At 56.8% G+C, this 249,576-nt stretch overlaps 13 protein-coding genes and 1 non-coding gene across 25 annotated transcripts; 6 read left to right on the plus strand and 8 right to left on the minus strand.

The window, feature by feature from the left end:
• Positions 1-11,454: 11,454 nt before the first annotated feature.
• Positions 11,455-33,376, plus strand: IGF2BP1 (insulin like growth factor 2 mRNA binding protein 1). 2 transcript variants are annotated; one of them, XM_059488942.1, is made up of 15 exons: positions 11,455-11,629; positions 13,236-13,296; positions 23,011-23,059; positions 23,465-23,516; positions 23,985-24,048; positions 26,609-26,884; positions 27,611-27,745; positions 28,342-28,464; positions 28,818-28,953; positions 30,243-30,365; positions 31,136-31,252; positions 31,541-31,615; positions 32,377-32,508; positions 32,612-32,725; positions 33,284-33,376. In XM_059488942.1, exons 1-15 carry the CDS (start codon positions 11,455-11,457, stop codon positions 33,374-33,376), a joined length of 1,725 nt encoding a protein of 574 aa, XP_059344925.1. The 2 variants fall into 2 exon arrangements, with proteins under 2 accessions (XP_059344925.1, XP_059344926.1); XM_059488943.1 differs by lacking the exons at positions 26,609-26,884; positions 27,611-27,745.
• A 10,918-nt stretch (positions 33,377-44,294) lies between these two features.
• Positions 44,295-44,366, plus strand: TRNAQ-UUG (transfer RNA glutamine (anticodon UUG)). Its single transcript has one exon. It is a non-coding gene; the product is annotated as a tRNA-Gln (tRNA).
• A 1,477-nt stretch (positions 44,367-45,843) lies between these two features.
• On the minus strand, positions 45,844-51,803 carry GNGT2 (G protein subunit gamma transducin 2). The gene is made up of 3 exons (XM_059488991.1): positions 51,672-51,803; positions 48,377-48,472; positions 45,844-47,002 (listed from the first exon to the last, which is right to left on the minus strand). The coding sequence occupies exons 1-3, from the start codon at positions 51,795-51,797 to the stop codon at positions 46,877-46,879; spliced, it is 348 nt and encodes a 115-aa protein (XP_059344974.1). The 5' UTR covers positions 51,798-51,803; the 3' UTR covers positions 45,844-46,876.
• ABI3 (ABI family member 3) lies at positions 50,998-58,524 on the plus strand. Its single transcript, XM_059488944.1, has 8 exons — positions 50,998-51,154; positions 52,711-52,878; positions 53,393-53,569; positions 54,442-54,527; positions 55,989-56,084; positions 56,656-57,131; positions 57,232-57,349; positions 58,160-58,524. Coding segments are annotated over exons 1-8 (1,239 nt in total). The 5' UTR covers positions 50,998-51,037; the 3' UTR covers positions 58,161-58,524.
• Positions 58,525-60,070: 1,546 nt separating this feature from the next.
• On the minus strand, positions 60,071-65,803 carry PHOSPHO1 (phosphoethanolamine/phosphocholine phosphatase 1). 3 transcript variants are annotated; one of them, XM_059488976.1, is made up of 3 exons: positions 65,630-65,803; positions 62,451-62,519; positions 60,071-60,941 (listed from the first exon to the last, which is right to left on the minus strand). In XM_059488976.1, exons 2-3 carry the CDS (start codon positions 62,493-62,495, stop codon positions 60,189-60,191), a joined length of 798 nt encoding a protein of 265 aa, XP_059344959.1. In that variant the 5' UTR covers positions 62,496-62,519; positions 65,630-65,803; the 3' UTR covers positions 60,071-60,188. The 3 variants fall into 3 exon arrangements, with proteins under 3 accessions (XP_059344959.1, XP_059344958.1, XP_059344960.1); XM_059488975.1 differs by having other exon boundaries at positions 62,451-62,583; positions 65,630-65,802; XM_059488977.1 differs by lacking the exon at positions 65,630-65,803 and adding an exon at positions 64,097-64,154.
• Positions 65,804-68,811: 3,008 nt separating this feature from the next.
• On the minus strand, positions 68,812-72,082 carry LOC132083983 (uncharacterized). Of its 7 annotated transcripts, XM_059488970.1 has the most exons (4): positions 71,735-71,925; positions 70,512-71,620; positions 70,369-70,424; positions 68,812-70,311 (listed from the first exon to the last, which is right to left on the minus strand). In XM_059488970.1, exon 4 carries the CDS (start codon positions 70,161-70,163, stop codon positions 69,192-69,194), a length of 972 nt encoding a protein of 323 aa, XP_059344953.1. In that variant the 5' UTR covers positions 70,164-70,311; positions 70,369-70,424; positions 70,512-71,620; positions 71,735-71,925; the 3' UTR covers positions 68,812-69,191. The 7 variants fall into 7 exon arrangements, with proteins under 7 accessions (XP_059344953.1, XP_059344950.1, XP_059344948.1 ...); XM_059488967.1 differs by adding an exon at positions 72,044-72,082 and having other exon boundaries at positions 68,812-71,620; positions 71,735-71,816; XM_059488965.1 differs by adding an exon at positions 72,007-72,038 and having other exon boundaries at positions 68,812-71,620; positions 71,735-71,816.
• A 176-nt stretch (positions 72,083-72,258) lies between these two features.
• On the minus strand, positions 72,259-96,357 carry ZNF652 (zinc finger protein 652). Its single transcript, XM_059489005.1, is given in 8 exon segments — positions 72,259-73,900; positions 75,294-75,438; positions 77,774-77,889; positions 81,132-81,279; positions 86,083-87,024; positions 87,027-87,128; positions 95,156-95,226; positions 96,090-96,357. Coding segments are annotated over 8 exon segments (2,352 nt in total). The 3' UTR covers positions 72,259-73,340.
• A 5,818-nt stretch (positions 96,358-102,175) lies between these two features.
• PHB1 (prohibitin 1) lies at positions 102,176-106,809 on the minus strand. Its single transcript, XM_059488974.1, has 7 exons — positions 106,784-106,809; positions 106,206-106,325; positions 105,786-105,947; positions 105,191-105,333; positions 104,076-104,192; positions 103,387-103,482; positions 102,176-102,542 (listed from the first exon to the last, which is right to left on the minus strand). Exons 2-7 carry the CDS (start codon positions 106,291-106,293, stop codon positions 102,330-102,332), a joined length of 819 nt encoding a protein of 272 aa, XP_059344957.1. The 5' UTR covers positions 106,294-106,325; positions 106,784-106,809; the 3' UTR covers positions 102,176-102,329.
• A 13,392-nt stretch (positions 106,810-120,201) lies between these two features.
• On the plus strand, positions 120,202-136,858 carry NGFR (nerve growth factor receptor). The gene is made up of 6 exons (XM_059488945.1): positions 120,202-120,243; positions 123,826-123,970; positions 128,842-129,201; positions 131,952-132,192; positions 132,613-132,773; positions 133,365-136,858. The coding sequence occupies exons 1-6, from the start codon at positions 120,202-120,204 to the stop codon at positions 133,664-133,666; spliced, it is 1,251 nt and encodes a 416-aa protein (XP_059344928.1). The 3' UTR covers positions 133,667-136,858.
• Positions 136,859-151,129: 14,271 nt separating this feature from the next.
• NXPH3 (neurexophilin 3) lies at positions 151,130-153,387 on the plus strand. Its single transcript, XM_059488980.1, has 3 exons — positions 151,130-151,275; positions 152,401-152,583; positions 152,647-153,387. The coding sequence occupies exons 1-3, from the start codon at positions 151,216-151,218 to the stop codon at positions 153,193-153,195; spliced, it is 792 nt and encodes a 263-aa protein (XP_059344963.1). The 5' UTR covers positions 151,130-151,215; the 3' UTR covers positions 153,196-153,387.
• A 4,769-nt stretch (positions 153,388-158,156) lies between these two features.
• Positions 158,157-181,646, minus strand: SPOP (speckle type BTB/POZ protein). 3 transcript variants are annotated; one of them, XR_009420026.1, is made up of 11 exons: positions 181,443-181,646; positions 175,795-175,924; positions 173,858-173,979; positions 172,479-172,630; positions 172,224-172,351; positions 169,519-169,696; positions 168,547-168,602; positions 167,734-167,856; positions 165,459-165,601; positions 161,581-161,663; positions 158,157-158,769 (listed from the first exon to the last, which is right to left on the minus strand). XR_009420026.1 is itself a non-coding variant. In XM_059488947.1 (10 exons), the coding sequence occupies exons 2-10, from the start codon at positions 175,870-175,872 to the stop codon at positions 162,833-162,835; spliced, it is 1,125 nt and encodes a 374-aa protein (XP_059344930.1). In that variant the 5' UTR covers positions 175,873-175,924; positions 181,443-181,646; the 3' UTR covers positions 161,845-162,832. The 3 variants fall into 3 exon arrangements, 2 of the variants coding, with proteins under 2 accessions (XP_059344930.1, XP_059344931.1); XM_059488947.1 differs by lacking the exons at positions 158,157-158,769; positions 161,581-161,663 and adding an exon at positions 161,845-162,977; XM_059488948.1 differs by lacking the exons at positions 158,157-158,769; positions 161,581-161,663 and adding an exon at positions 164,406-164,796.
• Positions 181,647-188,812: 7,166 nt separating this feature from the next.
• Positions 188,813-194,908, minus strand: SLC35B1 (solute carrier family 35 member B1). The gene is made up of 9 exons (XM_059489097.1): positions 194,727-194,908; positions 194,337-194,440; positions 194,120-194,250; positions 192,618-192,648; positions 191,750-191,907; positions 190,492-190,618; positions 189,957-190,063; positions 189,362-189,515; positions 188,813-189,173 (listed from the first exon to the last, which is right to left on the minus strand). Exons 1-9 carry the CDS (start codon positions 194,903-194,905, stop codon positions 189,121-189,123), a joined length of 1,044 nt encoding a protein of 347 aa, XP_059345080.1. The 5' UTR covers positions 194,906-194,908; the 3' UTR covers positions 188,813-189,120.
• Positions 194,909-195,830: 922 nt separating this feature from the next.
• Positions 195,831-208,914, plus strand: KAT7 (lysine acetyltransferase 7). The gene is made up of 15 exons (XM_059489082.1): positions 195,831-196,050; positions 197,377-197,524; positions 198,584-198,760; positions 199,682-199,921; positions 200,732-200,814; positions 201,035-201,124; positions 201,642-201,740; positions 201,840-201,950; positions 202,859-203,050; positions 203,857-203,946; positions 204,324-204,464; positions 204,987-205,080; positions 205,215-205,361; positions 205,871-205,977; positions 207,096-208,914. The coding sequence occupies exons 1-15, from the start codon at positions 196,036-196,038 to the stop codon at positions 207,195-207,197; spliced, it is 1,836 nt and encodes a 611-aa protein (XP_059345065.1). The 5' UTR covers positions 195,831-196,035; the 3' UTR covers positions 207,198-208,914.
• Positions 208,915-214,724: 5,810 nt separating this feature from the next.
• LOC132084011 (MAPK-interacting and spindle-stabilizing protein-like) lies at positions 214,725-218,246 on the minus strand. Its single transcript, XM_059489006.1, has 2 exons — positions 218,133-218,246; positions 214,725-215,294 (listed from the first exon to the last, which is right to left on the minus strand). The coding sequence occupies exons 1-2, from the start codon at positions 218,244-218,246 to the stop codon at positions 214,725-214,727; spliced, it is 684 nt and encodes a 227-aa protein (XP_059344989.1).
• Positions 218,247-249,576: the final 31,330 nt, after the last annotated feature.

Raw genomic sequence — 249,576 nt, forward strand, 5'->3', positions numbered from 1 at the left:
TCCCCGTTCCCGTTCCCCGGGGCCGTTCCCAGTTCCCCGTTCCCGTTCCCCGGGGCCGTTCCCCGTTCCCGGTCCCCGCTCACCCCGCGCTCTCCTCCGCGCACGCCGCCCCCAGCCCGGCCAGCAGCAGCAGCGGCAGCGCCCGCAGGGACATCTTCAGCTTCCCGGCCATCGGGATTCCCTCGGGACCACCGGGACAGCGATCGGGATCTCCGGGACCACCGGCACCTGCGGCACGGGGGAGGCTCGGGATGCGATCCCGTCCCGCAGAATTCCCCCCGTTCCCGGCCAAATCCTCCCATCCCAAATCCTCCCATCCCAAATTCCCCCTTCCCAGCCCGTCCCGCTCCGCTCCCGAACTCCGGAATTCCCGGCGGGAGCGGCCCTGGGATCTCCCAAACCCGCGGCTCCATCCCGGAGCGGGAACGGGAATGGGAACGGGAATGGGAATGGGAATGGGAATGGGAATGGGAACGGAAATGGGAACGGGAATGGGAATGGGAAATGGGAAATGGGAACGGGAATGGGAATGGGAACGGAAATGGGAACGGGAATGGGAATGGGAAATGGGAAATGGGAACGGGAATGGGAATGGGAATGGGAATGGGAAATGGGAATGGGAATGGAAATGGGAATGGGAACGGGAATGGGAACGGGAATGGGAACGGGAACGGGAATGGGAACTGGAATGGGAACGGGAACGGGAATGGGAATGGAAACAGGAATGGGAACGGGAACGGGAATGGGAACCGGAATGGGAACGGGAACGGGAACGGGAATGGGAACCGGAGTGGGAATGGGAATGGGAATGGGAATGGGAATGGGAATGTCCTGCAGGGAATTCCGCAGGGAATCCCCATCAAATCCCCATCGTCCCCTCCTGATCTGATTCCTGGGGGATTTTTTGGGATGGATTAAATTTGGGATGCGGAATAATATCACTTATGGCAAACATCCCATTGACAGCGATGGGACGGAATCCCAAGATTTCCAAGGGTTTAAAAATTAAAAAAAAAAAAAAAAAAAAAAAAAAGAAAAGAAAAAAAGAAAAAAAAAAAGGATTTCTAATAATCCATAGAACTGGGGACAGCTCTCCCTCCCTTCCAGGGAAATCCTGCACTGCCAGTCCCTAAAATCCAGGCCCCATTCCCTCTCCTCACATCCCAGAAATCCCCTCACAATTCCAGCATTTCCAGCTCCATCATGCCCAAAAATTACCCCAGAATTCCAATATTTCCCCCAAAATTCCCATTTCTCCCTGGAGTACCCATTTCCCCCTGGAATTCACATATTTCCAAGAATTTCCATTTCCCCCAGAATTCCTATTTCTCCCTGCAGTTCCCATTTCCCCCAGAATTCCCATTTCTCCCTGGGATTCACATATTTCCCAAAATTCCCATTTTTTCCCCTGGAATTCCCATTCCCCCCCACAATTCCAGCATTTTCCGCCCAGAATTCCCATTTCTCCCCGTAGTTCCCATTTTCTCCAGAAATTCCCATTTCCCCCAGAATTCCCATTTTTCCCCAGAATTTCTCACCTCCCCGCGCGGGTTCCAGCGGCTCTGCAGCCCCGGGGCCGCTCGGGGCCGTTTTTATCCCGACTCCCGAGGGTATCCAGGAAATCCAGCCGGGAACTGGGGCCGTTCCCAGCCGGAAATCACCTCGGAAAATATTGACATTAATGGCAATTAAACGTTTCTGCATCGGGGCACTCGTGGGGCGGCTCCAGCTCCCCGGAAAAACCCCAGAATCCCCTTTTTGCCACGGAAAACCCCAGCCTGCTCCTTCTCTGGTGAGATCCTTGGATTTCAGGGATCTGCCACCCCGAATCCAGCGTTTCCTACCCAAAATTGGGATCTCCGAGAGGAAATTGGCATGGAGAGGGGGCCAGATCCAGTTTGGGACTGCCAAATCCCGGTTTGGGATTCCCAAATCTCATTTTGGGATTAATATGGATACCCCATTCCCAGATCCCATTCCCAATATCCCAGACCCCGATCCCACCCTGCTCCGTGGATACTGCATTCCCAAATCCCAGGTGCCATTCCCATATCCCATTCCCATATCCTGCTCCATGGATACCCCATTCCCAATCCCATTCCCATATCCCAGGACCCATTCCCAATCCCATACCCCAATCCCATACCCCAATCCCATATCCCGCTCCATGGATACCCCATTCCCAGGTCCCAATCCCATTCCCATCCTGATCCATGGATACCCCATTCCCATATCCCATTTCCAGACCCCAATCCCATATCCCATCCCCCGTTCTGCTCCATGGATTCTCCGTTCTCATTCCCATATCCCACACCACATTCCCAATCTCATACCCCCAATCCCATACCCCATCCTGCTCTGTGGATGCCCCATTCCCATATCCCAGGTCCCATTCCCAATCCCATTCCCACATCCCAGGTCCCATTCCCAATCCCGTTCCCATTCCCCAATCCCCCCCCCGTTCCATGGATACCCCATTCCCATATCCCATTCCCATATTCCACTCCATGGATAGCCCATTCCCAATCCCATATCCCAGTCCCAGCCCGCTCCATGGATAGCCCATTCCCAATCCCATTCCCATATCCCAGGTCCCATTCCCAATCCCGTTCCCATTCCCCAATCCCTCCCTGCTCCATGGATACCCCATTCCCAATCCCATATCCCATATCCTATATCCCACACCCCATATCCCACTCCATGGATACCCCATTCCCATTCCCAATCCCATATCCTATATCCCACACCCCATATCCCGCTCCATGGATACCCCATTCCCAGACCCCATATCCCAATCCTACACCCCATTCCCATTCCCCAATCCCCCCCTGTTGCATGGATACCCCATTCCCATATTCCAATCCCATATCCTCCTCCTCCATGGACACCCCATTCCCAATGCCATATCCCATATCCCAGTCCTGTCCATGGATACCCCATTCCCATATCCCGTGCCCCATTCCCATACCCCATTCCCAATCCCATACGTGATTCCGCAATCCCATATCCCTCCCTGCTCCATGGATACCCCATTCCCAGATCCCATACCCCATTCCCAATCCCATTCCCAGATCCCATACCCCATTCCCATGCCCCATTCCCAATCCCATACCCCCATCCCATTCCCCGCTCCATGGATGCCCCATATCCCAATCCCATCCCCATTCCCAGATCCCATATTCCACATCCCATTCCCATTTCCAGATCCCATATCCTATATCCCATATCCCATACCCCGTTCCCATATCCCAAATCCCGCTCCATGGATACCCCATTCCCAATCCCATTCCCAATCCCATACCCCCACCCCATTCTCCGCTCCATGGATACCCCATATCCCATTCCCATACCCCAACCCCAAATCCCGCTCCATGGATACCCCACTGCCATAACCCATATCCCAATCCCAAACCCCAGATCCCGTACCCCAATCCCACCCCGCTCCATGGATGACCCCATTCCCATCCCTATTCCCAATCCCACACGCCATTCCCACTGCCATACCCCATATCCCAATCCCAATCCCATATCCCATTCCCATACCCCAACCCCAAATCCCGCTCCACGGATACCCCATTCCCATACCCCATATCCCAATCCCACCCCGCTCCATGGATACCCCACTGCCATACCCCATATCCCAATCCCAGATCCCATTCCCATACCCCAGATCCCACACCCCAACCCCAAATCCCGCTCCATGGATACCCCATTCCCATACCCCATATCCCAATCCCAGATCCCGTACCCCAATCTCACCCCGCTCCAAGGATGACCCCATTCCCATCCCTATTCCCAATCCCACACGCCATTCCCACTGCCATACCCCATATCCCAATCCCATACCCCATATCCCATTCCCATACCCCAACCCCAAATCCCGCTCCATGGATACCCCATTCCCATACCCCATATCCCAAACCCCAGATCCCGTACCCCAATCCCACCCCGCTCCAAGGATGATCCCATTCCCATACCCCATATCCCAATCCCAGATCCCGTACCCCAATCCCACCCCACTCCATGGATACCCCATTCCCATACCCCATTCCCAATCCCACACGCCATTCCCACTGCCATACCCCATATCCCAATCCCAATCCCATATCCCATTCCCATACCCCAACCCCAAATCCCGCTCCACGGATACCCCATTCCCATACCCCATATCCCAATCCCACCCCGCTCCATGGATACCCCACTGCCATACCCCATATCCCAATCCCAGATCCCATTCCCATACCCCAGATCCCACACCCCAACCCCAAATCCCGCTCCATGGATACCCCATTCCCATACCCCATATCCCAATCCCAGATCCCGTACCCCAATCTCACCCCGCTCCAAGGATGACCCCATTCCCACCCCTATTCCCATACCCCATATCCCAATCCCACCCCGCTCCATGGATACCCCATTCCCATACCCCATACCCCATATCCCAACCCCATATCCCATTCCCACACCCCAACCCCAAATCCCGCTCCATGGATACCCCATTCCCATACCCCATATCCTATATCCCATATCCCGTACCCCAATCCCACCCCGCTGCACGGATACCCCGCGCCCCGCGGTTGCCCCGCTCCCCGATAAGCCGTTATTGCTCATTAGTGCCATTAGGCGCTAATTACCGCCCCCCCCCCGGGGCCAATTAACGCCCGGGAGCCCCGGCCCGGCCGAACCGGGAGCACCGGGAGCGGGAATTGTTATCCCGGGATCTTCACGGTGCGTGCTCCGGGGCAACGATCCCGTTAATGGCATCGCCGCGGGGCAATATTCCCGATTTTCCCCCTCATTAGGGGGCAATTAATGGCGTGAGAGCGATTCCCGCCGCTCCCGGTGACCCCGGAACGTCTGGAACGGAGAGAGGCGGCACCGAGCGCCAGATGTGCGCGGGGGGAACCCCGGGGCTCCGCGGGGATCCACAGAAAAGCGGGAATTGTCCCAAAACCTGGCGGTAACCGCGGCTCCTTCCCGGGAATCCCGGGGATTCGTAGGGAATTCCCAGAAAAGCGGGAATTGTCCCAAAACCTGGCGGTAACCGCGGCTCCTTCCCGGGAATCCCGGGGATTCGTAGGGAATTCCCAGGAAAGTGGGAATTATCCCAAACCCCGGAGCAAACCCGGCTCCTTCGCAGGAATTCCCAGAAAACCGGGAATTATCCCAAACCCCGGTGCAAACCCGGCTCCTTCCCAGCCCCAGGAATCCCAGAAAGTCCCCAAAAAACCGGGAATTGTCCCAAATTCAGGGGCAAACCCGGCTCCTTCCCAGGAATTCCCAGAAAACCGGGAATTGTCCCAAATCCAGGGGCAAACCTCGTCCCTTCCCAGGAATTCCCAGAAAACCGGGAATTGTCCCAAATCCAGGGGCAAACCCCGTCCCTTCCCCTGCCCCAGCTCCACCCCAGGAATTCCCAGAAAAGGGAGAATGATCCCAAATCCTGGTAATAACCCCGGCTCCTTCTCGGGAATCCCAGAAAATCCCAGGAAAGTGGGAATTATCCCAAACCCCGGTGCAAACCCAGCCCCAGGAATCCCAGAAAGTCCCCAAAAAACCGGGAATTGTCCCAAATCCCGGTGCAAACCCGGCTCCTTCCCAGGAATTCCCAGAAAACCGGGAATTATCCCAAATCCCGGTGCAAACCCCAACTCCACCCCAGAAATTCCCAGGAATTCCCAGGAAATCGGGAATTGTCCCAGATCCTGGTGCAAAGCCCGGCTCCTTCTCGGGAATCCCAGGAAATCCCAGGAATTCTCAGGAAATCGCATAAAAACAGGAATTGTCCCAAAGCCCGGTGCAAACCCCAGGAATTCCCAGAAAAGCCGGAATTGTCCCAAATCCTGGCGCAAACCCCAACTCCGTCCCAGGAATCTCAGGAATTCCCAGAAAAGCGGGAACTGTCCCAAATCCAGTTACAAACCTGGGAATCCCCAGGAATTCCCAAAAAAACCCCGGAATTGTCCCAAATCCCGGCGCACATCTCATCCCTCCCCAGCCCCAGGAATCCCAGGAATTCCCAAAAAAACCCCGGAATTATCCCAAAGCCCGGTGCAAAGCCCGGCTCCATCCCAGCAATTCCCGAGAATTCCCAAAAAAAAAAAAAAAAGCCAGGAATTGTCCCAAACCGGGGCTGGAATTCCGGGAATTCGGGAAAATTGGGGAAAACGCGGATTCCAAAGGGATCCGGGAGCGGGAATGGGGGAAAAAAATCCCCGGGGATTTGGGGATGGGTCCTTCCCTCCCTTCCTCCCCATATTTTGAATTTTTGATTATTTTTTTCGCCCCCCGAGATCACCAAAACCTCAGGAAAACGGCAGGAAAATCCCAGCCATAATAATAATTATTAAAAAAAATTTATAAAAAAATTATATAAAAATAATAAACATATATAAAAATTATATATAAAATAAAAATTTATATATAAAAATAAAAATATATAAAATATACATAAAATAATATATAAATAAAAATATATAATATAATATAATATAATATAATATAATATAATATAATATAATATAATACAATATAATATAATATAATATAACACAATATAATATAATAATAACTAAATATAAATAAATATAATATATAAATATATTTAAAATATTACATAAAATATATAAATATAATATAAATTATATAAATTACATATGCTATAATATATATTGTATAAATTATATATATATTATATATAATATATAATGTATAAAGTCTAAAAATATTATAATATAAAAATATAAAAATATAAAAAATATTAGAAATATATAGAAATAAATAAATAAATAAATAAATAATTATAAACATATATATAAAAATATTAATTTTTTTATTAAATCCCCATTTCAGGTGATTTTTCACCCCCCCCCAAGCCCCAAATTCCTCCCTTCAGGAATTTCCAAAGCGGCACCAAAACCTCATGGGGAGCTGTGGGGAACAAAAAAAAAAAAAAAAATCCCATTTTTGGGTGGTTTTTTCCCCATATTTTGGGGTGGTTTTTTTCCTTCCCTCTCCCCCCTCCATTTTTTTTATTTTTCTCCCCATTTTTGGATGCGTCTTCCCATTTTCTGGGATTTTTTTCCCCCATTTTTGGAGTTTTTCCCCAATTTTTGGAATTTTTCCCCCCATTTTTGGGTGGTTTTTTTCCCTATTTTTTGGGGTTTTTTTCCCCCTCATGCAGCAAATCCAAACCCCAGCTGGGAATCAGGGAATGGATTTTTATCCCCACGAGTTAATTGGGATTTCATTGACTTTTGAGGGGCTTTCATTGAATTTTTGAGCTCCTTCTTGAATTTTGTAGGTTTTTTATTGAATTTTGAAGGGTTTCATTTCAATTTTAGGTTTCCTAATTTGAATGCCGAGTTTTTAATTTCGATTTTGAGATTTTTTTTTTTTTTTTAAATTTGAACTTCGATTTTTTTCTTTTTTTAATTGAATTTTTAAAGGGTTTTAAACTTGAATTTTGAGGATTTTAATTTGATTTTTTTTTTATATTTAATTTTTTCATCTGGGAATTGCCCCATCTCAGACCGGGATGGGCTTGGAGCGCTGGGATCCCGAATTTCCCGGAATTAAACCCAAAAATTCCCGGGATTCCAGCCCGGCTGGGCGGGAGGGGGAGCCGGAGGGGTTTTCCCACAAATCCCGGGATTTTCGGGATTTTCGGGATTTTCGGGATTCCTTTGGATGAGATTTCCTTGGGGGGCGAGGCTGCGTCTCCTTTTTGGGGTTGAAAATGGCATTTTTGGGTGTCCCGAGTGACAGTAAATGGATTAAATTGATTTATTGGGCGGCGAATTCTCCCCTTAGCCGGGGGGAAATAATAAAATAAAATAAAATAAAATAAAATAAAATAAAATAAAATAAAATAAAATAAAATAAAATAAAATAAAAATAAAATAAAATTAGAATAAAATTAGAATAAAATAAAATAAAATAAAATAAAATAAAATAAAATAAAATAAAATAAAATAAAATAAAATAAAATATCCCTGGAACCCAGCACGTCCCACGGGGGCAGCACTGAGGGAACCCCAAAATCCTCCCGGATTTTTCGAGGGTTGGGCGCAGAACCAAATTTAACCCTCCAGGGGCAACTTGGGAATTTTCCCCATTTTTTGGAATATTTCTACAATTTTTAGGATTTTTCCCACATTTTCCAAGATTTCTTCTGCATTTTTCTGTATTTTTCAAACTTTTATTTTCCCACATTTTTTAAAAAAAATCCCACATTTCTAAACCCCTTTTCCACATTATTTAGGATTTTTTCCCCACCTTTTTTTTTTTTTAAGATTTTTCCCTACAATTTTCAGGAATTTCTCCATATTTTTTAGGATTTTTTTTCCTACATTTTTTTTGGGCATTTTTCTACATTTTTTAGGGATTTGTCCACATTTTAATAAGGCTTTTTTTCCCCCGTATTTTTAGGACTTTTTCCTATATTTTTAAAGAGTTTTTCCACAATTTTTTTTTTAATTTTTCCCAATTTATTTTAGATTTTTTCCCTCATTTTTTAAATATTTCCCCCACTTTCCTGGAATATTTTTTTTTCATATTTTTAATTTTTTTTCCCCCCATTTTTCAGGGTTTTTTTCCCCGATTTTTCAGGATTTTTTTCCCCTATTCCTAAAGATTTTTCCCCCAATTTTTTCAGGATTTTCCCCCCTATTTTTTAAAGGCTTTTTTCCCCATTTTCCCAGGATTTTCCCCATTTTCCAGGATTTTCCCCATTTTCCCAGGATTTTCCCCATTTTCCAGGATTTTCCCCATTTTCCCAGGATTTTTCCCCATTTTCCCAGGATTTCCCCCATTTTTCCAGGATTTTTCCCCATTTTCCAGGATTTTCCCCTATTTTCCCAGGATTTTCCCCATTTTCCCAGGATTTTCCCCATTTTCCCAGGATTTTTCCCCATTTTCCCAGGATTTTCCCCATTTTCCAGGATTTTCCCCCATTTCCCAGGATTTTCCCCATTTTCCCAGGATTTTTCCCCATTTTCCAGGATTTTCCCCATTTTCCAGGATTTTCCCCATTTTCCAGGATTTTTCCCCATTTTCCCAGGATTTTCCCCATTTTCCAGGATTTTCCCCATTTTCCCAGGATTTTCCCCATTTTCCCAGGATTTTTCCCCATTTTCCAGGATTTTCCCCATTTTCCAGGATTTTCCCCATTTTTCCAGGATTTCCCCCATTTTCCCAGGATTTTCCCCATTTTCCAGGATTTTCCCCATTTTCCAGGATTTTCCCCATTTTCCCAGGATTTTCCCCATTTCCCAGGATTTTCCCCATTTTCCCAGGATTTTTCCCCATTTTCCAGGATTTTCCCCATTTTCCAGGATTTTCCCCATTTTCCCAGGATTTTCCCCATTTTCCAGGATTTTTCCCCATTTTCCCAGGATTTTCCCAGGATTTTCCCCATTTTCCCAGGATTTTTCCCCATTTTCCCAGGATTTCCCCCATTTTCCCAGGATTTCCCCCATTTTCCCAGGATTTTCCCCATTTTTCCCGGCTTTCCGGGTTTTCCCGCTCCCTCGGCAGGCGGGCCCGGGGCGGGGCGGGCCGCGCTCATTAAGAGCGGAGCTCATTAAGCCCCGCGCTCATTAAGCGCTGCCCTCGTTAGGGGTTAATTAATGACAGCGCGGGGGCCGCTCCCGCCCGGCTCGGGGGGAACGGGGGAGCCGCCAACGGAGACCCCGAAACCCCGGAGACCCCAAAGAGACCCCGAAACCCCGGAGACCCCCAATGCCCCAAGAGCCCCCCAAAGCTCCGGAGACCCCAAAGAGCCCCCAAAGCCCCGGAGACCCCAAAGAACCCCTAAAGCCCCGGAGACCCCCAAAGCTCCGGAGACCCCAAAACCCCGGAGCCCCCCAAGGAGCTCCCAAAGCTCCCGGAGCCCCCAAAAAGCCCCGGAGCCCCCCGAGCCCCCGATACCCCCCGGACCCCCGAGCCCCCAACCCAACCCCGGAGCCCCCCGAGCCCCCGAATCCCCCGGAGCCCCCCGAGCCCCCAACCCAATCTCGGTGTCCCGGAACCCCCGAAACCCCCCGAGCCCCCGACCCAACCCTGGAGCACCCCGAGCCCCCGAGCCAGCCCCGGTGTTCCAGAGCGCCCCGAGACCCCCGGAGCCCCCCGAGCTCTTGGCCCGCAATCCCCGGAGCCCCCGGAGCCCCCAGCCCATCCCGGGAGCCCCCGGAGCCCCCAGCCCAGCCCCGAAGCCCCCAGCCCAGCCCAGCCCAGCCCAGTCCCGGTGCCCCCGGAGCCCCCAGCCCAGCCCCGGTGCCCCCCAAGCCCCCAGCCCAGCCCCGGTGCCCCCGGTGCCCCCAGCCCAGCCCAGCCCCGGTGCCCCCAGCCCAGTCCCGGTGCCCCCGGTGCCCCCAGCCCAGCCCAGCCCAGCCCAGCCCCGGAGCCCGGGGGTGTCGGTTCGGGGGGTGGGCTCGGGGTGGGCTCGCTGCTATTTCCAACCCCAGCTCCGGCCTAAAAATAAAAACTCTCCCGAAAAGGCAGCGGGGGAGGCGCGGGCGGGGCTCGGGGGTCGCTTTGTGCCCGCCCGGGGGTCGCGGCAGCCCCGGGGGGGGGCGGGGAGGGTGGGGAGGGGGCGCGGCCGCGCTGGCGCCAGGGCCCTCCCGGCCCCTTTGATGCCCGAGGTTTTTACACCCAGAAAATCCCATTGAGCCTCGGGGGGAGGGGAGGGGGCGGCGTGGGGGGGGGGAGGGGCGGCTGGGGGGGGGGGGGGAGGGGCAGCAGATGGGAGCGAGCCCCCCGCGGATGGGGGGGGGGGGGGGGGGGGGTCGGGGGGTTTTGGGGAGGGGGGGGGGGGGGTGACGCGATCCCCGTCCCGAGGAACGGGCGGGAACCCGAACAAACGAATGAATGAGTGAATAAATAAATAAGCGAACAAATAAATAAATAAACAAACGAAGGAGCCGAGCGCCTCGGCCGCCCCCTCCCCCCCCCCCCGGCGCGGCCCCTCCCCCCTCGCTCCCGCATCACCACGTGGCTCCTTCCCCCCGCAAACATCTCCACGTTCGCGCTCTGCCCGCGCCCCCCGCCCGCGCCCCCCGCCCCGTGCCCGGTGCCCGGTGCCCGGTGCCCGGTGCCCGGTGCCCGCCCCGGGGCCGCTCGGGGGCCCCGCAGCCACCGGCGCCGCCGCCCTGCCCGCGGGGCCGCCCCCTCCCCTCCTCTCCTCCTTCCTCCTCCTCCTCCTCCTCCTCCTCCTCCTCCTCCAGCGGCCGCCGCCCCCTCCCCAACGGCACCGAGATCCGCTCGGCACAAGGGGGGAAAAAAAAAAAAAACAAAAAAACAAAAAACCCTAAAAAACAACAAAAAGGCAAAAAAAAAAACAAAAAAACAAACAAAAAAAACCCGCGGGGAAAAAAGAGCCGGGGCGCAGCTCGGGGGGCGCAGCGGAGCCGCCCCGGAGCCCCCCGAGCCCCCCGGGACCCCCAGGCCGGAGCCATGAACAAGCTGTACATCGGGAACCTGCCCGAGGGCGTCACCGCCGCCGAGCTGGAGAAAGTGTTCGCCGAGCACCAGATCTCCTTCAGCGGCCAGTTCCTCGTCAAGTCCGGCTATGCCTTTGTGGACTGCCCCGACGAGCAGTGGGCCATGAAAGCCATCGAAACTTTCTCGGGTGAGGCGCCCGGGCAGCCCGAGCCCTTCCCAAAACCCCAAATCCTGAATCCCCAAACCCTCAAACCCCTAAATCCCAAACTCCCAAATCCCAAACCTCCAAACCCCCGAATCCCCAAACCCCCAAATCCCAAACCTCCAAACCCCCAAATCCCAAACCCCCCAAACCCCAAATCTCCAAACCTCCAAAACCCCGAAACCCTCGAATTCCCAAACTCCCAAATCCCCCAACCTCCAAACCTCCAAACCCCCGAATCCCCAAACCCCCAAACCCCAAATCTTCAAACCTCCAAAGCCCGAAACCCCCAAATCCCAAATCTTCAAACCTCCAAATCCCAAATCCCAAATCTTCAAACCTCCAAATCCCAAACCCCCAAACCCCAAATCTTCAAACCTCCAAACCCCGAAACCCTCCAATCCCCAAATCCCAAAACCCCCAAACGCCGAAATCCCAAACCCTCAAACCCCCAAACTCCCACACACCCAAACCCCCAAATCTGAAATCCCCAAACCCCCAAATCCCGACCTCTCCATCCCTTCCAATTCCCTCGATCCCCCCCAAAATCCCGACCCTCTCGATCCCCCCCAGCCCCTCAATCCCGACCCCCCAAATCCCCCCTGGCTCCCCCAGACCCCGACCCCTCGATCCCTTCAGACCCAAAATCCCTCCCGAATCCCCAAATTCCCGAGCCCCAAAATCCACCCCGACCCCTTGGCCCTCCTGTCCCCCCGTACCCCCAAACCCCTCGGGACCCCCCGGACCCCCCAATCCCGACCCCCAGCCCCTCCCGTCGGGGCCGCGCCCCCGATTTTTGTCCCTTCCCGGGACGGGGACACGGAGCGACCCCAAACCCGCCCCTTTGGGGGGGTCCCCCAAAGCCGCCCCCTCCTCTTTGGGGGTCCCCAAACCCACCCGGGGGTCCCCCCAAAGCCGCTCCGGGCCCCGCGGACTTTGCCCGTCCGGGGGCGAGGTCGCCATGCTGGGAGCAGCCGGGAAACGCTTTGGAAAGAGGCGAATCTGGGGGCAAATCGCGAGTTTTGAGGCTTTTTAAATAATTTTTTTTTTTTTTTTTTGACCCTTCTCTCCATGTCCGTCCGCCCGGGCTCTTCCCCCGTCTGATTCTGATTCTTCTTCACTCTTCCCTCCTAAAAATAAATAAAATTACAAATCACGGAGCGAGCCCGCAGCGAGGGAATCCCGCTCCATTTTCCGGCAGAAATCCATCCCCGAGCAATCCCGAATTCGCGGCTTTCCGCCGGGAAAAAAGGGAGGGAATTCTCCCCAAAGAAAGAAAGAAAAATGGGGGGAAAATCTCCAAATCCACCCCCCCCCCCAAAAAAAAAAAAAAAAACCAAAAAAAAAAAAAAAAACCAAAAATCTCATCCCTGGAACCCTCCGGGGCTGAAATATTCCCAAGGAACAATTCCAGAGGCGCCACTCCCCCCTGGAACCTCGCGTTCCGTGAAAATCCGCTCGTGGTTTTTGGGTTTGGGCGGAATTCGGGAGAATTTGGGATAAATTCCGAGGGGGAATTCCCGTTTGTGAAAATTCCCCTTTTCCCCGAGTTTTCCCTCGCAGATTTTCCAACCCCGGGTTTTGTTTTTAGGGAAAGTGGAGCTCCATGGGAAGCAGCTGGAGATCGAGCACTCGGTGCCCAAAAAGCAAAGGTAAAGGTGGAGTTTTAATTGATTTTTAATCGGTTTTTAATTGTTTTTTAATGCTTATCATCAGAATTATTAATTTGTGTTGGGGGGGAAAAATAGGAGAGGAAAAAGTCAAAATTTTTCGCCTAAAAATGTGAAAAATGAAGAAGCGTCGGAGGTTTTGGGCTGGGATTTGCCCCCAGCCAGCTGAGTTTGATTAATTCATTAAACATTTCATGAATTAATTGATTTTTTTTTTCCCCAAGAAAACTCGATCTGCGAGCTTTTCATTGAAATAAAAAGGGGAAAAAAAAGGTGAAATAAAGAGTTCTGCACGTGCTGCTCGAGGTGATGGATGGATTTGGGCTGGGATTCCCAAACTTGTGGAAGAATTTCCCGGCTCCTTTTGGAGCCCGGGCTGGGAAATGAGGCAAAATCCTTTGTTTTGGGAGAAGGAAAATTTAATTTTTTTTTTTAAATTAATATTTTTTTAAAAATCTGTTTTAAAAAAGTGATTTTTGCTGGGGTAAAAAGAACAAAATCAGCAGGCGGCGGCTGAGGGAGGGCAGGGGTGGAATCCTGGCAGAATCGCGGGGGTTTTGGGGTGAAAAGCGGCGCTTTTGGGGTTTCCCAGGCTCTGCCTCTCCCGCCCAGCCCATCCCATCCCTCTCCATCTTCCCCGGCCTTTGTTGTTCCCGGCTGGAGCCGGGAGCGCTCTGCAAATTCCTGCCCCAATTCCCGGGAAATCCGCCCCGTCCCGCCCGCATTTGGGGTTTTTCCCGGAATTTCCCCCTTTTTTCCCTGCGATTTTCGGGCCCCCAAAGTCGCGGAATTCCCGGAATTCCCGGAATTCCCGATCCCAACGATTCCACGTTGGAGCCGAATCCATCGCCACGTGACGGAGGCGCCTTTTCCAAAGGGGAGAACGGAGGGGAGGGAGCGACTCCGGCTCTTCCCGGCCCCCAATTCCCAAAATTCCGGCCCAAAACTTCCCCAAGGTCCTGGCCCCAAATTCCCAAAACCCCATCCCAAAACTCCCCAAGATCCTGGCCCCAAATTCCCCAAATCCCATCCCAAAACTTCCCCAAATCCCGGCCCCAAATTCCCAAATTCCCATCCCAAAACTTCCCCAAATCCCAGTCCCAAATTCCCAAAACCCCATCCCAAAACTTCCCCAAGATCCTGGCCCCAAATTCCCCAAATCCCATCCCAAAACTTCCCCAAATCCCGGCCCCAAATTCCCAAATTCCCATCCCAAATCTTCCCCAAATCCCGGCCCCAAATTCCCCAAATCCCATCCCAAAACTCCCCAAGATTCTGGCCCCAAATTCCCAAATTCCCATCCCAAAACTCCCCCAAATTCCCAACCCCAAATCTCAGCCCCAAACTCTCCAAATTCCGAACCCCAAACTCCCCAAATCACACCCCAAAACTTCCCAAAATCCCGACGCCAAATTCCCCAAATCCCATCCCAAAACTTCCCCAAATCCCAGCCCCAAATTCCCATCCCAAAACTTCCCCAAATCCCGGCCCCAAATTCCCAAAATCCCATCCCAAAAGTCCCCAAGATTCTGGCCCCAAACTCCCAAATTCCCATCCCAAATCTTCTCCAAATCCCGGCCCCAAATTCCCCAAATCCCATCCCAAAACTTCCCCAAATCCCAGCCCTAAATTCCCAAATTCCCATCCTAAAACTTGCCCAAATCCCGGCCCCAAATTCCCAAAATCCCATCCCAAAACTTCCCCAAGATCCTGGCCCCAAATTCCCCAAATCCCATCCCAAACTCCCCAAAATCCCAGCCCCAAATTCCCAAATTCCCATTCCAAAACTTCCCCAAATCCCGGCCCTAAATTCCCCAAATCCCATCCCAAAACTTCCCCAAATCCCGGCCCAAAACTCCCCAAGATCCTGGCCCCAAACTCCCCAAATCCCATCCCAAAACTTCCCCAAATCTCGGCCCCAAATTCCCAAAACCCCATCCCAAAACTCCCCCAAATTCCCAACCCCAAATCTCAGCCCCAAACTCTCCAAATTCCGAGCCCCAAACTCCCCAAATCCCATCCCAAAACTTCCCAAAATCCCGACGCCAAATTCCCCAAATCCCATCCCAAAACTTCCCCAAATCCCAGCCCCAAATTCCCCAAATCCCATCCCAAAACTCCCCAAGATTCTGGCCCCAAATTCCCAAATTCCCATCCCAAAACTTCCCCAAATCCTGGCCCCAAATTCCCCAAATCCCATCCCAAAACTCCCCAAAATCCCGGCCCCAAACTCCCCCAAATTCCCAACCCCAAATCTCAGCCCCAAACTCTCCAAATTCCGAACCCCAAACTCCCCAAATCACACCCCGAAACTTCCCAAAATCCCGACGCCAAATTCCCCAAATCCCATCCCAAAACTCCCCAAAATCCCATCCCAAACTCCCCAAAATCCCATCCCAAAACTTCCCCAAAATCCCAAAATCCCAACCCAAATTTCCCCAAATCCTTTTCCCGACCCTTCCCTGCCCCGTTTTGGGATCGCCCCCTTTGACCTCGCCCCAAAATTCCCAAAATTCCCAAAACTTGGGAGGGGGCTGACCCCAAAAAGGGCGATCCCAAATCCAGCCCCGTTTTCCCGGCCCGAATTCCCGGGTTTTAGGGCAATAATTATAATTTTTATTAATTTTTTTCCTCCCTCCCGGATGGTTTTTGTTGCTGTGGCTTCGGTGTCCGGGGATGGGGCGGAATATTGGGATGGAATTCCACGAAAAGTTTAAAAAATCCCTTTAAAAAACCTGGAAAATCTTATTCCCCCCCCCCATTACTTTGGAAAATGAATGATGTGGGGAGGGAGGAGCGGATTTCCCCCCTTTTTGCCCCAAAATAATTCCCTAAAAATGAGAATATTCCTCGGGGATTTAAATTGCTGGGGGAAAAGAAAAGGGAGGGGGGAAAAAGCTCTTTAAAATATTTTGGGATTTGTGTTCGTTTTCCCTCTGAGTGTCCCTAAAACTGCTGGGATTGGGCTGGAAAATCCCACTTTTGGGGTTTTTTGGGGATTTTTTGGGGTTTAAATCCGCGCCCCCCCCCCCCCCCTCCGGGGCTGCTCTTAAAGGGCCAGCGCCGCTTTTCCCTCTCCGCCCTCCTGGGAGATTTTGGGGGAATTTTGGGGGAATTTTGGGGGATTTTGGGAGCGGCCCGGACACTCCGGGGAGGGATTTGGTGATTTTGAGGTGTGGAAAAAGCGATTTTGGGGCATTTCCGCTGATTTGGGGAGGGCTGGGGGCTGTAAATGGAATTTTTGGGGGGGTAATTTGGGGGATTTTGGCTGCTCCAATCCCGGGGAAAGGGGGAGACTCTGCCTCAAAACACGAAAATTTTTTTTTATTTATTTATTTTATTTTTTAAAATTTTTTGGGGGATTTTTTGAATCCCCATTTCGGTTTTCCAGGCTGGAATTCCCAGTTGGGAGGGCAGGGAGCAGGAAAGGGTTAAAGAGGGGAGAATTTCGGGATCCGAGTGAAATTCCTCCCCTTTCCCCTCCCCCAAAACCTCGGGTTCTTCTTTTTTATTTTTTTTTTCCTCTTTTTTGATCCCTTTAAAAATGTGGGAAAACGAGTCAGGAGCGGGGGTTGCCCTTCCCAGTTAATTTATTTAAAAAAAAAAAAAAAAACACCAAAAAACGCACAAATTGTTCTTTTTTTTCTTTAGGTTAAAGTGGAAATAATGATGTAAAAAATTCAATTTGCGTGGTTTTAATTCATTAATGCCTAAAAAAAAAAAAAAAAACCCAGGGAATTCTTTCCTCTTGGTCTATCCCAAACTTTTCAAACCTCTCTTAAACAAAATATTCAAAAATAATTTTAAAACCCCAAAAAGGCTTAAAACAGCACCAAAAAGGAGATTTGGGGTGTGCGGCTCCAAGAGGAATAAATTGATTTATTTGGGATTAATTCCTGGCATTCTCCCAATTATTTTCATTATTTGGGGAATTATTGCAGCAGAATTCTGTAAAAGTCTTAAATTGTGCAGAAGTGTTGTTTAAAAATGGGATTTTGTGAACAAAAATGAGATTTTGGGTTAATTTGGGGTCATTTTGAGTGTTTTGGTGGGTTTTGGAAGGTGTTTTTCCTTGGATTTTGTCGATGGGAAAATTGGGGAGAAACTTGAAATTTCCAACTCCAAAATGTCCAAAATTCTCCTTGTTGGAATCACCGGGGAAAATTTTAAATTTCATTTAAATGAAATTATTTTTTAAGGGAATAAAAACTCCACATTCATTTTTTTGGGGTTGGGATTTTGGGGTTGGGATGGATTTGGGATGGATTTTAACCCAAAAATGGGAATTAAACGGGATTTTCACCCGCAGCTCCTCCTGGGGTCGTGCTTATGACATTAATTTTAATTAAAATTGTAAAAAAATAATATTTTAAATTATTTTAGTGGCATAAACATTCAGTTCAGGGCAGAAAAATGCTGGAAAAGTCCTAAAATTCCCCTGGATTTTCCTCCAAATCTGGGGATTCCCATCAGGAAAATCCTCATTTTCCACATGGAAAATCCTGGAATTAATTGTTCCCAACAAAAAATATTCAAATCCAGGTTGAGGTTCCTTTTTTGGTCACTTTTCACCCCAAAATTTGCTTTTTTAGTCCCCTTTTGGGGTTGGATTTGCTGGAAATGGGACTAAAAATGAACCCAAAAATTGGAAAAATCTTTTGCATGGAAAATGAGAACCCAGGTGGATTTTGGGGCTGAAATTCTGCTTTTGATCCAATTTTAAAACTTTGATATTTCCGTTCAAATGAGGCTGGGTTGGGAGTTTTATTTAAAAAAATGACAGCAAAAAAATCTAGAAAATTGAAATTTTTAGGAGTAAAAAAGGGGAAAAAAATTAAAAATTTAAAATTCTTTTATTCCTTCGAGCTCCCAGCTTCCAGCTGCCCCCAGATTTTCACTTCTGGGAACAAAAACTTTGGGAATTCTGAGGGGTTTGAGGATTTTTAGCCCAAAAAAGCAAAAAATTCAACGAATCTTTGATTATTTTTTCCCTAAATTTCACCCCTGAGGTTGGAAACTTCGGGAATTCCGGCAAATTCCGGATCTCAGGGAGAGAAAATTCCATTTGGGAATGGCCAAAAATGAGGAAAATTCCTTTATTTCCTTCTTTCCCTGTGGAAAATGTGGGGGAAACCTTCAAAAATAAATTGGGGATTTCAGGGAAAATTGGGAATTTTGCAGCCACAGGGGAGGAATTTGGGGGAGAAAAGGAGAAATAATCGAATTTCTGGGGTTGATCCCGGATTTCCAATGGGATTTCTGTCGGAATTCGGGCTCAAGCTCAGGCAGACAAATCCAGGGAGGGAATGGGGGCAAAATCCCTCCTTTGGAAATTGGGAACTTCGGGATTTAAATGAAAAATTCCCCCCAAAAAAAGGAAATTTCTGCCCCTTCCAGCCCCAGTTCCCAGCGGTGCTGAGGTTTCCAGGGATTTTTCCAAGGATTTTTCCAGGGATTTTCCCAGGGATTCTGGGGAGAATTCTGGTTGGATGAGGGATCCCCGCTCCTTTTGTAGCTTTTTTTGTTTTCCCTCATTTTTTGGAGGGGTTCTCCTTGATTTTTTTGAGTTTTCCCTGATTTTTTTTTTGGGTTTTCTCTGATTTTTTTGAGTTTTCCCTGATTTTTTTTTGGGGTTTTCTCTGATTTTTTTGAGTTTTCACTGATTTTTTTTTGGGTTTTCCTGATTTTTTTGAGTTTTCCCTGATTTTTTTGGGGGGCTTTTCTCTGATTTTTTTGAGTTTTCCCTGATTTTTTGGGGGGGTTTCCACCTCTTTTCCAGCTTTGCTGGGTTTGGGAGTGGGGGCTGCCTCTGATCCAGGAGGGATTTGGGAATTTTCTGCCTTTTTTTTTTTTTAGGGATTCCGCTGATTTCAAGGAATTGTTTTTTATGGGGAAGTGGAGAAATTCCTGGGGTCCCGTTCCCTGGTGGGAACAGGGAATTCCTGGTGCCCCGTTCCCATCGGGAATTCCTCATGTCCCATTCCCATCGGGAATTCCTGGTGCCCCGTTCCTGGTGGGAACAGGGAATTCCTCGTGTCCTGTTCCCATTGGGAGCTGGGAATTCCTGGTGTCCCTTTTGCATCAGGAATTCTTTGTGCCCCGTTCCCGTTGGGAATTCTTCACGTCCTGCTTCCACTGGGAATTCTTCCTGCTGTCTCATTCCCATTCCCACAGGGAATTCCTCATGTCCCGTTCCCATTCCTGACAGGAATTCCTGGTGCCCCTTTCCCGTCGGGAATTTTTTTATGTCCTGTTCCCACTGGGGATTCCTGGTGTCCCATTCCCATTGGGAATTCCTGGTGTCCCTTTCCCATTGGGAATTCCTCATGTCCCATTCTCACAGGGAATTCCTGGTGTCCCATTCCCATTGGGAATTCCTGGCGTCCTGTTCCCACTGGGAATTCCTCATGTCCCATTCTCACAGGGAATTCCTGGTGTCCCGTTCCCATTGGGAATTCCTGGTGTCCCGTTCCCATTTTCTGTCAGGAATTCTTGGTGTTCATTCCCATTGGGAACTCCTGGTGTCCCATTCCCGTTGGGAACAGGGAATTCCTGGTGCCCCTTTTCCTCACAGGGAATTCCTGGTGTCTCTTTCCCATTGGGAATTCCTGGCGTCCCAGTCCCTTCCCCATTGGGAACGGGGAATTCCTGGTGTCTCATTCCCTTTGGGAATTCCTCCTATCCCATTCCCGCAGGGAATTCTTCATGTCCCGTTCCCATTCCCGTCAGCGATTCCTGGTGTCCCATTCCCGTTGGGAACAGGGAATTCCTGGTGTCCCATTCCCACAGGGAATTGTTCACATCCCATTCCCACTGGGAATTCTTTGTGTCCCATTCCCACGGGGAATTCCTCACGTTTCCCATTCCTGTCAGGAATTCTTTGTGTCCCATTCCCATCGGGAATTCCTGCTGTCCCATTCCCATTGGGAACAGGGAATTCCTGGTGCCCCGTTCCCACAGGGAATTGTTCACATCCCATTCCCATTGGGAATTCTTTGTGCCCCGTTCCCATCGGGAATTCCTCATGTCCCATTCCCATTGGGAATTCCTGGTGTCCCATTCCTGTCAGGAATTCCTGCTGTCCCATTCCCACAGGGAATTCCTGGTGTCCCATTCCCATCGGGAACAGGGAATTCCTCATGTTCTGTTCCCATTCCTGTCAGGAATTCCTGGTGTCCCATTCCCATCGGGAATTCCTGGTGTCCCGTTCCCATTGGGAATTCCTGGTGTCCCGTTCCCATTGGGAACAGGGAATTCCTGGTGTCCCATTCCCATCAGGAATTCCTGGTGTCCCATTCCCAGAAAGGCTCCCAGATTTCCATCCCACGGTGGGGATCAGAGCGGGATCAAAGCTCCTCGATCCCATCAGCGCCCGACCCTGAGCGCTCCTGGAAATTCCAAACTGACGGAATTCCCTGGATCCCGGGAGATTTAGGGATTCGGGATTTGGGATCCACCTGTCCTCACAGGCTCCGAGCGCTCCCGGAAATCCCGGACTGCAGATTCCCTGGATCCGGGGGGATTTGGGAATTTGGGATTTGGGATCCATCTGTCTTCACGGGCTCTGAGTGCTCCTGGAAATCCCAGACGGATGGAATTCCCTGGATTCCAGGGGATTTGGGATTTGGGATCCACCTGCCCCACAGGGAAACTCCGGCTCCTGCTCCCTCCCTGCCGAGGGGATCCAGAGGAATTCCCGATTTTCCCTCCTTGCTGCCCCAATGTTGTGTTTATTCCCAATTCCCAGCCCCCAGACTTTGGGAATTCTGGATTTTTGGGGGTGAGGTTCCGCTCTCCATCGCAATTCCGCGACTTTCCTGGAATTTCGCCAGCTGAGCTCCGGCTTTGCCTCAATTCCCACAAAATTCCGGAGCCGTGGGATCAGCCCTGGATGTGCAGGGAGCTCCCTGTTCAATAATCCTAATTAACCGATCCTAATAAATCAATCCCAATTAGCCGATCCTAATTAATCAGTCCTAATTAATCGACCCCAAATAACCAATCCAAATAATTCCCAGCTGGAGGGAAGAGAGGTTGGGAGAAGGGGCTGGAATTTGGGATTTTCCCTTTTCTCCAGGGCCGTCCATCCCTATCCCAAATATTCCCTGGAATTCCTGGATCCCGCCCGGCCGGGATCTCCCGAGGGGAAATTTGGGGGGATTTGGTGAATATTGAGATGGGAATTTCTGGGGTTTGTGTTTGCTTTCCCGGGGGAATTTTGGGATCCTCCCGTGGCTCCTCTTCCCATAAAAATCTCCCCAAAACTGACCCAAGGAGCCCCAAATTCCCTGGAGAGGATTGGGATCCCCGAGCAGGAAAATCCCGATGGATTTGATGGAATTTGGATGGAATTGTTCCGGCTGTGCAGGGGCTGGGAATGGGGAATAAAGGGAATGAAAAAGGGAATAAAAAACGGAATACAAAGGGAATAGAAAAGGGAATAAAGAAGGGAATTCCCCAGGGCGGGCGGAATGCCAGGAATCGTAAATCTGAGCGAGGTGTGACTGACAGCTGTCAATCACCCAGACAATGAGGCTCAATTAGCCGGGAATTCCGGCGTTTTGGGATCCTTCCCAGAGAGAGGCACCGGGCAGGATCCAGGTTTGGGATTTTCCCAGCCGCTCCCAAATGGGCGGAATTCCCCAAAATCCGGAATGTTCCGGCTTTGATCCCGGGTTTATCCAGGGATTGGGGTGGAGGGGGAAATCCAGGGATTCTGGGGGGATTGGGAAGCGGTTTGGGATCTGTGCTGGGGTGAGGAACTGCTCGGGGAGAAACTTTCCCGTTAAACCTCGGGATCAAACCGGGAGGGAGAAGGATTCTGGAATTCTGATCCCAGAGGAATTCTGGAATTCCACTCCTGGAATGATTCTGGAATTGCATTCCTGGAGGAACTCTGGAATTCTGTTCCTGGAGGAACTCTGGAATTTCCCAACTTGGGGGATTCTGGAATTTCACTCCTAGAAGGATTTTGGAATTTTCCTCCCAAAGGAATTCTGGAATTCTATTCCCAGAGGAATTCTGCTTCTGGAGAGATTCTGGAATTTCCCTCCCAGAGGGATTCTGGAATTATGTTACTGGGAGAATTCTGAAATTCTGCTTCTGGAGAGATTCTGGAATTCTGCTTCCAGAGGGATTCTGGAATTCTGCTTCCAGAGGGATTCTGGAATTTTCCTCCCAGAGGAATTCCGAAATTCTGTTCCCAGAGGAATTCTGCTCCTGGGGGGATTCTGGAATTTCACTTCAAGGATGATTCTGGAATTCTGTTCCTGGAGGGATTCTGGAATTCTGCTTTCAGTGGGATTCTGGAATTCTGCTCCTGGGGGTCTTATGGAATTCTGGAATTCTTTTTCAGGACGGTTTCCAGAATTTCCCTCCCTCTGTTCCTGGAGGGATTCTGGAATTCTGCTTTCAGTGGGATTCTGGAATTCAGATGCCGGAGGGATTCTGGAATTTCACTTCCAGAGGGATTCTGGGATTCTTTTTCAGGAGGGATTCCAGAATTCCTCTACAGCAGGATTCTGGAGTTCAGTTCCCAGAGGGATTCTGGAATTCCACTCCCGGTGGAACCGTGGGGCAATTCCAGCCCCACAACAACCCGGGACCCACCGGGGAGCACCTGGAATTCCGGGGCTGGCTCCGATCCCCGGCCGTGCCCCGGCCCCGTGCCCAATCCCGATTTTTCCACCCCTGCAGGAGCCGCAAGATCCAGATCCGGAACATTCCGCCGCAGCTGCGATGGGAGGTGAGGGCAGCACCAGAGCCGGATTGATTTCCCTCCTCCCCGTCATTAATTGGCTCTTAATTACCCCAGGCCGTCCCCGGCCATGCCGGGAAAGCGACACCGCCCGGAGCCCCCCGCGGATCCCGCGATTCCCATTAATTCCCGTTAATTCCCGTTAATTTGTGATTTCATTCCCTTTGTACGGGGCATAAAACGGATCCTCGCTTCCCGCTGGGAATTCCTGCTCCGCTCTCCCCTCCCGCTGGCTCCGGGCAGCTCCCCGGCCGTAATTACTCGGGAATTCTTAATGATCCTGATGGAATTATTAACGATCCTAATGACCCCGAGGTGTGGATGGGGATGTCCCGGTGTGAAGTGCGATTGATTTTCCAATTTTTTTCCCTTTTTTCCCCCATTTTTCCCCAGGTTTTGGATGGGCTGCTGGCCCAGTACGGCACCGTGGAGAGCTGCGAGCAGGGTAGGAGGGGAGGAAACCCCAGATTTGGGGAATTTCACCCGGATTTGGGGAATTTCATCCGGATTTGGGGAATTTCACCTGAATTTCGAGAACTTCTGCTCCTGAGAAGGGAATAAAACCCAGATTTCAGGAATTTCTGCCCCATTTCAGAGGGAGAAGGGAGTAAACCCCAGATTTTGGGAATTTCTGCCCCGTTTCGGCAGGAAGAGGGAGTAAACCCCAGATTTTGGGAATTTAATCTGGATTTTGGAATTCTGCTCCATTTCAGGGAGAGGAAGGAATAAAACCTGGATTTTTGGGGATTTCTGCAGGGAATGAACCCTGGGGTTTGGGAATTCCTGGCCCTTTTTCAGGGATGGGAGGGAATAAAAACCTGATCCGTGCCTCTTTTCCCAAATTCCCGATTCCTTTTCCCAAATTCCTGATTCCTGTTCCCAAATTCCCGATTTCTTTCCCCAATTCCCGCAGTGAACACGGACAGTGAGACCGCCGTGGTAAACGTCACCTACGCCAACCGGGAGCAGACCCGGCAGTGAGTGCCCCGGGAATTATTTGGGAATTATTTGGGAACGTTTTGGGAATTCTCTCCCATCCCCACCTGTAGGATTCCCCATTTCCCCAAATCCCAAGATTCCAGCAAATCCTTGAGGACGCTCCTTAAATCCGATCGATTTTCCGTCACCTCTGGACAGAATTCCAAGGTTTTGGAGTTTTCTCGGCAGCTCAGGGAGAGAAAGTTGAATTTTGGCTCGAGGAAAAGTTGGGATTTCCTGGGGTTTCCATGATTTTGGGAATTTTGCCTCCTGAAAAATGAGGAGCGATATCCCGGAGCTGCCGGGGGATCATTCCCACCTTTGTCCTTCATTCCCGGCTCCCCTCACACCAGGCCCAGCTCGGGGCCGGCGCTTTTGGGGTTTTTGGGGGAATTTCGGGAGTTTTCTGCGGTGCCGGATTCCCGGGGCCGGGAATGCGGGAGGGGAGCGGAGCCCGAACCCGAACCCGAACCCGAACCCGAACCCGAACCTGAACCCGAACCTGAACTGCGGCTCTCGCTGCCGGCTCCATCTACCGACAGCGGCCAGCGCTGCGCAGGGAGGGCGCGAGAGGGATTTGGGGTTTGGGAACCCGAGGGGATTTGGGGATTTGGGATTTGGGGTTTGGGAACCCGAGGGGATTTGGGAACCTGAGGGGATTTGGGGATTTGGGAACCCGAGGGGATTTGGGGATTTGGGAACCTGAGGGGATTTGGGAACACACGGGGATATGGGATTTGGGATTTGGGATCCCGCAGGGATTTGAGATCGCCCATGGGGATTTGGGGATTTGGGAACCTGCAGGGATTTGGGAACTTGTGGGGATTTGGGGATTTGGGAACCCGAGGGGATTTGGGGATTTGGGATTTGGGGATTTGGGAACCCGAGGGGATTTGGGGATTTGGGATTTGGGGATTTGGGAACCCGAGGGGATTTGGGGATTTGGGAACCTGAGGGGATTTGGGAACACACGGGGATATGGGATTTGGAATTTGGGATCCCGCAGGTATTTGAGATCGCCCATGGGGATTTGGGGATTTGGGAACCTGCAGGGATTTGGGAACTTGTGGGGATTTGGGGATTTGGGAACCCGAGGGGATTTGAGATCGCCCATGGGGATTTGGGGATTTGGGAACCCGAGGGGATTTGGGAACACATGGGGATTTGGGATTTGGGATCCCGCAGGTATTTGAGATCGCCCATGGGGATTTGGGGATTTGGGAACCCGAGGGGATTTGAGATCGCTGATGGGGATTTGGGAAGCTGTGGAGATTTGGGATCCCACAGGGATCTGGGAACACATGGGGATTCGGGATTTAGGGATTTGGGAACCTGCAGGGATTTGAGATCGCTCATGGGGATTTGGGAAGCCGTGGGGATTTGGACTTGGGATCCCACAGGGATTTGGGAACCCATGGGGATTTTGGGGCTGCCCTGCTCCCGGCACCCCAAAAAACCCCATCCTACATCAAACCCCGATTGTTTTGGGGCTGCTCTGCTGCCGGCACCCCAAACGCCACCCCAGCCCCATCTCCCAGGTGTCCCCGAACCCATCCCCATTTCCCAGTGTCCCCCCAAACGCCACCCCAGCCCCATCTCCCAGGTGTGCCCCGAACCCACCCCAGCCCAACCCCATTTCCTGGGTTTCTCCCCACCCCAGCCCCATTTCCCCAGTGTCCCCCAAACCATCCCCATTTCCTGGTGTCCCCCCAACCCACCCCAGCCCCATTTCCCTGGTGTCCTCCCCAACCCACCCCATCCCCCAGTGTCCCCCATACCCACCCCGTGTCCCGGTGTCCCCCCAACCCCAGCCCCATTTCCCGGGTGTCCCCTCAACCCATTCCAGCCCCATTTCCCGTGTCCCCCAACCCCAGCCCCATTTCCCGGGTGTCCCCTCAACCCATTCCAGCCCCATTTCCCGGGTGTCCCCCAACCCCAGCCCCATTTCCTGGTGTCCCCTCAACCCATTCCAGCCCCATTTCCCGGTGCCCCCCCTACCCCAGCCCCATTTCCCGGGTGTCCCCCAACCCCAGCCCCATTTCCTGGTGTCCCCTCAACCCATTCCAGCCCCATTTCCCCGTGTCCCCCCTAAACCCATCCCCATTTCCCGGTGTCCCCCCTAAACCCATCCCCATTTCCCCGTGTCCCCCCTAAACCCATCCCCATTTCCCGGTGTCCCCCCCAGCCCCATTCCCCACCTGTCCCCCTAAACCCAGCCCCATTTCCCGGTGTCCCCCCCAAACCATCCCCATTTCCCGGTGTCCCCCCAACCCAACCCCATTTCCTGGGTTTCTCCCAAACCCAGCCCCATTCCCTGGTATCCCCCCACCCCAGCCCCGTTCCCCAGCGTCCCCCAAAGCCACCCCCGTGTCCCGGTGTCCTCCAAAGCCACCCCCGTGTCCCGGCGTCCCCCAAACCCAGCCCCGTGTCCCGGTGTCCCCCAAAGCCACTGCCGTGTCCCGGTGTCCCCCAAAGCCACCGCCGTGTCCCGGCGTCCCCCAAAGCCAGCCCCGTGTCCCGGTGTCCCCCAAAGCCACCGCCGTGTCCCGGTGTCCCCAGGGCCATCCTGAAGCTGAACGGGCACCAGCTGGAGAGCCACGCGCTCAAGGTCTCCTACATCCCGGACGAGCAGCCCGAGCAGGGCCGGCGCGGCGGGGCCGGGGCCGGGGGGCGCGGCGGGGCCCGCCCGGGGTCCCCCCTGCCCGCGGGGGCTCCCCCCAAGGCGCCGCCCCCCGACGTCCCCCTGCGGCTCCTGGTGCCCACGCAGTTCGTGGGCGCCATCATCGGCAAGGAGGGCGCCACCATCCGCAACATCACCAAGCAGACGCAGTCCAAGTGAGTCCTCGTGGTGGGCTGGGGGCAGACCGGGGGGTCCAGAGGTTCTCCAGAGGTTCTCAAGGGGTGGTCCAGGGATGATCCAGAGGTTCTCCAGAGGTTCTCCAAAGTTCTCAAGGGGTTCTCAAGGGGTGGTCCAGGGATGATCCAGAGGTTCTCCAGGGGTGATCCAAAAGCTTCTCCAGAAGTTCCTCAGGGGTCATCCAGGGCTTCTCCAGGGCTTCTTCAGGGGTGATCCAAAGGCTCTCCAGAGGTTCTCCAAGGGATGTCCAGGGGATCTCCAGGTGTTCTCCAAAAGTTCTCCAGGGATGATCCAGGGTTTCTCCAGGGGGTCTTCAGGGAGGTCTCCAGAAGTTCTTCAGGGGTGATCCAGGGGTGATCCAGAAGATCTCCAGGGGATCTCCCGGGGTTCTTCAGGGGGTCACCTGGGATCTCCAGAAGTTCTTCAGGGGTGATCCAGGAGTTCTCCAGGGGTTCTCCAGGGGTGATCCAAGGGTTCTCAAGGAGTTCTCCAGAGGTTCTCCAGGGCTTGTCCAGGAATGCTCCAGGGGTGATCCAGAAGTTCTCCAGGGGATCTCCAGGGGTTCTTTAGGGGTTCTCCAGAGTTTCTCCAGAGGTTCTCCAGAGTTTCTCCAGAGGTTCTCCAGAACTCTCCCTCCTCCTGCTGGGATGTCCCATTTTGGGGAGGCTCCGGGGCCTCTCCCAGCGCCTCCCCGCGGTTTTCAGGATCGACGTGCACCGCAAGGAGAACGCGGGCGCGGCCGAGAAGGCCATCAGCATCCACTCCACGCCCGAGGGCTGCTCGGCCGCCTGCAGGATGATCCTGGACATCATGCACAAGGAGGCCAAGGACACCAAGACGTGAGAGCCCCAGATCCCACCCGGCTTCCTCCCGCCCTGTGCCCCAGGAATTTGGGGTTTGAGGGCTCCAGACCTCGGGGTTTGGGCTTCCCCCGGCCCTCTGTGCCAAACCCTCCTTTCCCAGATCCAATAATCCCTTGGTTTGGGTTTTCCCTCCTTTCCCAGATCCCACAATCCCTTGGTTTGGGTTTTTCCCTTTTCCTAGTTCCCATAATCCTTCCCGTGGGGTTTCTCTCCTTTCCCAGTTCCCATAATCCCTCATTTTGGGTTTTCCTTTCATTCCCAGTTCCCATAATCCCTCATTTTGGGTTTTCCCTACTTTCCCAGGTTCCACAATCCCTAGTTTTGGGTTTTCCCTCCTTTTGGGCGTTCCCTCCTTTCCCATATCCCATAATTCCTCCTTTTGTGTTTTCCCTCCTTTCCCAGTTCCCATAATCCCTTGTTTTGTGTTTTCGCTCCTTTCCCACATCTCATAATCATTTTTATGGGTTTTCCCTCCTTTTGGGTTTTCCCTCCCTTTGGGTTTTCCCCTCCTTTCCCAGCTGCCCTAATCCCTCCTGTGGGGTTTTTCCCCCCGTTCCCATTCCCGTTCCCAGGGCTGACGAGGTCCCCCTGAAGATCCTGGCCCACAACAACTTCGTGGGGCGCCTGATCGGCAAAGAGGGCCGGAACCTCAAGAAGGTGGAGCAGGACACCGAGACCAAAATCACCATTTCCTCGTAAGGATTGGAGGAGGAGGAGGATGAGGAGGAGGATGAGGGGAGAGGTTTCAGACCCCAAAGTTCTCTTGGGAATCCTCAGTGTTGTGCTCCCCTCTCCCATCCGCTTTGGGGTTCCCATCCCTGTTTTTGGGGTGCCCTGGGTGTCCCCAGGTGTGTCCCCATGGAGGAGGAGGAGGACTGGGGAGGAGGATGAGGATGGAGATGGGGGAGAGGTTTCAGCCCCCAAAGTCCTCTCGGGAATCCTCGCTGTTGGGTTTTCTGTGCTCCCTTTTCCTGTCCCCTTTGGGGCGCCCTCCCCTGGCTTTGGGGTGCCCTGGGTGTCCCCATGTCCCCACGGGCGCTGTCCCCAGGCTGCAGGAGCTGACCCTGTACAACCCCGAGCGCACCATCACGGTCAAGGGCTGTCCCGAGAGCTGCTGCCGCGCCGAGCAGGAGATCATGAAGAAAGTGCGCGAGGCCTACGAGAACGACGTGGCCGCCATGAGCGTGAGTGGGGCCGGCCTGCGGGGATCCCACAAACCAGAGGGCCTCTCATCCCCGGCGTGATCCTGCAGGGGATCCCATAAAAACAGAGCCCCTCTCATCCTGAGCATGATCCTGACAGGGATCCCACAAACCAGAGCCCATCTCATTCCCGGCGTGATCCTGATGGGGATCCCATAAACCAGAGCCCATCTCATTCCTGGCATGATCCTGACGGGGATCCCACAAACCAGAGCCCATCTCATTCCTGGCATGATCCTGCAGGGGATCCCATAAAAACAGAGCCCGTCTCATCCCCGGCATGATCCTGCAGGGGATCCCATAAACCAGAGCCCATCTCATCGCCAGCATGATCCCGCCTTGTCCCCGATCCCATTCCTCCTCCCAGTCCAATCCTGCCTCATCCCCCATCCCGTTTCTGCCCTCAGTTCAATCACCCCTGATCCTAGATTTTGGTTTCCCTCAATCCCAATCCCCCCTGACCCTACATTTTGGTCCCCTCAATTCAATCCCCATATCCCACATTTGGTCCCCTCAATTCAATCCCCATATCCCACATTTGGTCCCCTCAATTCAATCCCCATATCCCACATTTTGGTCCCCTCAATTCAATCCCCATATCCCACATTTTGGTCCCCTCAATTCAATCCCCATATCCCACATTTTGATCCCCCCAGTTCCAATCCCCTGATCCCACATTTTGGTCCCCTCAGCTGCAGTCCCCATGTCCCATATTTGGTTTCTCTCAGTCCCAATCCCCATATCCCATATTAAATTCCCTTCAATTCAATCCCCTGATCCCATACTTCGGCTGCCCTCAGTTCCAATCCCCTGATCCCACATTTTGGTCCCCCCAGTTCCAATCCCCATATTTGGTTTCCCCCAATCCCAATCCCCATATCCCATATTTGGTTTCCCCCAATCCCAATCCCCACATTTGTCCCCCCAGCTGTAGTCCCCATATCCCATATTTGGTTCCCCCCAATCCCAATCCCAATCCCAATCCCAATCCCCACATTTGTCCCCCCAGCTGCAGTCCCCGTATCCCATATTTGGTTTCCCCCAACCCCAATCCCAATCCCCACATTTGTTCCCCCAGCTGCAGTCCCCGTATCCCATATTTGGTTTCCCCCAACCCCAATCCCAATCCTCACATTTGTGCCCCCAGCTGCAGTCCCCATATCCCATATTTGGTTCCCCCAATCCCAATCCCCACATTTGTCCCCCCAGCTGCAGTCCCCATATCCCATATTTGGTTCCCCCAATCCCAATCCCCACATTTGTCCCCCCAGCTGCAGTCCCACCTCATCCCCGGGTTGAACCTGGCCGCCGTCGGGCTCTTCCCGGCCTCCTCCACGGCGGTGCCACCACCCCCGAGCGGCGTCTCCGGGGCTGCTCCCTACAGCTCCTTCCTGGTGAGTGACCGGGGCTGGGGACATTCCCACGGAGCCCCCGGGGTGGGCAGTGACCCCAAATAGTGGGGACATTCCCATGGAGCCCCCGGGGTGGGCAGTGACCCCAAATAGTGGGGACATTCCCACGGAGACCCCAGCGTGGGCAGTGACCCCAAATAGTGGGGACATTCCCACGGAGACCCCAGCGTGGGCAGTGACCCCAAATAGTGGGGACATTCCCACGGAGCCCCTGGGGTGGGCAGTGACCCCAAATAGTGGGGACATTCCCACGGAGACCCCAGCGTGGGCAGTGACCCCAAATAGTGACACTGACCCCAAAATACTGACCCCAAATGGTGACAGTGACCCCAAATAGTGACAGCTACACTAAACGGTGACAGCGACCCTAAATGGTGACAGTGACCCAGAAATACTGACAGTGACCTGAAAAATGGTGACAGTGACCCCAAATGGGTGACAACTACACTAAATGGTGACAGTGACCCTAAATGGTGACAAATGGTGACAGTGACCCCAAATAATGACAGTTACCCTAAATGGTAACAGTGACTCTAGCCAGTGACCCTGGCCCCAAAATGGTGACAGTGACCCCAAATATTGACAGTGACCCCAAACAGTGACAATGACCCCAAAATGGTAACAGTGACGACCCTGGTCCTGAGATGGTGCCAGTGACCCCAAACAGTGACAGCGACCCCAGAGGGTGACCCTGGCCCTGAAATGGTGGCAGTGACCCCAGTCCTGACCCCGGCCCCGCTCCCGTCCCGCAGCCCCCCGAGCAGGAGACCGTGCACGTGTTCATCCCGGCGCAGGCGGTCGGGGCCATCATCGGCAAGAAGGGCCAGCACATCAAGCAGCTCTCGCGCTTCGCCAGCGCCTCCATCAAGGTGGGCACGGCCTCGGTGACCTCGGTGGCCTTGGGTGGCCCTCGGTGACCCTCGGTGGCCCTTGGTGGGCCCAACTGTCCCGTTTTTTTCTGAGAAGAACCCCGGGAAGCCTGGGCAGGACTGTAGCATCATGTCCATCCCATGTCCATCCATATCCATCCCATGTCCATCCCGTGTCCGTTCATGTCTGTCCCACGTCCATCCGTGTCCATCCGTCCCATGTCTATTGTGTCCATCCCGTGTCCACCCGTGTCCATCCCATGTCCATCCGTGTCCGTCCCGTTGCAGATCGCGCCCCCGGAGACGCCGGACTCCAAGGTGCGCATGGTGGTGATCACCGGCCCGCCCGAGGCGCAGTTCAAGGTTGTCACTGCTGTCACCCCTCTGGGGACATTGGGGTGACCCTGGGAGGGAGGGCAGGGGGTGACCCCAACCAAATCCCCATCCTGGGGAATTCCAGGATTGGCTCTCCTAGGGGCTGAGTGGGTTCAGAATTCCAATGAGCCGGGATTTTACGGGATGATGCCCCAGCCCAAACCTGGAGATGGTGTCACCACGCTGGGGACATTGGGGTGACCCTGGGAGGGAGGGCAGAGGGTGACCCCAACCGAGCCACAATCCACAAATGGGGAATTCTGGAATTGGGTTTCCCAAGGACTGAGTGGGTTCGGAATTCCAATGAACCAGGATTTGATGGGATGATGCCCCAGCCCAAACCTGAAGATGGTGTCACCACGCTGGGGACATTGGGGTGACCCTGGGAGGGAGGGCAGAGGGTGACCCCAACCGAGCCACAATCCACAAATGGAGAATTCCAAGATTGGGTTTCCCAGGGGCTAAATGTGTTTAGAATTCCAAAGAACCGGGATTTTACGGGATCCCAAATCCATGGATGGGGTTTGGGGTGGCACGTTCCTGACTGTTCCCCTCTCCAGACACAGGGCAGGATTTACGGGAAGCCCAATCCCAAATCCATGGATGGGGTTTGGGGTGGGACATTCCCGGCTCCCTGCTCCTGGGGGCTGAGTGGGTTTGGAATTCCAACGAACCGGGATTTTATGGGATCCCAAATCCCGGGATGGAGTTTACAGCGGGACATTCCCGACTCCCTGCTCCCTCTCCAGGCTCAGGGCAGGATTTACGGGAAGCTGAAGGAGGAGAATTTCTTCGGGCCCAAGGAGGAGGTGAAGCTGGAGACGCACATCCGAGTGCCGGCCTCGGCCGCCGGCCGCGTCATCGGCAAGGGCGGCAAGACCGTGAGTGGGACCGGGACGGGACTCCCGGGAGATGTTGGGGACGGAATTCCCGGGAGATGGAGCAGGTGGGAAGTTCAGAGGGTCCATCCCGGGTGTCCCGCAGGTGAACGAGCTGCAGAACCTGACGGCGGCCGAGGTGGTGGTGCCGCGGGAGCAGACCCCGGACGAGAACGAGCAGGTGATCGTCAAAATCATCGGGCACTTCTACGCCAGCCAGGTACGGCCGGGGGACACCAGGTGGGACGGGGGGGATCCAGGGGTTCTCCAACGTTCTTCTAAGGGTTCTCCAGGGCTTGTCCAGGAATGCCCCAGGCGTTCTCCAGATGTTTTCCAGGGCTTCTCCGGGAGTTCTCCAGGGGTTCTCCAAGGCTTTTCCAGGGGTTGTCCAGGGCTTGTCCACAAATGCTCCAGGACTTCTCCAGAGTTTCTCCAGGACTTCTCCAGAGTTTCTCCAGAGGTTCTTCAGAGGTTCTCTAGGGGTTCTCCAGGACTTCCCCAGGGGTTGTCCAGAGGTTCTCCAGGACTTCCTCAGAGGTTCTCCAGGGCTTCTCCAAGAGTTTTCCAGGGGTTCTCCAGAGCTGTGTTGCTCAGACCCCACATTTTTGCTCGTTATCCCATGAATCCCATCCATTATTCCCCAAAAAAACCACGTGAGAACCTTGGGACGGGGGCTGGATTTGGGTGGCAATTTGGAACCAGAGGGGTCTCGCAGGAGATTTGGGATGGGGCTGGGGCGGGACGGCAGCGTTCCATGGATCCCTGTTTGCTGTTGCAGATGGCTCAGCGCAAGATCCGCGACATCCTGGCGCAGGTGAAGCAGCAGCACCAGAAGGGCCAGGGCGGCCAGAGCCAATCCCGGAGGAAATAGGGATCCCAAATCCCGGGAGAACGAGGACACGGCGTGGCCAGGCCGGGCTGCGAGTGCCTGGGAATCAGCAACCGCAGGGAGACGGGGAGCGGGAATCCGCGGGGAGATCGGGAATCCACAGGGAGACGGGGAATCAATCCACGGGGAGACGGGGAATCAATCCACGGGGAGACGGGGAATCAATCCACGGGGAGATGGGGAATCAATCCACGGGGATCGGGAATGGGCAGGGATTGGGAATCCACAGGGAGATGGGGAATCAATCCACGGGGATTGGGAATCCGCAGGGAGATCGGGAATCCACAGGCAGACGGGGAATCAATCCATGGGGAGATGGGGAATCAATCCACGGGGATTGGGAATGGACAGGGATTGGGAATCTGTGGGGAGATCGGGAATCCACAGGGAGACGGGGAATCAATCCACGGGGATCGGGAATGGGCAGGGATTGGGAATCCACAGGGAGATGGGGAATCAATCCACAGGGATTTGCAATCCGTGGGGAGATTGGGAATCCACAGGGAGACAGGGAATCAATCCACGGGGAGACAGGGAATCAATCCACAGGGATTAGGAATCCACGGAGAGATGGGGAATCAATCCACGGGGATTGGGAATCCGCGGGGAGATTGGGAATCCACAGGGAGACGGGGAATCAATCCACAGGGATCGGGAATGGGCAGGGATTGGGAATCCCCGGAGCGATGGGGAATCAATCCACAGGGATTGGGAATCCGTGGGGAGACGGGGAATCAATCCACAGGGATCGGGAATGGGCAGGGAGTGGGAATGGACAGGGATTGGGAATCCACAGGGAGATGGGGAATCAATCCTCAGGAAGACAGGGAATCCATAGGGATCGGGAATGGACAGGGAGACAGGGAATGTGCAGGGAGAGGGGGAATCAATCCACAGGGACTGGGAATGGACAGGGAGCAGGAATCCATGGGGAGACGGGAAATCGATACGCAGGGATTGGGAATGGGCAGGGAGACAGGGAATCAATCCACAGGGAGACAGGGAATCCACAGGGATCGGGAATGGGCAGGGAGCAGGAATCCGAGGGGAGACAGGGAATCAATCCACAGGGAGAATCCATAGGGATCGGGAATCCGTGGGGATGGGGAGTGGGCAGGGATTGGGAATGGGCAGGGAGACGGGGAATCCACAGGGAGACGGGGAATCAATCCATGGGGATTGGGAATGGACAGAGATTGGGAATCTGTGGGGATCGGGAATCCACGGGGATTGGGGATGTGCAGAGAGACAGGGAATGTGCAGGGATTGGGAATCCACAGGGGTTGGGAATGGACGGGGATCAGGAATCCACAGGGAGACGGGGAATCCACGGGGATCAGGAATCCATGGGGATCGGGAATGGGCAGGGATTGGGAATAATTTCCACAGGGATTGGAATGGGCAGGGATCGGGAATGGGCAGGGATCGGGAATGGGCAGGGATTGGGAATCTGCAGGGATTGGGAATCTGCAGGGATTGGGAATGGGCAGGGATTGGGAATCTGCAGGGATTGGGAATAATTTCCACAGGGATTGGAATGGGCAGGGATTGGGAATGGGCAGGAATTGGGAATCTGCAGGGATTGGGAATAATTTCCACAGGGATTGGGAATAGACAGGGATCGGGAATGGGCAGGGATTGGGAATAATTTCCACAGGGATCGGGAATGGGCAGGAATTGGGAATCATTTCCACAGGGATTGGGAATTCCATCCCCCAGCAGGATTGGGAATTCCATTGGGAATTCCATTGGGAATCACATCTCCCCCCCCCCCAAAAAAAAAAAAAAAATTCCTCATCTCCACCATCAGAATTTGGGAATTCCGTGCAGGAGAGACTGGGGGGAACTCTGAAAACAGGAAAATCTCCTTGGAATTCTGAATCCGCTTAAATCTGGGGCTCCTCGTTCCCAAACCCCTCCAACGTGGAAAAAAATTCCCAAAACAATTTGAGATCAAGGGCTAAAATTGAAATGGTTTTTTTCCTGATTTAAAGGGGAAAAAAAAAAAAAAAAAAAAAAGATCCCCAAATTCCTCGTTCCTGCAGGAAAATCCCTGTTCCCAAGAGAGGAAAAAGCGGATTTGAGGAACGCCAGCGGGCGCTGATTCCCGGCACTCCGGGGGGGTGGAAAGGATTTGGGATTTTGGGAATATTTTGGGAAGGGTCCGAAGGTGCTGATTCCCACCAAGGGCTGGGCTCCAGGAACTCCAGCCCCAAAATCGGGGATTTTCCAGGGTTTTCCCCCCAAAACGGGAAGGGGAGGGCGGGAAAGGAAAATTGGGGTGGAATTGGAGGAAAAGCTGGGAATGACCCCAAGGAAAAAAACGGGAATTTGGGAGAAAAGGGAAAATTTGGGCTGAGTTTGGAGGGACAGGAATGGTGGACGGAAAACGGGGATGTGGAAAAGTGGGAATTTGGGGCAAAATGTGAAAAACGTGGAAAGAAAAAGAATTTTGAGGGAAAAGGAGAATGGAAGGGTTCCCAAATGAGGTTTTAAAAAAATGGGAACTTCGGATAAAATAATTGAAATTGGGGTGAATTTTGAGGGCCAGGAGTGATGGGAGGAAAATTGGGATGAGTGGAAAAATCGGGAATTTGGGACGAACCCGGCCCGGACACTTTTGCCGTGGATTTCACGGAGCCCAGCCCTTCCCAGCAGGAATTTTGGGGGAAAAATCCTCCAAAACCCCTCCTGGAACAGCAGGAAAAGCAGATTTAGGGAAGGGAAGGCGGCAGAGGGAATTCCCTGGAATTCTGCCAATCCAGGGCAAAAAAAAACAACAAAAAAACAACCCCGGGAATGACAAAAAAACCACAAAAAAGCTCAAAAAAAGCTACCTCAGGTGTGATTACCTCAGCTATGGAATATTCTGATTTTTTTGGGGTTGTTTTCACTTTATTTTTGGGGTTTTTTTTGGGGGGGGGGGTCTTTTCGCTGATATTTTATATAAGAGGTGCTAACGGGGAAGATTTTATTTTTTTAATGAAAAAGAGAAAAAAAAAAGAGAGAAAATTTTTTTTGGAATTTTTTTTTTTAATGGAAGAATCCGGGCGTTCCGGAGAGAACGCCGGGAATTCTGGACCTAGTGGAAAAGATGGCAGCAGCTTCCTCAGCTTTGATGTTTTTATGGAATTTTTATGGAATTTTTATGGAATTTTTGTGCCCTTTTTCCCAGCCAGCTGAGGAATTTCAGCTCTCAGGCATCGGCGCTCTCCAAAAAAAAATCCGGGAAAATTCCAAATTTGGTTTTCCCAGCGGGAAAAACTTGAATTTTTTTTTCTTTTTTAAAAAATTTTAGTTTTAATTTTAATTTTTGATTTTTTTCCGGGTATTTCAAGGGGTAAAAACCAAACCTGAACCCGGCGCTGGCTGAAAGGATTTTCCCAATCAGATCCAGCAAAATCCACGGATTTTTTGGGAATTTTTCCACTCCTGGGCATCATTTTCTATGCAAAATGGGGTAAAAAAAGGGGTTTTTTTGTGCTGGTTTTATTTTCACACTCTCAGAAGCCATAAAGAGATTTTTTTCTATATTTGATAGAAAATTCCTAAAGATCCCAGAATCCCAAGGTGGTCCCAACCTTCCCGGAATTCCAGGGGGGTGGTGTCGATCCATCTTCTCCACTATGGTGCTGTGAAATTTAAAATAAAAATTGTAAAAAACACAAAAACCACAAAAAAATTTATTTTAAAAGAGTTTTTTTTTTTTTTTTTTGCCTCCGTTTTACCGAGGGGAAAAAAAAAAAATTAATTAAGAAATGAATAAAAGAAAATGAATTAACGACTCTAATTAACGAAAGGAAAAAATTGATTTTAAAAAAGGGGAAAGTAATTTTAAGAAAGGAAAAGTAATTTTTAAAAGGAAAAAAATAATATAGGAAAAAAAAAGGAAAAAAGTAATTTTAAAAAAAAGAAAAATTTATTTAAAAAAAGGAAAAAATAATTTTTAGAAAAAGGAAAAAAAAAAGCTTAAAAATATCCAAAATAATTTTAAAAAATGGAGGAGGAGGGAGAGAAATTAATTAATGAATTCCTTCATTAAGTGGGAGCTGAATTTTATTCCCTACAAACGCACAGGGAGGAGGGAGAGGAGAATTCCCAACCTCTGCCTGCTCCAAACCCTCCGCAGGGTGATTGTTCCTGGTGAAATCCCCTTTTTATGGGTGAAATCCCAATTTTTTTTTGTTAAATCCCTTTTCTCTTGACGAAATCCATTTTTTTCTTGACAAAATCCCAATTTTCCTTGGTAAAATCCTTTTTTTTTTTTTCTTTTGGTACAATCCCGTTTCCCCCATAGTTTTGTCCCTGCTGCAGGAAAATCCAATTTTTGGACGAAACATTCGACAAAAAATATCCCCAAATGATCCAAACGAGCCAATTTCGGTGCTGTTTCCCCCAATCCCATCACCCCACAACTTTCCCTCCCCGAATATTTGGGATTGGGGAATGTGGGATCCCCCTCTGGGTTTTTGTTCCCAAAAGATTTGGGGTGAAAGGAGCCGGATTTGGGCTCGGCAGCTCCCGTCCCTCGGGGGCATTTTCCCGATTTTCCCTGGAATTTTTGTCAGGGAAAGGCGGCTTGGAATACTTGAAATTCCCGTTCCCGGCAAATCCCAACCTCAAAGATCCCAAAATTTCCCATCTCAGCCCTAAAAACCGGGAACAGCCGTTCCCAAATCCCATCTCTGGGATTTCTAAAATCCCAAAAATTCAGGGAATTTTTGGTGCTTTTCCCGCCCTTCTCCCATTCCCGGCGCTGTCGGAATTCCCAGGGCAATTCCCAGAGGAAATTTCATGGATAGCCAAGAGATTCGTGGGAAGGAAGAGACCTCGGAGCATCTCCTGCTTTTCTCTGGGAAAAATTGGAAAATTGGGAAAAGCAGGAAAATGGGAATGAGATGGATCCAGACTGGAATGGAAAAAACAGGAAAAATCCCCAAAATACAGCAGGAAAATGCGAAGGAGACGGATCCAGCTTGGAATGGAAAAATGATGAAAAATTCCCCCAAACCAGCAGGAAAATAGAAATCAGACGGATCAAGCTTGGAATGGAAAAAACAGGAAAAATTCCCCCAAAAAGGAAAATGGGAATGAGGTGGATCCGGACTGCAATGGAAAAAACAGGAAATATTCCTCAAAAACAGCAGGAAAATGGGAATGAGACGGATCAAGCTTGGAATGGAAAAACGAGGAAAAATTCCCAAAAATACAGCAGGAAAATGGGAATGAGGTGGATCCAGACTGGAAGGGAAAAATGAGGAAAAATTCCCCAAAAATACAGCAGGAAAATGGGAATGAGACGGATCAAGCTTGGAATGGAAAAATGAGGAAAAATTCCCAAAAATGCAGCAGGAAAATGGGAATGAGGTGGATCCAGACTGGAATGGAAAAATGAGGAAAAATTCCCCAAAAACCAGCAGGAAAATGGGAATGAGATGGATCTGGCTTGGAAGGGAAAAGGAGGAAAAATTCCCAGCCCCACAGGACTCCTCCATCTGCTCCAAGAAATCCGGGAAAAGCGGAATTCAGGGAAAAGCTGGTTTGGATTTTTTCCACTTTTTCTGGCGGATGAGATTCCGGAACCATCCCGAGGCTCTTCCCTCCTGGAATTTTTCCTGATTTTTTTTTTCTTTTTTTTTTTCTTTTTTTTTGGGAAGCGCTTCCAGCTGGGATCGCGCACCTGGAGCTACCTCAGAGCCGCAGGGACCTTCCCACCGGAGGAGGAATTTTGGGATTGTTCCGAGGAGGAGCCGTTGGGGGAGGCTCCGGAACGTTCCAGAAGGGCGGCGGGGTGGGAGAATTCCCGAGAATCCCCCGGGAAAGTCTCCAGCACCTGCTGGATCCCGGCTCTTCATCCTCGGGCCGGAATTCCCGGGTTTTTTGTGGGAGAGGAATTCCCAGGAGCCAAAATCGTGGAATGAGATGGGGGGGAAAAAAAAAAAGAAAATCACGGGATGAGCCGGGCTGGGATGTTCTGCTGGGTTTGGGGAATGCTCTGATGGATCCAAGGGGGTTTGGGAAGTTCTCCTGGAGCACGAGGATTTTGGGGTGCTCCAGCAGAACGTGGGGAGGATTTCTGGGATGGATTCTTGGATCCTGGATCCCAGCATTGGGATGGCTTTGGATCTCAGGAGTGGAATGAATTCCTGGATCCTGGGAGTGGGGTGGTTTTGGGATCCTGGGAACTGAATGAATTTTTGGGATCCCAGCACTGGGATGGCTTTGGATCCCAGGAGTGGAATGAATTTTTGTAATCCCAGCCTTGGGATGGTTTTTGGGATCCTGGGAATGGGATGAATTTTTGGGATCCCAGCATTGGGATGGCTTTGGATCCCAGGAGTGGAATGAATTTTTGTAATCCCAGCCTTGGGATGGTTTTTGGGATCCTGGGAATGGGATGAATTTTTGGGATCCCAGCATTGGGATGGCTTTGGATCCCAGGAGTGGAATGAATTTTTGTAATCCCAGCCTTGGGATGGTTTTTGGGATCCTGGGAATGGGATGAATTTTTGGGATCCCATCGCATTGGGATGGCTTTGGATCCCAGGAGTGGAATGAATTCCTGGGTCTTGGCATTGGGATGGTTTTTGGGATCCTGGGAATGGGATGAATTTTGGGGCAGGGCATTTTCAGCGTGGGAAGAGCTGATCCCAAGCAGGGAACTCCTCCTCTCCCACGGCTGATCCCGGGAAATCCACAGGATCAGTCGGAACCAGGGTGGGAACTCAGCCTCAGGAATCTGCGGTCGGATCCCTTCAGCTCCTCAGACATCTGGCCTCACCCGGATCCAGAATTCCATGGAATTGCAGGAGGACACTCAGCCTTAACCCACGACCCCGCTAGTCCAGACCTGGGATCAGGGAAATTCCAGGAAATGGGAGGGGAGCGGGAGATGATCCCGAGAGTCCGGAACGCGCAGAGCCCGCAGAGCTGGGAATGATCTCGGGAATGATCCTGGGAATGATCCCGAAAATGATCCCAGGGACGATTCCAGGAACAATCCCAGCAACAATCCTGGGAATGATTTCAGGAATGATCTCAGGGATAATCTTGGGAATGATCTTGAGAACAATCCCAGGATCGATCCTGAAAATGATCCCGGAAATGATCCAGGAACAATCCCAGGAATGATCCTGAGAATGATCCTGGGAACGATCCCAAAAATGATCCTGGGAATGATCCCAGGGATGATCCAGGAACGGTCCCGGGAACAATCCCAGGGATGATCCCGAAAATGATGCCGGGAACGATCCCAGCGATGATCCTGAAAAGGATCCCAGGAATGATCCTGGGAACGATCCAGAAACGATCCTGGGGATGATCCCGAAAATTATCCAGGAACAATCCCAGGAATGATCCCGGGAATGATGCCAGTAATGATTCCAGGAACGATCCCAAACAACCCCAGGAATGATCTCAGGAGTGATCTTGAGAATGATCCCGGGAATGATCCAGGAACAATCCCAGGAATGATCTCAGGAATGATCCTGAAAATGATCCCAGGAACAATCCCGGGAATGATCCAGGAACAATCCTGGGAACAATCCAGGAATGGTCCCGAACATGATCCCAGGAATTATACTAGGAATGATCCAAGGAATGATCTTGAGAACAATCCCAGGAACAATCCTGGAACAACCTCGAGAATGATCCCAGGAATGATCTCAGGAATGATCTTGAGAACAATCCCAGGAACAATCCCGAGAATGATCCCAGGAACGATCCCAGGAATGATCCAAGGAGTGATCTTGAGAACAATCCCAGGAACGATCCCAGGAACAATCCTGGAACAACCCTGAGAATGATCCCAGGAACGATCTCAGGAATGATCCAAGGAATGATCCAAGGAATGATCCAAGGAACGATCTTGAGAACAATCCCAGGAACGATCCTGGAACAACCTCGAGAATGATCCCAGGAACAATCCAGGAACGATCCAGGAACAATCCTGGAACAACCCCAAGAATGATCCCAGAAACGATCCCAGGAATGATCCAAGGAACGATCCAAGGAACAATCTTGAGAACAATCCCAGGAACGATCCCAGGAACAATCCTGGAACAATCCTGAGAATGATCCCAGGAACGATCTTGAGAATGATCCCAGGAATGATCCAAGGAACGATCCAAGGAACGATCCAAGGAACGATCTTGAGAACATTCCCAGGAACGATCCCAGGAACAATCCTGGAACAATCCTGAGAATGATCCCAGGAACGATCCCAGGAACAATCTTGAGAACAATCCCAGGAACGATCCAGGAACAATCCTGGAACAACCCCGAGAACGATCCCAGGAACGATCCAAGGAACGATCCCAGGAATGATCCCAGGAATGATCCCAGGAACGATCCCAGGAATGATCCAAGGAACGATCCAAGGAACGATCCAAGGAACGATCTTGAGAACATTCCCAGGAACGATCTAGGAACAATCCTGGAACAACCCTGAGAATGATCCCAGGAATGATCCCAGGAACGATCCCAGGAACGATCCAAGGAACGATCTTGAGAACAATCCCAGGAACGATCCCAAACAACCCCAGGAATGATTCCAGAAACGATCCTGGAACGACCCCAGGAATGATCCCGGGACGATCCCAAAAAATGATCCCGGGAACGATCCAGGAACGATCCCGAAAATGATCCCGGGAATAATCCCAGGAACGACCTGGGGATGATCCCAAGAACGACCCCAGGAATCCTCATCCCCACCCAATCCCGATTTTTGATCTACCTCTTAGCCATAGGTGACTCTAGGTAGGGGCGACTCCCCCGGGCGTAGTTTTAGGGAGGAAAGGAAATTTAAATTAAAAAAAAAAAACAAAAAAAAAAACAAAAAAAAAAAACCCAACTTTTTAAAAGTTAAAAAAAAAAATTAAAAAAATAAAAAAAAAAATGAAAAAATTTACACTTTTTCCAAAGAAAACGTTCTTTACAAAAATATAGGATTAAAAAAAAAAATAAAAGATTAAAAAAAATAGGATTTATGGGATTGCTTTCCATTGAGGAAAGTGATTTTTGAGTCCTTGCAAGCTCCAGACCTCACCAGCCCCAGATTCGGGCTGTGACTGATTTTTTATTTTTATTTTTATTTTTATTTTTAATACTCAATTTTCCTTTTTCTTTTTTTTTTTTTTTTTTTTTGTTCCCTTGGATTTTTCCTCCTTCCCTCTCACCCCTCCGGCCTCCCCGCAGGGCTGGGGGAATCCACATTTAAAATTTAGGTTTTTTTCTATTTTTCCAACGGTTTGGGGTTTTTTTTTGGGGGGTGATGGCAGCAGGGGGGGAGCGGGGATGGAGCTGAATTTTGGGAGCATCCAAAGGTGCTGCTTTTCCCAGGAAATTTCAGGCTCTTTAGGTAAAAATCGTGATTTCTGGGGTGTTGTTTTGCCTCTTTTTTGAGTTGTTTTCACCTTTTTTTGCCCCTCTAACCTCTCCTGATCCACGTCCTTCCCTTGTCCTGGCATTTGGGATGGATGTGGGCTCTGCTCTTTTTCCAGGGAGGAGGGTTTTCCTTATTTTATTAAATTTTTTTTTTTTTTGGCCATAAATCGCTTTATTTCCACTGTTTCGCTGTGAAAAATAAAAGAGCAAAAACAGAGAAAGAAGCAAAAAAAAAAAATAAATTTCCAAGTGTTTGTGTGGATTTGTGGGATTGGGGAGGGGAAAAAGGGGAAAATTGAGGAATTAGGGAAAAATGAGGAGGGAAGAAAAAATAAAGGGGGAATTTGAAATTAAAAGGGAGAAAATAGAAGAAAAAATGGAGGGAGAATAGGAAAAGAAATGGGAAAAGGGGAAAATTAAAGGGGAAATGGGGAAGAAGAAAAATAAAGGGAAGAGGGAAAAATGGGATGAAGAAAAATAAAAGGAGAAATTACAAAAAAGAAATGGAGGGGAAAATAAAGAAAAAAATAGAGGGGAAAGAGAACTAATGGAGGTGATAAAGGGAAAAGGGACAAATAAAAGGGGGAAATTAGGGAATAGAGGGGGAAATGGAAGAGAAATAAAGGAAAATAGAGGAGAAAACTGAAAAATGGAAAAAAGAAAGGAAAAAATAAGGGGAAGCAAGAAGAAAAGGGGGAATAGAAGATAAATAGGAAAATAAATAAGAACTAGAGGAGGAAAAGGAATATAAAGAGGAAAATGGAGAGGAAATAGAGAAATTAAGGGGAACACGGAGCAGTGGAAAAATAAATGGGGAAAAGTTAAAAGAGAAAATTAAATAAATAAAGGGAAATGGAGAGGGGAAAAGAAATAAAGGGAAATAGAAGGAAAATAAGGAGATAAGGGGAAAGTGAGTGGGAAAAGGAGAAATAAAAGGGTAACAGAGAAAGAAAGGCTGAATAGAGGAAAAACATATTAATAAGTGGAAAATAAATAAAGTGGGAAATAGAGAAAAACGAGAAAGAAAGGGGGAGAAATAAGGAAAAAACCGCAGAGGAATAAAGGCAGAAATAAATTTACAATCCAAAAATAAGTTTAAAAACACAAAAGTAAAGGTGGAAGTCAGAGCGGCGGGGCTGGGGGCTGGCCCAGCGGGTGGAAGGGCGGCGGCACCGGGGTTCCGGACGGTTCCGAGGGCCGGGAATGTTTCGGAATTCCCGGATTCCCGAATTCCCGGATTCCCGGATTCCCGAATTCCCGGATTCCCGGATTCCCGGATTCCCGAATTCCCGGATTCCCGGCTTCCCGAATTCCCGGCTTCCCGGATTCCCGAATTCCCGGCTTCCCGAATTCCCGGATTCCCGAATTCCCGGCTTCCCGGATTCCCGGATTCCCGAATTCCCGGATTCCCGAATTCCCGGATTCCCGGATTCCCGAATTCCCGGGCAGCGGCTCCGGGACTTTCCCGCGGGCGGCGGGATAGGGTGGGCGCGCGGCGCCTCTCGCTACACCCAGCGGTCCCATGGTGTAATGGTTAGCACTCTGGACTTTGAATCCAGCGATCCGAGTTCAAATCTCGGTGGGACCTCGTGTTTCTTTTTGCCTGCCGCCGCCGCCCCGGGGCCGAGGAGGGGACAGGAAAGGACCGAATGAGGGTGAGAGGTTGCGGGGGTCGCACCGAGAGCGCCGGGGTCGCACCGGAGCTCGCCGCGCTCCATTTTGTGCGTGGGCTCCCGCGCTTCAGGGCGCAGGCGCGGGAGAAAGGCGGCTGATGGCAGCCGGAGGGCGCTCTCCGTTTTCCACCGCTGATTCGGTGAGCAGGACGTCACTCTGGCAATCCTGTATTTCTGTTGGCTGGCTCCGCGCTTAGACCCGCCTTCTACCGGCGAGGCCGGGAGCCCTCCGGGGAGACTCGCCGTCTCTGTTTTCCAACGCTGATTGGCTGTTCGGTCTGTCACTCTCATAAACTCCTATTTTTACTGGCTGAGAGCGCTCTTTGCACCGCCTCCTTCTTCCGCAATCCGTATATCCCGAGGGTGTTTTGCGCTCTCCGTTTTCCATCTCTGATTGGCTATATCTGCTGTCACTCTCCCAATATTCCATTTCTATTGGCTGCAACCTTCCTTTGTGCCCCCTCCCACTTCATCGAGCCCCCGGGAGCGGGTTCGCGCCCTCCGTTCTCCACCGCTGATTGGCTGAGCGGATGTCACTCTGCCAATCCCGCGTTGCTATTGGCTGAGAGCGCAGTTTGGCCTGCCTCCCCCTCAGCCTCCCGGCGCCCTCATGGCGGAGCCCTCATGGCGGGTTCGAGCCCTCACGGCGCTGCCCTGAGGCGCTGTGGGGCCCGCATGGTCCCGAATCCCCTCAGAGGCGGCTTAGCCGGCTCTGACGCACGTTCCCAGCCCTTTAACATCGATTAACGGGTCAATCCCCTCCGGCCGCGGCCCGGTTATCGCCCCGGATTAGGGGCAGCTCAGGCCCCGGAGGAGCCGATTGCCTCAAGGCCAAGAATATACTATTATTTTTATTTTTTTAACCTAAATAGCCTGAATTTGTCATGGAGCTTTGGCCAGGAGAAGAAGCAGCACCTTTGGGTTGCTTCCTAATCTCCAAATTAATTATGGGGCACCTCACATTCAGCTCCATCACCCCCCCAAAAAAACCCCACCAACCAACTCCATCAAAAAATAGGATTCTACCCAAAAAAATCCTAATAGGATTCTATCCAAAAAAATCCCAGCAGAACCATCAAAAACCCCACCAAAAAGTAGGATTCAGCCCCACTGAGCACCTGTGTTTTAAAGGCAAAAAAAAGAGTATTGGAGCATTAAAAAAACAATGTCAGTCACAAGCCGGCTCTTGGGACTGTGAGGTCTGCAATAAAATAAAATAAAATAAAATAAAATAAAATAAAATAAAATAAAATAAAATAAAATAAAATAAAATAAAATAAAATAAAATAATCATTATAAAATCCACTTTAGAGTAAAAATAAAGCCCATCAATTCTATTTTTTGGAGAGTATTTCCTGCAAGAAGCAGAGGCCGTGGTGGTGCTGGCGGGTTTATTGAGCGTCTGCGAGAAAGAACAAAACCACCTCGATTTTTGGGCTGTTTTGGGGTTTTTTGGGGAGTTTTGGGGTTTTGGGGGCCAGGGAGTGCAGGGAGGGGGTTCTGGCTGCAGGGGGGCCTCCCTGCTTGAGGAAAATCCACATTTTTCTGTCTTCTCCTCCCGTTTTTAGGGCGTCTGGAGCGCCTTTGCCCCGTGGTGAGGCTGAGCAGGGATCCAGGGGCAGGAAAATGCTCCAGGTGGGATCCAGAGGGATTTCCTTGGGATTTAGGGGTAGAAAAATGCTCCAGATGGGATCCAGAGGGATTTCCTTGGGATTTAACCAGGCTGGGAGGAGAGGAGGAGTGGGACGGGGCTGGAGGCATCACCCCGAGGGACTCCAAAATTCAAATTATTGCTGCCTCCCTTTTGGGGTCGGTGGCATTGGGGCAGTTTTTGGGAGAGTTTTCCCTGAGATTAAATAGAAACAAATCCTGGATTGGATTTTTAAAAGAGCAAAACAGCTCCAAACAGCAAACCTACCCCGCTGAACTCAGGAGCTGGCTGTGCCTCGGGGTTTTCCTGTCAAGCAGGGATTAAATTTACCCCAAAAAACCCCAAAAGGGAGCAGCAGGAGCGCTCGGGGATGGCTCCAGGTGACACCGAGCTGATTTTCCAGAGGTTTTCCAGAGGGGCAGAGACCTGGAGGAGGTGCTGGTGCCATCTCCATCCTCCCCAGCCCATCCCAGCCGGAATTCCTATGGAAGGGAGCTCCGGGATTTTGGGATGAAGGACAAATCCGGGCTCGGGGCTCTCTCTCCCCATCCCCCGCCCGCTCAGGCTGCTGAAAATGCAGAAGTTTCGCTTTTTTTTTGCTCGTGGGAACCCAAAGCTCAGCCGCGGCGCCCCGGCGGCAGCGGGGGTGGGGTTTGGGGTGTTTTTTTTTATCTTGTGAAATTTCTCCTTTTTGTCCCGTTTCTTGGCGCTAGGGTCGGTTCGGTGCTGCCCGAGGTCAGACTAGGGGGAAGCGGGAGGTGCCGGCGGTGCCGGTCAGCTGATGGTGCAGCCGCCCTTCTCCTTGAAGGGGTTCTTGTCCTCGGGCACGCCCTTGAGCAGCGGGTCCTCGCCCGCCATGGACTCGATGTACTCCTTGATCTCCTTGCCCGTCTTGGACACCTGCCCGGGGCAGATAATGACAGTGCGGGGGCAACGGAACCGGGATCCGGACCGGGGGGATCCAACCCGGGGATCCGAACAGGAGAGCTGGACTGGGGGATGCACACCGGGGATCTGAACCAGAGATCTGAACTGGGGATCCAAACCTGGGGATCTGCACTGGGGATCCGAACAGGGGAGCTGGACTGGGGGGTCTGAACTGGAGATCTGAACTGGGGGATCTAAACCCGGGGATCTGAACTGGGGAGCTGGACTGGGGGGGTCTGAACTGGGGAACGGCACCGGGGATCCGAACCGGGGATCTGAACCGGGGATCTGAACCGGGGATCTGAACTGGGGATCTGAACTGGGGATCTGGACCGGGGATCTGGACCGGGGGATGCACACCGGGGATCTGAACCAGAGATCTGAACTGGGGATCCAAACCCGGGGATCTGCACTGGGGATCTGCACTGAGGATCTGAACTGGGGATCTGAACAAGGGGATCCAACCCTGGGGATCTGAACCGGGGATCCAGACCGGGGATCTGGACCGGGGGATGCTCACCAGGGATCTGAACTGGGGATCTGCACTGGGGGTCTGAACCGGGGATCCGAACTGGGGATCTGAACCGGGGATCTGAACCCAGGGATCTGAACTGGGGATCCAACCCAGGGGATGCATACTGGGGATCTGCACCAGGGATCTGAACCAGGGATCTGAACCAGGGATCTGAACCGGGGATCTGAACTGGGGATCTGCAGTGGGGATCTGCACCAGGGATCTGAACCGGGGATCTGAACCGGAGATCTGAACCAGGAATCCAAACTGGGGATCTGAACTGAGGATCTGAACCGGGGATCTGAACCGGGGATCTGAACCGGGGATCTGAACCAGGAATCCAAACCGGGGATCTGAACTGAGGATCTGAACCGGGGATCTGAACCGGGGACCTGAACAGGGAGATCCAGACTGGGTGTCTAACCCTGGGGATCCAACCGCGGGGGATCCAACCCTGGGGATCTGCCCTGGGGGATCCAAGCGGGGGGATGCACACTAGGGGATCTGCACTGGGGCCAGCCTGGGGCTGGGGCGGGGGAGCAGGACATGGACCTGGGATGGGGCATCCCTAAACTGCCCCTGGGGCATCCCTAAACCACTCCTGGGGTGTCCCAGAAATCCCCAAAACCACCCCTGGGGTGTGCCAGAGCATCCCAAATAAGCCCCGGGGTGTCTCAGGTTATCCCAGAGCTTTAGGGGCAGTGTGAGCGCTCCTGCCTGGCTTTAGGGGCAGTATCGGTGTTTTAGGGGCAGCGTGGGTGGATTTCAGACCCTGGGGTTCTCTCCCTCCCCCAGGGACGGCCATCCTGCCCTGGCTGCAGTGAGGCACTCACCATCTGCCTCTCGTTCTTCACCTCCTTCTTCAGCTGGTCCAGCTCCATCTTGAGCAGCTCCTTCTCGGTCATGTCCTGAGCCATGGTGCCCTGGAACTGGGGCACAGCCGGTTGTTGGGGTTATTGCTGAGGGGGATTGCGTCCCCCCAGTGTCCCTGAGCAGCGCCTGGGACGCTTCCCAACCTTCCTGAGGAATTAAACACATTGCAGCTTTCCTTTCCTCCAGCTTTTTACAGCATGGTTCCTTCATTGTCTGCACTCCCCTGGAAGTTTTGGGATCGTGGAATTTGGGAAAACCCAACTCTTCTTCCCAAAAATAAACCCCCATGGGACCCATGCCCCGTGCTCCTCTCCATCCCTGGGGTCACCGCCAGCCCCGGGAGCGCCCAGACCCAGGAGGGAGCAATTCCTGGTCCCCAAACGGGCCTGGAGGGGCAGAGGAACTCACCTGGGGGCCGGGGGCCGCCCCTGTGCGCGCCGGGGCCGCTCAGAGCCCCATGGAGGGACGGGACGGGAGGGGACAGGACAGACAGGACAGACAGGACAGACAGGACAGACAGGACAGACAGGACGGACAGGAGAGCACAGGAGCTGCTGCTCTGCCGCTCTGGGTACCGGCAGCAGATGTCTTTGCCGCTAAGCCGATAATGGACTCAGCGGCCTAAGCCGCTCAGGTGTTGGGAATTAGCCCCAAAGCCCGGCCCGGCCCACAAAGCCCGGCCTGATGGGGCCGGGGGGGCAGCGGGGCTGGGGGGTCCGGCCGGGACAGACGGGGAGACCCCCGGGACTGCCCGGGAGTGGCCGAGTGCTGCCCGAGAGGCGGGAGTGACCACGGGAGTGACCACGGGAGTGACCGTGGGAGTGACCACAGGAGTGACCACTAAGACTGACCACAGGAGTGACCCTGGGAGTGACCCTGGGAGTGACCCTGGGAGTGACCCTGGGAGTGATCACGGGAGTGACCCTGGGAGTGACCACAGGAGTGACCACGGGAGTGACCACAGGAGTGACCACAGGAGTGACCACTGAGACTGACCACGGGAGTGACCCTGGGAGTGACCACGGGGGTGACCACGGGAGTGATCACGGGGTGATCCCTGGGAATGACCCCAGGAGTGACCTCTGGGAGTGACCACTGGGGGTGGCCCTAGGAATGACCACTGAGAGTGACCCTGGGAGTGAACTCGGGAGTGACCACTGAGAGTGACCCCTGGGAATGACCCTTGGAATGACCCTGGGAGTGACCTTTGGAGTGACCACTGAGAGTGACCTCTGGGAATGACCCTTGGAATGATGCCCGGGAGTGACCCCTGGGAACGATCCCAGGAGTGACCACTGGGAATGACCCCAGGGCTGACCCCAGGACTGACCCCGGGAATGACCCCGGGAATGACCCCGGCATTAACCCCGCACTGACCCCGGGGGTCCCGGCGGTTCCCCCCGGTTCGTTCGGGGGTCGGGCCGGGAGCCGCCGGTGCCGCTCGGAGCGGGATCGCAGGAAATCCATCACTTCCCCGGGATGGGCTCAGGAAGGGCCGGGCCGGGGCTGGGCCGGAGCCCGGGAGGCGCCGGGGCAGCACCTGGGGCGGGGCGGGAGCGGAGCCGGGGCCGCCGGGGCTTCCCGAGCGCGAATTTCCTGCGGGGATGGGAACGCGCAGGGCCAAGGACGCGCTGTGCCCTGACAGGGGCTCACCGGGGCTCACCGGGGCTCACCGGGGCTCACCAGGGCTCACCGGGGCTCACCGGGGCTCACCGGGGCTCACCAGGGCTCACTGGGGCTCACCGGGGCTCACCGGGGCTCACCGGGGCTCACCGGGCACCGCGGGGCTCACCGGGGCTCACTGGGGCTCACCAGGGCTCACCGGGGCTCACTGGGCACCGCGGGGCTCACCGGGGCTCACTGGGCACCGCGGGGCTCACCGGGGCTCACCGGGGCTCACCGGGGCTCACCGGGCACCGCGGGGCTCACCGGGGCTCACCGGGGCTCACCGGTGGCACAGATGGGGGTCAGGGTGATTGTAGGGTCTGGGTCCTTCTGGGGTCTGGATCCCTTGGGGTCTGGATCCTTTGGGGTCAGGATCCTTTCAGGCTCTGGATCCTTTTGGGGTCAGGGTCCCTTTGGGGTTGGGATCCTTCTAGGGTTGGGATCCTTTTAGGGTCAGGATCCTTCTTGGGTCAGGATCCTTTCAGGGTCAGGATCCTTTCAGGGTCGGGATCCTTTTGGGATCTACATCCTTTTGGGCTCTGGATGCCTCTGGGGTCTGCATCCTTGTGGAATCGGGATCCTTCTGGGGTCGGGATCATTTTTGGGTCTGCATCGTTCTGGGATCTGCATCCTTCTGGAGTCTGGATCCTTTGGGGTCGGGATCCTTCTAGGGTCGGGATCCTTTAGGGGTCCGCATCCTTTTGGGTTCAGGATCCCCGTGGGCTCCCTCCCGGCGCTCCATGCCGGTTCCCGTGCCTCACACCCTTCCCATCCTCCCCGCCGCCCTCCCCGCCGCTCGCCGCCTGTCCCGGGCAGGGCGGGGTGTCCCGGGGGGGAACGGGGACACCGCGGCGCCCGCGGGCCCTGCGTCAGCACCGGCAGCGCCTTCAAATCGCGCCCGGGAGGAAGTGGGGCCGGGCCGGGGCCGGGGCCGGGGCCGGGACGGGACCGGGGCGATGTCGGAGCTGGAGCGGCTGCGGCTGAGCGAGATCCCCGCGGGCCGGGAGCGGCTGCGGGAGCAGCACGGGAACCTGCTCAGGGTGGCCGAGTACTGCCACAGCAACTACCTGCAGGTGAGGGCCGGGCCGGGCCGAGCCGCGCTGAGCCGGGCCGGGCCGGGCCGGGCCGGGGGCGATGCTGGAGCGGGGCCCGGCTGCCCCGAGCATCCCCTGGCTCCGCTCCCGCCGCTCTCCGCTGGGTGCCCCGGCTGGTCCTGTGCCCCCCGCGGCAGCGCCCGGCGGGTTTGGGGTGCGGGGGGGTTCTCTGGGGGGTTGGTAAGGCTGGAGAAGCCCCGGGAGGGGGCTGGGGACAGGTGGGGGGCGCAGGGGCTGGGAGGTGGCACCTGGCGGGGCCTGTGCGTGCGGGCGAGCGTGAAGCTGCGCTGGTGTGCTCGTCCTCATCCTCACCCCATCCCCATCCTCATCCTCATCTTTCCCATCCTCATCCCCATCCCCATTCCCCTTGTCCTCCTCATCCTCCTCATCCTCATCCTCCTTCTCCTCGTCCTCCTCATCCCCATCCCCATCCCCGTCCCCGTCCCCATCCCCATCCTCCTTGTCCTCCTCATCCTCCTCACCCTGCCTGGCTCACCGGGGACCGGAACAGGATTTTAGGAGATGGAATCAGGAGGAAAATGCCCATTTTGTCCCTCCCAGCCGGGCAGGGCTCCCCGTGTGCCCACCGTGGCTCCTGCCGGCCCCGAGGCGGCTCCGCCATCGCGGGGCCCGGAGCCGGCGGGGCAGAACCGAGGGGAAATGAGCGGAGCTATTTCGGGAGCTGAGCCCCGGCACGGCTGAGAGCAAACCCCGGCACGGTTCAGAGCCCCGGCACGGCTCAGCACGGCTCAGAGCCCCGGCACTGCCGCTGCCACCCCGGCCGTGCCACACGCAGCCTCTCTCTCTGGCTGTCCCCTCCCCAGGGCTGGCCCGGGCACTCGGTGAGCCCTGGAGCCCCCGGGCCCTCATTCCCGGTGCGATCCCGGCCCGCATTCCCGACGGGATCCCGGGCCTCATTCCCGGTGCAATCCCGGGCCCTCATTCCTGACAGGAATCCCGGGCCCTCATTCCTGACAGGAATCCCGGGCCCTCATTCCCGGTGCAATCCCGGCCCTCATTCCCGGTGCAATCCCGGGCCCTCATTCCCGGTGCGATCCCGGGCCCTCATTCCCGGTGCAATCCCGGGCCCTCATTCCCGGCGCAATCCCGGGCCCTCATTCCCGGTGCAATCCCGGCCCTCATTCCCGGCGGGTTCCCGGGCCTCATTCCCGGTGCAATCCCGGCCCTCATTCCCGGCGGGTTCCCGGGCCCTCATTCCCGGTGGGACCCGGGCAATCCCCGCATCCCCCGCCGCCGGGCCCGGGGGAAGTTGAGGCATTTGGAAAGCAGAAGGAAACCCCGCGGGCTTGGGCAGGGAGCGCTCGTCCCACGGCCCCGGGCTGTGTCCCCTCCCCCGGGGGTTCGTCCCACGGCCCCGGGCTGTGTCCCCGCTCGGGGTTCGGCGGTGATTCCTCGTCCCACGGCCCCGGGCTGTGTCCCCTCCCCCGGGGGTTCGTCCCACGGCCCCGGGCTGTGTCCCCGCTCGGGGTTCGGCGGTGATTCCTCGTCCCACGGCCCCGGCTGTGTCCCCGCAGGCCGGCGACAAGCGGCGGGCGCTGCAGGAGACGATGGCGCTGAGCACGCAGTCCCTGGCCAGCGTCACCTACCAGGTCAGCAGCCTGGCCCGCGCCTTCCTGCGCCTCATGGACCTGCAGGCGGCCCAGCTGCGCCAGCTGGAGGCCGATGTCGCCTGCGTGGCACAGGTGGGACCGAGGGGACCGGGGAGGGCTGGGGACAGGGCCTGTGGGCGGCTCCGAGGGGCTGCAGAGCCCCCGAGCACTGGGAATGCAGGGCCAGCCCCAGGAACGGCCTCGGGGCTTTCTTTCCCTGTCACACCTGCCCAGCCCAAAGCGTCCCTAAATCTCCCAGTGGCCACCCTGAGCTTGGGCACGCTGCTGAGGGGTCCTGGAGTTTGGGGACACAGAGCCTGGGGACGCTGCTGCAGGATCCCAATGGGCGCCCAGGGCTTGGGGACACTGCTGAGGGGTCCTGTGGCCACCTAAAACTTGGGGACACTGCTGAGGGGTCCTGTGGCCACCTAAAGCTTGGGGACGCTGCTGAGGGGTCCTGTGGCCACCTAAAGCTTGGGGACGCTGCTGAGGGGTCCTGTGGCCACCTAAAGTTTGGGGACGCTGCTGAGGGGTCCTGTGGGCACTCTGAGCTTGCTGACGCTGCTGAGGGCCCCGTGGCACTTTGGGGACGGTGTCGCCTCGGCAGAGCGTGGACATCCACAAGGAGAAGGTGTCGCGGCGCGAGATCGGCGCCCTGACCGTCACCAGGAGGTGCCTGAGCTTCCAGAAGGTTCTGCCCCCGCCGGAGCCCCCCGTGCTGGAGCCCTACTACCGCAGACCCCTCAGCTTCAGCGTGCTGGACGGCGTGGGCCACGGGGTCAAGGTGGGGGCCCTTGGGTGGCGTTCATCGGTCCCCGGTGTCCCCAGTGTCCCCAAGCGTGCCCTGAGGGGGGCACGGGTGGCTCTGACCCCTCCTCCATGGAGAAACGGGGTCTGTCCGTGCCCGCTCAGCTTTGGGGGCCTGGCACCCCACAGAGGCTTTGCCAGCTCTGCAAACCCCACAGGAGGGGTTTGGGAGCCCCATGGACCCTCCCCACTGCAGAAATCCCCACAGGAGGGGTTTGGGTGCTTTAGAGCCCCGTGGAGCCTTTGCCAGCTCTGAAAGGTGCCCACAAAAGGGTTCTGGAGGCCTCTGAGCCCCACAGATCCTGCCCCACTCCGGAAACCCCCTCAGGAGGGGTTTGGGAGCCCCATGGACCCTCCCCACTGCAGAAATCCCCTCAGGAGGGGTTTGGGAGCCCCACGGATCCTGCCCCACTGCAGAAACCCCCCACAGGAAGAGTTTGGGAGCCTCAGAGCCCCGTGGAGCCTTTCCCAGCTCTGAAAGGCGCCCACAAAAGGGTTCAGAGGCCTCTGCGCCCCACGGATCCTCCCCCACACCGGAAACCCCACGGAGGCCTCGGGGCGGGCGCTGCCGCGGTTCCCACGGTGCCGCTGCTGCCTCGGGGCCGCCCCGGTGCCTCCCGCGGCCCCCGGTGCCTCTTGCTCGGGCAGGGACGGCACCCACATGTGTCCGTGTGTCCCTGTGTCCATGCGTCCCCATGTCCCCGTGTGTCCGTGTGTCCGTGTGCCCGTGTGTCCCCATGTCCCTGTGCCCGTCTGTCCCCGTGTTCCTGTGCCCGTGTGTCCCCGTGCCCGTGTGTCCCTGTGTCCATCTGTCCCCATGTCCGTGTGTCCCCGTGTCCCGTGCCGCAGGACACCAGCACGCAGCTGTCCCGCACCGGCACCCTGGCTCGCAAAAGCACCAAATCCTCCTCGGCCCAGGCTGCGGGGACACTGGGGTGAGACTGGGACTGCTGGGTCACCAGGGGGTGGTGGCATGTGGTGTGGATCCCATCCCATCCATCCCATCCATCCCATCCATCCATCCATCCCATCCCATCCCATCCCATCCCATCCCATCCATCCATCCCATCCATCCCATCCATCCATCCATCCCATCCCATCCCATCCCATCCATCCATCCCATCCATCCATCCATCCCATCCCATCCCATCCATCCCATCCCATCCATCCCATCCATCCATCCCATCCCATCCATCCCATCCCATCCATCCCATCCCATCCCATCCATCCATCCATCCCATCCCATCCATCCCATCCCATCCCATCCATCCATCCATCCATCCCATCCATCCATCCATCCATCCCATCCATCCCATCCATCCCATCCCATCCCATCCCATCCCATCCCATCCCATCCCATCCCATCCCATCCATCCATCCCATCCATCCATCCATCCATCCCATCCCATCCCATCCATCCCATCCATCCATCCCATCCCATTGATCCCCTTGATCCCATGGATTCCATTGATCCCATCCCATTGATCCCATCCCATCAATCCCAACCCACCCCGCTGATCCCATCCCATCCCACTGATCCCATTCCAACCCACCGATCCCAACCCATTGATCCTACGGATCTCATTGATCCCATTGATCCCATCCCACTGATCCCATCCCATATCAATCCCATGGATCCCACTGATCCCAACCCATCCTGTCCCATCTTGTCCCATTGACCCCATTCCAACCCACTGATCCCATCCCATGGATCCCATGGGTCCCCATGATCCCATTGATCCCATCCCATCAATCCCATGGATCCCATTGATCCCATGGGTCCCCATGATCCCATTGATCCCATCCCATCAATCCCATGGATCCCATTGATCCCATGGATCCCCATGATCCCATTGATCCCATCCCATCAATCCCATGGATCCCGTTGATCCCATGGATCCCCATGATCCCATTGATCCCATCCCATCAATCCCATGGATCCCATTGATCCCATGGATCCCCATGATCCCATTGATCCCATCCCATCAATCCCATGGATCCCCATGATCCCATTGATCCCATTCCATCAATCCCATCAATCCCATCAATCCCATCAATCCCATCAATCCCATCAATCCCATTGATCCCATGGATCCCATGGATCCCCATGATCCCATCCCATCAATCCCATGGATCCCATGGATCCCCATGATCCCATTGATCCCATCCCATCAATCCCATGGATCCCATTGATTCTATCCCACTGATCCCATCCCATCCCATCCCATCCCATCCCATTCCACTGATCCCATCGCATCAATCTCATTGATCCCATTGGTCCCACTGACCCCATCCCACTGATCCTATTGATCCCATCCCATCAATCCCATTGATCCCAATGACCCCAGTGACCCCAGTGACCCCAGTGACCCCAGTGACCCCAGTGGTCCCCTCAGGAGGAGCAGCCGTGTCCCTGAGCCGGTGCAGCCGCCCGTGGTTCCCGCGGGGAAGCTCCCGAGCGGCTCCTGCGGCTCCTCCCCGCTGCCCCCCAGGTACCGGGGCGGCTCCCGTGCTCGGGGTTTGGGGGGAAAATGGGGGTTTTGGGGAAAACGGGGGTTTGGGGAGAAAAACGGGGGTTTGGGGGAAAACGGGGGTTTGGGGGGAAAAACAGGGGTTTGGGGGGAAAATGGGGGTTTGGGGGAAAACGGGGGTTTGGGGGGAAAAACAGGGGTTTGGGGGGAAAATGGGGGTTTGGGGGAAAATGGGGGTTTGGGGGGAAAACAGGGGTTTGGGGGATTTGCTGCCCTGACAGGGCAAGGATGTCCTTTAGGGAGAGGGGGAACAGTGGAAATGATGGAAAATAATGGGAAATTATGATGGGAAATTATGATGGGAAATTATGATGGGAAATTACGATGGGAAATTATGATGGGAAATTACGATGGGAAATTATGGGAATTATAGGAATGATGGGAGTGATGGGAAATGGGGCAGGGGGTGGGGAAGGGTTTGCCCAGCTGCAGGTGCCACACGGTGCCACCTTGTCCTGGCACGGGTCACTGCCTGTGCTCAGCGTGGGGACACAGGGACCCCCACCCTGACCCTGCTGCTTCCCCCCGCCAGCTCCAGCGGGACTCCGGCAGCTCCTGGGGACGGAATTCCTGCCCCGCCACCGCTGCCAGGGCCACCCCCGATGGCACCGTCCCTTGCTGTGCCACCCCCGATGGCACCGTCCCCACCAGGGCCACCCCCGATGGCACCGTCCCCTCCTGTGCCACCCCCGATGGCACCGTCCCTTGCTGTGCCACCGTCCCCTCCTGTGCCACCCCCGATGGCACTGTCCCTTGCTGTGCCACCCCCGATGGCACCGTCCCCTCCTGTGCCACCCCCGATGGCACCGTCCCCTCCTGTGCCACCCCCAATGGCACCGTCCCTTGCTGTGCCACCGTCCCCTCCTGTGCCACCCCCGATGGCACCGTCCCTTGCTGTGCCACCCCCGCCTGGCGCTGCCATCCCCCCTCCGCCGCCCCTCCCCGGGCACCTGCTGCCCCCTCCCCCTGCGCACCTGGCCGTGCCCCCGCCGGAGCTCCCGCCGCCAGGTGAGTGCCCGGTGCCCGGGGCGGTGACAGGGGCACGGGGGGCACCGTGTGCCCCGTCCCCGTCCCTCCGGAGCCCCTCACCCCTTCTGGGGTCTCGCAGCCCCCGATGACCTCGAGCTGCCGCCACCACCCCCGGCCGAGCCCGGCTCTGGGGACCCGGCCCTGCCACCGCCACCGGGCGCAGAGGAGCCCCCGTGGGCCCCGCAGAGCTACCTGTGGTAAGGTACAGGGGGGCCTAAACCCTGGGGAGGGGTACAGGGGGTCCCAAAACCCCTTACAGAGGGTCCCAAACCCCTGGGGAGGGGTACAGGGGGTCCCAAAACCCTTGTAGAGGGTCCCAAACCCCTGGGGAGGGGTACAGGAGGTCCCAAAACCCCTTACAGAGGGTCCCAAACCCCTGGGGAGGGGTACAGGGGGTCCCAAAACCCCTTACAGCGGGTCCCAAAACCCTTGTAGAGGGTCCCAAATCCTTGGAGAGAGGTACAGAGTGTCCTAAAGCCCTGTAGGAAGGTACAGGGGGGCCTAAACCCCGGGGGAGTGGTACAGGGGGTCCCAAAACCCTTGTAGAGGGTCCCAAATCCTTAGAGAGGGGTACAGAGTGTCCTAAAGCCCTGTAGTAAGGTACAGGGGGGCCTAAACCCCTGGGGAGGGGTACAGGGGTCCTAAGTCCTTGGAGAGGGGTGCAGGGGGTCCCAAACCCTTGGAGAGAGGCACTGGGGTCCCAAAACCCTTATAGAGGGTCCCAAATCCTTGAAGAGGGGTGCAGAGGGTCCTAAAGCCCTGAAGAAGAGTACAGAGGGTGCCAAAGCCCTGGAGAGGGGTACAGGGGTCCCAGACCCCCAAAGAAGGGTACAGAGGGTCCCAAACCCCTGCAGAAAGACACAGAGGGTCCCAAACCCCCTGGGTCCCCTGGCCCAGCCCCTGCCATGCCCAGCGGTGCCACAGCCGCTCCTGTCCCCTGCAGTGGCTCCGTGTGTGCGTGTCCCCATCCCACAGCGGTGGCTCCGTGTCCGTGTCCCTGTCCCCAGATGCGGCTCCGTGTCCGTGTCCCCATCCCTCAGTGATGTCCCCGCTCCCCGGCCCGCGGCAGGAGGACACCGAGGACACCGAGCTGGGAACGCGGCAGGGAGGGAGCTGATCCTGGGGGCAGCCCTGGATCCCCGGGCTGCATCCCAACCCTGGATCCCTGTGCTGGATCCCTGTGCTGGATCCCTGTGCTGGATCCCAGCCCCACATCCCAACCCTGGATCCCTGTGCTGGATCCCAGCCCTGGATCCCTGTGCTGGATCCCAGCCCCGCATCCCAACCCTGGATCCCAGCCCTACATCCCAGCCCTGGATCCCTGTGCTGGATCCCAGCCCTGGATCCCTGTGCTGGATCCCAGCCCCACATCCCAACCCTGGATCCCTGTGCTGGATCCCAGCCCTGGATCCCTGTGCTGGATCCCAGCCCTGGATCCCAACCCTGGATCCCAACCCTGGATCCCTGTGCTGGATCCCAGCCCTGGATCCCTGTGCTGGATCCCAGCCCCACATCCCAACCCTGGATCCCAACCCTGGATCCCAGCCCTGGATCCCTGTGCTGGATCCCCGGGCTGCATCCCAACCCTGGATCCCAGTCCTGGATGCCAACCCAGAACGGGACCCTGGGCACAGAGCAGAGCTCGCTGTCCCCGGGGGCTCCAGGGATGCTCCAGCCCCAAAACCCCATCCCAGAGTGTCCCCTGCTCATCCCCTGCCCATCCCCTGTCCCACCCTGCTGCTCCAGGGGTGCTCCAGCCCCAGAATTCCACCCCCGAGCATCCTCTGTCCGTGCCCCGTCCATGCCCTGCCCACCCTGCTGCTCCAGGGCCCGAGGATCAGGATCCGGAGCAGGATCCGGAGCAGGAGCCCCCTCGGTGCAGCCCAGAGCTGTGTCCCACCCAGAGCTGTGTCTGTCTGTCTGTCTGTCTGTCCGCAACACAGAGCTCTGTCCGTCTCACACGGATTTGTGTCTTTAATTCCATGGCTTTGAGTTCCGCACAGTCCGAGGGAGGAGGAACAGACTCGGGGCTGCTTTGGTCGGTTCCTGCCGGGTCCGGGGGAGCCAGGGCTGCCCTCGGGGGCCGGTAAGGCTGTGGATAAACCCGGGATAAACCCGGGATAGATCCAGGAGGAGCCAACCCCTGGAGGTGGCCCTGAAGAGTGCAATTAGAAGGGGGAATTAATTAATTAATTAATTAACACTGCGGTGGGGAGGAGGGGAGGGTTTGGCCTCTGGGGACCCGGTGCCAGAAGTGACCCCGGGGGGACTGGGGAACCTCGGGGGTGCCCAGGTCAGGGGGATTGACCCTCCCTGGGGCAGGAGGGGCCCCACAGGATCCGGGATTTCCCAGGTGGAATTCCCAGTGGGATCAGGGATTTCCCAGATGGAATTCCCAATGGATCAGGAGCCCAGGGAGCAGGGATTTCCCAGATGGAATTCCCAATGGACCAGGGATTTCCCAGATGGAATTCCCAGTGGGATCAGGGATTTCCCAGATGGAATTCCCAGTGGGAGCAGGGATTTCCCAGATGGAATTCCCAGTGGGATCAGGAGCACAGCGAGCAGGGATTTCCCAGGTGGAATTCCCAGTGGGATCAGGGATTTCCCAGGTGGAATTCCCAGTGGGATCAGAGCCCACGGCCAGGGGAGGATGGCAGGAGCAAGGACGTGCCCAGCCCGTGGGGAGGTGGCTGCTGGATATTTAGGAATTCTTTTGAGGTCAAAAGGGGAAGGAAGCAAAAAACTTCCCCCAGAAATCCCCACCAGGTCGGCAAAGGGCGCAGGGGCCGGGCAGGGCCAGGGCCGGCAGAAAGTGCTTCACTGGCCGGGAATAGGGCCGGGAAAGGAGGGAGAACATCCCGGGAATGGGACCGGGCCCGGAGCCGGGAACGGAGGTGGGAAAGGAGCCGGGAAGGGCAGAGGAAGATCCCGGGAATGGAGTTGGGAAAGGCGGGAGAACATCCCGGGAACAGAGCCAGGAAAGGCAGAGGAACGTCCCAGGAATGGAGCCGGGCCCGGAGCCGCCTCCCTCGCTCAGCACTTCTTGCGCAGCAGCTCCTGCAGGTACCGCGCCACCTCCACCGCCGACTCCCAGGGCACCACGGCGGCCCGGAACGCGCCGGGCTGCTTCTCCTGGCTCTCCTGGATCAGCCTGTGCATGGGGTAGCCCTTCCTGGGGAACGCCACGTCCGCCGCCGTCAGCGTCCCGGCCGGGCAGAAGTCGTTGGCGCCGTCGCCCACGTAGAGCACGCGCTGGAACTCGATGCCCTCGCGCGCCCGCTCGGCCAGGTACTCGGCCAGGATCTTGGCCTTGCACATGTTGGCCGGGCAGCGCGGGCACTCGTGGCTGTGGTAGGGCCCCAGCGTGAGCGCGCCGCGCCGGTCCGGCCCGGCCGGGTTGCTGAAGACCTTGCGGAAGAGCGAGCGGGCGCCGGCCGCGCGCAGCTTGGCCTCGACGCCGAAGGTGTTGGCGTCGGAGATGAGCACGAGCTCGAAGGGCTCCCGGTGCTTGGAGAGCAGCCGGAAGAGCTCGGCCACGCCCGGCGCCAGCGGGATGCGCTCGTAGGCGGCGCGGAGCTCGGCGGGGCGCACGCCCTGCTCGCCCAGGTAGGCCAGCACGCGCCGCATGTGCTCGTTGTAGCCGCCGGCCGCGGGGCTCTGCCGCAGCCGCTCCGGCAGCGCCCGGCCCCGCACCACCGAGTCGTCGCTGTTCTCGTCCACGATGGTCTCGTCGAAGTCGAACACCAGCAGGAAACGCGGCGCGCGCGGGCCGGCCGCGCCCACGCCCTGCGCGGGGACGGACAGACGGACGGAACCCGCGGTTATTGCGGTGCGGGACGGACAGACAGACAGCGGTGTCAGTGGGGGGGTGGGATAGAGAGACACCGGTGTTATTGGGGTGTGGGACGGGCAGACAGAGGTGTCAGTGGGGGGTGGGATGGACAGACAGACAGCGGTGTTATTGGGGGGTGGGATGGACAGACAGACAGCGGTGTCAGTGGGGGGGTGGGATGGACAGACAGACAGCGGTGTCAGTGGGGGGGTGGGACGGACAGACAGAGGTGTCAGTGGGGGGTGGGATGGACAGACAGACAGCGGTGTTACTGGCGAGTCTGGGACAGACAGACACCGGTGTTAATTGGCGGGTGGGATGGACAGACACACTGGTGTCATTGGGGTATGGGATGGACAGACAGACAGAGACAGCGGTGTTATTGGGGGGTGGGATAGACAGACAGCGGTGTCATTGGGGTGTGGGACAGACAGACAGCGGTGTTGTTGGCATGTGGGACGGACAGACAGACAGACAGCAGCGTTGTTCGGGGGTGGGATGGACAGAACCTGGTGTTATTAGGGTATGGGACAGACCCCGGCGTCATTGGGGTTTGGGATGGACAGACAGACAGACAGACAGCGGTGTCATTGGGGTGCGGGACAGACAGACCCCGGTGTCATTGGGGTGTAGGACAGACAGACAGACAGACAGACCCCGCTGTCACCGGCTCTTGTTGTCACCGTCCGTTCCCAGTCCCCGCCAGGCAGGACAAACCCCGCTGGCCCCGGGACCTGGCGGCCGCACCCCGAGCCCGGGCCGGGAGGGGTTAATCCCGTGCCAGCCCGGGCCGGGAGGGGTTAATCCCGTGCCAGCCCGGCCCCGCAGCCTCATCCCGCCCATAACGGGATCGGGATCGGCCCGGGGCTAATCCGGGCCCGAGGGCACCGCGGTCACCGCGCCGGGAGGGGACAGCGCGCCCGGATCAGCGAATTTCCGCCCTGGGGAAAAGCTCCGCGATCAGCCGGGGCGGGCTCGGACCGGGGACACCCGGGCTGGGACAGGAGGGACACCTGGGGGACAGCACGGTCTGCTCCTCCAGGGCCACCTCAGGGACGGGGGGGACACCTGGGCACGCCTGAGCTGGGACAGAGGGACGGGAGGGACAGAGGGACAGCCCGGCCTGGTCCTGCGCCACCTCTGGGACAGGGTGACAGCCTGAGGGGTCCAGGGGGCGTTTTAGGGACCATTCCTCCCCCAGAGGGCGGGACGAGCCGGGGAATGTTCCCGTTCCCAAGGCCCAAGGGGTGCCCGGGGTGGATTCCGGGGTGTCCGGCAGGGCTGGGCCATCCTGGGGACCCCTCCCGGCTCAGGGCATCCCATGAACCCCAAATCACGAAGCCCGGCCTGGCACCCCCCGCTCCCCTCGGCCCTTCCCGGCCGCTCCAGGCTGGAATTCCGGAATTGTGGAATTCGGGGAGCCCCCGAGGTGGCGGCGGTGACCCGGGCACGGTGGCACTGACCTTAAACAGGCACGGCAGCCCCACGGCCTGGCAGCACCTCCTCATGCTGGCACCATCCCGGGCCCAGGGCTGCGGGAAAGAGGGAATTCCGTCAATCCCGGGCAATTCCCGAGCCCCGGAGCTTCTGTCCAGCCTGGGGGAACGAGGGGAGAGTAAAACCTCTGAGAAATCCTGAATGCCCGTGAAGGGGAGCGAGGGAACGGCAGGAAAATAAAAACGGGAAGAGAAAAACTGCAAAGGAAAGGAAAGGAAAGGAAAAGGAAAGGAAAAGGAAAAGGAAAAGGAAAAGGAAAGGAAAGGAAAGGAAAGGAAAAGGAAAAGGAAAAGGAAAAGGAAAGGAAAGGAAAGGAAAGGAAAGGAAAGGAAAGGAAAGGAAAGGAAAAAGGAAAGGAAAAAGGAAAGGAAAAAGGAAAGGAAAAAGGAAAGGAAAGGAAAGGAAAGGAAAGGGAAAAGGAAATGGAAAGAGAACAAGAATTTGGGAATAACAAAAAAACTCGGAAGAGCGGCCCTGCTCCACCCCCCCCCCCCCACCCCGATTTTCTCCCAGGGTAATTCCAAAACGCAGAAATTCTCCGGGAGTGAAACCAAAGCGGAATTCTGCCGACCCCTGGTGGTCCCCGGCGAGGGAACCCTCCCCAAAATTCACTTTGCGGGTGGAAATCGGGGAACTGCCGGGCCGGGAGGATCGCGGGGCTCTGCGGGAAGGGGATCTGTGGGCACTGCGCTGGAGCCCAGCCCGCTCCCGGCTATTTTGGGCACAAACTCCATCCGTGACTCGGCTGCAATAGAAACCCTGCGGCACCTGGCACAGGGAAACGGAGCCCGGGGTGGAAATCGTGGAAAAATCCCTTTTTTGTGAGGCCTGGAGCCGCACGCTGCGTGTTTATTTGCTAAAAAAAGCCCATCAGAACTGCAGGGTTTATTTACAGACAGGATCTGGAGCCAAAAAACGCCACAGCCGGGCTGGGAGCGGCTTCCAAAGGGGAAAAAAAAAAAAAATGGGATTGAACAGGAAAGAGGAACTGGAATTTTGGTCACTGCTTTGGTCACTGCCAGCAGCGAGGAAATAATTGGGGATGAAGGCTCAGGGAGGGTCCGTGGTGCTGGGAGGGAGGGACAGAGCCCTGGGGACACTGGGGTGGGCACGGGGAGTGAAACTGCCCCAAAAAAACCTCTGGGCCCGAGGGACTGGGAAATGTTCCAGGGGCAGGAGCTCGGAGCATCCCCAGATGCGGCTGCAGGAGCTGCTCCCCCAAAAATGGCCCCAAACCTGTCCCAAAACTGCCCCAAAAACGGCCCCAAACCTGTCCCCAAAACAGCCCCAAACCTGTCCCAAAACCACCCCAAAATCAGCCCCAAACCTGTCCCAAAACCGCCCCAACAACGGCCCCAAACCTGTCCCAAAAACAGCCCCAAACCTGTCCCCAAAACAACCCCAAACCTGTCCCAAAACCACCCCAAAATCAGCCCCAAACCCGGCCCAAAATCAGCCCCAAACCTGTCCCAAAACCACCCCAAAATCAGCCCCAAACGTGTCCCAAAACCACCCCAAAATCAGCTCCAAACCTGGCCCCAAACCCACCCCAAACCCGGCCCAAAATCAGCCCCAAACCTGTCCCAAAAACAATCCCAAACCCGCCCCAAACCTGTCCCAAACTCGCGCTGAATGGGATCAAAACAGGCCCCAGAGCCAGCGTTATTCAGGGATTGGGTTCCCGTGGGTTATTTCGGGATTGAAATCCTCTGAGGGCTGGAGGGGCTCCGGGTATCCCAAAAACCCCCAAAATCCTCGGGGTGCGGGCAAGGAAATCCCTCCCCGACAAAGCAGGGCTCGGCCAGGGCTCTGCAATCCCCAACTGCAATGGGGCAAAGGGAAGGGAAATCCCGGCGGGAGAAAATCCCGAATTTCGGTGCGGGATTGGGGAGAGGGCAGGGAAATCCCAGAGGGAGAAAATCCCGAATTTCGGTGCGGGATGGGGCAAAGGGAAGGGAAATCCCAGAGGGAGAAAATCCCGGATTTCGGTGCGGGAAGGGAAATCCCGGCGGGAGCGAATCCCGGATTTCGGTGCGGGATGGGGCAGCCGCGAGCGCCTTCCCGTAAATAAAAGGGGCTCCCCGGGAAGAGAAGCGGCCCCGTTTTCCCCCAAAAAGGGACGGGAAACAAACGGGAAAACGGCCCAGGGATCGAGGTTTCCCCTCCCCGAGTTCGGGCCGAGGGTGGGGAAGCGCCGGGAAATGCCGGGGTCGTTTCCCGGTGCGGTTCGTGCCGGGATACCGGGAGGATTCTGCCCCCGGCGCTCTCTGCCCGTGCCCGGTGCGGAGGTTTTTAACCCCAAATTTCGGTGCGCGGAACGTTCGCGTTTTTACCGAACTCCGACCCAGCTCCTGCCCTGGAGCGAGCTCCAGCTCCGGGGCGGAATTCCCGGGAAACCGAGCGGGGCGAGAACCGGGACCGGGACACGATCGCGCCGCCGCCGGAATTAAACCCGAAAGAGCGGGAAATGCGGGAATTAACGGGAATTAACGGGAATTCCCGGTAAGGAGCGCTCCGAGCGGGTCCCGCCAGCCCCGGGTCACCTCGGGTAACGGGGCTGCTCCGGCTTCACCGGGTTTGTTTTTGCTGCCGGGAATTGCGGCGTTACCGCAGCCCCGGTTCGGCCCCGAACGCGGCGGTTCGGGGGATCCGGCCCCGGTCCCGGATCCCGCCGGGGATCCCCCGGTGCCACCGGGCTGGCAGCGGCTCCGGTACCGGCACGGCCCCTCCCCGAGCTCCGCGGCTCCTTCCGGTACCGGCGGGGCCGAATCGCGGCCGCTCCGTGCCCCGGTGGCACCTCCGGTACCGGCAGCGGCCGCAGCGGTACCGGCGGGGTCCAACCGGGTGGGGACCGCCCCGGTACCGGCACCATCGGCCCCAGTCATGGCAGGGTCCAACCGAAACAGGACCTCCCGGTACCGGCAGGAGCCGCCCCGGTACCGGCAGGTCCAACGTTACCGGCACCATCCCGGTACCGGCACCATCCGCTCGGCTCCCGCAGGATCCTGCCGGGTGGGGACCCCCGGTACCGGCACCATCCCATCCCGGCAGGGTCCAGCCGGGGGGACACCCGCCGGTACCGGCAGCAGCCGTTGCGGATCCGGCATCTCCCGGTACCGCCGCGGTGCCGCCTCTCGCTCCTTACCGGGTCGGAACCTGCCGGGAGCGCCCGGCCCGCCCCGGTGCCGGAGAGTGCGGGGGCGGCGCGGGGGCAGCCCGGGCTCGGGGCCGCTCCGGGACCGCTCCGGGGCCGGTTCGGGGCCGCTCCGGGGCCGGTTCGGGGCCGGTTCGGGGCCGGTGCCGCCGCCGGCGCTGCCGCGAGCGCGGCCCCTTTAAAGCGACGCCGCCGGGGCCGCGCGGAGCCGCCGCAGTGCGCCGACGTCATCGCCCGCGCGGCCAATGGCGGCGCAGCCTCCCCGCCGCGGAGGGGCGGGGCCAGCGCAGGCCGCGCCCCCTTTCCGAGGGGCGGGGGGAGCTGCCCAAAGTTGCCAAATCGGGAAAAAGCGACAAAAACCGCGGTGCCCCCCCCGGGCCCGCTCCGGGCTTGTGTAACCGGGCCCGTGTGGGCAGCGGGAGGTTCTGCTCCCGAAACCAGGAGCGGCGCCGAGGGAGAAAAACGCCCGAATTGTCCCCAAAATAGCGGCGGGCACGGGCGGGGCCCCCCGGTAATTGCGGGGACCGGGCCGGGAATTGCAGGGTGGCGGTGCCAGGGCTGCCCCGCCCGGGCCCCGGCGCTATCGGGGGGCCGCAGGAGCCGCCGAGATAAAACAAACACCGAAAACACAAAAATAAAAAAAACCAAAATCAGCAAAACCACCAAAAATACCGGGGCGGCGACCTCGGGACACCGGGACCGCCCGGGACCGCCCGGGACCGCCCGGGACAGCCAAACCCGGCGGGGCAGCGCTCGGCGCTTCGGGCGCTTTTTCATTAAAAGCGTCCCGGAATGCGGAGGCGCCGCCGGGATTCCAGCGGTCGGGAGGAGCCGCGGTCGCGCCGCGCTGTCCCGAGCCCCAAAGTCGGGATTTTTGCCGCTTTTGGTGAATTTCTGTCGCAGAGCGGAGCTCGGGGCCATCCCGGGACCTGCCCTGGGTCCCTCCGGGCCGGGGGAACGCCGGGGGATCCCTGCAGAAAATCAGGGAATTCTGAGAGGAAATCCTGTGGGGAATCATCGCAGGGGATCCTGCAGGGAATCCTGACAGGGAATTCTGTCGGGGAATCCTGACAGGGAATTGTTTTAGGGAATCCTGTCAGGGAATCATTGCAGGGAATTCTGTCGGGGAATCCTGTCGGGGAATCCTGACAGGGAATTCTTTTAGGGAATCCTGTCAGGGAATCATTTCAGGGAATCCTGACAGGGAATCCTGTCGGGGAATCATTGCAAGGAATCATTGCAGGGAATTCTGTCAGGGAATTCCTCCAGAAAATCAGGGAATTCTGTCAGGGAATCCTATCAGGGAATCCTGTCAGGGAATTCCTTTCGGGGATCCTTTTCCCCCTCCCCAGCCCGGCTCCCCCCGGACATTTCCCCGCCCTGGGGCCGCTCCGAGCGGGACAATCCAAAGGGGGAATTGCCCCGGGGGCTCCTGCGGCTTCCACCGGGACAAAACCATCCCGGATCCATCCCGGACCCATCCCGGGATCACCCCGGATCCATCCCAGACCCATCCCGGACCTATCCCGGATCCATCCCGGGCCCATCCCGGGACCATCCCGGACCCATCCCGGGATCACCCCGGATCCATCCCAGACCCATCCCGGACCTATCCCGGATCCATCCCGGGCCCATCCCGGGACCATCCCGGGATCACCCCGGACCCATCCCGGGATCACCCCGGATCCATCCCAGACCCATCCCGGACCTATCCCGGATCCATCCCGGGCTCATCCCGGACCCATCCCGGGATCATCCCGGACCCATCCCGGATCCATCCCGGACCCATCCCGGGATCATCCCGGACCCATCCCGGATCCATCCCGGACCCATCCCGGGATCATCCCGGATCCATCCCGGACCCATCCCGGACCCATCCCGGCATTATCCCGGATCCACCCGGGCCCATCCCGGGTTTTTGGCAGGGACGCTCCCGGTGATTTTCCGCCGCGGAGAGCCCCGGGGAGCAGGCGAGGACAGATCGCTGGGTTGGGTGGGATTGGAGAGGGAAAAGCGGCACAAAGAGGGGGAATTCCTGCGAATTCCTGCGAATTCCCGGGCCGGGCGCTCCTGAGAGCTCCGGGGCACGCACGGGAGCCGTTCCCAGCCCCGGGACAGAAACCGGAGCCGTTCCCAGCCCCGGGACAGAAACCGGAGCCGTTCCCAGCCCCGGGACAGAAACCGGAGCCGTTCCCAGCCCCGCTGGCTCCAGGTTTGTCCCGGATTTGGGGATTTTGGCAGCTCCGCCGCCCTCTCCTGGCTCCGCCTCCCCAAAACGTGGCTCGGGTTAAATCCCAAATTCGGTTAAATCCCAAATTCCCGCGTTAAATCCCAAATTCTGGAGTTAAATCCCAAATTCGGGGTTAAATCTCAAACACTCGTGCTAAATCTCAAATTCTCGGGTTAGAGCCCAAATTCTCGAGTTAAATCCCAACCTCTCGGGTTAAATCCCAAATTCGGGGTTAAATCCCAGATTCTGGAGTTAAATCCCAAACCCTCGGGTTAAATCCCAAATTCCCGCGTTAAATCCCAAATTCCCACGTTAAATCCCAAACTCTCAGGTTAAATCCCAAATTCGGGGTTAAATCCCAAACACTAGTGTTAAATCCCAAACCCTCGGGTTAAATCCCAAATTCTGGAGTTAAATCCAAAACACTCGTGTTAAATCCCAAACCCTCGGGTTAAATCCCAAATTCTCGGGGAGGAATTCCCGGGAAAAGCGCGGGTTCCACAGAGGAATAGAATTGGAAAAAGCAGCGAAATAAAATGGGGAAAAAAAAGCAAAATAAATGGGGGGGAGGGGGGGGGAGGGAAGGCAAAATAAATGGGGACAATAAGGCAAAGTAAAGTGGGAAAATAAAGCCAAATAAAATAGGGGAAAAGCGAAACAAAACGGGGGGAAAAGCAGCAAAATAAAACAGGGGAAGGAAGCAAAATGAATTGGGAGAATAAAGCAGAATTGACAGGTGCAGAAAGGAGGGAACACCCTTGGAGTTTCCCCTCCCTGTGGAATTCCCTGAGTGCAGCAAAAATGGAAATCGAAGGATTAAAAAACCACAACCAAACCCCAGCCTCGATTTTCCTGCCCTTTAAACCAAATTTCCCCGTTTTCCCGCATTTTTTTATTATTTGGGAAAGGATCCCAGCATCTCACAGCACACGGCCAGACCGGCGAGAGGGGTTGGAATTTTTAATCTTCTTCCACAGAAAGGAAGTTCATAAATTCTCAGAATGATCCGATACAGAGCGGAGCTGAAGAGCGGGAAAAAGGAAAAAAAAATAAACCATCCCAGATTCTGGAATCCTTGGAAGAGCGGCCTGGAACGCTGGAGGATTTATTGAGGAGGAAAAACGGCTTGGGAAAACCAGGAACACAAATTGTTGGTGGCTCATTTTGGGGTTTTTCAGCATTTAAAAATCGGATTATCCTGGATTATCCTGAGCAGGGAATTGTGGCACCGCTGGAGGCTGCAGGGGGGGAAAACGCAGAGAATTCCAGGGAATTGCAGCGTTGGGAATTCGGGATTGGAGTTTTTTCCTGCCAGAGGGGGATTCAATATCCCGGAGGAAACGGTTTAAAAATGGCATTTCTTTCATCAGGAGGGGCTTTCAGCTCAGCCAAAACCGAGGGGTTCGGGCCCAAAACGGGCCTGAAATTTCCAATGTTATGGAAAACCCAACCCAGCTTTGTCCTGGGGGAGAATTCCGCCTTTCCTGGCTGAAAACGAACCCCAAAATCCACGAGCGGGGCAGAGCTCCCTGTGGGATCCCCGGGTCTGCGGGGATTGGGGTGGGAAAGCGGCACAAAAAGGAGGAATCCCCAAGAATTCCCAGAAATTCCCGGGAATTTGGGGTTTGCCGGGCCCTGCTCTAGCAGGGGGAGACAATTCCTGGATCCAAGGGGGAGAAAATCCAACCCGAGGGTCCCGAGGGGTCCCGGCCCTTGGAATGCGTTCCTCTCTATAGAAATTCCCAAATTTCCTGATCCCACTGCATTCCTCTCTATAGAAATTCCCAAATTTCCTGAATTCCCTGCTCCCAGGAATTCCCAAATTTCCTGATCCCACTGCGTTCCCCTCTCAGGAATTCCCAAATTTCCTGAATTCCCAAATTTCCTGAATTCCTTGCTCCCAGGAATTCCCAAATTTCCCGATCCCACTGCGTTCCTCTCTATAGAAATTCCCAAATTTCCTGAATTCCCTGCTCCCAGGAATTGCCAAATTTCCTGATCCCACTGCATTCCCCTCTCAGGAATTCCCAAATTTCCTGAATTCCCGAATTTCCTGATCCCACTGCGTTCCCCTCTATAGAAATTCCCAAATTTCCTGATCCCACTGCGTTCCTCTCTATAGAAATTCCCAAATTTCCTGATCCCACTGCGTTCCCTTCTATAGAAATTCCCAAATTTCCTGAATTCCCAAATTTCCTGAATTCCCTGCTCCCAGGAATTCCCAAATTTCCCGATCCCACTGCGTTCCCCTCTCAGGAATTCCCAAATTTCCTGAATTCCCTGATCCCACTGCATTCCCCTCTCCAGGAATTCCCAAATTCCCTAAATCCGGAGATTCATCGGAGCCTCCGCCTCCCCCTGCTGGCAGATCCCGCTCTGTCCCGGACCTCCCATTCCCAAATTTCCCCAATTTTCAGGACAGAATCTCCCTTTTTTCCCGAACCTCCCATTCCCAAATTTCCCCAATTTCCAGGACAGAATCTCCCTTTTTTCCCCAAACCTCCCATTCCCAAATTTCCCCAGTTTTCAGGACAGAATCTCCCTTTTTTCCCGAACCTCCCATTCCCAAATTTCCCCAATTTCCTGGACAGAATCTCCCTTTTTCCCCAATTTCCAGGACAGAATCTCCCTTTTTTCCCGAACCTCCCATTCCCAAATTTCCCCAATTTCCAGGACAGAATCTCCCTTTTTTCCCCAATTTTCAGGACAGAATCTCCCTTTTTTCCCCAATTTTCAGGGCAGAATCTCCCTCCCAATCCAATCCCCGTCCATTCATTCCTGGATCCACATCCAGCAGGAACATCTGACCCCGACAGCTGAAGAGAAAATGGGGAAAAGGGAAAGAGAGTTTAAAAAAAATAACAAAAATACCCCCTGAAAAAGCCCTAAAAAATAAATTAAATCCAGAAATCTCCACGGGGTTTGGGGTGAATTTTCCAGAGACCTCAGGGTTTTTTTTTTCCTCCTCTCTTCTCCGAAGCACCTTGGAGTCCTGGGGTTGGGGAATTTGGGAAAAGCATCTTTGAGGAATCACATTGGGGCTGATTATAAAAATTTCTCTATTGTACAACAGAGGTGCAGCTACACTGAAAAAATTACACCGTTTATGGAAATACAATTATTATTATTATCATCATCATCATCATCAATTTTTTTTTTTTTTTGGCTTTTTTTTTTTGTTTTAGAAACAGACTCTACTAAATAGGATCTATACAAAAAAACCTCTAAAATAATTTCTGTAGTAAAATAAAGAAGTGTGTTAGGAGAGCTACACAAAAACAACGGGAGGGGATTTTTTTTTTTTTTTCCTTTTCTTTTCTTTTTTCCTTTTTTTTTTTTTGCTTTTCTGGGCGAACGCTCCGAGCTCGGGGTGCTGAAAGGAATCATTACGTACACAGTGATCATTAATGCTCTGTATTAATTAACTCACAGCCTTTCCCATTAGTACAAAGAGCCCGGGCCCGCCTCCTCTTTGAGGAGAGGGCCAGGATATAAAAGCCAAGCAAACCTCGTCAGCTGATATGAAATTAGAAAATCCCACCGGGCTCGGCGGCCGCGGTTTAGAAAAGTCACCGGGAAAACACAAAATTGGGCATTTCAGTCCTGGGGGGCCCTCGAGAGGAGAGGGGGGACCCGGGGGGGAAAGGGGCAGAGCTGGGCCAGGAGAGGGGGGGAGCTGGGAGGGGATCCCAGGGCCAGAATGGATCCCAGGGCTGGATCCTGGAGCCCAGAATAGATCCCAGGGCTGGATCCTGGAGCCCAGAATGGATCCCAGGGCCAGAATGGATCCCAGGGCTGGAACCCAGATCCCAGAATGGATCCCAGGGCTGGATCCTGGAGCCCAGAATGGATCCCAGAGCTGGAACCCAGAGCCTTGAATGGATCCCAGGGCCAGAATGGATCCCAGGGCTGGAACCCAGATCCCAGAATGGATCCCAGGGCTGGATCCTGGAGCCCAGGGCCAGAATGGATCCCAGGGCTGGATCCCAGAGCTGGATCCTGGATCCCAGAGCCAGAATGGATCCCAGAGCTGGAACCCAGATCCCAGAGCCAGAATGGATCCCAGAGCTGGAACCCAGATCCCAGAATGGATCCCAGAGCTGGAACCCAGATCCCAGAATGGATCCCAGAGCTGAACCCAGATCCCAGGGCCAGAATGGATCCCAGAGCTGAACCCAGATCCCAGGGCCAGAATGGATCCCAGAGCTGGATCCCGGATCCCAGAGCCCTGAATGGATCCCAGAGCTGGAACCCAGATCCCAGAGCCGGAATGGATCCTGGAGCTGGAACCCAGATCCCAGAATGGATCCCAGAGCTGGAACCCAGATCCCAGAATGGATCCCAGAATGGATCCCAGATCCCAGAGCTGGAACCCAGATCCCAGAGCCCGACTGGATCCCAGAGCCAGAATGGAACCCAGAGCTGGATCCTGGATCCCAGAGCTGGATCCCAGAGCCAGAATGGATCCCAGAGCTGGAACCTGAATCCCAGACCCAGAGTGGATCCCAAAGCTGGGTCCTGGATCCCAAACCCAGATCCCAAGCACGGCATGGGGTTGCAGAAGGGCAGATCCCATCCTGGATCCCAGATCCCAGGCCCAGATCCCATCCCGGACCCCAGACCCACGCCCAGTCCTGATCCCACCCCGTGTCCGTGCGGCTGTGCCAGCCCGGCCTTGCCCAGGTGTGCCCGCGGTGGTTCTGGGGCTCCATCCCGTCCCAGATCCCAAACCCTGACCCCAAGCACCAAGTGGGGCGGCAGGAGAGCAGATCCAGGATCCCAAACCTGGCTCCCAGGTCCCTGATCCCAGCCCGTGTCCGTGTGGCTGTGCCAGGCTGGGCTCACCAGGGGCCACAGGAAGCCCTTGCTGTGGGGTTCAGGGTCTCGATGCCATCCCAGAGCCCAAATGGGACCCCAGAGCCCGATTCCGTGCCAGCCCCTGATCCCAGAGGGGCTGTGCCAGGCTGGCCTTGTCCAGGTGCTGCACGAAGCCGTGCCCTCAGCCATGGCAGTCCAATCCCATCCCAGATCCCACACCTGGATCCCAGGTGCCAGCTGTTGTCAGTGTGGCTGTGCCAGGCTGGTCCTGTCCAGGTGCTGCACGAAGCCGTGCCCAAGTCCAATCCCACGCTAGATCCCGTGCCAGCTCCCCAGCCTGGGTGCCAGCTGCTGTCAGTGCAGCTGTGCCAGGCTGGTCCTGTCCGGGCACCACAGGAAGCCATGCCCATGACCATGGTGGTCCAATTTCGTGCCTGATCCAATCCCAGACCCCATCCCAGCTGCCAGACCTGGATCTCAGGTGCCAGCCGCTGTCAGTGCAGCTGTCCCGGGCTGCCCTCACCCAGGCGCCACAGGGAGCCGTGCCCGTGCCCACGGCCGTGGCGACAGCAGCTCGATCCCCTCCCAGCTCCCCTCCCAGCTCCGTGTCCCAGCTCCCAAACCTGGATGCCAGGTGCCAGGTGCCGGGCGGCGTCAGTGCGGCTGCGCGGGGCCGCCCTTGTCCAGGTGCCGCAGGAACCCGTCCCCGCCGTGCCCGTGGCCGTGCCCGTGGCCGTGCCCGTGGCCGTGCCCGCGGTGGTTCAGCGGCTCGCTCTTGAACAGGGCGGGCGGCGGCGGCAGGTGCGGCACGGGGGGCACGGGCAGGTGCTGCTGCTGCTGCTGCTGCCCGTGGTGGTGCCCGTGGTGGTGCCCGTGCGGCGGCGGCGGCAGCGCCAGCGCTCCGTAGGGGTGCGGCACGGGGCGCGGCGGCGCGGCCGGGCCCAGCGCCAGCCCCAGCGCGGCGCCCGCGGCCGGAGGGGCCGGGCAGGGCGCGGGCAGCGCCGCGGCGCCGGCGGGGCCGGGGCTGGTGCCGGGGCTGGTGACGCGGAAACATTTCTCCTTGTGCGCCTTGAGCATGTTGGAGAAGCGGAAGCGCTGCCCGCACACGTCGCACGGGTACGGCTTCTCGCCCGTGTGCGTGCGCCGGTGCCGCTTCATGTTGGGCCGGCTCGTGAAGCTCTTGCCGCAGATCTCGCAGATGAACGGCTTCTCTCCTGCCGGGCACACGCGGGGAGCGGGGGGTCAGGGATCCTGGGGACACCCCTGAGACATGGAGAGCCCTGGGGAAATCACCTGAGCTCTGGGAAAATCACCTGAGCCATGGAGAGCCCCCTGAGCCATGGAGAGCCCCTGGAAAAATCACCTGAGCCATGGAGAACCCCTGGAAAAATCACCTGAGCCATGGAGAACCCTCTGAGCTATGGAGAACCACCTGGGAAAATCACCTCAGACCTGGGAGAACCCCTGAACCATGGAGAACCTCCCTGAGCCATGGAGAACCTCCCTGAGAAAATCACCTGAGCCATGGAGAACCCCCTGAGCCATGGAGAACCCCCTGAGCCATGGAGAGCCCCTGGAAAAATCACCTGAGCCATGGAGAACAACCTGAGCCATGGAGAACAACCTGAGCCATGGAGAACCACTGGAAAAATCACCTGAGCCATGGAGAACCCTCTGAGCTATGGAGAACCCCTGGAAAAATCACCTCAGACCTGGGAGAACCCCTGAACCATGGAGAACCTCCCTGAGAAAATCACCTGAGCCATGGAGAACCCCCTGAGCCATGGAGAACCCCCTGAGCCATGGAGAGCCCCTGGAAAAATCACCTCAGACCTGGGAGAACCCCTGAGCCATGGAGAACCTCCCCAAGCCATGGAGAACCACTGGAAAAATCACCTGATCCCTGGGAAACACCATTGCCTTTGGAGATCAAATGGGGGTTTAGGAAATTCTGCCTCCCCTCAGGGTTTGGGGCCAAAAGGCTCTGAAATCCTGGCTCAGCTTGGGTTTAGTGCCAAAAGGCTCTGAAATCCTGGCTCCCCTCAGGGTTTGGGGCCAAAGGGTTCTGAAATCCTGGCTCAGTTTGGGTTTGGGGCCAAACGGCTCTGAAATCCTGGCTCAGTTTGGGTTTAGGGTTAAAAGGCTCTGAAATCCTGGCTCAGTTTGGGTTTGGTGCCAAAAGGCTCTGAAATCCTGGCTCAGTTTGGGTTTAGGGTTAAAAGGCTCTGAAATCCTGGCTCAGTTTGGGTTTGGGGCCAAACGGCTCTGAAATCCTGGCTCAGTTTAGGTTTAGGGCCAAAAGGCTCTGAAATCCTGGCTCAGTTTGGGTTTGGTGCCAAAAGGCTCTGAAATCCTGGCTCAGTTTGGGTTTAGGGTTAAAAGGCTCTGAAATCCTGGCTCCCCTCAGGGTTTAGGGCCAAAAGGCTCCAGCCAGGGGCTCTCCAGCCCCAAACACCCAGGCAATAATTCCCATTCCCCCCAGGGAACCCCAGCTCCGCCTGTGCCACCAGCAAGGACAGGGACCCCAGGCAGGGAAGGAAGCTGTCCCGGCTGGAGAACACCCCAAACCCCGAGGGAATTCTCTGGGAATGCCCTCCCAGCCCTCACCAGTGTGGGTTTTCATGTGCTCGTCGAAGTACTGCTTCATGTTGAAGTCCTTGCCACACCACTGGCACATGAACTGCTTGTGCCCGATGTGGATGCTCATGTGCGAGCGCAGCTGGTACTTGTACTGGAACCTCTCGTCGCAGTTCTGCGGGGAGAAAAAAGGGAATTTGGGGCTTTGGGAAGCTGGGAGTGAGCCCTGCAGGGGCTGGGAGGCAGCTGGGCCTGGCAGAAATGCCTCAGAGAAAAAGGGGGATTGAAAGGATTTACTGAGAGAAGGAACGAAGGAAGGGTGGAAGGCTGGAATTGAGTAGGGAAAGGTGGAATTATTGTGTGGGGAAAGATGGAATTGTGAGGGGAAAGCTGGAACTGAGTGGGGAAACCTGGAATTGTGAGGGGAAACCTGGAATTGTGAGAGGAAAGGTGGAATTATTGTGTGGGGAAAGCTGGAATTGTGAGGGGAAACCTGGAATTGTGAGGGGAAACCTGGAATTGTGAGGGGAAACCTGGAATTATTGAGTGGGGAAAGCTGTGAGTGGGGAAAGGTGGAATTATTGAGTGGGGAAAGATGGAATTGAGTGAGGAAAGCTGGAATTATTGAGTGAGGAAAGCTGTGAGTGGGGAAAGGTGGAATTATTGAGTGGGGAAAGCTGGAATTGTGAGGGGAAAGCTGGAATTGAGTGGGGAAAGGTGGAATTATTGAGTGGGGAAAGCTGTGAGTGGGGAAAGCTGGAATTATGAGTGGGGAAAGCTGGAATTATTGAGTGGGGAAAGCTGTGAGTGGGGAAAGCTGGAATTGTTGAGTGGGGAAAGCTGGAATTGTGAGAGACAGCTGGAATTGTGAGGGGAAAGGTGGAATTGAGTGAGAAAAGCTGGAATTATCGAGTGGGGAAAGCTGTGAGTGGGGAAAGGTGGAATTATTGAGTGGGGAAAGGTGGAATTGTGAGGGGAAAGCTGGAATTGTGAGGGGAAAGCTGGGATTATTGAGTGAGGAAAGCTGGGATTATTGAGTGGGGAAAGCCTGGCAGGGACAGGGGCAGCAGGAGAGCAGATCCAGGACCCCAACCCAGTAAAAATGTTTTTTATTCCAGTAAAAATGGATTTCTGCGGGTGTCCCGGTCTCTCTCCACTAGAGGACTCTGCCTCCCTCCAAACCAGCTCCTCACCAGCTCCCCATGGGTTTAACCCCTCAATCCCTCCAGAGACCCCTGGGATCAGCACTTGGTGACCCGAATTTCCCGAAATTTGATAAAACCAGCCCTCATTCCCACCCCATCCAAGGCCGTTCCCACTTCCTGGTGCATTCCCATGGATTTATGCCATTGATTTACCCCATGGATTCAATCCCTCAATCCCTCCAGAGACCCCTGAGCAGGGAGCTGTGCTGGAACCACCCCTCGGAGATCTGAATCCCCCGTCTCTGACAGAAACGCCTCTCGTTCCCACCCCATCCAAGGCCATTCCCACTCCCAGGAGCGTTCCCATGGATTTACCCCATGGATTTACCCCATGGATTTACCCCATGGATTTACCCAATGGATTTACCCCATGGATTTAATGCCTCAATCTCTCCAGAGACCCCTGAGTGACTTCCCCCTGCCGAGAATTCTCAAACTTTGATGGAACCACCCCTCATTCCCACCCCATCCAAGGCCATTCCCAATCCCAGGATCATTCCTGCCCCTCATTCCCACCCCATCCAAGGCCATTCCCAATCCCAGGATCATTCCCACCCCATCCAGGGCCATTCCCATCCATCATTCCCACCCCATCCAAGGCCATTCCCATTCCCAGGATCGTTCCTGCCCCTCATTCCCACCCCATCCAAGGCCATTCCCAGGATCGTTCCTGCCCCTCATTCCCACCCCATCCAGGGCCATTCCCAGGATCGTTCCTGCCCCTCATTCATTCCCACCCCATCCAGGGCCATTCCCAATCCATTCCCACTCCCAGGATCGTTCCTGCCCCTCATTCCCACCCCATCCAAGGCCATTCCCAATCCCAGGATCATTCCCTCATTCCCATCCCATCCAGGGCCATTCCCAGGATCCTTCCCTCATTCCCACCCCATCCAAGGCCATTCCCATCCCTCATTCCCAGGATCGTTCCTGCCCCTCATTCATTCCCACCCCATCCAAGGCCATTCCCAATCCCAGGATCATTCCTGCCCCTCATTCCCACCCCATCCAAGGCCATTCCCAATCCCAGGATCATTCCTGCCCCTCATTCCCACCCCATCCAGGGCCATTCCCAGGATCGTTCCTGCCCCTCATTCCCACCCCATCCAAGGCCATTCCCAATCCCAGGATCGTTCCTGCCCCTCATTCCCACCCCATCCAGGGCCATTCCTGCCCCTCATTCATTCCCACCCCATCCAGGGCCATTCCCATTCCCAGGATCGTTCCTGCCCCTCATTCATTCCCACCCCATCCCATTCCCACTCCCAGGATCGTTCCCCCGGATTCCCCCCGGAGGATTCCCACCTCGCAGCGGAAGGGCTTCTCCCCCGAGTGCTGCAGCGAGTGCACCTTGAGGGACATGCTGCGCTTGAAGGACTTGCCGCAGGTCTCGCAGGTGAAGGGCATGTCCTTGGTGTGGGCTGCAGCACACACAGGGGTCAATCCAGGGAAAACTGGCACGTTCCTGACAATTCCTGCCCGGGCTGGGGCTCCTGGGCTGCTTGGCGAGCACGGGCTGGGCTTCTCCTTGCTCTGCCCAGGGGGGTTTGGGGCCAAGAACGGCGCTGGGTTCCATGGAATCCCCAAATTTTGGGGCCAAGAACGGCGCTGGGTTCCATGGAATCTCCCCCAAAGGGGCCAAGAACGGCGCTGGGTTCCATGGAATCCCCAAATTTTGGGGCCAAGAACGGCGCTGGGTTCCATGGAATCCCCAAATTTTGGGGCCAAGAACGGCGCTGGGTTCCATGGAATCCCCAAAGGGGCCAAGAACGGCGCTGGGTTCCATGGAATCCCCAAATTTTGTGGCCAAGAACGGCGCTGGGTTCCATGGAATCCCCAAATTTTGTGGCCAAGAACGGCGCTGGGTTCCATGGAATCCCCAAATTTTGTGGCCAAGAACGGCGCTGGGTTCCATGGAATCCCCAAATTTTGTGGCCAAGAACGGCGCTGGGTTCCATGGAATCCCCAAATTTTGTGGCCAAGAACGGCGCTGGGTTCCATGGAATCCCCAAATTTTGTGGCCAAGAACGGCGCTGGGTTCCATGGAATCCCCAAATTTTGTGGCCAAGAACGGCGCTGGGTTCCATGGAATCCCCAAATTTTGTGGCCAAGAACGGCGCTGGGTTCCATGGAATCCCCAAATTTTGTGGCCAAGAACGGCGCTGGGTTCCATGGAATCCCCAAATTTTGTGGCCAAGAACGGCGCTGGGTTCCATGGAATCCCCAAATTTTGTGGCCAAGAACGGCGCTGGGTTCCATGGAATCCCCAAATTTTGTGGCCAAGAACGGCGCTGGGTTCCATGGAATCCCCAAATTTTGTGGCCAAGAACGGCGCTGGGTTCCATGGAATCCCCAAATTTTGTGGCCAAGAACGGCGCTGGGTTCCATGGAATCCCCAAATTTTGTGGCCAAGAACGGCGCTGGGTTCCATGGAATCCCCAAATTTTGTGGCCAAGAACGGCGCTGGGTTCCATGGAATCCCCAAATTTTGTGGCCAAGAACGGCGCTGGGTTCCATGGGATCCCCAAATTTTGGGGCCAAGAACGGCGCTGGGTTCCATGGAATCCCCAAATTTTGGGGCCAAGAACGGCGCTGGGTTCCATGGGATCCCCAAATTTTGGGGCTGGGAGGACCCTGGGGATCCGTCCCCAGGGACACCTCGAACCGTCCCCGTCAGGGATGGAATTGGTTGAACTCAGGACTGAAAGTGACGCTGAGAGGAACCGCAGAGCTGAAGGTGGCCACAGAAATTCAGGGCCCGGAGCCCTCCCTGGATCCCTCCCTTCTCCATTCCCAGCTCTCCCAGCCCGTTTTTCCCCCCCAGATTATTTATTTTAATTTCCCCCGGTAATTTCAATTTCACCTATGGTTTCAATTCCCCACATTATTTCAATTCCCCCCTATGATTTCAATCCGCCCCAATAATTTCAATTTCTCCTATTTCAGTTTCAAGGATTAATTTAATTCCTCTGATAATTTTAATTTCCCTGATAATTTCAATTCCCTCAAAAATTTAAATTCTCCTGATAATTTTAAATTCCCCCGATAATTTTAATTCCCCCTATAATTTCAATTTCCCCAGTAATTTCAATTCTCCCAATTTCAATCCCCCCAATAATTTCAATTCCCCCGATAATTTCAATTCCCCCGATAATTTTAATTTCCCCAGTAATTTTAATTCCCCTGATAATTTCAATTCCCCCGATAATTTTAATTTCCCTGATAATTTCAATTTCCCCAATAATTTCAATTCCCCTGAATATTTCAATTCCCCCAATTTTAATTTCCCCAATAATTCTAATTCCCCTGAATATTTTAATTCCCCTGATAATTTAAATTCTGATAATTTAAACTCTCCTGAATGTTTTCATTTCCCTAATAAAAATTTTAATTCCCCTGAATATTTCAATTCCCCCAATAATCTAAATTTCCCCAATAATTCCAATACCCCCAATTTTAATTTCCCCAATAATTCCAACTCCCGCAATAATTTTAATTTCCCCGATAATTTCAATTCCTCCAATAATTTCAACTCCCCTGAATATATTCATTTCCCTAATAAAAATTTTAATTCCCCTGAATATTTTAATTCCCCCAATAATTTCAATTCCGATAACTTAAACTCTCCTGAATGTTTTCATTTCCCTAATAAAAATTTTAATTCCCCTGAATATTTCAATTCCCCCAATAATTTTAATTTCCCCAATAATTCTAATTCCCCTGAATATTTTAATTCCCCTGATAATTTAAATTCTGATAATTTAAACTCTCCTGAATGTTTTCATTTCCCTAATAAAAATTTTAATTCCCCTGAATATTTCAATTCCCCCAATAATCTAAATTTCCCCAATAATTCCAATATCCCCAATTTTAATTTCCCCAATAATTCCAACTCCCGCAATAATTTTAATTTCCCTGATAATTTCAATTCCTCCAATAATTTCAACTCCCCTGAATATATTCATTTCCCTAATAAAAATTTTAATTCCCCTGAATATTTCAATTCCCCCAATAATTTTAATTTCCCCGATAACTTCAATTCCGATAACTTAAACTCTCCTGAATGTTTTCATTTCCCCAATAAAAATTTTAATTCCCCTGAATATCTTAATTCCCCCAATAATTTAAATTTCCCGGATAATTTCAATTCCGATAATTTAAACTCTCCTGAATGTTTTCATTTCCCCAATAAAAATTTTAATTCCCCTGAATATTTCAATTCCCCCAATAATTTTAATTTCCCCGATAACTTCAATTCCGATAACTTAAACTCTCCTGAATGTTTTCATTTCCCCAATAAAAATTTTAATTCCCCTGAATATCTTAATTCCCCCAATAATTTAAATTTCCCGGATAATTTCAATTCCGATAATTTAAACTCTCCTGAATGTTTTCATTTCCCCAATAAAAATTTTAATTCCCCTGAATATCTTAATTCCCCCAATAATTTAAATTTCCCGGATAATTTCAATTCCGATAATTTAAACTCTCCTGAATGTTTTCATTTCCCTAATAAAAATTTTAATTCCCCTGAATATTTCAATTCCCCCGATAACTTTAATTTCCCCCGAATATTTCAATTTCCCCGATAATTTTAATTTCCCTGATAATTTCAATTTCCCCGATAATTTCAATTTCAATTTCCCCGTGCCCAGCCACTCACCAACCATGTGTTTGCGCACGTGGGCCATGGTGTAGAACTTCTTCTCGCAGATCTCGCAGGAGAATTTCTTCTCGGCGTAGCCGTGCACGATCTTGATGTGCTCGTGCAGCGACCAGAGCTTCTTGAAGGATTTGTTGCAGGACACGCACTGGGGGAGAACAGAGGGAGCCGGGTTAGGGGGGCCTGGGCTGGGGGGAGGTTTGGCACCAAAAACGCCCCAAAATGGTGAAAAACGTGCCTGGGAATGTGGATTTTGGGATTTACAGCAGAGGGGAATGGAGGCAGTGAGAATGTGGATTTTGGGATTTACATGTGAGGGGAATGGAGGCAAGGAGAATGTGGATTTTGGGATTACATCTGAAGGGAATGGAGGCAAGGAGAATGTGGATTTTGGGATTACACCTGAAGGGAATGGAGGCAGTGAGAATGTGGATTTTGGGATTTACACGTGAGGGGAATGGAGGCAGTGAGAATGTGGATTTTGGGATTTACACCTGAAGGGAATGGAGGCAGTGAGAATGTGGATTTTGGGATTTACACGTGAGGGGAATGGAGGCAATGAGAATGTGAATTTTGGGATTACACCTGAAGGGAATGGAGGCAATGAGAATGTGGATTTTGGGATTTACACATGAGGGGAATGGAGGCAGTGAGAATGTGAATTTTGGGATTACACCTGAAGGGAATGGAGGCAATGAGAATGTGGATTTTGGGATTTACACCTGAGGGGAATAGAGGCAGTAAAAATTTTGGGATTATACCTGAGGGGAATGGAGGCAAAAAAAAAAAAAAAAAAGGTCCCAGAATGGTGAAAAATGTGCCTGGGAATGTGGATTTTGGGATTTATACCTGAGGATGTGGATTTTGGGATTCACACCTGAGGGGAATAGAGGCAGTAAAAATTTTGGGATTATACCTGAGGGGAATGGAGGCAAAAAAAAAAAAAAAAAAGGTCCCAGAATGGTGAAAAATGTGCCTGGGAATGTGGATTTTGGGATTTACACCTGAGGGGAATAGAGGCAGTGAAAATGTGGATTACCTGACAGGAGGAGAGGCAGTGAGAATGTGAATTTTGGGATTTATACCTGAGAGGAATGGAGGCAAAGAGCATGTGGATTTTGGGATTGCACCTGAGGGGAGGGAAGGCAGTGAAAATGCAGATTTTGGGATTTACACCTGAGGGGAATGGAGGCAGAGACAATGTGAATTTTGGGATTCATACCTGAGGGGAGGGAAGGCAGTGAAAAAGGTGCCTGAGAATGTGAATTTTGGGATTTATATGTGAGGGAAATGGAGGCAATGAGAATGGGAATTTTGGGATTACACCTGAATGGAATGGAGGCAATGAGAATGTGAATTTTGGGATTTATATGTGAGGGAAATGGAGGCAGTGAGAATGTGAATTTTGGGATTTACACCTGAGGGGAATGGAGGCAGTAAAAATGCAGATTTTGGGATTTACACCTGAGGGGAATGGAGGCAGTAAAAATGCGGATTTTGGGATTACACCAAGGGAAGTGTGTAATGGTGTTCTGGTGCCTCCTGATGCCAAAATCCAACACCACAGGCCCTGGGGCTGCTGGGCTGGGAGGGCCCAGCCCTGGAGAAGGGAAATCCAAACCCTGGAGGGGAAAAATCCAAACCCTGGAGGGGAAAAATCCAAACCATAGAGGGGGAAAAATCCAAACCATGGAGGGGGAAAAATGCAAGCCATGGAGGGGGAAAAATGCAACCCCTTTCAGTGAGAAGGATCCCAACCCTTGAAAAAGAAAGGATCCAAACCCTTGGAATGGAAAACCCAAACCCTTGGTGTGGAAAAATCCAAACATTTTCAGTGAGAAGGATCCAAACCCTTGGAATGGAAAAACCCAAACCCTTGGAGTAGGAAAATCCAAATATTTTCAGTTAGAAGGATCCAAACCCTTGAAGAGGGAAGACTCAAACCCTTGGAATGGAAAAATCCAAACTGCTGGAGCAGGAAAATCCAAACATTTTCAGCGAGAAGGATCCAAACCCTCGGAGCAGGAAGAATCCAGACCCTTGGAATGGGAAGAATCCAAACTCTTGGAGGGCAAAGAATCCAAACCCTCGGAGTGGAAAAATCCAAACCCTTGGGAGAGGGAAGATCCAAAACCGTGGTGCCGAAAAAATTCCAAACCCTTGGAGTGGAAAGAATCCAAACATTCTCAGTGACAAGGATCCGAACCCTTGGTGAGATAAGGATCCAAACCCACGGTGAGATAAGAATCCAAACCCTTGGAGTGGGAGAATCCAAACCCTTGGTGAGATAAGGATCCAAACCCTTGGTGAGATAAGGATCCAAACCCTTGGTGAGATAAGAATCCAAACCCTTGGTGAGATAAGGATCCAAGCCCTTGGAGAGGGAGAATCCAAACCCTTGGTGAGATAAGAATCCAAACTCCTGGAGAGGGAAGGACCCAGCAGAGCTGGAGGAGGCCGACACCAATAAACCCCCAAAGCCCCGTCCAGCCCCCAAAGCCCCCCCAAACCCAGGTGTGGCCCCTCCAGGCTCTCCCATCCCTCTGATCTCCATGGGGAGCAGCTCCCATCCCGCTGGACGCTCCTGCCGTGCTCTCTTCCTTCCTGGAAGGCCCAAAGTATCACTTGGAGGCTGAGAATTCCTTCCCCAAACTCCTGTGGAATGTCCAGGCAATCATCCCCTCGAGGATTTCAGGCAGCTCTTCCTCTTTTTCCAGCAGCTCTTCCCCAAAAACTTCAGGAAAAATTCCCGTGTGGAGATCCTGGAGCGCGAGGACACCAAACCATCTTCAGCTCGGAGGAACTGCGCCTTGTCCCGGGTTTTTTTGGGATCTTTGGGGGTTTTTTGGGACGTCTCCAGCTCCCAGCCCAGCAATCCCCACCTCTCCCCATCGTTCAGAAGGGCTGGGTGCTGATGAACGAGCAAATTAACGAGTTCTGCTCGTTTGGGAGCGTTTTCTCTCCGCTGGGATCTCCGCAGGGTTGGGAATTCCCACCTGGAATTCTGCTCTGCCCCCACAGCACCCGCTGGGATCCCCCCTTGGCAGGGGAAAAAAACCCCTGGAGAGCAAAGAAACTCCATGGAATGACCCCAAAACCCTTGGATTGACAGAGAAAGGAGCCCCTGGAGGGGCCAAGGCCACACCAGAATTCAGGATTCAAAACTCCGAACCACGCAGAGCCCAAGTGGGGGCAGGAATCCCCTGAAGGTGCCGGCTGTGAGGGGTGAAAAAGCAGAAATTACCTGGAAAAACAGATTTATTCCATCCCCAGGAGGAAACACTGGGAGGAGCAGCCTCGGTTTTCATTTCAGTCCAAAATTAAACCAGTTTTATTCCAGCACAAAGCTCCCCCTCTGCACACCGAACCCTAAATTGAGGGAAATTTTAATTTTCCCTCAATCCTGTTGGCAACTGGAATAAAAAACACAGCAACAGGCAGCTGGAAAACACATCCCAAAGGCAGGACAGAACAAGAACTGCTGGATTTATTCCTGGATATGGAGGTGACTCCCAGTGCTGCTGGCACTGGCAAGTCTCTGGACCAGATTCCTCCGGATTTAAACCATAATTTCTATAATTTCTCCTTTTCTTATCACTTTTGGACGCATGCGTAGGTGGATACAGGATATTTCACCATTTTATGTGTTTAAAATATTTAGGAATTCCTCCTTAAATTTTAATTCCTGCTTTAATTCCTTAATTTTTTAACTCCTGCTTAAATTTTATGCTCTGAATGAACCCCCTGCTTGCTGGGGCCTTTCTTACATTCCCGTTTAAATCCTCCCTGCTGCACTGAACTTTTAAACTATTTCTTTCAAAAGCTGCAAAAATTAAATTTATATTAACAAATCCTTCCTTGAGCTGAAACTTAAGGGAAAAAAAAAAAAAAAAAACCAGCCCAGAGTTACCCAGAGCTGGGAAAAGAGAAATTGCAATAAATATAAATATTCCACGTCTCCCACACAGTGGGAGCTGAGCATCAACCCAGCCCAGCACTGAAAGCAAACAAACAATGAAAAACGTTCAGTTCTTGTGCTCAAACCCTCACACAACAAACCCTCCTTGCCCTACAAATTCCAGCTGCCCAAAACTCCAACAGGAGCCAGGATTCCAGGAGGAGGAGGAGGAGGGTGAAAATAAGGCAAAACCAGCAGATTTGGGGTGCCAGGGAAGGCAGCAGTGCCCCATTCCCTGGCACGGAGCTGCCCCAGAGGGAGCAGGAATTCTGGAGCTCTTCCCACAGCTCCCAAAGCCTCCTCCTCCCATTGCTGGGGGAAATCAGGGTTTCTGGAGAGAAAAAAAAAAAAAATGGAGATTTTGGTGTCTTCAGGCAGATTTGTGGGGTTTCCTGCCGGGAAGGGGGTGCAGGTGTGAGTTCCAGCCCTTCAGAATCGTTCTGGGAATTCTCGTGGTCTCAGAGGGGTTTAAACCCCGATTTAACCCAGCTCGGATCCTGGCTTTGCTGCTGCCTCTGGGATCTCACACACTGCCCGTCCCAGGGAACTCCTGGAATTCTGTTTCCCCTGGAAGGCTCACCTGCTTTTCCACACCGTGGGATTGCATTTCAGGACACGGAAACCCCTGGAATTCTAAACTCAGTGAGAGCTGCGGGCGCTCAGCAGGAGGAGGAGCAGGAGGATGAGGATTTACCACACAACTTCACATTTTTGGGACCATTTCCTCCAGATTCTGACCCTGCTAAAGGAGCTTTGCGCTCCCAACTCACAGTTTACTCCTGGAGTAACAGCTCAGAGCAGCTGAGCACTCTTTCCCTGCCATCCCCTCCTTTTGGGAGACCCCAAAACGCGGGATAAGGCAGAGCCCGGGCCCGGCTCAGCACATGGGGCCGTGCAAAAGGAGATTTTTTTTCCCCCTGTGAAGCGTCCACCAGGCGGATCCAGGGCACGCCAGGAGGTGTGGGGACCTGGCCAGCAGGCCAGCAGACCTACCTGGATGTTTTTTTCACAGTCAGTTTGCTGGTGGAGGGACAGCTCGCTCTCCAGCACAAATTTCTTGCCGCACTTGTCGCAGATCTGCATGCGCCTGTGCGTGACGTTCATGTGCTTCTCCAGGTACCAGCGCGTGTTAAACACCCTGGGGCACTTCTCACACGTCAGAGTCTCCTTCTCCTCGCACTTGGGCTTCTGCACGGGCGCCCTGGGCTCCTTGGCAGCTTTCTTCTTGCGCTTGGGGGGCTCGGCGCCCTTCCTGCGGCCGCGCGCGGCTCGGGGCGCCGGGGAGGCGGCGGCGGCCGCGGCGGCTCTCCTGCTCCTCCTCTGGCCAACGCCGCCCTTCTCCGCTCTTTTCTCCTTTTTCTTCTGCCTCTCGTTCTCCTCGTAGTCGTTACTGTCTTCCGTGGCCTCCTCTTCCCCACTGTCACCCTCCTCTTCCTCACTGCTGCTCTTAAGGACAGCAGTCTCTTTGGACTGGGAGGGGACACCCTTCTCCCCTTTGGACACATTTAAGGTTTGGTTGTTAAGGTTTACCTCCACTATAATCTGCTCCCTTTTGTAAGTCACTTCATCTTCCTCCTCTTCCTCCTCCTCAGAGTCGTCAGAGTTTTCCCTGTCTTCTTTCACAGCCCGGACCTCTCCTACCGCTCTGCTCTCCCTGAAAAACGGCTGCTCCTCCCTCTCGTGGAGGTGGCCCTTGCCGCCCTTGCTGTCCACCAGCACCGAGAAGGGGCTCCCCGACTCCCTCTTGTACACCTTGGCGGACAGGTCGAGCTCCTGGCCGGGGTAGAAGGCGGGCGGCCCCTCCTGCGCCATGCCGGCCCCGGGGGGCTCCCCCTTGCCTGCCTGGCTCATCTGGGGGGGCTCATGGGGCGCCCTCGCTGCCGGCGGGGCTGCTCGGGCCCGGCGCCCCTTCCATCGGAGCCCGGCGGGCGCGGCTCGGTCCTGGCGGGCGCGGCTGCGGCTGCGGCGGGGTCGGGATCACGGCAGGGGCAGCGCGGGCGGGGATCCCGGGCGGCGAGCGGAGCCCTCGAGCATCGTATCTGTGGAGAGACCGGAGGGAGAGAGGGAATCAGTGGGGAACGAACGGGGATGGGGACAGCCCGGCCCGGGGGAGCCTTTCGGGGGAGGCTGAGGGTGGGACAGGGAGCCACAAACAGCAGCGAGCAGGAGAACGCCCAGCAGAGACCCCCAGGGAATGGAAATCCAGCAAGGGAAACTCCCCATCAACCACTCTCCTGCATTTTTGGGAGCACTGACAGCCCCAAAACCAGCAGCAATCAGGAGAACGCCCAGCAGAGACCCCCAGGGAATGGAAATCCAGCAAGGGATTCTCCCCATCAGCCATTCCTGCTGGAATTTTGGGAGCACTGACAGCCCCAAAACCAGCAGCCATCAGGAGAACGCCCAGCAGAGACCCCCAGGGAATGGAAATCCAGCAAGGGAAACTCCCCATCAACCATTCCTGCTGGAATTTTGGGAGCACTGACAGCCCCACAAATAGCAGGGAGCAGTGATGGCCCCAAAACAGCAGGGACCAGGAGAATTCCCAGCAGGGACTGGGAAGGAAATCCAGGGAATGGAAATCCAGCAAGGGATTCTCCCCATCAGCCATTCCTGCTGGAATTTTGGGAGCACTGACAGCCCCAAAACCAGCAGCAATCAGGAGAACGCCCAGCAGAGACCCCCAGGGAATGGAAATCCAGCCAAGGGATGTTCTCCATCCACCAGAGATAACCATAACCATTTCTAATTTTTGAGAGCAGTGATGGCACCACAAACAGCAGGGACCAGGAGAATTCCCAGAGAATGGAAATCCGGCAAGGAATACTCCCCATCAACCAGTCCTGCTGGAATTTTGGGAGCGCTGTCAGCCCCAAAACAACAGGGACCAGGAGAATTCCCAGAGAATAGAAATACAGCAAGAGATACTCCCCATCCACCATTCCTCCTGGATTTTTGGGAGCATCGACAGCCCCAAAACCAGCAGGCACCAGGAGAATTCCCAGCAGAGATTCCCAGGGAATGGAAATCCGGGCAAGGGATGTTCTCCACCCACCAGAGCTGTTTCTCCTGGGCTCCTGGGAGCACCGATGGCCCCAAACTCTGCTCTGCGCCCACAAACCACCGCAGCTCTCCCCCAGCCCATCCTCACACGCTCCAGGGCCGCATTCCAGCCACGGGTGAATTCCTCCACTGAGGAATCCCCAGTTCTCACCTGGCAGCACTAAGCCAGCCCGGGAGATGCTGGATTTTGAGGGATTTGAGGAATTCTTCCTCTGTCTCTCCCTCCCCTCAATCCCCACGGCACAACCTCGCTTTGCCCATCCACGTTTCCCCCGCAGGTTTTTCCAAGCTGGAATTTGCCCGGACTTTGCTGCCACTTCCTCCTGCGGGAAGCGCCACGTGGTCCCTCGAGGACACAAAGCAATCCATCCCTCACATTTCTCTTTTTTCTCTTTTTTTTTTTTTTTTTTTTCCTTTTTTTCCTGAGGTTTTGGGCTTGGCCGACGCCATCAGGAATTCCTGGGATCAGAGGGTGCACGGGAGGGGAATTAAGGACAGAGCCACCCCAGAGTGGGATGGAAGGGACAGCAAATCCCACCCAGGGACACTTTCCATGATCCCAGCCTGGCCTGGGACACTGCCAGGGATGGAGCAGCCACAGCTTCCCTGGGAATTCCATAATTTCTGTTCCACCAGAATTTCCCCCCTTTGGAGTGCATTTTAACTGGGCAGATGAAGCAACCGGTGCCTGAATAAGTAATACTAATTATTAATAACGATAATGGGAATCTTTGTGAAGTGCCACACCGGGGAAAGAAAGGAAAAAAATAACCAGTTTGGTGATGAACTTCATTAAAATACTCAAGCACTTCTCCGGGGTTCCCAAATTACTCCAAATTAATTTCCTGGAGGTGCCTGGCAGGGACTGCAGCCTCAGCACCACAGCAGGGCCCATTCCCACTGCTCCATCCTCACATTTCCCCACAGGAAATCCCAGAGATGGGCTGTTAATGCTGGATTGTGGGCACAACTCACATTCAGAGCGAAAAAATATAAAATAAACTGGTTTTGGCCAGCTGGAATTCCCAACGCTACACCCAGGAAGCTGTGGGAAGGATGAATGCCAATTTAGCTTTTCTTTGCAGTGGGATGGATTACTCAGGATTATCCAGGAAATTCCCAGTTCCACGTAGAAAATACCTGATTATTTCCTCATCATATTAAGCATCTCTAGGAAGCTGCAGGAGGAAATCAGGAATTCCACTGCACCAAACTTGCCAGGAAAAGGAAATTTCACCTTTTCCACCATTTACCAAACGGCAAAAAATTCCTGCCAATATTTCACCTCTGCTCACTAACGGGATATTGTGTGTAAAAAAAAAACCCTTTTCATCAAGAGGAATCACCTCAAATCAAGGCCACAGTGGGGTTTATTCTGAATTATCAAAGCCGTTTGCTCTGAAACCACTTCACTCTGCAGCATCAGCGGCTGCTGTGGCTTTCAACCTTTCACTGCCACCCTCAAGGGACCCACAACTTTCAAAACCATTATTTAAATAAAAAGCAAAGCCCTCCTTGGCCATTTAGCACAAACAGCAGCTCTGAAATACTGCCCTAAAAACGCTCTTAAAACACCTTTCCCCCCTCGCTTTTAAATTTTTAATCCCAAAGCAGGTTTGGGTGTTTTTAATCCCAAAACATCCAAGCATTTTTTGTTGTTTTAAAGGTGAATTTAATTTTGTCAAGGCAGATTTTTCCACAGAACAAATTCCAGTCACGCTGCCAAATGAGAGATGCAGGCCGTGATTAAGATGTAAAAAGGAAACAAGAGTTTCAAAGCGATTTTTGATGCTTATCAAGCCCCAAACCTGGGGAATATCTGCGGCAATCAAAGGTTTGCAAAGACTCCGACATGAAAAGCTCGAACTCTGAAGAAAAAAAAAGCACAATTTGCAGACAAAAGAGCGGGTGGAGGAAGCTGGTGAGTGTGTGGGAGCAACTTCACACCGAGCTTCTGAAGAAAAACCGCATTTTTTGGTGTTACCGGCGCTAAAAATAGAGAGATTCGGGCTCGGCCGGGGAGGCCTCGGCCCGGCCTGGGCCCGGGTGAGCGGGGCCGGCCCGGAGGAAAAAGTGAGGAAAAACTGAGGGAAAAGTGGGAAAAAACGAGGAAAAACAGGATTTCAGGAGAAGGTGAGGATGTGAGGGAAGCAGGATTTGAGGAAAAATGAGGATGTGAGGAAAAACTGAGGGGAAACTGACTGAGGATGTGAGGAGGAAACTGGAGGGAAACTGACTGAGGGTGTGAGGGAAAAGTGAGGAAAAACTGAGGGAAAAAAGGAGAAAAACGGAGGGAAAACAGGATTTCAGGAGAAGGTTAAGATGTGAGGGAAGCAGGATTTGAGGAAAAATGAGGATGTGAGGAAAAACTGAGAAAAAATTGAGGAAAAGCTGAGGGTGTGAGGGAAAAACTGGAGGGAAACTGACTGAGGGTGTGAGGGAAAAACTGAGGGAAAAGTGGGAAAAATACGAGGAAAAACGGGATTTCATGAGAAGGCGAGGATGTGAGGGAAGCAGGATTTGAGGAAAAATGAGGGTGTGAGGAAAATCTGAGGAAAAAATGAGGGTGTGAGGGAAAAACTGACTGAAGACGTGAGGAAAATTAAAGATTTCAGGAAAAGCTGAGGATGTGAAGATGTTTTCCCACTGAAACTCTGAAATCCCCAGGTCATGTGAATTCTGGAGAATGAGCCAGCAGGGAATAACCACAGATTGCGCCAGGAAAACACAAAGTGAGAGCTAAAATGACAATTTTGGGGTGTCCTGTGCAGGAATTGGCCTCGACCTCTGAGGGTCCCTTTATCAGGATATTCCACAATTCCACAAACGGGTCCATAACAGCTCAATAAATCTGCAATATTGCGATAAAAAAGCCTCAATAAACTCTCCCGGTTGGAAGCACAGGTGCCTGGAACAGGCCCAGCCATTCCCAAACAGTGGGAAAACACATCTGAAAGGAATTATTTCAATTATTTCCCTCAGCTCTCAATCCCTTCTTTCTTGTGCTTTAGGTGCAAAAAGCCCTGAAAATCTGTTTTTAAGTGGGGAAGTTTTATCTCCTAGAGCCTCGGCACATCCAGGTGCTTTTGCATTTCCATGGGAAGTGCTGGAGCTGCCTGAGCCCATGGAAATGCAAAATAAATGCAAAATAAATGTAAAACAAAGCGCTGAGTGCTGCTAACGACCCTATTCCCATTCCCAGCACACTTATATATCTATTTTTTTTTCCCCCCCATGCTCTGTCTGGAGCTGGCAATTTCCCTCCAAGTCTTCCACAAGCTCATGGAAAATCAGATTCCCAAACCCCAGAAATGTATCTGTGAAATCCCGCCACGAAAACTGAAAATCCATGAGGAAGAAGCCTCAGGCTTTTCCCGTTTTTCAAGAGGGACGATCTGGCTGAGTCCAGATTTTTGGGAGACACAAAGCCTTTCCAACCAGCGGTTCCTGGATTTTTGTCAAGCATTATCTCCACGAGAAGAAATCCATTCCAGAGGTTTTCATTTCGGAATTCAGCACTAAAATCCCTCGGATTTTGCAATAAACTTGGGGTGTTTTATTGAATCTAAAGGAGTTTAAGATCTAACAGCCACAAACTCAACGTTTTTCTTGAAGTAGGAAAAAAAAAAGGCATTTCCCATTGAGCACCACTGACCCAGAGGTCCAGGAACTGTGGAAACCCCAAAAAGGAAATCTGTCATCAAGATCTCTTGCCCGAAATTAGCATTTTTCCACCCAAAGAGGCCCCGGAGGTGTCTCTGTGTCCTTGGATATGCAGAGGTGTAAATGAAGTGTGAATATCCTGTCCCAAAGCCACCTAGGAATTCCTACCTGGAGTTTCCCTGGCAGGAAAAATCCCATTTCCAGAGGGGAAAAAATCCCATTTCTAGGAGGGGTAAAATCCCATTTCTAGGGGGGAAAAAAATCCCATTTCCATGGGAAAAAATCCCATTTCTAGGGGGAAAAAAATCCCATTTCCAGGGAGGGAAAAATCCCATTTCTAGGGGGGAAAAAAAATCCCATTTCCAAGGGGAAAAAAAAAATCCCATTTCCAGGGGGGAAAAAATCCCATTTCCAGGGGGAAAAAATCCCATTTCCAGGGGGGAAAAAATCCCATTTCCAGGGAAAAAAATCCCATTTCTAGGGGAAAAAAAATCCCATTTCCATGGGATAAAATCCCATTTCCATGGGAAAAAAATCCCATTTCCAGGGGGAAAAAAATCCCATTTCCATGGGAAAAAATCCCATTTCCAGGGGAAAAAAATCCCATTTCAAGGGGGGAAAAAAAATCCCATTTCCATGGGAAAAAAATCCCTTTTCCAGGGGGAAAAAACATCCCATTTCCAAAGAGCTCAGGCCCAGCAGAAGCTGCTGGAAAAGCTCTGGGAATTGCTGGGAGAAGTCCCAGTGTGAAACCTCCCGAGGGAAGGGTGTCAGAAGGGCAGGAGCTGCTGCTGCTGGCACCTGCCAGGTTTCACTCCCTGTTTTTATTTTTTTTATTTTATTTTTTTTTTTTTAAATCCAGGGAGGAGCAGCTCACAAAATCCCAGGTCCAAAACCAGCTCGGAGACAACAGGAATTTGGGAATTGGGCAGGGGAAATTGGGGTTTTGGGGAAATCTGTCCCTTGTGCTGTGCTGATGGGCGGAACGTCAGGAATTCCGCCCCAAAATCCCGGGAAAACTCCCCGAAAAGGCACAAATTGGGATGGAATTGGCCTCGTTTCTATGGGGATGTGTTTAAAAAAATCAGGTTTTGATTAAAAAGCTCTTTGAGGCATCAAACCCGTGACAGATCCCACTGAAACACCCCTTGGGGTGCAGATTCTTTAAATTTTGCTCCAATCCAGGAGCTGCTGAAAAGGATTTTAAGGCCTTGAGTTTTCAGCTGGGATCCAGGGAGGAACGGGTTAAAAAAATCCACATTTTTTGGTGGGAAACACTGGAAAAACTGAGCCACCGTTCACCTGAGGGAGCTCAGGACTGAGCAGGGAGATCTCACCTGGATCCGCTTTAACATTTAAAGGGTGAAACTTTGTGAGGATAAAATGAACTTCGCAGAAAAATTCCCATTTTTCCCCTCATTACTGTGGGGGGAAACCCCCAAATAATGACTCAATAAAATCCTGAAAGGACAAACAGCACAGATTTAGCAAAATGTAAATGAAAGCTGCTTTGAAAAGTAAAATTATCTTTTAAAATTGGCTTTCAGAATGCCTGGATCTGGCAAGGAGGGAGCAGAGCGGGCTGAGAGTCTGTGCTGGGGGAATTGAACCAGGAGAAATAAAATATTGGATTTTATATGTCATATATAATATAATATATTATATATAATACATATTATATTATATTATATATAATACATATTATATTATATTATATTATATTATATTATATTATATTATATTATATTATATTATTATAGTATATTTATAATATACAGTATATAATGTGGGATACATAATATATATATATCAAATTATATATGAATATATAATATGTAATATATATATATACACAGTAGATATATATATAATATTGTATATGATGCTATATATTGTATATATTATAAAAGATTTTAATATAAGAATTATTCAAGAATATTACAGAAATCTCTCTCTCCTCAGCTGCCTGCTGCTTCCTTTCAGTTCTGCCTCTTTCTTTTTTTGTGGAACCAGGAATAAATTTAATTTAATTTATTTTTTTTGGCCAGGGCCCCGAGAGCTGCAGAGAGAAATAGGTCAGTGAGGAGAGGAGTTTTGTAAGCACCTGAAATGCACCTGTGCCATCTCAGGTGTGCTCTGGGCACGTCCCTGCTCCTCCTGTTTACTGCAAAAACCCCCCTCAGGCACGGGGAACCCTTCCCAAGGCGTTCCCACAGGGAATCTCCTGCTCTGAGCACAACAAGAGGCTTTGCATAGATAAAAACTTCACGTTTTTAGGTGAGGCTGCGGCTCTTGGGGTAAAATCTCCGCATTCTGTGATTGTAGGGACAGCACCCCAATATCTCCTGGTTTTGGGTGATTTACCCCAATTTCCTCCCTTCCCACTGCAAGATTTCCTCTGGAAACGTCAGCTAAAGGTTCCTTATATAATTATTAGTTAATAAAGTCAATTAAACCCTTCAAAACTCACAATCACCTCCATTGCCAAAGCCTCTTCTGATCACATCAATACTCCAGAGGTGTTTTAACAAATGGCCCCAAATCCCCATTCCTGCAACCCTGAGCTTCCTCTCGCAGAAAATAAAAATTATAAAATTCTAAACCAGCCCTCAACCCCCTGGCAGCCCAGGAAACACAACTGCCCAGCTGGAAAACCCAAAAAGCCTCCAGGAATTTGCACTTTTCCTACACACAGCCTCTGCAAAAGCTCTCAGAGCTGTTTGCACCCAGATTTTGGGGTCACATCTGGAACTGCGGGGCAGCTGCACCCAGATTTTGGGGTCACATCTGGAACTGCAGGGCAGCTGCACCCAGATTTTGGGGTCACATCTGGAACTGCAGGGCAGCCATACCCAGATTTTGGGGTCACATCTGGAACTGCAGGGCAGTCATACCCAGATTTTGGGGTCACACCTGGAACTGCAGGGCAGTCATACCCAGATTTTGGGGTCACACCTGGAATTCCTGCAGGGCAGTCATACCCAGATTTTGGGGTCACATCTGGAACTGCAGGGCAGCTGCACCCAGATTTTGGGGTCACATCTGGAACTGCAGGGCAGTCATACCCAGATTTTGGGGTCTCACCTGGAACTGCAGGGCAGCCATACCCAGATTTTGGGGTCACATCTGGAACTGCAGGGCAGTCGTACCCAGATTTTGGGGTCACACCTGGAACTGCAGGGCAGTCGTACCCAGATTTTGGGGTCACATCTGGCACTGCAGGGCAGTCGTACCCAGATTTTGGGGTCACACCTGGAATTCCTGCGCTGCCTGCCCAGGATGAGGCTCTGCATCCCTGCAGGAGATGGGTAAAAAGCCACAGAAGCAGCAGGGAACGCACCTGGCACACAGGTAGGGAGGTGGAGAGGTGAAACCAGAGCGAGAACGCCCAAGCCAGGTAAATTATCAGACCTGATAAACACGAGGGAAATTATCGGATAGCACAGACACAAAGCCCTTTGAAAATCACGCTTGGCAGCCCCGAAGCCCTTACAAAACCATCTCAAAAATCCATTTTTTAGCACAGATCAGGCGGCGAAGGGAGGGAAACAGAACAGAACTTCCAGCTGGGCAGAGCCCAGGTGCTTCCCAAAGCTCCTCTCGCCATCATCCCCGGCCCGTGCCAGCCAAACACTCCCGCTCCTCACATTTCTCCCCTCCACCGAACTCGCCTGCCATTAAAGGCCTTGAAGGAATTCTGGTGAGCCCCAGGAGAAGCCGCTCGGCTCTTCCCAAAGTTGCGCGGAAGGCGCTCAAAAATCACTCCCAAAATCCCAACCCCGGGGCGCCCGCAGCGCACCGCGAGCCGGGGAAGGGGAAAACGCCTGGAGGAAAAGGCCGAGATTGAGAGAAACCTCCCGGATTCACAGCCGGGGCACGGCACCAGCCCGAGCCGAAGCGCGGTGACACCGGCGGGGACGGGGCAGGGGCCGAGGGGACACGCTGCAAACCGAGTCCTGCAGGAACGCTGCCTTCCCTCCGCTCTGCCGCGGGATCTCACCTTCCCTCCCTTCCCCCGGGCAGGTGACACGGGCCCGGCACCCGCGGGAGGGGACACGGAGCCCCGGGACCCCGGGCAGAGCCCCCCGATCCCCGGAGCCGGCACAGAACCCGCACAGAACCTCCGGACCCCCAGACCCCGGGCAGAGCCCCCGGAGCTCGCACAGAGCCCCCAGACCCCGCACAGAGACCCCCGACCCCCGGGAGAGCCCCGGACACCGGGCAGAGCCCCCGGAGCTCGCACAGAGCCCCCGGCCCCAGGGGAACCCCCCGACCCGGGCAGAGCCCCCCGGCCCCATCCCCGCCCGCCCGTCCGCTCCTGCTCCCGCTGCCCGGGGCTCCCCCGATGCCCCCGCTCCCCTCCGGGCCGAGAGCCGCCCGTGCCCCGCTCCCCCCGCCGCCCACCGCCGGGCCGGGCCTAGCGCTGCCGGGCTGCGCCGCCAGGCCCGGGGGGAAGGAACGGGGAAGGGGCTCGGCGGCCGCGCGGGCGGCCCCGCACTCACCCAGGCCGGTGCCCTCGGGGCCGCCCCCGCCGCCGTCCATGCCGGGCGGCGCGGGGAGGGGGGCGCGGGCGGGCGCGGCGGCGGAGGGCGGAGGGCAGGGCGGCCGGGCCCTCCCTCCCTGCCTTCCCTCCGGCCCCTCCGCTCGGCCCCCGCGCTCCGGTGGCCGCCGCCGCCGCTGCCTCGGCCCGGGGCCGGCGCTCAGGCCCAGGCGCTGCCGCCGCGGGCGGGCGGACGCGGCTCCCGCTGCCCCTCGGCCGCCGCCGCCGCCGCCGCAGCGCTACGTGGCCGCCGCCGCAGCCGCCGCCGGTCCTCGCGGGGGCGCGCGCGCGCGGGTTTCGTTAAGGCGGGGGGGGGGGGAGGACGGCGGGGGCGCGCCCCGTGCCCGGACCGGTGCGCGGCGGGAGCGCGCGCGCGCGGGGGGCTTGGGGGAGGGAAGCAGGCGGGGGAGCGCGCGCGGGCGGCGGGAGCGCGCGCGGGCCGAGGCCGCGGTTGAAGGGCCGGGAAGGTTTGGTGGGGGGGGGTGTACAGCGAGTGTGCGAGTGCGCGTGTGCGGGAGCGCGCGGAGGCGGGGAGGGAACGCACAGTGATGTGGGGCGGGGGGGGAAGGAGGGGGGCAAAACACCCCGCAGCACAGGCCGAGGGCAGCGGGGACGGCAGGTGCGGGAGCGCGCACGGGTGACGGCGGGCGGCGGGGTGACACACACAGAGCGCGGGAGCGCGCACGGGTGGAACGGGGGCACCCGCGGGACGCGCGCTGACCGGGGGAAGGGGGCGGCGCTGTGCGCATGCGCCGCCGGGGGCCGTTCCCGCGCGCCCGCCCCTTTCCCGCCGCTGCTTCACCTGAGGCGGCGGCGCGCGGGGCGCAGGTGAGGCGGGCGGGGGGTGCGCATGCGCGGGGACGGGGAGCGGGCTCGGTACCCCGCGCCGGTAATTAGCGACCGGACCCCAATTAGTGCGGTGCGGTGATTGCGGGGGTAAAGCTGTTGTGTGAGGGGGTTCATGGAGCGGGGGGCGCCCCGGCTCTCCCTCAGCCCGCCCGCCCGCCCATTGCTCCGCGCGGGTAATTAGCGAGCCCGATCTAATTAGCTCGCCGAGGTGAGGCGGGCCGAGCCCTCACGGAGCCCCGGGGCTCTCAGGGCTGGCGGGGATGGCTCCTGCCCTCAGAGCTGCCCCTCGGGCCCAGGTGAAGCCCTGAAGCCCCTAAGCCAGGCCCAGGTGAAGCCCTGAGCCCCTCAGCGCTCTGCAGGAGCCAGACCGGTCAGTGCCAAACCCCAGCTCCCGCTTGCTCAAACTTTCTCTCCTCTTAACACGCTAATAACTACTTGACTCCCCTGCGGTTTGGTGATTACACCGTGATGAGTGAGGTGAGCGCCGTGACAAGGAGCAGCACCTGTGGCAGGTAGCTGCTGACAGGTGCGGGGCTCCGGGGTGACGTGGGGGGACACGGAGCTGTCCCTTACCAGGCTGGCACTGCCTTCTCCAGGTGCCAGCTGCCCTGGGAAGCTGCCGAGCCTCGGCCGCGGCCCCAAAACCGCCGCTGGGGCCGTGTAGGAGGGGACGGCGCTGCTGTGGTTTGGGTTTGGCAGCCGTGGAGGAATGAGCGAGAGCGGCAGGAGCCCACAGGGGGAAGGGCAGCGCTGCTGTTTCCCGAGGGCTGCTCTCAGCCTCGCGTTCCTCTCCTAAACCCTTCACTCCACCACCTCCACCTGGGGCTTGTTTCCTCACCTGCAAACGCCCCCAGCAGCGGAGGGCGCCGGGTTTGAGATTCTGCCGAAAAAACCTCGGCGGCCTCGCTCCCCCGGCGTCGCAAATGCCGAATTCCAGAGGGTTTGAGTCGCTCCGGATCCTGGACAAAGCCCAGAGCGGAGCTGCCCGTGCCGAGCGGGGATTGGGGCTCACGGAGGCAAAGTTCAGGATGGAGTTAAAGGGGCAGGGCGGGCTGGGGAAGCCCCGGGGCGGGAGCAGAACAACGCTGCCCGCTCTCCTCCTCGCCCAGCTGTTCCTGGGGCACAGGGGGACACGCTGACCCAGTCGGAGCTGTCCCAGTCTCTGCTGGACGTGCTCACCTTGGGGTGCCTGGACGCTGCTCCATCTGAGCCCAACGTGCAGTGCCGCTCCTGCAGGGAAAGTGGTGTTGGGGCAGGTGCTGCTGCTGCTGGATAACTCTGGGTGAGGATGTGCTGGGATTCCCTGCCCTGGAGAGGGAAGGAAGAAGAATCTTGGGGATTTTTTTTGTTCCCTGGGAGGTGAGTGCACAAGAAGCAGTGACAGCCCCTTTTCCACACGCGGGATCTGAGGGACAGCGTGCAGCAAAGGAGCACAGAGCCATCAGCCACAGCCACCAAGGGCAGCAGGGACAAATGTCCTGGAGCTCCTGGCATGAGGAAAACAAGGAACTCATCTTCCCATCCATCCCTGAGCGAGAGAGAGGGGAACCAACCCAGCCCCTGCAGCTCTGCTCAAACAGTTCCTGCCCCAGAGCCACGGGTCCTGGTCAGCCCCATTTCCCTGGGTCACCCCTGGCCCTGGGGTCCTTCTCCCCAGAGTTAAAAACCCCTCCTGCGCCAGGTAAAGGTGACACAAAAATCTCCATTTCCTCCTGAGCCCCTGCAGCCCCTCAGCTGTGGGTGGCATTGGCCTCCCCTACAAGCCAGATTTTGTTTTTGTCTAAGCAGCTTAGGGCCTGTCAGGCTGGAAAAAGCACAGCAGAAGTGGGAGAACGTGCTGGGCCGAGGGCTGCGGACGCAGCAGAACGCGCTGCCCCCACCTGCGGGGCGTGTGGAGCCTCTGGGGCTGCTGAGGGAGCAGATCCGGGGCGTTGCTGGGGTCAGCAGCGCCCGTGGGGAGAGGGCATCGCTCAGAAATGGACAGATCCCCTCACGTGAGGGGCACAAATCCCCTCGGAAGGAGCAGATCTCACTCAGGGGCACAGATCCCCTCACTCAGAAATGAACAGATCTCACTCAGAAATGAACAGATCTCACTCAGAGAAGAACAGATCTCACTCAGGAATGAACAGATCCCCTCACGTGAGGGGCACAAATCCCCTCAGAAGGAGCACATCTCACTCAGGGGCACAGATCTCATTCACTCAGAAATGAACACATCTCACTCAGAAATGAACAGATCTCACTCAGAAATGAACAAATCTCATTCACTCAGAAATGAACAGATCTCACTCAGAAATGAACAGATCTCAGTTGGAGAAGAACGGATCCCTTCACTCAGAGAAGAACAGATCTTCTCACTCAGAAATGAACAAATCTCATTCACTCAGAAATGAACAGATCTCATTCAGAAATGAACAAATCTCACTCAGAAATGAACAAATCTCACTCAAATGAACAGATCTCAGAGAAGAACAGATCTCACTCACTCAGAAATGAACAGATCTCACTCAGAAATGAACAAATCTCACTCAAATGAACAGATTTCAGAGAAGAACAGATCTCATTCACTCAGAAATGAACAGATCTCACTCACTCAGAAATGAACAGATCTCAGTTGGAGAAGAACAGATCCCTTCACTCAGAGAAGAACAGATCTTCTCACTCAGAAATGAACAAATCTGACGGGAGGATCCTTGGGAAGCCTCCTGGAGCATCCCTGGCCCTTCACCCCGTGCCTGGTGATTTGTGGGGCCCCAGACGCTGCCAGTTCTGCCTTGGGCACAGCCTGGACCTGACACCTTTGGGACAATTTCTCCGTCCCCGAAGGAGCAGAGCCCTGGGAGCCGCTCAAAGATCCTGGAAAGGGAAACTGAGGCACAGATGGTGCTGGCAGCCCCAGGTTTATCTCCAGAGCTGCTCAGGACGCCCAGGGGAAGCAGAAGGGGAACAAAGGGATTTTCCTGCCGGGTGCTGCCACAGGAAGCCCTGGGAGCCACCACGGAGGCTTTGAGGCCTCTGTGTCACTGCAGAGGAAATTCTTGTTCCCTTTCCCGGTGTAAAAGCACAATTAAAGATTAATTGCCTGCAGGCAGCGAGCTCACACCCAGCAGCATCTCCTGGTGCTGGGGAGCGCTGGCAGCTCCATCTGGGGCTGTTCCTTCTCACCACTGCACCATCAGAGCCAGCAGCCCCTGCACAAAACACCGAAAGTTAAATTCCCCTTTGGCTAGACTCGGCTTTGTCCTTTTTTTTTGCCTTTTCAAAGTACAGATTCCTCACAGGGAAGTTCTAAAGTCCGTGCTGGAGCAATCATTAAATGAAAACTTGGCCCTGAGGGTCGCTGCCCATCTCCCAGCCTGACCTGGGACGTGAGTCCTGCTCTTTCCATGTCATTCCTGCTCTTTTCCACATAATTCCTGCTCTGTTTTTCCCAGGGCATTTTCTGCTGAATCCCCTTGGGCACAAACATCACACAGGTGAGGAAACTCCTCCCCATCTCCTGCTCTCCCTGAGCTGCCAGCCCCTCCAGGGCAGGGATTATCCCGGGTTTGGTCCCTGTCTCACCTGAGTGATCATTCCAACCCGTTCTAGATCAGGAATTGTCCCGGGTTAGGGCTCTGCCCCACCTGGGGGATGATTCCAGCTCCCTCCAGGGCAGGGATTATCCCGGGTTTGGTCCCTGTCTCACCTGAGTGATCATTCCAACCCGCTCTAGATCAGGAATTGTCCCGGGTTTGGTCCCTGTCTCACCTGGGGCAGCTGCAGCAGGGCCAGGTGCCCGTCCCAGTGCCCAGCAGACCCCAGGTGCCCCAGAGGCTGCCCCAGGTGCTCTCACCTGATGACAAATCCAGCCAGACTCACACCCCAGGCTCTGCAGGTGTCAGGACCCAGCCCACCCTCACCTCTCCTGAGACAGCAGCACAAAGAAAACCAAGGACCCAGGGTGCCAGCCCTGGGACTGTGACATTTATTGAGGGCTGGTTACACAATGTCACCCTCTCACAGCTCCCCTTCCCTGAGCAGGGATGGCACAGAGGATTCCTGCCCCTGGCACAGGAGGGGACAGGGACAGCTCGGGGGGGAAGGAGAGGTCTCCAGCCCCAGAGGGGTGTCCTGCAGAGCCAGAGGGAATCTGTGCTCCTGTCACCCCCACAGAGCCCCTGCCCTGGGCCGAGGTGTCTCAGGTGACACCTGGAGCTCTGGCGTGGCCGAGGGCCCTGAGCATCCCTGTCGCAGCCGGGCTGAAGGCACCGAGGCAGCTCTGAGCCCTGATGGGAGCAGCGCCCATGGCCAGGGACTCGCCTGGGCTCCATCCCAGCACAACTGCTCCTGCTGCTCCAACTGCCCGCAGAGGTTTGGGCAATTCCCAGATCTCACCTTCTGAATCCCCAAATCTCTTTCTGAATCCCCAAATCTCTTTCTGAATTCCCAAATCTCTCTGAATCCCCAAATCTCACCTTCTGAATCCCCAAATCTCACCTTCTGAATCCACAAATCTCACCTTCTGAATCCCCAAATCTCACCTTCTGAATCCCCAAATCTCACCTTCTGAATCCCCAAATCTCCCTTTCTGAATCCCCAAATCTCACCTTCTGAATCCCCAAATCTCTTTCTGAATTCCCAAACCTCACCTTCTCAATCCCCAAATCTCACTTTCTGAATCCCCAAATCTCCCCTTCTGAATCCCCAAATCTCTCCTTCTGAATCCCCAAATCTCACCTTCTGAATCCCCAAATCTCACCTTCTGAATTCCCAAATCTCACCTTCTGAATCCCCAAATCTCACCTTCTCAATCCCCAAATCTCCCCTTCTGAATCCCCAAATCTCACCTTCTGAATTCCCAAATCTCACCTTCTGAATCCCCAAATCTCACCTTCTCAATCCCCAAATTTTCCTGAACTCCCAAACTCAGAGTCCCCGAGGGCAGCGCAGGGGAGGAACCGCAGGCCTGGTGTCGCGAGCGCTCACTTTTATTTGATTACCCATCCAAAAAAAAAAAAAAAAAAAAAACAAAAAACCACCCCAAAAATCCCTCCAATTTCCAAATTTCCGTTTCCTCCGCGAGGAAACTGCACTGATTTCTTGCCCCTGCGTTTGCCGGCGTTTCCCAGGCGGGCAGGGCTCACTGGGGCAGCTGCAGCAGCACGGACTGTCCCGAGGGCAGGTAGGTGATGTTGCGCGAGCGCGACAGCTGGTACGCGATGTCCTCGGCCGCCTCCAGCTTGCGCAGCTCGATCAGCCCGTCCCCCGCCGTGGCCAGCGAGTTGGCAATCAGCTCCGCGGCCTTGGAGTCGCCCTCTGCAGAGATCACCGCCGCCTTCTTCTGCTGCTCGGCCTGCGGGGAGAGCGGGGAAAAAACAGGAATGGACGGACGGACGGACGCCGCCCCGCGGGGCTTCCCCCGGCCACGGCAGGTGAAAGGGCTTTGGTTGTAGTTTTAAACCGTGGGGTTGAAAATAACCTGTTTGCCTGCTGTGGGGAAAGGAAAAAAAGGCAATTTCGGGCTGAATTTTGGTGATTTTCTGAGCAGGGATAGAATGTAAGGGAATAAAGGTAGTGCAGAAGGTCTCACACCTGAGGAGTTGCAGCTGTACTCTTCACCAAAGATTAGGAACAGGGCTGCCCTTAATAGGCTGCAGCAATAAGAAGAGTGCTACAAAACAGTGGGGAGGTGGTTGAGGTTAGAGTTGGAGTGTGTTGGCTGTGCTGTGATGAAGAAGGAGTCAGTGCTGTGAGGAGCTGTCCATGAGAAATCACTGAGAAGGTGTGGAACTTTTGAAATAAGGTCACAACAATTTTCGGCCTCTCCGTCCCACCCAGAGATCCTTGTTGGCAGCTCCCAAACCCAGAGCCTGCAGTCAGCTGGAATCTGAGCTGACACAAGAAGTGAAAAGCCCACTGTGCTGCTGGGCGCTCCAGAGATGATCCAGAGTGGATCCAAGCAGGGATGAGCCAGGAGGAAACCTGGGATGAGCCAGGAGCAAACAGCGAGCATGGCTGCAATCAGCACTGAGGGGTGCAAGGAGGAGCCTTCTCCAGCTGGGTTTGTGTTGTGTATCGAGGAAAAAACATTTCTGGTCAGCACTCCAGGGAGGCTGGGACGGGATATTAAAGGAAAAACCCCTGGAGAGGGAAGGGGACGGCAGAGGTGATCCCCAACCTCCTGAAGGAGCAGGTACCTTCTCCACGATGAACCTGGCCCGCTCTGCCTCCTGCTGCGCCACCTGCTTCATCTCCACCGCCTCCGTGAACTCCTTGCCGAAGGTCAGGTGGGTCTGGGGGCACAAACCAAACCCAAACCGGGTCACGGCAGGGACAGTGCCACAGCCACAGAAACCGGGATCCCTGAGGGAAATCCCACCGGGATCCCACACCCACGGAGGGGGAAGCTCCAGAAACAAAGTGTCCAAAGTCCCCTTTGGCAGAAACAAAGTCACCTTCTTCAGAGGCTTCCTGCCCACCCTCTGCTCCCAGCAGGATCGATTTCATTTCTGAAGGGAGCTGGGAGGGCAGAGCTCCCTCCCTGGATAGCTCAGCACAGGAACCAGAGAGGATTTTCTGCTGTCCCAGTGGGCATTTTCTGCTGTCCCAGTGGGGATTGTCCCTCGTGGTGCTTCCAGGGCTGCCTGTGGAGCTGCCCCCCATCCCAAAGCCCCTGCAGCCCAATCCATCCCCCTCAGCAGCTCCTGGGGGGTCACAAAACCCCTGCACAGGGAGGGCTGAGGCCACCAAGGGCTGCCCAAGGTCACGGGGACAACAGCAGAGCTGTGACCATGATGTCCCTCCAAACACAGCCACACATGTCCAAGTGTCCAGCCCACCACGCTCTGGCCACCCAGGGGTCCCCCCCTGTCCCCGCAGGGCTCACCAGGGACACGTCGTCCAGGATGAGGCCGAAGGTGGCCGCGCGCTCCGTGAGGTCCTCGCTGACCTGCCGGGACACCAGCTCCCGCTGCGTGATCAGCTCGCCCGCGTCAAAGCGCGCCTGAAACGGCACGAAACGGGATGGAACGGGGTGGGAACTGCTGGGAACGGGGTGGGACAGGGTGGAAACTGCTGGGAACGGGGTGGAAACTGCTGGGAATGGGGTGGGACGGGGTGGAAACTGCTGGGAATGGGATGGAAACTGCTGGGAATGGGATGGAAACTGCTGGGAATGGGATGGAACGGGGTGGAAACTGCTGGGAACAGGATGGAACGGGGTGGAAACTGCTGGGAATGGGATGGAACGGGGTGGAAACTGCTGGGAACGGGATGGAACAGGATGGAAACTGCTGGGAATGGGATGGAACAGGATGGAAACTGCTGGGAATGGGATGGAAACTGCTGGGAATGGGATGGAAACTGCTGGGAACGGGATGGAAACTGCTGGGAACGGGATGGAACAGGGTGGAAACCGCTGGGAACGGGATGGAAACCACTGGGAACGGGAGGGAAACTGCTGGGAACGGGATGGGGCAGGATGGAATGGGATGGACACTGCTGGGAACAGCTGGGACACGCTGGACACCACTGGGAACAGGATGGAATAGGATGGACACCTCGGAACGGGATGGACACCACTGAGAACGGGATGGAATGGGATGGACACCTCTGGGAACGGGATGGACACTGCTGGGAACGGCTGGAACAGGACAGACACCACTGGGAACAGGACAGAGTAGGACGGACACCTCGGAAGGGGACGGACACCTCGGAAGGGCATGGACACTGCTGAGAACAGGTGGGAATGGGACGGACACTGCCAGGAGCAGGCAGTGAGCAGACACAGCCCCAGGCTGCACCAGCGAGGACAGCAGCAGGAATTTCCCCGTGGAAAGGGAAAGCCTCCCGGGGAGGTTTGGAGCCCCCAGCCCTGGCAGCGTCCAAGGCCAGGCCGGGAGCCCACGGCAGGGCTGCCACTGGACGAGCTCCCACCCAAGCCAGGCCGCAACTCCAGGATTCCAGGGCGCTCCGTGCCAGCGGGGCCCGGGGCGTGCTCACCACCACGGACTTGAGGATCTCGGTGGTGATGGAGGGCAGCACGCGCTCGTCGTAGTCCTCGCCGATGCTGGTGAAGATGCGCGGCAGCTGCGCCGTCACGGGCCGGAACAGGATGCGCAGCGTGATGTTCACGTTCTGCAGGTCTGCAGCAGGAGCACAGCGCCCTCAGGGAGCTGCAGGGGCGGGGGGAGCTCCCAGGAAACCCCCCCATGGACAATGAGCTGGGCTCTGGCCCTTGGGACCACAACGGCGGGGGCAGAAGGATAAACCCCAAACCCTGGAGCCCCCAGAGCCGCTGTCCCCATTGCTGGAGCCCCCAGAGCCGGTGTCCCCAGTGTCCCCAAACCCCTGGAGCCCCCAGAGCCACTGTCCCCATTGCTGGAGCCCCCAGAGCCGGTGTCCCCAGTGTCCCCAAACCCCTGGAGCCCCCAGAGCCACTGTCCCCATTGCTGGAGCCCCCAGAGCCAGTGTCCCCAGTGTCCCCAAACCCCTGGAGCCCCTGGATGTCCCGGTGTCCCCAGAGCCCCCAGACCCAGTGTCCCCAAACCCCTGGAGCCCCTGGATGTCCCGGTGTCCCCAGAGCCCCCAGAGCCACCTTTGCTGCCGGTGATGACGGGCACGTTGCGGGGCCGCGAGCGGCAGTCGAAGATGATGGGTTTCTGCACCCAGGGGATCAGGAAATGGGTGCCCTCGCCCACCACCACGTCCTGCACCCCCCGGAAGCGGTCGAAGATCACAGCTCTGTGCCCTGCGTCCACTGCGGGGCAAAGAAACAGCGCTCAGGGCTGCTGTGCTGCTGCCCTGGGGCTTGGCGACTTAATTAACAGCACGGCTTAATTAACAGCGTGGTTTGGACAACAAACCGCAGGCGCCCCCCAGTCTGCTCCTCACAGAGCAGCTCCGTGACTTTTGGACGGAGAACCTCCCGGTCTGTTTGTACGGGGCAGTAAAAGCACCGAGAGGTCGGGGTCTGGACAGAAACACAGCATTAGGAGATCAGGGCTGTCCCACTCACCGTTGTAAAGAGCCGAGTTGACGACTCCCCCCGCCACGGCCAAGCCCAGGCCGAGCTTCCCGATGCTCTCGAACACCTTGGCAGCCATCTCAGCGCTGCAGCCCCCGCTCCGGAGCCCTCCTGCAAACCCAGAGAACGCTCAAACCTCACCGGAAAGGCTGCGACCCCTGCCCAGAGCCCCAGGCCACAAAACCGCGCCGGGCTGCGACCCCTGCCCAGAGCCCCGAACCGCACCGGGGTCTCCCCAGCCCCGGGGGTCTCCCTCCCGTGACCCTCCCCGGGCTCGGACCCCTCCAGGGCCTTGCCCCGCTCTCCCGTGCCCCCACACCCCCGGGTCTCCCGCCCGTCCCGGCCCCGCACGCTCCCCAGCCTCCCCTCCCCGCTCCCTCCTAGGCCGCTAGCCCCCAGCACGGGCACCCCAGGGGCCAAGGCCTCGCTGTGCCCACCCTGCCCGCCCCGCTCAGGCTGCGGCTCGGCTCGGCTCCCGCGGCTTCCCTCGGTTTTCCCGGTTCCCCGGTTTTCCCGGACCCACCGCCGCCCGCCCTCCCTCCCGCCGCCGCTCCCGCCGCGCCGCTGACCTCCACATGAATCCGCGGCCGCCCCCTCCAGCGCGCCTGCGCGCCGCTGCAAGACGCGCGCTCCTCATTGGCCCGCGCCGCCCGGGGCTCTCTGGGATATGTAGTCCCCAGCCGCCGTGCCCGCTGCCGGCCCGCCTATGAATTCCGGTGTGCCCCGCGGCGCCCCGCTGGCTGAGCAAGGCCGCGCGCTATTGGCTGGGCCGGCGCGCTGCGCGCAAGGGCTCTTGGGAGATGTAGTCCCGGCGGGGGAAGGCACGTGGGGGGCGTGCGGGGACAAGGGACGTTAGGGGGACACGGGACACGTGGGGGACACGGGACATGCGTGGGGACACGGGGACCATTGTGGGGGCAGCGCTGCCCGCTCCCAGAATGCCAGGACGGGCTGGGACCTCTGAAGGTCACACGGGCAGGGTCACCTGCCCAGGCAGCGTCACCTGGAGCAGGTGACACGGGTGGGGTTGGAATGTCCAAGGCACCCCTCAGACCCTTCCTGGCCACCTGTCCCGGCCACCCTCCATGGACAGCTCTGCCTCCTGCCCAGGGGTGGGACTTGTGGTTGATTTCTGGCCATTGCTCCTCGTGCTGGCGCCGCTGAGCAGGGTCTGACACCTGCTGGAAATATTTCCACGTATTGGTGGGATCCCTTCTCCAGAACGAGAGATTTCCATGGATATCTGAGATATTTCCATGTATTGGTGGGATGCCTTCTCCAAAACGAGAGATTTCCATGGATATCTGAGATATTTCCATGCATTGGTGGGATCCCTTCTCCAGAATGAGAGATTACACCGATATCTGAGATATTTCCATGCATTGGTGGGATCCCTTCTCCAAAACGAGAGATTTCCATGGATATCTGAGATATTTCCATGTATTGGTGGGATCCCTTCTCCAAAACGAGAGATTTCCATGGATATCTGAGATATTTCCATGCATTGGTGGGATCCCTTCTCCAAAACGAGAGATTACATCGATATCTGAGATATTTCCATGCATTGGTGGGATCCCTTCTCCAAAACGAGAGATTTCCACAGATATCGGCGCTATTTCCATGCGTCGGTGGGAATCTCTCCAGTGACAGATTTCCACGGACATCCGAGCTATTTCCATGGATATTCGAGGTTATTTCCACGCACTGACGGGACCCCCTCTCCAGCGACAGATTCCCGCGGATATTTCAGATATTTCCATAGAAATTTAGGATATTGCCGCTCTCAGCCTTCCCTCCTCCAGTCTCACGGGGCCCGGCTCCCTGTCTCTCCTCACCCGAGCTGCTCCAGACCCCAAAATCATTTTCGTGCCCTCCCTCGGGCCCTTTCCAGCAGCTCCTCGTCCTTCCTGGACATTCCCGGCCGTGTCCCCTCCCGTGCCCGGAGCCGCTAGAGGGAAGCAGCGCTCTCCCTTTGGCTCCGGCAGCCCCGAAAAACGGGGAAAAACGGGAAAAAAATCCCGCGCAGGAACCCCATTACCGGGGCACGGCAGCGGAACCGCGCCCCAAAATTGAGCTGGAACCCCGTTACGGGGCAGGGCTGTGGGATTGCACCCCAAATTGAGCTGGGAGCCTGTTCTCGGGGTGCGACTGTGGGATTGCACCCCAAATTGAGACGGGAGCTCGTTACTGGGGGTGGCTGTGGGAATGCACCCGAAAATTGGGCCGGAACCCCGTTATTTGGGGATGGCAGCAGAAGCGCACCCCAAATTGAGCCGGAACCCCGTTATTTGGGGATGGCAGCAGAAGCGCACCCCAAATTGAGCCGGAACCCCGTTATTTGGGGATGGCAGCAGAACCGCACCTCAAACCAGCGCTGGAACCCCGTTATTGGGGTGGCTCTGGGATTGCACCCCAAAACTGGTGCTGGAACCCCGTTCTTGAGGATGGCAGCAGAACCGCACCCCAAACCAGCACTGAACCCCATTACTGGGGGTTGGCTGTGGGATTGCACCCCAAAATTGAGCTGGAACCCCGTTACTGGGGGGTGGCTGTGGGATTGCACCCCAAAATTGGGCTGGAACCCCGTTACTGGGGGGTGGCTGTGGGATTGCACCCCCCGAGCCCTCCCCGAGCCCCCCCAGCCCCCGGTGCCGTTTTTGGGGGGCATTTCCTGGCGGGCAGCGCGGGCGGCCCCAGAAGGGCCCTTTGTGCCCCCCGGGCTGGGAACGGACGGGAACAAAGCGCGGCCTCTTCTCCTCCCGCCGCTGCTCCCGAACCGCGGCACGAACGCGCCGGGCCCGGGGGGGACCCGGGGGGGTTCCGGGGGATGCCAGGAGTGGGGGGGCTCCACCCCAGATGCGGTGTGGGGCTGGCGCTGAGCCCACTCCCACCCACCCCATCCTTCGGGGGTCCCGGCATTCCCGGGGCTCCCAGCCCAACCTGGGGGTCCCAGCCCAACCTGGGGGTCCCAGCCTAGCCCCGCGCCCGGGGGTCTCAGACCAATCTGGGGGTCCTAGCCCTGCCCTGGGATCCCAGCCCAGCCCTTCCCGGTGGTCCCAGCCCTTCCTGGGGGTCCCGGCCATTCCCAAGGATCCCAACCCAGCCCGATCTGGGGGTCCCAGCCCAGCCCGATCTGGGGGTCCCTGCCCATCCTGGGGGTCCCAATCGAGCCCATCCGGGAGGTCCCAGCCCAGCCCAGGGGTCTCAGCCCTTCCTGGGGGTCCCGGCCCAGCCCCGCGCCCGGCACAAACCCGAATCAGGCTCAAGGAGCGTTTCAATTCAATTAGCGAAACTGCATTAAAGCCCAGCGAGGACGCGGCTCGCAGTGGAAGCGGCCCTAATGTGATTTGGGCCGAGCCGCCCGCCGCGATTTGCAAGTCAGAGAAATCGAGTTAGGGCTGTTCGCATTCTGAGCTCCGTCCGCACGGCCCCGCGGCGCAGCTTAATTCATTAATGCGCTGTAAAGCCAGCCTGCCTTCCGTCCGGGGGGACAACAACACCCCCGGGGGCACCGGGACCCCCGGGAGCCCCGGCTTGGGGACGGGGATCGTCCCGGAACCCAGCACGGACTGACCCGGTGCGGCCCCGGTTTGGGGATCGGGGACTGTCCCGGACCCTACAGGGACTGACCCTGACCCGGCGCGGCCCCGGTTGGGGGTTCGGGGATTGTCCCGGAACCCAGCACGGACTGACCCGGTGCGGCCCCGGTTTGGGTTTGGGGGATCGCGGAGGGTTCGAGGAGCAGCGGGATTGTCCCGGAGCGCAGAGAGAGTGACTCTGACCCGGTACAGCCCCGAGCTGAACCCCCGGTGCCGGGCTGGGCCGTGCCGTGCCGTGCCCGCAGGGGGAACGGGACCGTCCCGTTCTGCCGGCCCGGTGTCCCCGCCGCTCGCCGGGGCTTCTCCCCGGTGTCTACCGGCCCTAAACCGGGTTTACTCCGCCATCTGGAACCGGCCGCGTTATTCGGGAAAGCTCCGGGAGCTGGGAATTGTCAGCGCCAAGGAAATTGGGGCTGAGTCAGGGAAAAGCGCAGCCCCCCAAAACACACAGCCCCAAACCCCGCATCCTCCCCAAACCCCGCATTCTCCCCAAACCCCGCATTCCCCAAACCCCGCATCCTCCCCAAAACCCGCATTCTCCCCAAACCCCGCATTCCCCAAACCCCGCATTCCCCAAACCCCGCATTCCCAAACCCCGCATTCCCCAAACCCCGCATCCTCCCCAAACCCCGCATTCCCCAAACCCCGCATTCCCCAAACCCCGCATTCCCCCGCAAAACTCCACATCCCCTCAGGTAACGCGGCGTCCTCAGCAAGGGCTGCAATTAAAAGGGAGTTAATGAACTTAATGAATCCTGAGCCGGTCCCCTGCGTGAGCGCCCGAGCCTCTGACCCGGCCCGGCCGCGGCTCTTTGGATTTCCTCCCGAGCTGGGCTCGGGTTTAATGCCGGGTTTAATTGACCTGGAGGGGAGAGAAAGTGGGGACAGGGGCTGGGAAACCAGGCCCGGAGGGGGGACCCCCAAAATCCCTCAAAATGCCTTAAAATCCCCCAAAACCCCCATTTTTCCCGTTTGGGTCCAATCCTGCCCGGTTTTGGGTCCAATCCTGCCCGGTTTGGGGTCCAATCCTGCTCACCCCCGGGTCCAATCCTTCATGGGGTGGGTCCAATCCTGCCCACCCGTAGGGTCTAATCCTGCCCCGATCTGGGCACCAATTCTGCCCGGTTTGGGGACCAATCCTGCTCACCCCCGGATCCAATCCTGCCCACCTGACGGGTCCAATCCTGCCCGGTTTGGGTACAATCCTGCTCAACCCCCCGGGTCCAATCCTGCCCACCTGTAGGGTCTAATCCTGCCCGGTTTGGGTCCAATCCTGCTCACCCCCGGGTCCAATCCTGCCCACCTGTAGGGTCCAATCCTGCCCACCAGTAGGGCCTAATCCTGCCCCGATCTGGGGACCAATCCTGCCCGGTTTGGGGTCCAATCCTGCTCACCTGTCGGGTCTAATCCTGCCCGGTTTGGGGTCCAGTCCTGCTCGCCCCCGGGTCCAATCCTGCTCACCCCCCCGGGTCCAATCCTGCCCACCTGTCGGGTCTAATCCTGCCCCGATTTGGGGACCAATCCCCCCCCAGTTTTTGGGACCAATCCTGCCTGGGTTGGGTCCAATCTCCAATCCTGCCCGGTTTTTGGGACCAATCCTGCCCGGTTTGGGTCCAATCCTGCCCTGCCGGCCGCAGTCCCCTCCCCACCGGACACAGTCCCCTCAGTGCGGCCTCCGCCGCTGCCCGCGGGGCCGGAGCCGTTCCCGGCGCGGGCCGTGCCGCGGCTCCCGGTGCCGCCGTTAATTGCTCATTAACTCCGCGCAATCAGTGCCAGGTGTTTGTGAGCCCCCAGGTGAGCCCGGCGGGTCCCTCCCGGTCCCGTTCCGAGGCTCGGGATCGATGGAGGGGCGAGTCCGGGCTCAGCGCCGAGCCACGGGCACAGCCCCGCCCCGGGACCGCGCCCGTGTGTCCGTCCGTGTGTCCGTCCGTGTGTCTGTCCGTGTGTCCGTCCATGTGTCCGTGTGTCTGTCCGTGTGTCCGTCCGTGTGTCCGTCCGTGTGTCCGTGTGTCCGTCCGTGTGTCCGTCCGTGTGTCCGTGTGTCTGTCCGTGTGTCCGTCCGTGTGTCCGTCCGTTTCCCTGCTCATTCCCGTGCGGGAGGGACGGGATGGGATGGGATGGGATAACGGGATGGGATCAATGGGATCAATGGGATGGGATAGGATGGGATAGGATGGGATCAGTGGGGCGGGATGGGATCAATGGGATGGGATAGGATGGGATCAGTGGGGCGGGATGGGATCAATAGGGCAGGATGGGATAGGATGGGATGGGATCAATGGGATGGGATCAATGGGATCAGTGGGGCGGGATGGGGTCGCTGTGCCCCCCCCAGGACGCGCAGCCCCCCCGGGCCCCGCAGGAATGCCCGCGAACGCCCCCCGCCCGTTTTCCTGTGTCTGCGCAGGGGGGAACAATCCCGAGCTTTGTGGAGCCGGAGCCGGGCCGGGGTCAGGGAGCCCCCGGTGCCTCGGGCAGGGCCCCGGGGGGACGGGGGGGACAGCGGGGGGCCCTCGGCTGGGAATGGGGGCGGGGCGGGCAGGGAGGGGCCGGGGGGTCACAGATAACGGGGGTTACAGATAACGGGGGGGTCACAGATAACAGGGGTCACAGATATCGGGGGTTGCAGATAACGGGGGGGTTACAGATAATGGAGTCACAGATATGGGGGGTCACAGATAACAGGGGTCACGGACATTGGGGGGGGTCACAGATAACGGGGGGGTCACAGATAATGGGGGTTACAGATAACGGGGGTTACAGATAACAGGGGGGTCACAGATAATGGGGTCACAGATATCGGGGGTTACAGATAACGGGGGTTACAGATAACAGGGGGGTCACAGATAATGGGGTCACAGATAACGGGAGGTTACAGACAATGGAGTCACAGATATTGGGGGTCACAGATAACAGGGGTCACGGACATTGCGGGGGTTACAGATAACGGGGTCACAGATATTTGGGGTCACAGATATCGAGGGTAACAGACATTGGGGGTCACAGATAACGGGAGTGACAGACACTGGGGGGACCAGAGATAACGGGGGTGACAGACATGGGGGTCACAGATAACAGGGGACACGGACATTGGGGGGGGGGGGGGGTTCACAGATATAGAGATCACAGATGATGGGGGTGTCCCAGACTTTGGGGGTCCCAGACTTTGGGGCTCACAGATATCGGGCGGTTACAGATAATGGGAGTCACAGATATCGGGGTCACAAATAACAGGGCTCACGGACATTAGGGGTGTCCCAGACTTTGGGGCTCACAGATATCGGGGGTCACTCCTGGCGGGCTCCCACCCCCTGTTTCCCCCCATCCCCACCACAGCCTCCTCCTCCAGCAGCCGGCCCGTGCTGCCTGCGGGGTTTCTGTGTCCCGGGGGGGCTTTGCCCGCCCCAGCCCTGTCTGAGCCCCCCCGGCGCTTCCATTTCTCGGGCCCTTCCCGTGCCAAATGCGCCCGCAGCGCTCCCCAGGCGTCACTTCCCGCATGGCTCCGTCCCAGCGCTGCCATTCCCCGGCACCGGGAGCCTCCCGGGCGGCCCCGCTCCGGTTCCGGGGCGCGGTAATTGCCGGCCATTGATCCCCCAAATCCCCCCTGACTCCCATTAGGGTGGGAGGGGGCGGGATGGATCCAGGCGCGCTCGGAGAATCGAGGGGGGGAAAGGTGAAAAAGCGATTTTGGGGCGCAGGGAGGGCTCCATGGGGGTAAGGTTTGTGTCCCCCAAAATCTGCCCTTGGCTGCAGGAAAAGCCTCGGGAAAACCTCCGGTCGCCTGGAGGGGATCGAGCCCCGCACCCGAACTGTCCCCGGGGAAAGGCAGCCCCCGACATTTTCTTTTTTTTAACGTTTTTTTTGGAAGGAGCTGTGGCATTCCCAGCCCTTGGAGCACCGGGCGCGGGTTTTGCCCGGGAGGCAAAAATTCCTTTTTGAGCCCCATTGGGAAATCCTGGCTGGGGGATGCGGGGGAGCCCCCGCGCTGCCCCCGAGCCCTGGGCGGGGATGGAGCCGCCGCTGCTGCACCGGGAACGGTCCCGGGCACCAGGAACGGTCCCCGGCACCGGGAACGGTCCCCGGCACCGGGAACGGTCCCCGGCAGCTCCCGGTCCCTCCCTGGCTGCACGGAGCCCGGAGCCGCTGGGTCGGTAATGACGATTGATAAACCATTGGTAACGATTGATAAAATCAGCTCCGGCTCCTGCCCAGCGCCCAGAACCTCCCCAGGGAGGGTGAGAGCCCCAAATCCGGGCTGACCTCCCTGAACGAGCCCACCCAGCCCCTTCCCGGCCCCCTGCCCTCATCCCCGGCTGCTGAGGGGGATCCGAGCCCCCGGAGCAGCCCCGAGGAGCGGGAACCGGGGAAATTCCAGCCCAGACTTCCAGGAAGGCTCCGGGTTCCTCCCGAGCCGGCGCGGGATGGATGAGCAGGGAGGGTGAATGAAGGAGCACGATCCGATCTGGGTCAGCCGGGCAGGGCAGGACCGGCCCGGAGCATCCCCGGAGCATCCCGGGAGCATCCCCGGAGCATCCCCGGAGCATCCCCGGAGCACCCCCGGAGCACCCCCGGAGCATCCCCGGAGCACCCCCGGTGCCGAGAGGGAGCCGCGGTCCCGGAGCCGGCTGCAGATGGGCAGGGAAGGGAGACAGCCAGCGCTGCCGCTCGGGGCCATAAATTACCCGGCAGGTTTCCTAATGGGACCCTGATTTATCTGCTGCCTCTGTCTGGACTAATTGAGTTCATTCCGCCCGGTGATTCATGCCGTGGAAATGGGTTCCAGGGCAAATGGGACCTCGAGAGGCTGCAGTAAAATCCCCGGCGCTGGCGGCCTGGGAGCGGGGGTGCTTTAGGAGCGGCTTTAGGGGCGGCTTTAGGAGCGGGGGATCCGCAGGGCAGCGCCCCCGGCCCGTCCGTCACTGCCAGGGCGCGGCTCGGGTCTCACCGGGGCTGCCGGGAGGGCCCGGGGCCGAAACCGGGCAGGGAGAGACCCCCGGAGCCCACTGGGATGGAGAATCTGGGGGTCACAGCCCACGGAAGGGAAGCAGGGTCTGACCTGGATTATCCTGGGTGGGGAGGGACAGGGAGAGGGGAAAACTCGGGAAAGAACAGAGGGGGAATGGGGATGGATGGATGGATGGATGGATGGATGGATGGATGGATGGATGGATGGAGGATGGATGATGGATGATGGATGGATGGAGGATGGATGGATGATGGATGGATGGATGGATGGATGGATGGATGGATGGATGGATGGATGATGGATGGATGGATGGATGGATGATGGATGGATGGATGATGGATGAATGATGGATGGATGGATGGATGGATGGATGATGGATGGATGGATGGATGATGGATGATGGATGGATGGATGGATGGATGATGGATGGATGGATGGATGGATGGATGGATGGATGATGGATGGATGGATGGATGATGGATGATGGATGGATGGATGGATGGATGATGGATGATGGATGATGGATGGATGGATGATGGATGGATGGATGATGGATGATGGATGATGGATGATGGATGGATGGATGATGGATGGATGGATGGATGGATGGATGGATGGATGGATGGATGATGGATCCATGGATGGATGATGGATGGATGGATGGATGGATGGATGGATGGATGGATGATGGATGGATGATGGATGGATGGATAATGGATACATGGATGGATGGATGGATGGATCCACGGATGGATGGATGATGGATGGATGGATCCATGGATCAGAGGGCAGTCCATGGCATTGGGAGAGGATCCCATGGGGCTGACAGACAATTCCATGGGGCAGGCAGAGCCTCCCAGCCCATCACGGGACCTCTCCATGTCCCCACAGCTCCGTGCACACCCTGAGGGCTCTCAGGGATCCATCTCCCCACAAATCCAGCGCTGGGATCCCTCTCTGAACCCCCCAGACAGCCCCGGGTGCTCCAGGAGCCTCTCCCCTCTCCGCGCTGGATCCGCTGCCCCCTGGGCACGTTCCCCGTCGCTGTCACGTCCCGGCCCTCATTAAATCCCTCCCTCACGCCAGGATAAAATTGCTTTTACCCAATTTCCTCCCGGCTGTTTGCTGGCTCGGAGAATTCCAGCGGGCCCGCCCCAATCCGATTATCCCGGCCCGATCGATGCCGGCTCCCGACCCTTGGCAAAGTCTCACCCGCCCCTCCCGCGGCCCTTCCCGCACCGAGAATCCCCCCGGAGCTGCCCCGGCCCGCCGCGACAGCGGGAATTAAAATAAACCCGGTAATTGGGGGGAGGGAAGCGGCGGGGCCGGGGCGCCGCTCCCGCAGATGCTCGCGGCTCATTTGCATAAGTAATGAAGGCAGCAATTAAGTTTCCTCATCAGGGCTGGGGAAAGAGCTCCCTCCTCCTGCGGCGGGCACTGCTGGGAAGGGGCTCTGGAGAGGCGAAATTCCCACCCGGAGGCGAAATTCCCACCTCCACTTCCACGGGGGAAACTGAGGCACGGCTGAGCCAGCAGCTGGAATTGAAATTGCCCAGAAATCCACTGGATCTGCCCTGGGCTGCACAGTGGGATTGGAGGGTTTGTTTTAGGGCCCTTCCTGAGGGAATATTCAATCCTATTCTATTCTATTCTATTCTATTCTATTCTATTCCATTCCATTTATCTGTTCTATTTATCTCTATTTTATTTCTAATTCACCTCTATTTTATTTCTATTTTATTTCTTTTTTTCCTATTTTCTATTCCTATTTACATTCCTAATATAAATTTCTATCTTTTTCCCGATTAAAAATTATTTCTATTTTTTTCTATTTTATTTCTAATTTTTCCTATTTTATTTCTTTTTTTTTTTTTTTTTTTTTTTTTTTTTTTTTTGCCTATTGAATTTCTATTTCGTCTCTATTTAATTTCTGCTCCCTCCTCTTCATCCCCCTTCCATTCCTCCTTTATCTCGTTCTCCTCCAGCCGAGCTCTGAGTCAATTAAAACCAATCCCCACCCCCAAACGAGAGACAAACGCAGCGAAAAGCGCAGCCCTGAGCCAAGGAAAATAAAAAATCTCCTCTTGGCCGGCTCATCCCCGCTGACACTCGTTCGTTTCCTCCGGGCAGCGAAATTCCTGATCCAGCAGCAGCGGCAGCCCCGGGATCAATGGGCTCCCAAAGCAGCGCCGGCCCCCCAGGGACGGATCAATCACTGATAACGATCGATAACGCTGCTGGGCGTGGTCCTGTCCTCCCTCCGCGCCCGTTCCCCGTTCCCGGGCTTTTCTCCCCGGGGTTTTGGGAGCTGCCCGGCCCTGCTTTCTCTCCGGGCTTTGTTTTTCCCAGCCCGGCCCGGCTCTCGCCTTATAAGGGCCCGAGGATCCATCCCGAGCCCCCGGCTGCCGGCAGGGTGATGGATGGGCTGGGGAACGCGGGGAGAACGGGAAAAGGGAACGGGGAGGGAGGAATTGCAGGCCTGGAAATCAGGGAGGGAAACGCAGGGACAGGGGGGACACCCCGAGGGGATGGCAGCGGGTTTGGGGGCGTCTGGGGACAGCTGGGTCGCTCCTGTCCTGGGGCTTTTGGGGTGCTTGGAGATTTGGGGGCACATCCCAGCCCCAGTGGGAGCTCGGGAGGCCCTGGGCAGCACCAGGGGGGACAATGCTGTGTCCCCCATGTCCCCCGTGTCCCCTGTGTCCCCTGAGTCCCCCATCCCAATGGGAATTCACCTTCCCTGCTCCACCCACACCAGAATCGCCCCATCCCTGTAGGAACAGAACAGCTGGGCCCCATTTCCATGGGATAACAACTCCAACTCCAGGGGAATCGCAGCCCCATTTCCATGGGACAACTGAGCCCATTTCTATGGGAATCACAACCCAATTTCCACGGAATCACAGCCCCAAATTCCTACAAGAATCACAGCCCCATTTCCATGGGACAACTGACCCCATCCCTGTAGGAATCACAGCCCCACCCTAATGGGAAAATCTCCCCTTGGAACTGATTTCCCAGAGCACTCCCCACTTTCCCCAGGCTGCATCCAGGGCAGGGATGGGATGGGATGGGATCAATGGGATGGGATGGGATCAGTGGGATGGGGCAGACCTGGTTGGGCTCTTCCAGAGCTGGGGAATTTTCTGGGATGGTTCCCAGGCTGGCACCGGGCACAGGGGTGGCAGGAATGGGGCTCGGGGACGGCAGGCCGTGACCTCGGTGTCCCCAGCACGGGAGGAGGAGGAGGAGGAGGAGGAGAAGGAGGAGGAGGGGGGATTTATGCAAGGGCCTGAGCAGAACATCTGGATTTGCCACTTGCTGCGGTAAATTAATTGTGGGATCCCGCGGCTGCTCCCGGGAATGTCCCCAGGGATGGTGGCCCTTGTCCCCTGCAAGTGCTGTCACTGTCTGCTCCGGGAATGTCCCCAGGGATGGTGGCCCTTGTCCCCTGCAAGTCACCCCTTCCCATCCCGCTGGGGCTGCGGTGCCAGCGATGATCCCATAAAAACCCGTTAAAACGCTGGGATTATGGCTGGCATCCCAAACAGACCCTGGGTGAGCATCCCAAAAAACCCAGGTGGGCATCCCAACCAATCCCAGGTGGGCACCCCAAGCAAACACTGGGTGACCATCCCAGAATAACCCAGGTGGGCACCCCAACCAAATCCTGAGTGGGCATCCCCAAAAAACCCGGGTGGGCACCTCAATCCCAGGTGGGCACCCCAAGCAAACCCTGGGTGACCATCCCAGAATAACCCAGGTGGGCATCCCAACCAAACCCAGGTGGGCATCCCCAACCAAAGCCTGGGTGGGCATCCCAACCAAACCCAGGTGGGCATCCCAACCAAACCCTGGGTGGGCATCCCAGAATAACCCAGGTGGGCATCCCAATCCCGGGTGGGCACGGCAGCCCCGGGTGGGCACGGCGGCCCCGGGCAGCTCCAGCCCGGTCCCACCTGGCCCCAGCGTGGCGTTCCTGGCTGTGAACTCGGCTCCATGTGGCTCGCAGATGTTCCGCCCGTGACGGAGAACAAACGGCAGCCTTGGCTCGGCTTGAATCGCGCGGAGGAGCTGCGAGAGAGGGAATTGAGAGGGAACTGAGAGAGGGAACTGAGAGAGGAAACTGAGAGAGGGAATTGAGAGGGAACTGAGAGAGGGAATTGAGAGGGAATTCCGAGCAGCCCTTCCCGGGCCGAGCCGGGAGCAGCCGGCCCCGAGCTCCTCAGAGGCTCCAGATTTGGCTTTTCCAGCAGAAATCCAGCGGGACCTGGGGCTGCAGGGCTGGGAACCGCCGGGTTTTGGGAGCCCCAGCAGCACCTGCAGAGCCCGGAGCGGGCAGGAAACACCTGGAGCTGGACGGACGCGAGGCCAAATCCGCTGGGCCGTGGCCACAGGAGCCACAGGAGCCACCCTGGGGCAGTGCCAGCGGGTCAGAGCCGCTCCCAGTGGCACCAGTGACCCCCTGGCATTGATGGGTGACCCCGCAGAGCCGTGCCAGGGGTGACACGGCGCTGTGGGATGGCATTTCAGAGCAGGGACAGGGTGACATAGAGCTGTGGGACAGGGAACCAGCCCTGGCATCTCAGAGCCGTGCCAGGGGTGACATAGAGCTGTGGGACAGGGAACCAGCCCTGGCATTTCAGAGCCGGGACAGGGAACCAGCCCTGGCATTTCAGGACAAAGGAGGTGGCACTTGGGGACCTTTCAGGGTCCAGACGGGGTTTCTTTGCTGCGGAGGGCAGAAATACAAAGATTTAATTCAGCCCCCGCCCGTGTCCCCCCCTGGGGCCTCTCGGTGTCACCCGCAGGGCTGGGACAGGCCTGGGGTGTCCCCACGGTGGGGACGTTGTCCCTTGTCCCTTGTCCCTTGTCCCTTGTCCCTTGTCCCTTGTCCCTCGTCCCTTGTCGCCTGCGGCTGGAGCAGGGCTGGTGCCCCCCACCCCGGTGCCATCAGCGACCCCTCCCCGCTGGGGACACAAGGACCGGGACAGACGGACGGACGGACGGACAGACGGACCGACAGACGGGGAGAGGCGGGGATGGAGAGGGGCTGAAGGACGGACAGACAGCGCGGGAGGAAAAGCGATGGAGGGGCTGAAGGGCTCGGGGCGAGCGCACCCCAAAAGCGCTCGGGGCCGGGGGCACCGGAGGGTGTCGGGGGGTCCCGGGGGGGCTCTCGGAGGCTCCGGGGGCTCTCGGGCTTTGTGTGGCGGCGGCGGCGGAGGGTGCGGGCTCGGCCGCTCCGTGATGCTCCGGGGGCGGGGATGGTGATGATGATGATGATGAGGAGGAGGAGGAGGGGAGGGACTCGCAGCCTTTTCTGGCCCCGCCGCGGCGGAGAGCGGCAGAGCTCGGGCAGCCCGGCCGCGCTCCGCTCCGCTCCGCTCCGCTCCGGGGGTGGCACCGGCGCCGCTGCCCCGCCATGGCCGGGCTCCTGCCGCTGCTGCTGCTGCTGCTGCGGGCGGTGAGTGCGGGAGCGGCGCCCGGGGAGCCCCCGAGCCCCGCGGGGAGGGGATGGAGCGTCCCGGCGGCACCGGAGCGGCACCGGAGGCTCCGGGGCACGGGGAGTCCCCGCGGCGGCACCGGGCGGGGAAGGGATGGAGGGGCCCGGGGGCTTCACGCGGGGAGTTCGGGGGGTCCCGGGGTCTTCACGCGGGGGGTTCGGGGGTCCCGGGATGGGAGCCCCGCGGGTGAGGAATGGGGACACCCCGAGCGGGGCTGGCGAGTGCCGGGGGCACCGGAGAGAGCCGGGCAGAGCTCTTGGGGTGCGGAGGGGAGCTGGGTGGGGATGGGGGTCCCGCAGCCCCTCCGGTGCCGCTGTCCCGGCTCTGGCTCTGCAAAGGGTGACGGAGCCCCAGGCGAGGGCAGCGGGGACAGAACCCCCCCAGCACCTCCATCGCCGCCCCCCGCGCACCCCCAAACCTCTCCCGGACTTTCCCGGCTCCGATCTGCCCCGGAGCTCGGGCTCAGCCCCTTCTGCCCCCGGCAGAGCCCTCGCTGTGTGTTCCAGACAAAAAACTTCAGGGCAGGGCAGGGGGGCAGCAGAGAGGGGAGAGGGGCCGGGGGGGTCCAGACCCGCAGCCGGGGCAGGATCGGGGCTGTCTGGGGGCCAGGATTTGCCGGGGGTCCCAGGGGGGCTCTCAGGCAGCCGGACACCCCTCGGGCAGGGTATTAAAGGCGGAGTTCAGGGCTGCGGAGCGGAGCGGGGCTGGCACGGCCCCTTTACCCTTCCTTCCCCCGTCACCCCCTCGGCATCGGGGTGCCCAAAATCGGAGCTGTCCCGGCCGGATGGATCCCAACCATTCCCCGCCCCGGGCATCGCCCTCCGCGTCCCCCGGCCGCTGCGGATCTCCCCGAATCGCCACTGCCCTGTCCGGGGTCACCTCCGGGGCTGGCTCTGCCCCGCGGGGCTGCGAGTGTCGGGGGGACAACGGGGACCCGGCTGTGCGCCCCCAGCCGTGCCCGCACCCCGGGACCCCCCGGGACCCCCCGGGACCCCGCGCCCCCCGCTCGGTACCTCCCAGGTCCAGCCGGAGCCGCGGGGCTCGGACGCGGCTCCCGCAGCTGCCCAAAGTTCGGGAATCGCTGCGAGCGGGGATCTGGGAGCCGGGATTTGGGATTTGGCCTCTCCCAGAGCGGGCTCGGCCAAGAGAGGCAGAGCCGGCTCGGATCTCGGATCTCGGCTCCAGCTGGAGCATCCCCTGCCCCGCGCGGCCGCTCCAGAGCTCCCCAGTCCCGCTCGCAGCGGCTCCGTCCTCACCCACAGCGCCTGCCCGGCCTGCAGCCCCCCCGAGCCGCCTCCAGACGCCGTTCGCAGCTTCCAGAGGTGCCGCCCGCGCCCTCCGGGCCGGGCCAGCTGTCCGGATGCTTTATGGCGTTCATTCCGCGCCTTTGTCACCGCCGGCCGCGCTCACGGCGCGGCGTTTCCGCGGCCTAACGCGGCCCGGGTGCCCCTGGCCAGGCTCGGGGGGGCGCGGAGCCCCCAGCCCCGAAGGGAACCCCCGGAACGAGGGGCCCGCGGCACCTGGAGCGGGGAATCGCCTCTAACGCGGAGCGCAGGGAGCGTGGGTGGGGGCGCGGGGATGGAGGGGACAGGTGGCCTTGGAGAGGGACCGGGTGGGCCTGGAATGGGACCGGGTGGCCCGGCCAGGCCCGTCCCAAGGGAGCAGCTCGCAGCTGTGGGGGAGATGGGAGATCTGGGATTCGGGGGAAAGATTTGGGATCGGGGGAAATTCTGGGATTGGAGGTAGATCTGGGATCAGGGGAAGGTCTGGGATCATGGGATGCTCGGGGATCGGGGGAAGCTCTGGGGTTTTTGGGTGCTCTGGGATCTCTGGAAGCTTCGGGACCACCCAGATGCTCTGGGATCGGGGAAAGCTGTGAGATCTCTGGGATCGTGGGATGCTCTGGGGTTGAGGAAAACTCTGGGATCAGGGGATGCTCTGGGATCAGGGGATGCTCTGACATCCCTGGAACCTCTGGGATCCCTGGAACCGTGGGATGCTCTGGGATCCCTGGGATCGTGGGATGCTCTGGGTGCCCCATGGCCCAGCCCCATCACCACTCACACCCAGCCCCATTCCCGGCCCTGCAATCACATCCCAGGGATCTCCGAGCTGCCCCGGAGGAGCTCGGGATGGGCCGTGCCCAGCGTGGCCCCAAAACCCCCAAATGTGCCCCACACGTGTGGGCGCTGCCTCACCCCAAACCATTCCCAGGGGACATTTGGGGCGCTGGGAGGGTTCCCCATATTCCAGTCCCTCCTGCTTGCCCGGAGTTGGAAAAGGAACTGGGAAAAGGGGGTGGAAAAGTGTTCTGGAGAAAGGGTTTGGAGAAAGGGGGTGAGAAAAGGGGCTGGGAAAAAGATCTGGGAAAGGGGCTGGGGAAAGGGGTTGGAAAAAGGATCTGGGAAAAGGGGCTGGAAATAGAGCCTGGGAAAAGGGGCTAGAAAAGGATCTGGGAAAATGTTCTGGGAAAGGAAAAAGGGGCTGGGAAAAGGAGTTGGGAAAATGATCTGGGGAAATGTGCTGGGAAAGGGGCTGGGAAGAGGGTTTGGAAAAGGGGGCTGGGAAAAGGATCTGGGAAAATGATCCGGAAAAATGGCCTGGGAAAATTATCTGGGAAAATGTTCTGGGAAAAGGGTCTGGAAAAGGGTTCTGGAGAAGGGCTCTGGAAGAAGGCGCTGCCAGGGCGGGCTGGCGGGGAGGGGGAGCGGGAGCGGCCGCCTCGCAGCGCGGGGTAATTGGAGCACTTTGTCATTCAGCTGCCTGCAATTGGCGCTCCATTGTCTCGGCCCCGCCGGATGCGGAGCCCCGAGCGCCGCTGCGAGCGCGGGGACGCGGCCAAGGCGCTGCCGAGGCCGCCAGACGCTCCCGCGGGGCTCTCCCCCCGTGCCAGCATCGGCCGGGGCTCGCTGGGTGGGGGCAGAGGGGCCTGGCAGGGCTGGGACCGGCTGTGGGACGGGGCTCCTGCACCCCACGGGGGGTTCGGGGGGCAGCTCGGCCCTGCCCGGGCTGCAGAGCCCCGAGGGGTGCTGGTGGCGTTCAGGTGTGGTGCCAGGCCGCACCTGTCAGGTTGTACCTGCGGGGACACCCGGTGTCACCAGGCGGGGAGGGGAGGTCGCCCAGGCTCCTGCTGCTCCCTCGGTTCCCCGTTTCTGCCCCGTCTCCCAGCGGGTTTTGGGGGGCAGAGGAGCCCCCCAGACCCTCCATGGGGCAGGGATTCCTCCTCTCCTCTGCCGTTCCCAGGCTGGGGAGGGCTGAGCCCCCCGAATGGCTCAGTGCCCTTAGGGGAGGTGGCTGAGGGAGGGACAGGGACAAACAGCGGCCACACCACCCCAAAACCCCCCGGGGACCCTCCCGGCTCCCGCCAGCACAGATCTCAGCAGGGCCCTTCCCGAGGAGTGAATTTTGCCTGGAAAAGCGCTCTTCTCCCCCAAATCAGCATTCCCCAGAGTGGGGTGTCCCCAGAGCGCCCACCTCACATCTGGGAGGTGACAGAGGTGACAGGGGTGACAGAGGTGACCTCTGGGCTCTGCTCTTCGCAGGGCCCCTGGGCCGGCGCCTCCAAGGACGATTGTGCCTCCAGGCTGTTCACGTTGGGCGGGGAGTGCTGCCGCCTCTGCAACGTGGGCGAGGGCGTGGTGCAGCCCTGCGGGGTCAACCAGACGGTGTGCGAGCCCTGCCTGGACAGTGAGTACCCCAAACACCCCCCAAAGTGTCACAGTGTCCCCTGCTCACACCCCTGTGCTGACAGTGAGTACCCCAAACACCCCCCAAAGTGCCACAGTGTCCCCTGCTCACACCCCTGTGCTGACAGTGAGTACCCAAACACCCCCCAAAGTGTCACAGTGTCCCCGTGTCACACCCCTATGCTGACAGTGAGTACCCAAACACCCCCCAAAGTGCCACAGTGTCCCCGTGTCACACCCCTATGCTGACAGTGAGTACCCAAACACCCCCCAAAGTGCCACAGTGTCCCCGTGTCACACCCCTAAGCTGACAGTGAGTACCCAAACACCCCCCAAAGTGTCACAGTGTCCCCATGTCACACCCCTGTGCTGACAGTGAGTACCCCAAACACCCCCCAAAGTGTCACACTGTCCCCATGTCACACCCCTGTGCTGAGCCAGGTGGGGCTTGGGGTGGATTCTGGGGAAAGGATGGGTTAAAATGGGGGATTCTTCCCCAAAGTGGGAGTTTGGGGTGTGGGCAGCACTGTCAGGTACAGGGGGGGTTGTTGGGGGGTGCTCAGGGGGTTTGGGATGAGGATGGAGCAGACAGGAGGCAGAGGAGGCTGGAGGAACAGAGCCAGGGCAGGGCTAAAAATACCTCAGCGTCCTGAGAAATCGATGGACGGCTCTGCTTCCCTGAGCCCAGCCGGGAAACGGGGCTGGATCCCTCCTGGACGGGGGGACGGACCCCAGAGAGGGATGGATCCCAACGGTGATGGTTCCCACCAAGGGAAAAGCTCCTCCCCACCCTCAGCTCTTCCCTGAGAGGGATTTTGGGGTGTGGAGGGAAGGAAACCTGCAAATCCTGCACCTGTCCCTTGTGGGGATGGGGAGAGGAGCCCTGTGGGCCTGGAACCCCCTGGATCCCCCGTTTAACACCTGGATCCCCCTGAATGCCCCCGGATCATGCTGGATCCTGGTGAACACACCCAGATCCCCCTGCATCCCCCTAGATTCCCCCTGGATCCCCCCGGACACGTTTGGATCCCTGTGGATCCCACTGGACATGTTTGGATCCCCCTGAATCCTGGTGAACACACCCAGATCCCCCTGCATCCCCCTAGATTCCCCCTGGATCCCCCCGGACATGTTTGGATCCCCCTGGACACGTTTGGATCCCTGTGGATCCCACTGGGCATGTTTGGATCCCCCTGAATCCTGGTGAACACACCCAGATCCCCCTGGATCCCCCCGGATCCCCCCGGATCCCCCGGATGCCGCTGCCTCGGGCCGGGCAGGCGGAGGCAGCCCCGCTGCTGGCACGGCCTCCAGACTGCGCCCCAGGAATGTGGGCACGGCCCAGGGCCGAGGGTCCCCACCTGCACCCGGGGCTGCCTCCTCCGAGCACTCCCTTGGCCGCGCTCCCGACCCTCGGGGGGAATCGTTCCGGAAAAATCCTCTGCAAAAAGCCCGGCCTTGCCAGAGCCCGGGGGGGCTGCCAGAAACACCCCAAAAAGGGGGAACAGCTCTAATTCCCCCTTTTCCCCCATCCCAGCCCTGCCAAAGGCCAGGGGGCTGCCAGAAACACCCCAAAAGGGGGGGGATTGCTCTGATTCCCCTTTTTCCCCCCATCCCAACACCCCAGAGCCCGGGGGGCTGCCAGAAGCACCCCAAAGTGGGGAGGAATTGCTCTAATTCCCCCCCATCGCAGCCCCCCAGAGCCCGGGGGCTGCTCATGATTTATTTATCCCGCAGCCTCCGGGGGAAGGGAGGGAGGGAGGGAGGGAGGGCCGGGGGCTCGGCCCCGTTCGCTGCGGGGCTGTAATTGCTCAGCTCAGATCCCCTCGGCTGCCGCTGCAAATGTGCCCACTCAGCCGAAAGCCTTTCCTGGCCACTTCCCCGCTCTAATGGCGCCCATCAATAATTCAGCATAATGCGAGGCATGAGCCCGGGTTAATGGGAGCCGCGTGTGCCGCCCCGGGGCTGCTCCGGCGCTGCTGCTCGGGCACGGGGCTGGGGCTGCGAGGGGCTGGAAACGACAGGGACAGCGGAGATGTGGCGGCCACGACCCCGGGAGTGGCCGAGGATGGGCTTGGGAGCAGCCCGGGATAGCGAGGATGGGTTTGGGAACAGCCCGGGATAACGAGGATGGGTTTGGGAACAGCCCGGGATAGCGAGGATGGGTTTGGGAACAGCCTGGGATAGCGAGGATGGGTTTGGGAGCAGCCCGGGATAGCGAGGATGGGTTTGGGAACAGCCCGGGATAGCATGGATGGGTTTGGGAATAGCCTGGGATAACGAGGATGGGTTTGGGAACAGCCTGGGATAACGAGGATGGGTTTGGGCACAGCCCGGGATAACGAGGATGGGTTTGGGCACAGCCCGGGATAACGAGGATGGGTTTGGGCACAGCCCGGGATAGCGAGGATGGGTTTGGGCACAGCCCGGGATAACGAGGATGGGTTTGGGCACAGCCCGGGATAGCGAGGATGGGTTTGGGCACAGCCTGGGATAACGAGGATGGGCTTGGGAGCAGCCCGGGATAACGAGGATGGGCTTGGGAGCAGCCCGGGATAACGAGGATGGGCTTGGGAGCAGCCCGGGATAACGAGGATGGGTTTGGGAACAGCCCGGGATAACGAGGATGGGTTTGGGAACAGCCCGGGATAACGAGGATGGGCTTGGGAGCAGCCCGGGATAGCGAGGATGGGTTTGGGCACAGCCCGGGATAACGAGGATGGGTTTGGGCACAGCCCGGGATAGCAAGGATGGGTTTGGGCACAGCCCGGGATAACGAGGATGGGTTTGGGCACAGCCTGGGATAGCGAGGATGGGTTTGGGAGTGGCCCGGGAGAGCAGGAGGTGTCCCGGTCCAGGAAATCGGGGGGTTTGGGGTCCCTCCTGACCCAAACCATCCCGGATTTTGTGGCTCAGCATCCTCTGCAGGTCCAGGGAAAGCCTCAAGGCAGGGGCAGGACGCCCAGCACGGGCACAGGGTGAGGAGGGAAGGTGTTGGGGATGGGGAAAATCCACTGCTGAGGGTGGGTGGAACCTCCATCACTCCCATCCCGCCCACTCCCTGGGATCTGGGGCTTCATCCCCCTCCGGAGCAGCCCGAAATTCCTGTCCTGAGCGGCTCGGTGTTCCCCGGGAAGCTGCTGGCAGCAGGAATCATTCCCAGCACCATCCCTGGGGCTGAGCAGGGGTCGCAGGGATCCCCAGCCCCTTTTCCACCCCTGGAATTTCCCCGGGCTGGGCCGGGAGCTCCGGAGGGAGCGGGGGCAGCGTCAGCAGCAGCTGCGCCCTCCAGGCCGGGCTCCGCCGCCTCTTCCGGGGCTAAAAATATCCCCGAGCTCCTCCGGGAGCGGGCACGGCTCGGAACGGGCATCGATTTCCCCCGCAGCGCGTCCTGCGGGCTGAAACCGGAGCGCAGGAGCCGCGGGGTCAGGCACAGTCAGCGCTGCCACCGGGGACAGCGGGGACAGAGGGGACAGCGGGACCCCCGGGACCCCGGCAGGATGTGCGGGGAAAGCGACGGGGTGTGAGGGCAGGGGATGGCCCCGGGGGTCAGAACGGGAATAAAATGGGGAATTAGCGCGGGGATGTGAGCAGAGAGCGCTGGGATGGACAATGGGGGCAGAGCAGCCAGGATGGGACCCGGGGGAATGGGGATGAGGAGGGGGGAATGGGGATGAGGAAGGGGAAATGGGGATGAGGAGGGGGGAATGGGGATTGAGGAGGGGGGAATGAGGATGAGGAAGAGGGAATGGGGATTGAGGAGGTGGGAATGGGGATGAGGAGGGGGGAATGGGGATGAGGAAGGGGGAATGGGGATGAGGAGGGGGGAATGGGGATGAGGAGGGGGGAATGGGGATGAGGAAGAGGGAATGGGGATGAGGAGGGGGAAATGAGGATGAGGAAGAGGGAATGGGGATTGAGGAGGGGGGAATGAGGATGAGGAGGGGGGAATGGGGATTGAGGATGGAATGGGGATGAGGAGGGGGGAATGGGGATGAGGAGGGGGGATGGGGATGAGGAAGAGGGAATGAGGATGAGGAGGGGGGAATGGGGATGAGGAGGGGGGAATGAGGATGAGGAGGGGGGAATGGGAATGAGGAGGGGGGAATGGGGATTGAGGAGGGGGGAATGGTGCAGATGTCAATGGGAAGCTGAGCCTGGAACGATGCTCCAAACTGGGAGTTGCAGAGGAATTGGGATGAGGAGGCGGGAATGGGATGAGGAGGCGGGAATGGGGAGAGAAATTCAGCCTGGAAGGATGCTCCAAACTGGGAATTGCTGGGGAACGGGGAAGGTGTGAATGGGCTGATGAGGAGGGAATGGGGAGGATGTTACTGGGAAGATGAACCTGCAATGATGCTCCAAACTGGGAATTGCAGAAGAATGGGATGAGGAGGTGGGAAGGGTGCAGAAGTCAATGGGAACGGGAGCCTGGAGTGTGCTGGAGCTGGGAATTGTGGTGGGAAGGGAGAAGGTGTTAATGGGAATTTGCGTCTGGAAGGATTCCAAACTGGGAATTGCAGAGGAATGGGGAGGATGTTACTGGGAAGCTGAGCCTGGAAGGAGGATCCAAACTGGGAATTACAGGGAAATGGGCGAGATGTGAATGGGATGAGGAGAGAGGAATTTGGAGGATGTTACTGGGAAGCTGAGCCCGGAATGAGGCTCCAAACTGGGAATTGCTGGGGAATGGGGGAGATGTGAATGGGATGAGGAGCCTGGGAGATGAGGAGCTGGGAATTTCTGTGGGAATGGGGAAGGCATCGACGGGAAGCTGAGCCTGGGGGGAGCACAGAGACCCCTCTCACCCTAACCCCAGAGGGAAACGAAGGAAAGCAGAAGCAGAGCTTTGATCCCCCGCGTCCCCATCAGGCGTCACCTTCTCGGACACGGCGAGCGCCACGGAGCCGTGCAAGCCGTGCACGCAGTGCGAGGGGCTGCAGAGCATGTCGGCGCCCTGCGTGGAGACCGACGACGCCGTGTGCCGCTGCGCCTACGGCTACTTCCAGGACGAGAGCAGCGGCGGCTGCCGCGAGTGCCGCGTCTGCGAGGTCGGCTTCGGGCTCATGTTCCCCTGCAAGGACTCGCAGGACACCGTGTGCGAGGAGTGCCCCGAGGGCACCTTCTCCAGCGAGGCCAACTTCGTGGACCCCTGCCTGCCCTGCACCACCTGCGAGGACAACGAGGTGCTGGTGCGCGAGTGCACGGCCGTGGCGGACGCCGAGTGCAGGGGTAAGAGTGTGTCAATGGTGTGTGCCATTGTCACGGCTCCGGTGCCACCGCTGGGACGTGCCCGGTGTGTGCCATTGTCACTGCTCTGGTGCCACCGCTGGGACGTGCCCGGTGTGTGCCATTGTCACGGCTCCGGTGCCACCGCTGGGACGTTCACGGTGTGTGCCATTGTCACGGCTCCGGTGCCACCGCTGGGACGTTCACGGTGTGTGCCATTGTCATGGCTCTGGTGCCACTGCTGGGACGTGCCCGGTGTGTGCCATTGTCACTGCTCTGGTGCCACTGCTGGGACGTTCACGGTGTGTGCCATTGTCACGGCTCCGGTGCCACTGCTGGGACATTCACGGTGTGTGCCATTGTCACTGCTCTGGTGCCACTGCTGGGACGTGCCCGGTGTGTGCCATTGTCATGGCTCCGGTGCCACTGCTGGGACGTTCACGGTGTGTGCCATTGTCACTGCTGGGACGTGCCCGGTGTGTGCCAATGGTGGGTGCCATTGTCACTGCTCTTCCCGATGTGGCTGTGTCATTGTCACCGCTCTGCTGTGGAGTAAGAGCCGTGCCCGGTGTGGCTGTGTCATTGTCACCGCTCTGCCGCCACCGCTGGGATGTGCCCGGTGTGTGCCATTGTCACAGCTCTGCTGCCACTCCAGGGACGTTCTCGGTGTGGCTGTGCCATTGTCACAGCTCTGCTGCCACTCCAGGGACATTCTCGGTGTGGCTGTGCCATTGTCACAGCTCTGCTGCCACTCCAGGGACATTCTCGGTGTGGCTGTGCCATTGTCACAGCTCTGCTGCCACTCCAGGGACATTCTCGGTGTGGCTGTGCCATTGTCATCACTCTGCTGCCACTCCAGGGACATTCTCGGTGTGGCTGTGCCATTGTCATCACTCTGCTGCCACTCCAGGGACATTCTCGGTGTGGCTGCTGAGGTGTGGCTGGACCTGGGTTTGGGGAACTGTGCTGGGATCTGGCAGTGCTGGGCAAGGGAAAGGAGCTGGCGCTGTGTGTCTGTCCCCCTGTCCCCACTGGCATCCCAAACACAGCTCCAGCCCCACGGGAAAGGGGAAAAAAGGGGAACAAAAGGGGCAGAGCAGAAGTCAGAGCTGTGCTGAGCTCCTGGAGGAAGTGGGGCTGCTCCAGATGGAGATGCTCCCACCAGGGCTGCTCCCCCCGGGGCTCCTGGCCAGCCCCAGCCGCTCTCCCGGGCGGGCACGGCGTCACTCGGTGCCCCGAGCGTGGCACCACCAAAGCAGAAAGCTTTTCTTTCTTTGTCCCGGCCGCCGCCGAGCCGGGCTGAGGGGCAGCTCCGCCCAAGGGTCGAGTAAATGGAGCCACAAGTCAGGGACACAGCGGTGGCTTTGTCTGCTGTGGGCCCGGGACGGGGTTCCAAAGGGCAGCGGGGGCTGGGACACGGCAGGACAGGATGGGACAGGGCAGGATGGCACCGGGACAGGGAAGGACAGGCCAGGATGGCACCGGGACAGGACAGGATGGGACAGGATGGGACAGGGACACAGCCAGGCAGGATGGCACCAGGACAGGGAAGGACAGGCCAGGATGGCACCGGGACAGGGCAGGGCAGGATGGGACAGGGACACAGCCGGGCAGGATGGCACCGGGACAGGGAAGGACAGGCCAGGATGGCACCGGGACAGGACAGGGCAGGATGGGACAGGGACAGGGCAGGATGGCACCGGGACAGGGCAGGATGGGACAGGGACACAGCCGGGCAGGATGGGACAGGATGGGACAGGGACACAGCTGGGCAGGATGGCACCAGGACAGGGAAGGACAGGGCAGGACGGCACCGGGACAGGACAGGGCAGGATGGCACCAACCCCCCTGTGATGGCGACAGTGACACCACTGAAGCCCCAGGGCTGGCGGGGCACAATTCCAACATGGCACAATCCCAGCTCAGTACAATCTCAGCTCAGTCCTGACCCCAGCCCAGCACAATCCCAGCCTGGCACAATCCCAGTTTGTCACAATCCCAGCTCAGTCCTGATCCCAGCGTGGCACAATCCCAGTTTGTCGTAATCTCAGCCTGGCACAATCCCAGAGGGCTGGCAGGGGCCGGCAAGGGGGTGGCGGGGCGAGGTCCCAGCTCCTGGCACAATTCCCACCTCAGTCTCGCTCTGGGATGGGCTGGGGGACGCGGCCTGGCCCTGGCACCGGAGCGGGCACAGGGAATTCGGGATGGGACGGGATCAGATGGGATCGCGTGGGATGGGGCACCCACGTGTGTCCCCGGGACAAGCCCAGACGGCCCCGCGGCTCCCGGGACACGCCCGGGTGTGGCAGGATCGGGGTCACGCCCGGGCGGAGCCGCAGGGGCCGGGAAAGGAGCAAAGCCAGGCCCTGGAGCTGTGGGAGCGGCTCCGTGTGGGGCGTGGGCACCTGGGCTGCCCCAGGGCGGGTATGGGGACACCTGGGCTGCCCCAGGGTGGGTTTGGGGACACCGGGGGGCACCTGGGCTGCCCCAGGGCGGGTCTGGGGACACCTGGGGCAGTTTCCTGGCCTCAGGGAGGGTTTGGGGACACCTGGGGGGGTTTCTCTGCCTCAGGGAGGGTTTGGGGACACCTGGGGGGGTGTCTCTGCCCCAGGGCGGTTTTGGGGTCAGCTGGGGCGGCTCCCCTGGGTTTGGGGGCCAGCAGCAGGAGCTGTGCCCCGAGGGACAGCGCTGACACAGCCACGGCCACCCCCGGCTCATCCTGACCCCCGTTTCCCTTCCCTCCGCCCCGCCAGGGCTCCACCCTCGCTGGACCACGCCGGCCCCGTCCCTGGGGGGCTCTGAGAGCCCCGAGGCCACCGGGGAGCCGCCGAGCACCGAGGGCGGGCCCAGCACGGCGGCCGACGCGGCCACCACGGTCGTGGGCAGCTCGCAGCCCGTGCTCACCCACGGCACCAGCGACAACCTCATCCCCGTCTACTGCTCCATCCTGGCCGCCGTGGTGGTGGGGCTGGTGGCCTACATCGCCTTCAAGAGGTACCGGGACAGGGATTTGGGGAGGGGGGAACTGTGGGACCCCTGCTCCGGATGTGCCACAGCCACAGCTGCCACCACCGAGGGCACCGGGATGGGCACATTTCCAAAACTGTGTGAGGGGTGAGGAGGGAGGTGGCAGCAGGGTGGGGGACACACTGCACCCCTGTCCCTGTCTGTGTCCCTGTCCCTGTCCTTGTCTCCTTGTCTGTGTTCCCGTTCCTGTCCCTGTTCCCTGTCCCTGTCCCGGCACCAAGACAGGAACCAGAAAATGGGACAAACCCCAGAAAATGTGACAAGTCCCAGGGAAGGGGACAAAGCCCAGACAATGGGACAAACCCCAGAAAATGGGACAAACCCCAGGGAAGGGGACGAAGCCCTGCCACACCCGGGGATGTCACCCGTGCGCCGCTGTCCCCGCAGGTGGAACAGCTGCAAGCAGAACAAGCAAGGCGCCAACAACCGCCCGGTGAACCAGACGCCGTCCCCCGAGGGCGAGAAGCTGCACAGCGACAGCGGCATCTCCGTGGACAGCCAGAGCCTGCACGAGCAGCAGCCGCCCGGGCAGGGCACCCAGGGGCCAGGTGCGGCTGCTGGGGTGGGCACGGGGCACCCAGGGGTGGGCACGGGGCACCCAGGGGCCAGGTGGGGCTGCTGGGGTGGGCACGGGGCACCCAGGGGTGGGCACGGGGCACCCAGGGGCCAGGTGGGGCAGCTAGGGCACCCAGGGGTGGGCGGGGACAATCTGGGATGGGTGGGGACACCGGGGCGAGCAGGGGCACCTAAGGATGGTCAGGGACAATCTGGGAAGGACAGGGACACCCTGGGATGGACAGGGATGTCCTGGGGATGGATGGGGACAATCTGGGATGGGCAAGGAGGATGGACAGGGGATGGACAGGAAGGATGGGCAGAGACACCCAGGGAAGGGCAGGGAGGACGGGCACAGACACCCTGGGATGGACAGGGACAATCTGGGATGGGCAGGGACACTCAGGTAAGGACAGGGACACCCAGGGAAGGGCAGGGAGGACGGGCACAGACACCCTGGGATGGACAGGGACAATCTGGGATGGGCAGGGACACTCAGGTAAGGACAGGGACACCCAGGTAAGGGCAGGGAGGACGGGCACACCCCGGGCAGGCTCTCAGACCGTTCCCCCTCTCTCCAGCAGCTCCCAAGGCGGACGGCAGCCCCTACTCAGCGCTGCCGGCCAGCAAGCAGGAGGAGGTGGAGAAGCTGCTGGGCAGCTCGGCCGAGGACACGTGGCGGCAGCTGGCGGGGGAGCTGGGCTACAAGGAGGAGCTGATCGAGTCCTTCACGCGCGAGGAGGCGCCGGCGCGGGCGCTGCTGGCGCACTGGGCCGGCCGCGAGTCGGCCACGCTGGACGCGCTCCTGGCCGCCCTGCGCCGCCTGCAGCGCGGCGACATCGCCGACAGCCTGGCCAGCGACTCCACCGCCACCTCCCCGGTGTGAGGGCCGGCCCGGGGGGGGCTGAGCCCGCCCGGGGCCGGGGGGAGGCGCCGGGGTCGCCCCCGAGCAGCTCCCGGTGCCCTGATGGTGTTGGGGGGCTCAGCCCCGCCTTGGTGTCGAATCCCGGCGCCGGGGGGACGCGGTGGGGTCACCCCAAGCAGGTCCCGGTACTGGCGCTGGCCCCTGATGGTGTTGGAGGGGCTCAGGCCCACCCTGATCGCAAATCCTGGCTGCAGGATGGACGGACAGATGGACAGACGGACACGGAGAGACCGCCGTGCTCTCAGCCCTCGCCTCCCCTCTCCTCCCTTCCAGCTCCTTCTCTCCCCGAGGCTCCTCTTTCTCCTGTACCCCTGCAGCGCCCCGAAATCCGGCTGCTTTCACCCCAAAACGGGGGAAGGACAGGGCTGGGGTGCCCCAGAGCCGCTGCCCTGGGATTTGGGGGTTCAGAGGCGCTGGGGGAGCGGACCTGGCTCCCTACACTGTGAAATTTGGGGTGCAGCTGCCCACAGCTCTGCAGGGACTTGGGGGAGCAGCCGGGACCACCCTGGACACTGAGGAACAGATTTTGGGGTGCCACGATCCCCCCGTGGGGGCTGCAGGGGACACCGAGGGGACACCGAGGAGACACCAAGAGGACACTGAGGAGACACTGAGGGGACACTGAAGGTGGAAAGCGCTGACCAAGTGCCTGCCCCACGGGGACACCCTCAGGGCTCCGCTCGTCCCTCCTGCCCTGTCCCCGTGTCCCCAAGCTGCAGGGACCACCGAGGCCACCCTGCCACCACTGCACTGTCCCCAGGCTGGGCCAGGCCACCACTGCACTGTCCCTGAGCTGGGCCAGGCCACCCTGCCGCCACTGCACTGTCCCCACCCCGCTGAAAGGGCTCCTGCTGTGCCAGCACTGTGAAGGGCTCGGCAATGTCCCTCTGCCCCCAGGGTGACATTCGGGGAGGTGACATCACTCCAAGGACATTTTGGGGGTGTTTTGGCCCCAGCTGGGTGAGCTGGAGCTGCCGCTGGCCTGGGGAATGTCCCTTGAGCTGCCACCACCCTCAGGATGTCCCCTGGGCTGTCGCTGGCCTGAAGATGTCCCCTCAGTGGCCACCGGTCCAGGGAGTGTCCCCTGAGATGCCACCAAGCTTCTGGCAACGTCCCCAGAGCCAGGTGTGGGCACCGCCCCGAGCCAGGTGTGGCCGTCCCTCCCCTCTGGATTCATCCCAAAATTCCTCCCTGAAGGCAAAATGGGATTTTCCCAGAATGGGATTTTTCCCAGAACGGGATTTTTCCCAGAACGGGAATTTTCCCAGAACGGGAATTTTCCCAGAATGGGATTTTCCCTGAACGGGAATTTTCCCAGAACGGGATTTTTCCCTGAATGGAATTTTCCCAGAATGGGATTTTCCCAGAATGGAATTTTTCCAGAACGGGAATTTTCCCAGAATGTGAATTTTCCCTGAACGGAATTTTCCCAGAATGGGATTTTCCCAGAATGGAATTTTCCCAGAATGGGATTTTTCCAGAATGGAATTTTTCCAGAATGGGATTTTTCCCAGAACGGGATTTTTCCCAGAACGGGATTTTTGGGCTCTCCCAGAGGAGAGATCTGTAAATAGGATTTGGTTTTTGACCCAGCGCTCGGTGTCACCCCCTTGGGGACAGCCCTGTCCCCTCCCCAGTTCCAACTGGGAATTCCCATCCCAACCCTTTGCCCCCCCCTCGTTTCTGGCCTTAAAGACTCCACGGGGAGGCCCCAAAATCCCCCAGCAGAGCTTGGAGTCTCCAGGGCTGGAGCGGCTTCCATGGGATTCCAGATCCTCCAGAACCTTCTGGAAATTTCCCTCCCATTGTGCCCTGGGTGATGGAGAACCCAGGTCGGGATTTGGGGGATTCCGGCACCCAGATCCAGAAAATTCTGGAAATTTCCTTGCATTCTGGTGGTGGAGAACCAGGCTGGGATTTGAGGGATTCCAGCACTCAGATCCCCAGAATTTTCTGGAAATTTCCCTCCCATTGCATTCTGGATGATGGAGAACCAGGCTGGGATCTGGCAGGTTCCAGCATCCAGATCCTCCGGAACCTTCTGGAAATTTCCTTGCATTCTGGTGATGGAAAACCCAGGTTGGGATTTGGGGGATTCCAGCACCCAGATCCCCTGGAATCTTCTGGAAATTTCCCTCCCATTGTTCTCTGGGTGATGGAGAACCAGGCTGGGATTTGGGGGATTCCATCCAAGATCCTTTGGGAAGAGCCTCCCCTGCCTGGATGGGTTGAAAATCCCAAATCCAAGTCCCAAACTCCTCCCACCACCCAAATCCAAGGAAATTTGCCCCAAATTTCCAACCCCCAGCTCCTGCCAGACCGAGCCACAAAACGGGATGGATTTGGGATGGGTTCGGGGTGAATTTGGGGAATGGATTTGGGATTCATCTGGAATGGATTTGGGATGAATTTGGGGGACGAGTTTGGGACGGATTTGGGATGGATTTAGGGGATCCATTTGGGATTAGTCCGGAATGGATTTGGGATGGATTCAGGATGGATGTGGGGTGAATTTAGGACTCAGGATTTGGCATGAATTTTGGATTAATTTGGGGTGGATTAGGCATGAATTTTGCATGAACTCGGGATGGATTTTGGGTGAATTTGGCATCAATTTGGGATGGATTTGAGATGAGTTTTTGGATTAATTCAGGATGGACTTGAGATGAATTTTGGATTATTTTGGGATGAATTCCATCGCTGGCCACCTTCAGGTAGCTCCCATTGCTGTGGGATTTTTGGAAAGCGACCCCAGGACAAGCTGAGGGCGCCAAACCCAAACTGAATTTCCTGGCACAGCCAGCCCAGCCCAGCCTCTCCCGCTGGGAATTCTGTTCCTCAGGACATCCCCACCTCACCCTCAGGTTTTCATAGCCATGGGAAGGGTTTTCAGCACCCCCGAATCTCAAAAATCAGATTTTCAGCGCCGAGGGAAGGGGGACAAACTCAGCATCCAAAGAGGAGCCGGGGGCTGCCTCAAACCACCCTGAGCTGCCGGGGGGGAAAATGGAAATAAAACTCCAAAAACACCAAAAACAACCCCAAAGCCAGGGAGGGCAACCCAAGCCAAAGCCAGAGCTCGTTTCGTGTCGTACCAAGCGCGTGTGTTGCTCCACTCCCCACTCTGTAATTCCAGGGCCGATTTCGTAGGAATAGAAGGATTTGGGGGGGTCTGGGGGGTCTGGGGGCAGCATGAGCCCGGGGGGATGCACGGGGGAGGCCCAGGGGGGTGGAATGTGTCCGTGTGTATCCTTGGGATGCCAATAAAGAGCATCGTTGTCGTTGTCCCGCTCATTTCTTCCTGATCTCCCAAAAAAACCCCAAAAAAACCTGGGAATCCAGGACGGGGAAAAGCCCTCGGCACCTTCCTGAGGGGATTTTCACCATTTCCCATTCTGGTCCCAAATCCCTGAGTTCCCAGAGCGGGAAAAGCAGGAAATGAGCTGGGCTTCGTGTGTGGGACGGGGGACAGCAGATTTATGGGGAGAGAGGAGAAGAGAAAAAAAAAAAAAAAAAAAAGGGAAAATTTGGAATAAATCTGGGAAGGGGCCTGATGTTCTCGTGGGCTGGGGGAAATCCCTGGAAAAGCTCCTTCCCCTTTTTAATGGGGCTCTGGGGAGGGCCAGGGCTGCTGAGCCCCACATCTGAACCCCACATCTGCTGCCAGGGGGGGACAGGGCCGGATCCCCGCTGGATCCACCGGGAAAAATCCCAAACCCGAACCCTGGGAAAATGCAGCAATGGCTGGGAAAAAACGGGAAAAATTCCAAATTAAACTCAGCAGAGGAGCTTTTCATTCAAACCCCCCATGGGGAGCTGAGAGCTTCCTTTGGAGTGCGAACGAGGTGGGAAAGGAAACCTGGGAAGGGAAAAGCGGGAAGGGAAAAGTGGGAAAGGGAAAAGCGGGAAAGGGAAATCCGGGATAAAAAGTGGGAAGGGAAAAGTAGGAAGGGAAATCTGGGAAAGGAAAACTGGGAAGGGAAAACCGGGAAAGGAAAAGTAGGAGGGGAAAACTGAGAAAGGAAAAACAGGAAGGGAAAACTGAGAAAGGAAAAACAGGAAGGGAAAACTGGGAAGGGAAAAGCGGGAAGGGAAATTTGGGAAAGAAAATCTGAGAAGGGAAAAGTGGGAAGGGAGAATCGGGAAGAGAAAGTTGGACTCCCCAGGGAGCAGCAGCGGCTCCGGCCCAGCTGCAGCCGCCGATCCCGAATCTCCCGGAATTTCCTCCCCCGTTTCCCGCAGGTTTCCCCGGTTTCCATCCCGGTTTTTGGGGCGCAGCTCCCGCAGGGAGGGGGGGTTTGGAGCCGATCCCGATCCCGACGGGGTCCCCGGGCAGGATCAGCCCCCCCGATCCCCCAAGGCCCGATCTGCCTCCCAGACGGAGCCGCATTCCCCGGTAATGGGAAGCAGTTGGGCAAAGGGCGCTGCTCCATCCCCGGGCCCAGCTGCAGCCCAGGACTTCCCAAAATATCCCGAGGGAAACGAATCCCGGCACGGGAGACCCCTTTAACCCTTCCAGGACCCTCGGCAGAGCCGGGAATGCCGCCCCAGCCCCCCCTGGAAGGGATTTAATTCCAATTTCCTCTCTGGGGTTGGAGTTGAGCCTTTAATCCCCCCCAGCAATGGGGTCGCGGCCCTGGCGCCGCCCCCCGCTCCCAATTGCCGATCCCGGCCCTTCCCAGTCCGGACTGGGAGCGACTGGGACGGGCCGGGGTCGGTCTGGGGGTCCCCTGGGGAGGGGAACCGGCCCCAGCCCAGCCCCGATTCCCTGGGATCCCTTGGGATAGGGGAAAACCCCAAAAAAGAGCCTCAATTCCCACCTGGGATGTGCACGGAGGGATTTGGGGTCCGGAGGGATTTGGGGTCTGAAGGGATTTGGGACCCAGAAGTATTTGGGATCTGGAGGGATTTGATTTAGGATCTGGAATGATTTGGGATCCAGAGGGATTTGGGATCTTTAGGTTCCTAAACCTCCCAGGACCCAGAGGGATTTGGGACCTGGAAGGATTTGGGATCCAGAAGTGTTTGGGTTCTGGAAGGATTTGGGACCTGGAGGGATTTGGGACCTGGAGGGATTTGGGATTTTTAGGTTCCTAAACCTCCCAGGACCCAGAGGGATTTGGGATCTGGGAGGATTTGAGATCCGGAGGGATTTCTCCTGCTTTCCTTCCCCAAGCCGCCCTTTGGGGTGCGAGGGGTGAAACTCCAGGGAATTCCCTTGGAATGTTCCCCCCGGGGCTCCCAAACCCCAATCCCGGTTCAGGAACCCCAATCCCAGTTTAGGAACTCCTGGGAGGTTCAGGAACCCCCAGTCCCGGTTCAGGAACCCCCAGGAGGTTTAGGAACCCCAATCCCGGTTCAGGAACCCCAATCCCGGTTTAGGAACTCCTGGGAGGTTTAGGAACCCCAATCCCGGTTCAGGAACCCCAATCCCGGTTCAGGAACCCCAATCCCGGTCCAGGAACCCCCAGGAGGTTTAGGAACCCCAATCCCGATTCAGGAACCCCAATCCCAGTTTAGGAACCCCAATCCCAGTTTAGGAACTCCTGGGAGGTTCAGGAACCCCAATCCCAGTTCAGGAACCCCAATCCCAGTTCAGGAACCCCAATCCCGGTTCAGGAACCCCCAATCCCGGTTCAGGAACCCCCAGGCTGCACCCCACAGAACCCCAATAAATCCAGGTGGGCTCCTCTGGGTGGGGACGGAGCCGGCGCTCCCGGAGCCACCTGGAAAAGGAGAATTTTGAGGATTTTCCCAGGAAAAGTTCCCTGCTCTGCTTCCCCCACACCTCCCACGCTCGGAGAGAGCCGAGGAAAATCCGGCTGCACCTGGCGGGGAGGGACGGACGGGGGGAAATGTGGGAATTGGGGGGAAATGTGGGAATTCTGAGGGATATGGGAAATAGGGGGAAATGTGGGAATTCGGGGGAAATGTGGGAATTCTGGGGGGGATGCAGGGCCAGGACTGGGATCCGTTATCCTTTGGGAAGGATCCTGAGCCCCCCAATTCCCTGGAATGGGATCCCCGGATCTGCAGACGGACGCTGAGACCCCGGCTGGATTTACGTGGGAATCAGGGCTCAGGACGGGATTTTGTGGCAATTCCGAGGCTGGAAGGAGCTGGGAGGGCTTTCCCCGGATTTGTGCCGGAAGGAAGGAAAAATCCCGGAGCTTTTCGGCAGGAAAACCATCCCAGCTGAGGCCGAGGGAAAAGCTGCTGCGTTTTAGTGCTCCATAAATCCCTCGCAGGCCGGGATCATCCCGGGAAATCATCACCTCCTCCCAAACAAAGCCCAGCACCGGCACCACGGGAAACCTTATCGCCATTTCCCCTCCCCGGGGGAGCTTTTGGGGGAATATTCCCAGAATCGGAGATCCCAGCAGCTGACGCTTCCCTGCTCCCTGTCAGCTGCGGGGGCTCGGATTGCCGGGGAAAGGAAGGGACAAAGGAATCGCAGCTCCCTGAAAACCCGGCCCTGCTCCGAGGAAATGGGGCTGAAACGGAAACCCGGCATCGTGCTGGCCAGAAAAACCCCAAAGAGGGGGAAAAGCGGGAAAAGAGCGGCCCCAGGGGCTCCCTGGGCTCGGATCCCGCGTTTGGGGGAGAGGAGAGGAGAGGGAAAAACGGGAGCAGGGAAGGGTGGACGGGGCCGGGAATCCCGCGGGATGCTGGAGTTTTGGGGTGTCCCCTTTTCCCCATTCCCGGGGATCCAATTCCTGCGAATGTCCTCGGAGCCTGGCCGAGCTCTGCTGAGAATTCCCAGAGAGGGAATTTGGGATTTTTCCCTTTCCCAGCGAGGGAATATTGGAATTGTCCCTTTCCCAAGGAGGGAATTCTCCCTTTCCCAGGCAGGGAATATTGGAATTCTCCCTTTCCCAGGTAGGGAATTTTCCCATTCCCAGGCAGGGAATTTTGGAATTTTTTTCTTTGGAGGGAATTTTCCCTTTCCCAGCGAGGGAATATTGGAATTCTCCCTTTCCCGGACAGGGAATATTGAAATTCTCCCTTTCCCAAGGAGGAAATTCTCCCTTTCCCAGGCAGGGAATTCTGGAATTTTTTCTTTGGAGGGATTTTTCCCTTTCCCAGCGAGGGAATATTGGAATTCTCCCTTTCCCAAGGAGGGAATTCTCCCTTTCCCAGGCAGGGAATATTGGAATTCTCCCAAGGAGGGAATTTTCCCTTTCCCAAGGAGGGAATATTGGAATTCTCCGTCTCCCCCCTCCCGGGGCCGTAATTGGCTCTGGATTGATCGGAGCCATTTCCCGGCAATGCCTCGGGGATAAATCCTGCGGGATCGATGGGTGCCCCGAGCAATGCCCGGGAATTCTGCTGCCCTCAGCAGGACTTGAACAGCCGCTCATTAATCCCGTATCCCTGCTAATTAACCCTGCCCAATCCCGTATTCCTGCTAATGAACCCTGCCCAATCCCCAATCCCTGCTAATTAACCCTGCTCAATCCCATATTCCTGCTAATGAACCCTGCCCAATCCCCAATCCCTGCTAATGAACCCTGCCCAATCCCCAATCCCTGCTAATTAACCCTGCTCAATCCCATATTCCTGCTAATTAACCCTGCCCAATCCCCAATCCCTGCTAATGAACCCTGCCCAATCCCCAATCCCTGCTAATTAACCCTGCCCAATCCCATATTCCTGCTAATGAACCCTGCCCAATCCCCAATCCCTGCTAATTAACCCCGCCCGGCTCCTGGGCTTGGATCCCTGGGGTTCCACAGGGATGGATCCCGGATTTGGGGTTCGCCTTCCCACCCCAAACCACCCTGCCAGGACCCTCCGGAGGAGGAGGCTCCGGAGAAGGTTCCAGAGGCTCTGCTCCGTCCATCTGTCCTTCCGTGCTGCGGTATCGCCTTCCCCGCGGGCAGAGCTCCCAGCCCGGGGGCGGCAGCGCGGGATGGATGGATGGGAAAGGCAGCTGGACACAGCCCCGGAGGTCCTGGAAGGAGCCCGAGGAGGAGGAGGAGGAGGAGGAGCAGGTCCCTGTGCCAGGAATGGACAGCCCAGCCGGGCCTGGAGTCTGGGAAAGCGCTCAGCTCCGTCCCAGCTCCGTCCCAGTTCGTCCCAGCCCCATCCCAGTTCATCCCATCTCCGTCCCAGTTCATTCCAGTTCCATCCCAGCTCCATCCCTGGGACGTTCCCACTCCTCATTCCCACCCAAATCCGTCCCATTTTCCCACCCGCCCCTATAGGATGGGCATGGAGAGGCTCTGGCAGCACCCAGATCAAAACCCTGGGTGAACCCCACTGAAAATCCTATTCCCACTGAAAATCCCGTGTGAATCCTGATAAAAATCCCATTGTGACTGAAAATCCCAAATTAATTCTGATAAAATCCCGTTCCCGCTGAAAATCCTGAGTGAATCCCAATAAAATCCCATTGTGACTGAAAATCCTGAGTGAATCCAAATAAAATCCCATTGTGACTGAGGATCCTGAGTGAATCCCAATAAAATCCCATTGTGACTGAAAATCCTGATAAAATCCCATTCCCACTGAAAATCCCAAGTGAATCCCAATAAAATCCCATTGTGACTGAGAATCCTGGGTGAATCCCAATAAAATCCCATTCCCACTGAAAATCCTGAGAGAATTGTGATAAAAATCCCATTGTGACTGAGAATCCTGAGTGAATCCCAATAAAATCCCATTCCCACTGAAAATCCCGAGTGAATCCAAATAAAATCCCACTGTGACTGGAAATCCTGCGTGAATCCCAATAAAATCCTATTCCCACTGAAAATCCTGAGAGAATCCTGATAAAAACCCATTGTGACTGAGAATCCTGAGTGAATCCCAATAAAATCCCATTCCCAATGAAAATCCCGAGTGAATCCCAATAAAATCCCATTCCCACTGAAAATCCTGAGTGAATCCAAATAAAATCCCACTGTGACTGGAAACCCTGAGTGAATCCCAATAAAATCCCATTGTGACTGAAAATCCTGATAAAATCCCATTCCCACTGAAAATCCTGGGTGAACCCCACTACAAACCCCATTCTCACTGAGAATCCCGGGTGAATCCCGATACAATCCCATTCCCAGTGGAAATCCCGGGTGAATCCCGATAAAATCCCATTCCCACTGAACATCCCACGTGAATCCCACTAAAATCCCATTCCCACTGGAAATCCCGGGTGAACCCCACTACAATCCCACTCCCTCGGCATTCCCGGCTCCGGGGGCACTGCAGAAGCTCCGTGAATTCCAAAGTGGAGAAAATTCCGGGATCAGCGGCGCTCCCGGGACACCGAGCCCGTGGAAATTCGGATTATCGGGGGCGAGGGTGGCCCTGGCAGAGCTCCCAGCTCGGGACCACCCAGAGCTCCGGAGCCCTGGTGAGGATTCCCAACCCTCTGGAAGCACCTGGAGACCCCCGGGGAACGGGACAAGGTCAGCACGGAGTGACCGGAGTGTCCCAGCCCTGCCCCGGGGGTGGGAGGGAACATCCCAAAAATATCCTGGAACGGCTCAGAACAGCCTGGAAACATCCCAGAACATCCAAAAAAATGTCTCAAAAACATCCCAAAAACATCCCCAAAACATCCCCAAAATATCCTAAAACATCTCAGAGCAGCACAAAAATGTCTCAAAACATCCCAGAACCATCAAAAAAAATGTCTCAAAACCATCCCAAAACCATTCCGAAACATCCCAAGAACATCCCAAAACCATCCCAGAACATCCAAAAAATGTCTCAAAAACATCTTAAACATCCCCAAAATATCCTAAAACATCTCAGAGCAGCACAAAAATGTCTCAAAACATCCCAGAACCATCAAAAAAAAAGTCTCAGAACGATCCCAAAACATCCCAAAAACCATCCCAGAAACATCCTAAAACCACACCAGAACATCCAAAAAAAACCATCCCAGAACATCCCAAAACCATCCCAGAACCTCCAAATAATGTCTCAAAATGGTCCCAGAAATGTCTCAAAACATCCCAAAAACATCCCAGAGCATCCCAAAAATTTCCTAAGACACCCAAAAACATCCCAGAGCATCCCAAAACCACCCCCAAAATATCCTGAAAACATCCCAGAACATCCCAAAAAACATCCCAGAACATCCCCAAAACAACCCAGAACATCCCACAAATATCCCAAAACATCCCAAAAACATCCTAAGACATCCAAAGACACCCCAAAAACATCCCAGAACACCCCAAAAACATCCCAGAACATCCCAAAAATATCCCAAAAACATCTCAAAAACATCCCAGAACATCCCTAAAATCATCCCAATACATCCTAAAACCATCCCAAAACAACCCAAAAACATCCCAAAAATATTCCAAAACATCCCAAAACTACCCCAGGCCTTCCCAAAACATTCCAGCCCAGAGCCAGGCCTCCCAAATGCCCTCCCCCCATCCTTAATTAGCCCGGCGTTAATTAGGGAGCGCGGGCCGTTCCCGGGGAGCGCAGCCAAGGCCGGGTTTGGGATGCTCTCTCGGCTCCCGGAGGATTTTCCCCGTTTGTTTTTGTTTTTGTGGATTTTTCTGCCGCCCCGGCCCCGCAGATTCCGTTCCCTCCCGTCCAACCCTGGGCCGGGATCCTAAAAATATCCCTGATTATCCCCAAAAGATTCCCTGCCCCGTTTCCCAGCCCTGGGGTTGGTTCTCCTTCCCAGCCCCGACCTCCCAGATCCTGGTCCCGGATCCAAAGGGGTTCGGAGCAGCCGTGGGCGTTTGGCCACCCTGGGTGCTGTCCCTGGAGACCCAAATCCCAAATCCCAAATCCCCTGGAAACCCAAATCCCCCTGGAGGGACCCAAACTCTTCCTGTAAGGACCCAAATCTCCCTTGGAAGGACCCAAATTCCCCTGGAAAGACCCAAATCCCTCCTGGAAGGATCCAGATCATCCTGGAGGGACCCAAATCCCTCTGGAAGGACCCAAATCCCTCTGGAAGGACACAAATCCCCCTGGAGGGACCCAAATTCCCCCTGGAGGGACCCAAATCCCCCTGGAAGGACCCAGGAGGGGATCCTGGCCCACAGCTCCTGGAATTCAGTGGTGAGAACATCAGGAATTGGCTGGAGGAAACATTGGGAATTCACTGGTGAAAACATCGGGAATTGGCTGCTAAAAATTCAGGAATTCTCTGGTGAAACATTGGGAATTGGCTGGTGGAAAAATCAGGAATTCTCTGGTAAAACATCAGGAATCTCTCGGTGAAAACACTGGGAATTGACTGGTGAAACATCGGGATTCACTGGTGAAACATCAGGAATTGGCTGGTGAGAACATGGGGAATTCTCTGGTGGAAACATTGGGAATTCTCTGGGGGAAAACACTAGGAATTCTCTGGTGGAAACATTGGGATTCTCTGGTGGAAAAATGAGGAATTCTCTGGTGGAACACCGGGAATTCTCTGGTGAGTACGTCAGGAATTGGCTGGTGAACCATCAGGAATTGGCTGGTGAACCATCAGGGATTCTCTGGTGAACCATCAGGGGTTGGCTGGTGAACCATCAGGGATTCTCTGGGGAACCATCAGGGATTCTCTGGGGAACCATCAGGGATTCTCTGGGGAACCATCAGGGGTTGGCTGGTGAACCATCAGGGATTCTCTGGGGAACCATCAGGGATTCTCTGGTGAACCATCAGGGGTTGGCTGGTGAACCATCAGGGATTGGCTGGTGAACCATCAGGGATTCTCTGGTGAACCATCAGGGGTTGGCTGGTGAACCATCAGGGATTCTCTGGGGAACCATCAGGGATTCTCTGGTGAACCATCAGGGATTCTCTGGTGAACCATCAGGGATTGGCTGGTGAACCATCAGGGATTGGCTGGTGAACCATCAGGGATTGGCTGGTGAACCATCAGGGATTCTCTGGGGAACCATCAGGGATTCTCTGGGGAACCATCAGGGGTTGGCTCTGTCCCCGCGGGAAGCTCCGGCGGCCGGGGCAGCACAAAGGACAAAGAGGAGCCCCCGATGGAGGCGACGGCGCCCTGAGTCACATCCCGGCCCTGAAAGGTCCCTTTGTCCCCGCCGGGCGCCGGGAGCGTCCCGGGAACGCCGAGAGCGCCGGGAAGGAGCCTGGGGGGCCCCGAGGGTCCCGAATCCCCCCGGAGCCGCTCTGGGATGCCAGAACTGCGCTGATAGCCCGGATTTGGGGTGCCGGACACGGTATTGGGGTGCCAGACACGGTATTGGGGTACCCGCACAGATTTTGGGGTGCCAGACACGGTATTGGGGTGTCAGACTCGGTATTGGGGTGCCAGACACGGTATTGGGGTGTCAGCACAGATTTTGGGGTGCCGGACACGGTATTGGGGTGTCGGACACGGTATTGGGGTGTCAGACACGGTATTGGGGTACCCGCACAGATTTTGGGGTGCCGGACATGGTATTGGGGTGCCAGACACGATATTGGGGTGCCAGCCCAGATTTGGGGTGCCAGACCCGATATTGGGGTGCCAGCTAAGATTTTGGGGTGCCCGCCCAGATTTTGGGATTCTAACCCAGATTTTGGCATACCCGTCCAGATTTTGGGGTACCTGCACAGAGTTTGGGGTTTCAGATCCGATTTTGGGATTCTAACCCAGATTTTGAGGCACTCGCCCAGATTTTGGGGTGCTCGCCCTGGTTTTGGGATTCTAACCCAGATTTTGGGATTTTAACCCAGATTTTTGGGGTGCCGGCCCAGATGTTGTGATTGTAACCCAGATTTTGGCGTACCCACACTGATTTTGGGGTACTGATTTTGGGGTTCCAGCTCAGATTTTGGGGTTCCAGCCCAGATTTTGGGGTTCCAGCTCAGATTTTGGGCTACCCGCCCAGATTTTGGGGTTCCAGCCCCCCATTCCCACCCCGGATTTGGGATCCCACCCCTCCAAAGGAACGCGCCCCTGTCGCAGCCCCAGCCTGGGCCGCAGCCAGGCGGTTCTGGGATGGATTCCCGCAGAAATTCCCGCTGTCCCGGGGAGGTCCGCGATGTTTTTCTCTCCTTTTCCTCTCTCCCATCCCAGCCGGGCTCTGGCATCAGCTGGGCTTGGCTCGGGTTTCACCCTCCGCCCGTTCCCAGCGAGGGGAGCTCGGGAAAATCGCACGGAGCCAAGCCCGGGAATGTGGGAGAGTGAAATTCCCGCTGAAATGGGGAGAAATCCAGGGAAATTCCCACTGAAATGGGGAAATTCTGTGAAATTCCCACTGAAATGGGGAGGGAAATCCAGTGAAATTCCCCACTGAAATGGGGGAAAATTCACTGAAAATCCCACTGAAATGGGGGAGGGAAATCCAGTGAAATCCCCCACTGAAATGGGGGAAAATTCACTGAAAATCCCACTGAAATGGGGGAGGGAAATCCAGTGAAATCCCCCACTGAAATGGGGGAAAATTCACTGAAAATCCCACTGAAATGGGGGAGGGAAATCCAGTGAAATCCCCCACTGAAATGGGGGAAAATTCACTGAAATGGGGGAAATTCAGTGAAATTCCCACTGAAATGGGGAGGGAAATCCAGTGAAATTCCCGCTGAAATGGGGAGAAATCCAGGGAAATTCCCACTGAAATGGGGAGAAATCCAGGGAAATTCCCGCTGAAATGGGGAAATTCAGTGAAATTCCCATTGAAATGGGGAGGGAAATCCAGTGAAATCCCCCACTGAAATGGGGGAAAATTCACTGAAATGGGGGAAATTCAGTGAAATTCCCACTGAAATGGGGAGGGAAATCCAGTGAAATCCCCCACTGAAATGGGGGAAAATTCACTGAAATGGGGGAAATTCAGTGAAATTCCCACTGAAATGGGGGGAAATTCAGTGAAATTCCCACTGAAATGGGGAGGGAAATCCAGTGAAATTCCCGCTGAAATGGAGGGAAAATCCAGTGAAATTCCCGCTGAAATGGGGGGGAAATCCAGTGGAATAGGGAGACTACTGCTGGAATGGGGAGATTCCTGTTGAAATTGGGATATTCCCACTGGAATTGGGAGATTCCCATTGGAATTGGGAGATCCCCACTGGAATTGTGGAGATTCCTGCTTGAATTTGGCTCCAATGGCACCAATTCCCTCAGCCCCAACCCCTTGGGAGTGGGAAAAATGAGGAAAACTTCCCAAAATCTGTAAAACCCCCGAGGAAGGATGGACATCTCCAGAGCGATCAGCCTGGAACAGCTCACGTCCCATCCTGGGATGAATTGGATTAATTACCCGGGTTAATCGCGGCTGAATCAGCTCTGGGACACCAATCCCGATTTTTACCTGGAAAAACCATTCCTGGCCTCATCCCAGCACAACCGGGGGCAGGAAGCTCCATTTTCCAGCCATGAAAATTCCATTTTTTCCCATGGAATTGGGGCTTTTCCCTGCCCCGCTGTGGGGTCCTGGCCGCCCCCGCTGTCCCCTCAAAGGGTTCCCGATGTTTTGATGTTTTTCCCCAAGAAAATCCCCAAGATTTTCCCTGAATTCCCAGCTCGGGGAGCTGCCAGGCCTCGGACAGATGTTTTCCATAAATAACCAAACAAGGAGTGCACGGGAACGGGGGAAGCAAATCCAATTAGGCTGGAGAAATTCTCTGGAAAGGGGCTGTGCTTTAATCAGCTCCGTATCAAAATAACAGATTTTAGCCCCAAATTCCTCCCTTTTTCCAGACAAAGCCTGGCTGGGAGCGTGTCCCCATCCCTCTCTCCCTAAATCTCAGTTCAGTCTCCTCAGCCCAACCCTTTAGAAAAAAAGAACAGGAATATCTGAGCCAAAAAACAAAATTAAAGAGGCAGAAATGAAAGGGTTTTGCAGACAGAAGGGAGAAAGCTTCAGAGTCCGCTCGATTTTCTCAGATAAAAATTGATTTTTCTCCTGCTGCTGGCCGGGATTTTGGCTCGGGACCGGGATCCCCTGGGACTGGGATTCGCAGTGTGGGTTTCACTCAAATGGACAATTTGTTCCTTTAATTGGTTAAAACCTCAAAAGCCACAACAAGAGCGGCTGGGGGAGCCACAAGAGACAATCCTGTCCTTTTCCTTCCTTCCTTCCTTCCTTCCTTCCTTCCTTCCTTCCTTCCTTCCTTCCTTCCTTCCTTCCTTCCTTCCTTCCTTCCTTCCTTCCTTCCTTCCTTCCTTCCTTCCTTCCTTCCTTCCTTCCTTCCTTCCTTCCTTCCTTCCTTCCTTCCTTCCTTCCTTCCTTCCTTCCTTCCTTCCTTCCTTCCTTCCTTCCTTCCTTCCTTCCTTCCTTTTTCCATTTTCTCCCTTTCCTTTCCTTTCCTTTCCTTTCCTTTCCTTTCCTTTCCTTTCCTTTCCTTTCCTTTCCTTTCCTTTCCTTTCCTTTCCTTTCCTTTCCTTTCCTTTCCTTTCCTTTCCTTTCCTTTCCTTTCCTTTCCTTTCCTTTCCTTTCCTTTCCTTTCCTTTCCTTTCCTTTCCTTTCCTTTCCTTTCCTTTCCTTTCCTTTCCTTCCCTTCCCTTCCCTTCCCTATCCCGGGATAATCCCATTATTTTCCCGGTGAAAATCCCCGTAATTGTCCCGGGAAGCATCCCCCTCCTTATCCCGGGCAGAATCCCCATCATCATCATCATCATCATCATCCCGCTCACGCCTTTCCCAGCTCGGATCCATCTGCGCCGCTCCCGGGGGAGTCTGAGCCCGTCCGCGCCAGCTCCGCCTCCCGCTCCATCGGGATCCCCTGGAATGGGCCTGGGATGAGCCCCCCAAACCCCTCCTGCCCCTCGGGCACCCCCAAACCCCTCCAGCCCCCCATAAATTCCCCTTCCCGGCCGGTTCTGTCTCTCCCATCCCCAGTTCTGGAGCACCTCGTTCCCCAAAGGCGAGCCGGGATTGGGGAGCGGCTTTGGGTCGCTCCCGGCCCCGTTTTTCTCCCCGTTCCCGGTTCTCACCCCGCGGTTTCCCGGCGCGGCCGAGCCCCCCCGGTCCCGGCCGCTCTTCCCAGCGCGGGTCCCGCTAGAGGGCAACAGAAACCCGGGAAAGAAGCGCCGGGAAGGGCCTGGCAGCGCCGGCTCCCACCAAAATCCCCCTCGGGTGCTCCTGGATGCCGAGCGCCGCTGGGATTTACCGGCCCTGGCTGCAGGGAAGGTTTTGGGGGGGATCCGTCACTTTTTGCTCCCTCTGGCGCAGGAGCCGGGATCTCCTCTGGGGTTGAGGAGGAGTCTGAGAACGGCAGGATCAGAGAGGTTGGGAGAGGCTCCGAGGCCGCCAAATCCCTCCTTTCCCTGAGGAATTAATTGCCGTGAGGTGCCTCTGTCCTCCCGTGTCCCCAGGGGATAAACCCCGAGCCAGCTCCCAGGAAATTCCTGCCCGAGGTCGGGTTTCCAGCAGGGTTCGGCTTTCCAAGGATTCCAGCGCTGCAGGACCCAGCCTGGCTCCGCTTCCCAAAAATCCCGGTCCAAACCCGGCGCCGGGAGTCTGGGGGCAGCGATCCTGCTCCAAACCGGGATCATCCCGGGAATTCGCTCCAAAGCAGCTCAGGGAAAGGGGAAATTCATTCCCGGGAATTCGCTGGGGTTTTTGCACCCCAAAGCAGCTCAGGGAAAGGGGGAACCAGGGAGGGATGTGGAGAGGAGCGCAAGGGGATGTAAAGAAATGGGATTTTCTCCTCAGGGCGGGAGAACCCCGGGTTTAGATCCCAGTCCTGCCCTTGGGAAGTTGATTCCCGGTGTTCCAACTTCTCCTGGAAGGTGGGAGAAGGAGAACTGCTGCCCTCCACGGGCTAAAAGGCAGCGCAGATCCCAACCAGCGGCCTCTGGCTCCTTTCTAGGGGATCTGTGTCGTTCCTTTATGGATAAACGGGGATCCGAGGCGATCACAGCCTTTTGCCTTTCCCTGGATGGAGGGATGGGGCCGACAAGGACAGAGCTGAGACCCCCGCGTGTCCCCCCTATGCCCCCATCCCGTTCTCCCAGTGCTGCCCCTCATGAGAGAGCGATGGGGACTTTGCAGAGCCCCCCAGAACCCCCCAGAGCCCCTCGGGGACCCCTCAGGGACCCCTCGGGGGGCTCCGCTGGGCCGCGGGCACCAAAGGGTTACTCCGGAGGTGCCGCTCGGCCCCGGCACCTGGCGGGGGAGGCGGGAGCGGAGCCGGAGCGCGCAGGGATGGAGCGAGCGGGGATGGAGCGAGCGGGGATGGAGCGAGCGGGGATGGAGCGAGCGGGGATGGAGCGAGCCGGGCACGGAGCGGAGTTTCCCTGAGCCCCGGGCGGGCGGGGAGCGCAGGGGCGGCCCGGGGGCCCGGGAGGCGGCGGGGCGGGCACGGGCACGGGGAGGGGACAGCCCGGGGGACACGGACACGGCAGCGGCCGCAGGTGGAGCCGCCGCGCCTCGCCCGGACCCGGAGCGGCCCCGCGGGGCGGCGGGAGCTGCCGGGGCCACCATGGGCCGGGGGGGCCCGTAGGGACAGCTCCGCGCGGGGACACCCCTGCCCCTCGCTGACGCCGGAGGAGAAGGCAGGGAAAGACGGAAAAAGGAGGAAAATCCCGGCGAAAGCCTCCCCGAAAGCGGAGCCGCGGAGAAGGCGGCGGCGGCGCCGGCTGGAAAATGCATCTTCTTCCTCGGAGCTGCGTCCTCCTCCTCCTCCAGGGCAGCATCGCGCTGCTGGTGAGCGCCGGGCGGGCAGGGGGGGACGGGGGCTGCGGGGGTCGCGCAGCCTCGGGCGGGGGGCGTGCGGGGGTCCCCAAAGCCGAGCCCGCATCCCCGGGAGAAAACGCGTCCCAAAACTTCTGCCGTTCGGCCGCGGGGAGCGGGCAGGGCTGCGAGGAGAAGGCTCCGGATCGCCCCCGAGATCCGCAGCCCCAAACCCCGCTCGGCAGCCGGGGAGGGCTGGGGCAGAGCCGGGGCCGGGCCGGAGCTTCCCGGAGCTTCCTCCGCTTCCCGCTGCCCCCTCGGCCGGGTCAGCCCCGGGCACGCCGGGGTTCTTCGGGTCCCACAGCCCCCCCAGCCCCCTGGGTGTGGGGTTTGGGGGTTCCGGGAGCGGAGCTGGCGCAGGAGCCCGGGGCGGCTCCCCGGTGACAACTCCACTCCGCTGTCCCTTGTCCTGCGCTGTCCCCCTGCCCCTGGCGGGGATGGAGGGGGGTCAGAGGTGGGGACGAGGGCACAGGGGGTGCGGGAGCTGCGCCCTGAGCGGGCAGAAAGAGAATCGGAGCCATCCTGGCTGCTCGCACCCATTCCCGGGGCAGCCGGGAGGGAGGAGAGCTGGAGGTGCCGCTGCCGGAGGGGAAACAGAACAGAATAAAGGGAAGATCGGCGCAGCGAGGCTGGAGAAGGGGGTGGCAGGGGTGAATGACCCTGGGGAAGAGGCTGACAGGGCTCGGTGACACTGGGGAAGGGGCTGGCAAGGCTGGGTTACGCTGGGGAAGGGGCTGGCAGGGGTGGGTGACCATGGGGAAGGGGCTGGCAGGGCTCGGTGACACTGGCAGGGCTCGGTGACACTGGGGAAGGGGCTGGCAAGGCTGGGTTACACTGGGGAAGGGGCTGGCAGGGGTGGGTGACCATGGGGAAGGGGCTGGCAGGGCTGGGTGACACTGGGGAAGGGGCTGGCAGGGGTGGGTGACCATGGGGAAGGGGCTGGCAGGGCTGGGTGACACTGGGGAAGGGGCTGGCAGGGCTCGGTGACACTGGGGAAGGGGCTGGCAGGGCTCGGTGACACTGAGGAAGGGGCTGGCAGGGCTGGGTGACACTGGCAGGGCTCGGTGCCACCCGCAGCTCCTCCATGCCCCCATCCAGGTGTTCTGCGCTCCAGAGGACCCCGGGAAAGGAGCGGATCCAGGCGAGCCCCGGGCCCGCGGCAGAGCCCCGAAGCTGCTGCGGGAGCTGCTCTCCCCAAAGCCCCTCCCGGGCCTGGGCCCGGCCCCGCCGCAGAACCGGAGCCTGCCGGGCCCGGGCAGCGCCTCCCGGGAGCTCGGGGCGGCCCCGGGGAACCGGGCAGGGCTGGAGCTCGGGGCAGCCCTGCAGAACCGGGCCGGGCTGGAGCTCCCGGTTCACCGGCCCGCGTTGGAGCTCGGTCCCCGGTCACAGCGGGACCCGCGGCCGGCCCCGGGCAGGCCCCTGCAGAAGCTTTTCGGCTGGGGAGACTTTTACTCCAACATCAAGACGGTGAAGCTGAACCTGCTGATCACGGGCAAGGTGGTGGATCACGGCAACGGCAGCGTGAACGTCTTCTTCCAGCACAACTCCACGGGCCACGGCAACATCTCCGTGAGCCTCGTGCCGCCCACCAAGGCCGTGCAGTTCGACCTGGAGCAGCAGATCTTCATGGAGGCCAAGGAGTCCAAGGTGTTCAACTGCCGCGTGGAGTCGGAGCAGGTGGCGCGGGCCAGGAAGACGTCGCTGTGCACCTTCGACCCGGCCAAGACGTGCTCGCAGGAGCACACGCAGAGCCGCGCGGCCTGGCTGTGCTCGCAGCCCTTCCGCGCCGTCTGCGTCTACATCACCTTCTACAGCGGCGACTACCGCCTGGTGCAGAAGGTGTGTCCCGACTACAACCGCCACAGCCAGCGGCCCTACTTCCCCTCGGGGTGAGCCCCGGCACGGAGATTCCCGCGATTCCTGGGGCACCGAATCCCGGGATTCCTGGGGCACCGAATCCTGGGACTCTGGCGCAGCGAGTCCTGAGATTCCTGGGGCAGCGAACCCTGGGACTCTGGGGCAGCGATTCCTGAGATTCCTGGGGCAGCGAATCCTGGGGTTCTGGGGCAGCGATTCCTGAGATTCCTGGGGCACCGAATCCTGGGACTCTGGGGCAGCGATTCCTGAGATTCCTGGGGCACCGAATCCTGGGGTTCTGGGGCAGCGAGTCCTGAGATTCCTGGGGCAGCAAATCCTGGGACTCTGGGGCAGCGATTCCTGAGATTCCTGGGGCACCGAATCCTGGGACTCCGGGGCAGCGATTCCTGAGATTCCTGGGGCAGCGAATCCTGGGACTCTGGGGCAGCGAGTCCTGAGATTCCTGAGCCACCACGACCGGGCAGCGATTCCCACAGTTCCCTGGGCACCGAATCCTGGGGTTCTGGGGCAGCGAGTCCTGAGATTCCTGAGCCACCATTCCGGGCAGCGATTCCTGGGCACCAAATCCTGGGATTCTGGGGCAGCAATTCTTGGGATTCCTGGGGCTGCCATTCCCGGGCAGTGATTCCCGCCTTTCCTGGGGCACCGAATCCCAGGATTCCTGGGCAGCGATTCCTGAGATTCCTGGGCCACCATCCCTGGGGAGCGATTCTGGGGCCGCAATTCCCAGGCTGGGATTCCCGGGTCGCGGTTCTGGGACAGCGATTCCCAGGGCCACCGTTCCTGGGGCCACCGTTCCTGGGTCGTGATTCCGGGGCCGCGATTCTTGGGCTGGGATTCTGAGACAGCAATTCCCAGGCTGGGATTCCGGGGCTGTGATTCTGGGACAGCGATTCCCGGGATTCCTGGGGGCACCAGGGGCTGGGGGGGTGGGATGGGGGTGGTTTTGGAGTGGGGATACTCCCTGGAAAAACCGCAGGCATGGAAAGAAGAGAAGAATTTCCCGTTTTCCCCGGTGGAAGAGCGGCAGTGGCGGCCCCAGGATGAGGAGCGAGGGCCGGATTTGGGATGTGGGATCAGGACAGAGCCACGGTCAGGACTCGAGTTCCTCAGTGCAATAATGGCTCGGCCTGGTTGGGGTTGGGGGTTCCGGGTTAAAAGGGCTCCTTTGGAGGACGGGTTGCAGCCCCTGGAGAGCGGGAAGAGCTCGGGAAAGGGGGAAAAGCTGCCTGATGGTGCCACTGATCCCTGCCTGGATCCCAGCCCCGATCCCAGCCCCAGCCCCAATCCCGATCCCTGCCCTGCTCCCGGTGCCGCCGTTCCCGGGCACAGGGGTGGGAACGGCAGCTCAGGGCCGGGGTTTCATTCCCAGGGAAGGAACCAGGAACGGGAACTGCCCCGCGCCGCCCCGGGGAGGGAATAAAGCGCTCACGGTGGCACCGAGGCAGGGCCGGAGTTTCTTGTGGGAGTTTTTTGTGGGAGGAGAGGGAAAACAAACGTGTGGGGTTGGGAATGATGGCCAAGATCTAAGCCCGAGCCCAGCTCCAGCTTTGGGCTGCCAGGACCTGGGCTCCCAAGAATCCCTTTATGTGGGTATTCCCAATTTCCTCCCCTTCCCCAGGGATCCAAGCCTCAGGTTCCCATTTTTGTGGTATTCCCAATTCCCTCCCCTTCCCCAGGAATCCCAACCTCAGGTTCCCATTTTCATGATGTTCCCGATTTCCTCCCCTTCCCCAGACACCCAAATTTCAGTCTCTCACCTATGTGGGTATTCCCAGCTCCCAGGTGTTCCCATCTCCTCCCCTTCCCAGACATCCAAATTTCAGGCTCCTATTTTTGGGGCATTCCCAACCTCCTCCCCTTCGCAGCCATCCAAACTTCCGTCTCCCACTTCCCCTGGCACCTTCCCTCCTCCAGAAAAGACCAAAAAAAGCCACTTCCCTTCCCTTTCCTCCCTGAATTCCCTGAATCCAGAGCACCAGGCCAACTCCAAAAATTCCTTCCCACCCTCACAGGACAGGTCCTGCCCCCGGAGCTGGGTTTGCACTTCCCAAAATTTATTTATTCCCAAAATAAATCCCTTCTCCAGAGCTCTTTGCTGGCTGCTTTGCTGGCAGAATTTCAGGATGAGCTCCCACATCCAGCCAGGAGCTGGTCCCCAAAACCCAGAATCCATGAGGAGATTTTCCTCACAGAGCCCCAAAAGTTGGGAAAAGCTCTGGGAAATTTCAGCTTTCCAGGAAATAACGGGAGCGACTTTGGATTGAGGAGGGGAGGGGAGGGGGAATTGTGGGGGACTACAAACATTCCCGGAGGACTCGGGTTTGTGGGAGGAAGGAAACACAAAAACCGCTAAAATTCTCTCATTAAAAAAAACAAACCAGAAGCAAAGAAATCCCGGCACAAAAGTTGGAGAAATGTGGAGGAATGGCAGGGAATCGGCGGCGGGAGCAGCCCCGGAGCAGGAGGAGCTCCAAGGATGCGCGGGGAGACGCGGAGCTGCCGTTTCTAAGGAGACCAGGACGGGCCATTATTCCAGCCTGGAGAGGTGAATTCCTGCTCCAGGAGCCGCGCAGGGGCTGCGGGAGCAGCAGCGCCCCAGGAGAAATCCCCGCACCCCAAAGCCATCCCAAAGCCATCCCAAAGCCACCCCAAAGCCATCCCAATCCCATCCCAAAGCCATCCCAATCCAAAACCCACCCCAAAGCCATCCCAAAGCCATCCCAAAGCCACCCCAAAGCCATCCCAATCCCATCCCAAAGCCATCCCAAAGCCATCCCAAAGCTATCCCAAAGCCATCCCAATCCCACCCCAAAGCCATCCCAATCCCAAACCCACCCCAAAGCCACCCCAAACCCACCCCAAAGCCATCCCAAAGCCACCCCAAAGCCATCCCAATCCCATCCCAAAGCCATCCCAATCCCATCCCAAAGCCACCCCAAAGCCATCCCAATCCCATCCCAAAGCCACCCCAAACCCATCCCCATCCCAAAGCCACCCCAAAGCCATCCCAATCCCATCCCAAAGCCACCCCAAACCCATCCCCATCCCAAACCCACCCCAAAGCCATCCCAAAGCCACCCCAAAGCCATCCCAATCCCATCCCAAAGCCATCCCAATCCCATCCCAATCCCATCCCAAAGCCATCCCAAAGCCATCCCCAGAGCCGAGCGGGGCCGAGCACCCCTGGAACTGCCGGTGCTGGGGCTGTTCCTGCCTTTGATCCAGGAGTTATCCCGGTTTTCCCCATCACAGCCAGACCCCAAAGCTCGGCGCTGCCCCGCAGACAGCGATGTCAGCAATTCCCGGTTTTCCAGCAGGTTCGGGGATGGTTTTCCCTCCCATGCACGGCACAGGACAAAGCTCTGCCGGGATGGAGCTGCCACCCCCGAGCTCTCCCCATCCGTGGATTGTCCTGTGCCTCGGGAATCCCTTCCCAAACCCTCTCCCAGCACCCAGGGGTGGATTTTAGGGAGGGAAGGATCCCAGCTGCTCCCACAGGGCCGCATTCCCAAAGGACTGGGATGCAATCCCCAAGGGAGAGGCTGGATGGCTCCTGACAGGTTTTCCACGGCTGCGGGAGCTTTTCCAGCTCCAGGGGTTCCTCCCGAGGGCTGCAGGATCCCTGGGATCAGGGAGCAGCTCCTGGGAATGCTGGAACCCCGCACTCCTTGGATCCATGGGCAGGAGAAGCAACGGGATAACGGGAGAGGGGAGTTTGGGAGGATGGAAAACACAGACCTGGAATAAAACAACAGGGAAAGCTGGCAAGGACAGGAATGGAAAACTCATCCAGCCCCAGCCCGAATCCCCCCGGACTCCGAGGCCTGGGCAGAGAATTCCCAGCTCGGATCCCAGCCCTGCCTGCCGTGGAAACGCCGTCAATAATTCAGGACGGGCTCCGGAGCCGCGGAACGCGCCCGGCTCCCTCGGGAACGGCTCAGGAGGGCTGGGATGGGGCAGCCCCCACCCATTCCAGGGGGGCTGCCGGCTTTGGGAGCTGCTGCTCCCGCTGCCCGTGGAATGGGGGTGGCTGTGGAAGTCTGGGAATGCCTCAGAGGATAAGGCAGGGAGCGGGGAGGGCTCCCACATTCCCAGGATTTTCCGATGTCGCTGTTCCAAACTGGATCCGGCGTGGCCATGTCCATCCAGGGAGAACAGCCCGGAGTGGGAGGGAATCCCGAGCTTCAGGCAACGGGGGCTCTGGAATGTCATGTCCTGTTCAGGAAAACACAATTCCAACACAATTCCAGGGAAGAGATGGAGCTGAAGGAGATTCCTGATGGATTCTGTGCAGGGAATGATGGACAACGAGGGGTGAGGCAGTGCTGGAGCAATCGGAGTTTTCCAAACCTTTGGAATTGCAGCTTGGTTTTAACTGTGCTCCATCTCCTCATCTCTAGGACCTGTCACATCCCCCTGGATGCTGAAATCCAGCCTGGAATATTCCCATTCCCATCCTATTCCCATTCCATTCCCATTCCACTCCTGTTCCCATTCCCATTCCCATTCCACTCCTGTTCCCATTCCCATTCCCATTCCCATTCCCATTCCCATTCCCATTTTATTCCCATTCAATTCCCATTCCCATTCCCATTCTATTTCCATCCCATTCCCATTCCCATTCCCATTTTATTCCCATTCCATTCCATTCTCATTCCCGTTCCCATTCCCATTCCCATTTTATTCCCATTCCATTCCATTCCATTCCCGTTCCCATTCCCATTCCCATTCCCATTTTATTCCCATTCCATTCCATTCCCATTCCCATTCCCATTCCCATTTTATTCCATTCCCATTCCCATTCCCATTCCCATTCCCATTCCCATTCCCATTCCCATTCCCATTTTATTCCATTCCATTCCATTCCCATTCCCATTTTATTCCCATTCCCACCCGCTCCCATCTGCAGTTATTTTTTCCCAGGAGGAATCAGAGCCATTCCTGGATTTTCCCTCCCCTTGGATTTTCCCGGATTTCGGGCTGCTCCAGCCCTTTCCACGGACGGGGATTTACTCATCCCAGCCCTGGGTCTCAGCAAACCTTGGGATCTTTAATTAACGCCCTCCTTGGCTGGCCGGGCTGAGCCAGATGGCGCTTAATTTAATTAGGGGATTTTAATTACCCACAATAGCAGCATTTCCAAGCCACGGACAGGAGCAGAGGTTTTGGGATCAGCCCCCTGGAGCTGCCCATGGGATGCAGGGAGTGCTGGGCTCTGCTTTCCCAAAATGGCCTGGATTTGGTCAGCATTCCAAGGAATTTTGGCCACACCCAAACAAATCCATTGGGAAACTCCATCCATCCATTCCCAAAACCCTCAGCAGGGGAATGGCTGAGCCTGAGGGAGCTCTGGGAACAAAATCCTGGGATTTTTTTGTGCTTCAGGAATCAGAATTTGCCAAGGAATGCAGGCAAAAATTCCAGAGGGACCCTCAGGAGCTCATCCCTGCTCCCAGGGCTGTCCCAGTTCTCCCAGTTTGGCCAGTTGATCCCCCACCAGCTGCATGAAATCCATGAAATCCATGAAATCCATGAAATCCATGAAATCCTTGCTTTTCCTGCAGGAATCAGGGATCCAGGGAGCTGCTGCTGGGAGCAAGAGGATAATAATTAAAAAATAATATAAAAATAATAAAACCAATAAAACAATAAAATAAAATATATCAATATAATAAAAATAAATTAAATAAAAATATAATTATAATTATTATAATGAATTATTATTATTATTATTATTATTATTATTATTATTATTATTATTATTATTATTATTATTATTATTATTATTATTATTATTATTATTATTATTATTATTATTATTATTATTATTATTATTATTTCTTCCAAGAGGAGCCCTCGGTGCCATCCTCTCCCTCCCAGGATCCCTCCTCATTCCACGCCACAATTCCCCTCCTGTCCCCAGCCCTTCCCCATTCACTCCCTCAATTAACACAGCTCCTCCAGGGATTTGAATAATTCAGTGCCGGGGATGGAATCCGATGGAAGGAGCAGCAAAAATCCCAATTCCACTTGAACCAAACCCGGGCTGGATTTCCCTGCCCACGCTTTGCCCAGGAAACTTCAAAAAGCCAAATCCTGCGGAGCTGCTCCTGCTTTATTTATCCAGTTTATTTTCCAAAAGCCTCCCAGGCCATTTATTTCCCCAATTATTTCATGTGCTGCTTTTATTTTTCCCTGGTTTTTTCCCCAGTTTCTTTTTTCTGCCCCACTCAGGGAAGTCTTTCCTCCTTTTTGTGCATCCACAGCACCCCCAGCTTTAAATTAAATTAAAATTAAATTTATATTTCAATTAAATTTAAACCAAACACACCCAAGAATCTGGGATTGACAAATTTCCTGCAGCCTGAGCCTGGAACTGCAGCCAAGGAGCAAAGTGGGCAGCAGGTCAGGAAAGAACAAATAAACCAAACCAAACCCTCTCTAATTAAATGTCTTCATATTAAATTAACTCAAGAAAAACTCACTGGGAACAAGGGGGGGAATTTGGGACACCAGGATGGAGATGAAGGAAAATGGAGGGAGAACTTCGGAGAATAAACCCCAGGAAGTGGAGAGAGCTTCAGAAATGGAGTCCAAAAAAATGAAATTAAATAAAAAATTGCTTCATTCCCTTTTCTGGGAGAGCTCCCACAGCCAGGAAAATCCTGCAGAAAACACCTGGGACAAACTGGGACAAATGGGGACAAATCCAGGGACAGGGAAAAGGGTCTGGGTCTGGATGCTGAGGGGCTGGAGCTGGGAGCAGGGACAGGGATCCATTCCAGGGGTTCAGGGATCCAATCCTGGGGGATTCAGGGATTCAGGGATCCATTCCAGGGATTCAGAGATTCATTCCTGGGTGATTTGGGGATTAATTCCTGGTGGATTCGAGGATCCATTCCTGGGGGATTCAGGGATTCAGGGATCCATTCCAGGGGTTCAGGGATCCAATCCTGGGAGATTCAGGGATTCAGGGATCCATTCCAGGGGTTCAGGGATCCATTCCTGGGGGATTCAGGGATTCAGGGATCCATTCCAGGGGTTCAGGGATCCAATCCTGGGAGATTCAGGGATTCAGGGATCCATTCCTGGGGAATTTGGGGATTAATTCCTGGGGGATTTGAAGATCCATTCCTGGGACATTCAGGGATCCCTGGAGCCATTCCTGGGCGATGCAGGGATCCAGGAATCCATTCCAGGGGTTCAGGGATCCATTCCTGAGAGATTCAGGGATCCATTCCAGGTTGATCCAGGGATCAATTCCTGGGGGATTGAGGGATTAATTCCTGGGGGATTTGGGGATTAATTCCTGGGGGATTTGGGGATTAATTCCTGGGGCATTGAGGGATCAATTCCTGGGGGATTTGGGGATCAATTCCTGGGGGATTGAGGGATTAATTCCTGGGGGATTTGGGGATTAATTCCTGGGGGATTTGGGGATTACTTCCTGGGGCATTGAGGGATCAATTCCTGGGGCATTGAGGGATCAGTTCCTGGGGGATTGAGGGATTAATTCCTGGGGGATTGAGGGATGAATTCCTGGGGGATTGAGGGATTAATTCCTGGGGGATTTGGGGATTAATTCCTGGGGCATTGAGGGATCAATTCCTGGGGGATTTGGGGATCTCTGGAGCTGCTCCAGGGATCCAGGGGAGAACAAGGAGGAGGAGGAGGAACATCAAAGCTGGCCCAGGGGGATGAGAGGTCCCTGTCTGATCCCTGAGCAAAGGGAAGAGCAGGAATTCAAAGCAGCAGCACGAGGTCCAGGCTCAGCGTGGCTCCTCTGAAAAGCTGTGGGTAAAAATTCCCTGTGCTTGAGGAATTCCCAGCCTTGGAAAGCTGATTGTTAAATATTCCCTGTGCCTGTGGAATTCCCAGCTCTGGAATGCTGATTGTTAAATATTCCCTGTGCTTGAGGAATTCCCAACTCTGGAAAGCTGATTGTTAAATAATCTCTGAGGAATTCCCAGCTCTGGAATGCTGATTGTTAAATATTCCCTGTGACTGTGGAATTCCCAGCTTTGGATGCTGATTGTTAAATATTCCCTGTAGAATTCCCAGCTCTGGAATGCTGATTGTTAAATATTCCCTGTGCTTGAGGAATTCCCAACTCTGGAAAGCTGATTGTTAAATATTCCCTGTAGAATTCCCAGCCCTGGAATGCTGGTTGTTAAATATTCCCTGAAGCCCCTGGGGGTGGAAAAAGGAGGGAGAGGAATTCTCCTTCCTCCAGGGATGGAAAATCCAGGACAGGAGATCCCTGATCCATTCCCTGGGGTCCATCCCCTGGCTCAGATCCCTCTGGAACTGCTCCCAGGGGATTTGGGGCTCACCCCAACGTTCCCTGGTCCCAGCCATCCTGGATCCCATCAGGATTGTCCTGCTCTCCCTCCTCACCTCCCACCAGGTGCAGGTGACGGGAAGGACCCAGGGCTGGAATCCTGCAGGAATCATTAAAAACTCTGGAATTTTGGTCTCATCTGCAAGGAGAAACAACAGGTTTGTATTGAAATTCCCTGTGCAACATTCCTAAAAACCTCCCCTGGCTTCCAGGAATCTCAGGGCACCAGCAGGACACGTCAGAGTGAGGAGAAGGAGGCTTAAAAATGGAACAGAATTAAAAAATAACAACGGAAAGAAAAGGCCAGAGATACCACAGGGTACAAAATAGGAATTATTTATATTTTCCAAAAGAAAAACAAAAAGAGTTCCCAGCTATTGAAACATCTCTGCTGTACGAAGTGACTAAATAGAAAGGGACAGGGCTGGCCCCAGACAGCCAGACCAGGTACAAACAGTGTAAGAATCACGGAGCAACTCAGGGACGTGGCACGCGGCCGTCAGCAAGAGTGAAATTCATCCTGGGGGGGTTTGGGGTTTTTCTTTCGTTAAAAAAAGAGGGAGGAAAGGGGAAATAAAGCAGGGGAAACGCCCAGAGCATTTCCCACCATGTTTGAAACAGAAACCGTCGCTGCTGCTCTCGGCTCGAGGGGTCTGCAGTCCTCTCCCAGCACAGCCTTCACCGCCCCTCGCACTCCGAGCTGACATTTCATACAAAAAGGGGCTTTAGAACCATTTGTTCTGTTTGCAGTGGACACACAAGTGCTAAAACAGCAAATTCATCTCCTGGCCGAGGGCAGCGGGGCACGCGCACGTCCAGCTCGGCTCGGCCGCCGGGACTGGGGGAACGTTTGCCGTGAATCCTCCTGGAGGTTCCTCCCCAAACCTCGGTGGGACTCGTGCCAGGACTGGGGGAACGTTTGCCGTGAATCCTCCTGGAGGTTCCTCCCCAAAAGCTCGGTGGGACTCGTGCCTCCACTCTCTGCCCCGGGCATCCCACACGCGCAGAGCCCCGGGCCGGGCTCCCGGGGGCACGGCCGCATCCTGGAGGGCCTCAGGCGGGTGCAAGGGAACACACAGACACAGGGAATCGCAGGAACAGCCCCAGAGCCCACCCTCCCCCCTTTTCCCAAAGTTTCTCGGTGCTGTTGGACAAAGTCTGGATGTCGCACGGAGCAGCCTCTTCCCCCCAACAACAGAGTCCAAGCTCCGCGGGCCTCGCCGGCTCCCCGGTGGTCAAGGGCTGGGCAGCAGCGGCAGCAGCAGCTGGGGCCGCTTCCAGAAAAGCTCGGGATGAGGGTGCGCGGCTTTAGGATTGCTTCAGCCGCTTGCGGGGCGGGCCCAGGAACGGGCACTGCGCCGAGGCCAGCGAGCGATAGGCCTCGGCCACCAGGTGGGGGTGGGACACCACCATGGACTTCCAGCCCGACGTCTCCATCACGTCCGAGGCGTGGCTGCAACACACACAGGGCGGCCGGAGCCACTGGGTGACTGGGAGCAAACTGGGAATAAACTGGGAATGGGGACTGGGGTAACTGGGAATAAACTGGGAATGGGGAGTGAGGTAATCGGGGTGAGGGACTGGGGTAACTGGGAATGGGACTGCATAACTGGGAGCCAACTGGGAATAAACTGGGAATGGGGACTGGGGTAATTGGGGTGAGGGACTGGGGTAACTGGGAGCAAGCTGGGAATGGGGATTGGGGTAACTGGGAGCAAACTGGGAATGGGGACTGGGGTAACTGGGAGCAAACTGGGAATAAACTAGGAATGGGGACTGGGGTAACTGGGAGCAAACTGGGAATGGGGACTGGGGTAACTGGGAATAAACTGGGAATGGGGAGTGAGGTAATCAGGGTGAGGGACTGGGGTAACTGGGAATGGGACTGGGGTAACTGGGAATGGGGACTGGCGTAACCGGGGTGAGGGACTGGGGTAACTGGGAATGGGACTGGATAACTGGGAGCCAACTGGGAATAAACTGGGAATGGGGACTGAGGTAATCGGGGTGAGGGACTGGGGTAACCAGGACTGGGACTGCATAACTGGGAGCAAACTGGGAATAAACTGGGAATGGGGACTGGGGTAACTGGGAGCAAACTGGGAATAAACTGGGAATGGGGACTGGGGTAACTGGGAGCAAACTGGGAATGGGACTGGGAATGGGGACTGGGGTAACTGGAAGCCAGCTGGGAATGGGACTGGGGTAACTGGGAATGGGGACTGGGGTAACTGGGAATGGGACTGGGGTAACCCGGGTGAGGGATTGGGGTAACCAGGATGAGGGACTGGATAACTGGGAGCAAACTGGGAATGGGGACTGGGGTAACTGGGAATGGGGACTGGGATAATTGGGAATGGGATAACTGGGAATGGGGACTGGGACAACCAGAAGCAGACCAGGATCAGGGACTGGAATAACAGGGAACAAACTGGGATTAGGCACCAGAATAACAGGGAACAAACTGGGAGTAGGGACCAGAATAACAGGGAACAAACTGGGATTAGGGACCAGGATAACTGGGAGCAAACTGGGATTAGGGACCAGGATAACTGGGAGCAAACTGGGATTAGGGACCAGGATAACTGGGAGCAAACTGGGATTAGGGACCAGGATAACTGGGAGCAAACTGGGATTAGGGACCAGGATAACGGGAGCAGCCCCCCAGGCTCTTGCCAGGGCCATGAGGAACTCGGGGGTTCCTCCTCCTGGGCTCTCTCAGGTGTCTGAGGGGTCTGGCCCCATTTCAGGCCTGGAGCTCAGGAGGAGAAGCTGCAGCAGACTCCAGGTGGGATGGCAGAACACAGAGCTCATCCCAAGCCCAGCTCTGGGCACAGGAATGGTTGAAATCGATATAAAAAGCACTGAAGGAGTGCACCGAGTGACAGAAATGTTCCATTTATTAAAGCTTGGCAGGGATTTTCCATCTGCTGCTGGATTGAGAGCTGGAATCAATCCCTCAGCATCAAATCATGGAATGCTTTGGGGTGGAAGGACCTTAAAGCTCATCCAGCTCCATGGGCAGGGATGGCTGCTCCCAGCCAGGACTATTCCAGGACCAGAACTCCCTGATCCTGCCCTGCCTGATCCCAGCAAGCTCCAGAGCAGCTCCCAGGCTGTTCCCACTCTGGGCAACCCAAGGCTGGCCTGGGTTTGGGGCAATTCCATGAGTGGAATGCTGGATAAACCATGGATCACAGGGAGGGAACTCAAAAACCTTCCCTGCATGGGCCAGTGCAGGAGAGAAACAGCTAAAAACAAATCCTGGAATCCTGGAGGTGGGAGGGAACCCAGCCTTGGTTTGTGTGGAGTGAGCAGTGGGAGAGGTAAGGGGAAAGGGAAGGGGAAAGGGAAAGGGAAGGGGAAAAGGGAAAAGGGAGAAAGGAAAGGAGGAAAAGGGAAAGGGAAAGGGAAAGGGAAAGGGAAAGGGAAAGGGAAAGGGAAAGGGAAAGGGAAAGGGAAAGGGAAAGGGAAAGGGAAAGGGAAAGGGAAAGGGAAAAGGGAAAGGGAAAAGGGAAAAGGGAAGGGGGGAAAGGGAAAAGGGAAGGGGGAAAGGGAAAGGAGGAAAAGGGAAGGGGGAAAGGGAAAGAGAAAGGGAAAAGGGAAGGGGGAAAGGGAAAGAGAAAGGGAAAGGGAAAAGGGAAGGGGGAAAGGGAAAGGGAAAGGGAAAGGGAAAAGGGAAGGGGGAAAGGGAAGGGGGAAAGGAAAAGGGAAAGGGAAAGGGAAAGGGAAAGGGAAAGGGAAAGGGAAAGGGAAAGGGAAAGGGAAAGGGAAAGGGAAAAGGGAAAAGGGAAGGGGGAAAAGGGAAAGGGGAAAAGGGAAAGGGGAAAAGGGAAAGGGGAAAAGGGAAAGGGGAAAAGGGAAAGGGAAAAGGGAAAGGGGAAAAGGAAAAGGGAAAAGGGAAGAGTTTGTCCATCCTGGAGCAATTACTCACTAATTAATGAAGTCCACGGCCTGGGTTTTGAGCTGGTCTGCGCTGTGCAGGTCAGCCAGGATCAGGATCTCAGCTGCATTCTCCACAGACAGGTTACTGCAGAGAGCATCCTCACACATCACCTTCAGCCTCTCCAGGGCATACTGGGGATAAACCATGGAATTACACCCAAAATTACACCTGGGTACTGCCCAGGGACCCTCACACATCACCTTCAGCCTCTCCAGGGCATACTGGGGATAAACCATGGAATTACACCCAAAATTACACCTGGATTCTGCCCAGGGACCCTCACACATCACCTTCAGCCTCTCCAGGGCACAAACCCATGGAATTCCAGCAGGGAACACCTCAGGGCTGGGAACCCTCAAGCTGTGCTCCTCCACCCCAGGTTTCCACCCAGGAATGTTCTGTGCCCTGAGCTGGGATCCACTTGTGGGATCTGTGCCATGGGATCAGCCCCATCACTATAAATTGAATTATTGATGAACTGATTTGAGGTTCTGACTGAAACTTCCCCCTGCCAGGATTGGATTTAAATGCAGAATTCCAGCTCATGAACCCCATTTTCCCTCAAGCCTGGCTGATAACAGAGGCAGAGCACTCGGAGTTTTCTCAGGCAAATTGAGAGGGCAAATCAAATTTCTTTGCTAATCTGTCTCAATAAATAAAGCCGTTTATGGGGCCAGCCATGAGTTTGGATAATTGCCTGTCAGAGCCTCCAAATGTAACAAATAAAGCTGGGCACTCTCCTGCTGCAGATGGAACATTCTCCTCCATGTAGCCACTTTTTAGTTTCATTTTTGCTACAAATAACTCATTTTTAATTACATTGTTGGCCCCCAGTGGCCACTGTGGGCTCTCAGCAGCAACATTTCCCCTTCCTCCTTTTTTAATTCCACCTCAACTCCCCCCAGCCTCCTGCACTGGGAGCTCCTGGTGTTGAATTTTGGCTGGTTTTGGGCTAATTACAGCTTTTTCCTAAGAGACAGCAGAGCTCTGAGGGAGCTGTTTCAGTCCCTGGGGTAAATATTGGATGCTTTATGTGTTTTCATGGAGGAGTTTTTTTGTTCCTGCTTTTAAGGCACACAATGAGCTGGAAAGGGAAAGCAAAGCTGTGTTAAAAGGCAGCAAAGTCAGAATTAAAGCTCTCCCTGCCCTAAGTGCTGCTCCTCCAGTCAATACCTTGGATAAATGTGGGGATGGCTGTGTGGAATCCCCTGGCTCTGATTCCCACCTCAATCCCAGCTGGAATGGAGCTTTTCCCTCTGACCCAGCCTGGGATGGAGCTCAGGGACACAAAGGGGCACAAAGCACCCCCAGACCAGGAGAATCCCAGAATTCCAGGAGCAGGGGGAACCCCGGGATTTCAGGAAGAGGAAAAATCTCAGGATTTCAAGAACAGGAAAAACCCCAGGATTTCAGGAAGAGGAAAAATCTCAGGATTTCAGGAACGGGAAAAACCCCAGGATTTCAGGAGCAGGGCAGAATCTCAGGATTTCAGGAGCAAGGAAGAACCCCAGGATTTCAGGAACAAGAAAAACCCCAGGATTTCAGGAGCAGGAAAATCTCCAGGATTTCAGGAGGAGGGAAAATTCCAGGATTCAGGCTCCAGATTGGATCCTTCCCTAACACTGAGTCACTTCTAAGGAAAAAAAAGAAGAAAAAGGGAATGGTTTGGACTGTAAATTATGGATTTTCAGGGGTTTACAGAGCTCTCATTCCCATCTCTGGGGCTGCAAAGGGGAGGGGAAGAGCCCCAGGGAATTGCAGCAGCTCCCAGGAGCAGCAGGGACTGGCACTGCAGCAGGAAAACCAACAGCATTTCCCACTCCTGGGTTTCCAGAGCCTCGGGGCTGACAGGAGGCAGGGCAGGAGGAGAACTGTTTGTCCAGACTCTGCACTGCTCCGAGGATTTGGGAATAACCACATGGAAAAACATCCCTGGGTCTGCTCTGTAATTGTCTCCTCAGCCCAGCTCGGATCATGCTGAACAGGCTCTTCTGGGAGCTCCAAAAAATCCTTAAAAATGAGCAGTAGAGCAAAAATTCCTGATTGTTTAATGGGGAGATCTGCAGCAGAGCTTCCTCTGGAAGCTTCAAAAATGCTTAAAAATGAGCAGTGGGGACAGAAATCCCTGATGGGCCTGTGCAGCTCCAGGTGTGCTCTCTGCTGGTGCAGGGGTGTTCCCAGGTTTCCCTGGAAGCCTCAATTCCAAGGAAAGGCAATCCCATGGCATTCCAGCTCCCCCAGCACCCATAAATCCTGAATTTACCTTGTCAGCAGCTGCCAGCAGATCATCAGCCATCTTGTCCAGGTTTGGGGCCTTCCCAGTGTAGATGAAACACATCATCTCCTTAAACACCTCAGGCTCCACGTCGTTGATCTCAACCCGGTTCTGCAAGGGGAAAGTGGAACCTTTTGGGGTCTGCCAAGGGGCTCCAGGGCTGCTCCTGCCCCAGAACCCTCCAGGGCCAGAGGGAAAGGGGTTACAAGGAGCTGAACTTGAGAGAGCAGGGGGAAAAGGAAGGGGAAAAGGAAGGGGAAAAGGAAAGGGGGGAAAAAAAAGAGGGGAAAAAGGAAGGGGGAGAAGGAAGGGGGAGAAGGAAGGGGGAAAAAGGAAGGGGGAGAAGGAAGGGGGAGAAGGAAGGGGGAAAAAGGAAGGGGGGGAAAAAGGAAGGGGGAAAAGGAAGGGGGGAAAAGGAAGGGGGGAAAAAGGAAGGGGGGGAAAAAGGAAGGGGGGAAAAAGGAAGGGGGGAAATGGAGGGGGAAAAAGGAAGGGAGGAAAAGGAAATATGTGGATGGAGTAAGAACAACTCCAAGCTGTATCCCACAGTCTCCACTTCTCCCTGGACACCCCCAGCCTCCTTCCCAAGGGAACAAAGGGACAGCTGATCCCAGACCCCTCTTTCCCTGCTCCTCTGTGTGAGAGGAGCAGCTGCAGGTGCCAGAGGGGGATCCCAGCAGGGATCACCTGAGCAGGACCTTTCCCTGCTGGGGTGTCCCTCATCTGAGCGGGACCTTTCCCTGCTGGGTGTCCCTCCCCTGCAGGACCTTTCCCTTTTGGGTGTCCCTGCCCTGCTCTCACCTTTTTGCTCTCCTCCATCTCGTGCTCGAACATGGCGCTGAACACCGGGGAGCGCGCTGTGGGGAATGGGACACGCTGGGAACGCTGCAACCCCTGGGAAGGGCTGGCAGCTGCTGCAGCACTTCCCACCAGGCACTGCCCAGGGTAATGGCATTCCAGAGCAGCTCTGCCTGCCCCTGGATCTCTGCAAGTGGCCCAGGCCAGGCTGGATGGGGCTGGGAGCACCCTGGGACTGTGGAAGGTGTCCCTGCCGTGGATGAGCTCGGAGCTCACTCCATCCCCCCATTCCCTCCATCCCAAACCATTCCCTCCCATCCCAAACCATTTCATTCATCCCAAACCATTTCCTCCATCCCAAACCACTCCCCCTATTCCCTCCATCCCAAACCATTCCTTCCATTGCCTCCATCCCAAACCATTGTCTCCATCCCAAATCAATCCCTCCATCGCAAACCACTCCTCCCCCATTCCCCCATTCCCTCCATCCTAAACCATTCCCTCCCATTCCCCCATCCCAAACCATTCCCTCCATCTCAAACCATTCCCTCCCATTCCCCCCATCCCAAACTACTCCCCCACTCTCTCCATCCCAAACCATTCCCTCCATTCCAAACCACTCCCTCCATCCCAAACCATTCCCCCATCCCAAACCATTTCCTCCATCCCAAACCACTTCCCCTCATTCTCTCCATCCCAAATCACTCCCTCCATCATAAACCACTCCTCCCCCATTCCCTCCATCCCAAACCATTCCCTCACATTCCCTCCATCATAAACCACTCCCCCTCCATTCCCTCCATCCCAAACCATTCCCTCACATTCCCTCCATCCCAAACCACTCCCCCCATTCCCCCCCCATCCCAAACCATTCCCCCCATCCCAAACCACTCCCACCCCATTCCTCCCACCCCAAACCACTCCCTCCCATCCCAAGCCACTCCCCGATGCCCTCGGAGCCCCGGGCAGCCCCACCTGCCAGGATGGCTTTGTGGCCCTTGAACTCCTGGCCGGCCACGCAGAGGCAGCAGTCGGTGAAGCGCGAGTTCTCCCAGAGCCCGCCCAGCTCGTCGGCCAGGCGGCACTCGGGCACCTTGACCATGTTCATGGTGTTCTGGCCCGAGATGTTCACCGAGTCCTGCACCACGCTCACCTGGGGACAGGGACACTGCACTGCCCTGCTCCCAGGGCACACCCACAGCCCTCACTGTGCACTGTGGGGTTAAAATCTCCCTACTCGTAAAGGATCCTCTGCAGAGACCCCTGCACCAGGGCGTCCATCCCAAACCCCAAATACAGATTTCCCTCCCAGCTCCACACTGACAGCACGGCCATGCAATCCACGAGGAGGTTTCTGAAGGAAGTGGAACCAGATTTTTGCTCTTTCCTGATTTTTTCCACACACCACACCTGACCCAGTTTCTCCTTCCATCCTCGTGAAACCTCCCCAATCAATAATGCAACAGCCACCACTCCAGGGGAGGTGAGGGACACACAGAGCTCCCAGAGCCAGCATGGACCCACAGGGCAGGGCTGACCCCTCTGTGCCCTCCTGCTTCTCCTTCTGGAGAGTTAAATATTCCCCAACCCAAGGAAACCCCACTCTAGGTTATGCAGACAGGGAGGGAGATGTGGAGGAGGCAATTCCCAATCCCTGCTCCGAGGTGAGGAACCTCCAGAAGGGCCCCCTGGTTAAACCCAGGTAAATCACAGCTGCAGCAGAGGCCAATTAGCAAAGCTCTGATTAATTGTGCCCTGCTGCAATCGGGAATGATGAGGGGAAGCAGAGGTGAGGCCATTCCCTGGGTTTGCTGTCCAGCCCAAGGTAAATTCCAGTTCTGGTCAGGACCAAGGGACAGCAAGGACAGCCAGGGAAGCACGAAGTGAAGGAAAAGGAAAAGGGAAAGGGAAAGGAAAAGGAAAAGGAAAAGGAAAAGGAAAAGGAGAAAGGAGAAAGGAGAAAGGAGAAAGGAGAAAGGAGAAAGGAGAAAGGAGAAAGGAGAAAGGAGAAAGGAGAAAGGAAAAGGATCCAGCCTTGGATGCCAAACTAGGTAAGGATTTGTTTCTGCCATGCCAGACTCTCCTTTCTCCTCCCATTTTGTGCTCAAGGAAAGGCTCCCTCCATCCCCAGGAATTTCTGCTGCTGATCAAACATCCTTGAGATGTTTGTTCATTTAAACATGTGCATGATTATGATGGCCAAAACATGAAAAAAAAAAACCACCCCAAAAACAAACCAAAACCCTCCCAAAAATCCCAGCTGTCAAAAGACTTTGAAGCCCTTCTTTTATTCCTGAAAAGAAAACACAGCAAAAGAAAAGACTCCCAGAAAAAAAAGTGCAGGAGATGCAAGGAGAGAACAACTTGTTCTGCTCTCTTCTGGTAAAAAAAATACCAGCTCCAGGAGGGGGTTTGCAGTTAAAAAGACAATGGGAGCAAGGCAGAGAAGCTCTGAAGACACTAAATTAGAGTTTCTATTTGCTCATTAAGGTTTTTCAACTTAAATCTCTGGGTTTGGAAATAACTGGCTGCATCTTCGCCCGGAATAGCACAAGTGAAATAATAATGGTGTTGTAGAAAAACACAAACACCATGACCAGAAAATGGTGATTAATGCAAAATCCCCTTTTCTCACATTTTTCTCCTTGCTGGCTGTGCAGACACATTGAAGGAAATAAAGAGGAGCTCTCTGTTATTGAGCAGGGCAGTTTCCAGTGCAGATCCAGGCTGTGATTATCCCAAGCAAACCCCAAATCAAGGAGCACAAACAGAGGGATGGCAACACCAAAGCACCAGGAAATGATCCCCAAACCTGCCCAGTTCCCACCATCATTCCAGGGAAAAGCTGAGCAGGGAGCAGCCAAAAGGCAGAGGGATGAGCCAGGAGGGGAAAAAGGCCCAGCCAGAGCAGAGAATGCCAGGGACAGAAGAGGCAGCAGTGATCTGACCTGGGAGAGGAGGTGAGGGCAGCCCTGCCTGGGCTGGGGAGCTCTGTGGGGCTGGGGGGGCTCTGTGGGGCTGGAGCAGGGCTGGGGAGCCGTGTGGGGCTGGGGAGCTGTGTGGGGCTGCAGGAGGGCTGGGGAGCTGTGTGGGGCTGGAGCAGGGCTGGGGAGCTGTGTGGGGCTGGGGAGCTGTGTGGGGCTGGGGAGCTGTGTGGGGCTGGGGCAGGGCTGGGGAGCTGTGTGGGGCTGGGGAGCCGTGTGGGGCTGGGGAGCTGTGTGGGGCTGCAGCAGGGCTGGGGAGCTGTGTGGGGCTGGGGAGCTCTGTGGGGCTGCAGCAGGGCTGGGGAGCTGTGTGGGGCTGGGGAGCTGTGTGGGGCTGGAGCAGGGCTGGGGGAGCTCTGTGTTGCTGGAGCAGGGCTGGGGAGCTGTGTGGGGCTGGAGCAGGGCTGGGGAGCTGTGTGGGGCTGCAGCAGGGCTGGGGAGCTCTGTGGGGCTGGGGGGGCTCTGTGGGGCTGCAGCAGGGCTGGGGAGCCCTGTGGGGCTGGGGAGCTGTGTGGGGCAGGGGAGCTGTGTGGGGCTGCAGCAGGGCAGGGGAGCTGTGTGGGGCTGGAGCAGGGCAGGGGAGCTGTGTGGGGCTGGAGCAGGGCAGGGGAGCTGTGTGGGGCTGCAGCAGGGCTGGGGAGCTGTGTGGGGCTGGAGCAGGGCAGGGGAGCTGTGTGGGGCTGCAGCAGGGCTCACCTCACAGAACAGGGTCAGTTTGTCATCTGGCAGGAGCCCGTTGGCCTCGTCCAGCAGGAAATCTCTCCTGATGAACTTCTTGAAGCCCCAGTCCTTGCCTTGCACGAAGCGATAGGCGCGCTGGCTCTCTGTGGGACAGGCCTGGCTTAACCTGGGCCAGGGGCACAGCAGAGCCCAAACCCTGGCCCAGCTCAGCCCAGGAGGGGTCTCACCCACTCCAGGAGGGTTTCCCTGCCCCACAGGGGTCCCACTCACCCATGGCCTTGGTCTCCTCTCCCTTGGCGTTGAGGATGGAGAATTTGAACTTGGCCCTGACCTCGCTCTTGGGGCAGCTCACCAGCAGCAGGTACAGGGACAGGTAATCCTTGCTCTCCTCGTCCAGGCCCTTGGGGTTCACACGTAAACACCTGCAAAAGGGGGAGTGGGAATGGCAGCAGCGCAGGGATGCCTCCAAAGGAAGGGCACTGTGGGATTTGCACATTTGCACAGCAAACAAGGGCCCCGGGGGAGCACAGGGGCTGAAAGGAGCAGAGCTGGGGTACAGCTGAGCCCCCACCCTGAGATAAACACCCAGGAATTATGGGCAGCCCACCAAATCCGGAGGGAAAAGAGCAGGAGAAGGGCTGGAATCACTGAGAAGTCCCCTGGATACCAATCCTCACAAAAGGAAAGTGAAATAAATAAAATGGAGGCAATGGGCTGGAGGAAGTGCAACAAATACAGAGAAATGGTTGATAAAATGCCACAGGAGGCAACTGCAAGGAACAAGGGATTTCTGGAAGGCTGGTGATTCTTCAACAAAAAAAAAAATACCAGGGTTAAAAGGAAAAACTCCTCCTGTGTGAAGAAAAGGCAGGAAGAGGCTCTTCCATGACCCGAAACATGACACAGAATCCACCAAGAACAAAAAGCAGAGAGATAATGAACAGCTCCCACACACAGGGACCGAATCCACAGATCCAGATGTTCCAGGGAGGGCTGAGAGCACAGGGGACAAAGGTGACAGGAACAAAGGCAGGCCAAGGAAAGCACAGCTCTGCCACCCGAAGGAGGGAGCTCACACTGTATCCCATGGATACAATTCATCCAGGGGCTGCTTCCCACCAGTGGGGCTGAAAAGGGAAATTGTGAAGCACTCCACAGCAGGGTAAAACCAGGAGTCAGAGCCCATGGATGCACCAGGACACGGCTCAGAGCAGACACAGGCTCCGAGCAAAGTCCACTCTCAGTTACTGGAAATGATTGAGGCCTCAGGGAAGATAAGGAAGGTTTAGAGGAAAGGGAAAGGCTCCAAATGAGGTCACCCTGAAGAGGCAGCAGCAGTGAGAGGACATTGGCACTTGCCTCATCCCTGTGTCCTCCACGGCCACAAAAGCTGCCACTCACAGAAAGGGAATTCACAGCAGGAAAAATTCACTTTGGAGCCCCATGGAGTATGAGGGGCTGGAACTGGGAGGGTGATCTGGGCTGTGCACCCTCCCAGCCTCACCTGGGCTCAGCACAGAAATCTGTTTGAGGGTAAATGCTGGTTTGTGTGCAAGCACTGCTGAGCCATCGGGGCTCTCATCAGGGTAATGATGTTCCCGTGGATTCCCCAAAGCCCAGCTGAGGTGAGCCCCTCTCCATGGCCTCACCACTTGAGTTTGTCGTTGGCTCCAGAGGAAAAGGTCGAGCTCTTGATGACCTCCCCCATCTCCTCCCGGCAGAAGCTGAAGTTGTTGATGGTCCACATGTAGGAGAACTTCACCACCTTGATCTGCATGGAGACAACAGGAGCCTTGGGTCAGCCCTGCCCATCCCCAGGGACAAGGAGCAGCACCACAGCTCTGGGTGGGGGACCTGGAATTGTGGGAATGGCTCCAGGGGCTCCTGCAGGGCACGGGGAGCAGCGGGTGCAGCCGTGTGACAGCTGCAGTGTGGGGCTGGTGGAACTGCTGTGCAACTGCTGTGCAACTGCTGTGCAACTGCTGTGATTGCTCTGTGTGACAATTGCAGTGTGGGGCTGGTGGAACTGCTGTGCAACTGCTGTGATTGCTCTGTGTCTAGCTGCAGTGTGCAACTGCTGTGTGGAACTAGAGTGTGTAACTGCAGAGTGTGACTGCTGTGTGCAACTGCTGTGTGGAACTAGAGTGTGTAACTGCAGAGTGTGATTGCTGTGTGGAACTGCTGTGTGGAACTAGAGTGTGTAACTGCAGAGTGTGATTGCTGTGTGGAACTGCTGTGTGGAACTAGAGTGTGTAACTGCAGAGTGTGATTGCTGTGTGCAACTGCTGTGTGGAACTAGAGTGTGTAACTGCAGAGTGTAAATGCCCTGTAACTGCAATGTGTTACTCCCCTGAGTAAATGCTCTGTGTGTAAATGCAGTATGTAACTCCCCCGGTGTAAATGCCCTGTGTGTACCTGCAGTGTGTAAATGCCCTGTGTGTACCTGCAGTGTGTAACTCCCTGTGTGTACCTGCAATGTGTAAATGCCCTGTGTGTAACTGCAATGTGTAACTCCCTGTGTGTACCTGCAGTGTGTAAATGCCCTGTGTGTACCTGCAGTGTGTAACTCCCAGTGTGTAACTGCAGTGTGTACCTGCAGTGTGTAACTCCCTGTATGTACCTGCAGTGTGTAACTCCCTGTGTGTAACTCAATGTGTAACTCCCTGTGTGTACCTGCAGTGTGTAACTCCCTGTGTGCACCTGCAGTGTGTAAATGCCCTGTGTGTACCTGCAGTGTGTAACTCCCTGTATGTACCTGCAGTGTGTAACTCCCTGTGTGTAACTCCCTGTGTGTAACTCCCAGTGTGTAACTGCAGTGTGTAACTCCCTGTGTGTACCTGCAGTGTGTAACTCTCTGTGTGTACCTGCAGTGTGTAACTCCCTGTGTGTACCTGCAGTGTGTAACTCCCAGTGTGTAACTCCCTGTGTGTACCTGCAGTGTGTAACTCCCTGTGTGTAACTCAATGTGTAACTCCCTGTGTGTACCTGCAGTGTGTAACTCCCTGTGTGTACCTGCAGTGTGTAGCTCCCTGTGTGTACCTGCAGTGTGTAACTCTCTGTGTGTACCTGCAGTGTGTAAATGCCCTGTGTGTACCTGCAGTGTGTAACTCCCTGTGTGCACCTGCAGTGTGTAACTCCCTGTGTGTACCTGCAGTGTGTAACTCCCAGTGTGTAACTCCCTGTGTGTACCTGCAGTGTGTAACTCCCTGTGTGTAACTCAATGTGTAACTCCCTGTGTGTACCTGCAGTGTGTAACTCCCTGTGTGTACCTGCAGTGTGTAGCTCCCTGTGTGTACCTGCAGTGTGTAACTCTCTGTGTGTACCTGCAGTGTGTAACTCCCTGTGTGTACCTGCAGTGTGTAACTCCCTGTGTGCACCTGCAGTGTGTAACTCCCTGTGTGTACCTGCAGTGTGTAACTCCCAGTGTGTAACTCCCTGTGTGTACCTGCAGTGTGTAACTCCCAGTGTGTAACTCCCTGTGTGTACCTGCAGTGTGTAGCTCCCTGTGTGTACCTGCAGGCCCCACAGCCCCCCAGAGCCCAGGAACACAGCCCCCCAGAGCCCCCCAAGGCCCATGCCAGCTGACCTGTGTGTAGCACCAGCTCTCGGCCACGGGCCCGCTGGACATCTCTGCCGGAGGGGGGGGACTCGGCACCCTGGACATCGCCAGCTTGGAATCAGGCAGGGACAGGCACAGGAACGGAGCTCAGCTGCACCTGGGGAGAGAGGAACAACAAAATCAGTGTGGGAATGGGGCTGAAATCCAGCTGGGGGAGAGAAACCACCAAAATCAGTGTGGGAATGGGGCTGAAATTCAGCTGGGGGAGAGAAACCACCAAAATCAGCACGGGAACGGAGCTCAGCTGCACCTGGGGGAGAGAGGAACACCAAAATCAGCATGGGAATGGGGGCTCAGCTGCACCTGGGAAGAGGAACAACAAAATCAGTGTGGGAATGGGGCTGGACTTCACCGGAGTGAGAGAAACCACCAAAATCAGCAACCAGCATTGAAATGGAGCTCAGCTGCACCTGGGGGAGAGGAACACCTAAATCAGCATGGCAATGGGGCTGAACTTTACCCGGGGGGCAAAGGAAAGAAACACAGAAATCAGCAACCAGCATGGCAATGGGGCTGAACTTCACCTGGGAGATAGAGGAACACCAAAACCAGCAACCAGCACAGAAATGGGGGCTCAGCTGCACCTGGGAGCACAGAGAGACAGCCGCCATCAGAACTGAGGACAAATCAAACTAAACTCGAGCGGTTCAATCTCCCAGGACACAAATTTCTCTCTCCTCTCCAAACACCCCCAAAACGTGCTGTTGCACTGGAAGGTTGCATGGAAACGTTTGCAGCAAACACAAAGCAGCCCAAAGGGCAGCCCGGAGCCCAGGATGAGGGTTTGGCACCGGGCAGAGCCTGGCTGAGCCTTCTGCTCACGGCTTTGTGTCCTGCAGCCCCTCACACACGACGGGGCCACGGATCCCTGCAGCAGCAGCAGCAGCCAGGGAAGGCAGGCAGGATTTTGGGATTGGCCACCTGTCTGCACGCTGAGCCACAAGATGGTCAGGGATGGAAAGGCTTCAGCAGGAGGAAATGCAGGGAATGAACAAATCGACCATGAGAGCAGCCATGAAACTGGATTTTGTGGTTAAAATTGCAGGAAATGTCAGTGGTTTAGTTTGTAACTAGCACCTGTTTACTCGTTGCCACACAAGGTGTTCTGATCTTTGAAAATAAAAACTCTATTAAAGAAGAGTTAAAAAGATGGATTTAAAGAAAGAGATATAAAATCGACTTAAAATAACTTTGGAATGCCCTGAAATAACTTTGGAATGCCCTGAAACAGTGATTCCATGGGCAGAAGGTGGGAATGAAACCTCCAGCCACAATGGAATTCTCCATTGGCTGGGTTTGCCTGCTCAGGACACTTCAGGTGTCACTTCAGGTGTCACCAGGTGTCCCCTTCCCAGCACTGCCGGCACCTCTGCACTGCAGCTGGATGGAAAAGCACGGCAGGCACAGAGCTTTGAGGGAAATATTTGGGAAATAATTCAGATATCAGGGCTCAGGAGAGGCGGGGAAACACGTCAGGCACAGGCAGAAATATCAAACCACAGGAAAGCAAACAGAAAATATTATTTTATGGCCCCCTGTGTACAGTGAGAGTTTGCTACTCCTGGGCTATAAATAACAAACTCCTGGCTCGGGACAGAGCTGAAATCACAGCTCAGAGCAGAGCAGCTCTCACCCACTCCCGAGCACTTCCAGATGGAGACATTCGATCCAGGGCAGAGCCAGAGCACCTGGGGAGCACAGGAAACGTTCCCTTGTCACCTTGTCCTGCCAAAACCGCCTCGGGGCTCCACAGCTCGGCTCTGCCTTCAGCAGGGAAACTCTGAGACCTCACCTGCCACAGGTGGGCACAGAAACCCAGCAAACAACCCGGAACAGACTCCAGAATCACCGGAATTTTGTCCCAAAAACTGGTAATTTTCTGCCTCTCAGGATAAACCAACTCCCCCCTAAGAAACACAGCAGAAATTCCTGGGAATTTCCACTTCCAGACAGGTTTATCCACGGAAAGGGAACTAAGGGAACTCAGGGAAGGGAAGGGAACTCAGGGAAGGGAAGGGAAGGGAAGGGAAGGGAAGGGAAGGGAAGGGAAGGGAAGGGAAGGGAAGGGAAGGGAAGGGAAGGGAAGGGAAGGGAAGGGAAGGGAAGGGAAGGGAAGGGAAGGGAAGGGAAGGGAAGGGAAGGGAAGGGAAGGGAAAGGGAAAGGGAAAGGGAAAGGGAAAGGAAGAGGAAAAGGAAAAGGAAAAGGAAAAGGAAAAGTAAAAGGAAAAGGAAAAGGAAAAGGAAAAGGAAAAGGAAAAGGAAAAGAAGAGATTTTTAACAGAGGGGTTCAAAAGCTGCAGGGCTGCTCCTGGGGCCAGCAAAGCACCAAAGAGTGCTCGGGAACAGCGCAGGGAGAGGGATCATGGAGCAGGAAAACAGGGATGAGGCAGGAAAAGCTCCTTCACTCCCTGCTCCCTTCAAAGGCTCGGCTTTGGAACAGGAAAAAGGGAAAAGGGCAGGGAATGGAAGGGCAGAGCTCTGCTGGCCCTGCCAGGCTAGTGCCAGCATGGGGGCAGTGCCAGCTGTGCCCTGCTGGGACACTGGGGGCTGTCCCCTCCAGGGACCCAAAATCCCAGACAGGGACTTCACCTGGTGAAAAGTCTCTGCATGACAGCACCCACGATGTCCCTGAATGCCATCAAATTCAATGTTCATACCCTGAGCACCCCAGAGTATTTTCACCAACGTTACTGACCCTACAAGACCCCCGGTCTCCAAAATCAGCCCATTTTCACATTAACCTCTGGACTTCTGCTGTGTTTAATTCCGTCCCAGGTGTGCACAAGGCCTCTCTCTGCTGCTGGGAAATTATTTCTGTTATCACAGGTTGGATCAATTTTCAAAGCCTGAGTGTGGCACCAGACCCAGGCTCAAATGCACAACTTAAACCTTGTGTTTGTGCCCAAAGCCATTTCCAAATCCTAAACCAGAACTTCCCATGAGGATCTGTAACAGAGCTGAGAAAAGCTGAGCTGAGGCCTTAATATGAAAATTTCAGCTCTATTTTGTCTAAAATCAGCAGATCCTCCCGGGTTCTGCTGCATGCATGGCCAAAGCAGCACCTTCCAGATGGGAATGTTTAATCCCTGCCATGATCCTGACTTTGTGAACTCCACAGATGCCTAAAAATAAACTTTATAAACTCCACAGATGTCTGAAACTGCCCGGAGCTGTGAGGCCAGCCACACCTCGATCACAGCAGTGCAAGCCCAGCCTGCAGCCAGAGAATTCCCTCCCAGGACACCCAGGAACTCCCAGGATTCCCCAGAATTCCCAGGCGCTGGCCACAGCCGGTGCTTCGGTGCCCTTCCAGCCCTAAAAACGTGGAGGGAAAACCCCAAAACAACGTCAGCGCCCCAGTTGCAGCTCATCCCTGCTCCTCCTCCTCCTCCTCCTCAGCACAGAGACTTCCAGAACCTCTTTGCAACAGCACAAAACCCACAGGGAGCACCCACAGCTCCTGGCCCTGCACAGGACATCCCAAAACCCCATCCCAGGGCAGCCTTGGGAATGTGCTCATTCCCTGGGCGCTGTTCTGGTGCCTCACCACCCTCTGGGGGAAGAGCTTTTCCCTCAAATCCACCCTAAATCCCCACAATCCCCCCAAATCCCTCCTGACACAGCCCTGGGTCCTGTCCCTGCTCAGCAGAGGGAAGAGCTCAACACTCAATTACCACTCAGCTCCTTCCTCCCACAGCAAGCACTGCAGGGACATTTAAAAACACAAGACAACAACAAAACAATCCAATCTATTTCCAGGTATCTCTGAACCCCAGCAGCTCCTGTGCCTCCTCGGGGGTACAAACACCTCACCCTTCCTGCCCCATCAGGTGTTTCTGGACCTGGCCACACGTTTCCATCCCAGGGCTCCCACCTGCAAGCCCAGACTCCCAGCAGCAGCTCCTGGACCGAGAATGGAGGAGCAGCAAAACCTTTCAAAGGGATTTGGCCGTCCCTGTTTGTTTATTTTGGGCTTTCTCCATGTCCCCACAGGTTTGTGCCGTGAGCAGCAAACCCCAGCAGAGCGAGGCAGAGGAACCAGAGGGATCTTACATAACCCTCCGGCAGGGCTGGCTGGGCAGCAGGGATCCCACAGAGCCCCCTGCAATTCCCAGCAGAGCTCCCCCAGCAGCTCGGGGAGCAGCAGCAACCCTGCAGGATAACCCTGGCATGGCACGGTGCCAGGTGGGCAGGGTGGGCAGCAAACCCCGCTGGGCACAGCCAGGACTGAAGCTGGCACGTGCCAGTCAGAACAATCCCACCCAGGAGAGGCTCAGGGCACTCCCAGATTAACCCCGGGGCAAACTGGGCCGGGAGCTGCTCAGGTAACCGGTTTAACATTGAGCAGGGACACGGGCAGCACTGGTGCCCCCTCCACAGGAAACCAGCAGGAAACTGGAGCCAGGATGGCACAAAAATCACGGGGTTTAAAGCACTTCAGTGTGGGCTGGGCCGGCAGTGATGCCCTCACTTTAACCCCCCTCCCTGACCTGTGTTTGTGCCCGAACCCCCGGGATTTTGGGGGAGAAAAGGGGCAGTTTTATAACAGGGACTCCACTCCAGAGAATCAGGCTGTCAAACGTGGCAGCAGTTTCCATTCTGTGCCACTGTCCCCTGTTGATGGAGGGCCAGGATGACAGCCTCGGGGCATTCTGCTGCTGGGCTGTCCTGAGCTCAACCCCACCCGTAACAAAGTAACAAAAAGAGGAAAAAACCCAATCTGTTTTTGCTTCAGGTTGCAACAAAACAAGGGAGAAAATGACACGGGGTCGTTGTGGGCAGCTGGTTGGAAAATGTCACTGAAAGAGAAATCGGGTGGATGTTTTACTGAAGTGATTCAGGGTTTAGAGTCCTGTTTTATAAAGTGTCATTCTTCAGACTCTCACAGGGCTTCACAACAAGCCACCACTTAGAACTCCAAAGGCGAAGTGGAAAAAAGAGGAAACGAGGGGAAAGTGTTTCTTTTCCTCATGGTAGGACGATGCTGTAGAACCACAACACGAACACATTCAGCCATGCTGAGCTGGAGACAGCAGATCTCAACACACCTGAGCTGTCCCTGCTCCTCCAAGAACTCCTGTCAGACCCAGACAATTCCCTCTCCCACTCCAGGCGCTCTGCTCTCCCTTTGGAACACCAGGAATGCGGGCGACGCTCGGCAGCAGCGCTCCAGGATGGCCCCAGCTCCCCGGCAAGGGGAATTATTTCCCTTTCCACACTGCAGGATGATGCACCATTTCCTCCAAACAGCACCACAGGCCCGACGCTCGCCTGGGGAGCAGAGCCGCGATCCCGGCTCGCATTCCCAGCGCTCGCAGCTCGGCTCCTGCCCCGGGGATGGGCTCACACCGGGGCCAGGCCACAACCTGTCACCCCTGAGCGCTGATGCTGCCGCTCCTCATCGCAGCGTTCCCACTCCGGCCCGCTCCGCTCTTTCCCACTCGTGCTCCCTCAGCCGGCTCCGGGCTCCCCACAGCCCCTGTGCCCCAGCCTGGCGATCTCCAGGAATCCCCGCTCCAGGTTTTTCCCCAACTTTTCCCCGCCGCCCCCCCGTCGTCCCTCAGGCCCTGCGCTGCCCCCCCCCCCCCTCACAACTCCTTCCCCTCCGCTCTCACCTCGCGGCCCGAGGAGCGGCCCCGCCGGCGGTGCGGCGCTGCTGGGAGGCCGGAGGGAGGCGGGGAGCGGTGCCCGGGCAGGTGCGGTGTGTGGGGACGGCCCCGGACCCCGCAGCCCCCTCAGGAGACCACCAGCAGCTAGGGATCACTATTTGGCAGCATGTCCTCCCGGGCCGGTCTCCGCCGAGCGCGACCCGGGGATCACTATTGCGCAGGTGCCCGCAGCAGCTCAGCGCGCATGCGCGCGATGCCGGGGCGGCGGGGGGGGGGGGCCGGGATATGGCGGTGCCCAGCGCTCCACTCACAGCCGCGCACGCGCACTGCGGGACTGACGCCGCCGGCCACGCCCACCGCCTTTTATAGCCGTGCGCCCGTCGCGCGAGACCGCTCCCCCCGCCGCGAGCACGCGCGGCCGGGCCGGCTCCTGCGCGTGCGCTGTGCGCAGACCCCTCTTTGTGGCAGGTCCCGTCCCTCCTGCGCTTTCACGCACGGATCACTTTGTGGCAGGCGTGCCCCGCCGGCCCTGCCCCTCTGCTACCCCCGGATGAACGCTCGTCTGGCAGCGCCGCGCAGCGAGCGCCCTGTGCCTCGCTGTCTCCGCTGTTCCCGTTCGGCACCGGCTGCTGCTGTCGCAGTGCCGTTCCACCGCGGGGTCGGCGCGGGCGGCGCTCTCGCTACCCACATGTCCGCCACATACGGCCCGCGCAGGCGGCACCGCCTTTCCGCTGTCCCTAGGGAGGTTTCTGGGCGTGCCATCGCCCTTTTCCTCACGGCTTCGTGAGGAGACACCTGCCTCAGGGAATGGCGGGAACCATCTCTCCTTCCCTCACAACTCCATGAGGGGATGCTTGCCCAAGGGAATGGTGGAAGCCATCTCCCCTCACGGCTCCATGAGGGAACACCTGCCTGAGGGAATGGCGGGAGCCATCTTTCCTTCCCTCACGGCTTCGTGAGGGGACACCTGCCTCAGGGAATGGCAGGAGCCATCTCTCCTTCCCTCACAACTCCATGAGGGGATGCTTGCCCAAGGGAATGGTGGAAGCCATCTCCCCTCACGGCTCCATGAGGGAACACCTGCCTGAGGGAATGGCGGGAGCCATCTTTCCTTCTCTCACAGCTCCATGAGGGGACACCTGCCTCAGGGAATGGCGGGAACCATCTCTCCTTCCCTCACAACTCCATGAGGGGATGCTTGCCCAAGGGAATGGTGGAAGCCATCTCCCCTCACGGCTCCATGAGGGCCTGTCTGCCCAAAGGAATGGCAGGAACCATCTTTCCTTCTCTCACAGCTCCATGAGGGCCTGTCTGCCCGAGGGAATAACGGGTGCTATTTCCCCTCACAGTTCTGTGAGGAAGTGTTACCAAAATTCTCCAAAAACATCGTGAAAAACAAGACTCCACCCTTTTTTCAGTGTTATCGAGTCAGGCCTTGCCGCCTTCTTGGCCCAGGCTCCTGGGTGGCTGACAAAGTTGCTCCACACCCACACTGATACAAAACTTTTCAACTTATTTATACATTTTAAGCAAAGGAAGCAATTAATTCATTGGTATGGCTCTTCTCTGCTACTTTGTAGTGGTTTGTAACCAGTGAAGCAAAGATGTCATTGTTACCAGTCCTTAATTACCTGGACGTTTGTGAGACGCTTATCCAGAGCAGCCTTCCCCTCCTCACTTCCAGCCTCAGGGTGAATTCATTCCACTACACACAAAGCACCCCAAGAACTGAAACATCCAGGTTCCACAGCACAGCCACACTTATTGAAATGGGAAATGCAAAATATTTTTGTCTTCTCTCTCTTTCTCCCAGGTGAGAAATGCTGCTCTGGGCCAGGGGCTGCCACAGCTGGTCATGGATTATTGGGAATATTCTCTGCAGTGTCCCAGGTTTTCCTGGCACGCGAATCCTCCTCAGAGCAATCCTGGGATCCTGCTGCATTCCTCCATGTCCCCAAGTGCTGCCCGTGGTGACAGAGCAGCAGGTGATGCTGCCGATGAAGGAATGGCTCTGTGAGGTGCAGGGCTGGTGTTTGCATTCCCGTGCTGGCCGCACGCTTCTCCTGGAAACCGCCTTTCACCCCTCTCCCATTCCCGTTTCTATTCCCACCTAAGCTGCGGGTTTTTAGCGATGTGTTTCTCCTCTCAGAGCTGGAGCAGCAGAGGAAATTACAGCACCAGTTTCACAGACAACAAAGAGATCCCCCCTCCTCCCCGGCAGCCTCTCTGCAACCAGAACAAACAGAAATTCTCCTTTAATCCAGCACTGGCCAAGTGTCACTCTGCAGTGGGGAATTCAAGTTCCTTTTCAGGTTCTCCTGATCAAAATTCTCTTGTTCCCAGGAAGTGAAAAATTAAATTGGGCACCTGCGGAAACGGAGGTGGAATTTCACCTCTCCTCCCTTTGCTAAAGTTATTTGGGCTCGGCTCTGTCCCCCTTGGTGGCTGGGAGAAGAGAATTGTTGTCATTTCTTCATGCCTGGGACACGATTCTGTGATAAATAAACAATTCCAGGTGCCTGAACCTTGGCTATTGGGATGGGGACTGTGGGTGTGTGGGAGAGCTCTGAATTCCCACTCCAGGGACAATTCCCACCTGGATGGCAGCAGGCAGGTGGCATTCCCCTGTGACAAGGGACACCAAGTGCTGCAGCACCCCCGGCTCTGGAGGTGTCACCCTCTCACTTTGATTTCCACGGGAAGCTGATTAAACCGACGGCTCTGACAGGAGCTGTGTGCGAGAATTTTAACTAGCTGCTGCTTTTTAATATTCACTTCCTCTTCGGGTTTAATTATTTTGTTCCTGCGTTTTCCCTTTCAATTTACTAAAACTCCAGAAATGTAATTAGGGAGAGGCTGAGCTGCCAGTGATGAAGCGGAGCAGCCCAGCCTGCAGGACAGGATTCCAATCATTATCCCCTTATCCAGCGAGGATCTGCGGCACGGCGGGACCAGAGCTATTGAGAATGCAGCACTAATTAAACTCCCCTATCAGGAGAGGATGGAAACGCAGTTATTTCATTATTTCCTGCATTTGCCAGCTCTCTTACGAACCCAAACAAACCCGCTGCAAACAAAGCCCGGCTCAATCGCGGGGGAGACTTAATGAGGCTTTAATTTGCGCAGCACTCACGGAGCCGGTGCGAGGTGCTGCTCCCTCCGCCCGTGCCAGGGGCACCTGTGGCGCCCATTTCCCATCTGGACAGCACCAGGAGCCACAGATGGCCTCGGAACCTCGGCCAGCTCTGGGGCCGTGCTTGCTCTGCGTGTGCGGTTTAAATCATAAACAACGTGCATACCACATTATTTATTTTATTACACCACGGGCTGCCATGGTTTCGGTGTGAAATGGTCATTTTTCGGTAACAGCCAATTAAGGATCCGTTCTCTCCCGCTGGTGCCGGGGTGTTTCCATCCCTCGCAGGTCTCCGGCTCGCCCCCAGCCCCTCTGGAGGTTTGTGCTGTCACAGCAGCCCCGGCTCTGCCACCTCAGCGAGCCCCAGGGGACGCTCGGGGGCCGGGGACAGGCGGGGCTGCTGGATCCGGCAATCCCTGAACCGCGGGGGGCTGAGCATCCTCCCGAAAAGGGGAACCGAGAGCCTGGGTTTTGGGGTTTTTAAATTTGTGTTTACTGCAGCCGTTCTTCTCGGGGTGGGATTGACAGTGGAGCACAAAACCTGAGCCCAGCAGAGCCAGCTTCCCTTCCCCGTGGATCCACAGGGCAGGAGGGGAAGGGAAATAGCTCCAACTTCCACAGCTTCTCAGGCAGAGAGAGGCTAAGCAGTTATTTTCGGCAGGAGGGGAAGGGAAATAGCTCCAACTTCCACAGCTTCTCGGGCAGAGAGAGGCTAAGCAGTTATTTTCGTGTGTAAATAAAATATCGGTGTCTCTTACAGAAATACATCAAATATTGATGCTTTTATGTATGTGTAGACAGGAACGGGGGAATTGGCTCCTTCCAGGTTCGAGGCAGGGATCCAGAGGGGTGCAGGATTTTCCTTCAGGTGGGTTTTCCTTCCCTGGCAGGCAGGGAGGGGCTGGGATGGAATTCCCAGAGCAGCTGTGGCTGCCCCTGGATCCCTGGCAGTGTCCCAGGCCAGGCCGGACAAGGTTTGGAGCACCTGGGACAGAGGGAGGTGGCCCTGGATGGATCTGGATGAACTTTGGGGTCCTTCCATCCCAAACCCACTCTGGAATTGTGTGATGGAGGCACAAAAATCCCAAATTGAGACATAGGGATTGAGACCCACAGGGACCAACCCAGCCCTTCCATGAGGGAATTCCTGCTGCTCTGCAGGGACAACTCCCTCTCCAACCATCCCCAGCTCCCTGCTCTGAACATTTCCCACCCAGATTTCCTTCCCAAGCACCACCAGAAGCCTCTCCTCAGTCCTGGCTGCTATGATTAAAAGCCACTTTTGTTTGGGAGAAAACAAACACCGCTTAAAACAAACCCTGCCCTGGAGGTTTCGCTCGCAGGGAATCTGCTGGGTTGCTATTTTTACCTGGATTGGAGAGGCATCAAAGCTGATTTTGGAGGAGAGGAGGAACTGAGCCCTCAAACTGACAACGGTGAGCGAGCAGCTCCCCCGGCCCTGAGCGGGCTTTGGTGCTCGTTAGCGGCGGCTCCTGATGAGGCTGCTCTTGTTTTCCAGGCTGCTTTTGATCCCGCACTCATTAAAACCTGATCCTGCTGTGGGATTGTTCCCCCTCCCCAAACCTCAGCACCTGCAGGATGGAGGGGCCACAGTGTTGTCCCCAAATCCCCCAAATCCATCCCCAGGCAGTTTTCCCCTCAAACAGGAGCTCATCCTCGGGGAGCACAGCCTCCAGCCCAGCTCCCTCCCGGCCCAAACCATTCCAGGATTTTGTTTTCCCAGCCACGCTCACCACAAAACAAATTACCCAACGAGGGGTTTATGGCCTTGGAATATTCAGGGTCTGGGATATTCGGAGCAGAGGTTTGTGCTGCCCACGGGGAGAGGCCTCTGCTCCTGCCCCAGGGCTGCCTCCAGGTCCCTCCCGGGGGCTCCAGACTGGGAGTTTACGAAGGGAAAATCCCAATATTTGATTCAGTGTGGGGACAATTAAACTAAACCTGCAGGGAAGCAAATCATTAAACCATCAAATCATTCACCGGCCTGGAAACCTTTCCTTGCTGTCCCCAAAGCATCCTCGAGGTATTTCAAAGGAACACCAAGATGCCGAGGGAATAACAACAATTCCTTACCCACCTTTACTCTCCTGTGACCAGAAAATCATCACTTACAGGATTATCTCCCTCCCTACAAAACATCCAAAATTTCAGTCCCCTCCACCTCCCTCTCCAAACATTTGGGGGTTTTTTGTTTGTTTTTTTTTTTTTTTTTTTTTTTCTCAGCCATCTGCTGCTGGAGCTGCAGGAGAAGCAGCGGGGATGAAAGGAGAGGGAGCGGAGCTGCCAAATTCCTCCTGCAGGAGCCGGGCTCAGCTCCTTGGTCCCAGCTCCCCTTCCCGGCCTGGGATGGAGCTTCCCGGGACAATTCCAGAGGGAATGATCCCAGCGGGAATGGTCCTTCCCCGGACAGAATTCCAGTGGGAATGGTCCTTCCCCAGGCAGAATTCCAGCAGGAATGATCCCCGGACAGAATTCCAGTGGGAATGATCCTTCCCCAGGCAGAATTCCAGCAGGAATGATCCCCGGACAGAATTCCAGTGGGAATGATCCTTCCCCAGGCAGAATTCCAGCAGGAATGATCCCTGGACAGAATTCCACTGGGAATGATCCTTCCCCAGGCAGAATTCCAGCAGGAATGATCCCCGGACAGAATTCCAGTGGGAATGATCCCTGGACAGAATTCCAGTGGGAATTATCCTTCCCCAGGCAGAATTCCAGCAGGAATGATCCCCAAAGCAGAATTCCAGTGGGAATGATCCTTCCCCAGGCAGAATTCCAGCAGGAATGATCCCTGGACAGAATTCCAGAGAGAACAATCCCCCTGCAGAATTCCAGTGGGAATGGTCCCCAGGTAGAAATCTAGTGGGAATGGTCCCCCGGACAGAATTCCAGAGGGAATGATCCCCAAAGCAGAATTCCAGTGGGAATGGTCCTTCCCCAAAGCAGAATTCCAGCGGATTTCTGGATTTCAGGGCAGGATTTCAGCTCCCAGCCCGGCTCCAGGGGGCTCTGCTGGATTAAACACAATGAAAATGGGGGGAAAAAAATCCGGATTTGCTCCAGCAGCGCGGCTGGAGCAGGGGTGGCACAGGAGCCGCTTCTTGCTGGTTTTTGGCCGGGTTTCTCCCGGCGTTGGCTGGGAATGGTTAAAGCAGAGTTCCCCCTGCCGGTAACTGCGGCCGGAGTGGTTGGAATTGGGACCTGGAGCCGACAAAAGCCGGGAAGGAGGAAAACTGGGATGGGTTCAGAGCTGCTCAGCTCGGCCCGAGGCATCCAAATTCCAACAAACTCCGCTCCTGCCCGTGGGGGACATCCCCCGGAATTCCCTTTGGGAATGTCCTGCCCAGAACATTCCAGAGCTTCACTCCTGCCCCAGAATCCCTGCTGGGAAAGAGATCCTGGTCCCAGAGCTGCACAGGCAGAGGGAGCTCCCAGCGCTGAAAAACCCCAAAATCATTGATTTCCCTGGATTTGCATCCCTAGAATTGGAGATCTGGTCCAAGCTGGGACAGGTGAAGGCCTGAGAGCTGTGGGCAGCCTGGGCACTGGGGTTTGTCCCTTGGGTGCACTTCCACTGGGAATCCTGGAATGGTTGGGGCTGGAAGGGACCTTCAATGCCATCCAGCCCCACCCTGGGACAGCTGCCAGGACCCCAGGGCTGGATGGGGCTCCCTCAGTCACTTCTTGCTGGGAATAAACCCAACAGGGCCTGGCAGCAGGAATTAAAATCCCTTTTGCCCTTCCCTGGATGCTCTGGCAGGAGTTTGCTGATGTTACCCCTCAATCCAAACCCTGCCTTGGGATGGGAAAAAGCAGCAGAGCCCAAAACCCACGGAACAGAATCATTCCTCTCCCAAAGTGCCTTAAGCAGCAGAGGATGGAAATTCCTTGAATCCCACCCTGTTCCTTTGGGGTTTATTCCAAGGGACAGCTGGATCCAGGCAGGAACATCCCAAAGGTTCTTGGGAGGGATGAGGAGCCCAGAGAATTCCTGCTTGGGCATCCCAGGGCATGGGAGAGGAGCTGCCCCGAATTTGGGGAATTCTCATTTCCTGAGGCACATTCAGGATTTCCCTGCTGACGCATCCCAGTGGGAGAAAATCCAAGGAAAACCCCACAAGGAAGGGGGTGCCTCCTTTAATCCCAGAATCACCCCAAAGGACTGAGAGCAAAGCTGGGTGCCCCCCCAAATCCCCAACAAAAGTCCTGGAGAAGCAGCCATTGTCTGGTTTTCTTTATTAAAGATAGGAAGGATTTGTGTTTTCCTGTTAAGGCAAGGATCTGCTGCTGCTGCTGCTCGGCTCAGGGGGCAGCTCTGATTACACAAAAAAAAAAAGCGAAATTACACCTCAAACTAAAGGATTACATTTTAGAGACCATTTAGAATTAAAAAAACCAAACCAAGCTCAACCCAAAAATAAATTCCACACGGTTTCCTTCTGATTCCCTGTCCTGAGTCCAGTTCCACACCAGATTCTGAGGTACAAGACAATAAATTAAAAGTCCATTCCAACTGCGGGATCAACCTCAATGCGACGTCTTCTTCACGCCCTTCCCGAATTTGGCATCGAGCCCAAGGCCTGGCAGGAGACAAAACAGCAGCTGTGAGCTCTTCAGACCAGCAGGGAGATGGGAATTTGGGGAAAAATCAGCTCAACATCCCCAGATTTACCCACGGAACGAGCTGTGAGGAAGGGACTGAATGGATCCGCTGGTCCTGCAGGGGCTCCCAGGGCAGGGACCCCCTGGATTTTGCCCCCAGACTCACCCAGGAACACCAGGACGGTGCCCACCCACTGCATGGGGCTGATGGGGTTGGCAAAGAGCACCACGGAGGCCAGGATGGTGAAGAACTTGCGGGTGGTGGTGATGATGGAGCAGGTCAGCGGCCCGAAGTACACCACGGTCATGAAGATGAAACTCTGCCCCGGCAGAACAGAGCCCCTGTCACTGGCACTGCCAGCACGGGCAGCCAGGGGCGAATCCCAAAGGAAATCCCTCCAAATCCTGGGTTTGAGGGGGTTTGTGCCATCCTGGGATGGGCTGGAAGAGACCTTGGAGCTCGTCCAGGGACACCTGGGATGGGCCTTGGAGCTCATCCAGGGACACCTTTCCCCTGTCCCAGGGTGCTCCAGCCTCAGCTCCCCCCTGGGAATTCCATCCCAGCCCCACATCCAGGGACACCTTCCCCTGTCCCAGGGTGCTCCAGCTCCTCTGGAATTCCATCCCAGCCCCTCATCCAGGGACACCTTCCCCCGTCCCCCATCCCAGGGTGCTCCAGCCTCAGCTCCCCCCTGGGAATTCCATCCCAGCCCCTCCCAGAGAAACAAAGCCCACCCAAAACCCAAAATCCCGTCCCTGACCTGGCCCAGGGCGCTGGTGAGGCCGAAGAGCAGGATGTTGGAGATGATGCTGGGATAACGCTCCGTGAAGCTCAGGAACTCCCAGAGCTCCCCCGTGAACAGGATCCCTGCAAAACAGCCAGGAGGAGCAGCCTGGATGGGGATCCCACCCTCGAGGGGTCAGGCTGGGCTCAGAACCCCCAAAGCAGGCACTGAACCCCACAAACTCCAGCAGGAAACACCGGCAGCAGCAGCAGCAATCGCCCTCCTGGTTAATTAGTGAAGGAAAGATCATTAACTGGGATCAAATTCCAACAGAACAGTGCCCAGCAATTAATCAGGAGCGCTAATCTTGGAACGGTTGGTGTGGAAGGGAATTTCAAGCTGCTCCAGTGCCAGGGGCAGCTCCCAGCCCTCCTGGGCTCCAGTTTGTGCTCCCAGCTGGAGCAGGGGAGCCCAGGGCTGGGCCATGACAAAAACCCCAAATCCCCAACCAAACCAAACCCCAGAGGGCTCCAGGGCAGGGCAGGTTCCAGGCCCAGCCCCGGCTCCTCACCTGCCCCCAGGAACAGCGTGGACCAGAGGTTGACGTTGAGCATCATGTGGTTGGAGCCAGTCTGGTAGTGAGCCCTCATGTGGTCCTGGGACACCCCTGTGAGCCCATCCAGGGTCAGAGACAGCAGCTGGGCACCCACAGACACACAGACAGACAGACAGACAGAGGACACGGTCAGGCCCTGGTTCCTCTCCCCAGGGAAAATGGCAATTCCCCTTTCACAGCTGTTACCAACAGGGATTTCAGGGGGGCTGGAGGGTGCAGGAGGCTCCTCTCAGCACACCTGGGCTGCTGCAGCCCCAAGGCACACCTGGGAGCTCAGGTGTATCCCAGGTAAATCCCAACTGAAAACCCAGGTGTATCCCAGGTAAATCCTACCTGGGAGCTCAGGTGTATCCCAGGTAAATCCCAACTGAAAACCCAGGTGTATCCCAGGTAAATCCCACCTGGGAGCCTGGATTTATCCCAGGTAAATCCCACCTGGGAGCTCAGGTGTATCCCAGGTAAATCCTACCTGGGAGCCTGGGTTTATCCCAGGTAAATCCCACCTGAGAACCCAGGTGTATCCTGGGGTAAATCCCCGTGGAAATTCTGGAATTTACCCCAGGTAAGGGGTGAAACCCACCTGAAACCCTGGAATTTATCCCAGGTGAAAGGTAAATCCAACATGGGAGCCCAGGTGTATCCCAGGTAAATCCCTCCTGAAACCCTGGAATTTATCCCAGATGAAGGTAAATCCCACCTGAGAGCCCAGGGTGTATCCCAGGTGTAAATCCTCCCTGAAACCCTGGAATTTTTTCCAGGTGTAAATCCCACCTGAAATGCTGGAATTTATCCCAGGTGAGGGGTAAATCCAACATGGGAGTCCAGGTGTATCCCAGGTAAATCCCATCTGAAACCCTGGAATTTATCCCAGGTGTAAATCCCTCCTGAAACCCTGGAATTTATCCCAGGTGAGGGGTAAATCCCAACTGGGAGCCTGGGGTGTATCTCAGGTGTAAATCCCTCCTGAAACCCTGGAATTTATCCCAGGTAAGGGGCAAATCCCACCTGAAACCCTGGAATTTATCCAAGGTAAGAGGCAAATCCCACCTGAAACCCTGGAATTTATCCCAGGTGAGGGGTAAATCCCAACTGGGAGCCCAGGTGTATCCCAGGTGTAAATCCCCCCTGAAACCCTGGATTTCTTCCAGGAATAAACCCCACCTGAGTCCCCGGGGCTCCTGCCAGGTGCCACCCCACAAGTCCCAGCACTCACCAGGAGCAGCTCCCCGTAGCCAAAGACGTGCTCGGTGTCCCCTGTCCCTTTTTTGGGCTTGTAGAGGAACAGGGCCACCCCCGCCACGATGAGCAGCACGCACAGGTACTTGGCTGGGGGGTACCTCTTCCTCAGCAGGGTCACCCCCAGCAGCATCACTGGGAAAAGAGACATCAAAAATCCCCTTAGAGCCCTAAAAAATCACCCCCAGCAGCATCACTGGGAAAAGAGACATCAAAAATGCCCTTAAAGCCCTTAAAAAAATCACCCCCAAGAACACCACTGGGAAAAGAGACATCAAAAATGCCCTTAAAGCCCCAAAAATCCACTCCCAGGAACATCACTGGGAAAAGAGACATCAAAAATGCCCTTAGAGCCCTAAAAAATCACCCCCAAGAACATCACTGGGAAAAGAGACATCAAAAATGCCCTTAGAGCCCCAAAAATCCACCCCCAGCAGCATCACTGGGAAAAGAGACATCAAAAACACCCTTAAAGCCCTTAAAAAAATCACCCCCAGGAACATCACTGGGAAAAGAGAGGTCAGAAACTGCCCCTAAATCCACCCACAGGAATTAAACTCCTAAAAAATCACCCCCAGAAACTGCCCCTAAATCCACCCACAGCAATTAAACCCTTAAAAAAATCACCCCCAGCAGCATCACTAGGAAAACAAGAGGTCAAAACCTGCCCCAAAATCCTCTCAGAGGAATTAAACTCCCACAGAGTCATTCCCAAATCGTGGCTGGGGTGACACAATGTCCCCACCTGATCCCAAAGCCCTCCCTGGAATGCCAGCCCAGCCCCAGGTGGCTCTGCCAGGGAGGCCCAGAAATCACAAACCCCCCAAAAATGGGCAATTCTTTACCTGGGATGGGTTTGCAGGACTTGCCCAGCACCTGGGAAAGGAAAAGGGGCATTGATGGTCCATTAATGACCCCAAAGTGAGAGACCCCAAAGTGAGACCCCAAAGTGAGAGACCCCAAAGTGAGGGACCCCTGGGGCAGCTGAACCTCTCAGCAGGGAGGGCTCAGCCCCATGTCAGTGACGCCAGGTCCCTGGCAGGTGACACTGCCACCATTTCTGGGGAGCTCTGTCCCTTCTCAGAGCCCTCCCTGCACCCCCAGCAGGGACCGCGACACAAAAGTGACCCCAGGAAATGGCAGGGTTGGTGTCACAGCCAGGATCCACCAGTGCCACAGCCAAGGTCCCCTCAGGGTCACAGCCAAGTTCAGGGTCACAGCCAGGGTCAGGATCCATCAGTGTCACAGCCAAGGTCCCCTCAGGGTCACAGCCAGGGTCAGGATCCACCAGTGTCACAGCCAAGGTCCCCTCAGGGTCACAGCCAGGGTCCCATCTTCGGGGTAGCTGTGACCCCCTGTGTCCCAGCCCTGTCCCCATGTGCCCCCTGTCCCCATGCCCACCTGGCTGGGGGAGCTGTGTCCCCCCCCATCCCTGTATACCCCTGGGTGAGGTACCTGTGTCCCCATGTCCCCCTGTCCCCATACCTGGGTGGGGTAGCTCTGTGTCCCTGTGTTCCCCATGTCCCTGTGTCCCAGCCCTGTCCCTGTGCCCCATACCTGTGTGGGGTAGCTGTGTCACAGCCCTGTCCCCCTGTCCCTGTGCCCCTGTGCCCCATACCTGGGTGGGGTAGCTGTGTCACAGCCCTGTCCCCGTGTCCCTGTGCCCCATACCTGTGTGGGGTAGCTGTGTCACAGCCCTGTCCCCTTGTCCCATACCTGTGTGGGGTAGCTGTGTCACAGCCCTGTCCCCATGTCCCCGTGTCCCTGTGCCCCATACCTGGGTGGGGTAGCTGTGTCACAGCCCTGTCCCCGTGTCCCTGTGCCCCATACCTGGGTGGGGTAGCTGTGTCACAGCCCTGTCCCCCTGTCCCATACCTGGATGTGTCCCCCCCGTGTCCCAGCCCTGTCCCCGTGTCCCCTTGTCCCATACCTGTGTGGGGTAGCTGTGTCACAGCCCTGTCCCCATGTCCCTGTGCCCCATAACTGGGTGGGGTAGCTGTGTCCCTGTGTTCCCCATGTCCCCGTGTCCCAACCCTGTCCCCATGTCCCCCTGTCCCTGTGTGGGGTAGCTGTGTCACAGCCCTGTCCCCCTGTCCCGTACCTGGATGTGTCCCCCCCGTGTCCCAGCCCTGTCCCCGTGTCCCCGTGTCCCCACGCTCACCTGTGTGGGGTAGCTGTGTCACAGCCCTGTCCCCCTGTCCCGTACCTGGATGTGTCCCCCCCGTGTCCCAGCCCTGTCCCCGTGTCCCCACGCTCACCTGTGTGGGGTAGCTGTGTCACAGCCCTGTCCCGTACCTGGATGTGTCCCCCCCGTGTCCCAGCCCTGTCCCCGTGTCCCCACGCTCACCTGTGTGGGGTAGCTGACGAACTGCAGGGCGGAGTTGCTGGACACCATGGCGCCCAGGTAGGACAGCGAGCACGCCCCGTACAGCCAACCCCGCGTGCGGTCCGGCCGTGCCGCGTCCACGAAATGGATCACTGCGGGGACAGGGACGCGGGGACGGCTCAGGAGCGGCCCCGGCCCCGCCACGACCGGCGCGGGGCTCCGGGGCTGCCGCACTTACGGAGCTTGGCGAAGGCGGCGTTGATCACGCACTGGATGAACACCAGGGTCAGCGCGTACTTGAACTTCTCCTGCTTCGCGCCCTCCCCGTAGCGGCCGCGGGTGCTGCGGGACGGACAGCGGGACACCGGTGACACCGGGACGGACTCCAGTGACACCGGGACATAGCGGGACCCGCACCGGTGACACTGGGGAGCGATCCCGTGGCACGGGAAGGAGCGGCGCCGGCTGCCCGGGTCTGCCCCGGTCCCTCCTCCCAGCCCCGGGTGTTCCCCTGGTCCCGCGCCCCTCGCCGGTGTCCCCGTCCCGTGTCGCCCCAGCCCCAAACCCCTGTCCCGTGTCCCCCCGTGTCCCCGTCCCCGCTCCGCCCCGGTGTCCCGGTGCGTCTCACATGCTCTCCTGCAGGATGCCATAGTAGAAGTAGCAGGCGAACACGCCGAGGAAGCAGACGGGCAGGCGGAGGCGCTCGGGCAGCCCCGCGGCCGCGCTCGCTCCCATGGTGGCGGCGGGGCCGCTCAGCGCGGGCGGCACCTCCAGCGCCACATCCCGCGGCGCCCCGGGCGGCCTCATCGGCCCCGCCGCGCCCGCCCCGCCCCGGGCCGTCCCGAGCGCTGCCGGACCCGCCGTGCGGGGAAAGGCGGGTGGGGAGCGCTGACAACAGCGCGAACCGGGCGGGGGCTGCACACCGAGATCTTCGAACTCTCCCCGGGGCTGTGTCCGCCGCGGTTCGGCCGCGAACGGGATGACCGGTGTGCGGGGCGGCACAGGCAGTACTGTGGACAGCCCAGCCTTGGGGGCCTTCGCGGTGCATGGCGCGCGCAGGCGCGCCACCAGATGTGGAGCGCAGCGATTGGCTGAACTGAGGGGGCGTGGTAGAGCATCGGGCTCTGATTGGTGATCTCGGGGAAAGGCTCCGCCTACTCCGTGCGACACTGAGCGGGGCCTTCTGGGGTCCTTTCGCCGGCCCGGGCCCCGTTCGGGCCCGGCGGGGCGGAGGTGCGGGGTCCCCGCCGGGATCGGTTCCGCCCTTCCCGAGGCCCCGTTCAGTCGCTCCCGCTGCTCCGAGCCGCGCCTCTGGGAGGTTCCCGGGCTCGGTGGGGCCGGGGACGGACGAACCCCCGCCATGGCACTTTGTCCTTCACAGTTCCTCTCATCCTTACGGGAATTCCGATACAATTCACAATTTCACAATCTCCGGGCCACATATCCCACCTCCAGGGCACCGCTTCCCGCAGGCTCCACGGAGGAGCTCCCGGTGCTGCAATTCTCGAGGCTTCGCACCACGAGGGAGCTCGGGGAGCTCTCCCGCCTCGGCTCTGCCCGCACTCAACACGGCGGCGCCGGTAACGGGCGCGCCACACCCCGCGGGCCTCGCGCCCTTATCAAAGATGGCGGCCGCTGCCCCAATCCAAGATGGCGGCGCGCGGCTTCAGTGCCGGCGGCGCCTGCCCGGCTCCAAGATGGCGCGTGGTCACGTGACGGGGGTGTGGGCCGCGTCCCGGCGGAAGCGTGAGGGACCGAGCAGGGACCAGCGGCTGGCGGCGGCGGGATCGGGGCTGGCGCCGCAGGAGCAGACGTGCCGCAGGGCGGGGGACACGGCTGTCACCACGGAGTCCGCCAGTAGCAACACCGCGGCGGCCACCGCCGCTTCGCGGGCCGCGGGCGCCGGGGACCAGGCAACCTCACTACCCCCGCCCAGGATGCAGCGCAGGAAGGTAAGCGCGGCCGGGAAACGCGGGAGGCGACCGGCGGGGAGACCGGCGGGCTCGGGCCGCTGCTTTCTACCCTTCCCCAGCCCCTCCGCGCCTTCTCCCGGCTCCAAAACTGGGGGAAAAATAGCGGCCTTGAGCCCCCAGCGCCCGCCTCCCGCGCTCTATGATTGGCTGGAGCATTAGCAAGCGGCGCGCCGATTGGTCGCTCTATCTGTCACTCATCACCCCCAACGGCTACCGTTTCCCCTCCCCCGCGCCGGCAGCTGGGCCCGCCCCTTGCCGTTCCCGATTGGACACGCGCCCGGAGACCTGGCCGTCTATTGGACGGGTGTCCATGCTAGTCTGGCCGCTGATTGGCTACTGCCGCTGTCCATCCCCGCCCCCAACGGTCACCTCCCCGCGCGAGCCTTGTTTGTCCCTTCCCCCACCGCGCCGCGGCCCCCCCGCGGTTGACGTTGCCGTGGGAGCAAGCCTCGCGCTGATTGGCTGCCACTCGCTGTCAATCACGCTCTGTCGGACCCACCTTTTTGCTCCTCGAGCTGCCATTGGTGTGCCTCCCTTTAGGCCTCGCCCACGCGCGCTGTGATTGGTTCGGGCCCGCGCGTCTCCGCTGGGTGCAAAACAAAGCGGCGCGGAGGCCGCGCTCCCGCCACCGGCGCGAGCCGCCCCCCCCCAACCCCCCTCATCCCCTCATGGCGGCCGCGCCCTCCCCGCTCCCCTCACGGCCGCCGCCATCGCCGCCCCCTCACGGCCCTGCCCGCGCCGGGCCCACGCAGCCGCCCCCAGACCCCACCGGCACCTGCCGCCACCCCCAGACCCTCGGTGTCCCCTCACGAAATTAGGCACAAGCCTGGAATTGAAGGGGGAACAAAATTAAAGGTTTTAGGCTGGAGTGTGAACGGTTTAATAAATGAGAAATGAAGTAAAATGCTGTAATAGTGTTAAATAAAGGTGATAACAGAAAGGGATAGGAGAAAAAATTGCAATTGCTGACCAATGCCAGACCGCCTTCCGACATCCAGATTGCTGCCCCCGCTTTGGGATAATTCTGATAATTCTGATAATTCCTGCAGTTTATATCCTGGGAATGGCACCCTGTGCTGGGAGCATCCCTTTGGCTGTGAGGGATCCCCTGTCCTGGTTTGCTTTGGAAACTCCTCACTGGCAGAGCAGGAGACACAAAAAGAAAAGGAAAAAAGAGTTCTTGGCTTGGGCTAAACCACATAGGTCCCCCTTGCAGCTGGGAGGACGTGGAGAACGTGAAATATTCATTCATTTTCTGTAGTTTTTAGCGTAAGTGCAGTTTTTGAGCGCGGCGTGTTGTTGCAGAGGAACGCGGGCAGCAGCTCGGATGGGACGGAGGACTCGGATTTCTCCACGGACCCCGAGCACACGGACAGCTCCGAGAGCGACGGCACCTCCCGGAGATCCGCCCGCGTCACCCGCTCCTCGGCCCGCCTCAGCCAGAGCTCACAGGGTACGGAGGGCTTCTCCTGAAAATGGGGAAAGGTTCCTCTTTAAACTGGGGAAAAGCTCAGCCAGAGCTCCCCTGGAACCGGGCAAAGGTTCTTCTTTAAACTGGGGAAAGGCTCCTCTTTAAACCAGGGAAGGGCTCAGCCAGAGCTACCAGGGTACGGCAGGGCTCCTCTGAAACTGGGGAAAGGGTTCTCCTGAAAATGGGGAAGGGCTCTTCCTTAAACCAGGGCAAGGCTCCTCCTTAAACTGGGGAAAGGTTCTTCTTTTAACTAGGGAGAAGTTCTTCCTTAAACCACGGAAAAGCTCCTCCTCAAACCAGGGCAAGACTCTTCTTTAAACTGGGGAAAGGGTCTTCCTTAAAGTGGGGAAAAGCTCCTCCTTAAACCAGAGAAAGGCTTCTTCTTAAATCAGGGCAAAGCTTCTCTTTACACCAGGGAAAAGCTTCTCCTTAAACTGGATAAAGGCTCCTCCTTAAACCAGGAGAAGGCTCTTGCAGCCCCACACACAAAATCCCAGGTGCAGCTCCACACCACATGCAATCCTGCTGTTCCCAAGGGTTATGGTTCTTATCTAAACTGAGGGATCTTTGCTTCTCCAAATGAGAGCTGGGCAGTAATTATGGGTTAATTAAGCTGTTAAATCTGGAGAAAGCTGGTGGCACTCCAGATTGCTCCAAGTGTCATGAGATTTTATCAGGCAAGGCCGGAGCATGGTGACATGGGCGACATGGGTGACACAGCCACGGGGGGTTGGTCAGTGCGGGGCAGGGGGGACCTGAGGGTGCTGTGGTGTGACTGTGGTGTCTCTATGGTGTCCCTGTGGTTCCTGTGGTGTGATTGTGGTGTCCCCGTGGCTCCTGTGGTGCCCCCCCAGAGTAACTGTGGAGTCTCCATGGTGTGACTGTGGTGTCCCCATGGTTTCTCTGGTGTTTCTGCGGTTCTTGCGGTGTCCCCATGGTATGACTGTGGTTCCTGTGGTGTGCCCGTGGTGTCACCATGGTCTCTGTGGTGTCCCTCACGGTGTCCCCGTGTGTAACCCTGCATTCCCGCTGTGTGCACAGACTCCAGCCCGGTGCGGAGCGCGGCGCCGTTCGGGCCGGACGAGCCGGTGTACTCCACGCGGAGGGTGACCCGCAGCCAGCAGCAGCCAGCTCCTGTCACCCCCAAGAAATACCCGCTGCGCCAGACCCGCTCCTCGGGCTCCGAGACCGAGCAGGCCGTGGACTTCTCGGACAGAGGTACCCACAGGGACAGGGAATGCTCTGTTAGTGCCCGCAGGGGCAGAACATGGTGCACTGGGGCCCACAGGGGCAGGGAATGGTGCATGGGCACCCACAGGGGCAGGGAATGCTGCACTGGGGCAGGGAATGTTCTGTTAGTGCCCACAGTGACAGGGAACGGTGCATGGGCACCCACAGGGGCAGGGAATGCTGCACTGGGGCAGGGAATGCTCTGTTAGTGCCCACAGTGACAGGGAATGCTCTGTTAGTGCCCACAGGGGCAGAACCTGGTGCACTGGGGCCCACAGGGACAGGGAATGGTGCATGGGCACCCAGAGGGGCAGGGAATGGTGCGCTGGCACCCAGAGGGGCAGGGAGTGCTGCACTGGGGCAGGGAATGTTCTGTTAGTGCCCACAGGGGCCGGGAATGGTACAGGGGCAGGGAATGCTGCACTGGGGCAGGGAATGCTCTGTTAGTGCCCACAGGGACAGGGAACGGTGCATGGACACCCACAGGGGCAGGGAATGCTGCATTGGCACCCATAGGGGCAGGGAATGCTGCACTGGGGCAGGGAATGCTCTGTTAGTGCCCACAGGGACAGGGAACGGTGCATGGGCACCCACAGGGGCGGGGAGTGCTGCACTGGTACCCAGAGGGGCAGGGAATGCTGCACTGGCACCTGGAGGGGCAGGGAATGGTGCATTGGTGCCCACAGGGGCAGGGAATGCTGCACAGGGCCAGGGGATGCTGCACCGGGGCCCAGAGGGGCAGGGAATGCTGCACTGGCACCCGAATGGGCAAGGAATGCTGTGTTGGTGCCCAGACGGGCAGGAAATGCTGCTCCCAGGGTGGGAGAGGCTCTGTGCAGCCCCTGAGGCGTTTCTGGGAGTGTTTTTGGGATCCCTCCCCTCAGTTCTGTCCCCTGTGCTCCCACCCAGACACCAAGAACGCGGCCGAGCACGACGAGTCCCCGCCGCGCACGCCCACGGGCAACGCGCCCTCCTCGGAGTCGGACATCGACATCTCCAGCCCCAACGTGTCCCACGACGAGAGCCTGGCCAAGGACATGTCCCTGAAGGACTCGGGCAGCGACCTCTCGCACCGGCCCAAGCGCCGCCGCTTCCACGAGAGCTACAACTTCAACATGAAGTGTCCCACGCCCGGCTGCAACTCCCTGGGTGAGCCCTGGCCTGGCAGCCCTGCCCCGGGGCTGCTGCTCTGGGAGGTGTGAATCCTGGAAACAAATTGGGGCAGGAATGCCAAGGGAGGGTCTGGGGATGGGGTGTGAGGCATAAATGCAAAGATGTTACTCCTGGAGGGGTTTTTTTCTGTTTTGGAGGGGTGGCAGGATGAGGAACCTGATAGGTGTGGGAGGAAAAGTCCCAGGTTTGTGAGCAGGGAACTGCTTTTTGCCAGAAACAGGATTTTAGTGCCAAATTATTGCACTCCCATCCCAGGCTGCTTTGGCTTAGTGTGAGGGGCAGGGAATGCCCCCTTCCTTTTTAAACCAGGGAGTTTCCTCCTCTTATCCCCCTGTCAGATCCTGAGGGACCAGATAGGAGGCTGAGCACAGGTCTGGGAGGAAATGTCCCAGGTTTTTGCCAGAAACAGGATTTCAGTGCCAAACTATTGCACTACCATCCCAGGCTGTTTTGGCTTAGTGTGAGAAAGCTTTTCCTTCCTTCTTAAACCAGGAAATTTCCTCCTCTTATCCCCTTGTCAGTGATCCTGAGGAACCAGATGGCAGGGTGAGCACAAGTCTGGGAGGAAATGTCCCAGGTTTTTGCCACAAACAGGATTTCAGTGCCAAATTATTATTGCACTGCAATCCCTGGCTGCTTTGGTTTACAGTGAGAAAGGTTTTCCTTCATTTTCAAACCAGGAAGTTTCCCCTATACCACTGTGAGGGATCTGCCCCTGTGGGACACTTCCTCCACCTCTTTGGGGCCATTTCTCACAGGTTTTGTTGTTTTTCTGACCCCTTGCAGGACACCTGACCGGGAAGCACGAGCGCCACTTCTCCATCTCGGGGTGCCCTCTGTACCACAACCTCTCAGCAGATGAGTGCAAGGTACACCTGAATGGTTCTGCCCTCTGATGTCTCCTCCTTTGGGATTTTTAGGGTAAAATGCTGAGCCCTGTGATGTGTGAGCAGCAAACAGTTCACTCCTGCGTGCTGCTGTGCCTGGCTGTGGGGCAGCGGCGTTTGTGTGTCACACCTGGAGGGGCAGGGGGTGTCAGGAGGTGACAGGGGGTGGCTGCAGCCCTGACAGGTGAATTTTGGCCTCCAGGTGCGAGCACAGAGCCGGGACAAGCAGATTGAGGAGCGGATGCTGGCCCACAGGCAGGATGACAACAACAGGCACGCCACCAGGCACCAGGTGAGGGCACAGCCCCAGCTGCCAGCTGCCAGCACAGGGTGAGGGGCCTGGGCTCCCTTCTCCACATCCTGGGAGCTGCTGGGGCAGTCTTGAGCCTGCCCTGCTGCCATTCCAGAGGGGAATTCCCTGCATCCCCTCAGAGAGGTTGGAGCAGGCAGAGCTGTGTTCTGGGCATGATCCTTCCCCTGAGTTTGGATGTGCAGGAATTCCTGCAGAGCTGTAAACTGCAATTTCCCTCTGAGTAAGCAGCAGAGAGCCAAACCAGGGCAATGACATTTCCCAGTCCCTGAGTCAGCTGGGAGCTGTTCCCCAGCACGGAGCTCACCCCGTCCTGTGGTGGAAGGAAAATTTCCTGCTTTGCATTCCTGGGCTGCAGCTGCAGTGCCCTGTGATTAGCAGAGGATCTGCCTCACACCCTGTGGAATGGCACCAGCATGGAATTCCTTGGGGTGGGCAGGGAATGGGGAGCTTTGGGGGGGCTGCAGCCTCTCAAGGCCCCACCTGGGCTTTCTTTCAGGCCCCCACAGAGAGGCAGCTGCGCTACAAGGAGAAGGTGGCTGAGCTCAGGAAGAAGAGGAACTCGGGGCTCAGCAAGGAGCAGAAGGAGAAATACATGGTAACATCAGGAATTCCATCCTTTCATTCCCCCCTGGGATGGAGTGTGACTCTCCCAGTCACCCTGCAGGACCCAGCAGCTGTGCTGTGTTTTTCCCAGGAGCACAGGCAGACCTATGGCAACACCAGGGAGCCTCTCCTGGAGAACCTGACCAGCGAGTACGACCTGGAGCTGTTCCGCAGGGCCCAGGCGCGCGCCTCCGAGGACCTGGTGAGACCCTGCCCCAGGGACAGCTCTGGGGGCTCTGGGACCTGCTGAGACCCTGCCCCAGCACAGCCCCAGGGCTCTGTGAGACCTGGAAGGCAGCATGGAGGGGTACCAGCTGTCCCCAGGGAGTGCTGGAGCTGAGCTCTGCGCTCAGGAATGTGTGGTGACATTCCAGGGGTGCTCCCAGGGGACAAGGACAGCTTCAGTGTCCCTGCTGAGGGCTGGTGACAGCAAAAGCCACCTCAGCCTCAGCCTGTGACTGAGTTCATGGGCTGGTGTTGCTGCAGCTCCTGAGGAGCCTCCCAAAGCCACATCCCATTCCAGAGAGGGATCAAAGGATCCTTTGATGCTTTCCTGGGCCAGCTGGGGCACCTGGGGCAGAGCCCTGGGCTGTGTCACGGAGCCACAGGATGGACTGGGCTGGAAGAGCCCTCTGAGCTCACCCAGTGCCACCGTGACCTGACACCACCTTGTCACCAAGGGCCACATCCAGGCCTTTCTAAACACCTCCAGGGAGCCCCTTCCAAGTCCCAATCCCTCTTTTTGGGAGGAAATTCCTCCTCATGGGCAGCCTGGCACAGCTGGGAGCCGTGTCCTCCTGTCCTGTTGTTCCCTGGGAGCAGAGCCTGGCTGCACCCTCCTGTCAGGGCTATGGAGAGCCAGGAGGTCTCTCCTGCTCCTTTTCTCCAGCAAAAACACCCCCAGCTCCCTCAGCTGCTCTCACAGCACTTGTGTCCTGTCCCTGGGGATCAGGAAAGGAGCAGGGAGTGGTGAGGGAGGATCTGTAGAAATTTAAAGAAAAACGAATCAAAAAAACTTGAACCAGATCTCCTGCAGGAAAACAAACCCCAATTCCCCTCCTGCTGCTCGGGGTTCACTTTGTGGCTCTCCCTGCTTTCCCCCCGGGGCAGGAGAAGCTGAGGCTGCAGGGGCAGATCACCGAGGGCAGCAACATGATCAAGACCATCGCGTTCGGGCGCTACGAGCTGGACACGTGGTACCACTCGCCCTACCCCGAGGAGTACGCGCGCCTCGGCCGCCTCTACATGTGCGAGTTCTGCCTCAAGTACATGAAGAGCCAGACCATCCTGCGCAGGCACATGGTCAGGGCTGGGGCCAGGCTGCCTGGGGAGCCTGCTCTGGGGGCAGGGAGGGCTCAGTGCTGCTATGGGGTCAGGGAGTGGCTCAGTCCTGCTGGAGAGGCTGCTGTGGGGGCTCAGTCCTGCTATGGGGTCATGGAACAGCTCAGTTCGGCTGGGGAGGCTGCTGTGTGGTCAGGGAACAGCTCAGTCCTGCTATGGGGTCAGGGAATGGCTCATTCCTGTGTTGGAGGCTGCTCTGGGGTCAGGGAATGGCTCATTCCTGTGTTGGAGGCTGCTCTGGGGTCAGGGAATGGCTCAATCCTATTGGAAATGCTGATGCGGGGTCAGGGAGGGCTCAGTCCTGCTGTGGGACCAGGGAGGGCTCCTTCCTGCTGGGGACGCTGCTGTGGGACCAAGGAATGGGTCAGTCCCACTGGAAATGTTGCTGTGGGATCAGGGAATGGCTCAGGCCTGCTGGGGAGGCTGCTGTGGGACCAGCGAACACCTCATTCCTGCTGGAAGTCCTGCTATGGGGTCAGGGAGGGCTCCTTCCTTCTGGACATGTTGCTATGGGGTCAGGGAGGGCTCATTCCTGCTGGGGAGGCTGCTGTGGGGTCAGGGAGAGCTCAGTCCTGCTGGAAATGTTGCTATGGGGTCAGGGAGGGCTCAGTCCTGCTGGGAACGCTGCTGTGGGGTCAGGGAATGGCCCAGCCAGGCTCAGCCCGGGCACACGGCAGTGTCTGACACCCGGCTGCAGTTCCCTGTCCCCTGCAGCAGCTGCTGTCCCCAGGCCAGCAGTGACAGTCCCCATTGTGTCCCTGTCCCAGGCCAAGTGTGTCTGGAAGCACCCGCCGGGGGACGAGATCTACCGCAAGGGCTCCATCTCTGTCTTCGAGGTGGATGGCAAGAAAAACAAGGTGAGCGGGACCTGGGTGGCCCTGCCGAGGCCCAGGGTGGCCCTGTGGCCCCACACACAGCCAGGGTGGCCCTGTGGCCCTGCTCACAGAGGGGCTGCTGCAGTTGGGCCATTCCTGCACGAGTTTTGCTGCTACTCCAGCAGCTCCCTCTGTGTCTCTCTCAGCAGAGGTGAGGGGCAGGATCCAGGCTCCATCACCAATGGAATTGTGTCCTGGCCCAGCTGCTCCGTTTCCCCATCATTTCTCAGATGATTCTGAGGGGTTTTTGTCCTTTCCCAAGTTGTTTTGCCCTCACTTGGGGTATCCCATTGTAGTAAACACCTGCATCTTGGGGTATCCCACTGGGATAAACACCTGCATCTCTTTTGTGTGCCCAGATCTACTGTCAGAACCTGTGTCTGCTGGCAAAGCTTTTCCTGGACCACAAAACCCTCTATTATGATGTGGAACCCTTCCTCTTCTACGTCATGACAGAGGCTGACAACACTGGCTGCCACCTGATTGGGTATTTCTCCAAGGTCAGTGCAAAACACCTCACTAAAATGGATTTAGGGCCCCTCATGAGCGCTGAATCCCTTTGGCAGCCTCAGGATTTGCAGCTTTTGGGAGCAGATGAAAGTCCAAGGCTGAGCTGCAGGGTTGTTGTGTTTGCTGAGGGATTGCTGGTGCTGTGCTGCTCCATCTTTTCTCATTCCCAGCAAAAACCAACCCAGCTCCAAGGAATTGGAGTTGCCAGGAAGCAGAGTGGTGTCTTCATTGGGGAGAAAGAAACTGGGAAGGAATGTAGAGAAAAATACACAAAAATAAATATTAAATAATATTCATAATAGATCTTAAAATAAAAATAAATTAAAAAAGAAATCACCATGATTTCTACTGCCAGGAAGCAGAGTGGTGTCTTCATTGGGGAGAAAGAAACTGGGAAGGAACGTGGGGAAAAATACATGAAAATAAATATTAATCACCGTGATTTGTTTTTGGAGTAAGACAGTTAAAGGAATAAAATTTCTGATTTCCCTGCTGTCTGCTCTTGTTTCCAGGAGAAGAATTCCTTCCTCAACTACAACGTGTCCTGCATCCTGACCATGCCCCAGTACATGAGACAAGGCTATGGCAAAATGCTCATTGACTTCAGTGAGTGTGGGGGCAAATTCTGGGCAGAAATCCCTCCAGCTCCACCAGGAAATCTCACCTGGCTGCTGCCACGCTGGAGCAGATCCCATCCTCGTTTCTGAGTGGTTTAGATGTGGTTATTTTTATATTTTTAGGCTATTTGCTGTCTAAGGTAGAGGAGAAGGTTGGCTCCCCAGAGCGTCCCCTGTCCGACCTGGGCCTGATCAGCTACAGGAGCTACTGGAAGGAGGTTCTGCTGCGGTACCTGCACAACTTCCAGGGCAAGGAGATCTCCATCAAAGGTCAGTTTGGGGTTTGGGATCACCCCTGAGCCTCTCAGCCCACCTCACCCACCCAGTGTGGAGCACTGAATTCCATGGGGTGTTGGGAACGGCTCCTTCCCAGCCCTGCCACCAGCAGAGATGGGCCATGTGCAGCATTTTAAAAGATTAATTGGCTGCTTGATGAAAAAAATGACAATTTAAAAAATATTCAGCCAAAAGCCTCGTCCTGCTGTGTGTTAGAATTTTTATTTTGACAAAAAAATGGCTCCAGCAGCCAATATTGAGAATATTTGGCCTTTTTTTAATGGCATTTCTCTGTTGGTGGCACCTGGGAGTTCCTGGGGATGTGAGGTACCCTGGAAAAGCAGGATTGCATTTTCTCTCAGGGGATTTGTTCCAGATCCCAAACCCAGCACCCCAAACCCCTGCAGCCCTGCCCAGCCCCATGTTCCTGAGGGGATGGCACTGAGCTGGTGCTCCCAGGGCTCTGGGGCTGTGTCAGAGGCTCTGCTGGGCTCTGCTTGCAGAGATCAGCCAGGAGACCGCTGTGAACCCCGTGGACATCGTCAGCACCCTGCAGGCCCTGCAGATGCTCAAGTACTGGAAGGGCAAACACCTGGTCCTCAAGAGACAGGTGAGCCTGGGGGGCCTCCCTGCACCTCCTCCTCTCCTTGCTGCAGTCAGGGATTCCTTGGGTTCTCCTCCTTTTCCTTGTTGGAATCAGGGCTTCCTTTTCATTTTCATTTCCCTTTTCCCTTTTCCCTTTCTGGAATCAGGAATTCCTTGGGTTCTCCTTTTCCTTGCTGCAATCAGGGTTTCCTTGAGTTCTTGTTGGAATCAGGAATTCCTTGGGTTCTCCTTTTCCTTTTCCTTTTCCTTTTCCTTTTCCTTTTCCTTTTCCTTTTCCTTTTCCTTTTCCTTTTCCTTTTCCTTTTCCTTTTCCTTTTCCTTTTCCTTTTCCTTTCTGGAATCAGGAATTCCTTGGGTTCCCCATTCCTCCTTTCCTTGCTGCAATCAGGGATTCCTTGGGTTCTCCTTTTCCTTGTTGGAATCAGGAATTCCTTGGGTTCTCCATTCCTCCTTTTTCTTGCTGCAATCAGGGCTTCCTTTTCCTTTTCCTTTTTCCTTTTCCTTTTTCCTTTTCCTTTTTCCTTTTTCCTTTTTCCTTTTTCCTTTTTCCTTTTTCCTTTTTCCTTTTTCCTTTTTCCTTTTTCCTTTTCCGTTTTCCTTTTCCCAAATCAGGGCTTCCTTGGATTCTCCTTTTCCTTGTTGGAATCAGGGCTTCCATGGGTTTTCCTGCTTTTCCTTGCTGGAATCAGGAATTCCTTGGGTTCTCCTCCTTTTCCTTGTTGGAATCAGGGCTTCCTTTTTCCTTTTTCCTTTTTCCTTTTTCCTTTTTCCTTTTTCCTTTTTCCTTTTTCCTTTTTCCTTTTTCCTTTTTCCTTTTTCCTTTCCCTTTCTGGAATCAGGATTTCCTTGGGTTCCCCATTCCTCCTGTGTCTTGCTGCAATCAGGAATTCCTTGGGTTCTCCTTTTCCTTCTCAGAATCAGGGCTTCCTGGGTTTCTCTGCTGTTATTTTGCTGCTGTTTTGGTGTTGCTTTGGCGTAACTCTGCTGTTGTTTTGGTGTTATTTTGGTGTTCCTCTGCTGTTATTTTGCCATTCCTTTGAGGCATTAATGGCCTTTGGGGTGCTGTCCAGGGCTGATTCCCCACCAGGGTCACCCCTGAGCTCCCCTCCCTGCTGTCCCCAGGACCTGATTGATGAGTGGATCGCCAAGGAGGCCAAGAGGTCCAACAGCAACAAGACCATGGATCCCAGCTGCCTCAAGTGGACCCCTCCCAAGGGCACCTAGGTGTCCCCAGCAGAGGAGGATGCGTGTGCTTGGCCCTGCAGTGTCCCCAGGGCGGGTCACCGGGCTGGCCTGGCCTGGCCCCGTGTCCCCACAGTTCTGAGGAACTCGGGAGTTTCGGCCTCAGTGAGGCCGCGAGGACTGGAGGGGTCTGGGAGCCCCGGGGAGCTGAGGAGCTCTGGCTGCTGGGCCTGTCCCTGTCCCTGCTGTCCTGCTCCGTCCCTCTGTCCCTCCTGCAGCTCCCCTGGGGCTGGGACAGTGCTGGAAACGCTTCTGTGGGGCAGCCCTGCTGGGACTGCTCTGCCCCATGCCTGGAATAGCTGTAGTGGCGTCACTGCCCCTCTCCCAGCAGTTTTCCCTAGGACCCAGCAGATCCTCACTTAGTTCCTGTTGTACGGCCAGAATTGCACCTCCTGCACCTGAGGGAGTCCCTGGGTGTCCCTGCCACCCCTCCTGGGGCCACCACAGCCCTGCTGGAAGCACCTCTGGATAGAATTCCCATTTTTTCCTGGTGTGTATCTCGTGGAATTGCTGAGTTCCTGTACGTAAAGCACCTGCTGAGTGTATTCCCCTGGAGATGTTTTTCCCAGAGCAGCCTTCCTGGGACTGCAGGTCCCTTTTTATTGGAGCTGTTTTCCCCTCCAGGCTGAAGGAATCCAAACTTTGGCCTTTTCCAAAGAGCCACAGGAACTCCCAGCCCCAATTCCAGGAGCTGTTGGGCTGCTGTGCTCCAGGGAGGGATGGAATCCCTGGTAGAGCAAAAAAAAAAAAAAAAAAAAGAAAAAGAAAAAGCTTTGATTCCTCCCTCCCATCAGCAGAAATATCCCAAAATGGGCTCCCAGTAAAACCACTGTCCTTGTGCCACCCGTCCCTGGGTGGCTCCATTGTCACTGACAGAGGGACAGCCTGGGAAGGGCTGAATTCCCTGGTCCCAGTGCTGATTTCAGTGATCCCAGGGCTGATTTGTGACCCCAGTACTGATCTCAGTGATCCCAGTGCTGATTCCTCCATCCCAGTGCTGATTTCCTGATCCCAGGGCTGATTTGTGATCTCCAGTGCTGGATTCCCTGATCCCAGGGCTGATTTCCTCCATCCCAGTGCTGGATTTTCTCCATCCCAGTGCTGATTTCAGTGATCCCGGTGCTGGATTCCCTGTTCCCAGTGCTGATTTCCTGATCCCAGGCCTGATTTCAGTGATCCCAGTGATCCCAGTGCTGGATTCCCTGTTCCCAGTGCTGATTTCCTGATCCCAGGCCTGATTTCAGTGATCCCAGTGATCCCAGTGATCCCAGTGCTGGATTCCCTGTTCCCAGTGCTGATTTCCTGATCCCAGGGCTGATTTCAGTGATCCCAGTGCTGGATTCCCTGTTCCCAGTGCTGATTTCCTCCACCCCAGTGATTCCTCGCGGAACAGGGTGTGAAATGAAGCACTCCTGGGAAGGTGGGAGCCATTCCCAGCAACCACTGCCCCATCCTGGCTGGAAAAGCTCCCTCCTGGTTCCCTCCTGTCCCCTCCTGTCCCCTGCCTTTCTCCTGGAGCCCCAGAGCACCTCCACCCCCTCGGTGCTCACCGTGGGCCTCGTGGGCATTACTGTCCCTGCTGTCCCCAGCTCAGATCCCAGGGATGTCCCAGCAGGGCAGGGGGAGGCTCCTGCTCCCCTCCCCGCTGGGCTCTGCTGCTCCTGTCCCCACTCCTCAATAAAAGCATGTTCCTGCTGCAGCCCTGCCTTGTCCTTTCCCCCTTGTCCCCAGGGCCCTCTGAACCCTCCCCAGGCCTGGGCATTTGGGGATTTGGGGGTTGGGGCTGGAGCAGCCTCGGGGTTGGGTATTTCCCAAAAATCCTGCTCTGAACAGTTGCTTTGAACCCTTTCCATGAAGGAAATTTTCCTGATACCCATCCTAAACCTCTCCTGGCACCTGGGGCTGTTCTTGGGACCAGAAGAGTTTTCCCCACATGGAATTTCCCCTTTTCCTTGAGGGAATTTTCCTTGACACCCGTCCTAAATGTGCCCTCACACTTGAGAATGTTCTTGGGACCAGAAGAGTTTTCCCCACATGGAGTTTCCCCTTTTCCATGAAGGAATTTTCCCTGATACCCATCCTAAATGTGCCCTCACACTTGAGAATGTTCTTGGGACCAGAAGAGTTTTCCCCACATGGAGTTTCCCCTTTTCCATGAAGGAATTCTCCCCTTTTCCATGAAGGAATTTTCCCTGATACCCATCCTGAACCTCTCCTGGCACCTGGGGCTGTTCTTGGGACCACCAGATGAAATTTCCCCCTTTTCCATGAAGGAATTTTCCCTGATACCATCCTAAATGTGCCCTCACACTTGAGAATGTTCTTGGGACCAGAAGAGTTTTCCCCACATGGAGTTTTCCCTTTTCCATGAAGGAATTTTCCCTGATACCCATCCTGAACCTCTCCTGGCACCTGGGGCTGTCCTTGGGACCAGAGGAGTTTTCCCCCTTTTCCATGAAGGAGTTTTCCCCACACCGAGGGAAAGCTGCTGGAGGAGAATTCCCCGAGATCTCCCTGAATTTCCAGGAGCTGCTCGCTCACTGGTTCCTGCTTGGAATTCCTGCTGGCTTCTCCCTTCGCTGGGGTGGTTTGGGGCAGGATGTGGTGGGGAACAGGGGCCGGTGTCCCCAAAAGGAGCCGGGGGCAGCAGGGAGGGACAGGAGCTAAATCCATGCAGTGACCTCAGCTGTTCCTATTGTCATCCCCCATCCACGGGGACAATCCCAAAGCCACGGAAGGAGCTGGAACAGCCTCTCCTGGCCAGGGCAGAGCAGCAGCTCTATTTCTATTCCTGGGCCCATCCTCTGTCATTATCTCAGCCTTTCCTGCCCTCCCCAGCCCGGCCCACGCGGCCCCAAAACCGCCCGAGGTGCAGGAGGAAAACGGGAGCCAGGAGAGGGCAAAGAAAACATGGCCAGGAAACCACGGATGCCAAAGGCTGCTGTGGCTTTCCTGAGGAGAGCTGGGGGCTGGCACCTTCCTGAGAGCCCAGGCAGGGCTGGCACCTTCCTGCAGTGCCCAGGGAGCCAGAACGTTCCTGAGACCGGGCCTGCTTTGGGATTGCAGCTCTGGAATTATTTGGGATGGAGAGATCCTAAATCCCAGCCATTTCCACCCTTGGGATGGAGAGATCCTAAATCCCAGCCATTTCCACCCTTGGGATGGAGGGATCCTAAATCCCAGCCATTTCCACCCTTGGGATGGAGAGATCCTAAATCCCAGCCATTCCCACCCTTGGGATGGAGGGATCCCAAATCCTGGTCGTTGTTACTTCCAGGGATGGAGGGATCCTAAATCCTGGCAATTCCCACCCCTGGCATGGCGGGATCCTAAATCCCAGCCATTGGCACTTCCAGGGATGGAGCACCCACATTTTCCCAGGAAAACCCATTCCAGCCCCTCATCACCAGCTGCTGTTCCCAGTTCTCCCAGTTTGGGCTCCTGAGCTAGGAGCTGGAGGCTTCTCCTGTCTCTGGAGGCCCTGGGCAGCTGGGAAGGAGCAGGATCCCAGCAAAATTTGGGGTTTTGGGCAATTCCAGTGAGTTCCTGGTGAGCCACGCTCCAGGAAGTGTCAGTGAGGGAAAACCTTCCCGAGTTTTCCAGCAGGACGGGATCCCAGCAAGGGCAGCAGAGGGTGCTGCTTCCCCGGGCAAGGCAGGAAATCCTGCGGGAGCTCGGCGTGGCTTTGGCTGGAATTCATCCCGGAATTTGGGTAAAAAGAGAGGGATATTGGGGGCGTGGGAAGGGCACGGGGAGAGGGACAATTCCTGAGCTGGGCTGGGTGTTTGAGCCATTCCCAGCTGTGCAGGGCGTTGGTGGGGAATCAGGGAATCATCAGGGAATCATCAGGAATCATCACCCAGAGATCCCAAGTGGGATCCCAAAATCCCAATAACCATTCCAAGGCCCCAGGATCATCAGGAAAGGTTTCTCTGCATGGAATCCTGGTGTTGTTTGGGCAGAGCAGGGCCTGGCTGGGACACCGGGATCATCCAGGGGAGCTCTGCCTGCGGATCCGGCTGGATCAGGAGCTGCTGGTGATTCACCAGGAGCTGCTGCTGCTCCCTGTGAGTCACTGCAGGGTGAGGAGGGAGGGAGGGATCAGGGAATCCATGGATGGATGGAATCCATGGATGGATGGATGGATGGATGGATGGATGATGGTGGATGGATGGATGGATGATGGATGGATGATGGATGGATGGATGGATGGATGGATGGATGGATGGATGGATGGATGGATGGATGGATGGATGATGGATGGATGATGGATGGATGATGGATGGATGATGGATGGATGGATGGAATCCATGGATGGATGGATGGATGGATGGATGATGGATGGATGGATGGATGATGGATGGATGGATGGATGGATGGATGGATGGATGGATGGATGGATGATGGATGGATGATGGATGGATGGATGGATGGATGGATGGATGGATGGATGGATGGATGGAATCCATGGATGGATGGATGGATGGATGGAATCCATGGATGGATGGATGGATGGATGGATGGATGGATGGATGGATGGATGATGGATGGATGGATGGATGGATGGATGGATGGATGATGGATGGATGATGGATGGATCCATGGATGGATGGATGGATGGATGGATGGATGGATGGAATCCATGGATGGATGGATGGATGGATGATGGATGGATGGATAATGGATACATGGATGGATGGATGGATGGATGGATGGATGGATGGATGGATGGATGGATGGAGGGATGATGGATGGTTGAATCCATGGATGGATTCTCATCCCAAACTGAAAATGGGAATTGCTGCTGTGGCTTCTGATCTCCATCCCAATGGGAGAAGAAAGAAATAGGAATTTGCAGAAAAATGGGCTCAGGATGAGATTTTTTCTGCACATCCCAGGCCAGGCCAGGACACCCCAGGACACCCCAGGACACCCCGGCCAAGCCAGAGGTGTTTGGCACCCCAGAGCTCTCGCGGGGCTCTCTCCTTTTCCTGACACCCCCAGCAATTCCTCGCAGCCACCCCAGGGATTTTGGGGCTCAGGGCATGGAGGATCTTCCTGAAATGTTCCTCCTGCAGTTCCCGAGGAGCAGAGCCTGGAGCTGGAGCTGCCTCTGCCCGGCCGGGCTCCATTCCCGTCCCTCTGTAATTACGGGATATTTTTGGCCTCCCTTCCTCTCGCTGTTCCGGGCCCGCTGCCCCCGCAGGAGGAGCGGGGAAGGTGCCGGGCTCGGGAAGCAGCAAATCCCGGTCTCCAAAGGGCCGGGAGGAGCGGGAGCTGCTGGCCAGGGCTGGCAGCGAGCCCCGAGCCGGCCCCACAGCGATCCCAGTGCTCCCAGTGTGGGAGGGATGGGGAAGCTGGGCTGGGCCCAGCTGGAAAACCGGGGGTTTTGGGGGAGCACGGGGTGCTGTGCACCTCGTTCTGTCCCTCTGGGGGCAAATTCCCAGCTGGTTGTCCCCAAAATCCTGGATTTGATGCTGGAAGTGCTGCTGGTGGCTGTCCCCATTCCCAGAGCTGCCCTGGGATTGGGATTTCTCCTGGGTTAAAACTCCTCTTTCCTGAAATCCTATTTTCAAGCTCCTTTTAATTTTATTTCTTTATTCACCAAAATGAAGTTTTTCCACTGAGCAGAATTTGGGATTTGCTATCACCCGCAGAGGGGAGCTGCCTGAGGGACCACAGCCGTTCCCTCGGGAGCAGATTTGGAACCCGGACCAGCCCCAAGACTTGGCCCCATCCCTGGGCTGATCCCATCCCATCCCATCCCATCCCAGGAGCTCCAGAGCCGCCTCTGGAGCAGAATTCCCAGCTCAGCAGCTGCTTCCAGTTACGTCCCTGGCACATGAAAGGGGCTTGGGTTTAAATTTAGCCGGGCAGGAAAAAGGAAAAGCCTTTTATCCTCCTGCTGCTCGTCCCGGCTCCAAACCCAGCCCGGGAACCGCAATTCCCGCTCGGATTGGGGAACCGCAATTCCCGCTCGGATTGGGGCTGCGGAGCCGCAGCCGGCATGGGACACAGGGACAAAAGGACACAGGGACACGGGGACACGGGGACACAGAGACACAGGGACAGAGTGACATAGGGACACTGGGCACAGGGACAGGGGGACACAGGGACACAGGGACAGGGGGACACAAGGACACAGGGACACACGGACACAGAGACACACGGACACACGGACACAGGGTTTTGTTGCCCTTGGGGGCTCAGGCAGCCCCGATTCCCTGCGTTTTCAGCCCAGCCCCACACCATTCCCCCATGGAAGGCCGATCCCGCTCCTGTCCCGGCCCGGGGCAGCTCCGGCGGGGAGGGAGCGGCTGCCGGGGCCGGGAGCGCTGCGGGCCGGGAGCTCCTGGCTGCGAGCGCCTCCTCCTCCCGCCGGGGGGAATTTGGGGTGGATTCGCTCCGCGTTTGTGTTGGCTGCCGAGGGACTTGGCCCCCGCTCCTGCTGCTCAGCCCCGGGGCCAGCGCTGGCGCATCCTCATTCCTGCTTTTCCAAGGAATCCCATCCGGAACGGCCGCGGGTGCGTTCGGGTCCCGGCGCGTCCCAGTTCCCCCAGTGGGGCCGAGGCCCCGTCCCAGCCCGGAGATTTCCAGGCTCCAGGACCAGGGTGTCCAAAGCCAGGGCCTGAATTCCATCTCCCGCCGCTGATTCCAGAGGTTCCCTCCCCTGGGAAACCCCTGGGATGGGCTCAGTGTGTGCTAGAGCAAAACCAGTTCGGGACTGGGACCAGTCTGGGACCAAACCATTTCCTTCGTGCTCTTTCCAAGAATTAATTTTATTTTTCCAGTGGATCTGGAAGAGGGAACGTTGAGGTTTGGATTGTTTGGGTTTTTTGGGTTTTTTTTCCCTTTCCCTGTGTCTGGATGCGTTCCCAGCCAAACACCGAAAATGAAATTTTTCTTCTCCTTCCCAGTGAGAAAATTCCTTCTTTCCTGGGAAAAGCTGCCGGGGTCGGGGTGGAACTGCCCCGATCCCCGATTGGGAAGAGGCAACGGCGGCCAGGGAATGCAGAGCTCGGAGAAAAGGCACAGGAAAGGCTGGGAGCGATGCGGGGAACCTGCAGGGAAAGGCTGGGATCAGTACAGGGAACCTGCAGGGAAAGGCTGCGATCAATACGGGGAACCTGCAGGGAAAGGCTGCGATCAGTGCGGGGAATCTGCAGGGGAAGGCTGCAATCAATACGGGGAACCTGCAGGGAAAGGCTGCGATCAGTGCGGGGAACCTGCAGGGAAAGGCTGCGATCAATACGGGGAACCTGCAGGGAAAGGCTGCGATCAATACGGGGAACCTGCAGGGAAAGGCTGGGATCAGTACGGGGAACCTGCAGGGAAGGGCTGCGATCAATACGGGGAACCTGCAGGGGAAGGCTGGGATCAGTACGGGGAACCTGCAGGGAAAGGCTGCGATCAGTACGGGGAACCTGCAGGGGAAGGCTGGGATCAATACAGGGAACCTGCAGGGAAGGGCTGCGATCAATACAGGGAACCTGCAGGGAAGGGCTGCGATCAGTACGGGGAACCTGCTCCGGTGGCTGCAGCTCCCGGACCCTCGGATTCCAAACGCTCGGGGGCAAAGGGAAGGGAGGAATTCCCGGCTGGAGGAAATGGGAGATGCTCGGGTTGGATTAATTCCCACTGGATCCGCGGCTGGATCTTGCTTTCCTGGCCGGGACCGGGAGCCCTCGGGGGCCGGGAGAAGAAGGGACCGGAGCCGCCCCGGTGTTTTCTGTTTGCATCCCGCGGTTCCCAGCGGTGCCCGCCGGTCTGCGGGAGCAGCCGCGGGAGGAGCCTCGCCCGGGCCGGTCCCGGTGCAGGCAGGGGCAGGCTCGGATAGCGGGGCTTGGAACGAGCCCAGGGCCCCTCCGCGCCCCCGAACCCGGCACGGTTCATCCCCCCCGGCCACGGGAGCTCGGGGAAGCCGCAGCTCAGCCCCCGAGGGCTCGGAGGGGGAATCTCCGCCTCGTTGGGTGCGAAATCGGGAATTGTTGTGGAAATCTGAGGCCAGGAATGAGAGCGGGATGCTGTAAAGGGAGGGATGATCCCAGAGGAACCAGGATGGGCCCCGGGATGCGGGAACTGCGAGGACAAAGCACAAAACACAACGAAAGCACAAAAGGAGTGGATGGGTTTGCCCAGGGCGGTGCAGGAAGCCTGGGGGGAGGGAGGAAATCCCACCCAGCCCAATCCAGGCCAATGCAGGGGGGGAGCTAGGAAATCCCACCCAACCTATCCCATCCCATCCCATTGATCCCATCCCATCCCATCCCATCCCATCCCATCCCATCCCATCCCATCCCATTGATCCCATCCCATTGATCCCATCCCATTGATCCCATCCCATTGATCCCATCCCATCCCATCCCATCCCATCCCATTGATCCCATCCCATCCCATTGATCCCATCCCATCCCATCCCATTGATCCCATCCCATCCCATCCCATCCCATCCCATTCATCCCATCCCATCCCATCCATCCCATCCCATCCCATCCCATCCCATCCCATCCCATTGATCCCATCCCATCCCATTGATCCCATCCCATCCATCCCATCCCATCCCATCCCATCCCATCCCATCCCATCCCATCCCATCCCATTGATCCCATCCCATCCCATCCCATCCATCCCATCCCATCCCATCCCATCCCATCCCATCCCATCCCATCCCATCCCATCCCATCCCATCCCATTGATCCCATCCCATCCCAGCGCTCCAGCTTCTCTCTGGAGCCTCCCAGTTCAGAGAGCAGCCCCGAGGGCACAGCCCTGACCCGGATTTGTCCCTTTTGGCCCGGGACCGCTCCTGTGAGGAGGCTCCAGTCCGGAGCCGTCCCTGGCTCCCCGCGGTTCCCCCTGCGGACCCATCCCGGGCCGGACCGGGCCCATCCCAGCCCATTCCCAGGCACGGCCGCGCTGTTCCCAGCGCTCCTGGCCGCCCTTCAAAGCCGGGCAGCGCAGAAACCTCTCCGGGCTCGTTCCCATTCCCTTCTCGCAGCCGGGCCGGGCTCCCGGAGCCTCCCGTGCCCGAGAGGAGCCCGGCTCCGGCTCCTTGCGGGATCTGCCCCCGTGCCAGGCTCCGGCTCCGCTTTCATCCCGCCCCTCCTGGCCTTTGATTGCCGGCGCTGCGAGGAGGCTGCGGCGGGGAATTGTCAGCTCGGGCCCCTCCCGCGGCTCCGGAGCGGGACATCAAAGCCCGGCGCCGTTTTTAGCTGGAATGCGGCGGGCCGGGAGCTGCGGCCAATTCCAGCGGCGGTTCCTCTGCCGTAACCCGATCCCGCGGCCCCGGAGGCGTCCCCGGCCCCGCCAGGTGACACCGGAGCCGCTCCTCGGGAGCAAGTCCTGACTTCGCAGCGCACGGAGCTTTTCCGGCGGCGCTGGGAGCCTGCGGTCGGGGCTGCGATGAGCTCGGCTTGGAAAGGACTCACCTGGATGGGATTAACCCTTTCCGGAGCTCCGGGATCCTTCCCCGCTGCAGCGCCGAGGGATGGCGGCCTCTCGGGGGGATTTGGGAGCAGCTTTTGCGTCTTTTCCTGGCGCGATTCCCGTCATCCCGATCTGCACGCTCCTCAGGTGGCACCATCAGGAGGGAGCTCCAGCCGGGATTTTCCTCTCTGGAAGGAGGAAAATCGCTCCAGCCTTTCCCACAGCAGCAGGAGGCTCCAGGAATCACCTCTGGGAAAAATTCCTGACCCAGCTTGACCTCGGGGAGGGGGCGAGAAATCCCAAAAAATCCCAGTAATTCCCAATAAATCCCAATAATTCCCAATAATTCTCAATAATTCCCAATAATTCCCAATAATTCTCAATAATTCTCAATAATTCCCAATAATTCTCAATAAATCCCCAATAATTCCCAATAATTCCCAATAAATCCCAATAATTCCCAATAATTCCTGCTGGACTGGCAGGAGTGCCCGGGACACCGCCGGGATCTTCTCTGGGATCACATCCAGGCTCGGGGGGTTTTCCAGCCCCAGGGGATCCTCTGGGGAGCGAGGATGGGATTCCCCAGACCCCGGAGCAGGTTTGGTGTCTCCGTTGATCCTGGGAGCTGCCAGGAAAGCAGGAAATCCCGGGGATTCCATGGAATGGTGGAGGAGGGAACAGCCGGGAAATCTCTGCCCAAACCTCACCCTCGGCCAGGGCACGGGGGCACTCCTGGACTTTGGGATGCTCGGAGCATTTTCCTTGGATTTCTGGGGTCAGACCATTTCCTTCAGGAAATCTGGGAAGCTCCCCCTCACCCCCGGGTGTGTTTGGGAAGAAACGGCCCTGGTGGGATTTCCTGCAGGACAGGAGCTCCAGGCACACCCCGAACCCATAAACCCGCGGGATGCCCGTGCTGAAAGCAGGGAACGAGCCCTGGAACGGGAACAGATCCCAGGGAAACCTCGGGGGTGCTCCAGCCCCACTCGGCAGAGGGGAAACTGAGGCTCGGAGCAGCATTCCAGGGCCAGGGAACGCTCCCGGGGGCTCCTTTCCCTGCGGGGGCCGGGTTCAAAGCGCTCCGCAGACAAAGGAGGGCTTTGAACTCCTCCTCGTGGCGGGGAGGGCAGGAAAACCTTTCCCAGCCGGGGAATATCCTGGGATCCCCTTTGATCGGGCCCTGGGGAGCAGCAATTCGGGAGGAGCTTTGGAGAGGATCCTTTCGTCCCCTGGGTGAGGAGCAGGACAGGGATTGATCCCGACTGCTCCAAAACTGGGCCTGGATCCGAAATTCCAACATTTTCCTCCTCATCCTCCAGAGCTTCCCAGGCCTCCATCCCTGGGATTTCCCCATGGGATGCACAGCAAGGCCAGGACGGGGAAAATGGGGAATTTCGGGAGCTGCTGCTGTCCCAGAGGAGTGGGAAGGAGAGCACGGAGCCCACCAGGAATTCCAGCCCTGGCAGGTTCTCCCAGCCTGGCACCCACAGGGGCGGCCCGGCAGCGCCACCAGGGCGAGGTGACAGCGGGCACAGCCCCGGTGACAGCGGGGACAGCCCGGGTGGCCGCGGCAGGGCCGGGAAATGCTCTCCCCGTGTTCATTCCCTGCTTTTCCCAGCCAGGGAAGGGGTTCGGGGCAGCAGAGCCCGGCCCGGCTCAGGGATGGGTTCCACCATGCCGCGGTGCCACTCCCCGAGCCGGGAGTGCCAGGCTGGGAGGGAGATCCTTGGGGAAGAGGCGCTCCCAGACTCCGGGAGGAGATGAGATAAGGGCTCGGGGATGCGATAAGGGCTCGGGGATGAGATAAGGGCTCCGGGAGGTGCCGGCGCAGTCTGGAGCGGTGTTTTCCTTCCTCCATAGGTGGCCCGGCTGGCAGCTCCGCGCTGCCTGAGCAAACAATTCCCGGGGAGAGGAGCCGGGGCCAATTCCCTGCCGGCTGCGGCTTGAACCCTCATTAACAGGCGGCGCTAATTGCGCTCCGTGCGCGGGCCGGGCCAAGGCGGAGCTGGCAGGAAGAGCTGCGGGCTCGGATCCCTGCGCAGATGCGGATCCGATAAGGAGCAGGAGCTGATTTATCCCCGGCGCTTCCTTCCTCGTGGGCACGGGCACAGCCCCGAGGGGCTCCGGGCTGAGCTCCCCCGGTACCGGAACCGCACGGGGATCCCGGCTGAGCTCCCCCGGTACCGGAACCGCACGGGGATCCCGGCTGAGCTCCTCCGGTACCGGAACCGCACGGGGATCCCGGCTGAGCTCCCCCGGTACCGGAACCGCACGGGGATCCCGGCTGAGCTCCTCCGGTACCGGAACCGCACGGGGATCCCGGCTGAGCTCCCCCGGTACCGGAACCGCACGGGGATCCCGGCTGAGCTCCCCCGGTACCGGAACCGCACTGGGATCCCGGCTGAGCTCCCGCGCTACCGGAACCGCACGGGGATCCCGGCTGAGCTCTCCCGGTACCGGAACCGCACGGGGATCCCGGCTGAGCTCAGCCGATACCGGAACCGCACGGGGATCCCGGCTGAGCTCCCCCGGTACCGGAACCGGCGGGGCTCGGGGACCGGTCCGGGCTGGGTCCCGGGGTTGTGGGGCTGCAGCCGCGGGAATGAGGATCCAGGGAGCTCATGGAAAAATCCCTCTGGAATGTGATCCGGCTCTGGATTTGCTGCCCAGACAGAGGGGAATCTGGGAATTTGGGAATCCTGGAATCTGGGAATCCGGGAATCCTGGAATCTGGGAATCTAGGAGTCCTGGAATCTGGAAATCCTGGAATCTGGGATTCTGGGAATCCTGGAATATGGGAATCCTGGAATCTGGGAATCCGGGAATATGGGAATCCTGGAATCCGGGAATCTGGGAGTCCTGGAATCTGGGAATCTAGAAGTCCTGGAATCTGGAAATCCTGGAATATGGGATTCTGGGAATCCTGGAACATGGGAATATGGGAACATGGGAATCCTGGAATCCAGGAATCTGGGAATCCAGGAATCCTGGAATATGGGAATATGGGAATCCTGGAATCTGTGAACCCTGGAATCTGGGAATCTGGGAGTTCTGGAATCCTGCTGTTCCCTGGCTCTTCCCACGCCGTGGGGCTGGGACAGGGCAGCTCCTGGAGCTCCACTCAGGGCCAGGAGGTCGTGGCAGGTTCGGCTCTGTGGGAATTCAGCTCCACTGGGAAAACCTCCTGTGAGGTTTTCCTTCCGGGGGTGCCGGGAATGAAAACATTCCCTGTGTGAGGGATAAATCCATTCCCTGTTTTGGGAAGGTTCCCGAGTCCCTTGGGCTGTGCCAGCCCCACCTGCCGGGAATGGGGGCGACACTCGGGAATGGGGGCGACACTCGGGAATGGGGGTGACACTCAGGAATGGGGGCGACACTCGGGAATGGAGGTGACACTCGGGAATGGGGGCGACACTCGGGAATGGGGGCGACACTCGGGAATGGAGGTGACACTCGGGAATGGGGGTGACACTCGGGAGGGGAGGCGACACTCGGGAGGGGAGGTGACACCCCAGGTCCCCTCCGCTCCCTCCCCTCTTTCCCAAGCCCGCCCGGGCAGCCCCGACCTGTTCTTCTCCCAGCCCACAGCTCCGGGGCTGGGGAGCGCCTGGCCCGGGGCATTCCCAGCTCAGAGGGCACCTCTGGAATGCGGCTGCTCCGGAACGCTCCGGGCCGGGCCGGGAACCCCGGGAGCTCCGGCTCTGAGCCCCATTACAGGCACGGGGCTCCCGGGATCCGTGCCCGGTGCTGGGCGGCGTTATCCCTGCAGGTGGCATCCCAGGATCTCCGCTGAGATGCTCCGGGATCCCTGTCCGGGATCCGGCTGATCCCCACACCCCGAGGGTGCCGGGAATCCGGGATCCCGCCAGGATCCACCTGGAGAGGGAATCAAACCCGGCCTGGGTCCCAGACCGGCCCTGGTGGGATTTAAATCCCTTCCCGGCAGGGTTTGGGTCCCTGGCGACATCGGGGAAATGATCCCGTTCCCTTTGAAAGGGGGAATCAAACCACATTAAAAGGGTCTGGTGGGAATTCTCCCCGCTGTGATGTGGCCGGGCCTGACTCCCCCGGGAGTGCTGAACTGCACGGAATTAAACCCAACTCCATGGAATTAAACCCAACTCCATGGAATTAAACCCAATTCCACAGAATTAAACCCAACTCCACGGAATTAAACCCAATTCCACAGAATTAAACCCAACTCCATGGAATTAAACCCAATTCCACAGAATTAAACCCAACTCCACGGAATTAAACCCAACTCCACGGAATTAAACCCAACTCCATGGAATTAAACCCAATTCCACAGAATTAAACCCAATTCCACGGAATTAAACCCAACTCCATGGAATTAAACCCAATTCCACAGAATTAAACCCAATTCCACTGAATTAAACCCAATTCCAGGCCCGGGTGTGATGGGGAGCGGGACGGGCTTGGACCGATCAGCTCCAAAGCCACACTTTAATTAATCTTTTAATTAATCTGAGGGGATTTTCCACACTGGCTCCAGGTGGATTGGCCTGGCAGGGAGAGAAATGGCTGGGACAAGGGATGGGATCTCTGGGATCTGAGGGATCTGTGGGGATCTGTGGGATCTGGGGGATCTGGGGGATTTGGGGGATCTGTGGGATCTGGGGGATTTGGGGGATTTGGAGGATTTGGGGGATTTAGGGGATCTGAGGGATCTGTGGGATCTGGGGGATTTGGGCGATTTGGGGGATCTGGGGGATTTAGGGGATCTGGGGGATCTGTGGGGTCTGGGGGATCACATTCCCTGTCCCAGGGCCAGGCCCTGTGACAGGACAGGGACAGAGCTGGGGAGTTTGGAGGGTCTGGGTTGGCACCAGGAGCAGCTCTGCCCAGCTCTGTGATGGGACAGGGACAGAGCTCAGGAGGGGTTTGAAGGCTCTGGGTTGGCACCAGGAGCAGCTCTGCCCGCTGGAGCCCTGGGCTGGCTCTGGAGAAGCAAACCCCAGAGCCCTGGAGCGTCTCCAGGCCGTGGCTTCGGGGTTTGGATCTCCCCCAGGAATTATTTCGGGCAGCGCCGCCCTCTGCTCCCGGCGTGGGCAGCGGAGCCGCCGGGGAGCCTCCGTGGCCCTTCTGGAGGCTTTTTTTAGCTTTTTGTCCCTAAATCCAGCGGGTTCGTCCCACTCGGGGCCTCTGGATGTGGCTGGGCCCGGCTCGAGGCTCGGCCACCACCACGTGTCCCCTGTGCCACATCCCAGAGCGTGGCACTGCCAGGCTGTGGGTAAACAGAGAGTGCTGGCCTGGACTGGGACATTGCAGGGACAAAATGGGGACAGGGACAGAGACAGAGAGTGCTGGCCTGGGTTGGGACATTGCAGGGACAAAATAGGGACAGGGCTGGGACAGGGCAGAGACAGGGCTGGGACAGGGCTGGGACAGGGACAGGGATGGGGACAGGGACAGGGACAGGGACGGGGACAGAGAGTGCTGGCCTGGATTGGGACATTGCAGGGACAAATGGGGACAGGGCTTGGACAGGGACAAAACAGGGACAGGGCAAGGATAGGCCAGGGACAGGGACGGGGACAGGGCAGGGATGGAACAGGGACAGGGCCGGGACAGCGACAGGGACAGGGCACAAATCCTCAGGATCCAGCACTGCCCCGGCTCCCTCAGGCACTTTTGGGCTCCCATCTCCAGAGGGAAGATAAGGCCTGGATGGCCATTAAAGGAATTAATTAGCAGATGTTTGATGAATGTCTGATTAGTGCTGTGGGGTTACACAGCCCCAGATAAACCACGAGGGTTCCTCACATCCCAGATTGCCTCAGCACCAGAGATGGATCCTGACAGGATTTGTGGTCTGGGATTTTTCCTGGGTTTTTTCCAAATTTGATCTGGATTGTTCTGGATCTGTTCCAGACCTGATCTGGATTTCCTTTTCTGGATTTGCCCCTGTGGTTGCTCTGAGTTTGTTCTGGATTTGCTCTGTGTTCAATCCAGATACTATCTGGATTTTTCCCCTGGGTTTGTTCTGAATTTGCTCTGGGTTTGTTCTGGATTTGCTCTGTGTTTAATCCAGATTTTATCTGGACTTTTTTCTGGGTTTTTTTTCCTGGATTTGTTCTGGGTTTCTTCTGAGTTTCTTCTGGTTTTCTTCTGAGTTTGCTCTGTGTTTGATCCAGATTTCCTCTGGATTTGTTCTGGGTTTGTTCTGAGTCTGATCCAGATTTGTTCTGGGTTTCCTCTGTGTTTGTTCTGGGTTTGATCCAGATTTGATCTGGATTTGCTCTGTGTTTGATCCAGATTTGCTCTGGGTTTGTTCTGGGTCTGTTCTGGATCTGTTCTGCGTTTCCCCGCAGGGATCTCTGTGCAGCCCCCGCTCCTCTGGGCATTCCCCCCATTCCAAACGTTCCCGTTCCGTGTCCCAACCTCCCCGGGGTCTCCCCTGCTCCCCTCCCCTTCTCCCCAGAGCTGTTTCCCACAGACCCCTCCCCGTTTTCTGCATTTATTCCCTGCCCCGGCCCCTCCCTCCCCTCTGCCTCCCCGGATGACAAAACCCTCCCGGACAGGAAATCTTGGAAATCTTCCTTAATCTCTCCCCAGCCCCAACCACTGCCGGATCAGCTTTAATGACAATAATTGAACAATGCTCGGCCGCACTCGCGTTTTCTCAGCCCTCTCAGAGACGGGCTAATTAATGAATTAATTGCGAATTCACCCGCGGGGTGATGAAAGGATGCCCCGGCTGAGAGGGAAAAGGCGCTGGGAGCAGAGCGGGGATTGCGGAGGATCTCCATAAATCACGGGGAAAGCGGCAGCTCCCAGGACATTCCCGACCTTTGGGGAACCCAAACTGGATCCGTTTGGAGCTCCCGGCATCAGCGGGGCCGGGCGGGAGCCGATCCCAACCCCGCCACTCCCGGGGCAGCCGCCCCGAGCCCAGGGTGATCATTACTCGTTAATTATTTGTTATTTATTGTTTGTGCCGCCGATGTCCCGGAGAATTCCCGAGCCCGCGGAGGGAGGCGGCGGCCCCGGGACGTGGCAGCAGCTCCGGGCTCCGCTCCAGCTCCCGCCGGCACCGCCCGCGGCTCCCGGGGACTCTGGTGACCCCATCAAAGCCACCAGCGCTGTCCCTGTCCCTGTCCCTGTCCCTGCTCTGTCCCTGTCCCCGTCCCTGTCCCCGCGGATTTTAGGGACAAAGAGCCAGGAGAGAGGAGGTCACATGGCCAAAAGTGGCCGAATTCCCAGCGGAATGAGGAGCTCGGGAAAGGCACAGGGAGAGGGGAAGTGGCTGTGCCAGAGCTGGGGGGGCTTTGGGAGCTGCCCTGGCATGAATGGGATTGCCAGAGCCAGGAGAGCCAGCCATGGATCCATCCATCATCCATCCATCCATGGATTCCATCCATCCATCCATCCATCCATCCATCCATCCATCCATCCATCATCCATCCATCAATCATCCGTCCATCCATCCATCATCCATCCATCCATCCATCCATCCATCCATCCATCCATCCATCATCCATCCATCCATCATCCATCCATCCATCCATCATCCATCCATCCATGGATTCCATCCATCCATCCATCCATCCATCCATCCATCCATCCATCATCCATCCATCCATCCATCATCCATCCATCCATCCATCATCCATCCATCCATCCATCCATCCATCCATCCATCCATCATCCATCCATCCATCCATCATCCATCCATCCATCCATCCATCCATCCATCCATCCATCCATCCAGCAGTGGGAACTGTTCCCCTTTCCCTGCAGGTTTCCTTTTATTCCTGCCACATCTCCCCTGAACATTTCCCCCTGGAATTCCAATTTACAGCACCCACATTCCCATTTCCCTCTCCTTGTTAAAACCCCGGGGGAGCCAGAGGCCTCAGAGGCAGGCGGGGTTGGGTAAGCTCTGGAAAAACACGTTCCCAAAGTTCCCAAAGTTCCCAAAGTTCCTGGAGTGGCTCCAGGAAAGGGACAGGAAAGGGAAAGGGAAAGGGAAAGGGAAAGGGAAAGGGAAAGGGAAAGGGAAAGGGAAAGGGAAAGGGAAAGGGAAAGGGAAAGGGAAAGGGACAGGAAAGGGAAAGGGAAGGATTTTATTGGGATGTGGCCATGGGCAGCTGCCTTGATGCCACAGCCTTGGTGCCACCACTTTGGTTCCACCACCTTTGTTCCATCACCTTGGTGCCACCTCCTTGGTGCCACCACCTTGGTTCTATCACCTTGGTGCCACCTCCTTGGTGTCCCTGCCTTGGTGCCACAGCCTTGGTGCCCCCTCTTTGGTGCCACCACCTTGATTCCACCACCTTTGTTCCACCACTTTGGTGCCATCACCTTGGTGCCCCTGCCTTGGTGCCACCACCTTGGTGTCATGTCTTTGGTGCCACCACTTTGGTTCCACCACCTTGGTGCCACCACTTTGTGCCACCACCTTGGTTCTGTCACCTTGGTGCCACCACCTTTGTTCCACCATCTTGGTTCCACTGCCTTGGTGTCCCTGATTTGGTGTCACCACCTTGGTGCCACCTCCTTGGTGTCACTGCCTTGATGCCACCACCTTGGTGCCACCTGCCCACGCCTGAAGAGCCAAAGCTCCCAGAAGCGCCCAGCGCTGGTTCCTGTCCCAGGAAGGCATCCAGAACGTTCCATCCCTCCAGAACATTCCATCCCGGAATGTTCCATCCCAGAACGTTCCATCCCCATCCAGCAGCCCCTGGACGTGCCCGGGATCCTCTCCAGGTCAGGAATTCCCACCTCCCGTGGCTGCCCCAGCCCAGGGCCAGCCCCAGGTGACTCCTGTGTCACATCCCGGAATGGGGACAGGCCCGGAGCCTTCCTGGCCTCTGAGGCAGCCGGGATGAGACATCCCAGCTCTGCAGAGCTCGTGGAAAATCCAGGCCAGCCCAGAGACAGCGCTGGGGCCAAGCCAGAGGTTCTGGGGCCAGGCTGGGGCTTTTCCAGCTCTTCCAGGGCTTTGAGGAGGGAGTTTTGTGCCAGCTCCAGACTTCCAGCCTGATTTCCTTGGACTTCCCTGGAGATGGACACCTGGACTTGGTCAGAACCCCCCCAGCTCTGGGGGACACGTGGGGGAAGTCACAGAATCCCAAAAGAACAGAATCCCAACAGGAGCAGCATCCCAAAGGGAGCAGGATCCCAAAGGAATCAGAATCTCAAAGGGAGCAGAATCCCAAAAGAACAGAATCCCAAAAGAACAGAATCCCAAAAGGATCAGGATCCCAAAGGGATCAGAATCCCAAAAGAACAGAATCCCAAAAGGATCAGGATCCCAAAGGGATCAGAATCCCAAAAACCGGAATCCCAAAAGAACAGAATCCCAATGGGATCAGCATCTGCTGCTTCCCATGGCCCGGTCCCCATTGCAGTGCCCAGCATGGGACATTTTTCCTCGGAAAGGGGAACCCCAGGAATGTTGGGGCGCCCTGAGCAGCCTGCGGGCGCCGGTGGCTCCCTGAGGATGCTGAGGATTCCAGAGGGGCTGGGGAGCAGGGATTGAGGGAGGTCTGAGTCAGCGCAGGGGCACGAGCGGGGAGGCTTCGCCTGCGTCCCGACACGTGAAGCTCCATCCCCGTGGAACTCAGGCCAGGGCGTTTTCCTGCCTGCATCCAGCCTGGGCTGCAGGAGCTGCTCTGGTTCACTGCTGGGAGCTCAATTCCTGTGGGTCCCACCCTGCTGGGACATTCTGACCCTGTGGAAAGGCAAAAGACCCCGAGGATCCCTGCCTGGTGCATCCCCAGCTCCCTGCCCCAACCAGAAATTCCCCTTTTGGCGTTTCTCCGTGCCAGGGCCCCGATCCAGCGCTCTCCCGGCTGTTTGCGCTCCTCGTGGTGGAGCTGAGGCTCCATCCTGGAAATCTGGGTGGCGACCGCACTTCCCGGGACGTGCAGGCTCCTGCTGCGTCCCGGGAGGGGGCAGGGAGGCAGAATTTACCTGCGGGAACCTCTCAGGCCCTGCCTGGATGGAGGATCCGGCTGGAGCCAAGGATTCTGCAAGCTGGGCAAAGCTCCCGGCCCGGCAAAGCTTCCTTGAAACTCCTGGAGCAGGCGGTGCCTCCCTTGGCTGCTGCCGTGGCCAGAATGTCCGGAGGCTGTTCCAGGGCAGGACTGGAGCCTCCCGTGCTTTCTGATGAAATCCTCCCACCCAAAACCTGCCAAGAAATCAAAGGCATCGCGCCTGTCCCAGGGCTACACACTCAGCGCTGGAGCCCCGCGCTGCCGCCACCGCTGCTGCTGCTGCTGCTGTGGGATTAAAGGCGGCTCTGCCTCCCCACAGCCCGGTTCTGCCTGGCCCGGCCCGGTTCTGCCTCCCCCAGCCCGGTTCTGCCTCTCCTTGTCCCGGTTCTGCCTGGCCCAGCCCGGTTCTTCCTCCGCCCGGCTCAGTTCTGCCCAGCCTGGTCCGGTTCTGCCTCCCCTTGTCCCTGTTCTTCCTCTCCCAGCCCGGTTCTGCCTCTCCCGGCCCAGGAATGTTGGGATCTGGGATTTTTCAAGGACCTTTGTGGCTTCTCTCTGGAAATTTCCGTCATTCCATGCTCAGGCTCAGGGACACGAGGGACACGCCGGAATTCCGACCCAGCCTGCGGGAATTCCAGCCCCGTCCTGGAAATTTCCAGCTCAGGTCACTGGAAAAGGGGCCTGAGCATCCCCAGAGCAGTCCCTGAGCATTCCCAGCCCATTCCCTGAGTATTTCCAGCCCATTCCCATCCCATTCCCTGAGCATTCCCATCCCATTCCCTGAGCATTCCCAGCCCATTCCCTGAGCATTCCCAAAATGCTCAGGGAATACCCCAAAATCCCACCCCGAGCTGGGAATGACCCCACAGACCCACCCTGGCCCCACACAGGACACCCCAACACCCCATCCCAAGCTAGGAGGACTTAAAATCCATAAATCAATGGAAAACTTGGAATTTTGCAGCAAAAGGAGCCAAAAGGACGCCGGGGGTGGTGGCACGGCCCAGGAGGGTGACAGCGATCCCCAGCCCCTGCTCCCAGCAGGGCCTCCCACAATTGGGTAATTAACAAAGAAAGGTAAAAAATAATTAAAGAGAGGAACCCGGCAGGGCCAGGCAGGGGGAGCATCGCGGCAGAGCCGGGCTGGAATTCCGGAATTCGGCATCAAAGGCGGCCCCGAAACCTCACCTGGCCGGGGCCGCCCCCTGCGCCCGCCCGGGTGACCCGGGTGACCCCGGGAGTGTCCCGGGACAATCGGGGCCGGGCCACGTGGGGCCACCCCAAAGGGACCTTCAGGGGGATGGGGAGCGGGTTCAGGAGCTGAATGCCAGGAAATTCCCAGGAATTTCCATCACAGTTCCCATCACAACCAAGGACAAAGAACGCGGAGATGTGAGCAGACCCCCGGGGGGACACCTGAGCGTTTTGGGGTGAATTTCCCTTTGTCCCCCCACCCCCGGCCTGGGGTGTCCCCCAGGGCCATGCCCAGGGTTCGGGGAGGGAATCCCGGGTTGGAGCGGGGCAGAGCCGTGCCCGGTGCCACCCCCCGTGCCCGGGCGTGCCCGGTGCCCCCGCGGGGCGCTGGCGCAATGCGGGCACACGTGGCAGGACCGGCTCCGTGGGCCCGCGCTGATGTCACGGGGACACGGCGCTGTCACCTCACGCCAGGACTCGTCCTGCTGCTGACACAGCCCCTGGGAGGGCCAAATCCCCGGGATTCGAGGGCGAAATCCCCAGAATTCAAGGGCGAAATCTCTGGGATTCGAGGGCAAAATCCCCGGAATTCGAGGGCCAAATCCCCAGAATTCAAGGGCGAAATCTCCGGGATTCGAGGGCAAAATCCCCAGAATTCGAGGGCAAAATTCCCAGGATTCGAGGGCAAAATTCCCAGGATTTGAGGGTCAAATTCCCAGGATTTGAGGGTGAAATTCCCAAGATTTGAGGGTGAAATTCCCAGGATTTGAGGGTGAAATTCCCTGGATTCGGGGCTCTGGATTCACCCCCGGGGAGCTCAGAGCTGTCCCCGGTCCCCAGGGCCCCTCCCTGATCCCTCCCTTGGGATGCAGGAACAGAATTTATCCTCCCCGTAGCAGAATATCCTGAATTTCGCCCAGATTTTCCAGAGAAACTCAGGTTTGGAGGCTGTTCATGAAGTGGGAATAAAATTTATCCTCCCTGGGGTGGAATTCCCTGATTTTTCCGGAGAAACCCGGGTTTGGAGGCTGTTCATGAAGTGGGAATAAAATTTATCCTCTCTGGGGTTGGAATTCCCTGATTTTCCCCAATATTTTCCAGGGAAATCTGGGTTTGGAGGTCCTCAAAGGCCAGGATCCCTCCCTTGGGATGCAGGAACACAATTTATCCTCCCTGTAGCAGAATATCCTGAATTTCCCCCAGATTTTCCAGAGAAACCCAGGTTTGGAGGCTGTTCATGAAGTGGGAATAAAATTTATCCTCCCTGGGGTGAAATTCCCTGATTTTTCCCAATATTTTCCAGGGAAATCTGGGTTTGGAGGCCCTCAATGTGCAGAGCAGGAAAGGATTTGGTTTTCCTGGGGCGCTGCCGTGACCTGGCACCGTTCAGGAAGGATTTTGTGTCCGGGATTAGGATTCCTTGTACGACTGTTCCGGGCAATTATCTGCCAATAATGACGGTGTCAGATAATTCCAGAGTTTATTTAACATCAGCACTGGGATGGGGCAGAGCCCAGGGCCTCGGCAATGCCGGGTTTGTTCTGGGCTTGTTCTCCTGCAAGGAATTCTGGTTTAACCAACCCAAAACCTGGAAAAGGCTTGGGATTGTTTCAGGCAATTCCTGCTTTTCCCTCTTGATTCCTGTCCTGATCCTGCTGGTGGCGTTTATTGACTGAGAATTTACTGGGCATTTAGTGGGAATTTACAGGGAATTTAGTGGGATTTTACTAAGAGTTTACTGGGAATTTAGTGGGCATTTACAGGGAATTTAATGTGAATTTAGTGTGAATTTACAGGCAATTTACAGCAATTTAGTGTGAATTTACAGGGAATTTAGTGGGAATTTAGTGGGAATTTACAGGGAATTTAGTGGGAATTTAGTGGGAATTTACTGTGAATTTACAGGCAATTTAGATTGAATTTAATGGGAATTTGGTGGGAATTTACAGGGAATTTACTGTGAATTTGCAAGGAATTTACAGGGAATTTATTGTGAATTAATTGTGAATTTAGTGGGAATTTACAGGCAATTTATTGGGAATTTATTGTGAATTTACAGGGAATTTACAAGCAATTTAGATTGAATTTAGTGGCAATTTACAAGGAATTTATTGTGAATTTAGTGTGAATTTCCCGGAAATCTGGATCCCGTTCCAGGCCCTGCTGGGCCCTGACCCCTTTTTTCCCGGGATTTCTGGAGTTGTCCCGGTCAGAGCCAGGCGAGGCTGGCGCGGCATTCCCGAGGGAAATAGGTCAGGGATGGGATTGGTGTCACCGGGCCGGGTCTGCCCCGGGGCCGGGCACAAAAGGGTTAAAAATGCCGGATCTGCCCCAAAACCTGCGGGAATTGGGAATTCCCAGGGGACAGAGCAGCCCCGGGGCTGGGAGGACAAAGGGCCCCAAAGTTGGGTTGAATTCCCGGCGTTTTGTCTCTCTGGGGTTTGGTTTCCTCTCCTTGTGGGAATCTCCCTTTTCCTCCTTCCCCAAAATAAATGTTAATTTTGGGAGGGAGGTGAGAAAGAATTGGGGGTTTTTGGTGCTTTTCCGGGCTCTTCCTTGCACCCAAAATCTTCTTTAGCCTGTTTCAAAATTACCTTCTTCGCAAAAAACCCCATTTTTTATTTAAAATCCAGAAACACAATGAAATTCACCTTTTTCTTTCTAATTGAAGCCAAATATTTTATCCCCGATAAAACCTCTTTGCTGTTCCCACTCTCCCATTCCCATCCTTTAATAAGAAACCCAAAACAGAAAAAAATTCAATCGTACAGAATAAATCTGCGTTTAGTTTGATTAAACCCAGAATCAGGTGGGGTTTAAGCAGAAATTTCACTCCCCTAAAAAAATAAATTTTTTTTTGATTTTTCGGATTTTTTCCAAGAATTTTGGGATCTCTGAACATTCCAGGTGTGCTCCCCAGCCGGACCCGCGGGGCCTGTGCTGCTCCCGCTCTCCACACAGGGTCTCCCTCGCCCTGGACAAGGCAACCTTTAATTAACCCTAATTAAGATCCCATTCCCGGCCCTGCTGCTCCCACAGCCCCTGGATGTTCTGCCCCCAGCCCTGGTGGGAAGTGGGTTGTGATTTCCCTGGTAAAATTCAGGATTCCATCAGGATTTTCCTGCTCATGGGAGTGGAGCTGTGACCCAGACCCTGCTCCCTTTTCCGTGGGATTGATGGGAATTTCTCCTCCTTCCCAAAATTCCACCTTGGCCTGGCAGAATCTGGAAAGGGAAGGAGTTGAACTAAAAAAAAAAAAAAAAAACAGAAAGCAGGAAAATAACAACAAAATCCGAGATTGCAGGGACAGATGGGGATCCCAACCCGAGGATGCTCCTTGGAGCTTTCCCATCCATCCCAGGGATCCCAGCCTGGAGTTATCCCAGACCCCTCTCACTCCTTGTCGTGGGTGCCTTCAGAGGTCCCTTCCCACCCAAACCACCCCAGGATTTGATTTCTCTCCCGTTTTTATTTTTCCTGCTCTCCAGGACAATTCCCTGCCAGCTTCATCCCTGTCCTTGTCCCTCGGGTTGTCCCAGCAGAGCCTTTCCCGGGGTTGTGACTGTCCTGGGTGAAGGTGGCCCAGGAGGAACCTTTGGCTCTGGGTGACCCAGGAGGAACATTTGCAAGTCCCTGACACCAAGAGGAGCCTTTTCCATCCCCTGGCTCTGGGTGACCCAGGAGGAACCTTTGCCATCTCCTGGCTCTCCACAAGAAGCCTTTTCCATCCCCTGGTTCTTGGTGACCCAGGAGGAACCTTTGCCATCTCCTGGCTCAGGAGGAGCCTTTTCCATCCCCTGGTTCACGGTGACCCAGGAGGAACCTTTGCCATTCCCTGACTCCAAGAGGAGCCTTTGCCCTGCCCTGGTTCTCGGTGACCCAGGAGGAACCTTTGCCATCTCCTGGCTCTCCACAAGAAGCCTTTGCCATCCCCTGGTTCACGGTGACCCAGGAGGAACCTTTGCCATCTCCTGGCTCTCCACAAGAAGCCTTTGCCATCCCCTGGTTCACGGTGACCCAGGAGGAACCTTTGCCATCTCCTGGCTCTCCACAAGAAGCCTTTGCCATGCCCTGGTTCTCGGTGACCCAGGAGGAACCTTTGCCATCCCCTGGCTCAGGAGGAGCCTTTGCCATTCCCTGGCTCTGGGTGGAACCTTTGCCATCTCCTGAAGGTGGCCCAGAAGGAACCTTTGCCATCCCCTGTTCTGGGTGGCCCAGGGGGAACCTTTGGCTCTAGATGGCCTGCGAGGAGCCTTTGCCATCCCCTGGCTCTCCAGGTGGAAACTTTGCCATTCTCCACTGGTTCTGGGGGACCCAGGAGGAGCCTTTGCCATCCCCTGAGCCTCTGCCGTCCCATCTGGGCACGGATCCAGGAGCTGACAGGGACAGAACCCAAGAAAACCTCAGGACTCACCAGGACTGGCCGGGCTGGAGCTGCAGCTCCTCTGTCCCCACAGCATCCCCATGGCCCAGAGCTCCCCTGGCGTTCCCACAGCCCTCATCAGCCACCCCAGAGCGGCTTTCGGTGGTTTTGGGGTGGATTTGAAGGAGGGATCCCTGGGGACTCTGCGGGGTCAGGATGGGTGGCAGCTGCTCGGGATGGCTCTGCGGGGACCAGATTTTCAGGAGAGGGGAGCAGGTTTGTCCAGGTGGGAGCTGGCACCTCCCAGGCCGGTTTGTGTTTTTGTGGGAGCTGCAGAGGGAGCTGAGGGCCCTGGGCCGGGCTAGGGGAGGCTCCTCATGGTCACAGGGCTGAAATTGGGCTGGAAAATCCCCGGGGTGAGTCCCCAGCACCCCCAGGCAGGGATTTGGGCGCTGCAGCTGGATCGGGATCCCCGTGCACGGCGCTGTGATTAACGGCTGATTAATGAGATTAATTTGTAGCTAATTAAGCCAACATTGATTGGATTCGGTCCTTGGGCAGAGGCTCTCCCGGGGCTGCGCTGCTGTGGTTTCTGTGGGATGGAGCAGGACCAGATCCAGGTTCTGATGCTCCAGAGTCTGACCCCAGGGAGTCTCTGCCCCTCTCCCAAATCCTCTGGGATTCTGTGTGATGAACCCAAGGTGATTTCCCAATTTCCCCATTCCCCGATTCCCCCAATTCCTCTGCTCCGCTCAGAGAGGCCAAACGCGGATCCCTGCCCTGTGCCAGGTGTGGGCAGCAGCAACCTCTGCGTTTTCCAAGGATTCTGAACCCAGGGACCTTTTCCCAATCCTGGCTCCCTTTCTGCTGGGAGGAGCAGCAGGATGAGCAGAGGAGGAGGAGGAGGAGGAGGGGGAGGATGTTGTGGATCTGGCCCTGCTCCCCGCGCTCCTCACCCAGCAGCTCCCGGTGGTGACTCGGTGCCCAGGAATGCCGCGGATCCATCGGGAATTGCATCAGGAACTCGTTGGGTACAGGATGGGGCGGTGGTGGCAGGGACACCTGGGCAGGGACACCCGTGGCAGTGACACCTTTGCAGTGACACCTTTGCAGTGACAATGGCGGTAGTGGCACCTGGGCGGTGGCAATGGTGGCAGTGACACCATGGCAGTACCACCTTTGCAGTGACAATGGTGACAGTGACAATGGCAGCAGCGGCAATAGTGGCAGTGACACCTTTGCAGTGACAATGGCGGCAGTGACAATGGCGGCAGTGACACCTGGGCGGTGGCAATGGTGGCAGTGACACCATGGCAGTACCACCTTTGCAGTGACAATGGTGACAGTGACAATGGCAGCAGCGGCAATAGTGGCACTGACACCTGGGCAGGGACTCCCGTGGCAGGGACACCTTTGCAGTGACACCTGCGGCGGTGACAATGGTGGCACTGACGCCTGGGTACTGACACCTATGGCAGTGACACGTGGGCAGTGACATCTGGGCAGTGACAATGGTGGCAGCGGCAATGGTGGCAGTGGCATCTGGGCCATGACACCTGGGCAGTGACAGTGGTGGCAGTGACACCTGGGCAGTGACAGTGGTGGCAGTGCCACCTGGCCCTGTGCAATGTGGCCCAGGCAGGGTGGGGTGGCCCTGGGAGCCCCCAGAGGGATTTGGAATTTGGGATTTGGAATCTGGGGTTTGACATTTGGCATTTGGAGTTTGGGATTTGGAATTTGGGGTTTGGGAATTGGATTTTGAGGATCTGGGATTTGGGGTTTAGGGTTTGGGATTTTTTGGATTTGGGATTCGGGATCCGTTCCCGCTCCTCCCAGCAGGGTTGGGACGAGCCCTGCGCACTCTCCAGGGAGTTTGGGATTTTTCCAGCCCCGCTGAGCTCATCCCCACAGCCCTGGGCTCTCTTGGCCTCGCAGCTCCCAGCTTGTCCTGCTTTTCCTCAAAAAGCTTCTCCTGCTCTGCACCCAGGGCTCTGCCCCGACCCTGAGCTCAGCGAGGCTGATCCCAATGTTGGGAATGTCCCAGGGACGTTTCCCAGCTGGACAGGAAGGGTTGTGCTGTTCCCAAAGGCCCCAGCAGTGCCTGGTGACCCCAAACCTCCCTTTCTCCACTGTCCCTGTGGGGCTCAGCCCCTCTGAGAGGGTCAGCGTGGGATTGGGGAGCCAGGGATGGACATTCCCTGCTGGAAACCTCTGTTTGTGGCAATTCCCACACACATTAAAGCTGACTGGGAACCTTCTCCATTCCCACCTAAATCCATGGATTTCCCATTCCCCCAAACCTCCTCCTGTGCTGCCTCCCTGGGCTGGGCCTCTCCTCACCCTGATCAGGACAATTCCCTTTGATCCCAGGGATGTTCCAGCCCCTTCCCTGCCCTGCAGGTCCCTCCCAGGGCTCCTCCTCCATCAGGGGTTTAAAAATTCCCTTTCGGAAAGAAAACAACAACAACAACAACCCCCAAAACTAATTTAAGGGAGATCCTTAGGGAGTCAGACCCAGGGAATTCTCCTCCATTTCTGCTGGAAACGCTGATCCCAGCATTTCTGGTTATCCCAGGGTTGGAGAAGGCAGTTCCTGGAGTGCTCAGTGTTCATCCTGCCCTCAGCTGCACAATTTATCTCCAGGTGGGAAAAGGTTCCTCAGGAATTGCCCAAAACCTGTGGAAAACCACCAGGGTTCAGGCAGCTCTGGAGCTGCCCGTGAGAACATCCCCATGCCAAAAAAGAAAATAAAAAATAAAATGAGGAATGGCTGAGAAGCTGAAAAGAAAATATTTTTCAAACCCGTCTGAATTTTGGGAAGAAATCATTCCAGAAAGGAAAATTTATGGAACAGAAGGAACCAGCCCAGAGTTTGGGCCAGGCTTTGGTGGAATAAATCCAATAAAATCCTGTGCCAGCCCTGGCCCTGTACTTGGCACAGGACAGGGATTTGCCCTTGCTGTTTATCCAGCTTTGGATTTTTGGGAAACGCCAACATCTTTTTATAAAAAATTATTATTTTGGGGGGTTGCTGTTGTTGTTTTCTTTCCGAAAGAGTCAGAAATTTCCAAATGCTGAAACTCTTCCCAAAAGGAACCAGCTGGGATTGCTCAACTGCCCGTTGCTGCCGCCGCCCTCCCTCCCTCCCTCCCTCCCGATGAGTTACGGAGGGTGTGACAGCCCGGGCCGGGTGTGACAGCCCGGGATCGCTGAGCCCAGCGGCTCCAGAGCCACTTCCAGCTCCCGAGGAGGCTCCGGGACCGGCTCGGCCGGGAATCTGCTCCGGGAATGTCCAATTCTCTGCTCTGGGAATATCCCATTCCCAGCTGGGAATCTGCTCCGGGAATGTCCAATTCCCTGCTCCAGGAGCATCCCATTCCCATCCGGGAATCTGCTCCGGGAATGTCCAATTCCTTGCTCTGGGAATATCCCATTCCCAGCTGGGAATCTGCTCTGGGAATGTCCAATTCCCTGCTCTGGGAATATCCCATTGCCTGCTCCAGGAACATCCCATTCCCAGCCGAGAATCTGCTCTGGGAATATCCAATTCCCTGCTTCAGGAGTATCCAATTCCCTGCTCCGGGAATCTGCTCTGGGAACATCCCATTCCCTGGTGGTCCTGTCCCAGCTGGGAGCATCCCATTCCCTGCTCCAGGAACAACTCATTCCCAGTCAGGAATCTGCTCCGGGAATATCCCATTCCCTGCTCTGGGGATATCCCATTCCCTGCTCCAGAAACATCTCATTCCCTGCTCCAGGAACATCCCATTGCCTGCTCCAGGGACATCCCATTCCCAGCTGGGAATCTGCTCCGGGAATATCCCATTCCCAGCCAGGAATCTGCTCTGGGGACATCCCGGTCCCTGCTCCAGGAACATCCCAGTCCCTGCTGGTCCTGGGTCTGCTGGGGACATCCCATTCCCTGCTCCAGAAATATCCCATTCCCTGCTCCAGGAACATCCCATTCCCAGCTGGGAATCTGCTCTGGGGACATCCCGGTCCCTGCTCCAGGAACATCCCATTCCCTGCTCCAGAAACATCCCATTCCCAGCTGGGAATCTGCTCCAGGAGCATCCCGGTCCCTGCTCCAGGCATATCCCATTTCCTGCCCCCAGAGCCAATCCCAGCAAATGCAGCTGCTCCCGAACCCAGCAGATTCATCCGCGTGGGATTTATCCATGCGGGATCTATCCACACAGGATTTATCCATGTGAGATTCATCCGTGTGGGATTTGTCTGTATGGGATTCATCCATGTGGGGTTTATCCATGTGGGATTTGTCCATGTGGGGTTTATCCATGTGGGATTTGTCCACACAGGATTTATCCACGTGAGATTTATCCATGCGGGGCTTATCTATATGGGATTCATCCACGCAGGATCGATCCAGGTGGGATTTCTCTATGTGAGGTTTATCCATATGGGATTCGTCCATGCAAGATTTTTCCACTCAGGATTTATCTATATGGGATTTATCTATTTGGGGTTTATCCACACAGGATTTTACCACGAGGGTTTGCTCCTCATGGGCCCCATGGAAGGCATCCTCTGTGAAATGAGATGAGTTTTAAAATCCTCTCCCATCCCAGCAATTCCAGGATTTATCCCGGTGTCAGTAGAGCTCCAGGGGCTCCCAGGAGGGGACAGGGGAAGGTCAGGGTGTCCCAGCCTGGGGGATCCCTGCTCCCAGCACGGCCTCGTTCCCTGGGGATTCTCTCCCAGAGCCGTGGTGATTATGGAAAATGCAGCAATTAGGGAAGAGCCTGGGAAAGAGGGAAATGGGATGGGGCAGGATGAGCTGTTCCAAACCCTGCAGTCTGATTGATTTCACTTTCTTCTCTGGAAAAGTGTCCAGGGCCATTGGGGAGGAGGAAGAGGAGGAGGAGGAGGAAGAGCAGGGCTCTCCCAGGGGAATTGATCCATGGATTGGGACCAATGGAAGCATCCAGAGCAGTCCCAGTTCCCAGGGGTGATAAAATACATGGGGATGCATAAAACACTTGGGGATCCCTAAAACACTTGGAAATCCCTAAAATACTTTCCAGATCCATAAAACACTTGGGGATCCCTAAAACACTTGGGGATCCCTAAAACACTTTCCAGATCCATGGAAAGCCACAGAGAGCCCTCAGATCTGGATCCAGCAACCGGGCACTGCTGCCCTGCTGCCTGTCCCTTGTCCTATTCCCCTGCTTGTGGAACAGTCAGAATTCCAGAGGAAAAGCTTTTTTGGGACATTTATGTCCAGTTTAGGACATTTTTGTATTTTTGTGATGGGATCTCTGCAGCGGAATTGTCCCGGGTCAGGTTGGACAGGCCCGGAGCAGCCTGGGCTGGTGGAATTGTCCCTGCCCGTGGCAGAGCTTTAGCATCCCCTCATCCCAGGTCATCCCTGTTTTCTGGAGCCGAGGGAATCCCTTCCCCCGTGTTTTTCCCGCGCTGCTCCTCTCCAGCCGTGCCGTGCCGTGCCGTGCCGGGACACCCCGCAATTCCCGGGGCTGCCAGCCCGGCCGGGTCCCTTTGATGCCCCGCGTGTCCCGGGACGCTGCTCCCATCCCGGCCCCGGGAAAGGCAAACAGGAAAGCGGGGCCGGAGCCCCGCGGCCGCCCCGCCCCGGCCCGCGGCGCTCGGGCACAGCCGGAGCCGCCTCTCCCGGCGCTGCTCCCGCTCCCGTGACGCGTTGTTGTTGTTGTGGGTGAGGAATTCCAGGAGCGTGGATGTCCCTCGGCCTCGGGGGCGGCGTCACCGCCCCAGGTTTGTGGGGTTCAACCCGCGCAGGTGCCGGCCTTGGAGCCCCGGGGGATTTGGGGGCTGGGTTTGTGCTGCGCGGGGAGGCAAAGGATGGGGATGGACAGAGGGGGTGAGGGAAGGAGCAGGGATCCCAAATGGTGGGGAGGAACAATCCCGAAGCAGGGGAGAGGAACAATCCCAAACCATGGGAGAGGAACAATCCCAAGCCAAGGGAAAGGAACAATCCCAAAAAATGGGAGAGGAACAATCCCAAACCATGGGGACAGGAACAATTCCAAAAAATGGGACAGGAACAATCCCAAACCATGGGAGAGGAACAATCCCAAGTCAAGGGAAAGGAACAATCCCAAAAAATGGGAGAGGAACAATCCCAAACCATGGGGACAGGAACAATTCCAAAAAATGGGACAGGAACAATCCCAAACCATGGGACAGGAACAATCCCAAGCCAAGGGAAAGGAACAATCCCAAAAAATGGGAGAGGAACAATCCCAAACCACGGGGGAGGAACAATCCCAAGCCATTGCAGAGGAGCAATCCCAAGCCATGAGGAGAGGAGCAGCAATCCCAAAGGCTGAGTCACGTCGCGGTGCTCCCAGCCCGTAGAGGGAGCTGCTGGAGCTTGGAATCACCGGCCGTGATAAATCAATAGACCCGGCCCTGCTGTTACATAAGAGCGGGATGCTGGAATTCCTGCTTGGAAGGAGCTTCGGGAACCTCCCGGGAGCGCTTTGGTCCCTCCTGGTGCCGCAGTTCAGCAGCTCCCGGCGGTGCCAGGGTGACCAGAGGGGGGAACAGGTGACACTCGGTGTCCCCAGGGACCATCTCGGGGCTCCCGGCTCTCTTGGCTTCCTCCCGGGCCCAAGAATCCCTTGGGATCCTGCTCCCAAATCCCTTGGGATCCTCCTCCCAAATCTCTTGGGATACTCCTCCCAAATCCCTTAGGATGCTGCTCCCAAATCCCTGGGGATCCTGCTCCCAAATCCCTTGGGATCCTGCCCTCCAATCCCTTGGGGATTCTCTTCCCAAATCCCTTAGGATGCTGCTCCCAAATCCCTTGGAGATTCTCTTCCCAAATCCCTGGGGGTCTTTGTTCCCCAATCCTTGGGGATCTCTGCAACCCAACTCCCTGGGGATCCTGCCCCCAAATCCTCCGGAGCTCGGGACTTTGTGCAACCACAAAGGCTCCAGATTGGAGCTGGGCAGGGGCTCGGAGGGCTGGGAATTTGTTTTCCCAAATTTGTGCCACCAGTGCCCCCCTCCCCTGCCCGCAGAGCTGATCCCACCCTCTGGAGAAATCCCGGGGTGCTGCAGGAGCCCCGGGAGGTTTTTTCCAGCACAAGCTGAAGTTTGTCTGTGTTTTCCCGTGATTTCTCCTGTTGGGACAAACGTTTGTAACCAAATTAAACCCAACCACAGCAAAAGGAGCCAACAGGAAACCCTTCGGCTCCAACCACCCCGAATCCTCGGAGGATGCGGGGACGGGAGCCTGGGAAAGCAGCTTGGGGCTGGGAAAAGGGACGGCAGGGACTGGCTGCCACCACGAGGGGTGACCTGAGTCCCTGCAGGCTTCCGGCCACATCCCTTCATCCCATCCGGATTTATCCCATCCTGTAGGTTTATCCCATCCTGATTTATCCCATCCCATGGATTTATCCCATTCCATGGATTTATCCCATCACATGGATTCATCCCATTCCATGGATTCATCCCATCCCATGGATTTATGACATCCTGATTTATCTCATCCCATGGATTTATCCCATCCTGATTTATCCCATCCCATGGATTTATCCCATCCTCATTTATCCCATCCTATGGATTTATCCCATCCTGATTTATCCCATGGATTCATCCCATCCCATGGATTCATCCCATCCCATAGATTTATCCCATCCTGATTTATCCCATCCCATGGATTTATCCCATCCTATGGGTTCATCCCATCCTGATTTATCCCATCTCATGGATTTATCCCACCCCATGGATTTGTCCCATCCCACAGATTCATCCCATTCCCTGGATTTATTTTGGGACACCTGAATTCCTCCTGCCAACCCCATCCCTGTCCTTCCCCTCGGCCCCAGCAGTGATGGGATCTGATCCCCCCTCATGCACCCCCAAATCCCTGGGGATGGAATCCCGCCGCTCCCCGGGATGAGCAGAGGGAACAGGGCCCAGCCTGGAGCACATCCCAAATCCCAAGGGAACCTTCCCTACAATCCTTTCCCGATCCTTTCTTCTCACCGGCTTTTTCTTCGCCTTTTTTTTTTTTTCGCCTTTTTTTTTTTTTTTTTTTGCATTTTTTAATTAAACCAAATTAAATTTCTGCAGCATCCCTGGTTTCATTCATTATCCCGGCTCCCCACCGGAGGCATCGCTCGCAGTCCCTCGGGACGAGTTGGACAACGCTCAGGTCGAGGCTTCTCCCACTTTTCCTCCCTCCCTTCCCTCTCCGGGCTCCGCTCCGGCCCCAGAGCGGGTCCGGGCTCCCAGCGCTGCCCGAGCCGCACTTCAAAGGCTCCGGGAGCGTCCCCGGCAGCTCCCGGCGTTAATCACCCGGGCCGGCTCGGCCCTACCAGCCCGGGGCTCTGCCGGGTCTGTCCCGGGTCTGTCCCGGCTCAGGGAATGCGGGGCTGCTCCCCAGGGATGGGGCATTTCCATTCCGGGGGGTTTGGGGTCCCCAGATGTGGCTGGAGGGACAGAGGAAGGTGGGGATGGATGTGGAGCCGGGCTGGGAGAGCTGGGAATGTTCTCCTGGAGAAGGGAAAGGTCCAGGGAGAGCTCAGAGACCCTGAAGGGGCTCCAGAGAGATGGAGAGGGGCGGAGGATGAGGGATGGAGGGACAGGAGCCGGGGAATGGATTTGGGAAGGAAGGACAGGACCTAGGAATGGATTTGGGATGGAGGGACAGCACCCAGGGAATGGAATTGGGAAGGAAGGACAGGACCTAGGAATGGATTTGGGATGGAGGGACAGCACCCAGGGAATGGATTTGGGATGGAAGGACAGGACCTAGGAATGGATTTGGGATGGAGGGACAGGAGCCAGGGAGGAGGGACAGGAGGCAGGGAATGGATTTGGGAAGGAGGGACAGGACCTAGGAATGGATTTGGGATGGAAGGACAGGATCTAGGAATGGATTTGGGATGGAGGGACAGCACCCAGGAAATGTCTCCCACTGCCAGAGGGCAGCGATGGATGGGAGATTGGGAACTGGGAATTGTTCCCTGGGATGGTGAGGAGGGGCTGGGATGGAATTCCCAGAGCTGTCCCTGGACCCCTGGGATGTCCCAGGCCAGGCTGGACAGGGCTGGAGCAGCCTGGGACCGTGGGAGGTGTCCCTGGATGGAGCTGGGTGCGATTTCAGGTCCTTCCAACCCAAACCACTCCCGGATTCTCAGTTCCAGGATTCCAGGAGGGCTCCTGGCACCTCCAGGCCAGGCCAGCAGAGAACCCTGCAGGATCCAGGGAGGATCCCGGCGGGCGAGGAGGCCGTGTGGGCTGGTGCAGATCCCGAGCCGATTTCCAGCTCCAGATTCCAATCTCCTGCACTTCCTCTCTCCCTGCGGCAGATAAGGATCCTGGGCAGAGCTCCGGGAGTTGCATCCGCTCCCACAGCCCGGCCCGGGAGGGGAGCGGGGCCGCTCCTGGGCGGGGAGGGACGGGCAGGGGCCGGCGCCGCCTTCTGTGGGTGTTTTCCTGGGAGAAACCGGGATGGGGCCGGCACCTGCCGGAGCAGGTGACTCGGGAGTGAGGAATGCGGGCCGGGATGTGGGCTGGGAGCGGGCAGGAGGTGCAGGGCAGCTGGGAGAGCTCCAAAAGGAGGCGGGGAGGGTCAATCCCCGCGTCGCTCCCTGGAAGTGGTGCGGGGATCGTCCCCACAGGCTCTGCAGGAAAAGCTGTAAAGATGTGGAGAGGCTTCGGGATGGCGGGAAGAGTGGGAATTCGGAAAAGGGGATAAGGATAAAGGGAGAAATGCTCAGGGCTGGCTGGGAATGGCAGCACGGAGGAGGAAGGGCCAGGCAGGAGCTGTTCCCTAAAATCCCCAAACCACTTCCTACAGGGTCAGGGACTGCAGGAATCCCGGGTCATGCTCTCCTGGATGGGGCAGGGATCCCTGTCTGTCTGTCTGTCTGTCCGTCTGTCCAGAACAAAACCTGCCTCGTGGCAAAGCACGATTCCCTCTGGGACTGGGAAAACCCCAAATTGGAGCAAATTCTGCAGGAATTCGTGTTGGGATGGCTCCAGGGACAGGTATAGGGATGGGGACAGGGATGGGGCTGGCTGGGGATGACCCGACTCCTCCCACGGTGGATTTGGAGCAGGAATTTTCCTTTTGGGGCATCAGGAACGGCCTGGTTTGGTTTGGGAGGGAGGAGATGGGGATGGGATGGGATGGGATGGGATGGGATGGGATGGGATGGGATGGGATGGGATGGGATGGGGATGGGGATGGGGATGAGGATGAGGATGGGGATGCGGGGCAGGCTGCAGAGGGGGCTGCTCTCCCTGCAGCATTGCCGGCCCTGCCCCTCCGCCCCGGCCGGTGGAACCGGGACAGAACCGGCTCGGGGCCAGCCCCAGCCCCACGTGAGCGGCGCTCACACGTCCCTGTCCCATCGCCTTTGATCTCCAGGCCTGGCAGGGAAGATGTCCTGGCAGGAATCCGGCCCGTCAGGTCCCATGGAGCCGGTGGCACTCGGTGACCAAGCCCTGGCAGCTGAGGTGGCCCCGCTGCGAGCCAAGCTCCTCCTTCTGCCCCCGGGGCTGCGGCAGGATCCTGCCCGGCCCGGGAATGCGGGGGCTCCGTCCCGGTGTCCCCGAGCCCCGGGGGCGCTGCGGGCCCTGCCCCGGTCCTGCAGGGCGCAGGAGCTGCTGCTCCTCCGAGGCCTTGCGGGGATGAAAATAAACACCTAAACAGGATGGGGAATGACTTCCAGTGATGGAACAGGAGAGAATCCTTCCTCCTCACCCTCCTCCTCCTCCTGCTGCTGCTGCCCGGGATGGCCTCGGGTGGCCCCGGAGCCGCTGGCAGCGCCGGGAGCGGCCGCTCCCGATTACTCACGGGGAGGATGCGGGGGGAAAAAGCAGATTCGGTGGAAAAGATGGAAAGGGGATGGAAAAGATGGAAAGGGAATGGAAAAGATGGAAAGGGAATGGAAAAGATGGAAAGGGAAGGGAAAAGATGGAAAGGGAATGGAAAAGATGGAAAGGGAATGGAAAAGATGGAAAGGGGATGGAAAAGATGGAGAGGGATTGGAAAAGATGGAAAGGGGATGGAAAAGATGGAAAGGGAATGGAAAAGATGGAAAGGGGATGGAAAAGATGGAAAGGGAATGGAAAAGATGGAAAGGGGATGGAAAAGATGGAGAGGGGATGGAAAAGATGGAAAGGGAATGGAAAAGATGGAGAGGGGATGGAAAAGATGGAAAGGGAATGGAAAAGATGGAAAGGGGATGGAAAAGATGGAAAGGGAATGGAAAAGATGGAAAGGGAATGGAAAAGATGGAGAGGGGATGGAAAACATGGAAAGGGGATGGAAAAGATGGAGAGGGATTGGAAAAGATGGAAAGGGAATGGAAAGGATGGAAAGGGATTGGAAAAGATGGAAAGGGATTGGAAAAGATGGAAAGGGGATGGAAAAGATGGAAAGGGGATGGAAAAGATGGAAAGGGGATGGAAAAGATGGAAAGAGGGCACTGGGTCCTGCCGCATCCGCAGCTGGAGCTGAGCTCAGCCAGGGAACGGGGACAGGGACAGGGACAAGGACAGGAACAGGGATGGGACAGGGACAGGGATGGGACAGGGACAGGGACAGGGACAGGGACAGGGACAGGGACAGGGACAGGGATGGGACAGGGACAGGGATGGGACAGGGATGGGACAGGGATGGGACAGGGATGGGACAAGGACAGGGATAGGGATGGGACAGGGACAGGGACAGGGGACACCCTGCCCTGGGTGACTGGGACACACTGGGAGAGCTCTGGCCCCACCGGGGGATGCTCTGGAGCTATTGTGGGGTCACCCCTGCCAAAAGCCCAACCCAACCCTCCCAAACCCCCCGGGTGACCCGGCCCGGGATGGAGCCAAAGCCGCAGGGTGGGAACAAAGCGGGGTGAAACGGGAGCCCCGGAGGGCCCGGCCGCGTCCAGGTGCGATCCCAACGCTCAGGAGACGAAAGCTCGGCCTGGGACGTTCAAAGGGAGTCCTGGACACGGCCCCGCTCCCCGGCTTTGTGCCCGCCGGGGTTGGGTTACGGGGAAAGCTCCTCCGCGGGTGGATTAAGGAATTCCAGCCCCGTTCAGGGCCCGCTGAAGCACAAATAACTCGGGAGCTGCAGAGAGCGGGAGGGGCGGGGGGCGCTCAATGGATCCGGCGCCTGCCGGATGGGAGGCTGGAATTCGGGGGGCCGTGAGGAGCGGTGGGATTTGCCCTCACACCTGGGATCCTCGGCCTCAACCCGGGAGTTCTGGCCCGGGTGAGGGTGGCAGGGTGGCAGCGGGGAGTTCGTGTGTCACCTGTGCTCCCAGGGGCAGGAAAAACCATCACAGGGGCAGGAAAAACCATCACAGGGACGGGAAAAGCCATCACAGGGACGAGAAAAGCCATCACGGGGACAGGAAAAACCATCACAGGGACGAGAAAAGCCATCACGGGGACAGGAAAAACCATCACAGGGGCAGGAAAAACCATCACAGGGACAGAAAAGCCAACACAGGGACAGGAAAAACCATCACAGGGACAGGAAAAGCCATCACAGGGACGGGAAAAACCATCACAGGGGCAGGAAAAACCATCACGGGGACAGGAAAAACCATCAGAGGGACGGGGAAAACCATCACAGGGACAGAAAAGCCATCACAGGGACGGGAAAAACCATCACAGGGACAGAAAAGCCATCACAGGGACAGGAAAAACCATGAGAGGGACGGGGAAAACCATCACAGGGACAGGAAAAACCATCACAGGGACAGGAAAAACCATCACAGGGACGGGAAAAACCATCACAGGGACGGGAAAAACCATCACAGGGACGGGAAAAACCATCACAGGGACAGAAAAGCCATCAGGCGCTGCGGGTGGGGCTGGGGATGCGGGACCGGCCGGTCCTGCCCGCCTCTGGGAGCGGTGTCCCGGTGCCGCAGCGCCCCGGTGATGTCGCATCCCTCCGGGCAGGTCCCCTGGGCCCTCCCGGCCGTGCCCGGGGGCGCTTGGGCACCCAGGAGCCGTCGGGGTGGCAGCGCCCGTGCCCGCCCCGGTCCCCCGGGAGACTCCTGGGCGCCTCTTAATGGCACCGTAATGACACCGGCCCCGTCCGTCCGTCCGTCCGTCCCTCCCCTCCTCCCTGCCGGGCTGCCCGGGATGGAAATGCCCCGCGCGTGCTGCCGGGATCGTCACCGCCGCTAATGAGCCCCTGCGAGCCGGGGCGTGGGGACACGGCGGTGACACTGCCCCGACCGGCCCGGGCTGGCCCCGGGGCCCGGCTCCGCTCGGTGCCTGCGGGCGTCGGGGACACGGCTGTCACCGGCCGGAGAGAGGGGTGACCTGGGTGTGGGGGTGGCCCTGTGCTGGCTGCGAGCTCCTGATGTCGCGCTGTGAGCCATGGCAGTGCCACCATGATGGCCGTGGCAGTGCCACCATGCCGGACCTGGCAGTGCCACCGTGCTGGACCTGGCAGTGCCACCGTGCTGGCCGTGGCAATGTCACTATGCCATCCCTGGCAGTGCCACCGTGCCAGCCATGCCACGGTCGCTGTACCGACTGTGGCAGTGCCACCGTGCCAGACATGGCAGTGCCACCGTGCCAGCCCTGGCAGTGTCACCACGCAGGCCAGGGGCTTTCCCGAGCTTGTCCCGTGCGGGATCTGCGGGAAACGAGCGCTCCTCCCCGTCCCCGTCCCTGTCCCTGTCCCTGTCCCTGTCCCTGTCCCATCCCTGTCCCTGTCCCATCCCCGTCCCTGTCCCATCCCTGTCCCTGTCCCATCCCTGTCCCTGTCCCTGTCCCATCCCTGTCCCTGTCCCTGTCCCTGTCCCTGTCCCTGTCCCTGTCCCTGTCCCATCCCTGTTCCATCCCTGTCCCATCCCTGTCCCTGTCCCTGTCCCTGTCCCCCTCCCCTCTGCAGCAGGGACAGCCCGGGATGAGCTCCGGGGCGCTCCCACCCCCGGATCCGGGGTCTGTCCCCTCCCCGCTCCTCTCCGGGGCAAATCCCACCCGGGATCTCCGCCGGAGGGAGCTCGGGAATTCGGCCCCAGAGGCTCCGAGAATTCCTCGTGCCCGGCACTAAAAAACCCCAGCCAAAAAACCAGAAACGGCACGAGGAGAGGAACAATTTCCTGCACCGCTAATTGTCCCTCTGTTAATTAACGAGAGTGTGGGGGCGCTGATTAGGATCTCCCCAAAGCCACAGGGCCTGGCTGGGGACAGCGGTGACCACACGGGGCTGAGCCTGGATGGGGACAGGAGGGGGTCCTGGCATTGGGGATTGAGATTTGGGATTGGGGAACTGAGATTTGGGGTTGGGGATTGAGATTTGGGATTGGGGAACTGAGATTTGGGATGGGGAACTGAGATTTGGGATTGGGGAATTGAGATTTGAGGTGGGGAACTGAGATTTGGGATGGGGAACTGTGATTTGGGATGGGGAACTGAGATTTGGGATTGGGCAATTGAGATTTGGGGTTTGGGAGTTGAGATTTGGCATTGGAGAATTGAAATTTCGGGTTGGGGAATTGAGATTTGGGATTGGGGAACTGAGATTTGGGATTGGGGAATTGAGATTTGAGGTGGGGGAGTTGAGATCTGGGATTGGGCAATTGAGATTTGGGGTTTGGGAGTTGAGATTTGGCATTGGAGAATTGAAATTTCGGGTTGGGGAACTGAGATTTGGGATTTGGGAGTTGAGATTTGGGATTTGGGAGTTGAGATCTGGAGGACATTTGGCCGGGATGGGGAGAGACTCCCCCGGGGCTGGGCCTCGGCCCCATTGGCCGGGAATGGAACAGCCGGGAATGGCCGGGAATGGCCGGGAATGACAGAATTGTCACCTCTGCCTTTATGTGTCGGCAAAGCCCCATTTGCTCCTCTCCAAACAGGAATTTAGGAATTCTCCCCACTCATCCATCCATCCATCCATCCATCCATCCATCCATCCATCCATCCATCCATCCACCCATCGCAGCAGGGATGGAATTCCAGGGGTGATTTCCCCCCAGGCCATTTCTCGTTGTTGTTTCCCCCAGGTCCCTTTTGATGCCTTTGCTTTCCAGTCCCCGGGAAAATCAAACCCAGATCGGCGTCCTGGAAAATATTTGGAGGTTCTGAAGCAAAATATCGGCTCTGGGAGGGGGAGAGGGAGGGGAGCAGCGCTGGGTTTGAGGTTTTGGTCGCATCTCTGTGGTTCCATCCCAGCTCCGAGCAGGGCTGGGCAGGGGAGGGAGCCCGGGCGCTGTGGGGTTCTGGCCGCGGCTGTGGGGTTGTGCTGGTGGGGAAATGCTGATTTGCACCCCTGGGTGGGGATTTATGACGCTGCAGATCCGCTGGGAATGGGGAGCAGAGCTCCTGGTGCAAACCGGGGTTCACCTTCCCCTGCCCATCCAGGTTCTGCAGCCGCTTTTTGAGCCTCTTTTGGCAGAAAAATTTCAAATCCTGGCCTTGTTGGAGCTTTGAAAATAAAGAGCGTGGGGAGGGAATCAGCGCGAGCTTTGCTTTCCCTCGTGTCCCTGTGCGAGTGTCCGGCCCCCGCTGTGACATCGCTGTCACCTCCCACGTGCTGTGTCCCCTGGGGCCACCTCTGCGCCATCGGGTCACCTCCGGACGCGATTCAGGGCGGGGGGGAGCAGCCCCTGGGTGCTCGGGGGGTGTTCGGTGCCATCCAGGGGCACAAACCCGGCTCGCTGGGGCAGGGCCGGCCCCGTCCCTGCACGTCCCCCGCTCCCAGGGGACGCTCCCCTCCATCCCCTCACCCTGCCCGGCTTCTCCCGGTGCCGAGACGCCCCAAAAGCCGGGGGCCCCGCCGGGGGGGAGCCCAGCTGGAGCTGCAGCGTCTCCCCGGGCGCCCCGGGACCATTCCCGGCTGCGATAGCGCGGCTGCTCGGCGGTGGCAGCGCGGGCGTGTGGGAGGGCAGACGCCAGGCTGTCTGCTCCCACTCCGCTGGGCTTGTTATTAACTTCTCCTTGGGCTGCCATTAACCCAGAATTCCTGCTCCTGGCTCCAGGCTTTCCCCGCGCCGCTCTATCTGCAGCCTAATTACAGCTGTTGGGATCTCCCTTTATCTCGGGGGATCTTTGGGGTTGGTTACCTGGCACACGCGTTCCCGGCCCCCCCTGCTCGCACGCCCATCCCTGCTTTCCCCTTTAATCCTCGCTGCTTTCATCAGGACGGCAACAGCGCGGCCGTGCCCGGCTGGATCCGCATCCCGCGGCTCTCGGGAGCATCCCCGGCCCGGTGGCCGCGTTATCCCCGCGTGTCCCGGCGTGTGCCGGCACCTTCCGCCCCGCCACCGAGGCTCGGCCTTGGCTCCGAGCGCCGCCGTGATTTATTTTGTTAATTCAGCGCGGATTGAGTCGATGTGTTTGTCTTGGCAGCTCCGAGACCAAACTGCGCTCTGACAGCCTGGCAGCCCCTGCTGACACCCACCGGGCTGGCACCCGAGCCGGCCGTGCCCCGTGCCCACATCTGGGCTGGAACACTTCCAAAATCAGCCCCGGTGTGAGCGGGGGCTCTGCACTGCCCGGGGGTCGGTGCAGGAGTTTTCTCCCTGCTCCTGAAGGGGTTTGGAGCCGGTGGCGCTTGCCTGTCCCCTGCCCTTGTCCCCAATCCACCCTGGGGCTGAGATTGGCACCTTCAGAGCCCCGACCCAGGGGATGAGGAGGATGAGGAGGATGAGGATGGTGTCACCACTGTTCCCCTGGGCTTCCCCTGGGCTGCCCTTTCTCGTGGGTCCCCCCTGGAGATCCCTAAATTGGATGGGATGGGATGGGATGGGATGGGATGGGATGGGATGGGATGGGATGGGATGGGATGGGATGGGGTGGGATGGGATGGGATGGGATGGGATGGGATGGGGTGGGATGGGGTGGGATGGGATGGGATGGGATGGAATCAAAGGGATCAATGGAGTGGGATTGGGATCAATGGGTTGGGATGGGATCAATGGGATCAATGGGATCAATGGGATCAATGGGATCAATGGAATCAATGGGATCAATGGGATGGGGAGGGGTCCCATCCCTCCTCCCACCCCTGCTGGAACACAGCTGTGCCCCTTCACCCCAGCAGGGAATGGACCCCTGGGTGTCCCCCCTGCTCCTGCCATCTTGTCCCCAAACAGCCCTGGGGACACCGTCCTGCAGCACCTGGCACAGGAGCCTCGGTTCCCTGCTTTAGGCTGGACATTTTGTGGTACATTTATTAATTTGGGGTATTTCTTCCACCTACCTCTCAGCTCAGGGGTGCGAAAGCACGAGGGGCTGGGGAGGGGGCCTGTGTCCCCCCGGATCCATCTCTGGGACATCTATTGGATCCCCCACGTGGAGGGGGATGCCACCCCAGCCCAGCACCCCCTTTGTGCCCCCCAGCGCCGGGTGAGGAGCCGGGAGGGAGCGGGGCCGGCGGGAGCTGATCCCGGCAAGCCGGCACCCGCCCCGCAGCCGGTGGGGC

The sequence above is a fragment of the Ammospiza nelsoni genome, chromosome 26, assembly GCF_027579445.1.
Source record: "Ammospiza nelsoni isolate bAmmNel1 chromosome 26, bAmmNel1.pri, whole genome shotgun sequence".
Lineage (NCBI taxonomy): Eukaryota > Metazoa > Chordata > Aves > Passeriformes > Passerellidae > Ammospiza > Ammospiza nelsoni.

Excerpts from the sequence above, each read along its gene's own strand:
- GNGT2 (XM_059488991.1), bottom strand. The coding sequence starts at position 51,797 with ATGGCGGAGCCGCCTCGGGGCCGGCAGGAGCCACGGTGGGCACACGGG. Across the intron at positions 48,473-51,671 it reads AAATCCTGTTCCGGTCCCCG|TTCCAGGGCACCATGGCTCA; the intron begins GTGAGCCAGGCA and ends GCTGTGCCCCAG. Across the intron at positions 47,003-48,376 it reads TGAAGAACGAGAGGCAGATG|GTGTCCAAGACGGGCAAGGA; the intron begins GTGAGTGCCTCA and ends TGCCCCGGGCAG.
- NXPH3 (XM_059488980.1), top strand. The coding sequence starts at position 151,216 with ATGCATCTTCTTCCTCGGAGCTGCGTCCTCCTCCTCCTCCAGGGCAGC. Across the intron at positions 151,276-152,400 it reads AGGGCAGCATCGCGCTGCTG|GTGTTCTGCGCTCCAGAGGA; the intron begins GTGAGCGCCGGG and ends GCCCCCATCCAG. Across the intron at positions 152,584-152,646 it reads CCTCCCGGGAGCTCGGGGCG|CTCCCGGTTCACCGGCCCGC; the intron begins GCCCCGGGGAAC and ends GCCGGGCTGGAG.
- NGFR (XM_059488945.1), top strand. The coding sequence starts at position 120,202 with ATGGCCGGGCTCCTGCCGCTGCTGCTGCTGCTGCTGCGGGCG. Across the intron at positions 129,202-131,951 it reads GGCGGACGCCGAGTGCAGGG|GGCTCCACCCTCGCTGGACC; the intron begins GTAAGAGTGTGT and ends CCGCCCCGCCAG. Across the intron at positions 132,193-132,612 it reads GCCTACATCGCCTTCAAGAG|GTGGAACAGCTGCAAGCAGA; the intron begins GTACCGGGACAG and ends CTGTCCCCGCAG.
- SLC35B1 (XM_059489097.1), bottom strand. The coding sequence starts at position 194,905 with ATGAGGCCGCCCGGGGCGCCGCGGGATGTGGCGCTGGAGGTGCCGCCC. Across the intron at positions 194,441-194,726 it reads GGCATCCTGCAGGAGAGCAT|CACCCGCGGCCGCTACGGGG; the intron begins GTGAGACGCACC and ends TCCGTCCCGCAG. Across the intron at positions 189,174-189,361 it reads CACCGTCCTGGTGTTCCTGG|GCCTTGGGCTCGATGCCAAA; the intron begins GTGAGTCTGGGG and ends GTCTCCTGCCAG.
- ABI3 (XM_059488944.1), top strand. The coding sequence starts at position 51,038 with ATGTCGGAGCTGGAGCGGCTGCGGCTGAGCGAGATCCCCGCGGGCCGG. Across the intron at positions 51,155-52,710 it reads GCCACAGCAACTACCTGCAG|GCCGGCGACAAGCGGCGGGC; the intron begins GTGAGGGCCGGG and ends GTGTCCCCGCAG. Across the intron at positions 53,570-54,441 it reads GCGTGGGCCACGGGGTCAAG|GACACCAGCACGCAGCTGTC; the intron begins GTGGGGGCCCTT and ends CCCGTGCCGCAG.
- KAT7 (XM_059489082.1), top strand. Across the intron at positions 204,465-204,986 it reads TGATTGGGTATTTCTCCAAG|GAGAAGAATTCCTTCCTCAA; the intron begins GTCAGTGCAAAA and ends TCTTGTTTCCAG. Across the intron at positions 205,978-207,095 it reads ACCTGGTCCTCAAGAGACAG|GACCTGATTGATGAGTGGAT; the intron begins GTGAGCCTGGGG and ends TGCTGTCCCCAG.
- PHOSPHO1 (XM_059488976.1), bottom strand. The coding sequence starts at position 62,495 with ATGAGGAGGTGCTGCCAGGCCGTGGGGCTGCCGTGCCTGTTTAAG. Across the intron at positions 60,942-62,450 it reads GGCTGCCGTGCCTGTTTAAG|GGCGTGGGCGCGGCCGGCCC; the intron begins GTCAGTGCCACC and ends GTCCCCGCGCAG.
- LOC132083983 (XM_059488967.1), bottom strand. The coding sequence starts at position 70,163 with ATGCAGTGGGATCAGGGAATTCAGGAAATTTGGGAATTCCTGAGAGGG.
- SPOP (XM_059488947.1), bottom strand. The coding sequence starts at position 175,872 with ATGTCCAGGGTGCCGAGTCCCCCCCCTCCGGCAGAGATGTCCAGCGGG. Across the intron at positions 173,980-175,794 it reads AGAGCTGGTGCTACACACAG|ATCAAGGTGGTGAAGTTCTC; the intron begins GTCAGCTGGCAT and ends GTCTCCATGCAG. Across the intron at positions 168,603-169,518 it reads CCACAAAGCCATCCTGGCAG|CGCGCTCCCCGGTGTTCAGC; the intron begins GTGGGGCTGCCC and ends CATTCCCCACAG.
- IGF2BP1 (XM_059488942.1), top strand. The coding sequence starts at position 11,455 with ATGAACAAGCTGTACATCGGGAACCTGCCCGAGGGCGTCACCGCCGCC. Across the intron at positions 26,885-27,610 it reads ACCAAGCAGACGCAGTCCAA|GATCGACGTGCACCGCAAGG; the intron begins GTGAGTCCTCGT and ends CGCGGTTTTCAG. Across the intron at positions 32,509-32,611 it reads TCGGCAAGGGCGGCAAGACC|GTGAACGAGCTGCAGAACCT; the intron begins GTGAGTGGGACC and ends GGTGTCCCGCAG.
- PHB1 (XM_059488974.1), bottom strand. The coding sequence starts at position 106,293 with ATGGCTGCCAAGGTGTTCGAGAGCATCGGGAAGCTCGGCCTGGGCTTG. Across the intron at positions 105,334-105,785 it reads CGTCATCACCGGCAGCAAAG|ACCTGCAGAACGTGAACATC; the intron begins GTGGCTCTGGGG and ends CTCCTGCTGCAG. Across the intron at positions 103,483-104,075 it reads TCCTGGACGACGTGTCCCTG|ACCCACCTGACCTTCGGCAA; the intron begins GTGAGCCCTGCG and ends TTGTGCCCCCAG.
- LOC132084011 (XM_059489006.1), bottom strand. The coding sequence starts at position 218,246 with ATGAACACGGGGAGAGCATTTCCCGGCCCTGCCGCGGCCACCCGGGCT. Across the intron at positions 215,295-218,132 it reads GGCGCTGCCGGGCCGCCCCT|TTCCCGCATCCCGGGGCCCA; the intron begins GTGGGTGCCAGG and ends TTGTCCTCGCAG.